The 288358-nt window shown below is 40.4% G+C and overlaps 2 protein-coding genes and 2 pseudogenes across 9 annotated transcripts in view; 2 read left to right on the top strand and 2 right to left on the bottom strand.

Moving 5' to 3' along the window:
- FGD4 (FYVE, RhoGEF and PH domain containing 4) overlaps positions 1-44216 on the bottom strand; it is a 228075-nt gene extending 183859 nt beyond the window's left edge. The window contains exon 1 of the mRNA XM_079773415.1: positions 43619-44216. Within this exon, the coding sequence (XP_079629541.1) occupies positions 43619-43895 (277 nt within the window). The 5' untranslated portion in view covers positions 43896-44216. The remainder of the gene's footprint in view (positions 1-43618) is intronic.
- Positions 44217-61199: 16983 nt separating this feature from the next.
- Positions 61200-251580, bottom strand: BICD1 (BICD cargo adaptor 1). Of its 6 annotated transcripts, XM_079775608.1 has the most exons (10): positions 250880-251580; positions 157674-157886; positions 121359-121511; positions 113410-113835; positions 102482-103576; positions 97629-97780; positions 94354-94671; positions 93190-93383; positions 67203-67278; positions 61200-61451 (listed from the first exon to the last, which is right to left on the bottom strand). In XM_079775608.1, the coding sequence occupies exons 1-10, from the start codon at positions 251090-251092 to the stop codon at positions 61331-61333; spliced, it is 2961 nt and encodes a 986-aa protein (XP_079631734.1). In that variant the 5' UTR covers positions 251093-251580; the 3' UTR covers positions 61200-61330. The 6 variants fall into 6 exon arrangements, with proteins under 6 accessions (XP_079631734.1, XP_079631730.1, XP_079631729.1 ...); XM_079775604.1 differs by lacking the exon at positions 93190-93383 and having other exon boundaries at positions 67203-67288; positions 94464-94671; XM_079775605.1 differs by lacking the exon at positions 93190-93383 and having other exon boundaries at positions 61317-61451; positions 94464-94671.
- LOC307102143 (large ribosomal subunit protein eL32-like) lies at positions 140373-140869 on the top strand (annotated as a pseudogene). Its single transcript has one exon. The product of its transcript is annotated as a large ribosomal subunit protein eL32-like (transcript).
- A 36276-nt stretch (positions 251581-287856) lies between the features above and the next one.
- LOC307102383 (DNA-directed RNA polymerase II subunit RPB3-like) overlaps positions 287857-288358 on the top strand; it is a 782-nt pseudogene continuing 280 nt past the window's right edge. Inside the window, exon 1 of the transcript in view lies at positions 287857-288358. This exon is cut by the window's right edge and continues 280 nt beyond it. The product of the transcript in view is annotated as a DNA-directed RNA polymerase II subunit RPB3-like (transcript).

The following is a 288358-nucleotide window of genomic DNA, read 5'->3' as shown; positions in this document are numbered from 1 at the left end:
TGAGAGTATATTAAGGAAACTTACGTGAGAGGAGCCCTGCTGGGTGGCGGTGAGACACCATGGATACCCTCCCCCTGTGCCGCTGGTGCTAAGGGGTTACAGAGGCCTGGGCAAGATGGACAGGGGTTTTAGGGTGTGACCCCGTGAAGATAAGGGGGAAATGCTTATCATGTTTTCCTGGCGCAGAGCAACGGCCTGTTGCAGGAACCATCACACACCAGCTCGCTTTGGTACGAGGCCTGCAAAATCATTTTGTCTGGTCCTGCCAAGGCATGAGGGGGTGTGTTAATTTAATGTCTGACCAAATACAGCAGGCTAATTTTTAAGTTGATAATTTTGTACGGCCCTCGAATGATATTAGAAATATCCAAATGGCCCTTGGCAGAAAAAGGGTTCCCTGCCCCTGCTGTGGGGCCTAGGGCAGGGGTCCCTCAGGCAATCTCTGAGGGAATTTATTTTTCATCTGGATCTAGCGGGCAGCGATGCTCAGGCAGCACTCACATCATGGAATAGTCTTTCCTTTACACACACAGGCCCCAATTCCACATATTAATATGATTTTCACAGTCCAACATGCACATTCCTAGAAGCATATTCTGACTGGCCCAGCTAAGGTCTGTCTATTAAATTATCTGTGCTTAATAAAACAGAGCACCTGAAAGCCCATCTACTTGGTAATGAGTTGTACGGGCTTTTGCATGTCTGACATCTAAAATGTCCTTATTTACCTGGAGAGTATTATGCTAAGCGAAATAAGCCAGTCAGACAAAGATAAGTAGCACATGATCTCACTCATATGGAATTTAATGAACAAAATAAACTGAAGAACAAAATAGATCCAGAGACATAGAAGCATGGAACAGACTGTCCAACCTCAGAGGGAAGGCGAGGGGAGGGTGAGTGAGTGGGAAGAGATCAACCAAAGAACTTGTATGCGTATATGCATAATCCATGGACACAGACAACAGGGTGCTAAAAGCCTGGGGCAGGGGGCAGTAGTGGGCTAAAGGAGGTCAATGGGGGGGAGAAAGGGAGACATGTGTAATACTTACAACAATAAAGATTTAAAATCAATCAATATATAAAATGCTCTTATTTTACCTATAATCATTTTTTTAATTATAGTTGATATATATTAGCTTGTCACAATACATAGTTATTATAATACTAGAGGACCAGTGCACAAAATTCGTGCATGGGTAGGGTCCCTAGTGGCTGCCGGCTGCTGGCTGGGGCCTCCCTTCACACCCACCTTGGCCTGGCGCCACCCGCTCACCTGCTCCACCATCCTGCCGGGGTCCCACTCTCGTCGGGCCGGCAGCACCTCCACTGCTGCTCGCTGCCAGCGCCATATTGCCAACACCCGCCATGTTCCATGCTGCCTCCTGGTGGTCAGCACATGTCTACCTCCTGGTCAGTAAAACTCCCACCCGTAGGGACAATTTGCCTATTAGCCTTTTATTACATAGGATTACTGACTCTTCCCTATGCTGTATATTACATACCTGTGACTGATTTTATAACTGGAAGTCTGTACTTAATCCTCTTCCCATTTTCTGCCCATCTCCCAACCACCTCCCCATTTTACTTTCCGTTTTGAAAGATATTTTCTGTGAGTATAAAATTCTAGGTTTATAGTTTCTTTCTTTGAGTACTGTAAAGATGTTGCTCCTTTGTTTTCTCGCTGCATTGTTTCAGAGGAGAAATCAGCTGTCAAAGATCCTTATCTTTATTTCTCCATATGTAATGAATCCTCCCTCCAGCTGGCTGTTTTAAAAAGGTTCTTATCACTGGTTTTGAACAATCTGAGTATGATGTGCTTCTGTGTAACTTTCTTAGTGTTTCTTGTGCTTTCAGTTTACTGAGCTTCTTAGATCTATGAATTTACTGTTTTCATCAAATTTGGGAATATTTTGGCTATTTCTTCCATTTCTTTCCCGTCCCCACCCCTGCCTTCTATCCTTCAGGGATTACAAGTGTATTATATCAGGCTGTTTAATGTTGTCCACAGCTCACTTATCCTCTTTTCCTCCCCAATCCCCCATTCTTCTCCCCTCTCCAAGGGATGTATTTTTGATCATTTCTATTATGCCTAAAAGTTCAGTAATCTTCTCCAATGTCTAATGTGGCTTAATCCCATCTGGTATATTTTTCATCTCAGATATTGTAGGTTCCAACTTTAGTTCTAGCTGGGTCATTTTTTTTTTTATATATCTCCCATGTTTACACTTTACTCTTTTTAAACATGTAATAGAGTTATAACTTGTTTTAATGACCTTCTCTGTTAATTCTAACATCTGTATTACTTCTGGCTTGGTGTCAAGTGATAATTCTTTTCATTAGGGTTGTGTTTTCCTGTTTCCTTGCAATCATTGACTGGATGCCAAACATTTTAAATTTCACTTTGCTGGATGTTGGATATTTTTGTATTCCTATAAATATTCTCGAGTTTTGTTCCAAGAAATGCAGTTAGAAATTACTTGGAACAGTTTGTGCCTTGCAGGTCTTGCTTTTATGATTTGTTGAACAAGTCCAAGGCATTTCTCGGACTAGGGCTAATTACTCCCCACTATTATTACAAAACCATCCCGAGTATTCTACCCAAGACAACTTTTGGAAAATATTATTTGTTATAATCTGAAATATAAGAACTCAAATCAGGCTCTATACAAGCAAATTGGGCAAGTATATCAATAAGTCTAAACACCATTTTGCTTCTCTGTAGAATGAACATATAACTTATTAGCCAAACTAAGACACTTACCCAGGACCAATGCTACACAAAATGAGATATCAGTATAAAATCCAGGGAAGTCCCAGGAGACTAGTATTATACAGAAAATAGGATAACAATATCTACCTCGTGGTTATTGCTGAATTGTAAACAATACTTTAAAAGATTTAACAGAGGGTTTATCATAGAAACCATCTATTTTATCATAATTGAATATAGTTCTGTACATTTCAGAGATCTGGAATATATCCTTCCCAACTCCCACCTTTGTCCTTCTAAATTTTACCACTCCTTCAAAATTAAGCTAAAATATCACTTTAGGGGCATTCATTTCATGAAGTCATCTGTGCCCATCCAAACCTAACAGCCAATTGCAAAAAAGCACTATGATCTAAAAGACCAGACTCTAGAATGAGATCATCAGGGAGGGACGAAGAAAAACAAAATTTAAACCAAGTCAAATAGCACTGAGTACTTGTACCACAGTACCAAATCTGTACTGTAGTGGGAGATGCTGTGCTCTTCAAAAGGTTCTCTACGGAAAGGATTCTGGAAAGATGGCAGAGTAGAAAGTACCAGGTATCTGTTTCCTCTCCTAGACAACAATTTCACTAGCAGAATCTGTCTGAATATAACTATTTTGAAACTCTAGAGTGCTGAAGGCTTGCAACTTCCAGCAGAAGACAACTATACTTATTATAGGTCAATTTCAGCTCTTTGCACAGTAGCAGTAACCCACTCCCCACCCCCAGCCACTTGGTAGGCAGCTGTGCACATGTTCCTGGAGCAGCTGCACACAATTTATGGGAACCAGGGCAGACAAAAAAGATCCTATCCTCCAAATAATGGAGATCTATGCTTTCATTGCTGATTACTGCTTCTGATCACAGAAGGACAGACAAAGGGGTGGCAGCCTTCATTGTTGTAACTTTCCATATTCCCCTCCCCCACCAGCTGAAGTGATTTATAGAAGATTTAAAGAGTATGAGCCCTGTTTCCCACTTTATTTTTCACTTTTTCCACTTTCAGGAGGCAGGCATTAAAGACTAGGAACAATAACACATATAGGAGAGTTAGAAACTGACCAGACACATTCCCACAGAAAGACTCAGAAAAGACCTGAGAAGACCATAAGTATACACTTCAGTCTGACCTCAGCATAAAACTAACCTATGACAATAAGGAAAAAAACAAAACAAAATCACACACACACACATACACACACACAAAAAAATAAAAACAATAACAAAATATGGGAAATTCTGAGAAAATGAAGAATCTAATCTCCTGAGTTAACAACACATTATTAGATTCAAATGTCCAATGTTCAACAACAACAAAATCACAAGGCAAACAAATAAACAGGAACGTATAACCCATTCAAACAAAGAATAAGTAAATAAACAGATATTGTCCCTGGAAAAGACCTAATGGCCGATATATAAGACAAAGACTTTAAAACAAATCTCATAAAGATGTTCAAAAACTAAAGGAATATGAGGAGAAAGTCAAGAAAATGTGTGACCAAGATGAGAATATTAATAAAGAGGTAGAAAACTAAAAAAGATATGAAAAAGAAATTCTGAAGCTGAAGAGTACAATAACTAAGATGAAAATTTCACTAGAGGGATTCAAAGGCAGATTTGAGCAGGCAGAAAAAATAATCACCAAACTTGAAGACAAGACAATAGAAATTATCAAGTCTGAGGAACAGAAAGGAAAAAACTGAAGAAAAGCAAACAGAGCCTAAGGACCTGTGGGACATCATCAAGTGGACCAAAATACACATCATTGGATTCTGGAATTGTGAGTTGGCCAATTTTGTTCTTCTTCAAAAAATTTTGGGCCCAAACCGGTTTGGCTCAGTGGATGGAGCATCAGCCTGCTGACTGAAAGGTCCCAGGTTCGATTCTGATCCAGGGCATGTACCTTGGTTGCGGGCACATCCCCAGTAGGGGGTGTGCAGGAGGCAGCTGATTGATGTTTCTCTCTCATTGATGTTTCTAACTCTCTATCCATCTTCCTTCCTCTCTGTAAAAAAATCAATAAAATATTTTTTTTAATTTTGGGGGGGGGCTATTTGAGGCCCCTTGTGATTCATGGGTTTTTCTATTTGTGCAAAAAAAATGTCACTGGAATTTTGATAGGGACTGCACTGAATCTGTAGATTGCTTTGGAATGCATTGACATTTTAATATTTATGTCTTCCAATCCAAGAACATGGGACATGTTTCCATTTATTAATGTCTTTTAAGATTTCTTTTAGCAATGTTTTGTAGTTTTCATTGTACAGGCCTTTTTCCTTCTTGGTTAAGCTAATTCCTAAGTATTTTATTCTTTTTAATATTACTGTAAATGGAACTGTTTTCATAATTTCCTTTTCTGTGTTCACTGTTTGTGTATAGAATGCAACTGAATTGTGTGTGTGGACTTTGTATCCTACTTTGCTAAATTCATTCACCAGTTCTAACAGCTTTTTTTGTGTGTGGAATCTTTAGGGTTTTCTACAGAGAAAATCATATTGTCTGCAAACAGATAATGTTATTTCTTTCTTTCCAATTCAGATGCCTTTTATCTTAAAAAAGAATAAAACTGGCCAACCTCACAGTTACTAATTTCAAAACTTACTGCAAAGCTATAGTGATCAAAACAATGTAGTATTAGCATAGAGACAACCAGGTAGACCACTGGAACAGAATACAGAGCTTAAAAATTAACCCTTACATATATGCCCAAATGATGTTTGACAAGGGTGCCAAGATGCCTCAGTGGGAAAAGGAACGTCTTTTCAACAAATGGTGCTGGGAAAACTGGGTATCCACTGGATTAAAATGGCTATCATCAAAAACAGAAAACGGTCCTAGCTGGTTTAGCTCAATGGATAGAGCATCAGCCTGCAGACCAAAGGGTCCTGGGTTTGATTCCAGTCAAGGGCATGTACCTTGATTGCAGGCTTCTCCCCGGACCGGCCCTGGTCAGGGCTCATGCAGGAGGCAACCAATTGATATGTTTCTCCCACATGGATGTTTCTCTGTCTTTCCCTCTCTCTTCCACGCTCCCTAAAATAAATAAATAAATAAGTGGGAAAATATCCTCAGGTGAGGATTAACAAAAAACAACAGCAGAAAACAAGTGTTAGTGAGGATCTGGAGAAACTGGAACTCTCGTGTACTTTTAGTGGGAATGTGCAATGGTACAGCCACTGTAGGAAACAGTATGGTGGGTCCTCAAAAAAATTAAAATTTTTTTCCTGTGGGAGCCACCAAGTTGAGAGGAGGATGGCCATCACCTCTTCGCACCATGGCATGCTGTCGTCCACAGATATCAACGGACTCTGACAAGGGGAAATAATCTGGCAAAAATGTCACTTTGCCTGCTATGTTCAAGGCTCTCAGATGACTAGATATTATGACCTTTGTTCACCCCAACTTCCATAAAAACAATACACAGCCCTAGGCTGTTAGTAAACTAGCAGTCATCAAACACAATTGACAGCCCCATGCTGTTAGTGAATTATCAGTCATGAAACCAGTGCTGAGTCATGAAGTACTAGCAGAGCTATGGCTGGAGTTCAAGGCAGTGGGACTCATTGTTCTAAAGGAGTGCTTTTGGCAATATGTGTCGTGGGAGCCACACGGATGCACCAGCCAAAACGTAGTGTCACTGGCACTACAGAGTAAACACAACACAGAAATGATATGCCATCTGCGCTGCCCTGGCTGCCTCAGCCTTATCAGCCCTCGTCATGTCTAAAGGTCATTGTATTGAGGAAGTTCCTGAACCTCCTTTGGTGGTTGAAGGTAAAGTTAAAGGCTACAAGAAAACCAAGGAGGCTGTTTTGCCTCTTAAGAAACTTAAGGCCTACGCCCTAGCCAGTTTGCCTCAGTGGATAGAGTGTCGACCTGTGGACTGAAGGGTTCCGGGTTCGATTTTGGTCAAGGGTACATGCCTGGGTTTGGGGCTGGATCCCCAGTGAGGGTCATAAGGAGGCAGCCCATCAGTGATTTTTTCTCATCATTGATGTTTCTATCTCTCTCTCCCTCTCCCTTCCTCTTTGAAATCAATAAAAATGTATTTTTTTTTTAAATAAACTTAAGGCCTAGAGTGATATCACAAAGATCTATGCCTCTCAGCAAATAAAAGCTGGCAAAGGCAAAATAAGAAACTGTCATCGAATCTAGTGCAGGGACCTTGCATCATCTATAATGAGGACAACGGCATTATCAAAGCCTTCAGAAACATCCCTGGAATTGCTCTGCTTAATGTAAACAAACTGAACATTTTAAACTTCTCCTGGTAGGCACTTGTTTCTGCATTTATACTGAAAGTGTTTTCGGCAAGTTAGATGATCTGTATGGCACTTGGCGTAAAGCTGCCTCCCTCAAGAGTAACTACAACCTTCCCATGCACAAGGGGCTCAGTACAGACCTTTGCAGAATCTTATAAAGCCCAGTGATCTGAATAGCCCTCCAAGCACCTTGCAAAAAGATTCATCACAGAGTTTTCAATGGTTATAGCATTTCCATTTTGCAAGACTAAAAGAGTTTTGGGGATGAATTGTTCTGATGATTGCGCAACAATGTGATGTTATTTAATACCACTGAACTGCACACTTAAAACTGGTTAAGATGGACTTTGCATGAGGAAGATGGCGGCGGAGGTGAACGGCTGATCTGCTGCCTCGCATGGCAGTTTTGGAAAAACAACTAAAAGATGGACTGGTGAGTGCGGCGACTCCTGCTCGCGTCTCCCCAGACCGGGCGGCGGCTCCTCTCAGCCAGCACCGCAGCCGGGGCCATGAGCTCGTGGGCGCCACGGCAGCTGCTGTGGCGGCGACCGCGGACTTGGCGCAGCGGCTCTCGGTGAAGGAAGAGACCATCTTTCTGCGAGACGGGCTCACCCGCGTCACCGACCTGGCCCAGCTCCCCACTGAGATCCTCGGGGCCCCGGAGACCGCCAACACCGACTTAGAGGATTCTTAAGACTTCCTGTCTTACACTCAAGTCCTCTAGCCATTTTGAGAGAGGAGGACCAAGAAGGCAGCAGAATCAAACAAAGGAACTTCGCGCACAACAATTTCAAAGTTAAACAAAGGAACTTCGCCGCGCACAGAGCGTCTGCCACCCAGAACCACAGGAGAGCTGGCTGAATGATGGATTTACAGCTAAGAGAGAAGAGGAAAGAGCGAACTCTGGAGAAACTGAGGTGCGGAGGCGCGTGGGTCGGGGGAAGGGACTTGTGGCTTTTGTTCCAACCCTAGGGGAGATTAGCTCCCCAGACGCCTGCGGGGAGAGGCGCGACTCTCGGCCTTCCTGTCGGAGAGTGGGAGTCACTTCCTTGTGGAGGTGCGCCCAGCAATCAGTGTTTGCTGCGCTGGAGTGCGGAATGAGGGGGCTTGGAAACGTGGAAAACAGAAAAAGCAGACTTACAGCCAGAGCGGTTCGCCTCGCCATGGCCTGGTGGCGCCCTGAGGCCCCGCCCCGCCCTGAGACCCGCCCCGCCCTGGGACCCGCCCCGCTCGTTTTGCAGACCCGCCCCGCACGTCTGGCAGGCACACCTGGGCTCCAAGCAACGGCTTTTGCATGTGGGTGGCCTGCCCTATGGCAGCTTGACCAGATAAACTGCGGTTCTAGTCGGACTGCTCTAGGGACGCTCAGACAGGAGGAGGAAACTGCAGTTTCTGACGTAAGTCCTGCTGAGTGGTCTCAGGTAGTAGCTGACCTACACACCATTGGAGACCCAGAAACGAGGGCATCTAGTGGTCGGTGTGAGATGACACCAGACTTCAACCACTCGCATAAAGGACACATTCCAGAGGCAGAATCAATGAGCGCCAAAGCCTTGCTGCACCAAGACCCGGCCCATAAATCTGTCTCCTACACAGCAACTCTTCCTTTATAGACACAGAGGATCTGCACGGCCAATTGGCCTGGAGGACAATTCCTCCCAGCGACACCAACAACAATCAAGACTTAACTATACAAAGGAAAACCAAGACGGAGGCATAGGGCGGAAGCCTGATTGCTGCCTACCACAACAATTTTGAGTCTACGACAGGAGAGCGGAGCAGACACCATCCAGAACCACCGGAGGGCTGACTGAGCAGACGCTCTACAACTAGAATAAAAGAGAGGGGTACTCGGGATGATGCTGATGCCGGCGACCCAAAGATCACACTTTAAGAACTACGGCTCAGACGACACAGTGGCGGCCTGGAACATGCTCGGCGCAGTTCCCCCAGCGGTCTCCGGCTGAGGGGAAGGCCCCACTCGCTGCCGAGCACGGACAGACGAGCCCCTAGGAGTCATGGGGTGGGAGACTCCGCGCTTGCTGACCTCCGAGTCCTTCAAGAATCTCAACGCCCCGGAAGCGGCCAGGTGCGCACGCTCGGTGACTGGCCACCGCTGCAGACCCAAGGGCTGACGCAGCCACCCCGGACCAGCCCGCTGCCGCGCACCGGGCACACCGGAGCTTCGCCGAGCCCGCCGCCCAACGAGTTCTGTGGCGGCTGCCCTGGAGCTCTGAGAAAATGGCCGAAGGAATTACTGAGATGGAATTGACCAACAGGAAATGGGATCAAGAAGACGAAACCCCGCTGGGTCCTGAATCCGGGTGAAGCCGCGTGCCCCTGGGTCTGGGTGAGGCTGGACACTGGGTCAGGGTGAGGCTGGGCCCCGGGTCCGGGTGAGGCCACGTGCCCCTGGGTCCGGGCGAGGCCATGCGCCCCTGGGTCCGGGTGAGGCTGAATCCTGGGTCTGGGCGAGGCCGTGCGCCCCTGGGTCCGGGTGAGGCTGAATCCTGGGTCTGGGCGAGGCCGTGCGCCCCTGGATCCGGGTGAGCCCTGGGCCCCGGGTCCGGGCGAGGCCGCGGGCCCCTGGAGCCGGGTGAGCCCTGGGCCCCGGGTCCGGGCGAGGCCGCGGGCCCCTGGATCCGGGTGAAGCAGTGCCCCTGGGTCCAGCCGAGACCAAACCAGAGGGAGTCGGACCTGCATTACCACCATTTGTCCACCATCCAGAGCTGAGGGGTCAGTGCCGACATGTACTCATAGGGAACTGGTTGACATTGATATTGGGTCTCAAAAGAACTGTTGGTCCAGAAAGAAACTCACTACAGACTGATTCATTTGCCTGTCAGCATAACTATTATTGCTCGTCGCACATTCAATTCTTATAAGTATATCTATAGTGACACATGATTTCGCTCATCTAGGGGAAATGATGAACAACATAGACTGATGAACAAGAACAGAACCAGAAACAAGGAGGCATCGATCGGACTATCGGGCCTCAGAGGGAGGATAGGGGAGGGTGGGGGGAGGGGGGAGAGATCAACCAAAGGTCTTGTGTGCATGCATATGAGCCTAACCAATGCTTAAGTTCAACAGAGGGTTGGGGCATCCAAGGGGAGGGGTGTGGGATGGGAATGGGGGGATGAGGACAAATATGTGACACCTTAATCAATAAAGAAATTAAAAAAAAAAAAAAAAAACTGGTTAAGATGGCCCTGGCCAGTGTTGCTCAGTTGGTTAGGCATAGTCCCAGGCACCAAAAGGTCGCCAGTTCGATTCCTAGTCAGGGCACATGCCTGTGGTGCAGGCTCGATCCCTGGTAGGGGGCATGCAGGAGGCAGCCAATCGATATATCTCTCACTCTCCCTCTCCCTTCCTCTCTCTCTCAAAAAAAAAAAAAATCAATACAAACATATTTTTTTTAATTATAGTTAAGATGATAAAATTTATGTTATGTGTATTTTACCACAATAAGAAAGGGCTAGAGGGGGGTAGTTCTCTGTGGATGTACTAAATGGACAGGGAAGTAATGGGAAAGAACATCACAAAATCAGGATGAGGACAGATCTTGCCATACATAATATCTCCTTGAACTCTTTTCATTCATTCAGGTAGCTAACAATCATCAATGCTATAAGGATCTTATTTGTTTTACTTACTGTTGATTAGACCTATGGGAAAATTTTTTTCCAGAAAGTAACCCAAATGATTTCACAAAACAAAGAAGGGGAATAAAGAGTTGATAGTCAAAGGTGAACTGGACTCTTAGGGAAATTACTTATTTGCCATATTATAGACATTCAAGGTATACACATATGAATAATTGCTTTAAATGTAAATTATTTTAGTTCTGAGAACAAAACATGCTAAAGGTTATAAATAAGTCCCATTTCATTAAAAATATGCAAAGGGCTTTTAAAATATCTTTATGCCGGGCTGGCGTGGCCCAGTGGTTGCGCATTCATCTATGAACCAGGAGGTCGCAGTTTGATTCCCAGTCAGGGCACAAGCCCAGGATGGGGCTCGATCTCAGTGTGAAGTGTCCTGAAAGCAGCCAATTGGTGATTCTTTCTCATCACTGATGTTTCTATATCTCTCTCCCTTCCTCTCTGAAATCAATAAAGTTATATTGTTAAAAAATCTTTATAACAAATTTACCGGACCATATGTTGATAATTGTCAAAGCTGAGTGATAGAGCTAGAGGTCATATTCTCCTCTATATTGCATTAAGTTAGAAATTTTCCGTAAGAAGTTAAATAAAATTGTTTATTTGGTGCATTCTTTACCATAAAATGTTACATCGCTTTTGGCTATTAAGAGTCACATGTTTCCATAGGACAACATGGACCGGAATGCAAAGCAAGGAGAATGCACAAATGAAATTATGCACCCACCATGTGATCACCGAAGCTCTCTACTTTTTCCTTCAGGATCCCAACCTCCAAAGAATAGTAAACATAACCAATCTGCCAGTTGTATTACTTTGCAGTGTGACTATACCTCACAAACTGATATACCTACACTTGTATTGATAACTTTGTCAGTAGCTTCCCACTTTTGATTCACCAAAATTCCATTCTTAGACAACTGAAGGCATTTACTTGCTTTTGGATTAAATGTTATCTGCCCACCCACAGGTGCAACAGAGATCTCTAGATTCAAAACAAAAAGGGATGTGAATAGTGTCTGGTATATATTAAGACTCAGAACTCCACAAGAAGTTCCATGTACCACAGGCAGCGATATCAAATGCTTTTCCTATAAAACTATTCCCCAAATCACTAAGAAAAAATAGTGGAATAGGACGGCTTCCCAGAAAAGTTATGTCAGGACAGACTTAAGAATAGACAATATAAAGAAGAACAAATTTAAAAGAACTTTAAAGTCAGCATGCTTTTTAATCAATTAGAACTTTAGAGATCAAAAGCTGTTCAGAGTGCCGACATTTACACAGCTTCCTCCAAAATACCTAAGTGCACATAAAAAAGGAACATCCAGGAAACTCGATTTTCCAACAAACTGGCTTGTTTGTGAGAGTGTCCAAAGGATGTAGTTCAGGAAGGTAAGAAACCCTGTGATTGTTATCATTACATCAGCATGACCTTAATCACTTAACTTTCTCCTCATGCACATGTGAAAGAAAACAAAAAACAGACATCTTTCTAAGGAACAACACAAATACCAAAGGAAATTAAAACACCAATGGTAATGTCTTTATATAATTTTAAAATCAGAAAAGTCACAAATGTGTGCAATATTCTAATTTACATTGCAATGGAAATGAGAATTATAGGTAGATTTTAGGTGGAATTTTAAAGCCAGTTCTAATCTCTTTGCATTTGATGCTGCTATACAAACATATTGCTTTACTATTTATGCCTAAAATACATCATCATATATAACATTTATGTAACATACCACAAACTTTCCAATAATAGATATATTTAAGTATTGATATGAGAATCAAAATATCCACATGTAAATATATTCATTGCTATTGTAAAAGATACCTGGTTAGATGGGGGCGGGGGTTGGGGGGGGGAGAGTCTAACAACAAAAAAAGCAATTTAAGATTGACAGAGTACAGGAAAGCTATCAGTTATCCCTTCACAAAACTTTACCCAAGGTATAAATGAAGTAAACTAGTCCAGTCAGGAGGGTGTCCACATGTGGGGTCAGCCTGGCACAGTAGGTACCAGACCCAAGTGGTGTGAGGACACCTGCACAGAGGCAGAGGTGGCAGCAACAATGGGAGATTAGTTATGTACATCAGGATTGACCAAATAAATAAATACAGGGGTAGGGGTGGGCAAAAGTAGGTTTACAGCCCTGGCCATGCTGCTCAATTGGTTGGCGTGTCATACCACACACCAAAAGGCTAAGGGTTTGATTCCTGGTCAGGAGACATACCTAGGTTGTGGATTAGATCCCCTGGTTGGGGTGCATACGGGAGGCAACAGATTACATCGATGTTGCTCTCTCTCCCCCTACCTCTCTCTCTAAAAATCAATAAAAACATATTATCGGGTGAAGATTTTTTTTAAAAGTAAGTTTACAGTTGTGAGTACACGAAGCACAGAGTTAATAAAGCTATTGTAATAATCATAACCTGCATTTTCCATATGAACAACTATAGACCTACTTTTGCCTGCCCCTGTATATTAAGGACTAGGGGCCCTGTGCATGAAATTCGTGCATTGGGGAGGGGTCCCTCAGTCCAGCCTGCCACCTCTCACATACTGGGAGCCCTCAGGGATGTCCTACAGATGGCTTAAGCCCGCACCCCATTGGGAGCGGACCTAAGCCGTAGTCTGGCCTCCCTTTACTTGATGCAACTGGGCTGATCAGGGGAAGGCGCCAGCCCCATCACCCTGCTGCTGCCAAGGTATTTTCAACAACACAAACTCCAGTCCCTTCACCCTGAAAAAAATGACAACTTTCTTTAAGCATTTTCAAGATGTGTCTTTCATAGGATATGACATTTCTTTCTTTATTTTTCTTTTTATCCTCACCTGAGAATATCTTTCCATTGATATTTTCCCCTTCCCTCCGATCCCAAGCTCAGCCCCTTCCCAAGCCTAAAGCCTCCTCCCCAGGTTTAGGCTTGGGAAGGGGTTCCTCCCAGCACCTCCCCAAGCTTAAAGCCTCCACCCCAGGTTTAGGCTTGGGAAGGGCCCCCCCACCACCTCACCTCCGATCGCAGGCTCGGCCGCTTCCCAAGCCTAAAGCCTCCACCCAGGCTTTAGGCTTGGGAAGGGGTTTCCCCCCCCCCCCCCACCTCCAATTGTAGGCTTGGCCCCTTCCTAAGCCTAAAGCCTAAAGCCTCCACCCCAGATTTAGGCTTGGGAAGGGGACCCCCCGCCCCTCCGATCGCAGGCTCGGCCCCTTCCTAAACCTAAAGCCTCTGCCTGATGGCCGGCTGGGAGTGACCTGGGTGCCGAGGAGGTTCCCTGGACCCAGGTATGTATCTAAATTAACCGCCATCTTGGTTGGGTTAATTTGCATACTCATTCTGATTGGCTGTGGGCATAGCGAAGGTACGGTCAATTTACATCTTTCTCTATTATTAGGTAAGATAATAGAAGCCAGGTTTCTCACTTTTAGGAAAGGAAGTTACAAATGTGGCAAGGGCAAAAACTGGAATGCTGTGGTATCAGATTAGAACTGGATATAACTGTATGAAAGACTCATGATTTTTAGATACACAGGCAAAGTGTAAATGCGTATAGGTACATATGTGTTACTGGAAAGCCAGCCAAGTCAAAGGGAGCTGGCTCTCCCCTTCTTGGCTCTTGTCAGCTATCGAGAAAGAATTCAGATGATTGACAGAAAGCAGTGTTGAAACAAAGCAAGCGACTGGCATCTGACCCAGTTATCCCACTTCTAAGAATATATCATAAGAAACCCGGAACACCAATCAGAAAGAATATATGTACCCCTATGTTCATAGCAGTGCAATTTACAATAGCTAAGATCTGGAAACAGCACAAGTGCTCATCAGTAGATGAGCGGATAAAAAAGCTGTGGTGCATTTACACCATGAAATATACTATGAAGCAGTAAAAAAAGGATCCATTACCCTTTGAGACAGCATAGAGGGACCTAAAGAGTATTATGCTAAGTTAAATAAGCCAGAGAAAGCCAAGTATCACATGATCTCACTCATATGTGGAATCTAATGAACAAAAATAAACTGATGAACAAAATAGATCCAGAGACATAGGAGCATGGAACAGATTGTCGAATCTCAGAGGGAAGGCTAGGATAGTTGGGTGGTGTTAAAAGATCAACACATAACCCATGGACACAGACAATAGGGTGGTGAAGGCCTGGGGTGGAGGGTAGGAGAGGGCTAGAAGAGCTCAATGGGGGGAGGGGGGAGAGAGACATATGCAATACTTTCAACAATAAAGCAAAACAAACAAATTTATTAATAATACACTTGGAAAGCACAAGTGGACAACTCAGCTTATCTGGGTGTCCACCTGGTGGGGGTTCAAAGGTTTTATACTTTCCCCCCCCTATAGGTTTCAAGGTTCCCCTGCCAGGTAGACTACATTTCAAGGTCCCCCTTTTACATTGTTGTGGCTTTTCCCAGAGTTTATGAGAACATCTGGTGATTTTATCTCGGCAAGTCCCAGGACTGCTGACTTCTTTGTTCAGTGGATGAGATAAATTCCCTCCCTCACCTTTCCCCTCCTCCTGCCCTAACAGCTATCTTTCTTGCCTAACATCCCCCCTCAAGTGATAACATCAAATGGTTTTGGGGTCTTGTTATTTGTCCCTCAGGCTACATTTGACCCACCTCTAAATCCCACCTTCAGGGCCCCCGTCAGTGCCTCTTCCTCTGTGGACTCTTCCTTGTTGCCCCCGCTGCAGGTCTTTAGCACCCCTGTACATGCTGGGACCGATCACTTCCCGGCTTGTATCACAAGCACTGATGTCTATCTCTCCTGAGGGCAGGAGCAGGCCTCACACCACCTAGGCCAGAGAGTGCATGTGGACACACTGCACGTAGGCATGGTTTGTTTGATCCACAAAACAAAGTAACATTTTTTTCATCGGTTGTAACCACTGAGAAATTTTACAATGAATTCCAGTCTTTAGGCTTCTCTAGAAAAACTGGAAGTTACACAGGCAGGAGGTCCTAACAAGAGCTATTTTGAATCTGTGTTTAACCAAGAAATTTTAGACTCTTGGAAATAATATGTATCTTATTCACAACTCACAGTATCAAGGTGTGCCTCATTCTCAAAATGATTGCTTACATGGGATGTGTAAGTTCAGACCCAAAAAAGCAATGCATTTAAGACCTACTGATGAAATGTAACGAATACATTTTCTGACTGCCTATTTCAGCACCCACAGAAACGACAGATTTTTTTTTTCAATTACAGTTGACATTCAATATTATATTAGTTTCAGGTATATAGAATAGTGGTTAGACATTTAGATAACTCACAAAGTGATCCCCCATAAGTCTGGCACCATGCACAACTATTACAATATTATTGACTTATTCCCTATGCTGTATTTTACAATCCCTGTGACTATTTTGTAACTGCCAATCTGTAGTTCTTAATCCCTTCACCTTTTTCACCCAGACCCCCTCTAGCAACTATCAGTTTGTTCTCTGTATCTATGAGTCCAGAAACAACAGATTTTATTCAATAATTCTATCATGAGTTGTTTCCTGCATTCCTACCCATATAAAAAGCCATTGTACTCGAGGCAAACCCAGTTTGCAACCTAATCATTCCTAAGCAATGGTCAGAGGGTAAGAATTATGTAAGCCAATGTCACATTTCCTAAATTCCTATTTTACACCACAAAAAATAGCAAAAGAAAATTTAAAAAGAGAGAGAGAGAAAAATCTTGATATAGGCTTTTTCAGTATTAACTTACTTTCAAAGAGCCCTATTATGAATATTGCATATCTCATTATGGCAAGTGCAAACTTTCCTATCTTTCAAAGGACCTGTGAGCCACCTTCACACTTCATTGGCTGCATATTTTTTCAAGGCCAATTTACAAACACACAAAAGTCTTCAACTGGTAAATGTTAGATTTGCAATGGGAACCTACCCGTCAATGACCCTTCCATCTCAATTTGCTAATAATAAGCTTTTGTGATATTCCAATAAGTCAACCAAACCTATTTACATTATCAATCACCATTTCAAATATATGTCACACAATTTGGTAGAAAGCATTTAAAAGGTCGCAAATTTAGGACAGAGTTTGTGGAAGTTGCCCAATACTTCCTGCTGAATTCGGAAGGAATGCTACCCATTCTGTTTGATCCTCACCTCAGGTCTTACCTTGATACAATTAAGCACTTTGGAAGAGAGAAAATTCCTCTGTCAAAAAATCTCTGTCTAACTTCAAGTTCTATCGAACTATATAGAAACAATCCAAAGTTTTTCCATCTCAGAAATCAGCCTGCCTGTTTAAATGGGGAAATTGTATAGTATTTGAACCCTATCTCAGTAAAGCTGTGTTGTGTGTGTGTGTTAAGTCAGCCTGTCAATTTTGTTTAAACTACAATTTATTACTTTAGTTTGGTGTTAAGCCCTTTCAAACAAGCCCTGCTCCTTTTCCAACACCATTAGCATAATATTAAAAAAATTGCACTAGAAGGTTGTAGCGTCAATTTTCATCCCAGCTTTTTTTATGACTACCAGCACTCTGTTCTCCTGGAATAAGGTTTTCTTCCGTCGTAACAACAAGCAAACACTTTGAGAAACGGGACAACTTACAAAAAAGGATGGAGCTCTGAAAAGAAGGCTTTTGCTTGAGGGATAGCTGGGGACAGGAATGCAATGAGCCCCTGTGACCAGATCCCAGAGTTGCCAGTTCAATGAACTTTGCTTAACTAGGAAGGGCTGAGGAATTCATCATAAAACATACCATAAACCAGACGGCTACTAGCCAACTGCTCATAAATTAGAAAATTTCTTTAGGTGATCCAAAGAACTGATCCAGAGGTTTTCATTTATGCTATTGGAAGTAGGCAGAGACAATAGCTGGAGATATGTCTGGGTGATTTACACCTTTATCTTACCAAAAAGCAACGGTTTCAAGTGCATTCCCTCTCCTCTGGGTCCTTAGATATAAATAAATAAAAATCTACCTAGACTAACAGGCTGCTACCATAACCAGGAAGCCAGGTGCACACACCCAAGGAATAAAGGAATGAGAGTGGAGTTCTGCTAGACATGAGTTCTCACACAGGGCAAGGAGCACGCTATGTTGACTCTCAAGAAATCTTTGGCAATGCCTGGAACTACTGGTATTTAGGGAGGAGAGATTAGGGCGCTGCTGAACATCCTACAGCTAATACATTTACATCCTTTAATTTTTCATAACTCAGTTTCTTTTTTTTTTCTAAAATAGCATTCCTTTAAATAAGTTTCCTTGGTACTTTTGAGAAATGATTCAATTAAAAAGTGCTTTTAACTATAACTCTAAAATTGTATCTGTTTTATGTAACAGGTATCGTTTCATTATAACTAGCTATTCACATCACTTTTAATTTTTTTTAAGACAAAGTTACATTTTTTTAAAAATCTCTCTCTCTTTCATGGGTGGGGTGCAAGGGGGGAAAAACCTTCAGTAAAGCAAAGGGATTAGCTATCTGATAATATGTTTAACCTGACCTACATAACAACTTGAGCCTTTCCCTTGCTTTTCTAAGTTTCCTCACACACTCCATCTCTTCCCAGCTCTTTTCATTAATACTACATTCTAAAACTTTCTGTCTACACTTTTAAAACGGAAGAGAACCTGAAACCTCGGTAATTTATTCTGACTATGTTAGCTTGCATTAGATCTTGCTTAGCCACAAAAATGTTAGTTACCCTGTAACTAAAAAGTGAGGCTCAGGTGAGCAGTAATAGTTTGAATATAAATAACTCTTTATAGCTGGAATATTTAAAATAGTTCCCCCTCTTCCTGGTAAATTTCACACACATGAAAATAATTCTAATTCTTAGGCTAAATTCATTTCATAGCGACTGTGAAGCAGTCTGGCCTTTACAAAGAAGAAGGCTTTAATCACACTGTAGTCTTAAGGAAGGTCATTTCGTTTATGTGAATTAGTGTTTTTATGTATCTGGGCCCACTCTGGGTTCTTTATGGGTGTAATTAACTTACTCGCCTTCTCAGTGCTTTATGCTAGGAAAATGGGAACAACTTGAAACTGTTAAAGATAATTGACATTTAGAATATTATTAACATGTGAACAGGGCTCAAAGTTATTCTAATTCAAAAACCTACACAATGTGAGGAGGCACCATATGGTGCTTGGACAGAATTCTGTCTGTGTACTGCATGTAAGTCATGGAGTAGCGAATAAGATTTTTAAAAACCAAATATAATGGTGAATGACAGAAAATTTTTGTTTTGAGGAGAGCAGCTTCACTTCTTGAAAGTATGGTAAAAGTGGTTAAGAGACCCAGCTCAGAATCAGTCAGGCTTGGGTTAAAATCCTGCCTCTACTACTTGACAGCTTGGGGCAAGTCGAGTCTCATGACCTCCCTAAGGTGGTTTCTTTATAAAATCAGGATAATGGAAGTATTTGGTAAGGTCCTGAAGGATTAAATTAAGTAATACATGTAAAGCTTGGTACATTTACATATTCAGTACTCAGTAATGCTAGCTACAAATTTTATTTACACACACACACACACACACACACGGTGTTTGTGTGTATTTTAACTGGCAATTGGAATTGACCTGAGCCCTTTTGAAGATATATAATAAAACTAATGTACCAAAACTTTTAGCAGATGCCTGTGGTATTCATTTGAGTAGAACCAGCAGTTTCACACTCTCAGATGTTTGCATTTGCTCCAGAAACCATTAAAGAAGACTTAAAAATGTATTTTTTTAATTTTTCAATAACAGTCTGCATTCAATATTATTTGTATTAGTTTCAGGTGTGTAGCATAGTGGTCAGACAATCACCTACTTTACAAAATATTCCCTCTGATCGTTCCAGTACCCACCTGGCACCATACATAGTTATTACAATACTAGAGGCCCGGTGCACGAAGATTCGTGCAAGAATGGGCCTTCCTTCCCCTGGCTGCAGGCACCACCTTCGCTCTGGCCAGAGCTGCCTTTCTACTCTGGCCCTGAACTGCCTTTCCGCCTTCCCATGCTGCCCAGAGGCCCAGAGTGACTGGGCTGGTGGGGAACGCCCCCGGCCGCTCAGCGCCTGCATATGCAAATTAACCCATCTTTGTTGGGTTAATTTGCATACTTGCTCCTGATTGGCCGGTGGGAGTCACGAAGGTATGGTCAATTAGCACGTTACTCTTTTATTAGTGTAGATTGTTGACTATATTCTCTATGCTGTACTTTATTATTACTTTTAAATATGTTTTTACTGATTTTAGAGAGAGAGGAAGGGACAGTGAGAAACATCAATTGGTGTCTCCTGCATGCTCCCTACTGGGGATCAAGCCCACAACGTGGTCACCACAACATGAGGAACTGTATTAAAGGGTCGCAGCATTAGAAAGGTTGAGAACCACTGCTCTAGACCCTTCCATGGCAAAGTGAACTTATATTAACATGTTGTATAAATTCCCTGTTAGCCTTTTGGACATTTTGTATGTGACCAGTATCTTTATTTTCAGAGAAAGTGAGATACCCTTTTACTCTTTTGGATGTTTTGCATTTCACTAGGTTTCTTCATTTTTCAGCAAAAGTGAAATATCTTTTCTAGACACACAATTCTACTGTCACACATCATTTCACTGTATCATCTACATATCACATACATGTTCTTTTCCATTGTGAAAATGACTCTTTTCAGGATGTTACTGCTCCCCAGTGATGCAGGTAGGAATATGCAGTAGTGGTCTTTGAAACATTTCTTCTCATCTTGGAAGACATTAAATTCTCACTTGCTTTATAGAAATGGCTTGGAAATACATAACATCTAATAACATTGGGACAACAGTAGTAACCATTAGGACATAAGACCAAGTTGAAAAAGAAAAAAGTTATCTGCTCTTAAAATAATGTTGAAAACTCTGTACTTTACTCATGTAAGCCTTCACTTAGCAAATTCCTTAAGTGTGCTTTTAATTTTTCCATTGCTCACAGCAGATAAAAAGCCACAGATTAGGAAAGAAATGAGGGGGGCTCTGGAGGGAAGGAGTTACAAGAGTGTGTAGCTTTTAGATATTAACAGGAATTGTCTAACAACCTGACATGACAAATAGAAAAAAAATATGACACCCCCCATTTCAGTAATGAACATTTATAATTACATCCTTGTCATAAAAAAATGTTTATGACCTGCCAGTGTGCCTCAGTGGTTGAGTGTCGACCTATGAACCAGGAGGTCACAGTTCAATTCTAGTCACAGCACATGCCTGGGTTGTGGCCTCGATCCCCAGTAAGGGACATGCAGGAAGCAGCCAATCGATGATTCTCTCTCATCATTGATGTCTCTATTTCTCTCTCCCTCTTCCTTTCTCTCTCTAAAATAAATTTAAAATATATATATATATTTAAAAAGATAAAGGGTCTTAAAAGTTCTCTACAAATGAATGTGGTTGGTAAACAAAGGATTTTCTTTAACTATTGACACTAATTATGATGGTTAAGATGACCATCAACAAGATTGGTTAGTATAGGCTTTCTCAGGTTGGCACTATTAACAATTTGGGCTGGATAATTCTTTGTTGTGGAGGCTGTTCTGTGCATTGTAGGATGTTTAGCAGCACCCGAACCTCTCCTCCTCTCTAGATACCAGTAGCTCCAGACATTGTCAAATATTCCTTAAGAGTCATGAGAAGCACTGGTTTTGTTAAGTGTATTTAAATTACTTACCGGACTGGCATAAAATATGCATTTTGAAAATGTAGCACTCAACATAGGATTTCATTCACTCACTCAGTTAGAATTTCACAGACACCTAATATGAGCCAGGAACTCTTCTGGGTGTTGAAGAAATAGTGGGAACAAGACAGGTATAGTCCTGCTCTCATGATACTAACATAAAGGTTCATTTCGTGTTAAAGTGATTCAACAAATACAAGAGGCGATGAAGAAAGAATCTCTGTATACACAGCTCTCAACTTGGTGAACTTGGTGAAAAGAAGGCCTCATGCCGACTCATTTCTCTATTCTTAAATAAGTTTGATCCCACGCTCTGCCTCCACCTGTTCCTGTCAAGATAGCAGCCCACGGTGACCCAGTTGCTGTAACCACTAGTGCAAAGGGCCCAGGCCTGCCATCCTACTTCTAAGGTCTGTGCAATGCTCACTTTCACCACCCACCACAATCACCTTCCTCCCTGTCCCAGAAACCAGCTGTCCAGACCAAGTTCTCAGGCCTAGAGTCCTGTGGCCTAAGCCCAGCAGTCTCCACACTGGGAATTTTGATGTACCCTTCCTTTGCACAAGAGAATGGAGCAGGCAAAGCCCTGGCTCTCATGGGGTTTAGTGTACTGGGGTGGGGGTGGGGGTGGGGGTGGAAGTGGGGGACAGAAAATAAGATTAAAAAATACAGAGGTAGCTGAAACCGGTTTGGCTCAATGGATAGAGCGTTGGTCTGCGGACTGGGGGGTCCCAGGTTCGATTCCGGTCAAGGGCATGTACATTGGCTGCGGGCACATCCCTGGTAGGGGGTGTGCAGGAGGCAGCTGGTCGATGATTCTCTCTCATCGATGTTTCTGGCTCTCTATCCCTTTCCCTTCCTCTCTGTAAAAAATCAATAAAATATAAAAAAAATAAAAATACAGAGGTAGTTGGATCATATCTCTATCAAATACTAGCTGGTTGGATCAGTGGATAGAATGTCAACCTGCAAACTGAAGGGTCCCAGGTTCAATTCTGGTCAAGGGCACATGCCCGAGTTGTGGGCTTGATCCCCAGTCGGGGGTGTGCAGGAGGCAGCTGATCAATGATTCTCTCTAATCATTGATGTTTCTCTCTCTCTCTCCCTTCCTTTCTGAAATCAATAAAAATATATATTTTTTAAAGAGTAAGGTAGTGGTAAGTGTTATAGTGAAAAATAAAACACGGTAAGCAGTTGAGGAGTAGGGCTTCCAATTTTAATAAGGTGGCCAGGAACGGACCCCAGTGAGAAAGTGCACTGAAGTAAAGATGTGAGGCGAATGAACAATACTTTTTGAACACAGAAAGTAAGGTTTCAAGTGAATGAAATTTTGTATTAGTCAAGCCTTTCAGGTCTACAATAAAAAGTGGTGTCACTTAACACATGAGCAAAGAGAAAATATTAGAAAAAATATAATAAAGGGAAATTCTTTTCTTTTTAAAAAATTGTATTTATCGGTTTTAGAGGGAGAGAGAAACAGTGATTTGTTGTTCCACTTATTTATGCACTCATCGGTTGATTCTTGTATGTGCCTTCACTAGGGATCGAACTCACAACCTTGGCGCATCGGGATGACGTTCTAACCAAATGAACTACCCAGCCAATGCAGAAATTATTTTCTTAATCTATTTGGGGGGGGGGGGATATTTTTGAACAAAAGAAAGCAAGCAGAGAAGAAACCAAGATGGCAGCAAATTGCTGCCTCACACAACCACTTCAAAACTACAACTAAAAGACAAAACGGACATCATCCAGAACCACAGGAAGGCTGGCTGAGTGGAAATTCTACAACTAGAATGAAAGAGAAAAGCACACGGAGACTCAGAGGAGCTGCAGAAGTAAAGTGCAGAGGTACAGAGGCATGCGCTCTGAAAGGGCTGGCAACTGAGTACACGGTTGTCTTTTGCAATCGGGAGCAAGACACAAGTTCCCAACTGCTCTGAAATCCAGTTCCAGGCGAGACTCTGAGGAACCAGACTCATATGGGGAGAAACTGAACTGTCTGGCATTGGGCGGACTTGGGGGCAGCTTTCTCTCAGAGGTGCTTGCAGCGACTACCACAGGACACTGAGACCCAGGGCCTCTTAGGGCAGGGCTGAGGATCAGCCATAGCTGTTTGCTCTGTTCTGTTAATTCCCTGAGACCCCGCCCCACCCAAGCTGTGTGCAGTGGCCTTTGCATATGAATGGCCTGGCCCTTTGCAATCTAAAATTACCTAACAAACTGCAGCTGGGCAAGAGAGACCCAGAACATCCAAAAGAAGGCCCAAGGCCCCACAGCAGCTTGCACTGCTTCACAGCTAAGCTTCATCTGGACACCTCCAAACCCCAAACAAAGAGAAGGAATCTGCAGATCTCTCCGTAGCTCCTGCTGGGTGGCCTCAGGCAGAGGCTAAATTAGCACCTCCTTGGAGATCCAAGAGCCAGTGTACCCAGTGGTCAGAGTGGGACCATCCAGATTACAACTCCTCAGATCAATAAGGGACACACTCAGGGGGCAGATTCAGTGAGCATCAAAGCCCCACTGAAGCAAGTCTTGCCCCATAAGGGTGTCTCCAGCACAGAAGTTCTGCCAGCGTAGACACAGCTGATCCTCACAGTCAATTGGCCTGGAGGTCAATTCCTCCCAGTGATACCAACAATAATCAAGGCTTAACTACAACAAGACTGTGCACACAGCCCACAAAGGGATGCACCAAGAGTGTCCACCTCAGGTACCTGGGGAGGCTGAGCTACTGGGCCCTGCTAGGACACCTAGCACACAAAGCCACTCTATCAACTCAGGGAAGCAGCCAAAATTCGGAGACAAAGAAACAGGTCACAAGTGACAGAAATGGAGGAAAGCAAACTACTGGATATAGAGTTCAAAACCACGGTTATAAGGTTACTCAAGAATTTTCTAGAAACCACCAATAAATTTAGTGAGACAGTCGAGGATATGAAAAAGGACCAACTAGAAATTAAGCATACACTGACTAAAATAAAGAATAATATACAGAGATCCAACAGCAGACTAGAGGATTGCAAGAATGAAGTCAAAGATTTGAAACACGAAGAAGCAAAAAAACACCCAACCGGAAAAGCAAAAAGAAAAAAGGAATCCAAAAATATGAAGATAGTGTTAGGAGCGTCTGGGACAACTTCAAGCGTACCAACCTCAGAATTATGGGGGTTCCAGAAGAAGAGAGCAAGATATTGAAAACCTATTTGAAGAAATAATGACAGAAAAACTTCCCCCACCTGGTGAAAGAAATAGACTTACAAGTCCAGGAAGAGCACAGAACCCCAAACAAGAGGAATCCAAAGAGGACCACACCAAGACATATCATAATTAAAATGCCAAGAGCAAAAGACAAAGAGAGAATATTAAAAGCAGCAAGAAAAAAAAAAACAGTTAGTTACCTACAAGGGAGCATCCATACGATTGTCAGCTGATTTCTCAACAGAAACTATGCAGGCCAGAAGGGAGTGGCAAGAAATATTCCAAGTGATAAATACCATATTTTCCGGCGTATAAGATGACTTTTTAACCCAGGAAAATCTTCAATACGCCCAGTCGTGTTATATGCCGGAAAATACGGTAGCAAGAACCTACAACCAAGATTACTCTACCCAGCAAAGCTATCATTCAGAATTGAAGATCAGATAAAGAGCTTCACAGATAAGAAAAACCTAAAGAAATTCATCAACACCAAACCAGTATTATATGAAATGCTGAAAGGTATTCTTTAAGAAGAGGAAGAAGAAGAAAAAGGTAAAGATAAAAATTATGAACAACAAATACAGATCTATCAACAAGTGAATCTAAAAATCAAGTGAATAAAAAATTTGATGAACAGAATAAACTGGTGAATATAAAAGAATCAGGGGCATAGAAAGGGAGTGGACTAACAATTCTCAGGGGGGGAAGGGGTGTAGGGGGTGCGGGAAGAGACTGGACAAAAATCGTACACCTATGGATGAGGACAGTGGGGAGGTGGTAAGGGCAGAGGGGGGGTGGGAACCAGGTAGAGGGGAGCTATGGGGGGGAAAAAGAGGAACAACTGTAATAATCTGAACAATAAAGATTTATTTTTTTAAAAAGAAAGTAAGCAGATATAAACTATTAAACGTTTCCAAAGTCCATAACAAAGTCTTTTGCCCTCCCCCCCCCCCCCCCACATACACACACACACTTGGGCCATAAAATAACATTGACAGGTCAGAGGAAGAGCCAGAGGTAAAGGTCCCTCCCTCTCATGCCCCTACCCAGGAGCATCCATTCCCCTACTGGAAGGAGGAAGCCCAGGAGGCTGCTGGACTCAGGTTGCTGTTGTAGGCATCCTGGACATGGAGCAGGCTGCCTTGGTGGTGATCTCCTGCTACAGCCCCATCTTGATGCCATGAGATTCTGGTACTCCAAGTTCTGCCACTCAGTGTCAGCACTAATGTCACACAGCTGGACTTGATACTGCTGATCAGTGCCAACTGGGCTCCAAAGAGAGCCTCCGGTTCCGCCAGGGTGGCTTTATGCTGAACTGAGACTGCAGCTTGATCTTCAGACCAAGGAGGGTGAGGTGCGGGTCAGTGACCTCCGTTTTGATAATCTGCAGTTGTTCCGTGTGGCCAGCGACCTCCCGGTTCAGCTCCTCAGTCTGGCTGGAAGGATGCTGAAGTTTGGTTCACTAGTCAGACTGAGGAGTTTGGACAACCTCATATTGCTTCTCATATCATTAAAGATCCTGGCTAGGACGTGACCGCCCACCTGGCCCCTCAAAGCACTGATCTCCTCCTCATGGTTCTGCTTCAGGTAGGCCAGTTCTCCCTTCAGGCCTTCAGTCTGCATCTCCAGATCAGCTCTGGAAAAAGTCAGCTTGTCCAGGCTTGCCCAGGCCGTTGATGTCAGCCTCCACGTTCAGGCACAGGCAAGGCCTGCTCTGTCTCAAAACTTGGTTCGGAAGTCATCCTCAGCCAGACGGGCATTACCGACCCACAGGACAATCTTGGGAGTTCTCAATGATGGCACCAAGAATCTAGTCCCATGGTGCCTCAATGGTCTGGTAGTAGTGGCGGGCCTAGGCCCCTGCTTCTAGTACCAGTGACGGATCTTCAACTCCAGGCACGGCTGGCTGCCTCCAGAGCAAGCACTTTCTCCAGGTAGGAGGTCAGGCGGTGGTTAAGGCTCTGCCTGGCCACCTTCTCATTGCCCACCAGAAGCCTATCAGACCCACCCAGGGTGCCCACACACTAGGTGTACCGGTTAATAATAGTGAATTTTGTAATCAAAGAAAACATGATAATTTCAAGAGAAACATCAAAAGTGCTTTATTCAAAGTAATGTCCATCGCTAGCTACACATTTCCCCATCTTTCAGGTAATTTGTGGATACCGTCCCAATAGAACTTATCTTGTTTTGAGGCAAACCATTCAGAGACCCAATTTTCCACTTCATATGTTTTGAAGTGCTGCTCAGAAAGTGCATGTGCAATCAATCGGAACAAGTGGTAATCTGAAGGAGCAAGGTCTGGTGAATACAGCGGGTGGGTTAATAATTCCCAGGCAAGATCTTTTAACGTGTCTTTAACTGGTTTTGAAGTGTGTGATGGTGCATTATCATGAAGCAAAATTACTTTGCCGTGTCTTCTGGCACATTCTGGTCATTTCACAATCAAAGTGTGGTTCAAATTGATTATTTGTTGTTGGTAGCGATCAGTATTAACAGTTTCACCTGGTTTTAGAAGTTCATAATACACCACACTTTCCTGATCCCACCCAAACGCAGAACATTGTCTTCTTTCTGAAGTTATTTGGCCTTGCAGTCAATGTTGATGGTTGACCTGGATCAACCCATAATTTTGTGCATTTGGGATTCTCAAAATAAATCCACTTTTCATCACCAGTCACAATTCAATGCAAAAAAGACTTTCTTTCATGCCGTTGAAACAACATTTTACTGATGACTTTTCGGTTTTCTATTTGTCTTTCGCTCAGTTGATGTGGCACCCATTTTCCTTCCTTTAAAATCTTACCCATTGCTGCCCTGACCAGTTTGGCTCAGTGGATAGAGCGTCGGCCTGCAGACTGAAGGGTCCCAGGTTCGATTCTAGTCCAAGGCATGTACCTTGGTTGCAGGTACATCCCCAGTAGGGGGTGTGCAGGAGGCAGCAGATGGATGTTTCTCTCTCATCGATGTTTCTAATTCTCTATCCCTCTCCCTTCCTCTCTGTAAAAAATCAATAAAATATATATTTTTAAAAAAATCTTTCCCATTGCTTATAAATGATCAGAAATTGTTTGCTGAGCAACGTTTAATCTTTCTGCAAGTTATTTTAGAGTTTGACATGCATCTTCATCCAATAATTCTTGTAATTGTTGGTCTTCAAACTTTTTCAGTTAACCTGGACATTCTTTGTCTGTCACATCGAAATCATCACTTTTAAAGTGTTTAAACCAGCGTTCACAAGTCTCTTGAGATGGAGCATGTTTGCCATAAGCTTCCTGAAGTATACGATAACTTTTTTCTTCAAAATAAAGTAATGAATTAAAACTTCCCACAAATGCTCTTTTTTGGCACGAAATTTGACATTTTTAAGCGTAAAAATATCTATGATGTTAACACCTTCAGCAAATTTGACATATGAAGTTTTGAAGCTTGCTGCCAATACAACAAAATAGCATATATATCAAATTGCATATATATCAACATATGTGTAACTCCATCTATGGAAAAAAAATTCGCATTATTAACTGGTACACCTAGTATCCACCTCCCTAGCGCCCAGAGACAGAGGAGGACACGAAGCAAGTGGAGGACACCGATACATCATGGCCGCCCAAGCCCCTGAGGATGCTGGGCACACAGGAGGCACCTCCAGCTCCAAAGTGCACGGTGCCACCACCCAGGCCCACGAAGGATGAGGTGGCTCATGACTGGCGATAGCTGGAGGAAGTCATAGCGAAAGAGGACTCAGAGACCCTAGTCGCAGAAACTGTGGTCGGCAGGAGTCACAAAGGCTATTTTCTTAATGAGTCACTATAACATTTGTAGGAACTAATTGTGAGACCCAAAACAAGGAATCAAAATAAAAATCCTCTTTCAGATGAAAAAGCATAAATTGTAGGAGGACCCAGGAATCTAGGCTAGAAATTGGCAATTAACAAAAAAAATCTGTGGGAATGAATATTCTGAAAGAAGGGCTGTTAGTGCATCAGCGATACATGCTATTGACAATTTAGTTTTCCTAAAGTTTACAGAGATGAGTCACCATCAGGACTGTAAGAGAAGCACCTTTCCCACCCCTGCCAGCTCATCAGGGAGCTTTATGACATTATATGATGACAGCTGCCCACCGAAAGTGGGGGTTATGTGAATATCTTTTAATTTTCTATTCCCTTTTTTTCTACCTTCCCAATGCCCACGATGTGGTTAAAGCAAATCTCCCAGGTTAACAAAAACATACAAGTTGGTCATTCAGTTCCGAAATAGGAAATGGGCATTAGTTCTCAATGAAAATAAGCTTAAACTGGGCACCACACTGACTTCAGAACAAAGATTGCATCATTGGCAGTTGCCTCCTTGCTTCCTTCTGAATCCTTCCCTTCCCTTCTTTTCACTGTTTTCATAACCAGTGGCCTGAGTTTACCACTTTCTATGAAAGGACTATAGAGGGGCTCTAATTAGCACCCCAGTCAGTTCCCTAGTTCTTGCTCCCTAGTGGACAGCATCTCTGGGTATGACTACTCAAATCCAATTTTTTTTTAATGTTAAGAGATTTAAAATCTTTATTTTTTTATTTTTAAAAACTTTACTATTGAGAGTATTGCAGATGTCCCTCTTTCCCCCACTCATTGCCTCCCTCCAACAGGTTCCTGCCCCACACCAGGACTTCACCACCCTATTGTCTGTATCCATAGGTAATGCATAGCCTATATAATAAAAGCCTAATATGCAAATAGACCGAACGAGCAGAACCACCGGTGGAACAACCGGTCACTATGATGCACACTGACCACCATGGGGCAGACGTTCAACACAGGAGCTGCCCCCAGCCCGCAGGTCCCAGGCCAGCCAAGGTGGGTGCCAGTGCCCCCCCCCCCCATTGCCCCACAGAGGGAGGTGACCAGCAGCAGGGGGAGGGGCTGGCCAGCAGCAGGTAGTGGGGCCAGTGAGCGGGTGGCACGAGGCCCACCAAGGCAGGTGCCAGTGGGGGCCCCCTGGATTGCCCCGCCAATCGCCCCACAGATCGACCCTGATCGCGGGCCATGCCTAGGGACCCTACCCATGCACAAATTTCGTGTAGTGGGCCTCTAGTATGCATATACGATCTTTGGTTAATCTCCTTCCACCCACCCACCCCCATTCCCTCTGAGATTCATCAGTCTGTTCCATGTTTCCATGCCTCTGGATTCTATTTTATTCATCGGTTTGTTTTGTTCATTGGATTTGTTTATTTTGATTTTAAATTCTGTTGTTGATAGATATGTATTTATTGCCATTTTATTGTTCATATTTTTGTCCTTCCACCTCCCCCTCCCTCTCCCTCTCCCCCTCCCCTCCCCCCCCTCTTCCTTCTTCCTCTTCTTAAAGAATACCCTTCAACATTTCATGTAATACTGGTTTGGTGGTGATGAGCTCCTTTAGCTGTTTCTTGCCTGTGACCTTCAATTCTAAATGATAGCTTTGCTGGGTAATCTTGGTTGTAGGTCCTTACTATTCATCACTTCGACTATTTCTTGCCGTTCCCTTCTGGCCTGCAAAGTTTCTGTCTTTGGGGTAGCAACTTGGGGGCGGCTTCCTCCCAGACAAGGGTGCTCGCAGGGGTCACTGAACCTGTGCTGGGACCTCCCCCATCGCAGAGCTGACTGGCAGCCATATCTGAGTTTCCATCAGCCCGGCTCACGCTGTTTGCTCTGCCCTGGTGATTCTCTGAGACCCCACCCCATACAATATGCAGCCCCACCCAAGCTGTTTGTAGCTGCTTTTCCATATGAATGGCCTGTCCTGGCTCAGGCTTCAGACTTTACTAAAACCTCATTAACAAGCAGCAGCTAGAGTCAGCATGCCCCATACTTATCAATAAGAGGCCCAAGACCCAGCACTAGCACCAGCCTGCTTTGCCTCACAGCTGGGCCTCACTTGGGCACTTCCTAGCCCAATACAAATATCAGCCCTCTGCACACCTCTCTGTAGCTCCTGATGGGTGGCCCCAGGCACTAGTTGTCTTTGCAACTCCTGGGAGGCTCCAGAGTCAGTGACCTGGTGGACAACTTCAAACCATACCAGATTACAACTCTACACATCCATAATCAACACATTCAAGGGGCAGACTCAGTGAGCACCAAAGCCCCACTGAAGCAAGTCCTGTTCCTGAGGGGTGTCTCCTGCATAGCAGCTCTTCCACTGCAGACTCAATTGGTCCTCACAGCCAATTGGCCTGAAGGCCAATTCCTCCCAGTGATGTCAAACAAGGCTCAACTACAACAAGACTGTGCACACAGCCCACACAGGGGTGCACCTAGAGTGCCCAGCTCAGGTAACTGGGGAGGCTGAGCCACTGGGCCCTATAGGACACCTATTACATAAGGCCACTCTACCAATTTCAGGAGACATAACAGCTCTACCTAATACATAGAAGCAAACACAGGGAAGCAACCAAAATGCGGAGACAAAGAAACATGTTACAAATGAAAGAAATGGAAGCAAGCAAGCTCCTGGATACAGAGATCAAAACAATGGTTATAAGGTTACTCAAGGATCTTAATGAGAGCTTCAGGAGACTTAGTGAGACTTACAAGAATCTTAGTGAGAATGTCAAAGACGACAAAAAAAAAAGTCAGAAATTAAGCACAAACTAACTGAAATAAAGAATAATTTACAGGAGCTCAGCCAGCATGGCTCAGTGGTTGAGCACTGACCTATGAGCCAGGAGGTCATGGTTCAATTCCCAGTCAGGGCACATGTCCAGGTTGCAAGCTCAATTCCCAGTGTGGGGCATGCAGGAGGCAGCCAATCAATGATTCTCTGTCATTGTTGATGTTTCTAAATCTCTCTCCCTCTCCCTTTTTCTCTAAAATCAATAAAAATATATTTTAAAAAAAGAAGAAGAATTTATAGGGATTCAACAGTAGAGGATTCAGAGAATCAAATCAATTATTTGGGATATGAGGAAGCAAAAAACATCAAACCAAAGAGCAAAAAGAAAAAAGAATCCAAAAAATATGAAGATAGTGTAAGGAGCCTCTGGGACAACTTCAAGCATACCAACATTTGCATTATGTGGGAGCCAGAAGGAGAAGAGAGAGAGCAAGATAGTGAAAACCTATTAGAAGAAATGACAGAAAACTTCCCCCACCTGGTGAAAGAAATAGACTTACAAATCCAGGAAGCACAGAGAGTCCCAAACAAGAGGAAACCAATGAAGCCCACACCAAGACACATCATAATTAAAATACCAAGAGTTAAAGACAAAGAGAGAATCTTAAAAGCAGCAAGAGAAAAGCAATTAGTTACCTACAGGGGAGTGCACTCATATGACTGTCAGCTGATTTCCCAACAGAAACTTTGCAGGTCAAACCCACTTTATTATTACATTAAAAAGGTTAAGAGTGGGGGGGAAAAGCTATGACTAATTTTCTTAGTTAGAAAAATTAATGTGATTTGCCAACATAGACAAGTAGGATCCTAATATTACTATTTAGTATTACATATAGACATGTATATGCATGTATGTATATATAGACACATTCTATTATGTAGCTATCCATTATAGTCCTTTTTTTTTTTAAATGGGGTAAAAAAGAAATACAGTTTTGCCTGTTTTTGCAGAACACCTAAAAGGAGCAGGATTCTTAAAAATTAATACTATTCATATAACTTCAGAGTTTACTAGGCAACTGTCACCCAGCTAAATGAGATATGATATAATGTAGTTAAATAAGTTCTCAGGGAAAAAAGCAGCAGAGGGCTTGAGTTAGGTAGTCCCAAGAAATTTGGTTGCACAGCAAAGACCAGAAGCTATTCTTGTTTACAGTTCCAGAATCTTTTCTACAAATATGTTTCTTTCTCCTTGAAAATAGCTTTTCCCTCTTCCTCATTAGCTACAGTAGATTATAGTGTTGCTTTTTTATTTAAACTCGGGATAAAAATATAAGAGGAAAGTGATTCTTCATTACTAAAGATCCACAATTAGTATCTTTATGTAAAAACTGGTGTGGCTCAGTTGGTTGGGTGCTGACCTGTGCACAAAAAGGTTGTCAGTTCAGTTCTGAGTCAGGGCACATGCCCGGGTTACTGGCTCAATCCCTGGTAAGGGGTGTGAAAGAGGCAGCAGATCACTGTTTCTCTCTTCTCTCCCTCTCCCTTCCTCTCTCTCTAAAAATCCATTTAAAAAATCTAAAATAATAATAAGAATGTTATGGGAGATAGAAAGTATGGGGTTGAGAGCATTAGTTTAAATCCTGGCTCCTTTAGCCATGTGAACTTGGACAAATTATTTAATTCTGTCTGGGCTTCTGGTTCCTACTCTGTACAATGGGAATAATGGCTCCTATTTGTGATAATTGAGTTTATGGACATAAAGCACTTAGAACAGTGTCTGACCAACAAAGAAGGTGCTCAATAAATAACAGCTATTATTATTATGACTCTCACGATTATAATTAAAATTAAGAGGGCTGAAGCAGTAACCAGAGATAATGGAAGGGATAGCCACATAGAGTAAGTATGTTTTCAGTTTACAGGAGGAGGTGAAGAAGTTGTTAGTCAATGTTTTCAGTTTTTTAATCCAGGAATGTATTTCATATGCTTTACTATTACTCAGAGGCAGTAAATATTGTGCCATTGTATTTTAAAATTTAGGCCAACCTACATTTCAATGTCTCACAATTTTTAAAGCACCATCAATTGAAAGAAACATTATAATTTCAGAGATATTAAAGTGTGAAAAAGTGTATATTTTAAAGTTGATGAAATACATTAAGAGATGGAAAACAATACAGTGATATTTCAGGTATCATATATACCCCAGGCTCATCTTTTTCTATAAGAGCTGGGAGCTAAAATATAACTTCTGATCATTCCTTGTTTCTGCCTCTCAGATTGTTTTTTTTTTAACAGATGCCCATTAGAGATGTCAGAAGAAAGGAGGACTTTCATTAGGAGTTTTGTCCTCAAAAGCCAAGTCCTACTAGTGACAAACAATAGGCAAAGAAAAAGACTATGAAAGGAGAAAGAAGACAGCAGAGATGGAAAAGGATCTACATATATAAAAGCCTAAGCGACCGGCAGACTGGCTAGTGGCTATGACGCACACTGACCACCGGGGGCAGATGCTCAATGCAGGAGCTGCTGAGCTGCGGTCACTTGGCAGTGGCGGTTCTTGAGTGATGCACCCAGAACCAGAGAGGAGGAAGCCTGATTCCAGGGTGCATCACCCGAGAACCGCCATCTCGCAATCTGGGACCCCTCAGGGAATGTCGGGAGCCGGTTTCACCCCGATCCCCACAGGCCAGGCCGAGGGACCTCACCGGTGCACGAATCCATGCACTGGGCCTCTAGTAAAGCGATAAGATAATGGAACTCCTGACAATCTAAGAGAGTATTTGGGAGCCTTTCAGTGGAGGAGCAACCCCAATCCTATAAACCCCAATTATCGCTCCAGTCAAAACATCACAGCAACAAAAAGAATGCCAGGAATAATAAAAAACTGTTAAACTGAAAGGGGTATCTATTCCAGGAATTCTCAAAGAGAACAAAGTATACTATTCCCACGCCTTTCTTAATACGCCCCTGCACAAAATTGCTGCATGTTCCTGAGAGGAGCATATGAATGGTGTAGACACAGAGGAAAGCTGAGAACCACTGATGTTAGAATATTTTGTTTGCAAGCTGGGATCAGAAAGGGTTACATCTGACATTCTCTCTCTTGTACAATATAGCCAATAAGTCATTTCGCCTCTCTTTGAGTATTCTCATTAATAAGGAACTCATCAGGCCCACCGAAGGAACACAATTTCATTTTCTAACAGTGTTGTCAGAAAATTCTTATATTGAAGCAAAGATGTGCCAAGCTAGTTGGGGTTCTTCTGTTTACTCAATATTTACTGAGCCCTTGAATGGACCCTGAGGACTGATGGAAAGGATGACTTGAGTTAGGGATTGGTGAGGCAGGTGGAGCAGAAAAACAAGGAGGAATATCAGTGAAGAAGTTGAGGTGGCTGGCCGGAGTGAATGCAGGGGGATTTTTTCCTATAGGGATAGAAGACAAGTGGTCAGGGAGCTCTGCGGACCGTGGAAAATAACCGCTTGAGTCAATAGAGGATCAGTGTTGAGAGGAGAGGAAACAGAAGAAGAGGGTGGTGGTTCTGTGAGGCAATTCAGGCTTTAGGGAAGGTTGACACTGAAGTGGATGGGGCTCAAAACAGCACAGGAGGAAAGACTGAGAGAGGCCAGCAGTGTCAGGCAGCTTTGGCAGGAACTAAGTGGGGGGGGAGGGGGGGCTAAATAGAAAGTATTATGAAAAGCAATGAGAGGACAAGTGGTAAACAACCAATCACAATCCAGTAAGACAGTGCTAGAGTAGAGATACACTTAAAATGCCAAAATAAACCCAGACTGTGAAGAGTTGCCTGTGTTCATCCTAACAACCTAAAAACCTGTTATTTGAAAACTTCCCAAGCACCGTTCTAAGCCCTTTAAGAATATTAACTTTTTATTCTTCTAACAACTCTACAATGTGGGTAATATTTATATCCCCATTTTATAGATGAGGGAACTAAGTAAAAAAAAAAAAAAAAGAACCCAAATCACCCAGATAATTACTGCAGAAGGCTTCAAACCCAGCCAATCTGACTCCAGGGCCCACACGCTAAGCCATCATAGTGTATTCTTCCCACTTTGATTTTCTAGGGCCTAACACAATGACTGACCCATAGTAAACATTGAAATACTTGCTAAAGGGTTGAAGGATCCCTAGCTTTTGTGGGCTCATAGAGACAAACTAAGACAGATCTAGGGATTTGAAAAAGAACACAGATCCTAGTGGAATTAAGTGGTTCAGGGGTCTGAATGGTACTTGGGAGAGCTATTTTCCCAGCCTGGTATAGATTTCCAGGTTGTGTCAGCAGGATACTGCTTCCAACGGATGCATAAGCCAACAGACACATGCTTACCCGGGACCCTGAAGGTCCAAGTTGGCTGGGCAGTCTTCCCCAAAATTGAATGTAGCAGAGCAAAGTGTGCCTTCCTCTGAACTACAACCACTCTGATCACTGCTCTTATACCAACACTGACTTACATGTCACCTGGTTTATCATATATAATCACACCGGTTTATACCACATTCCCCCTTGTAGGCTGAAAACACTTAAGGTCAAGGCATTTGTATTATTCATCTTGGATTTCCAACACCAATTATCATATTAAGTCACCAATACAACAGCATTAAAGCAGCCTGTGTTTTTCTTTGGGGGGGGGGGGGGGGGGCAGGGGAGAGTTACATGTTAGTCAACTCTCTACAGAGGAAATAAAAATCACTTTGTTTAAAAGCGTTATTGTTCTATGGAGGATTTTTTAGTAATGATTTTTAACCAAATATGGCTATAATTTGATAACTTCCTATACCTTATACTGCATTACACTTGAAATTATAAACAATAACCTCTTGTATTCTTCTGCTGGGATATCTTATAATTTATTTGGTTCTATATACTGACTTCTCACCTCTTAAATGTACTCATTAGCATAAATTTAAAAAACACAAATAACCCTATCCTAAAGGCATTGCGCTTTTTAAGGCTTCTATTAACATGTAGCCTAATACAAAATGTTGCCCACCAGACGCCCAGGGAACATCGTAGCCTTGCACAGCAGGCTGGCTATTTTCCTTGGTGCAGTCCCCAGAATAGTGGCTGTGAGGCAGGATAGTCAGAAGTTAGGAAAATTCCTTGGCCAAGTAGAATAGGGAAACTGAAACAGCTGAACAAACTGGCCGAGCAATTTCCAGCCAGATACAGGTCACATCCCTAGAGATAACATCTAGGCCTCAGTTGTATTTCAGCTTCAGGCCCAGAAAAGCAGCAAAACCAGGTGGGCGACACCAGGACCACTGGCAATGACTAATCACCCCTGCCCTGGTGCTGACCAATCAGTAGAGACCACGACCCTAAAAGGGCACACCAGAAAAGGGATGCATAATCTGCTGAAAACCTCCCCTGAGACCTCCCCTAAGATTCCCGGCAGCAAGAGAGAGCTAAAAGCCTCAAAACAAAGGGCCCAGTGTGTGTTTCCCCAGCCAGGAGAATGCCTGTGCCTTCTCCTTCCCCCTCATCTTCCCCCACAGGCAGGCATCTCCTAAACTCTAAGGGTCCCCATGAGACTAGCAACCAGGGCAACAATGGGCAGTGATAGCTCATCCTGGGCTAACCCCCTGAACCTGTCTCCAAGGCCCCCTTTTCTGACTTCCCAGTGAGCCAGAGCAGCCCCCCTGGGCTCACTTTATTTCTATAATATTTCTAGAGAGCCAAGCAGAGCACCACCTAGGTCTCTCCTGTTGCTTCTTCTATCCTAGGCCCTTCCTTGGGCCCCAGATTTAAAAAAACATACCCTCCCGTTGCAAAATCTTTCCTGCATGAAGTCAAGAAACCATACTGGCCAGCCCTATGCAGACCTGCTCAGGGCCAGCTCCCCTGTCCTGGAACAGCTGCAGGTGGTGAATTCCGGTGAATGGGCCCAACAGCTAGGTTTTATCTTCAGGCTATTGCTGCATAAGTGAGACAACAACACAAAACTGACTGTGAGGTCCCAGAATACTTCCTGGTGCTAATGTCCACTGTCAACCAAGTCTCTCCAAGGACAGATGACTACTTCTGCACAATGCTCTGCAAACGATGTCAAATGTAGTCCTGAAAACACACACGGCTCCTAACGTGTGGGCAATGCATAACTAGTCCAGCTTTAGGAGTTCAAATAAGATTAAATATTTGTATGAACTCCTAAAGGCCCATCTCTACACTGAGTGGTTACTGGTAAACCTTTAACCAACAGTCAGTCACCAAATGATCATTCTCGAATACAGAGTATCTCATTACAGATATCAATAACAGCCAGTTGAGGAGCCATAGAAGGCTTCTGGCCATGGGAAAGATGTGATCAATACCCATATTTAAGAAAATTAATGGGGGGGGGGGCAAAGTGGATAGCAGTACTGCTGGGGAGAAAAGTGGGGCTGGAATATGACAAAGGCGCCACCAGGAAAGGAAGGGGAAGCAATAGTACTGGAGGCAGAGTGGATGGCAAGTAGATAACAGAGAAGAGCAGATTTAAAATAATCTTTGAAGCCGAAGAAAAGCAAGGCTGTTAATACCGCCAAGGAATGTCAGGAGAAAAGGCTTGGTTGCATCAGAAGTTGCAATTTGGTGCCCTTATGACATTAACGTTTCTTAAGCAGGCCTTGAAAACAGCAGAGAAGTATAGATGACCTACAGAAGCCCAGAGACTGAATGAGACCATGAAATAAAAGAGGTGGCAGGAAATAATAGAGGTGGCAGGAGAAAAATGGGCGAGCCAGAGGATGAAACTTAGAGATTTAGTGAAGTGGGAAAATCAGGCGATCTCGTGTAATCCAGACCCAAAAGAGGGCTTCAAAAAGAAGCAAATGCCACCGAAAAAATTAACAATAAGGGCTGGAAACAGGCTGTTAGGTAACAGAGTACTGATCCAGTTGGGAACAGAAGGTAGCCTAGAAATAGGTGGGGAGGAGGATAAAGAAACAGAGACAGTAAAGGAAGTACATACACTAGTTTAAGTAAGAAAGCTCTGTTGGGTGGTAGCTCCAGAGAATATCAAAGTTTAAACTCGTTTGAAGAGAAGAGAGAGGGAGGAGGAAGCAAAAAGAGGTCAACCGAGCTCACATCAGATACTCCTGTTGGATATAAAAAGTATATCAGCATAAATTAAAGTCTATTTCAAGAGGGACAGGGCGGGGTTGAGAAACAAGAGCAAAGTAGAAAAGACGTGTAGAAAATGCAATGAAGAATCAACCAGGAATAGGCAAGAAGTTTGCCAAAAAGTACAGAGGGCCCAGATGATGTGCTAGTTGAGGGGCAATCTGTATCATTCATTGCCTGGCACCAGCAAAACGTATCCTCAGGACCAAAGGTGGAGTTTATCCATGTTTGGGAATGCTCAGTGGTTCAAAACTGGTTGCATTCAGAAAACTCGGGGCACCTGTGGAAAATACAGCTTCCCTAACCCTACTCCTGGAGATTCTGACTCAAATCTAGGGTGTGGCTGGGAATTTTTAATTAGCACTCCAAGCAATTCTGATGCAGCCAGTAGGGTGGCATTTGGAAACCAAGCACATCATCAGAATTATCTGATATACTTTTTAAAAATACAGATTACGAGCTCCTGTCCAAACCTAGTGAATTTCACTATGCTCACATCAACAAAATGAAACACACCACGTTTAAGTCTTTTTTCAATCAACTTTCCAGCAAATGCATGTTAAAAAATGTTGTCAGTACAGACTACGCAAGAATTGAACCAAATACCTTGCAAGTCCAGAGGTAGTGGCCTTGGGCAGATACCTAATGAATGGCTATTCATTAAAAGACAACTGCTCTTTAAACTGCTCTTGGAAGGAAATTCAAGTAAAAAAAAAAAAAAAAAACTCTTCCTGGTTCCTGTTCCATTGAAGGACTTTCCAATCTCAAAGTCCATCTTTAAGCAGCTTCTAACAAACATTAACAATATCGACGTACATCATCGTTTTATTATAAATCCTTAAACAAATTACTTGTTTAGATCACTGTTTTAAATATAAGACACATTCATTCATGTCACAAATATTATTAGCCCTAACATATATGTAAACATATAAGGATACATTGTCATCGCATTGCACTTTGCTTTTCAAAGCTCTGGGACAGTGGTCGGCAAACTCATTAGTCAACAGAGCCAAATATCAACAGTACAACGATTGAAATTTCTTTTGAGAGTCAAATTTTTTAAACTTAAACTTCTTCTAACGCCACTTCTTCAAAATAGACTCGCCCAGGCCATGGTATTTTGTGGAAGAGCCACACTCAAGGGGCCAAAGAGCTGCATGTGGCTCGCGAGCCGCAGGTTGCCGACCACGGCTCTGGGACATCTTAAAAACTAGTGTTGCAAGCATGTGAGAAGTGAAGCCAGAGAGACCTGGTTCAAATCCTGCTTCTGAAACCTAGGCTAGGTGTACAACATTACAGGTAAGATTTTCTAAAACTTGATTTCTTTCTTCTGTAAATGGTAATAATACCACCTATCTTGCTGGGTTGTCAGAAAAATAAGAATTGTAAGTAAAACACATATAGTTCTGATTCAGAGCCAGCATTTACCGTAATGAACAGTACTCTTATCCCTCTTACCCAAATTTCCACTGCAACCCCCTCTCAACAAAGGTGAAATTAGTCCTCTAAAAGTACTCATGATATTGGACTTTATGTTGAAAACCCGAGTATTCCAGCCATGGTGAGAACTTTAAAAAGAAACTCTTATTTATGGAAAGCTTGCATGTCATAATAATGTGAAGAGTTGTCACACATCACATAGATGCTCAATAAATACCAAAGGATATACTTTTAAGTGCACTGCTGAGATAAGATAATGAAGGTTCCCAAGGATAAGAGAAAAAAAGAAAAAGAACGACAAATCTAAACCCTAGCGGCAAACTAATTTGTAGGCCCGAGCTGCCATGGGAGCAATACCATCCCCTCCAGAAACCCAAGGGTCTTGTAAGGGAAAGGGAGACTTGATTTTGAGCTTCTGAATGGAAAAGGATTGAACATGAGAAATAACCTCAATGTTCCACGCTTGAAAGAGCTACATCTTCGTTAAAAGGGTGAGGTAGGAAAAATCTGCCTTCCATCAAAGCAAACTAATGAGTAAATCTGCAGACCTACACCAAACCTAGATTAATTAATGAAGATAATGACACTGATCTCCCCTGAGCAAGCCTGAACTCAGATTTACAACATCTTCAAGCCAGGGAAATGCCTGGTTAATAGATGTAGTCTTGGAAGTAGAAACAAACAAGTATTTTCTACAGAAAGGTATCTTCAATGCACATCCTTCAGGATTCCCATAAAATTAAGGAATAATTAAGGAAACACGCTACCTTGAATAATAGCAGGAAACACACACATTCAGTAGATAAGATTTTCCTCTACCCCCAAAGGTTTCAGATATTCATACCAAGGAAAGGGGGAAGGAACAGAAAAGTTGAACCAAATAAAACACGAAATAAGAAAAGTTCAATCCCACACCACACACACACACACACACACACACACACACACACAATACCCTTTTAAATTTTTTTTCATAATGGAATTATGTGCGTTATATTATGTGCTTTGATGCCAGGTGCACTTGATTTGAATCCTGGATAAATAAGTACCAGTTTATGATTCCAAGAAAGTTAGTAAAACTTCTGTGCCTCAATTTCTTCAACTGCAAAATGGGCATAATACTGTACTACCTACCTATTAAGATTGCTGTGAAATTTCATACACATATGTCTTCATGTGTGTATCACACAGCAGAGTTCTTTAATACACAAAATGCCCTTAATAAGTAGTAGCTATTGTGAACTTTAATAGAGTGTCTCCTATGTGCCAGACTCTTTGGGACAGAGATGGATAATGAGTCCTTGTTAGGATACTATCTGGCATGCTTGTTTTGTGCCAGACATTTACCTATATAATTGTACTTCATCCTCCCAACAGTCCTATAAAGTACTATTATCTCCATTGTCCAGATGAGGAAACTAAGAAATGAGGTAAGAGTCTTGGTCCAATTCATACAACTAGTAATGAAAGTGGGACTAGAACTTGGGTGCTATATGTCCCCAAAGCCTGTCTTAATTACCTCACCTCTCTCTTTTCCCTATTTGAGAAGATTCACATTCAGCTACATATGGGGGATGCAATTGGTAGACTTTTTTCCTTTCCTTTCCTTTCTTTTTTCTTGACCAAAAAGCAGAGAACTCTAAAAATAGTGGGTTTCACAATCATAGAATATAATACAACTCCGTTAAACTGAATTCTCTGCTGAGTTCTTGACATCTCAGTTTTTGTTCCTTCTTTGAAAGGGAAAGTAATAATTTGATTATGAGTATGCAATGAGTCTAAATGTTGTGTTTTTCATATGTAAATACTTTTCTATGTACTATAGATTGGCACTTCTTAGGAATTTAAACCTTGTTTACTTTTTGATGAGAAGACTCTATTTATATAATGATAGATAGTTGAATGAGCAAGAATTTAGCGAAGAAACGTAATATTGAGTAGCAGATTTGATTAAAACAAGGAAGCACTTTCTGATTGTTTTACCCCACCAAATTGAATAAGGTGTGGTCATTCAATAGTTTAAGACTACCTGTCAAAACACCAGATAATTCTCCAACAGATACTGCAGACTATATTATGATAAAGAGAAACAACTGTACCCAGGAAGACACAGTAATTACTTTTCAACCCTAATAATAATAGCAGCAAAAACTTGGAGTTCATGTTTAGAAAAAGAAAAAAAGAAAGAAAGGGGAGGGGAGGTTCTTTGAATTTTCTCTGAATAAAAAACAGAATAGAGCCCTAGTCCGTTTGGCTCAGTGGACAGAGTGTTGGGCCCTCTGAAGGGTTTGGGTTCGATTCTGGTCAGTCCCCGGTCTCACATCAATGTTTCTCTCTGTGTGTCTCACTCCCTCTAAAAATCAATGGGAAAATATCCTTGGATAAGGATTAACAACAAATAGAAAAGGAAAAGAAAAAAGAACTCTTTCTTTTATAAGCACAGTACCTTGTACAAATATAGGCTGCCACAACACTCCTTACTCCTAGATCGAGAAGGGAGATATTATCTTTTGCTCAGAGTTTGAAACTATGTAGGTGATTTTAAGTAAAGTGATATAAAAGGCTTGGATTCCATTACCCTCAAGTTCAAAGACAGCTGATGATTAAGACATTGGGTAGCTCAAACAACTGAAAAACGGATTAATAAATAACTTCTACACAAAGCAATGCAGTTTCACTTTAAAAGGAAGAATGAATCACCTAAATCTGGAAGAGATTTCAGAGATTATTTCACCAGTGCCTTCGTTTTGCAGATGAGGAAATCCAGACCTGAAGCACTGTAATTCGGTTACGTGTTTACATTTTTTCCTCATATCACTATTTCTGCCCTTATCTATTGTGGCTATAAATTCATCATAATGGTAAGCCATTATCATATTTTTCTGCCCTGTGACTACCACAGCTTCAGGACAAGGACTATTTTTAAACCTCCAAAGCGTATCACATTCACAACGGCTTTGCTAAACCAGAACAAAATGAGTGAAAGTGAGTTCAAGTATCTGTATTCCTGCTGCTTAAATAAATAAGGGTTTTGCCTCATAACTGGTCTACATACGAGACATCTCTGGGTATGGCAGAATAAGAGCACAAAACAAGGTCGAGGGGATGGTAAAGAAAAGTTTTGCAAATCAAGAAAAACATCTCTAGTGTGTTCTACATAGTTTCAGTTCCCCTTGGGAGAAAGGAATGCCTTTGAAGAGCTAAGGAGATGTGGGCTTGAATAGATCATCTGGCTCATTTCTTCCAATACTAAGATTCAATGAGAATTCAGCACTCAAAATACCGCCTTGCCGATACCTAAATTTGTCAGTACGAAAACAGCAATAAGAATGAAGTTTCTTCATAGTGGGAACGTATTTCCTTATGAGAGGCTTGCAGCTACTCACACTCAGGGTGGGAGTCGATGGGGTTGTTTTTCCAAAAGGGACAACCCGGAGCACTCAGGGTTGCTGGTGGTCCTCGGTCACTCAACAGCGAGGCTGCCAGACCAGGGTGACCATCCGCCTCCCTATCCACTAGTCCTTCCTGAGGACTGGCCGAAAGCAAGAATTGAGCGAAGAAACGTCAACTTCGGTATTCAGAAAATGGGCATGATAACCAAACTTTGATTTTAAGAGTGGTACGTTTACTTCCGGAATTCTCTGGTAATTGACCTCCAAGGCAAGCTCAGCCTAGAGGCGGGTTCCTGCCCCAGCAAGGTCCTTTGGGGAAAAGGGACAAAATAGGCAAGGGGGTAGGCGGCCAGGCGCAGCCCCTGGGAAAACCTCCCCGGCCGGCTCCCTCTGCAGCCGGCAGACCCAGCGCACCTACAGGGCGCGCCCCACACCTGAGCCCACGCCCCCCGCTCATCCCTTCCCTCCCTTCCCACTGACCTGGGGTGCCCGCGGGCGGCTGGATCCTGAAGGCGGCCGGCTCGGCCCAGCCCGGGTGCGGCGAGGGCCGACTCCAGGGTCTGGGGGTCCCATGCAGCAGGTAGGAGACATTGGACTTCCGCCGAATCGCCACCCGCCTGAAGTCGTAGCCGCCCTTGCTGCTCACGGGGCCGGGCTCGCTCCCCGCTCCGCACTCTCTCCCGCCCTGGTCCGGCCGGGAGTGAGCGCTCGGCGCGCTCCGAAGGGGCAGCCCGACGCGGGGGGGTGTCGCCTGCATGCCCCACGCTTGGCGCGACTCAAGAGCGGTGACTCGGGGCTGCGCCGCGCGGCGCCCCTCTGCTCCGGCGGCTCCTGGGCAAGTCTTCCTCGTCCCTTCCTTCCCGGGGCGCGGAGGGCCACGCAGTTTGGCGCTCGCGCTCTGCGGCTCCCGCACTCACCTGACGCCGCTCCCGCAGCGACCGGGCTGGGGCTGCTTCCACGCCCTTCTCTCCGGAGCCAAACGCCGGAGGCCCTGTGGGAGGGACGGGGATAGCGCAGAGTTCAGGCCGCGGGAGCCGCCAGCGCCACAGCCCCCGCCTCCTCCTCCTCCGGCCGGGAAAGCTGCCAGGGACGCGCGGTGCCTAGTGGAGCGCCCTGGGCGCGGTCTAGAGCCCGGGCGCCACTGGAGGCTCCGCCCCGCCCGCCGCCCCGCGCTCGCCCATTGGCCGAGAGCAACCGCGAGGCGCGCACCTGCGGCCGCACACCTGGGCGCTCCCGAGGGCCGCGGCGCTCACCGGCGCGCCGGGGTTTGGAGAGGGGAGATGTTTACAGCTTCTTCGGACTCTGCCCAATGGCTTCCTGTCCTCACAGACCCACATGACAAGGGTCTGCCGTGTGTCCCAACTGCTGAACTGAGCCCTGAATAATAATCGTATTTATGTCGTAGAGCTAACCAGCGAGTTAAGTGTTTTAGATTAGGAAACCAAGATGCGGAAGCCACCATGAGCAGAGTTGATGTGTACCACCTTCAGACCTGGTTTCTGCACCCTTGTCTTGCCAGGAAACGACTCTTGGCCAAGGGCCAGCTGGAGTGCACAGGGCCGGGTGGAGGAACCTGGAGCCCTGGACCATGGGAGATCCACTATACACACAGGAGCAGGCAGCCCGGAATCACTCCTCTCCTAGGAATTAACACAGTAACAGAAGACTATGGACTGATTCATGTTCCTTAAACTTTATTTTTATATTTTCCAATGTAGGAAAAATTATATGTATACTGATGTGTTTTAATTCTAATTAAATGTTTTAAACAAACATTCTATTTAATTTTATCAACATAGCCTGTCTCAGACTGATCTATTTCCTAATAAACAAAATAAAACCAAAAAAGAATACTCAGGATAAAAACAATGAACTAGTAAGTTGCTTCAACTACTAGTAGAACATCACTTCCCACACTAGAATTTAATAGAAGTCAGTACTTTACAGCAGATTCACTCTTATTTCAATCACACTGGAGAAAGGTGAAAAATTTCTTTCACTTTAATAATAAATCCTTATTATTGTTAATAATTAATAATGATTGTTATTAATTGTTATTAATAATTAATAAAAATTGTTAGTTCCTCAGTAAATGAATTATAAATGTTAATTATTTACTTTAATGCTTTCACTAGATAGGATTTCATATAAATATCATTAAAGAAAAAAGGTCACTAAAAGGCATAAATGATGCTGACTTTATATAGCAGCATTAGGGGGCTCACATACAGATAATTTCATGAAGATCTCATTGAAGAAGAGGATACAGTTATTTTAACAGGAACTGAATGGAAGAACATACTTGCCAATAATACATCTAATAAGTTCTTAATATTCAAAATGTATAAGGAACTTATAAAACTCAACAACAAAATAAACAATTCAATTAAGAAGTGGGCAAAAGATCTGAATAGACATTTCTCTCAAAAGGACATAAAGATGGCCAATTGACATATGAAACAATGCTCAACTTCACTAATCATCAGAAAAATACAAATTATAACCACAATGAGATATTACCTCACATCTGTCAGAATGGCTATCAATAAATAAACAAACAACAAGTGTTGGCAAGGATGTGGGGGAAAGGGAACCCTCTTGCACTGTTGGTGGGGATGCAGACTGGTGCATCCACTGTCACAGACAGTATGGAGTTACCTAAAAGAATTAAAAATGGAACTGCCTTATGACTCAGCGATTCCACTTCTGGGAATATATCCAAGGAAACCTGAGGCACTGACTCAAAAGAATATAAGCACCTCTGGGTTCATTGCAGTGTTATTTACACTAGCCAAGATTTGGAAGCAGACCAGTGTCCATCTGTAGATGAGTGGATAAAAGAGCCATGATACACTTACACAATGGAATATTACTCGGCCATAAAAAAGAAGAGAAGGAAATCTTACCTTGCAACAGCATGGATGGACCGAGAGAGTATTTTGCTAAGTGAAGTAAGCCAGTCAGAGAAAGACAAGTACCATATGCTTTCACTTATATGTGGAATCTAATGAACAAAATTAACAAATAACGTGGAAATAGACTCATAGATAGAGAGATCAGACTGACAACTGTCAGAGGGGAGGGTGCTTGAGGGGGGCTAGGTGAGAAAGGTGAAGGAATTAAACAAAAAAACAAAAACAAAAAACAGCTCATAGACAATAGCATGGTGATTCTCGGATTACCAAGGAAAAGGGGAGTAGGGGGAAGTAGAAGAAGAAGGTAAAGGGGGGATAAATGGAAGGAAACTTGCAGTGGTGAACACACAATAAAATATACAGAGGATGCATTATAGAATTATACACCTGAAACCTATAAAATTGTATTAACCAATGTCACCCTAATAAATTTAATTTAAAAATGAAACCAAATAAATAAATAAAAGGAGCCCATGGTCTATCCACCCTCTCCCTACTCCTGCTTTTCTATGTGGTTCTGTAAGGATGCAGATGTAAGTCCTGAGCTGCTGCAGCCATCTTATGACCATGGGGGGAGATGTCATGGATCTACTGAGGGCGGCAGAACAGAATGATGAAAGAGCCCAGGCTATTGCTGAGTTCAACACGGTACTGAAAAACCCCAGAAACTTCCCACCTCTTAAATCCTGGATAAGTGGCAAAATAAACTGTCCTTATTGTGAAGCCACTGTTAGCCAGACATTTTTGTTATTGTTTAGCCAAAAGCGTACTGATACAAGAAAAATAGTTTATCCAAATTTTAGGAAATTTCTTGTGCAATTATAAAGCTATGTGTTTAATGTTTTATTATTACTGCTTAGCACTGTTTTAGTTTAGGAATTACACATATTCCTTTGTTGTTTTCAAATGAGATAATCTAGATGAGGGGTCAGCAAGTTGTGACCTGTGGGCCAAATCCAGCCAATTCCCTGCTATTTTTGTATGACCCACGAACTTATGGATGGTATTTATTTATTTATTTATTTATTTATTTATTTCATTTTTAAAAAATATTTTTATTGATTTCAGAGAGGAAGGGAGAGGGAGAGAGAGATAGAAACATCAATGAGGATAGAGAATCATTGATCAGCTGCCTGTTGCACGCCCCTCACTGGGGATCGAGCCTGCTACCTGGACATGTGCCCTTGACCGGAACCAACCAGGAACCCTTCAGCCTGTAGGCCAATGCTCTATCCATAGAGTCAAACCGGCTAGAGCCTGATGGATGGTTTTTAATATGTTAACTGTTTGGAGGGAGGAGGAATAAAAAAAAAAAGAATATTTTGTGATACATGAAAATTATGTAAAATACAAATTTCTATGTCCATAAATAAAATTTTATTGAACCCAGCCAGCAGTTTATGGCTGCTTTCACACAACATCAGTATTGAGTAGTTGAGATAGAGACCAGATTGACAACAAATCTGAAACTGGCCCTTAACAGAGAAAGTTTGTTGACCCCTAATATAAATGAAAATAAGAATCTTATATAAAAGTTTTGTTTGATTTTGAAAAATTATTAAACTATTATCAAAAACTGTAATTTAAGCTCTGACATATTATGCCTTTGTGCATTCCATAACAATGTCAACAGAAGGTGACACACTGAAGCTATAAGACTGTAGCCAATCTATAATTGTAAATTTACCTCTTTCTCCAATGACACAATTGCTTTATTACAAACCCACACATCTATAGGCATTTGCAGTAGTCTACATAACTCTGCATCATTAGAATACAAAATAAGCATATTCAAAACAGCCCTGAAATTATTCATGAAAAAGAGAAAAGTATAAACTGAAGTCAATGATGTTATTTATGCAATACCTCAAATAGAGTTTTTCTCCAAAGTAGACACAAATATGTGATTAGCATTTTCATGAGAATATTGGCAATCAGAAATACTCTTAAAATCACGGAATAAACATTTTCATGCTAACAAATTCAACTGATTATAAGAAAACAGACTCCTTATTTTTTTAAATATATCTTTATTGATTTCAGAGAGGAAGGGAGAGGGAAAGAGAGATAGAAACATCAATGATGAGAGAGAATCATTGATTGGTTGCCTCCTGCAGGTCCCCTAATGGGGATCAAGCCCACAACCCAGGCATGTGCCCTTGACCAGAATCAAACCTGGGGCCCTTCAGTCCGCAGGCTGATGCTCTATCCACTGAGCCAAACCAGCTAGGGCCAGACTCCTTATTTTTTATTATCCAAAATGCAAACCTAAAACTCAGTGGATGTGTCACTTTGTACCATATTCTGTATTTACGTATTTTCTTTCAAGACTACAAGTTCCTGATGGCAGTCTAATTCCTATTTGTATGCTCTGTAGCATCTTTTATAGTAGCTTTCACAAAGTAAAATACTCAATGAAACTAGCTGAAGACAAATGCATGACAGGAAAAACTCTTCATGACAGTGAACAGTATTCCTCCTGAAGGAATGGATCCTAAGTAAATAGTCAGAAATTTAGATGACAATTTCTGTATAAAATTATTATGAAGTGTTTTTTTATATAATATGTTTTTATTGATTTTAGGGAGAGAGGATGGGAGAGGGAGAGAGCCATGAAAACATCGATGAGAGAGAAACATCAATTGGCTGCCTCCTGTAAGCTCCCTTCTGAGGATCAAGCCCGCAACCCAGGCATGTGCCCTGATGGGGAATGGAACCTGTGACCTATTGGTTCATGGGTTGACGATCAACCATTGAGCCACACCATCCAGGCTTTGTATAAAAATTTTAATAGCATCTTTATCTGTGAGAGTAAAGGTGTGGAAGCAATTTACATATCAATAAGAGTCTTTTCTTTTTTAAGAAGTATAATTCATCCATGCCAAAGAATATTTTGCCAGCCTTAAAAATAATGTCATTGATAACTTTTAATAACCTAGAAAAATATTCATCCTAAAATGTTTAGAGGAAAAAACAGGATTCAAAATTGTATATTCAGTATGATTCAAGGAAAGACACCAAAATGTTACCAGGAGTTTTCATTGAAAGATAAGATTATAGTTAATATAATTTTCTTTTTAATTTTTCACACCTTCTAAATTTTCTACAATAAACATGTATTACTTTTATTACTAGAAAAAGAAAAACAGTTGGGGAAATAAATGAATGGTGTGGGCAGAACCTCATCTGTGGCCAATCTGCAGGAAAATAATCTGATTAATTCTAGGTGAAATGAATGTTTTTATCCTGAACTGAGCAGGTCTCTCCCAGGCTGTGAAGGAGAGATGTAACTCCTGTCCAAGGACAGAGAAGCTCTGCCGGGAACAAGTATAAGGAGCAAAACTGGGCTTGAATCTTGAACTTAAAAGGCTGACACTGCCTCTTAGCCTCATTGGTGTGATCTTCGCTGACCCGGCCAATTATTATCTGTGTCTTTGCTGATCTAGAAGATATTTAAGGACAAAATCAGTTGTTAAATAATATGCTCAATACCTTAGACGGTTTAATAGACACAGTCAGAGGCTCTCTGTGCTTATTTTCAGATTTTTATCAGATGTATGCTGTTACATATTATAACTATATTATATTGTATTCATATATCCTAAATAACCAGACTGTTCTAGAAGCATCAATATTGTTTAGTATAGAGCTGCAAGCACCATTACTTCCACGTCTTTTCCAGTTTTTCATGTTTGGTAGTTGGTTTAATCTTGCTCAATTGGTTGATCTTAAAGGAATTTTTGAGATTCCACTGATGCATTTAGTATGTGGTCAATAAATGTTCATCTACAAACTGCCACAAGAGTTTTCAGTAGTGGTTAGTTTATAGAAAAACACTGCAGGTTTAATAGTCATATGCAAAGTTATTACCAGGAGAATGTAAGAATAGATTGATACCTACCTATTGAAATTATTGGAACCCATTTACTTATTCCATTTCCCTGATTTGATCTCACTCTCAAAGTTCTAAAAAAAAAGTTTTTAAAAACCCACAAAACAGAGTTCTAATGAAATATACTAAACAAAAAAATCCTTAAATGTCACACATATATCCTTTAAAATGTACAGAAACTGTACAGTAATGTGCACCATATATTCAAACGTGAACTTTGAAAATATTTAACATCCAATAAGAATGTGTTTCTAAGAAGTATTTTGGGAAAATCTTGTTTTTCCCACCAATCATGACGTGGAAATCAAAGGATATTACAGGTAATGGTAGGCTACCATGGTCCAGTCCCAAGAACAGCCATTTTCCAGATAAAGCACACTTTTAAAGGACAATCTCTGACCTGTTTGATGTGTGTAATTAAAATCACATTATAACTGTACCTGAATTCAAGCCAGCTTTTATTTTTGCGTTTGCTAGAAAGAAGTGACGTTAAAAAAATTCTCACAGAAGATAGATTTGTAATAGGCAATATTTTCATCAGTTCAATTTTGTTTTCATCTTTGTTTGATATTAAGTATACATACTTACCTAGGCATGTAAGTTGATGAGGCCCTTTTCACATTGCATATATTTAGTAACAATAGATTGTTACTTTCCAATAGATTGTTATTTTCCAATAGATTGTTACCCAGGATTAGGGCAATTATTCATGAAAATATTTTTAAAAGCAATTTTAAATATATATTACTTTCTGCCAATCCTACTGAAATAGCCAAGCTTGAAGTCTGAATCTATACACATCTTAAGAAAAATGGTTACACTCAGCAGCAAGTTAATGCAAAACTTTGCAAAACTTACCTTTGTATTAAGAAGAAAGTTTGTGAGCATATATTTTAAAAGACAGCTCTAATGTTTAGAAAAGTTGGATGAAAGAATCATTGAAAGAGGAGAGTTGGAATTAAGGACTAGAAGAAAACATAGCTTAGCTTCTGAAATGTACAGGGTAGGCAAAAGTAGGTTTATAGTTGCAAGTACATGAAACAGTTTATTTGTGTATTATTATTTATTAATTATTGTATTATTTTCCATACAAACTGTAAGCCTACTTTTGCCCCACTCTGTATTGAAAAACATTATGATTTATTTTTTAAATTATTTATACAATTCCAGTTCATTAGAATTGACAGTTATAAATAAGATTGTTAAATAAAATTATTTGACTAAAATTTTTATTAGAGAAGTATAAATGGGCATGCCCATGCCCTAAACCTCCAAGAAAGCATATCTAATTCTAAAATAAATATTGGAATTTTTAAAGCAACATCGACAGGAAATAAAATATATGCATATTTTGAAATTGTTACTTCAAATTATTAGAACATTTTAAAAGACTAGTTTTTAAAAAGGCTATTGCTTAATGTGAATTGCTGTTTGATATTTTTAAATGGATAATAACTTCTAAAAATTTGAATAAGATATATAATTTAATAATTTTAAAAACTGAAGCAGTCATGATGTGAGCAGGATAATTTTTATCTTTTTCTTTCAAATAAGATCCAACCTGACCACCTCATTTAATAATGCAATGTTTCACTTTCTCCCATCACAATCTCTTTTCCCCCTTCTACTTTTTTCTTTTTCCACAAAAGTTTCACTATCTAATATATTTTGCTTTTTACATATTTATGTTTTACTATTTTTTATATTTTCCCTCATTGCTACATATGATACAAACTTCAAAAAGTCATGAAACTATCTTTGTGTTGTTTTCTAACACACCTTAATCTGCCGCAATACCTGGCACAAAATAGGTTCTCAATAAATATTTCTGAATTAATGCATGTATAAGTGAATGAATGAATTTCATCATACAGGATTTTAATAGTGGCAGCTACTGTGTTATTGGAAATACTATTGGCTACCAAAGGCTAAACACTGTTTGAAAAATAGCTTTAAACATATGTTTGAAAGATCTTACATATGTATTTCACTTCATCTTTGCAATAACCTTGTCAGTTAGGCATTTTTACCTCATTTTAAAAATGAGACAGTTGAGGGTTGGAGAGGTTAAGTGCCTTTCCAGCATCTCAGAGCTGGTAAGTGCCAGGGCTAAAATTTGCACAAAATCCCATGCTTTATAAAAAACACTTCTGCTGACAGCCTGCTTTAGAACAGTTATTTCTTTAGAATTCATGCTAATTTTTACTTCTGACTTCACTATGAAATATTTGAGAGCCCATATTTCTTTATAGTCTTATTTTTGAATAGATACTGTATTTCCATGGCTGAAATAGAAACTATAAAAAGATAATCACCTACTGAGGAATCTGACTCCCCTCTTCCCTCCCATCCCCCATTCTCTCCCATCAACGCTTTGCTCTTTTACAGGTAACTATTTCTATAGGTTTCCACAGTTACCTTATGGAAGACAAGAAAAAAGTATGTTCTTATTTTTTCCCTTTCTTACATATAGGGTAGCTTCCTATAATGAGAGCTGATATTTTCAGTGTCAATGGATTTCAATGTGGTGAAGAACTTGTTTCTCCTTTAATTTATTTGGGAAAGAAGTTTATATGACTGACATTAATCTTGGACTAATAGCTCTTTTAAATGAGGTAAATCATCCTGTGACATTTGATGGACATTATTAATAATTTAAAATGTCAAAGGAATAGACTGATGAACAAGAACAGACCCAGAAACAAGGAGGCATGGATCAGACTGTCGGGCCTCAGAGGGAGGGTAGGGGAGGGTGGGGGTAAAGGGGAGAGATCAACCAAAGGACTTGTGTGCATGCATATGAGCCTAACCAGTGGTTAAGGACAACAGGGGGGTGGGGGCCTTTGTGGGGAGGGGGGTGGGATGGGAATGGGGGGATGAGGACAAATATGTGATACTTTAATCAATAAAGAAATTTAAACAAGGCCGAAACCGGTTTGGCTCAGTGGATAGAGCATCGGCCTGAGGACTCAAGGGTCCCAGGTTCGATTCCGGTCAAGGGCATGTACCTTGGTTGCGGGCACATCCCCAGTAGAGGGTGTGCAGGAGGCAGCTGATCGATGTTTCTCTCTCATTGATGTTTCTGACTCTCTATCCCTCTCTCTTCCTCTCTGTAAAAAAATCAATAAAATATATTTAAAAAAAAAGAAATTTAAACAAAAAAATAAAAATAAAATGTCAAAGGAAGTCAACTTCTGAAGGTATCAGTAGGGTTCTTACATTAGGTTTATTTTAGTTTAATATACACTAATTAAAATGTTTACTGCTCATATTTTGAAGTTTTAATGATTTTTATAATCTCTGTACAACTTAATACATATGTGAGGTTTTAGAAATTTTCATTTGAAATGCTGCATTGGAATATGGAAGTACTGCAAGATTCAACTTTATGAAGTCTTTGAAGTAATAGCATTAATTTTTTTCCAAGAACATAAGCACATTATTTTTTCTTCTAAGCACAGAAACCGGGAAATCCATTATTAAAAATCAAGCCAGATCCTGGATAGCTAAGTTCATTGTTGAGGGAGGTACTGAATCATTATTTCAGCACAGTCTGGGGCAAGGCTGGCTTCATGGGCGTGCAGACCTGTCTGGTCACACAGGGCTTGTGCTTAGGACCCCCTGCTCAGTTTACTGCCACTGTCTTGAAATTTTTAATAATTTTTGAACAAGGAGATCCATATTTTCATTTTCAATGAGTCTCACAAATTATGTAGACAGCTGCAACATTTTTTACTATTTACAGGACGTCATCAGAGTTATGATTCATCTTTGCATTGCTTTCTACATTTAAATTATTTTATAAATTGTGTTTACTTTTGACACTGGCAATATTTTTGCCAGTGAGATTTATCTTCCTTGACAGTTATGTTGTAGATAAATTATTCTCAGTTTCTTCTTAACATTTTCAAGTCATAGTTGATTCATAAAATGTTTAAGAAGGAACTCTGTTGGATAATTTCAAATACAATGTTAGAGATCTAGTTTTTAGATTGACTAAGAGAGAATCATAGGAATAATCATTCACTTAATGTAATGACCATTTCCTCCAATTAGTTGGTATTTAGTACCTGCTGATGTCATTGTAGGTGACATTAGGTTCTATAAACTCAATTCCAGATGTGTTATAAGAAAAGCTAGGCCGAAACCGGTTTGGCTCAGTGGATAAAGCGTCGGCCTGCAGACTGAAAGGTCCCAGGTTCGATTCCGGTCAAGGGCATGTACCTTGGTTGCGGGCACGTCCCCAGTGGGGGTGGTGCAGGAGGCAGCTGATCGATGTCTCTCTCTCATCGATGTTTCTAGCTCTCTATCCCTCTCTCTTCCTCTCTGTAAAAAATCAATAAAATATATTTAAAAAAAAAAAAAAGAAAAGCTAGATGGCAAAGAACCCACTTTATTGAGTTCCTACAATGTGCTAGTCAATGCGTGTACAACCAAAAACGAAGGAAATTCCTTCCACAAGTTCCCATCAACTTTGGCCTCTTTTCTTACCCACAGTGGGGTTGCAGAAACCCGCCACATGGCCCTCACAACAATATAGTGCTACCCAAGTCTCCTGCAAAATGTAGGGGTCAGACGAGATTTTCTTGACACTCCTGGAGGCTGATCCAGTTGTTTTAGCTTTTGAATGTAACACACTATCAGTTTTATTGCATAAGAGAAGATCAAGGGTCCCATAGACTTATAGATCCAACCTCAAAGAAAAACAGTACCTTTCAGAAGAGAAAAAAAAGGAGATATTTTTAGGAAAGTTTATGCTATTATTTCTAGTATTTTATACAACAGGCAAGTTGTCAACTTTAGCTGGGACTGTTGCAGTGCCCATGGTGGATTATAATGAGGATTGCATTAGAGGTTTCAATTTATTAGAACCTCACAGAAATCCAATTCTGTCTGCTTCCCCACCTCTCCTGTCTCCCCCGAAAAAATCAAGTCAAAGAACAGGACTCTCAACAGCAGCTGATTTGCTACAACACATATTTGTTCTTCAAAGAAGGAGCTAGTAAATGAACTATTCTCAAAGTTTTGGGACTCTGCAGTTCCTTCATGTAAAAGAGAACAAAGAAGAATTGTCTCCCCAAATAAAGCATACAATCTTCATTCTTCTTTCATTAAAATCATGTTTCTTTCATTAAAATGTTTCCCTTTTTCAGAACAGGTATTTCTTTCATGCTGGTACACTCCTGATTTAATTCACCTAAGTGTAGCCTCTTGCCGAAATAACCTTTTAGCAAAGATTACAAGGAGGAGAGATGAGAGATGGAGAAAATGGGCAAAGGTGATACACGTTTCTTAATAAGGAATGTGCAGACATATCAAAGCAAAGCATTCAGTTTTTGGTTCAAATAAGTGCTCAGTTTGAATAAATATATAAATCATGTAGAAATTCATAAGTTTTTTTTGCAGGTACAAATCAAAGAGAAGTTGCTCAAACTGATAAAAAGGTAACATAGATGAAATGAACAAAAGATAACCAGTTTATTTACTGGGAAGAGTTATGCATTACACCATATTCAGTTGGTAACATAAACCAAGATATAAGAATTAATAAATTGGCTTCATTTATTTTCTTAGCACTGGAGTATCTTTTCCAACCATTTGAGTGCATGATCAGATTACAGAAATGCAAGCACATATATGGATTCTCCCATGAGGCATTCACTTAGGATTGTCTACAATGTTTAAAAAAAATGAAAAAAGACAAGCAATGATAAATTAATAAGGAATTTTTTGAATTTAAAATAAATGCATATATTTGAGAACAAGTTTCCTTTGAAATTTGGATTTTTTAAAATAATTAGCAATAATTATTAAAAATAATTCCTTAGGTTAGCTTTTAGTCATGTTTTTATATGATATTCTCATTATGTGGAAATGCTTCACATCATTTATCCCCAAAAGGCATAATAACAAAATTGCAGTTAAAGGTGGAAATAGCAGAATAATTACAACAGTAATCATACTGTGTACAAATCAGGGTTGGCCACACATTACACAAATGTTAATGCTGGAAAGAAACACAGTATCAGAATCATGTACGGTTCATCCCATATACATAATCATGCAAATAAAAACACTGAGTAGATTATAAAAATGTCATAAAAGGTTTCCAAAGAATTGTTTAATTGACTCTAACAGTCAAACCATCCAGTTTAAAAATGCCGTGGCAATAATGTTAAAGTCATTTAGTTTCTCTAAGTTTTGGTGCACAATCATACTATGAACCCAAACAACAAAATGATTCATTCTCTATCTCCATTATTATCAACTAATGATTTATCAACAAAATGATGGCATTTCTCTCTATAGTTCTCTGGTCTTTGTTTTAAAAAGACTTTGAAAAAAGAAAAAGTCACACTAGAACACAGATTTTCTTCTCAGTGTTTTCAATAGAGAACCATATTGATCAGAGACTAATTCTGAAAGAAAAAAAAAAGTTAAAACAGAATGTGCTCTCAACCAATGTTACACAGCAAGTAAACTCGAATCGCAGAAATAACCTGGCTCAGCAGTTTATCCAGGTTTCAGTTTAAAGAGTACAAAATTTAAATAACTCCAGGGAAAGGAATAAAAATATACTGATTAGAGCCATGCATTTCAATATGGAAAGGAGACCAGATATAGGTAACAATCTCCTTACATTCCCAATGGAGAAATCACAAGAAATAAGACTTCTATACTGTTCATATTATGAATATGGGAAAGCTTACATGATGCGAAATATCTCATGCAAACATTTTACACGGCATACTTTTATGCCCTCATACCCTTACACTAAAGGCAGTTAATTGCTGCTCTTCTTCGAAAGTAGATTATTTCTGGAAAATTCTTGATTGAGGAACCTATTTTAATACTAAATATCTTTTTTCAGTTATACTTTGAGTAGAAACAATAGAAGAGATGTCTAGACAAAACCTTTCAGATGTTAAATAATGGAATCAAATGAAATACATCAGGAACAACGGCAGTTAACCTGGTATTTAAAATAAACTGAATTCAATTTCAAACACAACTCATCTGGGGTCATGATTACAGACAATGGAAAAGTTCATTCAGGAGCTAGATTGGTCTTGTATGTCCACAGAAATTGATTTTAAGGTCAAAATTATGTCAATATCAGCACTCACTAGACTACCTATCACTACACCAGTTCAACAGCTTTTTGAAGAATTATGTTCCCGTTATTTGGAAACATATTTTGCGATCTTAAATACAAGGACTATTTAAAAAACACTCTGGTTCATAAATAAGTTATAGGGCAAAATTTAAAATGAGTTCCTTTTGAACCTAGTCCTGCTTTATATCTACAACATCAGTGCATTTGTGGTAACCTTGGTTGAACCAGCACAGTTGCTTCCTGAAAATCCATGTTTCCTCTGATGTGCCTTTCTGAGAGACAGATTATGTCTTTTGGCTGATTGAACAGAACAATTATACATTAAACTTGCCATTCTTATCACAGTAGAAAATAGATTTCATTTTTCATTTTTACATTTTGTAATTACCATTTGAGACTGCAGAGAATTTTATTTAATGCAGAATATCAGGAAATGTCCACATTTATGTTTTATTTGATCAACATTTTATGCTTGTTTGAGACAGAAGGACTATCTGTACATGGATATTTTCCAAAGCCTGGGAAAAGCACATGTTGTAGATTGAAGATTCTTTTAAGGAAAGATAATGTTTGAGAGGCATTTACCCCCCTAAGGGAATGCAAACCTTCTATTTCCGAAGTATTCCTGAGGATGTTTGTTTTTTTTAGACTGACAATTGAGGCTTTTTATAGTAAAATTACTACATTCTGGATAACTTTAAAGATATGAAATATAGCTGCAAGAAAAAATACCAACTATCTTGTTTTATTTTTTACCAAATATTTTGGAAAACTCAAGATTGCTATCCTACTTTCAAGGAATAAAATATTTTATGGCTAACCAGAATACTTTATTTCTAAATCTAAAATGAAAGACTAATAGGATTATGAAATCCAAGAATTTTAATATATCATCATAAGGTATCTTTGCCACGTAAGTTAATCCTTACTGGACAATAAATATTTAATTTTGTAAAAACAAATCATCAATATTGATTATTAATTTCCCACTGTTAAGAATCTCTTTCCTAGAGTTAATATAAATCCCTCACACTGAAGACTTTGTTTTTCTTATTCTAGTCTTAATAACAATGTCGATAGCTGATATCTATCATTGGTTACATTTTCTTGCAGATCAATAGTCTACCTCTTCTTTCTTAGGCTAAAGTTTAATCCTTCTGAATAGGTCTTTTCTTAATTATTTAATAACTTTGATTTCTCAAAGTTATCCAAATTCCTCTTATTTAAACAGAATTGGATAGAAGGGATATGATTGGGAAGATTAATCCGAGGGTCCTGTATGCTCCTGGGCCCTCAGGCCAAAGACAAGACATTGCTCCTTTTTATGTTATCATTTACCTAAGAACAATCCTCCGTAGAAAGCATTTCTACATACTGTCCTCTTCAGTATGGTAATTGTGCTTACTTTTTAAAAATTACCTGGTTACTCTGCTAACCACACTTGCTGGTTACCTTTCATCTTTGCCCACCGTGTTTGAAATAATTAGCCAGTATTTTTTTTATTTCTGTAGTCTTTTCCCCCCCACATCTTTCTTCAAGTGGTTTTACTGAGGTGTTGTTTTTTTTCCCCCCACTAATTCTTCAATTTCCATTTATCATTACAGGTATACTGATTTTTATCAGTGCTACACATATTTATTCATTTTAAATGCCTATAAATAAATATAGATGGGGCTGAGTTCAAACTATGCTAAGTTATGCCACAGTGTAAATACATGGAATTCTCTCTGACTGCTTAGGGACTATGACCTAATTTTGTGCCGAAAATTTGTTTCCGAGTTTCTATACCTTCTTGGCAAAGTTTTGCTAAAATGAACATTTTTATAGAATTGATGTTTCAAAATAAACATTTCCCATTCTGTTAGTAAAAAGGAACTAAAAAAAATTAATATAGACTTGATAAAATTTCTATTGGAAGAAATAAAAGTGTTGTCTGTGACCCGGCCTTTCACTGGGGCATAAATACAGAGAAAGAGAGCAACGATGCACTACTGTCAGATCTGTCAGAGGGATGACTGCTCTACAGTTATACAGAGACAATGCTTACGGCTGAAATTCCCTGCACCAGCAACAAACCTGATGAGGCAACATAGAAAGATGTTCTGAGGTACTTTTAAAATGGCGTATTTTCCCTCAGGCACAAACAGTTTTTATTAAAAGTCAACTTTGCAGCTAAACCACTTCTCAGGTCCACACACATAATACTTGAAAAAGAAATAACAAAAAGAAAGAAAGAAAAAGCAATGGTGAGGAGTAACTACCTTTAATTGAACTCTCGTACAATCAATCCACACTGTCTCACTAATACTGGTACAGGGCAGATACAACACCAATAAAATGAAGAAAGTGTTAAGGAACAGCAAGGCCATTGCAGGTGAGAAAAAAAAAAACCACAGAAGGCTAGGCTGCCGCGATCGAGACTTTATGAAGATTTGTTCCTTTTTCAGTTTCTGCAACCTGAATCTCTATGTATGGTGAAGATCTCTAACTACTTCAAGTTGCATAATAAGTGACAATGTTGAAAACAGCACTCATGTAAGAAACTACAAACCTCCTGCTTGCTTTGGTAATAGTGACCACAACTTCACAGGTGCGTGACTGAGGAAAGCTCCTGCACTGTGCTTTGTGACTTACCGATTGGCCGCCGTCCTCCATGGACCATTCCATTCATGTTCCACCCACTTCCACTCAACAGGCCCAGTGGCTCTGACGAGATCTTCATTATTAGAGCCCTGTATTGTTAACCGACTTCTATGTTAACAGTGAGGATTGTGTTTGTTTTAAAGAGAAGTTACAGACATCGTTACATGAACAGGTCAAACCGTTATGATTTTAAATAAGTTAAGGCTACCTGACTAGACAAGGAATCAGGGCTAGGAGCAATTGTGTGGGCAGCACTTGGTAGTTAAGGAGCCCAAGAGGGTTAGACCTTTCAGCCCAGTTCGCTGTTTTCCTTGTGGGTCAGGTTATGTGCAAACGAAATCTTGCCATGAAAATCTACTGCCTTAAACCAAGTCATAAGTTACCCAGCAGAATTTGTAAGTGAACTAGGAACATGTATGATCTCAATATGTGTAATATGATTGTAGGCACCTGAGTGTTTGTCAAAAGTAGACAATGAGCTAAGGTTTATTATCTATTTTTTTTTTTTTTTGGCAAGGAAGATTCATTATGAAAAAGCTAACAACAACAACACATAACAATTTTAATCACTATTTGAACACTTTCTGGGTAAATTCATTAATTGAAGGCGAACTTACATCTATCTATGTATCTATTTTCCCCATTTGTACTTGATACCTTTTAGCAGGAAAGACTCATAGGAGGGCCCTGAATTTGGGAGAAGTAAAAAAAAAAAAAAAAACACAACTCTGGTCATTAAATAAACACACCATTTCCCCCCTCGTGTTTTTCAGCCTTCTTTAACGTGATCACACACACATATACACACACAAAGGAGCAGCACCAGGGCATCTACTCGTCTGCAATTTTAAAAAATTAAAGATGCCGTCAAAAGTTGAATAAGTCAATGAATCATAACATAGTCTCTTTCTTAGATTTACTCAATGTCCAGTGAAGACTTTTAGTTAAATAAAAGAAATCCAGCAGTTAATGAGCTGATTAGAAAGTAAGTGCATAAACAATATCAGTGTAGCAGCAAAATACAGTTACTGTTAACATTCCGATGCACCTCATTTATCATTTTGTGCAAGAAAAATGTCCACAGTCTGGCCAATGCCAGATTTCAAACTATATTGCAACTCATACTTAATGGAGCAATGATACTTCTTTAAAAATAAATGAATTAAGTTCGCCTCTCAGAGAAATGATTTTTATAGACATAAACCACGTGGCAAATAAGAGTACCAAATAAATACCAATGGTGAAAAAACAAACAAACAGTGGAATCAACTTCTACAGCCGAATGTGACGTTTGAGGAAAGATGATTTTACAATATATGTATTTTACATGGTCTTAGGTCTCTCTTATGCTATGGACATAAAGCCAGTCGGCTGAGCTACGTGTCCTGTGTTTTGTTCGTTTGTCTGTTTCATTGAACTGTGGCCATTTCATTGCAGAAGTTTATCTGTGACTTAGAGAAACCATAATACGTTGTATCGCTCGGGAGTCTGGGCTCTGTGTTACTCTTCCCAACTTTCCTTCATCTTCCAGAGGGACGGGCATTAATCCCATCACAACGTCTAACCACCGAGAAGCAAACACCGGCTGGGTCTTGGGCAGTGTCCTGCGTGTGGCTACAAAACGTTCACCCCAGATGCTCGTCCGCGGGCGATGCAGAGGAGGGGTCAGGAGGCGTGGAGAGACAGTGGAGAGGGGCGCACTGCGAGCTGGAATGTGGCTGCTTGTCGGGGAGAGCTACGTCAGGACTGAAAACGAGAGACAAGCGTGTCAGCAAGAAAGGCATCGCCCGGGGCCAGGCGCACTCGCACGGTGAGGCGGGCACAGTACGTGCACCGAAACGAAAAAAGAAACATGAACAGAAATTCCGCAGGGGGAGATGGTTTACATCGAAAGCATGCCAGGACAACCGCCGCTTTTCAAAAGCACTCACACACCAGAAAAAAAGAAAACGTGTTAGGGAAACATGTGAACGCTTCCTTGCGATCACTTCTTTCTCCATTTTCGCACAGAGTCTCGTTCCCCTAGGTCTCTGGGTTGGGTGCAAGGTTTTTTTATAGATCAGTTTGTCTCAGACTTGAATGCATACTCCAGTCACCCGGGCGGGGGGCGGGGGGAGCTTGGGAAAATGCAGAATCTGGTTCTACAGGTGGGACCTGAGATCCTGCATTTCTAACAAGCACCCTGGGACCAAGGCTTTAGACTAGAGCCGTGGTCGGCAAACTGCGGCTCACGAGCCACATGCGGCTCTTTGGCCCCTTGAGTGTGGCTCTTCCACAAAATACCACGGCCTGGGCGAGTCTATTTTGAAGAAGTGGCGTTAGAAGTTTAAAAAATTTGGCTCTCAAAAGAAATTTCAATCGTTGTGCTGTTGAAATTTGGCTCTGTTGACGAATGAGTTTGCCGACCACTGGACTAGAGGATCCTAAATCAGTTCTATGGTAGATCCCGATGCAATAGGATCATCAATTTGCGGCTGGGTTCCTAATTTGCTCCAAGGGCTCCCCCTATCTGCTTTAACTTGGCAGTTTAAATAAGACTGTAGAGAGTTTTAAAGCATTTTCTATTTGCTAAGTATATAATGCAGACTTCCGCAAGACCTCCGAGAGTCTCCGGTTTAAATAAACTCAGACATGCTCAGGCTCATCAATACCATGAGAAATAATCCTGAAGAACAAGGAAGCAAAATTACTGAATTTCCTAAGGTAAAACTACAAATCGAATCTGGGTTCAGACCTTTTGAAATCTAACGGGGGAAAAGGAATTCCACTGTGGGGATATTTGTATTATTGAAAGAGATCAGCATTTTTCCATAACTCTGCTTCCCCTCTCCTTATATTATGAAATTCAGTACCACATAATTCATTTCTGACAGGAGTAATGTTTGAAAAAACTATTCAAGGTTCATTGCTATTATTATTATTTACTTATTTATACGTAGCTTTTGGGCTACTATTATCAGTGAAGTCAGTCAAAGATGATCATTAAAACAATTTTAATCTTTGGTGCTGAAATGACCCTTCATGTATACCTCAAAATATCAGAATTTTAAAAAAATATATACTTTATTGATTTTTTTACAGAGAGGAAGGGAGAGGGAGAGGGAGTTAGAAACATCCATGAGAGAGAAACATCAATCAGCTGCCTCCTGCACACCCCGCACTGGGGATGTGCCTGCAACCTTGACCGGAATCGAACCTGGGACCCTTGAGTCTGCAAGCCAATGCTCTATCCACTGAGCCAAACCGGTTAGGGCAAAATATCAGAATTTTGATACAAAATCAAAATTATGCCAAATACCCATCTGCTTGAGGTCACTCTTACCTCCCAAAGTCTTTGAACTGCCACACATTTAGTTGAACAGGAGATATGCTCTACTGTAGAGTTGGGACCAGCAGTGATAAAAATGATTTTTCCTATTTTTAAAAACGTGGTAGGTAAACAGGGGAGACCTGGTTTCAAGAGGACTGGGGAAATATTTCGTGGCAAGACTCTCTCTCCCCTCTCCAGACAGTCAGATGGCCCGGGAAACGCCGCAGCAGACAGACCTTCCCACAGACCCAACCGAGTTTCTGTTAAATCCGCACGATTTAGAACGAGTTTCTTTTCAGGGCACCAAGCATGTCACTCAGCCAATGGCAAGTGGCACAAGGCATACATGTTTGAAGGCCCTGTGTAGTTCAACAGAGAAAGGAAGACAAGCATTTCTGCCTGACCAGCTGAAGTGTGTAGCAACAGCTTACACATGGGGTACCGCCCACTTGGCCCAATCTCGACATTATGTCATTCATGACCATTTAAAAAATGTTTTCAAGGTGAAGGGATTAAGAAGTACAAATTGGCAGTTACAAAATAGTCACAGGGATGTAAAGTGCAGCACAGGGAATATAGACAATAATCCTACCTAATAAAATGGTAATATGTAAATTACCATCACTCTGCTACGCCCATGATTGGGCCAGCGGGAGGCGCAGGGGGCGGGACTCGGGGTGGCCGGGGTAGCTGATTGGGCCAGCGGGACGCTGAGCTCGCGTCGCCAGCGGCGGCACGAGCTCAGCGTCTGCGCCATGGCTGTGCTGCGGAACAGAAGGGGCCTCTGGGGCAGCGAGCTCACGGCCCCGCCGCGGACCATCAAAAGCGGGGGAGCTGGGTGCCTGTCCGCTCAGGCACCAGGCCTTTCAGAAGCCTCCGGAGGCTTCTGAAAGGCCTGGTGCACCAGCGGACAGGTACCCAGCTCCCCCGTGATCGAAAGTGAAAGCATGTAGGGGACCCTACACGTCCATGATTCAATCATGCACTGGGCCTCTAGTATTGTAATAACTATGTATGGTGCCAGGTGGGTACTAGACTTATAGGGGGAAATATTTCATAAGTTATAGAAATGTCTAACTACTATGCTGTATACCTGAAACGAACAGAATATTTAATATCAACTGTAATTGTAAAATTAGAAAAAAATTTTCCCATTATTTCAGATTGCCTACATGGTATGATATTATAAATATTTTGTATTATAGTATTACTATTCTAAATTTGCATGAATGCAATCACACTGCATATATGTGGCAGAAGCATATTTTTGGTTTACAGAATAAGAAATTATTTCTGAAATGTAAGTATTTGATAGGTTCTAATCAAAATTATTAGCTATAGGAAAGAATTCAGTTTCAATTCTGACTGCTAAATATCTTTAGGAGCTCACCCATTGTTCAGTCTTTATCATTTACACGTTTAATTTATGTAGGTAAAACCGTGTTGTGAACAGTAGGTCTAGGGACTATTACTAAGTCCAAAAATGGATATGTCTTCAGGAAGATTTCTTTTCCCAAGTAAGCAAGTTCTTGGGAAAAAATACGTAATACCAATTATATCTATGTATTTAAATATTACATTCAACGCTGCAATACATTGGGTAACCCTTTCATATTATGGTTTTTATTATCTATAAACAACTTTAGTAATTTAACTCTACAATGGAATCAGCCTGTAAAACACATATATGGAAAGTTGTATATTTTTAAATATGAGAAAATGGTCTTTTATTCAAAACCATATACCTAAATAGTTATCCGAATATATGTACAAGCTATAGGAAGTATAAAACAATTTTTAAAGTGAGAAACAGAAGTTGAACACCTGACCTGCAATCACTCAACATTCTTAGCACGTTTTGTTCTTTATTAAACAAATGAACCTTTTCAATTCAGGGATAAAGAGTCAACATGGGTGATTTAAGCACTGACTTTGCTTCTCACAGCATGATTAAAGGGGGGCTGGGGCTGTCGGAGCATCTCCAGGCAGTGCCCCGGTATATGGTGGTGGTTAGGAGAGTCATTGGGCTCAGTTGCTTTCAGGATGGGTGACCCTGGACAAGTCATTTTATCTCCCCAAACCACATTTTCCTCATTTTCAAATAGGTGTAATAACTGTTTACCTTATGGGGGTTGTAGTGTTTAATAAGTATAAAGAATTTAACATTTGTGTATGGTAAGAATTCAAAGTGTTAAGTTTTCTGTCGTTAAGAAGTGAAAAGGGCAGTGAGGACATTTAATTTGATCCATTTGGCAGTGGGCATAGGTGGGAAGGAAGCCAGTCGTAATTTCAGCAACTTAGAAAAGGACAGTCTTTTTGCATTTTATCGTTTCTCTGTGTGGACCACAATGAGGGATGGTGGAAGCCTGCTCTGGACCATGCTGTATTCATGTGGGTAGAAACCAGAAACATTTGGAATTCATTAACTTTTTTTTTTTTTAGTAAATAATTTGTGCGGAGGTTGCAAGCAATCTAAATTCAGTCATTTCAGAAGGTATGGGACTGGGGCAGGTAACCGTTTAGTCAAACTGGTTCTCAAAAAAAAAAAAGGGGGGGGCAACATGAAATAAAAGTAAAGTTAAAAATATCCCCCACTAGCTGTCTCCACTCTTTGCCCTAGCTAATTAGAGAGAGGGCAGGTCTGTGTCTTGAGGAAAGGTTAGGCATTAAGCACGGTTAGCAGCAATATTGATATCAAGAGCACACTGCGGGGCCAGGCCTGTGCCTCCTTCTCATCCTTCCTTTATAAGAGATGGAACTCAGCCAGCAAAAGTAACTTTCCAAGAATGCACAGCTGGTGTGTGTTAGAGATGGAACTGACACCCAAGCAATCTGACTTCAAAGCCCCTTCACTCTTCCCTGGAAGCAATAGTTACTGAGCACCTGTCACGTCCCTGGGAGGGGGTGCTGGGTGGAGAATGAACTGCAGGTTTAGGGCCCACATGCTTCACTACTACCCGCGGAAAATCGACTGAGAGGGGTTTGAACATTTATAATTGCATTTCCTTGCGTGATTGAAATTAGTCTAAGCTGCCTACGGTAGACTAATGGCATTTGTACGTTCACGTAGAACTTTCCTGAAGTAAAACCCTGCTGCTGGAAGTGGTGGGGGAGGCATGCTGAGATAGCAATCAGGAGACCCAGGCGTGGGGCCTCTTTAATCATATCCCTTTTCAGGCTACTCAATGTCCTACTTAGCAGGCTGCACAACTGCCTCAGAGACCAAGTCACACTGGGGCTTTGGGGCCACTGTTTCTGGGCAACATCTGTGACCGCCTCCCCCCCTCCCCCCTTTTCCATCCTCCCGGTTTTCCAGCTAAGCCCTGACCACAGCTACAGACACCTACTCCTCAGACACACATGGAAGCACGCTCGAGCCTGCCCTACTCAAAAGAAGCCCTGCCTGGTAGAAGCAAGAACAGTAAGCAGATAGAAAAGCCATGCCAGACGATAAAAGTTTGGCACTTTCAGAAGCCAAATAACTGGAGATGAAATATTGTGGGAGGATGGTGAGGTCCTGACGGGGTGCTCCATGCTGTGGAAGTTCACCCAGGACGAGAGTTCACGATGGACAGGCAACGCTTTCCCTGGAGTAGAAACTGCCAGCGCCCTCTCTAGCGGAGTGTCCCGGGACTATGGGTACCTGCCTTTAAATTTCTTCAGGTCATCTCGCATGAAGGGCTCTGTCACTGCAAATATTCCTTTTTTGAAATGCCAATTACAAGTTTTCCTCCACCTTTCAATGTCAGCTTTAATGAGGGCACTGAATGGACAGAAGACGGAAACACGTTCATAGCGTTGTCTTAGATCAGACGTTACATATGCTTTATATCCTTCCTGTTTGTTTGCCTGAGGAATATATTCTAAGGACAATGGACAAACAAAAGAAAAAGTAGGGCAAACGTCCTCACAACTCCAGGCTTTCCATTTGGGAATATAATGAAACACTGGGGTAATGCAAATAGCTAGTCCTGCTAGCGGCCAGGAAAACAAACGCTAGCGCTCTTGGATTTCCATTAGGTCCACAGGGACTTCAGGTATCCAATGTGTATTCGCATCACCCATATTTGGAATGAAATGTAGCAAGTGAAATGATGTACAGGCGGTTATGGTGTTGAAAAGGAGAGCTTGGGGTGTATGGCTCTGACATGCAGTTGGGTGGGGAGAGAAAGGACGTCTGAATTTACCTGACAGTCGGGCAGTCTTGCCTCTGGGCTAGTTGTGAGCACTGTGGCGGTACGGAGGCAGCAGGCTGCTGACAATCTACAAGAAACTGATAAATTAGACATGTATACAAAGAGACGGCAGAACATCATGTTAGTAACTAAAGCAGTCGCCTGAGAGATTTAGTGAGGAATGTGTATTCACACAGAAACATCTGGATTAAGCTATTTACACCCCCCCCCCCATCATGCCAATAGGAAAGACAAGACTTTTTTCTTAAATACCATATTAAAAAATTAGTGACACGAAATTAGTAATGAGATTTCTCAAGCACATTAGGACATATGTGGCCATTCATATTTGGTACTTAGATACATCTGAAAGTAAAGGGTCTTTTAATGTAATGAAAAAATCTTCAAGTTCTGAACTTGCACGTGATGGTAGTGACTTGCTTTGCACTTAGATCTGCTATTCCAAAATGGAATACTTTCAGATAACTGACTTTATTGTCAGGACAGCTGGACATAGTATCATCCCATAGGTATATCGAGAAAAGCAATCTTTTCCATGACTAATAGAAGGATATCAGGGAAGAAAATAATCTTTACAGTTTTCTGAAAATAGATTTCTTGTATTTATCACAAGAAATAATTGGTTAGCAGAAATCTTAAGATGTGTAAGTTGTTAGTAACTTGGACTGATGGAGAAAACCAATCTGAATGGGAAATCCACTTTTGTTTTACTTTTGCTTTTTAAAAGTATATAATATATAACTCATGCTAGGTCTATAGTCGGCAAACCGCGGCTCGTGAGCCACATGCGGCTCTCGAGCCGTGGTTTGCCGCTCTGTTGACTAATGAGTTTGCCGACCACTGTGCTAGGTTAACAAATTGCTAGTTAATCATGCTTTAGCTGATCATGCTTTGGACTAATTTAGATAAGGATTATGTTAATCATCTACTCCAAAAAAGACCACTGTGTGTTCTAAAATAATCAAAGAACAGTCTTTACTGGTACCAGGCCAACCACACTAGAATCACCAAGGAAGCTGGCTAGAAATACATAGATTATATTTCTGCAAAAAGATTTGGCAAAAAAGTTAAAATTCAAATTAGATTTAAAAGTTCGATTATTTTTAAATATTTGCAAAATTTCCTCTTGCTAAATGCTTAGGTTATGTGTTTGCCTAGCCTGCCTCTTTCCCATGTTACAAAGGTAACACTTAAGATAAATTCTCAATTTACAGCCTTGAATTAATGAGAACGTATTTTAAAAAATCTGTATTTCAAAGCTGTGTCCAAGTATCGATTGTTCTAAAGCCAGTATATTCTCTATTATAACAAGATCTGACTATAGAACTCCAGACTATCAAAATTCATGAAAGTTGCTGATGTTTTTGTATAAGATAATGAAAACACACTAAAGCTGTCTGTGATGCAGAGTAGAACACAATAGAAGGCAGCGTTGGTTTGAATTCATTCAGGAGAACATTATTGAAGGGACCCTTTAATAAGGTGGTCTTTGTTGGAGAGTAACTTATTAATTATTGCTTATTAATAGGAATGAGATCTGATTCTTGTTTAGTATCTGATATTCAGATTACACACTCAGTAAAAATCCTTCAAATGTAGCAAATATTTCCGTTTTCTCTGTTGTGAGGCATTCTTTTTGTTTTTCTTTAACTCTTTGTTTTCCCATTTTGCAGCTTGATTAGCTCAATCATTCCCTTTTGTAGAAACTCAGAGTCTTAGAGGATGAATTCCTTTATGCTCCTTTTATCTTTTCCAAAGAATTTTCTAAGTGATAATTTAGGAACATTTTGGACTAATTAGATAAGGATTCTGATACAGCCAGGTGTGTGCTGCCCTCCCATGGTGCATTTGGGTAATGTAATGGATGCAAATGAACATGAATCCTTGGAAAACAAGCTGGAATCTGGCCTTATGCCTTACATTGCAGGGGAGGTATAAATACAACTCTTTTATAGCAAAGTTTTGGCCTCCATGAAATGAAAAGCCCTAGAATCTGTGCCAATGCGGTCACAGATTATGCATTTGAACTATGTTGTGTGTTGAAAATTGGAAAACCGGTGAGCAGGACTACAATGCACTACCTAAATGAACTGTTTAATATGAGGTAGATAGTCCTTCCATCTGTAGTGAGTATCAGTTTTTCCTTCTTTAGAAGTAACATTCTCTGGCTAATTATTATTAATTTTTGCATTTATTATTTATATGTACTTAAGGAATAAAAAGTAAATTCCACAAATAAGATGGTGATAGAGGAAAACAAAAGAAATTAAAAAAAAATAGCTGTATTGCTCCAACTCAATTTTCTTCTAAATTCTTCTCAGGTCAGTAGCCCTCCAATCACGTGTATGTCTAATCCCGCTGAACAGCCCGTGTATTAGCATGTACTTGGTAAAATGAAAGGGATGAGTTGGGAGATTGAGAAAATCCCCTCCAGCCCTGAGATGCTGTGGGCTTTACATGAACTCACCAGTTCGATTTCGGAGCTGGTCAACTAACTCCTGAAGGAACTAGGCCTCGTCTCATTGTGTTAGAGGTCGTAAAAGGTGAAAATTATGTGTCTTAAGGAGGAGGCATTGCAGAACCCCAGCAGTCATTGCTGTTATCTGGGCCACCAAAATTAGTCTCAACCATTCAACAGTCAAGTTAAACTTCTATTATGTGTCTGAAACTGTGTTTGGAGGTGGGGATAAAAGGAAAACAGAGAAGATACAGTCCCTGGTCAATTGAGAAACACAAGCACATTCAACAAGCAATTACAATCAAAGTGTCATGACGATGAGATAGTGATGATGATGGTAGCAGCTCACACTTACTGATTGATGGCCACGTGCCTGGCACTGTGCAGGCACTGGAGTGCAGGCCCTCCTTTAACCCTGTTTTATTATTCCCCATTTATGGATGAGGAAAGAGGGATTTTGGTTAAGTAACTTGCCAAAGTCCACTAAGAGGTGGGACTGAGATTTGAATCTAGGACTGTATGGTCCAAGGGCTGAATTAAACTTATAGACACATCACTGCCTGACTTCCCATGATAGGGAAGTTAGGGCTCTCAGAGCAGAAACAATGAACTAAATCTAAGTGGCCAGGGAATGCTCCCTGGAGGTCGTGACATCTGTGACGTACACCAAAAAACATGAGTTGGCCAGGAACTTCTTAGCAACTGTTACGTGTTCATGGTCTCTACTAACAGTAATTAAATATTTTACAAGATTAAAGTGTTTAGTTGAAAGGTTCAGAACTGAATTAAATAACACTGTGCATTTATATCATAAGGTCACAGGCCTGAGAAAGGTCATAGCATACGCAAGAGATTGTTAGTGCCTTAAGGGCAGAGATAAATAAAGGATGTTATTGCGTAAAGCACCTGTGGGTCTGTCTTAATTACACATGAAGAGCATCCTTGTACGACATTCCTCCATAAACAAAGGCCAAGTAGAAAGGAAGGTAGTAAAGAGAATGAGAACAAAGGAAGGAAATTACCAGCTGCATCAACATGAAGTAGTTTCTCCTGGGAACTTTATACTAGTTATCTGTCTGGAATAAGACACTCCGGAGTTCTTATTTTCACTATTCCTACCATGAGGAAAGCAAGTATTTTTGGTATATGCAACAATATCAAAATCTCATATATCCTGAGGCTGTTTTTTTCTTTAACATTTTTCATGATCCTTGCTTCAGAAACAAATTCAGAGCTTAGCATCACAGCAGGAGGTCTACAAACATTCATTGATTAATGAATTACTACAGATCACCATATATATTAACTTGCTCAAGGTCACACAGCTGGAAATTAGCAGAGCAAGGATTTTTTTTTTAAATGTATTTTATTGATTTTTAAGAGAGGAAGGGAGAGGGATAGAAAGCCAGAAACATTGATGAGAGAGAAACATCAATCAGCTGCCTCCTGCACACTCCCCACCAGGGATGTGCCCGCAACCAAGGTACATGCCCTTGACCAGAATCGAACCCAGGACCCCTGAGTCTGCAGGCCGACCCTCTATCCACTAAGCCAAACCGGCCAGGGCCAGAGCAAGGATTTGACTTCAGACTTTTCTGATGCTGAGGCCTATTTTCTACTCACTACTCTAGTTGTCTCTCAAATTGACACCAGCTGCCTCTAGAAAATATCAGGGTCATAGAATCAAAGAAACATAAAAACTTCACCAGACACAGTAATTTGGAGGCAACCAATTACCTCAAAAACACAAAGCAAGATAAAGGGTGCAGGGATGGGGATAATATCTAGTTTCTCTAAAGAGGTGGCTGAAATCAATGAAATTCATTGGCTAGGGAGAAAGTCTCATCATATTGTTTTCTCTTCAGGCTTCTACTATTTTAAAACTTTTCAATGCAACTTAGAAAATGAATCGAGTTTCTAAAAGTCAATGCCCACTGGTGGCGGTTTGGGTTGGGAGGGAGAGCCTCCTGTGGAAGGAGGCAGGGGACACCTCTGTTTTGGCTCCACACCTGGCTCAGAGGACAGTGGTGGGAGGTGGTGAGGACAGTATGGGTGGAGGATGATCTGTGGAGACCACACCCGGCTATGATGAGTAGTGGGGCTGCGGAATGGCGTCCTTGGTGGCCAGATGCTGGACGAGAGGTAGGGCAGCAGCTCTTTGTGGCAAACAGCCTCCTCCGCAATGGCTTGCACCCAGCCCCTGGCTGTCCTGACTTGAGAACTAATGCAAGCCTACCGTTTCAGGAGATCTTATTTTCCACATCACATCTGCTTCCCTCATGACCATAACCTCCTCTGGGTGCTATGTACTTTCCCATGAAAACTATCTCTGTCCCCTGAGTTTTCCTTAGGCCAAGTTCTTTATTTTTTAAAAAATATATATTTATTTATTTCAGAGAAGAAGGGAGAGGGAGGGAGAGATAGAAACATCAATGATGAGAGAGAACCATTGATTAGCTGCCTCCTGCATGCCCCCTACTAGGGATTGAGCCCGCAACCCAGGCATATGCCCTGAACGGGAATTGAACTGTGACCTCCTGGTTCATAGGTCAATGCTCAACCACTGAGACACACCAGCCGGGCAGGCCAAGTTCTTGCAAGACATGATTTCAACTTCCCTCACTCGCCTCCTTGCTCCCTGACCATGTCCCAGTTTGTGCACAACCTTCTAAAAATGAGGTGTTCAGGAAAGAAATCAGGTGTGATAAGATGTGACTGGCGGAGTGGAGTGGCAGAGTCTCGCCTTGTCTGAGACACCCTGATTCTCATGAAAAGAGCAGAAGCCCGTGTGGCATTTTTTTGGCAGCCACATCTCCCTGCTGTTTCCCATGAGCCTGCTTTATTTACAGACGGTGCTCTCAAGCTATGCTTCCTCCATCCTGAAGTTACAGTGTCTGGAACTCCAATGGAATATTTTATGTACTTTTAGCTTTCTGTTCATTTCTCATAAAAGTTTCGCCTTTTCCTACCTGAACCATCTTTCAGATCTGATTCTGTCATCTAGCATATTAACTTCCTCTCGCTTTTATTTCTCTTTCAAATCAGAAAATGTGATAACACGACCTTGATATCTTTATATCTAAGATTAGCAACTAATAGTAAGGCTAGGCTAAGTAGAGACAATATTTCATAAATATCAGTCTATGAATTTGGACCCTTTGAACATGTCCATTCAACCAGTTATGAATCCAAACGATTATAGTATCATCTAGAATTTCTCTGTCTAAAAAATATTGTAAAATACCTGGTTAGTTGTTTGCCAAAATGTTGTTTACTACTTTGCCTGGTTTTATAAGCAAGAGAATGAGGGTAAGTCTAGCATAAGTCATTCTTGAACTCATGCTGGTTTTTAGTAATCCCTACCTTATATTGAGCATATGAAACCCATTGATTTCTAGAAATCTGCCAAGGATCAGCCTCACGGTTATAGGTCTACAGGTTAGAGAAATTACTTTCTTTTATAAGAAATTACATTTCTTCTTCTGATGCACATAGGAATTCACCTTTTCATTTTCATATTCTATTTCTCCCTGGGACCTCTCCCCCTGTCTTTTGTAAGGCCATGTGTGTTTTTTTGTTTTGTTTTTTTAGCATCTTTCCTTCAACAACAAAAAAGTGAGAAGGAGGGGGATATATGCTTTTCTTTTATTCCTTTCTCATTTTGAAAATGGCAACTCATATATACTCAAATATTGGCAGAAGTGAAAAATCATGATACAAAGAGCAAACATGCCTCTTGGTGAGACATTTAATATCTTTGATAACTTGGTGTATTGTTTCCAGGACTGTTAAAGAAAGATAGGCTTAATAATTAAATCTACCCACCTGGGCAATTGCTGTTATAGAATATGACATCACTATTATTTCCAAGTAGATATCACTTTGAACAACAATTTTACCTATTTGAAGTAAACAGTCACTATTCATTAAGGACCTTTCAGTAGGGCAGATGATTAACAGTTACTAGAAAAGCAAGAATGTTTAATTATTAAAGCTATTACAATAAGAGTTGACAGGGACTTGTTCTAAGATAACTCCATAGTTAATGATCACACTCTCTTTATATCCATAGGATATCCTTCTTTCTTCTTTCTGCAAATCTGGCCTTGTTCTTCCAAACTATTCCCTAATTGAGATTTCAGCAAATACATAAAAGAAAGAGCATGCAGAGGGAAAGTAGAAGGAAGAGGAAAGGATGAAAAATAATGGGTAGCATGTAATAGTTCTCAAGTGCTGTATATATGCAAACACTAGGCTAAGCACTTTGCATGCAACAGCTCTTTCATCCTTATAAAAACTCAAAGAAATAGGTTTTGTTTTTATTTTATAAATAAGAAACTGAGGCCTAGGGAGGTTAAGGAATTTATGCATGGTCACTTTCTGTATGGTATTTATAGTGAACAAAATCTTTTTAGTGCTCAGGATACTCAACTGAATTTGGTTGTCATATGCCCATTTTACAGATTAGAGCACTGCGGATCAGAAGAGTTAAGTGATTTTTCTAAGGGCCCACAGAGAGAGGAACAGAGTAAGAACCTGAGCCCAGGTTTCTGACTGTCCACCCCATGCCCTTTTGGTAGAATGCCCCATAGTGCTTGTTATATAGACTGACTATGTGTCTCCACCCCTCCAATTCATATGTTGAAACACTAACCTAAGAATATGACCATATTTGGAGATAGGATCTTTAAAGACATACTTAAGGTAGGGTGAGCCCTAATCCAATCTGACTGATGCTCTTATAAGCAGAGGAGTTAAGGGGTTTAGGACCCACCGAGAGACCCAGGGATGCATTCACACAGATAAAAGGCAGTGAGAAGGCAGCCATGTGCACAGCAAGGAGAGGCCTCAGGAGGGACCAAACCTGTCCACACCTTGATCTTGGACCTCCAGCCTGCAGAACTGGGAGAAAAAGAAATGTCTATTGGTTAAGCTCCTCAGTCGAACTAATACAGAGCCTTTGAACTTGATCCAAAGTGAAAGCAGTTATTACTCTCTCTTATCTGCCAACTCTTTAGTCTTAATAAACCAATAACTAAACTTCTCTTGAATTCTTCTAAGATCTAAGAAGTCCAAGGGTTGAAATAAATAAATGTTTTAATTCAAGGAAACTTAAATGAAAGGATATATACAGAAGGCCAGAGCATAAATTATAAGTGAAAATCTGCACTTGAATTTCAGCAGACTTTCTTCTTAGCAAAAAGCACTTTAGAAAGATGTGCAAGTGGTCAAATCGAGGGTGTTGGGGAAAACGAAATCGATAATAGGATGTGAAATTTGAGTAATTAGGTTAGTAGAAAGAAAAGTTTCTCTGCACTGTGCACTGAAGGACAGAAAAATTGCATAATGATTTTTAAAAGCCTCCCTAATGCAGGAATTCTGGATATTTGTGGATAATAGCACAAAGGTGCTTCCCATAGTTACTGACATGTTTCTTGAGGTTTTTACACAACAATCTACAGGAATGGGGAGTGGGTATGTCGATTTGCCAATGATGCTTCTGCAGTAATTTTCTATATCTCTTTGCCTTCCTCTCTCTTCCCCCCTCTGCCACCCTGTGCTCCTCAACTTCCCTCCATTTCAGCATGAGTTTTGGGGTACATGAGAGACCTCTGGGTTTAGATCCCCACTCCACCACCCAGCACCTGAGGGACATTGAGGAACCGTTCTGCGCCTCAGTTGTTCTGTCTGTGAAACAAGGACATTTAATACCAGTCTTGCAGATACCAGGTGAAAGACTGTTTGGGAAAGCACGTAGCCCGTGTTCCACTGACAGGAACTGGTCATTGATTAGACACGAGGGACCAAAGGGAGGAGTCAGATGACCTTGAGGTTTTCAGCATCAAGAAACAAAGCAAATCCCATTAACAAGAAGGGAAATTGAAAAGGCCCCAAACGGACTATATGATGAAATCATTTCAACCAGCCTTTGCTCCTCACATTGCATTCATCTGAAATGGTCTCCCTTCTCTCTGACTATTCAGAACCAACAAGTTCCAGCCTGATCACTCTGGGAGGAAGTATCTGCTTCCTCTAAACTCCTTCAGCACTTATCTCATCTCCACCAGCATTTCTCGTGTCCAGCGTGTGGCCACTGCTATCTGCGCAGGAGACCTAACTTCCTCAGTCAGGCTGCAGGGTGAGGGCAGCGAGGGCCTTGCCTTCTAATTCTTGTCGTTCTTTGTTTCCCCACAGTAGTGTGCCTGGAGAATTTGCATGTGGTGGAAAAATACTTTCTAATATACGGACTTCACGTCCCCTAACAGATCTTTGGACTCGTTTCTTTACTAGTACTTTATTAATGCCATTGTCTGACGGATCCACTTGAAAAAGGGAGAGTTTACAATTTAGATATTCCTGTCATCAGAACCACATGTTTCTAGTAAAAGGAATGAGAAAGAGGAAATGTTACCTGATAAAGATTTTAGAGCTAATTTAGCTATCTCAGGTCATTAATGATGACTTTGATATATACATTTTAAAAATAAAATTTTAATTGCCATATTTAAAGTGTGCCCAATACTAAATTATTCCTCACTAAATCTACAAAATGATTAATAGCATGTTACTGAATTAACAGAAAAGTTAATGGAAAGAAGCATCAACTTGAACAGTTACGTAGTCCTATGACGCCTATACATGTAAATTGAAAAAACAAACATAGAAAGTAAAGGATTTAGGAAAAAATAAGAAAAATTTAAGGTAGAAACATTATATAAAGAACAATAATAAGGAGAGCATGAGATAGCAACATTTATATAAATATAAACTGGTTAGAAAAATTTGAAATATTTAAAAAAATGAAATGATGAATTTAATGGTGCATTGACTAATAAAAATGGAGATCTGTGAACAACTTTTAGCATTTTATAATCAAACACATAAGAGTTGGCTATCTCATCCCTTTCTGCCATACATATCACATATCCTATTAATACATTAGTTTATCAGGAAGTACCCACAGATAATAGCATTATTTCAAACTACTCAGGGGTGCAATCTGCTAATTTATGTCACCAGACACTTCAGGTTTAACTTTACATCAGTGTTTAACATGGCAAATCCCACATTTATATCCTTGAGAGTCAGAAACAATCATTACTCATTAAATCTTTCTGGAATAAATATTATTCATTAAATATTTCTAGAAAAGACAGAATTGTTGAAACACAAAAAACACGTCAGTATAGACAATGCTATTAGTAATTAAATATTACTAATAAATCTTTAAAAACATTTGGCTCTGCCTTTACATAATGACAACTGTGTATAGTTTATTACACTTTTGGGACACACATTAAAACTGCCTTCAACAATGTAGAATCGAAGCATGACTTGCTAAGAAGAGGGAGCATTTTTAGACTTTATAGTGATTATAAATTAGACCAAGAATGTCAAACTCGCAGCCTGCGGGCCGCATGCGGCCCACAACGAATATTTTTGCGGCCCAGCCAGTATAATGGTTTGTAAGAAACGTTTTAATAAAAATTTCGTAACTTAATTTTTACAATATCCTCTTATACATAATTATTAATAACGAACTACAATGTTCTCTAAGGACCGATTACTATAATCGTGTTGCATTCATTTCCCTTACACGCAGGCGCACCATTTCTCTTCACTAATACTAGCAGTGAATATTTTAGCCGATTGCCACGTCATTAGTCTTGTGCTGACTTGTTTGGTGTGCGCAACAGGAAATATTTTGCTTTCGGAGAGCAAGAAAAATAGGTTTATTTGTGTTACGCTTATTAATTTGTGCAGTTATTCAGTGTCTGGTAAGTTAATGTTCAAGAAAAATATAAATTTTCATTAAAATGTTCTATTATTTTATTTTAACGATTACTCATTTATTTCAGCCCTTGGTATTCAGCATGTCTCTATCGAAATAAACCTACATTTCTATGAAAATTGAAGCTTTTGTTTTTTTGCGGCCCACATAAACTTAAACCTTGTATATTAGGCCCGCGTTAGCCTTTGAGTTTGACATGCTTGGATTAGACAAAAACTTTCATCTAGCTTTCCATTTTCTGTCCTGAAGAATATAATCTGACTAGCTGGTAAGACAAAGCAATACTCATAATCTATTTTTATTTCAAACCTTGCAAAAAAGAAATATAAAAATGCCCGGCAGCAGAGTTAATGTTCTGCTCCTGAACAACTTACAATTAAACTATGAGCATGTGTGTAAGCAACAGCCTATGGTAGGAAAGACATGGGAGGTGAGAGGGAGGGTAATGAAATACAGTGGCACCAAGAGGTAAAAGTACATTTTGCTGCCAGATTCTTACACCAATTAAACACCTATTGGAAAATTATCTTTTGTTCAGAAATGACCTTTCCAAGAACAATGGCACAGAGTTAACTGGCACAGAGTTAACTCAAGGTGGTTTGGTAGTCTGTTCTCCAGTAAGCAAAATCAGTAACAGCATGTATCAGACAAAGACCAGCTTATACCTTTGAAATGTTAAGATTAATTCATCATGAAAAAGAAAAGATAAAGTTAAACAAACTACAACCAAAACCTCACTCAAAAGATCGACTGTAAAAATATACACCAAACAAGAAAAATATATGAGACACCACTCAGTGAAATGTGTTTGATTTTCCTGTTTAACACTATTTTTTTTGTCATTTAAAAAAAAATCAGTGCTGGAAAATACTCTGAGAGGTTCAGGGCATCCCCTTCTATAAAGCGATGGATCTGAAAATTATAGGCTTTCACCAATGTCAGTTCTTTCTTTTTTTTCTTTTGTTTTGTTTTTTAAGAAAAGAAGAAAATCATTATAACACATAACCCACATTTTTTTGGGGAAAACAATTCAGAAACCCCAAAACTAAACCAAGTGTTTCAAAATATACTATGTCCTCATAAGCAAATTAAACCATAAGTATAGCCCAGATAAAGGAAAAGCAATATGTTTAAATATTAAATATTTTTTAAATCCAAGTTCACAGAAGGTGTTGATTCATTTTTTTCAAAGAATAAGGATTTACAATGACAAGCTTTCTAATGTAAAAGTATTTGATTTGCAGAAATTTAACTGAAGCAATGCTATCAGGAATATATTTATTAAAGAAAATAAGATTCACCTCCAGTTTTACAGCCAACTTACCTCTTTTTGCTTGATGTCAAGTAGTGCATAAAAAGAGAAAAAAATGTATGTTTAACTGATTCTACCATCATCACACAATGGCTTATTCTATAAATACCTACTCAGACTAAGCAACTATACTATACTTGTTTTCTCTAAGGATCCTATCAACAGAGGTGGAGCCAGGTCTGCCTGGAAAGCCAGAAATATGTATTTAAGATGAACTAAGCAACATCCGCCTTAGGAAGTCTGTGCCAGGGACTCGGGAACCTTTGGCCAGAGCAAATGGTGCCCCTTTCTACTCTAAATTTCCAGTTTCATTTCTTATGATCCAAACTGGTTATAGACTGGTTTTCAACTTTTTAGCAAGACATAATCTTAAGTGCAATAAAGAATTGAGAGGTGAGGCTCAGTTTAGAACAGAAAATTGATTCGGTGAACAGCATCAGAATACCAAAAAAGTTCTTCACATGAGCAAAATATATCTCCTTCAACTAAAAAAAATGTACCAATCTCATATCCACTCAAAGTAGGTTAAGTTAAAATGACAGTCCTGTTCTAAATCGTTATCCTGCAAAATAAATGCACATGTCTTTAGTGAAAATACTTGAAATCACCCAAGTCGGTTTTTTATAACATTTTTATTTTAAAAATCTTACTGATTGTACATCTTTACTGCCAATAAAAGAAACGGATGACTACAAATTGCAACTATGAGCAAAAAAACCCTTGCTTTTTAAATAATTATTATAATTATATTCTAAAGATATAATTATAGTCTAATCTAGTCTACCTTTCAAGAACATTCACTGACTCATGCAATGACAGGAGAGGCGTGTTCAAGAAGCAGTCCCTTGGAAGAGGATCTGATTTGTGGGCTGGACACACTGCCGGACATAAGTAACCTAAGCACCACAGCAGAAGGAGAGCATCTTGGGAGTCCAGGATGAGGAAGGCCAAAACAAACGTGGCTTTCACGTGTGTGGCTTTCACGTGTATGGCTCACCAAAACTTTAAATGTGTGATACTAAGAGTATATCAATGACTTTCTTTTTGGCTTAAAGGTAAGGTGACCAGATTTTAACATTGGTAAAGCGGGACACCATTGACCGGGCGGGGGGGGGGGGGGGGTTGATTAAAAATTTGGTCTATATGAAGCAACAAAAATTTTCATAGAATGCAAAAATAGTATTGTAATATATATTTTTAAACTTTAACATAAGTACAATTTACAAATATACTAAATAAAAAATTATGTATAGTATTATTTTATTCTTTGGCATATTTCTCATTTGAGTGATTTTTTTTTAGTAGATTGCTGCCGTTGTTTAAAAGGTCATGAATTTGCCGTAACGTAAGTCGTAAGTGTCACTTTCAAGGCCAGCACTAGACTTTTTGTCGCCACTATAAAATATAAATAATACAAGTACTGTCTGCTAAGTTCAAGAAAATTTATGTATTTATGAAATAAATAAATAAATTACTTACCTAAATTATCTGAATAGCTGATTTGTAATGACATCACTTATTTAACTAGCTTACTAGCACGCAGTATGATGTGTATCGTCTGAGAGACTGTTACAAAATGTTTTCGTCGTTGCCAATCCCAAAAAATGCCATTGTTCATTAAGTCCAAACAATGGTGGTTGAATTCTAACAACTGATCAACACTGTGAACTTTGATAAACAGTTCTCGATAATCAGTTCTCAATAATTATTTGTTATTATTAAAGTTTAACATTATAAAATTAACAAAAATAATATAAAACTCATATCCTGGCTAAATAGCCACGTGGCCGCCGAAAACCGTATATTCCCTTCCCGTTCTCCCGCCGTTCCCTAGCTTGTCGTGCATCCTTTCCAAAAATCGGGACTTTTTTAAAACGCCGCGGGACGCGGGACAAATTGTTAAAAATCGGGACTGTCCCGCCAAAAGCGGGATGTCTGGTCACCTTACTTAAAGGACAACGAAATTAATCCTACATAATAAAAAGGTGATATGCAAAATGCATCACTCTGCTATGCCCACGATTGGGCCGGCTGGAGGCGCTGGGGGCAGGACTCAGGGTGGCCAATTGGCTGGCGGGAGGAGCGGGAGGCGGGGACTCATGAGTCCCCGCCCCCCACTCCTCTCATGGGCCTAAATGGCAGGTGCTGGGGGAGGACCCATGGGGCCAGCAGACGGCTCCGATGGCGGAACTCGGGGTGGCAGATTGCGTGGCTGCCGGCATCAGTTTTCCGCCAGCACCAGTTTTCCTCTGGCCACCTGCGGATCGGAGCACCTCCAGCCAGTGCCATTGGCCACCCCGAGTCCCGCCCCCAGCTTTCGGGAGGCGCTTCGATCTGCTGGTGGCCAGAGGAAATGGCGCCAGGTGGCCAATCGAGCTGGCTGGAGGCGCTCTGATCCGCCGGTGGCCAGAGGAAAACTGGTGCTGGCGGAAAACTGATGCTGGCAGCCAGGTGAAGGAAAGTCTATTGCACGAAACTTCGTGCAACGGGCTTCTAGTGATTAGATAAACAACAGAAAGGAGTAAAGTCAACCATTTTGACTTGTGCTTTTCCTTGCATGCCTTTCAGGCATAACAAATACGCCGTTCATAGACCACTAAAGAGCGGGGTGCGCGGAGGAAGGGACAAAGCGGTGCAACAGGAAGGAGAGGGTGGTGGGATGCTGCACTGCAGTGCGCAGGGTGCACCGTGACTCTTCTCTGCTTGGTTAGCTGTACACGTTTAATGACTAGGTCACTTTAAGTAGATGTAAGCGCTAGGGAACTGCACTGTCACTTCAGCGTTGAAAACAAAGGCACAGTTAGCAGCACAGCAAGTGCAGGCTTTCCGTGAGCAATAGTCCTGCCTGTCGTTCGCAAGGTGCTCACAGCCAGAAGTCAGCTCCTCCGCCAGGCCCCGCCCACGCCCTCAGAGCCCGGGGAGCTGCAGAGCCAGGTGCGGCGCAGCGAGGAGAAAGGTGGGTTCCCCAGCTGTTTATTAATGCGCAGGAGAGTCTGCTTGGCAGCCATGTTGAAGGTACCAGAGAAGCGTTTCTGAATTAAATCAGCGGCCCCCGTATCCAGTGTAACAAACTCGGTCTAGGTTTGGACACGGAAGCCCGTCCGTTTGGAGAAGGAAACCAGAGTGTTAGCACCCCGCAAGGAGTCAGCGTTAACGCAGGACACTGCTCTTCCCTGCCTGGTACAGCCAGTTCACGACACATACATATTTTAAACTGTTCAAAAATATGTTAGATTGCAGGAGTTTTCCTTGATGGAAGGTATGCTATATGACGCTAAGATCTTTTAGTATAGTTCTCTATAGAAACATGAGCTCCAGCTCGAATCATGGAGAGAAAATTTGTATTCATGGAGTCAGAGAGTCTCAGAGTTGGGAGAAGGTCCTTCAGTATTTCTTCACGCCAGCTGTCCACACATCCTTATAAACGTAAAGGGGAGCCTTACAGCTCTTAACCTAGAGGTTGGCTTCACGGGGTACCTACTGTGGCTTTTTCTTATTATGTTTTCCTTAGTATTCTTTCTAGGTAGAAAAAGTCCCTTTCAAAGCTGCAGTTTGAATATAACAATCCAGGAAAAGCTTAGAATCAGAGGGTTTCTTAGAACAGAGGTTGTTATGTAGTAGTTGCATGAGGCAAACAGTAGGATACATAGACTAGTGCCAGTGGATTGGATTAAATAGTGTAAGCAGAGCCAAAGCCGGTTTGGCTCAGTGGATAGAGTGTTGGCCTGCAGACTCAAGGGTCCCAGGTTCGATTCCGGTCAAGGGCATGTACCTTGGTTGCCGGCACATCCCCCGTGGAGGGTGTGCAGGAGGCGGCTGATTGATGTTTCTCTCTCATCGATGTTTCTAGCTCTCTACCCCTCTCCCTTCCTCTCTGTAAAAAATCAATAAAATGTATTTTAAAATAAAAAAATAAAAATAATAAATAGTGTAAGCAGAGCATAGAGGGTGTGGACAGCCATTTCCCCCTGGAATACAATGAGGGGGAGCTCCCCGCTGTCTGCCAGACAGAGTTCAGCGCTAAAACTCTTATTTGCACGGGGATGGGGGCCTTTGGGATATGAAGGCAAGGCCATGACGATGGCAGAGAGTTGTAGCACCTGGTTCCCTGGCACAAAAGATATCAAAGAAACTAAGGGTTAGGTTCTGTAAGTAAGCAAATATGTATGTCTCATGAACTGGTTGTACAGGCAGGAAAGAGCAGTGTTCTGCATTAACACCGACTTCTTACAGTTTGTTTGGTGGAAAAGGCTGTTCTCTGACTTGAGAGTGGGGAGCATACATAGGTAGAAGGTGGTGGGATAACATGTGCCATTTAAAAAAAAAATGGAGCCTCTTTATTATTGTTTTTTAGAGAGGAAGGGAGGAGAGAGAGGAGAGAAACATCTATCAGTTGCCTCCTGTACACACTCTGACCAGGAATTGAACCTGCAACCTGGTTATATGCCCTGATCAGGAACTGAACCCTCCACCTTTCTGTGCACTTGACAATGCTCCAACCAACTGAGCCACAGTAGCCAGGGCTGTGCAACTTTTAAATTTATAATTTGGACTAGTTTGTCATTTGGGGGCAGAGTTGCTCTTTTTTGGTGAAGCAGGAGCTATGATTTAGGAACCAACTTTAGAGGTCCCTGTCTCTTTCAGGTTTTCCATCTGCCTGTCAGTATTTTTCAGAGATCCAGAAGGTGTCATTCCGGCCAGGTCGGGAAAGGAAGGTAGTTATTGCCTAGAATGTCCTGGGCCTTCCATATGTCTCAACCCCTCCAGACTTAGCCACCTTCTGGAGGCCTCTATCTTCAGCTAGTTAAAATCTTTGGTAAGTAAGGAGTAGAATTGCACTACCCAATACAGCAGCTACTAGCCAAACCTGGTAATGAGCACTAGAAATATGTTAGTTCAAACTAAGATATGCTGTAGTGAAAAATACACACTGAATTTCAAAGACTGAGTAAGAAGAACAGAATGTAACGTAGCTTAATAATTGCCCCCTCCCCCCCCAATTGCATGTTATAACGATAATATTATGGATATAATGTGTTAAATAAAATATATTGTTAAAATTAGGTTCACCTGTTTCTTTTCATTTTTTTTATCACATTATCTTTCTATTGAATAGCTCTGATCTATTAGGTGAAACATTCTTATAGCTGTCATTTTATTATGTGGCAAGAAATATTTCTATTCTACACATGGAAATACTTCAAGCTTTCTTAAAGGGTTCAATTATATCTTCCTTATATTCCATAACTTCTGGTTAAAAATAAACAAAAGGATAAGCACTGATATGAATAAAAAGCCAAGATATATTAAGTTTAAAAAAAAGCATGCATAACAAAGTTTGTGGTTGTCTCACTGTTATTAATACATATGTAAAATACATATTTGTGAGTATATATGTATCTAATTATATAAACTTGCTTGTATGTGAGGGAATGTTTCTGAAAGTATGCACAAGGTTGGCTGCACACAGTTGTGGCATAAGAGCTACTTCCTCTTTGTACACCCTTTTGTACCTGTTGAATTTTGAACCATCATCTACTGAAATATATTACTTAAAAACTATAAAACCATATAAAAAGGAAGGAAAGTGTATATATTTATATGAAACCTTTTACTCAACATTATATTATTCATACAGTTTGCCTCTAAAATGGATATTTTCTCATAATTGCCTTGATTTGGGGGCATGCATATATTAAAACAACCAAATAAAGAAACTTCAAAATGATATATGCTGCCTGGACTAAATAATAAGAAAAATGAGTAACTGACTTGAAAAATTTCCAAATGCAATTGTTATGTAGATTTTATTACATCACCTATATTAAACCATACCTGTATAAAGTATAGCATAGGGAATATAGTCAATAATATTGACTATGTATGGTGTCAAGTGGGTACTAGACTTATAGGGGGGATCACTACATAAGTCATATAAATGTCTAATCAGTCAATGTACACCTGAAACTAATATAATATTGAATGTCAACTGTAATTGAAAAAAATTGGGGGGGGAAAAAAACCAAAATAGTAAGAAATATTTTTAAAAATCTGAAATACACTATTTATAATTCTGTACAACATATATAAATGATAAACCACAACAAAGCTATACACTGTAGAAAATTTGGACTGATTACCAGTTATTCAAAACCTTGATGATCTCCTGTGTGTGAAGTACAGGGCTAGATCATGGGGATTAAAAGACCAAGGAGGCAGGATTCCCGCTCAAAAGGAGCTTACAGATTCATGGAGCAATTTGATTTAAGATGAACTGTGACTGTGCCGTCTGTCACAGGGCACAGAGGAGGAGCAACTAATTCTGCCTACAGGAGGCAAGGGACCAGAAAAGTCTTCATAATCTTTACTAGACGCCTGGTGCACGAAATTCGTGCATAGGGGGTGGGGGTGTCCCTCAGCCCAGCCTGCACCCTCTCCAATCTGGGACTTCTTGAGGGATGTCCGACTGCTGGCTCCCAACTGCTCTCCTGCCTGCCTTCCTGATTGCCCCTAACCGCTTCTGCCTGCCAGCCTGATCACTCCCTAACCACTCCCGTGCCAGCCTGATTGATGCCTAACTGCTCCCCTGCCAGCCTGTTTGCCCCTAACTGCCCTCCCCTGCAGGCCTGGTCACCCCTAACTGCCCTCCCCTGCAGGCCTGGGTCCCCCCTCCCCAACTGCCCTTCCCTGCAGGCCTGGTCCCTCCCAACTGCCCTCCCCTGCTAGCCTGATCACCCACAACTGCCCTCCCTTGTAGGCCTGGTCCCTCCCAACTGCCTTCCCCTGCTGGCCATCTTGTGGCAGCCATCTTGTGTCCACATGGGGGCAGCCATCTTTGACCACATGGGGGCAGCCATCTTGTGTGTTGGAGTGATGGTCAATTTGCATATTACTCTTTTATTAGATAGGATGTGTGTGTTTTTTAATAGCAAAGATGGAGATTTATTGAAGAACAAGTACAAACCCCCATGTGGGGAGAGGGAAGAGTCCCTCAGAATGGACTCCCAAGTAGGGAAGGGGAAAAGTCCCTGAATTGACTCCCACATGGGGAGGGGGAAGAGTCCCTATGTCTGTTTTTTTTTATTTCCATATTTTTCCATTGATATTTAGAGAGAGTGGAAGAGAGAGGGAAAGACAGAGAGAAATATTAATGTGAGAGAAATACATTGATTGGTTGCCTCCTGCAGGAGCCCTGACTAGGGCCTGGGCCAGGGAGGAGCCTGCAACCAAGATACGTGCCCTTGACCGGAATCAAACCTGGGACCCTTCAGTCCACAGGCCGACACTCTATCCACTGAGCCAAACCGGTTAGAACTAATCTTTGTGTATTTACTTACACAATGGTAAACTGGTATGTAAGACATACAGCTTAATCCTTTGCAATAGAAAATAAGAAAAAAGAAAATCTTAAAAATTCAATATATTTTTTTGTATGAAATTAGTTATCTGAATGAAAATCAAAACATTCAGCAATATTGGAGGATACTTAGTATTTATCTAAACAAAGAAAATGCAGTCTTTGAAAAGACGTTAGATAAATTCCTGTATTTCTCAGTTTTCTATGAGGAATCTGTCATTACAGAGATGCTGAGAATCTACTGAAGAGACACATCTCTCAGATGACATTCTTACATTCTTAACATGGCACATTACAAAGGAAGATCATCCTATACTAAAAGATTTCCTATAAAAATGAAATTAATGCTTGAAGAAATACTGAAATAAATGAAAGGAAATTTGAGGGTATTGTCTGTTTCTACTGTAAAATGGATCATGGTTAACCTAGAACAAGTAAGAAAAATACTCTTGAGCATCCCTGATTCCCTAAAATTTGGAAATCTGATGCAATTTCTAATTGCATATTACACTGGGGCAAGATAGAAAAATGTATTCCTCCACATGTGGGTGGTAATTTTGTGAATTTATATATTTCAATTAACTTTTGTTTTGGTGGATTCTAAACTCAGGGCAACATGCTCTAGCAGCAGGAGATGCCCAGGGAAGAACTCTGTGGAAGCTACATTAAAAGAAAATACCAACCTAAAAAACTACAGATTTCAACAGAATATTGTTCACTCATGCCACTTCGAGAATTGAATCCTGTGGAAAAACAAAATATAATGATATGGGGAACTGGAACACACATAAAAGCCTGTATAGGATAACACTTTACGGGGGGTGGGGGGCGGGAAACCCCACTGAGATGGTCAGTTCAGAAAGTAAGTTCAAAGAGCATGGACTGAGCTCCTTCCACATCCAAACCACCAAAGGATGATGGAGCAAAGGCAGTTAGATGAGGTTGTGTGTACCTGGGACACGCTGGTTTTCACACATAGTTGGACTTCTCTAACTTCAGATTCATGTAAACATTCACGCGCCTCACAGTTTTGATTCTGAGTTTCCGCCACCTGTCATCTGCGTATTTCATTAATCTCTGTACAGACTTCTTTACCTTCGGTGTTACCCACATCTAATCCATTCCCACCTTGCTGTCAGGGTGATATTACATGATGAAAATCTGATCTTGCCCAGCTGGTGCGGCTCAGTGGTTGAGGGTTGACCTATGAACCAGGAGGTCACGGTTTGATTCCTGGTCAGGGCACATGCCTGGTTCGCCGGTTCGATCCCCAGTGTGGGGCATACAGGAGGCAATCCATCAATGATTCTCTCTCATCATTGATGTTTCTATCTCTCTCTCCCTCTCCCTTCCTCTCTGAAATCAATAAAGGTATATTTTAAAAAAATCTGGTCTTATTCTTAACACCATGCCCACAGAATAAAGTCTGCTTTCACTAAACTGGCCTCTGTTTTCAGACCCCTGCCCACCTTTCCAGTCTCATTTCCCACCATTTCCAAGTCCTGCCCCAGTTTCTAGCCCCAAGCTCATGGCCTTTGCACAAGTTGGCCTGCTTTCTATAAGGCTTTTCTCCTGATCCACACCTGCACCCCTGCTAGTTCTAGTCACCTTTCATGACCAGTGCTCTTCTAGGAGGATTCTCCTAAGTACCCTAACTCCTCTGTTATCCCAAGAACATCCATTAACATCATCACTTATTTACCTATCTAACCCCCATACCAGATTATGAGTTTCTCGAATAAAAGGGGTAGAGTTTTACTTGAATATCATTATCTCAAGAGCCAAGAAAAGGGCCTGACATATAGCAGGTGCTCATACATTTTGTAAAATTTTAACAAGTGAGTGAATGAGCAAGTGGATTAATGAAAAAAACAAACATAGCTCTGGCACATGGTTAAGAATATAGGTTTTACAATATAACAAACACATAAATGAATGTCTACTTGTTTGAATGCAGTGAAATGTAGAGGCAACTTTCACGAATGAACATGTTCGTGTCTACTGTTGACTCTACATCTAAAGGTGTGATTATGTACCCAAGGGTAGGACCTTCTATCAGCAGCTTTAAAATCAGTAAAATCTAAAATAGCATAGAATGTTTTTTCAGCTTTCAAAACAATACCATTCTTTCATACTGGTGATGTTGTCAGAGAAAGAGAGGGAGGAAAAGAGAGAAGTAGGAAAGGGCAGAGGGAATTGAAACCATACTAGGAAGGAAACATGCAGGAAGAAGAGCTCCAGTGTGGGAGACACAGTGTGAGAGTGAATTGCTTGGGCTATTACTTCACAGAGAGAGCCCAAACTTGCTTTTGCAAGTCAGAGAGTCCTTGTTTATCCTGTACAAACAATGTAGTTAGGTGTGTACTACACAAGTAATATCACTTGCCTATGGATTACAGAGATACCTTGTACATATTCTGGTAGACTGCTTTTAATTATTGATTAAATGTGTGATTATTATTATGTAGGCCTAGGTGGTTAAGGCATTGAGATAAAATGTTGGCTACAGCATTTTATAGCCAATGATTTTATGAAGATACTAGAAGCCCAGTGCATGATTTAATCATGCATGTGTAAGCTCTCTGTCCGCTGGTCGGCAGCCCCAAAGTCCCTGGGCCCCTAGGGCGAGGCGGGGCGGGGGCGTGGTCCTCCTGCGGCTGGAGCCCAGGCCAGGGTCTTGCCTTTGCCTCCCGCCCAGGAAGGCTGGGGCCGCCGCCACGTGCTCCTGCGGCCCAACTGCCGCCAGACTCCTCCCCGGGGAGCCGCGCTGCCCTCCCACAGCCCGCCACCTCCAAACCTCCAAAACGCCGGCTCGGCTCGCTGCCCCAGAGGCCTGTCTGTGCCGCAGCACAGCCATGGCGCAGACACTGAGCTTGCGTCGCCGCTGGCAACGCGAGCTCAGCGTCCTGCCGGCCCAATCACCACCCCAGCCACCCCGAGTCCCGCCCCCTGTGTCACCCGCTGGCCCAATCATGGGCGTAGCGGAGTGATGGTAATTTAAATATTACCTTTTTATTATGTAAGATACTATCCACTGCCTGATTGCAAACTCATTGGTGACAATAGGGTCCCTTTTTTTTTAATCCTCACTCGAGGGCATTTTTTCATTGCTTTTTAGATAAAGTGGAAGGGAGAGAGGAAGGGGGAGGAGAGAGGCAGGGAGGAAGGGAGGGAGGGAGGGAGGGAGGGGGGAAGAGAGAGAGGAAGAGAGGGAGGGAGGGAGAGAGAGAAATATCAATGTGAGAGAGACACATCGACTGGTTGCCTCCTGAATGGTCCCTCAACTTAGATATGTGCCCTTAACTGGGAATCAAACCTGAGACCGTTTGGTGGAGCCAACCCGCTCACCACTGAGCCATGGCAGCCAGGGCGGGTCCCTCTTGATTCCAGTGCATCAAAGCCGTTAGGTATGTGTGGGAGGACCTGGAGTTTGTACATCAGGATAGGGATAAAGTCAAGAATAAAAAAGCCAACAAGCCATGCGCAGAAACAGAATTTCAGAGGCCGAGGCAGCAGAGACTGAGCCAAAGCTAAAGGCAAGGGCCAGAATTTTCCTCTAAAAGGTTGTAAATCAATTAGTACAAGGTACTAATCAATCAGTACAAAACATTCTACTAATTTTTAAGATCAATGCCCCATCCTAGAGTTGATTCTCCAGAAACTGAGAAATTTTGCCTTGAAGAAGATGGGGCTTGCTGCTGACCATTTTCATGGTAAATATATATGGTAAATTATATATGGTAAATAATATTTTACATTCTGTGCCTTAAAATAGTTTCAAATATATTGTTATTGATTTCAGAAAGGAAGGAAGAGGGAGAGAGAGAAACAACAATGATGAGAGAGAATTATTGATCAGCTGCCTTCTGCACGCCCCATATTGGGGATCAAGCCCGCAACCCAGGCATCTGCCCTGCCTGAGAATTGAACTGTGACTTCCTGGTTCATAGGTCAACGCTCAACTACTGAGCCACACCAGCTAGGCTGTGCCTTAAAATTTTTAACGTGATTTATAGCTCTATCAATTCTTCAACCAAAGGAGCCAAACTAAATTAATTTCACTTTATTGATTTAATTATTTCAATGATTCTCAATAGAAAAACAACCCATGTATGTGCTTATTAGACTAATTTAAATTACCTGGAAAGATATATTAACCTTTTGCGCTCGGATGTCGAGTGTGACTCGACACAGTTAGCATTAGAATAAAGGAATCGAGAAAAAAGCAAGCGAGTGCAAAGGGTTAAAAATATATTTTAGAAGACAAGGTTTACCAAAAACCGTTCTGATAAATTAACAGTGAATTGTCCTTTAAAAATGATGACTATATATTGTTACTAGCCATTAACTTTTATAATAATCAATAACATCAATTTACAAATAAAAAATACTCATAAAATTGATTACTTCCCATGGGTTTAAGATATTTCTTGCATAGAACCTAGGATTGGTTATATATGGCATATTTTTCTTTTCTCAGCCTAATTAAAATATTTTATATAGCAAAAACATCACAAATAATGTTTACTATGTCTTACCCAATATAGTTCAGTGTAGGAAAAATAACATATAGTCAATAATGCAAATATTTTTAGAAGATACAATTTAGTATAGACAGTTACTCAGTTTCTACAGTAATTCATTTAACTGGAACCTTTTAGAAAATGCTGCTGGATTGATCTAAGAATTTATTAGGGACTAATCTGGTTGATTTCATGATGTACAACTGAAAATTCCTTGGGATATATTAACAACATTACTTACTCCCCTCTTTTATTATTAATTTCAAATAAATTGTTAAAAATAAAGGTGTTTTTTTAACAATATATTTGAAATATATTATCAAACATGATGGTAATATATTTGTTGTCATGAAAGTGCTTCTCTGGCCTAGTGGTGATTCTGAATTTCACATTATTTGCATCTTTAATCTTGCATATAGCAATAATTTCTAAGTCCAATGTCATTTTCTGGTTATTCTAAACTAAACAGTTTAAGACAACATAATGGTACTTTCATTCATGTATGTTAACTAGCCTTAGAGTTGCAAGATGTGTAAAGTGTGTGTAAAGGAGTAGAAAGAATCAGAATGTGTGAAAATGAGAAAAATGTTTTGTGGGGCTTTTAGTACATTGATATACCCCTTTTTTTACAGCAATATCAAATTGGAGCAAACACATAAAGAAGTTCATACTTTTAACCCAGAGATCTCACTCAAGAAAAAATTGAATCGATGAGGAGTAGGATGCATGAGGATATTCTCAGTGGTATTCTACAATATGATAAATAATGAAAAACTATCTCAGCGGTTAACAAGAGAAGAAGTAGTGATTAATGTGATAACATCTACAATAAAATATATAATCAACCTTTAAAAATAAAAATAAGACTAGGCAGCATGGAAAAGCTTATGATATAATGTTAATGGTTTCCACAATGTAATGACAATAACATAAAACATATATTCATGAATACAATGATCAAATAGTCATATACAAAATGAAAATAGTTGTTCACCTTTATTATTAATTCTTAATCATACTGATATGACACCTTTAAAATTAAAATACTAGGCTCACTCATTAATTATATAATTTCTTTTCTAAGTTCTAGTAGACAGTGCAACTAAATCTATGTGGAACACTAAAAAGACTTGTGGGGTTTTATTCAAGGTAGGTGTCCTAATGGACCCTTACCATGTTGGTAATTCACAGGTACTTCAAGGTACCTCCCAGTGGGGTCTAAAACAATAGGAAATGAGCTGTGGACGTAGAAACACCCACGGAGTTGTTGTCCTTTTTTTTTAGATGTACATTTTGACTTTCAGGCTCTTTCAACTCATTGTCACTACCGATTTCCTCAAACATTCTTAGAATGTTGAAAATGTGCTGTACATTTCCACACATCTTTTCATCCCAATCAGTAGGCTGCTTCATGAATCAGATAAGGAAAGTATTAGAGATCCAAAGGCTGAGGTTTCCAAAAAGCAATTAAGGTAAAATTGAAGTAAAGGAAGTAGGAGTAAATTAATTAAATTAAGAAGTAACTTGAAGAAAGAAAGAAAAAAAAGCTGTGGCAAAGGTGGGAAACTCAAAGGCTACAGGAGGGACCAGACGATAACAGAAAAAGTGCAGCAGGCTGGGAACAAGTGATAGGGCGTGAAGCGGGCGGTGGCCACTGCGAAGCTTGCCCGGTGTAAAAGCAGCAACCAGACCACAGTCCTAACAGGTTGCTGACATGCATGAAGCACACCCAAGACTGCCAGATACTCAGAATCGTTCCAGGGAGACGGGAAATGTAGATGCCCATGTGAAATCCCTGTGTTTCTAACTGTTGACGACGAACTTAACTGGTTGTCATTTTTCATTCCCTGTGTGGCCAAATAACGGATGCCCTTGGGCTTGTTTTGTTCCATGGGCTTCCTTGTGTGCCCCCTCTGTTATCTTTATTTGCCAGAAGTCACGCTTTCAATCGAGGCCCTTCGTAGGCCAAAGAAAAAGAAAAATGCAAAAGGGTGAGGCTGTAGTAACTGGTGAGCACAGGGGCTCGCAAACTGCAAGAACATCACAGTAAGACTTGAATGTTCCTGAGGAGCAAAACCTCGGACTCTAATGATTGAGGAAACATTCTGAGTCACTACAAAAAGGAAATTAGCCCCAAAGGCTTTTTGTTAAAAATGATCAGAACGAAACGACAAATTCTGACCAAGATGGAATTGCTATGAGCTACCAAATGGCAAATAGGATACAGGTGTGTGTCCTGCGTTGCACCTGCCTGTGGCAAGTTTCCGGTTACCTATCCTATTCCTTCCAACTCTCATTTTCCATCCTCGGCGGTTAATTGGAAGTCCTTGGAGACTCCTAAGGACTGGTGGCCTGGCTGAGGAAAGGAGGACACAGGAGGCTAAGTGTAAAGGTGTTTTTAGTTGAGAGGTAGGAATTTCCCCGTCATCAAAGTGAGGCTCTGCGGATGGGTGGGCAGGAGTGGGTGGAAGGATGGGGAGAGCTGTCTATTCAACTCATCATTTGCGTCACATGCACCCAAGGAAAAAATGTTTACCTGGTGGAGCCACCGTTAACCTTTTTTCCTTGCTGAGCCGGTGCCCTTGGATGAATTCACTCATGGAAGGGGGGCCCTTCAGAAGAAATGATTCTGTGGAGGTGGGGTCAGGGGGAACTCTTAATAAATTCTGTAGGTAGGAAGCCCCTGGAGTCCTGGGACGGCTCTGATCACAAAGGGAAGGTGAAAATTGTCTTGCAGGAGATCCAAGAAAATACATATAGGAAACAAAAAAGTTTTACTTTAATTACCTTTCAAAGCCTCACCAATGACAACATTACTCATATTGGCATTTAATTTTTTTAACATGTAAATCAAGATTTTTTGTTAATTGCTTAGTTTCCACACCAGGATACAACCCCATTTAGAAACTGTATTGGAAACTGAGAAAGAGATTTATTATAGTTAGTTTGAACCACAAATAAGACAATATGTATATTATTTGATTTCTTCCTGAAAGCTCCTAAAATAAAAATCTTACTATTAACTGAAAATAGAGGGTAAGTAATTCAACATCCAGGACTTTGGGAAAAAGGTCAGAAAAGCCACTGACAACCTTATAAGTGATTTCTTGGAGCAATATTCACATACCAAATGAAAATGCACAAAAACCTGCTTTAAAGAAAAAGACTATACACATTCCATCCCACTCTACCTAAATATAGACATCTCCTTTAGTCGGCCATCAGTTTTGGTAACACAAACAAAAGTTCCCGCAGAGAACATATCCATATCCTTGCCCCATTAAAGAGAAGCTGCTAAAAGCACCATCACCAGAGGTACAATGATTTTTAAATTGACCATCCATGTAACACATAGCATCCTTCTTAATATCCATCTTTTATCTACCAATTTTTAGGCTGGAGGTAAGGGAGAGGTATATTTGTGCGTATAAGGAACAGCAAAAATGTTGACAGACACAGAAGTTATTTTATGGTTGATTAAGAGGTGGGGTGTGAGGGACAGAAATGAATCCATAAACATAATTATCAAACGGTTTTGATTCTTTAAAAAAACCAACATTAGCAAGGCCCATTTATACACCCACTCCCAGTTTTTCTCTTCCTTCCCTTCCTCCATCCTCCACAATAAGAACACATCAATTTTTGCAGTTAACGAACATCTGGCCACTGCACCACGCTATGAAGATTGCCGCATGCATACCTTTTCCTCTGAGTGCCACTGCTGCCCCGAATGTTGGGTGTCTGTGGGCCCTGACTATGCAGGAGGTAAGTGTCTATGGTGGGCACGGTGCCTGAGGCCTCCCCACTTACTTTAGGGCTGCCGATCTTGCTCTTTCCAAATTTGCCTTTGCTGCGTCTCGACTGCTCATGGTCAAATTCTAAGTCCTCCAGCCGCTGGGTCAGGGCGAGTTTTTGCTGGATAGCCATTCGTAACAAAGTATTTAGAGTCTTCTTCTCGTCCTCTGCGGCTGCTAACTGTCTCTGCATCTCATCCAACTGTGTGACGTACTCATCACATCTGGAACCAAAACAGAAACGTGGTCAGGAGAAAAACCTGGGCGAAACTGAAGTCGGATTTCAATGGAAAAGGAACGGATTTTACTGGAATACGGTGGTCTTCCTAGAGCAGAACTGAGGTAACCTACGCTAGCAGAAAATTAGGAACAGTAGAGCAGGTTCCATAATTGATGGTTCATCTGTACCATGGAGTACATATGGGGACATGCTTTTTTAAAAATATATATTTTTATTGATTTCAGAGAGGAAGGGAGAGAGAGAGATAGAAACATCAATGATGAGAGAGAATCATTGATCAGTTGCCTCCTGCACTCCCCCTACTGGGGATTGAGCCCACAACTGGGGCACTGAACCATGACTTCCTGGTTCATAGGTCAACGCTCAGCCAAGGAGCCACACTGTCTGGGCTAGGGACATTCTTAATCGGTGACATCTTAAACCCCTTATTGTGAGGGCTGCTGCATGATGGCACAGGATTAAGCAGGCAAGTCTCAGGCAGCGTGCATAGCATCTTAGGTGAATTATAGGCGGCTTTTTCTACTGTGTGATGTGTTCTTTGGAGGACTGTGACAAGTGTGTTATAGGCTATGCCTGTAGCATGCAAAAGAATAATAATGTTTGTAAAGAAAACATTTCCTTCTTTATATTTATAGTAATCGAGTATAGATTGCAGCTGCCACTACTTTCAATATGGCAGATTTGTTTGAATTAGAAACCTGAGTTTTTTCAATGATTTTTCAACCAGACGATTAAGCAATAAGTGTCAAAGAAAGCCAAGATGAGCCTAGGATTTGTGCTGCAGCAGAAAGATACGCTCATTGGTCTTTTATCCCCATCAAAGGTAAAACCTGAGCACACATACAGTTGGGAGAAAGAATCCTACATAATAAAAGCATAATACTGCTGAAACCGGTTTGGCTCAGTGGCTAGAGCGTCGGTCTGTGGACTGAAGGGTCCCGGGTTCGATTCCGGTCAAGGGCATGTACATTGGTTGTGGGCACATCCCCGGTGGGGGGTGTGCAGGAGGCAGCTGGTCGATGTTTCTCTCTCATCGATGTTTCTAGCTCTCTGTCCCTCTCCCTTCCTCTCTGTAAAAAAATCAATAAAATATATTTAAAAAATAAATAAATAAAAGTGTAATATGCTAAGTGTCCTACCCATCAGTCAACTGTTTGGACCACTGCTCAACTACTCGCTATGATGTGCACTGACCACCAGGGGGCAGATGCTCTGATAGGTAGGTTAGCTTGCTGCTGGGGTCCGGCCACTTGGGACTGGGCGAGAGGACCCTCCCGTGGCCCCTCCCCACCGGCCGGCCCCCATGGCCCCAATTGGGACTGGACGAGATGGCCCTGATCGCCGGCCAGGCTGAGGGACCCCACCCATGCACGAATTCATGCACCGGGCCTTTAGTTATTCACATAATTAGAGTTTTTTTCTGAGTTTATTTACCTACTAAGATAATAATAATAACAAGTACTTTTTATGTACCAATAGATAGTTAATGACTTTGTGGAGTAGTCCAAAATGTATTGTATACACTTTGCAATCAGCACAAACCTTATGGCATTTTAAGGAAAAAAACAGACCCTATAGTGAAAGAACTTGAGGTCTGGGTGGGTCCCCATTTTCTTTAACCTTGGATGTCAAGAAACATGTAGGGATATCATAAGAAAATCTAAGGCTTAGTAAAATACAATGTGAATTTCAGGGTCCTGGATTTATTTTAATTGGTCAGATAACAATTTTTTCAAAATACTATGGAGTAAATAAGGCAATTACTATCCCCAAAATAAGACAAATTTCTGTGAAAATGCACTATTTGGGGGAAATAATTCTTATATAAACCAGACTCAGACTTTAAAAAGATTTGATTTCTTTTTCAAAGAGGAAATTTGTGTTCTTGATTCTATACATCATCCTGACTGGTTTCTTTCATCAGTGAGGAGTATGTGCACCATCCGAATTCTCTATCCTGCCTCCCCTCACAGTGGCCAGAGGTGCATTTATTCTCCCCAAACTCTTATGCTTCAGTCCCCGCCCGCCCCCAGCCAGGTTCCATCGGGCACACAGCCTCCTCACTGCCATCTCCGAGAGTCAGTCACAAAGTACGAGCTTGAGCCTTTCTCTCCTGACACCCAAAGAAAACTGGGCAGATTCCCAGGCTCCTACACAAGCCAGGATTTTGTTTTACACTGATATCAGCTACATGTAAATTACTTAATGAATCTGCAAATAAAGGCATAGTGATGCTTTGTGAGCTTTGTATCAAGTTTGCATCATATAAGATATATAACTGTGTTTATTTTGGCAATACATTGTGACAGCAAAAAAGGTCACATATTGAGAATCTCAGGAATTCTAATGCCTTGAATCAACAGATTCTTAATAATCACTTCAAGTTTAAAAACAAATACAGTGGCACCACATACTGAAACTGGTGGGAGGGAGGTAGTAAAATTTTGTGATATAATTACACTTTAGAAGTTATATTTTTATCAGTGTATTTAAATCTAAGTAATTAGCTGGTATGATGAATATTAATCTTCATTATAATGATATCTTTCTCATACAATATTTATTAATAATAAGTACTTGGGTGATAGTGAATTTCAGTGGTGATAATATTTAGCTACTTTAGCAAGTAGGACTTTTCCCCTTGTTGGAGACTTCTTTTGCGTGTTCTAATTCTTTTGGGAACATAAGTTCTATTGTAAATATAGAAAATATGTCTCTTGTATTAACTTAAAAATACTTCTGTGTAAAGGAATTGCTTGATCCAGTGTGTCCAGTAGAGGGCTCTGGAAAACAGCACGAGAGCTCGTCTCTCAGGTTTGTCAGCGTGGAATCGCTTCTTTTTTCACAACGTATACACTCAGGATGCAGGAAGATACCCGTGTGAATTCCAAAGTCTTTCCCCCAAGTACCACACCTAATCGTGGAAGAAAAAACCATTACCTTGTTGCAAACATTGCTCTCAGGGATGAGAAAGTTGCTGCATCTTCTTTCAGAGCCTTCAGTTCATTTCTAAGTTTTGTCATCGTTTCTGTCACCATCGCTTTCTCATTTTCGTATTTGTTCTTGAGATTAGCTAGTGCCACCTCAGCTGTCTAAAGTGGAAAAATCACAATGCTTACAACTTTCATATCAGGAAAATCTACCACACAGATTTCTTCATGCTGGGAATATTACTTTCTCTCATAAACGGCGGTGAAATGGACTTGGTTATATTTTATATAAACATAGGTATGTATTTTGGACTCAAGGCAGTTTTCCTTTAATGTCAAAACAAGGCAGTTTTCCTTTAATGTTGTGAATCCATGTGGTGAGATTGCCTACAAGCCAGCCATGAGCCTGAGTCAGTATTAAGAGCTAAGGCAATGATCGTTCAGTAAATATTTAATGCAGATTGTTGAGAGTGTAGGATTTTCAGACATGAAAAAGCCAAAATGAAACTTTACACAAGAAGAATTTTATCAACGAAAAGTTAGGGGTAAAGCACTGCTTCCAACTGAAATGCAATAGAACTCAAATATTCTTGTGTCGCCTGAGTTCTGTGGGCCGGAAACAAACAGAATAAAAGATGTAGGCCAAGCATGTCAAACTCGCGGCCCACAGGCTGCATGCAACCCCATAACGAATATTTTTGCGGCCCAGCCAATATAACGGTATGTGAGAAACGTTTTAATAAAAATTTCGTAACCTAATTTTTACAATATGCTGTTATACGTAATTGTTAATAAAGAACTACAACTGTTTGCTGACTGATTACTATAATCGTATTGCATTCACTTCTCTTAATGGCCTTAAGCGTAGGCACACCATTTCTCTCCACTAATACTAGCAGCGAATATCTTAGCAGCTGATTGCTACGTCATTAATCTTGTACTGACTTGGTTGGTGTGCGCAACAGGAAATATTTTGCTTTTGGAGAACAAGAAAAGAAGGTTTATTTGCGTTACGCTTATTAATTTGTGCAGTTATTCAGTGTCTGGTAAGTTAATGTTCAAGAAAAATATTAATTTTTATTAAAATGTTCTATTATTTTATGTTAATGATTACTCATTTATTTCAGCCCTTTGTACCCAGCATGTCTCCGCTGAAATAAACCTACATTTCTATGAAAATGGAAGCTTTTGTTTTTTTTGCGGCCCACATAAACTTAAACCTTGTTTATCTGGCCCGTGTTAACCTTTGAGTTTGATATGCTTGATGTAGGCCATTGCAATTTATGATGAGTACCTGACAAACTGTCAATCCATATTTTATGTTTAAGGAAAAAAATTAACAAAGAACCAATGATTTCTGATGCCTTTGCATACAACTTCTTCAAAACAGTGAACTATAGTAAAATTTAATTATCAGATTTTAATAATCAGATAACAATAAAAATAATCAAATTTGAATAGTCAAATTTAATTCTTCACAATGCCCATAAAAGCAAAAAATTCCAAAATGGTGAATGAACTGAAATATTTATTTGAATTTGGGCATGTCTGAAGTTCTAAGAATAAGTAGTGTTTCAAATTGAGAACTAGCCTGACACATGGCAGGAAGTAAAATTTAAAAACGTTGAGTGAATCTATTAATGAAATGAATGTATATTTAGGGACTGTCTGTTAGGTGCATAGCACATGGTATGCACATTGAAGCCAAACTGGAAACACGCCATTTTCACAAACTGCCAACTACAGCTTTCAGGCTGTGTAAAAATATTCAATACCAATGAAAAAGCCCCTTACTAATGAAAGAAAATCCATTACTAATATGATTTCCCAGGAAGACTACCCTGGTTTTTAACATTTCTTTTTGTGCTTGAAATGAACAACTTCAGTTTTCTTAAGCAATGCACAATTTCTATGGAGGTAAATGGATTCTTTTTAAATTAAAACAATGTTGGGATGTGGTCGTTTGTTCATGTTTTGATTATAAAGTAGTTCCTTATTAGTTTTGATTGAATTTAAATTTAAATTGAAATGAGAAATTACTCATAAAATAGTTCAATATGGCCTGTAGTGCTATAACTTAGTGGAATCTTCAAAAATATTATAAATTCAGAAAATTGTTTGGAATTCAGAAATTGACATGGGGAAATGGCCGTTTTAAATTTTTAAAAAGAAATGATACACATATTCATTTAGAACAGATAGTTAAGTTTAAGTTGTGCAAATGTAGATGTAACAAATTTGTAAGCATATGGAGCCACATGGTCAGTTATCTAAGGAGAGTTGAGTGGCGAGGGTGAGTGGGGGGAACAACAGAAAAACAAGATCTGAAATAGAAGTACAAAGCTATTTATTATTTGTGAGAAATGCCCCCCAAAGGATTCAGCATTGTTGATTTATTTGTCCACAGACTGTACAACACTTTTTCAGAATTAAGTAATTCTAAGTGTCTATATATAACCCATTAGTACATTTGTTGGCATCAGCAGCATTTGCTATATTCTTCAAACACTCCCAAAGTTTACTTTCTAAATAAAAATCTTGTTTCTAGCCACAGAGACCTTCAAAATCATTCTTTAAATATATCTTTCTATTCTGTGCCTCTACTGCCTACTGTTCTTTCTGTCTGGAATTATTTCCTCCTCTTCTAGAAAACAACTCCTCACCCTTTAAGAACAGACAAGAATAATTTCTTCTATGAAGTTTTCTCTAAAAGACATTAGTTAGTTACTTCCTCTGCAATGTTCCCATAACTCAATTACAGCACGGAAACATCGAACTGTAATTATCTGTTTCTATTCTGACTTCCCCACTGGTCTGTGAGTCCTCCTCTGTGGGGACAGGGACCCTGGATGAGCCTTTGAATCTTTAGCATCGAGCACAGTTTAGTACAGATGATACTTCATAAACATTTGCTTGTTCATCAGAAGACACTGTGCTTACAAAAAAAAAAAAAAATCCTAAAGCATATTAAAAGATTCATAGAGAATGCAGAAAACTATTTTAAAATAGAAAATTCCTTTTCCTATATCACAGAATTCTCACCTTAGCCTTAATAATTTACATTCTACATGCAAAAATATAATGAATGTCATCTGTAGACACTTGAAGCTACTTACGGCATATATGCATCACAGCAATAGGCCCAGCATCATTAAAATGTAAACTAAATGCATGGCTAGAAATGTGTTCTCATTTAATTTACTGAGTCCATAAAGGCTATGACGTTAACATAATGCAAATGGTACCACAGCCAGAAATGCTTCGTTCTGCTCTGAATTCCTATGGCACTGTTTATACCATTCTTAAGTGCTTGGTATGTACTATCTTGTAGACAGTTCTAGGCATTGTTGAACTCCTTCCTACTAGATTACTGGTCACTTATTTTTTCATCCTTACTGCCTGCCTGCCATGAAATATGTAATCAATGAGTGCTTGCTCACAAATTAGTCTCTGTTGGCTGATCAACCATCCTTATTATCTAACCTCTGTGTCAGTTATGTGTCTTGACTTTCTTATAGATCTAGGTCTCTAGGTTATTAATATTCAACCTTCAGGAAGAAATCAGAGAAGTTATCTGAATGGTTTTATCATGAATACCCAGTATATAATGTCCTTGAAAAAGGTTGTCTTATATGACATGGTATTGATTATTTATGACCACTCTAAATCACTGGGTCTTTGGATTGTAGCAGGATTTATGGTAACAAATTCCTTAATTCTGACCTCAAATCAGAGACAGATCTCTCACAAATATTTTCCATCCACCCTAATCTTTTCTATTTCTCTGAACTGATGGCACAAAAGAAGGACCTATTTTGCCCTTAGATTTATATAAAACATGTTCATAGTGCGGACAATATTATTGTTTGTGGTACAGACCTCCAAATTATATGAATAGATTTATGGGAACGGAAGCTGAAAATGCTAGAGCGCTGCACTGTAGATGACAAAATAATAGTGTGGTTTTCCCCAAAGGTAAAAGAAAGAACTCTGAATCTGAAATTAACCTCTAACACTAGCCCTGCTTACATTTGTAAGAAGGTATCTGATGCTTTGTTGCTTCTCTTCAACACCCTTTTAGCATCCTCCTCAAATCTATCTTTCAAGGCTCATTTTCCAGAGAAACTACAGAAAAGTTAAAAATATTTTCCTGTCTATATTTCATAGCATAGCCCACCCAGGTAAAGCTCAAGGCGGGAAACAAATCCAGTCATCAAGTAGATCTTGGAATTAGGCAGGTAGGGCCTTGTTGTAGCATCCTTACTTATTCCAGAGGCCAAGATCTGTGGTTAGGAAAAATTCTCTACTGCTTAAGCTCTGACCCAAGAGAGTTAACATCCCAACCGAAACTAAACTTCAGATATGTGGTCACTGGCAGAGCTGGTGCACATTTCACCTCAATCTCTACCTCTGTTTCTCTACCTCTCTCTCTCTAGGTAACTCCCCTCTGTTTGCTCCAGCTGCCTGCCAGGGTGTCTTTCTTGCTGTATCTCCCTGGTGTTAAGTTGCCATGCCAGCCTATTCTGCACCCCTCCACCTCGTGTTTTCATACTCAGTGACTGCTGGACTCCAGCTGCCTGAACTGCCTTTCTATGTCTGCATGGATCTTCTCCTTTGTTCCTGCTTTAATTTCTTCACTTCTACCTCCACCTAATGGAGCATAGCGACTCTCCTATTTCTTCCATTCACTGAACTAAAAATAATTATTATGTTCTGACCTGGTACTAGAACTTAGTTTTTTATTTCCTCACTGACCAGGAATCTGAACTCTCATCCTGATGACAGCGGACACTCAAAAACATTAAGGAATAAATGCGTTAGGAAGGCGTTGGCTAGCATGCGTGGTCAGTAGGATGAGATCACCTGCTTGTTGGCTTTCAACACGGCCCTCAGTGTGGCGATCTGCTCCCGTTTGGTGCTCAGCAGGGACTTGAGCTTGAGGATCTCCTCCATTAAGGCTTCCTTGTCTTTATCGATCATGGGGGCCAGCTCTCGCGCCGCTGCTCTTTGACGAGACAGTTGCAAGGACCGGTCCACAGCTTTCTGCAGATGCTTGATTTGGTCCCGGATAATGGCATTAAGGTTGTAGATATTCATTGGCTCTTTGCGGATATCACTTGTATCTAATACTGGAGATGACGGTGGGGCAGTAATTACAGGAGAGATAGTGGGGGTCTTGGTTGGGCTTGGTTCTTTGCTGGCCTCTGTGTTTTCTTTTGTAATTGGTTCAGAGGAGGTCCTTGATTCTACTGGGGATGACACACCCCGCCTGGCTAACCGTGGAGACAGAAGTCCCCTGGGATCATCGGGCCCTTTTAGGCTGCCACTACGAGTAACTCTGCTTTGCCTATAGTAGTCCAGCATGACCCTGTTGGGGGTTTCATTATTACACAGACATACATGGTGGTAAAGCTGAGCTAGCTCCTCACTAAAGGTCACCAACTCATCCTGGGCTGTATTAAGGGTATTGTGATTTTCATTGGCTATGCTGGTCATCTTCTGCAATTCCTTCTCCATGTGGGCCATCTTCTCTCCACTCTCCTTGGTGGTCTTCTCAAGGCTTGTCACCTGCTCATCATACATTTGGATCTTACTCTCATACTTGGTCTTTTCTTCAGTATAGTTTTCTACAGATTTATTGTATTTCTCCTTTAAGGCTTTAATTTCAGCTTTCAAATCGATCACCTCAGTCACTGCCACCCTGTATTTGCACTCAAGGATCTCTAAGCCATTGATGTCCACCTCATAGTCATGTGCCTCTTCCTCTGAGACCCGGCCCTTCTCCCCATCCAGCTCAGTCTTGAGCTCCTTGCTGTTCTGTAGGCCCCTCATGGCGTTAACGTGCTCCGTGAGCCGGTGCACCCGCTCGTGCTGCTCTGTCAGTGCCCCCTTGGTGTGTTCCAGCTGCGTCTGTGACTCCTGGAGATTGGCCAGAAGAATGGCCTTTTCCCGCTCTACCTGCAATAACAAAAGAAAGTCTCTGAATGCCTTTAATGCAATGCCATTGATGAGCTGAATCCATTCACTGTGGGACATAAATACATTTAAAATAAGTGCAACAGAGCCAATGTCCCATTATTTCAAATTAAATTGGAGTGTGTTTTCTTATTTCAGCAGTTCTAGTAAGTCAATCACTCTGAAAGTACATCATTCTAAAACAATTATGCTATGCATATTTACCCATCCAAATTCTCATGCATTATACACATCCACTCATAAAACTTGAATGTTATTCAAACAATCTTATTTTTATCTTTTAACACTTCACAGAAAACATAACATGACTTCAAGAGATAGTACTTGGCATGGTCTTTATTTTGAGAACCTTAGAGTGTATCTGCTCCTTAGTTCACGTGGGATAAGTAGCTGATTCAAGGTGCCTATGAATCATCCTTTCCTTCCCAGAGCTTAACCCAAAGTCAGGTTTAAACCCTAAGACTCTAACTTACAAATACTGCTGAGAACCTTAGATATTCCCTTAGAAATAAGTACTTAATCCCCCAAATAAACATATACTAAATTTGAGAGCTTTTAATACAAAAGTCAAAGAATATAGAGTTTTAGGATTAAAAGAACAATTTACAAATCATTTCAATTCCTTCACTCCAAAATAAAAAATTTTTTAATTGGTAATTAATCTGAATAATATGACAATTTTGTTATTATATAGGTGGTATAACTGTATGTTGAAAAATATTCAGGTCTCAATATAAAACAGTGACTCATTAAGCCTAAGTATATGAGAAATTATAATCTGAAAAATTTTAAAAACCATTTCTGCCTGATCTGCATGGCTCAGTGGTTGAGCGTTGACCTATGAAGCAGGAGGTCACAGTTTGATTCCTGGTCGGGGCACATGTCTGGGTTGCAGGCTTGATCCCCAGTGTGGGGTGTGCTGGTCGCCCCTAATTAGTTGATCAATGATTCTCTCTTAACATTGATGTTTTTATGTCTCTCCCTCTCCCTTCCTCTCTGAAATCAATAAACAAATATATATTTTAAAAAGAACCATTTGTGTCCCTCCATACCAGTAATCAGTATTATGAATTAAGAATTTTTACATGTTTAGAATGTAAACATGGTTTTTAATAAGCAAATATTTACATTTTAAAGTATTATATAATAACTAGAGGCCCAGTACAAAAAATTCGTGCACGGGGGTGTGTGTGTCCCTCAGCCCAGCCTGCCCCCTCTCCAATCTGGGACCCCTCGAGGGATGTCCGACTGCCCACTGGGATTGGGCCTAAATAGGCAGTCAGACATCCCTCTCACAATCCAGGACTGCTGGCTCCCAACCGCTCGCCTGCCTGCCTGCCTGATTGCCCCTAACCTCTTCTGCCTGCCAGTCTGATCACCCCCTAACTGCTCCCCTGCCAGCCCGATTGCCCTTAACTGCCCTCCCCTGCCAGCCTGGTCACCCCTAACTGCCCTCCCTTGCCAGCCTGGTCACCCCTAACTGCCCTCACCTGCTGGCCTGGTCACCCCCAACTGCCCTCCCCCGCAGGCCTGGTCACCCCCAACTGCCCTCCCCTGCTGGCCCGGTCACCCCTAACTTCCCTCCCTTGCCAGCCTGGTCACCCCTAACTGCCCTCCCTTGCCGGCCCAATTGCCCCTAACTGCCTGGTTGCCCCCAACTGCTCTCCCTGCAGGCCTGCTCGCTTCTAACTACCCTCCCCTGCAGGCCTGGTCTGCCCCTAACTGCCCTCCCCTGCAGGCCCGGTCACCCCTAACTGCCCTCCCCTTCCAGCCTGGTTACCCTTAACTGCTCTCCCCTGCTGGCCCAGTCGCCCCCAACTGCCCTCCCCTGCTGGCCTGATCAGCCCCAACTGCCCTCCCTTGCAGGCCTGGTCCCACCCAACTGCCCTCCCCTGCTGGCCTGATCATCCACAACTGCCCTCCCCTGCCAGCCATCTTGTGGCGGCCATCTTGTGTCCACATGGGGGTGGCCATCTTTGACCACATGGGGGCGGCCATCTTGTGTGTTGGAGTGATGGTCAATTTGCATATCACCTCTTTATTATATAGGATATTTACATTTTAAAGCATTATATAAGTGGTCTCTTATCTTTCTGCACTTGCTTTCTTTCCTTTTTTCTTCTTGTTTTTTAAAGTAAACCATCATGAGACCTGCTTTAAGGATAACTGATTGATGTTGAATGTCTTAACATCTAGAGAAAGTTATCAATTCAAACTTTCAAACTTTCCTGGATCACACATTATATCTCTCCAAACTCTTCTAAATTCCTAGGAGGCAAGTAAAAGTATTATTATAATTACATAATAAATACCAATTATTAAACTATAATAATTATTATTTTAACCAGCATATTACTTTAAAAGATATCTATCTATTCATAATACAGTAGAGTAGTATTTTTATGATCCTTTGTGGTACTTCATAGCCTTCATATAATTATCATGTACAGAGAGTACTCACTTGGCAAGGTTCTAATATGCATGAATTTCATTGACCATTAGTTTTAACTAATTAAAACACCATTCCTCCCAAACACAGTTCAACTTTCAGTAACCAATATATTAACTGTGAGCAAATGTAAAGTACAAACTCTGATGTTGTAATCTACAAAATCACTACATAGTAACCTCATGACCAGTGACCAATCATGTGATTGGTCATGACTTCATACAAAGTCTGTCAGTGATTGGTTACTGTGTATCTGTGATTCAGTTCACTCATGGATAGCAAAGTGAACAGGCTTGTCTTCTTGTCTAACAGTGATAAACCCACATGATGTTTTACAGAAATAGAAAATCCAAAGAGGGAATTGGCAAAGGAAAGAAGGGAGGGAGAGAAGGAGGGAGGGAGGGAGAGAGGGGCAACAAAGAAACACAGACTGAAAATGTTGGTGGTGATATTTGAATCAAACATAAATGGAGTTATAGAAGAAATAGTTGGATGTGGGAATGTGGACATCGATGATGTTTGAAGGACTTTAGATATGCGTCAAAGCAATTTGGCAAAAGAGAATGTATCAAAAATGAAAAATGTAGTTGTTATAAAAAGGATGAAAATGTCCTAAAGGAAGTGACACCCGCACACTAAAGATACTCTCAGAGATATTTTCAGGCATTGAAAATGCAAAGCATAAAATGTTAGAAGCTGATCTAAACTTAGGTAGGAGAATGACAATTGTCAAGGCATAAGAAAGATTTTTGCGCCCTAACCGGTTTGGCTCAGTGGATAGAGCGTCGGCCTGAGGACTGAGGGGTCCCGGGTTCGATTCCGGTCAAGGGCATGTACCTTGGTTGCGGGCACATCCCCAGTGGGGGGTGTGCAGGAGGCAGCTGATCGATGTCTCTCTCTCATCAATGTTTCTAACTCTCTATCCCTCTCCCTTCCTCTCTGTAAAAAATCAATAAAATATATATTTTTTAAAAAACATCTGGTAGGCAGCATAAGTATTAATGGGGACCAGGTGGTCCACGTCTGCCTGTGATGTCACAAACCCGCGCAGGCCCTGCAGAAGTGGGAACTAGGTTAACTATGAGGTGATCACAGCTTTGCAGCTTCTGTGCCCTTGAGGGCATGGCAGCAAGGGAATGGACGGGCGGTAGGCGTGTCCTCCCACCATTTCCTCGGTGACATTCAGAGTATATCGTATCTGTAACGTTACCAAGATATAAAAATTTAATGGCCAAATTGAAAATGGTTAATTCTGTGGTCAAGACCAAATCTTTAATGTTAAAACCGGTTTAAGTTTTAATAATCCTTAAATTGGGTCTATTTGACAGCTTTTCTGAATGTAATATTTCAAGAATTTAACTGAGAGACAGCTTTGTGACACCCCAAGGGCCCTGAGGTGACACAAAGATTTATTCCCTCTCTCTAAAATAAATATCTATGAACTAAATTAGACCAATGCAATATACTTGAGATTGCATGAGGAAACTCTGCCAAGTAAAAATTAATAGCAATGTTCTACTTAAAATACATATACTTTAAATGTTACAGAAATTTCAGTTTTCTATAAAAAAAAACACTTATGCAAATTCAAAGCCAAGTTCAAACAGGAAACTTTCAGTCAGGGAAAAAGGGCAAGCGTGATAATTCTCTGTGTCTGCCAGGGACACTCTGGGGGTTTTACATTTCTTTTATTGGGATTTACAAATTGTTTTCAATGCTTTAATGCACTGTCTGCCAAGCCACTTTTGAATTTTGTCATTGGACAGCCATTGCCTTACTTCGGTGAATTTAAGTCTTTAGAAAACCCATGGAAAGAACTCTTACTCTACATTGCAGGCTTCTAAGTAGGTCATATGTTTGAACTAAAAGGTGTTTGTAAAACTTTAGGAAATTATTAATTAGAAACAATAACTAAAATATATACAGAAGGTGGCAGCCCTTTCCTAGCATACTCTGTGGGACTCTTTCCCTCTCCCCATGTGGGAGTCTGTATTTGTGCTTCAATAAATCTCCACCTTTGCTATACTACCCTCTGTTCGTGGATACATTCTTTGACTCCGGCAGACAAAGAATCCAGGGTCCAGTCCAAAAAGTCCGTATCAGTTTGATTCTCTGTGATGTGAAGTTAAACAGAGGCTATTTATCAAAGGTAAAAATTTTAGCAGAAGCATAGAGACTCCTTTAAATAGATTAGGTAATTTTGTTTTCCCAGACAGGATCTACTTCTTTTCATTCTAATAAAACCAATTAAGGCACATGACTATTACTGGAAAATGTCAGTTGTAAGATATTGGAAATAACTGAGTCTAAAGAGCACCAAAAAGCCAAAATAATGTATCCAATAATACTCTGAAAAATGTCTCTCAGTGAATAAAGAATGACACTAATTGAGCTGTTCACTATCAAAGTCTATTGTCAAGTTTACAGGGACTTGTAGATGAATAAAACAAGTTTTCTTGGGGGACTGAGTGAAAAAGGTGGAGGGATTAAGAAGCATAAATTGGTAGTTACAAAATAATCACGTGGATGTAAAATAAAGCACAGGGTATACAGTCAATAATATTGTAATGTCTATGTATGGTGCCAGGTGGGTCCTGGAAATATCAGGGGGATCACTTTGTAAAACATATGATTGTCTAACCACTGTGCAGTACACCTGAAACTAATACAAAATAATATTGAATGTAAGCTGTAATTGAAAGATAAAATTTAGAGTTCTTTTAAAAATGTTTTCTTATATGTATTTTTCTTATATATATTTTAATTCATATGGATTTGTGTTATGTGAAAGTTAGCATGACTGGCTAAATTTAAATTATTCCTATAATTTATTGCATACCCAAGAAGAAATACAGTTTAGTAAAATATTCACCCTGATTTTCTCCAGGGGGGAAAAAAACAGCCCCATATATAAATATAGGCTTACCATCCTTTGCCCTTTCCAGTACTTTCTATGCTTTATATATTGACTGTTTATATAAAGTGGAAGTGGCAATCTTCTTGACGCCTCTAAAACTGATGGGCGGTTCCAGTACAATCTTATAAAAAATGGTGACTTATACCAGGTTTCATATTTACCATCCATTTAGTCTTCACAGCAGCTCTACAAAGGAGGCTTGGATTGGATGCTCACCAGGGCTTCAATGTAATTCTCTGTAGGGGGCACTACTGTCCACCATACAATGCTGGGGGCACTATTAAGTGATAGTTGTCTTAGATTTTTATATTATTACCATTTCCCAGCAGATGGCAGTATGATATTTTGAGGAAGGGGACCTGGTTTGTTGTTATTTTCCCCCCTAATTCCAACAGAGGCATCATAGAGACTAGCGATGGGGCTAATTTATTGAAGTAGGGTAGCAACCATACTTAGGTAAAAACTGCTGTTTGAGTTTTAACCCTGCTGTTCTGGCTTCTGCACGCACTTACTTGCTTAAGGTAATTTTCCTGTGCCTGTGGACCAGGACTACAGGAGATTGATTCCCACTGACTCAGTAGCTCCAGGAGTAGAAACTGTAGATAGCCTTTAGAGATTACTAACTCTGCTTGATAGGGCCACATTCCAATGTCCAGCAGGACCTGGCTGGGAACAGCTCTGCAGGCTGTTCCCAGCATTTAGAATTTAGAACAAAGGAAAATTTTTGTGATTTGGACCTTTAAAAGGACTGCCTACACCTGAAACGGTGCGGTCATGTGGACTCCACCTGCGTGTGGTGCTCTCGCGGCCGTCCTGGACAGTTCAATAAATCCTTGCCTGCTTTTTTAATCAATCAGCAGCCTCCGGTGGTCTTATTCTGACTCCAGGGTTCAACCCCACAACATTTATTACCTTTCTCTTGATGTGTGTGTCTCAGAGAAGTGAAGCAATTCACCCAACATTCCTGATACCCAAGGCAGAAACACAGATTTATTTATTTTTTCCCCATTTCAGAACCAGATTAAGTAAATACTCATGGGTGGGAAAACATCATTTACATGCATAGATGGAATCTTATAAGGTAAGGAAAGGCCGTGGCCTGGGTATCCAGTTTCCAAAGGGTTTCTTTAATCCTAAGGAAGAAAATCTTAAAAGATGCATATTCCTGGCATAGGGTGTTATATCCCTGCCTGTGCCCCTTGACATCTTCACAAACTGTCAACGTTAACCAAGTGCAGGTGTTCAATGTGAAGGCACAAATGCAGTGCTCTGGACCCTGGCCAAAAGAGATCCTAAGAGAAAAGAGAACTATGAAAATAAAAACTCGCACATCCCAAAGTATGCTGAGGTTATAAACTGAGATATACAAAATTGAGAGCTGTCTAATAGTACGGCGATTCCTATACCAATGGCAGTCACAATCTCAAAATCCTTTAAGTACAAGTTTTATTGTATTTCACTTGGTGGCAACATTCAGACAGAACTGAATTCCCTGAGCAGCAAAATTGCACCTGATTGAGGTGAGACCTCTTAGGGTCCTCATTTTTTCCTTGTAGTGTGAAAGCTCACATGTTTCACTACGGAACTGTTAGTATTTGACCATTCAGTGCCACACCTGACCCCACTGGGGTGGGGGAAGCAGCATTTGCCACCCCAAAATATATACTTTCTTTTTTTAATACTGATTATTTTAAGCTGGTTGTTTTTAAGAAACAAAAGACTCAAGAAGAGCCTTTTCCCTCCTTCTTTCCAGCCGAAAGGAATCCAGGAAGGGAGCTATCACCTTAGCTTAATATCACCAAGTGTGGCAGACAGGGAGGAACCGAGCACAGCCTGTTTGGTAGCCCCCCCTCTGTGTCCCACTGTTGTGGCCCAGTTAGAATTTGTTTACCCAAAAGCTCACTTTTTCTCACCTACCTGTGAATTGCCTACGTTCCCTTTGACCTCCCAGTCCCCTGCCTCCCCTTCCTTAGCCCAGAACTGCCCTGATTGTCCTCGGGTCTCATATTCTTATGGAACTCCCATATGTACACATGTCATAAACTTGGCTATTTTCCCCTATTAATCTCTCTTGTATCAATTTTTTAAAAAAATCCTCACCTGAGAATATTGAATTTAGAGAGAGGAAGGTAGAGAGAGAACACCTATGCGAGAGGGAAACATCAATTGGCTGCCTCTCCTACACACCCCAACAGGGACCGAACCTGCAATCTAGATGTGTGTCCTGATCCAGGAACCTGCAACCTAGATGTGTGACCATCAGTACAGAACGATGCTTCAGCCAACTGCGCAACACCAGGCAGGGCTCTCTCTTGTCAGTTTAATTCTTAGGTAGGCCAGTCAGAAAAACTAAGAAGGAAAAAAGCAGAAGTTCCCCCTCCCTTCAATATCAACCTACTTGTATTAGTGTACATTTAGCAAAAAGACATGGGAAAGTATTACCTACAAAGAAGTGGGCTTTGCAGTTAGGTAAAAGTCTATATGAAATTCATTTTCTTCCATCCAGTGCCTATGCCTTCTTATCTTGATTCAAATGAAACGTTGTGAAAACAGTCTCTTTTAGCAGCCCAAAGCACTGAGAAATCAAGTGCAGGATATGTTCAATCGATGTAGTAGTAAAAGTAAGCCTTATAATAAATAACTTTATTCTTACTCTAGCTTCTTATTTGTTTCTGCTAATTTCATTCTTTATTCATCATTTCTGTAGAGGCAGAAAATTATAAGTGCTGTTTACTATACAAATAAATGATTGCTGGAGTCTTAACAGCCTCTCATTAGCAGCTATTTGTAAAGCACCTTGAGGGATAACATTCTGAAGATTAAGCTCAAACTTAATCACCCAACAATCTTGTTGAACCAGATTCTTGGTTCAGTAGATTTGTGTGGAGCCCAACAATTTGTAGTGCTAAGAAGCCCCAGGTGATAGTGATGGTGATGGTGATGGTGGTGATGTTATCCAGATAAGATTTCCACCAGCACTGGATTAAGGTATAGCATAGAGGCAAGACTCGAAGCAGAAGGCCATTTTACAATGAGATTAGCTTAAACACGGACTCGACACAAAACATCTGATTTGAATATGCTAAAATTAAGGCCTAATTTATGTTGGGATCAGAATGCCTTGGTTTTAGATTTATACCTGTTCTGTATTTTTAATCATATGGTTTCCTGGCTAGTTAGCATATAGTAAGTCCAAAGCTTAAAGTATTGCTGTGAAATATAACCACTATTCTTGAAACTATATATTGTAGACTAAAAGAGGCCACATGCTAACCTGATAAATTCAGGGAAGGCCTGCAAGAGGGCCTTACAAACTCAGAGACCTAAAGTAACCACAAAGGATGGTCTGAAGTGAAAACTTTTTAACTAAAAGCAGTTTATGGCAGGTAATCATGTCCTAGGCCAGCATCTGCCCTGACAAGAGTCAATCTTTACCTTAACTGAGCCTGTCTCTTGTGTCTTTTTGCATCTACAATAACATATCCTTGGAATGTCAAAGCAATTTTCCTTTTTCTGGACCCCTCAAAGCACAGGCACCACTCTGCGGAGACCACAAACCCCCTCATTGTTACTGAGTTCATTGTTGACTGGTAATTATCCTGTGTACCTACTTTAGTAAAAGATGTACGTATCTATCATTTTATTTTTCAACTAACCCCAGAGTTTCCCGCTTTGCTTTTTCCCACCTCCCTAATCTATCGCTACTGGATTTCATGTAACCCACTTACGTCTCCTCTTTTGATTATAATGTATAAAATACGGTGCAAAACTGGCATTCTCTAGAGCATTCGCTCAATCGGTTGAGATTTTGCTTCCCAGCAGCTGTCGACAGTTTGGCTCCAATAAAATCACAAGAATAAACTCATAAGCATGTTTCTTATGCTGACAATATACAATTGCTTAAGATAGAAAGGATAATTTTCTGTCATTTGACTTGTATAGGAAGTCTTTGAATTCTTTTGTTAGACGTGCACCGAGCTGCCTTCTGACTGCGATCTGATCTGTGGCTCCAAGAGAGAAAATTTTCTTTTAATATATTTTATTGATTTTTTACAGAGAGGAAGAGAGAGGGATAGAGAATTAGAAACATCGATGAGAGAGAAACATTCATGAGCTGCCTCCTGCACACCCCCTACTGGGGATGTGCCCGCAACCAAGGTACATGCCCTTGACCGGAATCGAACCTGGGACCCTTGAGTCCGCAGGCCGACGCTGTATCCACTGAGCCAAACCGGTTTCGGCGAGAAATTTCTTAAAGCAATGCAAATGAGATGCCTCAACACTTCTTCCGTTGTGTCTTTATAAAACACTGCACTTTCAAAGTTGCTAACTAAAGAAGCAATATTTTTAAAAAATAATCTGGAGCTAAAATGTAAGAACAAGAAATCCCACAACCTGCTATACAATCTATAAGGAATCCATTCTAATGGCCCTACACAAAATTCTTACCTGCATAAGTTGCTGCTTCAATTTCTGTATTTCTGAAATGTTCAGCTCACTGAATAAGTCAGACACCGGGTGTAGAGACTCTCCCTTCCTCAAAGTGGGAGTCCGATAGTCTCCGTTCAGTTTCACCAGAGGCCCGTGGATGTGCCCGTTCATTTTGTCGTCGTTGTTCGGTTCGCTCCCGTCCTCGGCAAACTTGAGTCCATCTACGGAGATGCTGATGTGGTTGTCATTGAGGGTGATGTACTGGGACAGCTCCTTCCGCAGGTTGTTCTTCTGCTCCCTTTCGTTTTTCAAGGTCTCCAGGGCTTCTTCCAGTTGGTGCTCAGCGATCTCTTTCAACCGGAGGGCATCTTCCAGCTGGCTGTTCAGCAGCACCGTCTCCTCCTCAAATCGCTTAATCTCATGCTTTAAGCCTTCGTATTCAACCTGAATTAGATAGGACAGAGAAGATTCATAAAACTAAAATTTGCGTCTTACAAAACTTCCATTAGACACTCTAGTGGACCTAATCATTAAAAAAAAAATCAAAACATTCATCTACAAAATAAATCTATAAAGAACACAGTATATTAGTATATACCCTTACGGTAACACAGGATGGTTTCTTTAGAAATTACATATCAATATAAATTCAATTCTTAGCAGAGATGAAAATGTATTTTGTCTTAGGATTTCTTTTATGGGGTCCAATGGTCCAAAGGGGCACTGCTGGCCTAATAAAACGGGGATTTTTTTTCTTTAGTGATTGTTTATGAGACTATTCACAACCAAGATTTCATCATCACTATTACTTGGTTTTCTTTAATCTATATATATAAAACCCTAATATGCAAATAGACCTAATGGCAGAACAATCGAACAACCGGTCGCTATGATGTGTGCTGACCACCAAGGGGCGCGCACAGAACATGGCAGGCATCGGCAGCAGGCGACAGAGCGTGGAACATGGTGGGAGTCGGCTGTGGTGGGATGGTGGAGCAGGTGAGTGGGGGTGCCAGACCAAGGCAGGTTGCTGGTCACTGTCATTGGGTCGAGCCTCTGGTGGTTACTGAAAATTCTTTGCTCCTCAACCCTTGCACTGTGGTCCCGCCCAGCACTCACACCTGCTGCCAGGCACTGGAGCTGCCGCTCGCACCCACTGCCCGCCCCGATCGCTCAGCGCCGTCAGCAGGTGCGAGTGAATGGCTGCTGGCCCTGATCACCCTTCAGGGTTTCTCCACCTCCCCCTGCTCCTGAGAGCGATCAGGACAGCAGCCGCCACTCACACCCGCTGCTGGTGCTGGCCCCAATCGCTCCATGCCATCAGTGAGTGGGAGCCGCGGCAGTGGTAGGAGCAGGGCTGCTGGCAAACAGGGACTGGGGGCCGTGGTGGGAGGGGCCAGGTGGGGGTGCGGAAGATGGGCTGAGACCTGCCCCTGTGCCCACCACAGCCTCGTGGCCCACAGTTCCTTTCAAGGTGCACGAAATGTGCACTGGGCCCCTAGTTATTAATAATGAAGTAATTTTTATACCCAGAGATAAATTAGTTAAAAGATCACAATGAAAACATAATCTCAATAAAAATGTTTAAGGGTAAGATGAGGAAGCAAAGAAACATTTTATGTGCTTAAGGATAGAATCTGGAATACCTATCATGCAATAATATATATATATATATATATATATATATATATATATATATATATATATATAATATTGTTATCAATGTAATATTCTTTTGAATTATATCAAATAAGAGCCTGCTCGAACACCCTCTTGGTCATGAAAGCGCAGAGGGAAAAGATTTCTACTCTAAACCAACATGCCTTCCTTGGGGCCTTTTCCATGGCACTTATCACGGGCACTTTTCAATAAATATTTTATCTCCACAACTACATTGTAATCTCCTCAGAGAGGGGAAAGACTTTTTATGCACCTACGTGTCCTTCCTAATGCTTCAATGTTTCTTTGTAGTGTTTTTAACAGAATTCTGCTCTGCAATAAGTATTTGCTGAATAAACTATTGTGGATAAAAAAATTGAGTAGAAAAAGTAATATAATAAAATCATTATGATATGAGTGAAGTATGGTAGCAACCATACTTAGGTAAAAACTGAGTAATGAATCTAAGGTTTAGATTCATTCCCAAAAGACCAGTAGGGAATAAAATAAGGCTTTAAGGACATTCATACATTCATCTCAGGTAAAAACTGCTGTTTAAATTTTAACCCTGCTCTTTTGGCGCCTGCACGCACTTACTTGCTTAAACAATAGGGTAGTTACCTCAGCCCCCAGACTGAGACCTGGAAACTCACATTAATCCATCCCACATCACAAAGGTCATTTTCCTGTGCCTGTGGACCAGAACCACAGGAGATTGATTCCCACTGACTCAGTGGCTCCAGGAGTTGACTACCTTTAGAGATTATTAACCCTGCTCAGTTCTGCTTTTGTACAATCTGCTTTCGCAATATAGATCCACATTCCAATGTATTTAGAATTTAGAACAAAGGGAAATTCTTGTGGTTTAGAGCTTTAAAAGGACTGCCTACACCTAGGATGGCGCGGTCGTGAGGGTGGCCACCTGTGTGTGGTGCCCTTGCGGCCGTCCTGGCCAGTTCAATAAATCCTTGCCTGCTTTTTTTAATCAATCAGCAGCCTCCGGTGGTCTTATTTTTGACTCCAGGGTTCGACCCCACAACAATGAGGTACTAATATTACCTATGTGTTTAGTTTTAAATTTATTTTTTTGGTTTATATTAGGTTAAACTTGTACTTTAAAAAAGCGTTTAAAAAATTAAAAAATAGGGATTATAGACCATTATCACTTTCATACATTTCTAATTCTCCCCCACCCCCACCATCCTTCTTCACATAATCTCAATGCAATGGCTTGTCTTGCAAAGGTTAGGATAACAGATTTCAATATAGTTTTAGTTAGGATGTAGGTTTGGCTGATGTAACAGAGGCCTAAATAAGAGCGACTTAGTTGAGATAGGAGTTTGTTTCCCTATCATGTAACAATATGGAAGTAGTCGATCAAGAATCAGTAGAAATCTCTGCTCCATGAGGTCATCCAGGAACCAGGCTCCTTCTATCTTATTGCACCACCTCTCATTTGGGTCCAGATGGTCTAAGGTGGCTTGCCATTTTGATTATGTTCCAAGCAGTGGGACAAGGTAAGGGGCATACCTTCTCCCTTTAAGGATCTGTCTCTAAGGTTGTCCATATCACTTCCCATATCCCACTGGCCAGTACTAGTCATATGACACTTGGTTGCAAGGAAGGTGAAGCATATACTTTTTACTCTGGGTAGACTATGCCCAGTTAAAAACTGGATACAACATTGGGAGAAGGGAACAATGGATACTGATGGACAACAAACACTTACAGGGTCACTGGAATTTCACAGGTCCATAATAAAATTATTTGTAAGAATTAAGTCATGGAAATTGCTTGGAATAATAGCATGTTGTAGCGTGTTTTCTTCCAGGGCTGCTTATATACTATAAAGTTGTCTTCATCCTGACCTTCTCCTTTTCTTTCCCTGGACAATTCAGGACACCTTAGTTAATATTTCAACCAATCCTCTGACTGCCCCAGATTGTATAATAGCTTACATTTGCAGACATTACTTTAGTTTGCATTGTAGACTTTTTATTCTTTAATCCCTGTTAAACTGATAACCTAGACCAGGGTTTTTCAAACATTACTGTGCCTTCTGGACCAAATCTAGCCCACCATGTATTATTGTAAATAAAGTTTTACTGAAATACAGTCATATTCTTTTGTTTATATATTGTCTATGGCTGCTTTTCACGCTACAACAACAAAGTGCAGTAGTTGCAAGAGAGACTGTATTGCCTGCAAAACCTAACATATTTACTATCTGGCCCTTAAAGAAAAAGTTTGTCGACTCCTGGGCTTGATGACATTAATTTGGTGTGTTTTGTAGACTTTTTTAATTCTGCGATTTGTATTCAATTGATGGGAGACTTCCTATGAGACCTGATCTCTTTCTATTTGGGCAGCTTCACTCACTCCACTCACTGGTTCAAACTCCTAATATTCACCCAGATATTTTTGTCTTTCTCTGCTTAGGCAAAGGCTAACATCTGGAAAACTCTTATTTATCCTTCAAGACCCAAATTAGGAATCTAATCCTAACTCCGGTCTTTGTTGACCCACTCAGGCTAACAGCTCACTCCATGGTGCCATCATTGCAAGGAGGCATCAGATAATTAGAGCCCAGCAAACTGTATCAACCAAGAAACAGGATGAGAAGGCACTTAAAAATTGGTGTCCAATATTTTAAAAACAGCATCAAAGTAGTTACAGTGAGAAAAAAAAAAATCAGTATTTTGTTGGGATTCCTTATAGCAAGTTCATAGTTTAGTAGCTCTTTTTTTTATTTTTATTTTTTTTACTACATGGGGGTTGGGAATAGGTACTGTAACCTTTTCAAAGTCCGAAACACTAAAGATCTTAATGTGGCCCTGTATTGCCAAACCTATCACATAGCTTTAATATGCAACTACATGGATGGCTGAGTTTATGACCTGCCTTCCTTACTGGGACTATACGTTCTTTGAGCCAGTGACCACATCTTTGTCCTTAAAAAGTATATGGCTTTATAGGAAAATACCCTGGAAACACTGGTTCAATGAAATCAAACTGAATTGAATAACAGTTCCCTAGGTCTCTTATGATATTATTGCCTGATATAGAAATATATCCCTGGAGGAAATGCTTTTCATAATAGACATAAATTGAATTATTAATTTTAACAAGTAGATAACACATTATGTGAGTGCTTTAGTTCAATATGTGAGATATTAGGGAAATGGGATTTATTATTTCCCCCTCCTCTCACCATCACATCTCTAAAAATTAAAACTAACATAATTTCCTGCCCTATGTTAAGTAATTGCTTTAATACTGCAACCAGGCAAATTTTCCTATCCCTCGTCCCTGCTACCAATAATAGGAAGAGGCATGAAAAACTTAGCTGCTTACAGGGACTACTCGCTCCTGGAAGACGAGACCCAACTAACACAGCTTCCTCAAGACTCACGTCAAGATGCTCACTCTGTTGTACTCTCCAACTCAAAGCTATTATGTTATAAACTCAGTCTATCCCAACCAGTTTGCCACCTGCCAAAACCCAGTCCAGATCCTAAAATCCTATGAACACTCTTCCCTAACGCTCCCATTTTGAGACTTACTAAGGTTTTGTCAAGGTGGTTTCTTTTGCAAGAGGTCTAATAAACAGCTTTGCTTCATCAGTGGATTTTTTTGACAGTTGCCTTGACCGCTCTTTATCACTGCTGCTTTTCCTATGCTTCGCTTTGTTTTAAAAAGCATAAAGGTGGAAAATGCATTCAGAATGATTTCATTTTGGACACAGAACCAAATCAGCACATGGAGGGATGTGGCTCAAGTTTGCAGTCACTCATTGATGATGTTCTATATATTTCATATTTAGGACCACATATAAAAATTGGTTTGGTGAATTATAATTTCCTCTCTCAGTTGGAGAGTGAATGTAACAGAAATTTAAAAACAATTTATTCTTTCCTTCAGCAGGTATTTATTTAATGCCTTCCATAGGCCAGGCTCTATTCTAGGTGAAGTGCTATATCATAGTGGAGGGAGATATGGAAAATAAACAAACCAATACATAAAAACTATAAAGGAAATAAAAAGTGCTATTTAAACAACATTTTAAAAGAAAATAATCAATAAGGAAAATGGAACTTCAGAAGGAAAGAATCTTCTAGTTCTTTGAACTAAGTCTTGTATAATGCTAACAGCTTTGCTGCTGAGAGAAACATCAAACCAGGCTGGAGAGTATATTTTGTATAGAGAGCTTCAGTTCAAAGCAACAATCAGACCAATTTTGAGATTGAAAGTCAACCATCATCATCTGTTTGGAAAAAAAATCTGTGGCATAAATTATTATACCTAATATTTCATTAATTATATAGGGAGTTTATAATAGATGCTATAAATAAAGGCCAACAGTAGGAGACAAAAACCAAACCAGTATTTCCTTAATTGGAAGAGACTTGTGACATGACAGTGTACCCCTTTGTCAGGGAATAAGCCAGAATGGCCCTTTGTAAGGAAAATTATTTCAAAGTAATGAACTAGACACGTAATTGGGAAATTGTCATACTGCATCTAGGAAATAAAATTAAAGAGATGTTTACATTTTCCTATTTGTTTTTTTCTTCTTCAAACTTCTGAGTTAAGCATTCGATTCCCACGTTTCAATTACCGGTGGAAGGGCATGGGTAAACTGTAAACAGTGATCTGCCAGACTGCTCGTACAAACTCCCACCGAAACTGCATCTGGGTTAATGAGGACTCATAGGATACCTTGGCAGACTTTCAAGAATACGTAATACTGGCCTAAATTAACCTCCTGAGTAAATGAGTCTCCACATGCAGTGATGGGAGGTTCCACAGCGCGGCTCTGGGCGCACTCCTGCCTGTGCAGAGAGCACTGAGGATTTTTAGGGATCACGAATAATGACCGCTTTAAATATTTGCACTTCAAGTATATTTGCTTTAAGGCCTTTACATACTTCATGAGTGACTAAAAAAAAAAAGACCACAAAAAAAATACCCTTCTTATTTTAAGAAGTTTATGAGAAGCATAGTTTCTAAAAAATTATTTGAAGTCTAATTTTCTCCACTGTGAGCTCAATGACCCTAGTCAAATCAAGAGCTGGAATGTCCATGGTACTGAGAGCCCTCCGTGCGTGTGCACACACACACACAGTGATTCAGGCTTAAAGGGGAGGGAATGGGGGAAGATCACATGGTGACATCCTGGTAACCCTTTTTTCATGGTCTGAAGTCATCCCCGCACTCCTTAGAAGACATCTTGTTCCCCCACATTCCAAAAATGGGGGAAATGGCAATGATCAGAAATCAAATTTCAATTGCATCAATACCTGGATTTTTTTCCTTCTGGATATTTCCTTTCTTCTCTTAACCCCTGTATCTATCAAAAGCAATAATAGTTTGGGATCGAGATACCAACTTGAGTAGAAAGTAGAAGTAGAAGCATACATCTGGGCTGGCCTCACGTCACAAGTCTCTTCCAATTAAGGGCAAGAATGCTATTCTATGGATTTCATATCTTTCTAGCCTAGCACAGCACCTGGAATCTAGTGTGTTGACCTGCACTGAGAGGTTACAATAGCATTTAGATCAGAGTAGAGGTTGTGGCTGAAGAAGCACCCTGAAAAGATCTTGAATATACAATCCAGCTTCACTTAATTACTTGATAAAATTGTATTCATAAATAAATTCTTCTAAAATTACTGGTTCAAGAATGCTATAGCTAATAAAGGAAAATTAAACAATTAAGCTAAGCCTTACTACCAAAAAAAATTTATTTAAATGTACACATGCAATCTGTTTAGTCAGGTTACAGCTGAAAAAAAGAAATCAGGCATTTTCTTTTTCTTATAATTTTGTTCTTACTGCTTTCTATTTCTTAATCCATTTCCTTATATAATGCAAATGTAATTTTCAGAGAGAGAGAAGAAGAAGAGAGAGAGGATTGCTGGGAGACCTTAAGTTTGTAATACAAAACAAGCTTATAGATCGGGTTTTTAATAAGTTGTCAGTTTAAGTTATTATAATATATATGATTTACTCCTGAAATAAATTAACATAGAGCTAAAGTATAAACTAAAATTTTTCTTACCCAATGAAACTTTATTGTAAATCATACAACTTCTAGGTTTGCCTTCTAAATCTTAGCTAAAATAGAAGGATTGGGAAATTTCTTAGCTAAAATAGAAACGCTGGGAAATTTCAGCACATAAATATTGTAGGGAGATTAAGGCTTATTTTGACAGGTTCCTAACAAAGAAATAAAGAGAAGATTTAACCTTAATGGTCCAAAGACGTGGTCCATCTGGAGTGTAACCAAATAACTTCTTAAATCTTACCTGGTTCTGCTTTAATGTGGACACAAGCTTCTGCAACGTGATATTTTCTTCTTCCAGCTCAGTGTAGTCCTGAAGGAGCCGGGCCTCTCGGAATTTATATTCTCGAATTTCATCCTTCATCCGTATTCTCTGTAGCTCCACCATTTCATTGTTCTGAAACAACACAATAAACCATCAATACAAACCTTTCTTATTCTAGGTATTATGAAATGTAACATCTGGGTAGTTAAAAATACGCATGTGCCATTTAATAATGGCAACAGATGCTGAGAAATTTGTCTTCTGTCGATTTCTTTGTGGCATGAACATCACAGAGTGCATTTACACAAACCTAGGTGGTCTAGCCTACTACACACCTAGGCTCTATGGAATAGCCTATTGCTCCTAGGCTACAAGCCTGTACAGCATGCTACTGCACTGCACAAAAACAACACAAGAATAAATAAAACACAACAGAAAGTTATTCAATCAAGAGACACAGTAAATACAAGATGTATTTTATAAAGGAAGTTACAAAGTGTTTTATGCTGCTGCCGGCATAACATGGCATACTGTCTTAGAGCAAACTTTTTTTATATAAGTAGGAAGAGTACATATACTCTAATATAATGATTAAAAGTATAGTATAGTTAACACATAAACCAGTATAATAGTCATTTACTATCATTATCAAGTATTATGTATTATACATAATTGTATGTGTTACACTTTTATGTGATTGGCAGTGCAGTAGGCTTGTTTATACCAGCATCCCCACAAACATGTGAGTAATGTGTTGTCCTGCTCTGTTAGGACAGCTCTGATGTCACTAGGTGATAGGAATATTTTTTAATCCTAATTTTTTTTAACCCAAGGACATGGTTTTTTAAAATTTATTTGAGAGAGAGAAAAAGGGAGGGGGGTGAGGAAGAGAGGGTGAAACATTGATGTGAGAAACATCAATCAGTTGCCTCTCCTAAGTGCCCTGATTGGGATTGAACCTACAACCTAGTTATATGCCCTGACTGGGAATTGAATCCCCAACCTTTGGTATACAGATGACGCTCCAACCAACTGAACCATCTGGCCAGGACAGCGACAGTAATTTTTAAGCTCTATTATAACCTCATAGAACCACTGTACATATGCGGTCCATCGTTGACCAAAACATTATGTGGCGCATGACTGTACCATAATTTCAAAGCAAAGATGGCATTTCAAAATGCCTGCAAGAACTGAGATATGGTATGAAAATATTGATCACAAAGTAACAGGTGCTGCTAATACCACTGAGGTTTGTTGCCTACATTCAAATAGGAGAAAATGCTAAGTTTCAGTCTGAGTTTAGTGAAAATAGATACGTAATTATTGTTCCCATGCATATTTCCCATCCTGAATTCTATCCATAGTCTCCAAGGACCCAGATTAGGAAATTCTTCTGTTTCTACTTGTCTGTTAGGTCTCAGTTCAAATGTTACCTTCTCAGAATGGCTTCCCTGAAGAGCTAATATCAAACAGCTCCCCCTTTACTCACCATCACCCTATGGTTTACTTTATAGATCAGCATCTAACATTGAGTAGGTACTCAAAAAATAATTGTTTTGGGGTGAGTGCTGGAGCAGGGTGGAGGGGATCAATGGAGGACATCTGTAATACTTTCAACAATAAAAATAAATGAAAAAAACCAAAAACCCCAAACTCATCTTAATTCCATCACCCAGAGAGATCACTGTTAATGCTTTAATCTGTATCCCTTTACACATCTTGTCTATACATATCTGTACATATGTTTAAGAAATGAATCTTACCATGTAAAGATATTTTACAGCCTATTTTCTCACTCAATAAATTGCATAACTCCTTCCAAGTTAAAAATAATAATAATAATTGTTGAGGGAATAGTGTGGCACTAATCATTACTTGAAATTGGTTCTTTACTTACTCTTTACACTTTTTACATTTACTAAATTTCTTTTTCACCTGAATATAATAAACCTTTCTGTGTTGTTCATCAATGTGTTCTAATTTCTGGCACATTTTAGACCCTCATATCGATGGAATGAAAAACAAAACAATAAGCAAATGGTTAAACACCAAATTTTAAAAGAGTATTATTGCATGGATGGTGGCGTCTGTCTTGCATTGTTTTAGAGTGTGGAACAAAGGGAAAATAACACACCTTGAACTAAAATAGGCCTAAATAACGAGATGTTAATTCTTCTTCACTACATCGTCTAGTGACTTGGAGACAGAAACATGACTTTATTCCCTGCTCCCTGGACAATACTTTGAGCACACATGCTCAAAAGTATACAATAAAAAATGGTAAAGTTTGGCGATAAAGCCAAATTTCATTAAATTATTTTATTTTGCAAAAACATGAAATCTTGATATTTTTCTACTTCTCAAAAGATCTACTATAACTGAGTGATATGTAAATAGTTTTCCTTATCTATGTGTATAACAACATGAGGAAGCCTGATAAATTGGATGCCAGTAATTTATATAAAATTATAAAGAAAATGTTAAGATACAAGAGATTCTGTAAAATGTGTGTACACTGTAAAAAATGTAATGACCAGAGGCCTAGTTTGTATTTACTGAGAATTAACCATAAAATCTTATATAGTAAAATAGTAAATGTCAAGATAATTTTAAGACCACGGCAAAGCTAATGAGGATCTCTAACCAATAACTCATAAAATAGCCAATGAAAACTCCTGATGCTAATTAAGGAAAATCTTGGCTGGGAAACTGGTTAAATTGAAAGGCTTGCTAGCAATAAAACACACGTAAGACCCAGTGAGAAAGAAAACTAGTCTTATTTATTTTGCTAGAAATCCTTGTTTTGATTGCCAAAGATTAAATTCTATGGGCAATATTCTTTGCTTCCATAATAAACTTAAAAGATTGTTACTGTTGTTTTGTGCACCACTCATGATATTTATCTCCCACAATTTTTTTCTTACTGGGATACGATGGTGCTGAACTCTACTAAGCAATTCCATAAAGAATAATGAGGGTGAGAAAAATAAAGCATGAGAGAAAGGGGAGAAAATGGCACAACCAGGGACCGCGTTAGCCTTTGCCTTTCACCTCCAGAGACCTGAGTCTCAGCTTTTCCTCAGGGGAGAGGGGATTAACCTGAAATGTGTGTGATAGACTATCCTCATTATTTTCATGGCCCCTGAGCATAGCAGCATTCTTAACATTTCACTTTAATTAACATTGAAAGGATTTCCTTATGTGGGAATCATAAATTCCCTCCACTATTGTCAAGAAGAAAATATCAACGTGAACACTTATTACCACACACCAGAGAAATGTATCAAAAATAATCATGCCTTCCAGTTATATGGCTCTTCGTCTTCTATAAATTAACTAGAGGCCCGATGCATGAAATTCGTGCAAGAGTAGGCCTTCCTCCCCGCTGCTGCTGACAACAGCTTCCCTTTGGCACCCAGGACCCGGCTTTCCCTCACAGCCCTGGCTTAGCCAGGAAGATCGTCCAGAAGGTCGTCCAGAAGGAAGTCCGGAAGGTCATCTGGAAGGACGTCTGGTCTAATTAGCATATTATGCTTTTATTATTATAGATTATATTCATTGTTACAGGAGATCTCAATAATAGCTTGTGTGAGGTAAGTAACAGACGTTCCAGTTTACTCATTTGTAAAAAATGGGTATCCCAATCCTTAATATGATATGGTCATTGTGAGGTCTTACTGATAATACATGGGGATGTGAGCAGGGGTGTGAGACACAAATAATTTATCGTAACCGAACAAATGCTGCTGCAAAGATTCCCACCAAAAAGCTGAGTGATCAATACTCCTGGGGGCGGCAGAGAAAGCTTTATAAAGGAAGTTACATTTGAGCCGAACCTTGAAGGGCAAGCAGTTAACTACGTGGATGAAGAGGAGGATAGACTTTCCAGCCAGAGGTCAACTTTTGCACAAAAGCGGAGTCAGATTTGTGGGGAGGGCAGTGCTACACGACCCAACAGTCAGAATGAACATTTCCTGGGGGCACCGGCAAGGCTGGAGCGCTGCTAGAGAGGAAAGAGAGAAATTCAGAAAAATCTAGAAAAGGGCTCATTACTTTCAGCTTATGCCTAAGTGTGGTGTGATTTCCTACAATAAGATGTCAAATTACCGATTAGTGTTGTTAACCTGTGAGACAGTGGGAGGGGCCAAAATGTGTTCGGTGCTTGGGACCTTCAAAGGTCTTAACTTGGCTGTGGCTTGGGAAATACGCAGTCTCGTGTGGTTGGAACAAAGAACTTGAGACAGATTTTGCAGGAAATTCTATGCTAAACAAAGCAATGTGGGGAACCAGGAAAGTCTTTTAAGTGAAGCAGCTGTGTGACCAGACCTATGTTTTGGCAAGTGACTCTGTTGGGAGGTGGGGGAGGAGCTATAAGAAGAAAGAGCCCCAGAGACTAAGTGAAGTTGGCGCTGGAACAGCCCGGAGCAAAAGATGATGAGGAACGTGGAGGAACATCTCAGTTAGAATGAACAGGACTTGATCATTGATTGATGTGATGATAAACAAATAAACAAAGAGTACAGTAAAAAAACACACCCAATGACCTAAATAAGGATCAAAGTGCCTGAACAGAGTTGTAAGAAAAAGAGATATTTTCCAAGGAAGTGAATGTGAGAGCAAGTGATGTCCCGATAAATAATGGTAATACTAATGTGGATAGTCAAACCAGGAATTTCTGGGTCTGTGAGTGGATAAAGGCAGACAGCTGCTCTGGTCCAAGCGGAGAAAGCTGGGGAGAGGAAAGGACATGGAGAGAGGTAAGGACAGGGAATGCGGTACCGGCTTTTTCACTTTTCTCCCAGAAAGGTGCCACTGCCAGGGAATTCAGGCAGTTCAAGACCGTAACATTTATTTTCCTTCATTTGGCCAAAAATTAACACTTCTCTTGTGGAAGAGAGGAGTCGACAATAATTCTCCTTGCCCCTCCCTCCCAGGACTTCTCTGCACTGGAATGTTTGACACAGGCAGTGCTGTGGGCTTCACGGTTCTTTAGGACTTGAGAGCCACCAATGAAGAAAACATATATCCAGAGCACCATATACTCAGCATTTGCAGATGCCATCCAGACTTAATAACTGGGCAATCGCTAGAAAAACAGACAGGGCAAGTTTGAAGTGTGGCTTAAAACAAACATGCCCAGCAAGAAAAAAGAAATATAGAGATTTGTGATGGCTGGGAAAAAGTAATAAAGGAGGAGAGAATTATGACTTCGGGAGAGCATTTTCCACAGAGTTCTGAAGTTGGGTAGTTCTATGCGGGGTAACTAGGAGTCACTCAAACATAAGTTTGGGCTCTGGCCAGGTGGCTCAATTGGTTGGGTGTCATCCCGTGAACTGAAAGGTTGCCGGTTCAATTCCCAGTCAGGGCACTTACCTAGGTCCGGGCACATACGTGTTATTTCTCTCTCTCACTCTCTCTACTTCTCTCTCTCTCTCCCCTTTCCCCTCTCTCTAAAATCAGTAAAATATATCCTCAGGTGAGGATTAAAAAAAAAACAAAGCATAAATTTGGAAAATATTAGGTTAAATACAGTTACATATTTCTTTGGTGTTCTCAGAGCCCTTAATATGCTAGCATGCACTGAGACTATGTCAGAGGAAGGCATGGCATGCAGCATATGCTCAAGTTATTTAACCACAAGACCTCTGCCTTTTTAAAGGAGCCTTTTGAACAACGCACAGACCAAAGCATCAGAAAATGTTACTCTGAGACAATAGAAAACGACAGTAAGCCACCACGGCTCCTTACAGCCCAACTCCAGATCCCTTCCCACCGGCCAGGGCTGAATGGACCATCAGATTTAAATAATGGCATAAAATTAAAGCAGAGGAGTGCAGAGAGAGAGAAAAGAAAAAAAAGGGTGAGACAAGACAATCAGGTCCTGATTGGCAAGGAGCGAGTGACTATACAAGAGTAACAAAGCTATAATGAAACCGAGATTCTGTAACTCTTACTGTGAGGTATATGCAAATCTTGCTCTGAAAAACGTGGCACGACGAAGGGTTAACTATCCTGGACTGAGTCTGAAGCAATATAGGCCTCTCTCCCATGGGATAACTGCCCCCATTAGAAGTCAGGGACCAGTCCATTTCACAAGCAGTTCACATTTCAGTGCCTCATTTCAAACATTTATCATTAGCAAAATCTTGACAGCCACATAAAATCTGCCCTTTTATTGCACGTACACATTTGCAGTAAATGGCACAAAATAAATAATACATGACTGATTTTCTTATACCCCATCTGTAGCTTTTCCTTCTTCACTAAAACAACAACAACAAATAAAACCCAGATATTATTCTAAGTTTTAAAAATAAGAATTTAACAAACATTTACATTGCATCTTAGTTGGGTGGAACATGTGTTTCATAGGAAAGCTTTTTGTGTAAGATAGTTTTGGTATCAATTTTATTAAGCTATAATCCACATAATTATAATTCACCCTTTTAAAATGTACATTTCAATGGTTTTTAATATAGTCAGAGTTGTGACCACCAGCATAATTAATTTCTGAACATATTTATCATCTTGAAAAAAAATTTTCTACCTTTTAGCTATTGTCCTCCCTCCCCACGTCCTCATTTCCTCAACCACTAATCTACTTTCTACTTGCCTATGCTAGACATTTCGTATAAATGGAATCATACGATATGTGGTCTTTTGAGACTGTAAGATTTTACACAATTTGGTTACTGCTGACAAAATATCTTTGTTTTTTGAAGTCTATAGACAGATTTACTGCAGCAAGAAACATGTTTCACACTATTATCAGCAAAGTACTGCATTGTGCTGGCACTGATCCAGCATACATCAGATCCAGTAATCGCGATATTATGTTTCACAAGCACAGCCATTTAAGCACATTCACTCAATGGGCTGCAAGTTATTTTTTTATCAATAAAAAAATGTGGCTTTGTGAGTTGGTGTGGTAGCACAAATACACTGATTGTTTTGGAATGAGCTTTTGTTTATATAAAATGCTAGAATTTTTCTGTTTTCTATAATCAACCTTGAAGTCAGGAAACCAAGATCACTTCCCAAAATAGTCTAGTTGCTTCTTGCTTGATCTTTCTTAAATTTGCTTGATTTTTCTTTTTTAAATGTCTCATTTATTACTTTAAAGATGCAAAACACCATAATGAGTGCTGGTATGATAGTTTTCTGATAGTATCTCATTATATCTATGAACATACATGCTACCCCGATTACACAATTACTCTAATAACTTATTAAATGAAAAGGGAAATTTAGGTAATACACTAAATAGATTTAAAATCTACATTGTGCAATAAACATGAAGGCTGGGTTCACAAATATTCCAGAAATAATTTTATCTCTAGCCAATCCTCCTTTTGCCTCAGACTTTGTGACCTTGCTTTAAAGAATGATCTAACCCAAGAGATAAATAGCATTAACAGTCTCAAAAATTCTTCATTATGATAAGTAATTTTAGTTTCCATCAGTGTGGGAACACACTATATATAGATTTTTATTGAGAGGAGACATTGTAAAAGGAAAAGAAGCGAACAAAAATGGAAGTAATGGTATGCATTAAAGTGACTGTTTAAAAATGGAAGTAAACATTGAACGAAAAAATGTAGAGTGATGAGAAAGGAGAGGGGATTTAAGATCACAAAATGCAAGATGAGTACCTACCATCAGGATGAAAAGGCTGAACAGAAAGGGGAAATTAATAGAATTTATAACTTGCTTTGGAATGTACAAGTTAACCCCTCAAGAGACTGAGGGTTATTAGAGACACTATTTTTGTTTATACTTCGGGTACATTATGTACAGTGTGTATAGCAGATGCTGACTGATTAAGCTTTTACAGGATATCTGGCAGGTCTGACCTCACTGTTTGTTTTTGTTGCTGTAAAACACCTGTATTACCTAAGAAATAAAGTTTAGCCCAAACATTGGTAATAGAGGAGAAAGGTTAACATAATAGTGAATATAGTTACTGAAATGAAGTCTTCGATATATGGAATAGTATCAAAAATAACAGCTTCAAAAAGGCAGCTGTTTTGTAAAGAGGTGGGTGGTAGAATATACACAGTTCTGGACATGGACCTGGATTCAAACTCTGGCTTCCCTCCACCGCCGCTGCACTCGCCAGCCATGAGCCCAGCTTTTGGCTGAGTGGCACTCCCCCTGTGGGAGCGCATTGACCACCAGGGGTTAGCTCCTACATTGAGAGTCTGCCTCCTGGTGGTCAGTGAGCATCATAGCAACGGGTCGTTCCGCCGTTCGGTCCATTTGCATATTAGGCTTTTATTATAAAGGATTGTCTAATTTAGCCATATGAGCAGTGGGGTACACAAAGACTTTTTTGTAAACCTGAGTCTTGGATTTCCTGAAAATTGGTATCTTGCATGTGTCTTAGTGGTTCACAACCTGAACACAAAGCATAGATCATGAAGATAGGAAAGGGCCCTGGAGCTGCTCCTGGAGATCGGAGACCTCTCTCCGTTGCCTGTTTTCTTTCTCCCACTGCACCACATGCCTCTGTTTATCAAAGCTGAGGCGGAGCAGCATGTGCCTCCTCAGAACGTGCCCCTCTGGCATGTGGATTATTTCAAGCTGCAGACCATCGAGGTCTAGCACACTCAGGAAGAGCCCTTGACCTCCCCTTAACTGTCTAGAAGAATTCAGGTAGTGGGACTGGACCAGCAGGAGAGCTATTATCAGAGATAACTCTTTATATCAGAAAGACTCACCACCCTAGCTGGTTTGGCTCAGTGGACAGAGCTTTGGCCTGAGGACTGAAGGGTCCCGGGTTCGATTCCAGTCAAGGGCACATGCCCAGGTTGCAGGCTCTGTCCCCAGTGGGACAGAGGGGGGCATACAGGAGGCAGCTGATCAATGATTCTCTCTCATCATTGATGTTTCTATCTCTCTCTCCCTCTCCCTTCCTCTCTGAAATCAATATATATATATATATATATATATATATATATATATATATATATATATATATATATATATATATATAAATGAAAGACTTACCTGCATGGCATGGCAACAGTGTTTACCAAGCATTTGTTCTTCTCACCATCCTGGGAATTGCCTTCCTCCCCTTTGAAGACCCTTAGCTCAGGATGGGACATAAGCCTCAATTACCTGACTTCTGGGGAGTCTCATATTTTTATTGATTTCAGAGAGGAAGGGAGAGGGAGAGAGAGAGAAACATCAATGATAAGAGAGAATCATCGATTGGCTGCCTCCTGCACACTCCACACTGGGGATCAAGCCTACAACCTGGGCATGTGCCCTGACCGGGAATGGAACCGTGACCTCCTGGTTCATAGGTCAACGCTCAACAATGAGCTTACTCTGGCTGGGCTAGAGAGAGCTCTAAGTTTTGACTCAGGCCACCCAGGTCCCTAAGTCTGAGCTACTGTGTATCATTAAGACTCCCTGACTCAGACGCTGAGGCAGAAAGGCAAAGAAAACAGACTGAGAGGCAAAGAATAAAATAAACAAGGAGAAAATGAAAAGTTCTCTGCAAATTGAATTCCTCATTTTCGGGGCCTCCAATCTCTGGAGGAGGCAGGGAGTACTCTGAACACAGAGAGCGAAAGGGTCGTAGCTTTAAGCTCTGACTACAGTCTTATTTGGCTCAAAGGAAGGGAGAAAATGGAGTGTTTGGGGGCTGAGAACAAGCTTTACCTCCTTGGAGCCCCAGAGTGCCACACAGGAGCTCAAAGCGGGGCTCCCTTCCCACAGCCCTGGGAAAGAACGTTAGAAAGCGTGAGTGAGAGTCTTCTTTTGGCACCTGCCCCTTGGGCCTCCTCCGCCCGAGCTGCACTGTTGAGAGACATGAAGGCTTCCGGCTGGTGAGCAACTGGTGTCTATGCTGTTCTGGAAGACCCCACTGACCACACTTCACACACAGGGTCCCTCTCAGTTTGCAGAGAAAAGAAGCTTTTACAGCAAATAAAGTCTAATAAGAAGGCCTTTCATAGATAGACAAAGGCCAGTGATGTATTTTCCCCTGCCCTGAATTTCAATTAGTATCTTGGGCAACAAAATGACTAATTGAGAAATGTCTGCAGTTAGCCTGTGGGCCAAGGCCAAAGAAATATTATAAAATAGATACATTAAGAATCTCTATTAGCCAAATGGACTCTCAGTGGGAGGGTGGAGGAATATTTCATAAGAATATTGTTAGAGTTTTAATATTTTTTAAAAAAATCCTTCAATGTTTTGCTTTAAAACTCCTGATAATCACCTTTTTGCTTTAAAGTATTTAACATTTTAGTGAATTAAATAGTAAGATACAATATGTTCCTGTCCAGCATTTAATTAAAGTAGATATGAGATCTCTTTGATTCTTTGATGGTACTTCACTTATTTAATTTCCTCTATATCCAACTTGTATACACTTTTAGTAGAGCTCACATTCTCCAGAAACAATTAAATTAATGGACTTTTGAAATATGAATTTTTCAGTGAGCCAGAACTGCTTTTTTAAAAGAATCAGCCATAACACAAATATAGTATCAATTATATTCAGATATTCATGATATATTATTTATTACTGTTTATATATGAAAATGTAAGTAATGGTATTTTAGATTAATCACAATGTTAAATGAACATATGTCTGGGGCTTAAAACAAGTAAATTTTAAGCAAACATAAAATTAAGCAGTATTTTTTATTAAATCAAAGAGAACAATTTTAGCATATATTCTGAATGAGTTATTGACCAGTGTCTCAGTCATAGGATTTATGGTGACAACAGAAGGCAAGTTCAAAGTGTTATAAACCCAGAGAATTTAAATTTTCATCTATAACACTGTTAGAAATAATAAAATGATGCACTAAATATTTACCTACCTTTGGTGAAATATTTTTCTATAATTTTTTCTTTCTGAAAATTTTGAAATTAAAACACTGTACATTTAGACTAGTAAAAAATGCTTTTTTATAGAGCATAGCCTGTTAAACTACTCATCTTATAGTTTCTATATAATACTTAGGTCTGAAGAAGAACCTGCTCTAAGTTTTCATAGTCTAAGAAAATAATTTACATTAAAAAAATAAACAACTCCTACTATTAAAGTCTGGGAGGACAGCATTCATATTTATATTCTTTTTTTAAAATCACAGCAACATTTACTTTAAGTCCAAAATATTATGTATTCATAAACTTATTTCCAATATTATACTTTAAATAAATCTGCCTTTCTAATATGATGTTTAATGTTAATATACAGTACTATTTAAATCTAATGACATTAATTCTAGGGGAAAAAGGATAAATAATGGCTACTGGAAGTCGTGAACATATTGATAGCCAGCAGCATCAACAGCACATGAAAACTTCTTAAAAATGAAAATTCTCAAGCCCCACCCCAGACCTAAGAAATCGGAGAAACTCCAGCAACCTGTGTTTTCACAAGCTCTTCTTGCGCACACTAAATTTGAGAACCACTGGTCCAAATAAGAAAAATCAACTTACAACAGCTTAAGTTCATTTAGAAAACAGATGCTCATAGCAGGTTGCTCTATTAGCTATTCAATGACATCAACTGTCTAGAAATTACAAATAAATAAATAAGCTAAACAAACAATGGAACAAAATAGAGAGCCTAGAAAGAGACTCATGTTGACATTAAAACTTAATAAACAACAGAGATGTCATTGGAGATCAATGGGGCCAAGATAGGTTAGAAGAAATTATACTAGAACTATAGGCCCGGTGCACGAAATTCAGGCCCTCTTGCAGTCTGGAAGCCCTCTTTCAGTCGGACATCCTTAGCGCTGCCGTGGAAGTGGGAGAGGCTCCCGACGCCGCTGCGCTCACCAGCACTGAGCTGGGCTTCTGGCTGAGCGGTGCTCCTCCTGTGGGAGTGCACTGACCACCAGGGGGCAGCTCCTGCATTGAGCGTCTGCACCATGGTGGTCAGTGCGTGTCATAGTGACTAGTCGTTCCGCTGTTTGGTCGATTTGCATATTAGCCTTTTATTATATAGGATATATTTAAGACTTTGCAGCAAAAAATCCTATATAATAAAAGGCCAGAGACCATAACCGTAATGACTGGAATGACAGCTCAACCAGTTGCCATGAGGTGCATTGATCACATCTTGGTCCCTCCCCCACCCACCCAGGCCCACAGGCTCCGATCACAGCAAGATGAATGGGGGACCACGGCGGACCGAGGTGAGTGGCAGAACAGCCGACCTCTGCCTCTTGGTCCCTCCCCCTGGCCCGCAGGCTCCGGGGAACTGGAGCCATGCTGCGATAGGGAACCATGGCGAACTGGGGGGTGGCGGTGGGGTGGGACTGGGGACTGGCAAGTGGGCAGAAGGAGGCCTTGATCGCAGGCTAGGCCTAGGGACTTTTTACCTGCACACGATTTTGTGCGCTGGGCCTCTAGTTTCTCAAATAAGAGACAAAAAATGGCTTATCATAGATGAAAAGATTGATACATTTAACTACATTAAAATTCTATATTTCTGTTCATCCAAATGTCATTTACAATAAGAGAAAAGATTAGATAGTCAACTAATTAATAGGAATTGTCTAACTAAGAATTTATATTTCTCACACATACTGACAAAGCTTTGTATTTAATATTTATTCATTTAAGAACTATTCATTGAGTGGTCACATGCCAGGCACTATTACAAGTGCTGGGAGTATAGTAAACAACTTCAATGAACTATAAAGATCTTTGCTCTCCTGAACTTACATGCCTTGCTTACAAAAGACCTGATCAATAAGTATATTATACAGTTTGTTTATATAAATTATAGATAAATTATATACCTTAGGTAAATATACAGGGATCCAGAGGAAGTCTGGAGAGAGGTATATGAATGAATTCTTGTTTTTTTTCATATATAGGGTGTCCCCCAGAAATGTATCCACATACTTTTTTGTATAGTTCAAGTGATGCTTTTTTCTTTCAGATTTAACCCACTGGAATTAATAATAATTCAAAGTGTGTATACATTTTTTTGTGATACCCTGTATTGTTATTGATTTTGGAGACAGAGGAAGGGAAAAGGCGAGAGAGAGAGAGAGAGAGAGAGAGAGAGAGAGAGAGAGAGAGAAAGAGAGAGAGAGAGAGAGAAACATTGATGTGAGAGAAAATCATTGATCAGTTGCCTCCCATATGCACACCAACTGGGGATCAAACCACAACCTGGGCATGTGCCCTGACTGGGAATCAAACTGGTGACCTTTTGGTGTATAGGACAACGCTCAACCAATTGAGCCACACCAGCCAGGGCTGGACGAATTTTTGGTAACAGTCATGTAGTGTGGAGATCTTTGAAGTGAATATTAACACTTATCAGAGAACATCTACCCAGGAAGAGACACTAAACAACCAGGGAGACAGAATGACGCAGACACCTGACATCGCCAGCCTCTGCCATCAGCTACGCTGCGCTGACACCAAGGAACCAGGAAGGCGCTCGGAGACTCCTGTCTGAACATCACAGAATTCACATCTCAGGGCCGGGGATCTTGGGGCAGGGCTCTAACTTCCACGAAATGACTGAGGTATTATTCATTAACTTCTTTCTCATTCTAAGTTGTCTCTCAGCTGTCATTATCTTGGATTTGGGGCCATAGAGGGTCCCAAAATATCTTTTGGCTGATGAGGTTCCACTGCTGTTCTGGCAGCTCACATAAAAGCTTCTGAAAATCAGGTCATCATTAAGGAGGAAATGAATTTTTAGAATGTCGACCTATTGCCATTACAATACAGAGTCACTATGCTGAAAAGAAAATCATCTGTTATAAAGTTACAATTACCACATTTTAGTAAAATTGGAAATTTTCGAAAAATAGAATTTCAGTGTTTTTCAGACATACCTTTGTCAGACAAGACAGTCCTCTAGGACAGTGGTTCTCAACCTTTCTAATGCCGCGACCCTTTAATACAGTTCCTCATGTTGTGGTGACCCCCAACCATAAAATTATTTTCGTTGCTACTTCATAACTGTAATTTTGCTACTGTTAATGAATTGTAATGTAAATATCTGTGTTTTCCGATGGTCTTAGGCAACCCTGCTAGCAGTTCTCAACCTGTGGGTCGCGACCAATGGTCTTAGGCTCTACAGCAGCGGTTCTCAACCTGTGGGTCGCGACCCACAGGTTGAGAACTGCTAGCAGGGTTGCCTAAGACCATCGGAAAACACAGATATTTACATTACAATTCATTAACAGTAGCAAAATTGCAGTTATGAAGTAGCAACAAAAATAATTTTATGGTTGGGGGTCACCACAACACGAGGAACTGTATTAAAGGGTCACGGCATTAGAAAGATTGAGAACCACTGCTCTAGGAGATATAATGATAAAATGACTCTCATTCCCGTCTCCCGCCCACCACTGCTTACAACAGACCTAATTAATCAGTAAATTGTAAAACAGACTGTATATGTATGATAGAACTATGGGGCTATGACCTTGGAGGGGAAATGACTGATTGCATGGAAATAACATGAACAGAAATGGTCTCTATGCTTACATGAGGAAATCTGTATGTATCATCATTAAAACTTTAAACCAGTTTGTGAAAAGCAATGGAAGATTCTAATAGACTATGGCTATAAGAATGGATGCATAAATAAATGGAGAGAGATGACATACTTATTCACCCTCCTCCTAATAAGCTAGTACAAGGTGTGTGTTTTGGTGCAGGTAACATTCTTTATACTTTAGAATTCCAGTGTTCATTCTTTTTTTTTTTTAAATCTTTATTGTTGAAAGTATTACATATGTCTCTTTTCCCCCTCCCATTCTAATTCATTGAAGCAGGAAGGGAAGATGAAAGAGTCTGTTCTTGAAGTAAACTGCTGACCGAGACTGAAAATCTGCCAGCAGAGCCTCGTCACCCCTGAGTCACGGCTCTGCAATTCTCAATCAATAAAAGAGCCAACTGCATGAACTTAAAAGTCTTCGTTTACAGTTACCTTTTTTATTTTATTTTAACCAACACACTTGCATGGGAACTGCTTTTAGTCATGATGAAGTGACAAAGAAAGGACTTAAACTTTCATGGCAAACAATTAGAAAACTGGACAAAATATATGAAACAGCTGTTTCCCGACTTTGAACAACAGACCTGTAGGTCTTCATCTCTAGGCGGGAAAAAGATGAGGTGAGCACTATGAACAACCCAACTCTCTACCTGGAGGCAACTTATGGGCTGCAGGTGCCAGAGGGGGAAACCAGAGAGCCCAGGGGCCCAGCTGAGGTGAGGATGGAGTGCGGAACTCAGGGAGCCGCCAGCTGGAAGTGTCGGGGTAAAATTACATAGAGAGAGACAGCTACAGAGAAAAAGACCTCCAGAAATCTGCATAAGGGTTTCCTCTAGCCCTTCCTGGGTGCCAGGCTGCACATGCCTGTTCTATGGAAATCATGATGCAAGACACTGGAATTACAGAGAAATATAGGACAAGGTCTCTGCCTTCCAGGGCTAAAATATGGAGAATTTCACATTGGTAGTGATTTCCTTTTCTCCTCTTGATTATATCTACAGTTCTTTCATAATTTTTAAATTATTTTTGTTTTGTGAATGAAATTTTTACTGTATGTAACATTATAACTTTGTCCATTCTATACATATTTGATTTTTTATGGAGATACTGTAAACATAGCTATTCATTCCTTTTATTAGTTCAACAAATATTCATTGCATATAATATACAAGAAATACTGTAGGTTCTGGGATTATAAAAAGCATAGGACGTTGCCTCTGTCTCAAAGTTTATAATTTAGTTGGGGAGTTGATAATATGTAACATTTATTGAATCCTGGTATGCAAGTGCTGTTCCAGATTATGAGTACTTTGTAAGATATTTATAGCTCATATATGACTAACAAAATTATTATGGATTAATATCTGAAAACATCCATAATATACTATATGACTCCTGCAGGGAAAAAAATGCATTGAGTTTCAAACAATTTAAATATGAATTAACTTCAGGAGTACTTTATTGCCAGTAAAGAGCTGGTTCTATAATGTGTTAGATACAATTTAGCAAGCTTTCTTTTATTATTAATAACTGAAAAATAACTTCATATTCTTTTCTAGTATGTTATTATTTAAAAATGCTCAGCAATTGTGAAATAAATGTTCCTGTGGGGCTGTATTGTCTTCCACGGTCTGAGTTCCTAAGGCTGCCACAATAGATTACCATAAACCGGTGGCATAAACAACGAATATATCCTCACAGTTACATAAGTCTGACATGGAGGTGCTGTCAGGGCCACACCCCTTCTGAAGGCTCTACAGAGAACCCTTCCTCGCCTTTCCCAGCTTCTGGTGGCCCCTAGCCCCCTTGTCTCGTGGCAGCAGACCTCCAGTCTCTGCCTCCATCTTCACATGGCCTTCTTCCCTGTGTCTCTGTCTTCCTCTTTTCTGTCTCTTATAAGGACACCTGCCATTGAATTTAAGGCCAGCTGTTATCCAGGATGATATCATCTCAGGATCCTCACCTTCATTACATTTGCAAAGACCCTTATTCCAGATAACGCCACACTCTGAGGGAAAAAGGGGTAGCAAGTGTCGAACTGTGTGACATACATTTTGGCACCACTATTCAATCCACTATACCCATCTAAATTATTCTTATTTTTTGTTGTTTTTGCTAACGTTAAGGGTGGTGGGAGGCTGAAGGGGGTGAATAGCCAAGATGTGGAGAGGAACTTGCTAGTAACAGGGACAGAGATGGAGAAGGAAGTGGGAGAATAAATAGAAAAAGCAGGAGGAAATAGAAGACACAGATAGCAAAATAGCCAAGGAGTTAATGACTGTTGTCTTCTCAGGCTCAGATGCATACACAGAGACCAAGAACAGAATAGGCAGAAAGGGAGACAAGATGAAGAAAAAGACACATTAAAAAAAGGTCAAAGTTTGGGGACAGTGTTCAAGTATTCTTGGTAATGAGCTGCATCGGCACTGCTATGAAAGGGCATTGCAGGTAAAACACCCTCACGGACAAGGATTAATAACTTTGTTTTCTCAGCCCAGATTTAAAACATATTCCTGGCTCTTGCCTCTACCAGTTACTGCAATATCGCTAATGAACTAACCTCATCCTCATAATTATTTCTGGGAGTTTCTCTTAGTTGTTTCGAGAGCAAAACATTGATCGGTTGCCTCCTGCACATCCCCCACTGGAGATCAAGCCCAAAACCTGGGCATGTGCCCTGACAGTAATCAAACCAGCAACCTTTTGGTGCCAGTATGACACCCAACCAACTGAGCCACACCAGCCAGGGCTGTTCCAGGAAAATTTTGCCCACAGCAGATAAGACTGTAAATAGATAATTTAATTCACTGTTTGCTTTAGGAAAATCAACTGATCTTAGACAACAGACTGCTCACGTGGGCAAAAGGTTCAGGAATCACTCTAACTGAGCTTTAAATAGAGCTCTTGGGTTCCCAGTAAACAAGTGTAAAAGGAAACAATTCTAGTTACCCGATTTTTAAAAATACCATTAGATATTCAGGATAAACATATTTCTTCACTATTATTTTTATCCCCACTGTACAGATGAAGAAACTGAGGTTTAGAAAAATTATGAGATTTAGACAAGATTCCACTGGGACTAAGTGGTGGGATCTGAATTTAAACCCAACTCTCATCTGACTCCCTGAGTCCCTATTTTTAAACATCACATCATACTGCTGATAAGACCTTTGTCAAGAGAAGAATAAACTTAAGAAAAAATGGAGGAGTTGGCGGATTGCATGTCACTTGGGTTATGGCCCTTGAATATCTGTCAGCTGGGTTTTGACAGGAATAGAATAACAAGTAGGCAACGGAAGGTAGCCCTCTCTGATGACAGCCTCTGAAGAATATTCTGTGTTGCAGATTGAAGAGATGCAGATGGCTTGGGTACCAGGCAAGCAGGTGGCAAGGCTGACATTCCATTAAAAATGATGAAAAGCCTGCTCTGATGATTTGATTGGATGTAGGGGTCATCTTATTTGCATGAGGGGGAGGGCAAAGAGGAACACAGAGTCAAACGGTCCTTAAGAAGAGCCCTGTCATACTGAATACCTATTAGCAGAACAAAAATTAGACTGGAAAATTCTGTGAGTAGGGTATTATTAGCTTTCTACTTCAAATACAAAAGAAACTTAGTACTGACCTTGGCAATGTCGTTTGTGAATATCATTAGTTTCCATATTTCATCTTAAAGATTATATATGAAAGCAATGGTTTTAATTTTGGAATTGTTGACAAAAAAGGATTATTTTTACCTGTAGGCAACTGAACTAATTATTTCCTAAAGCCACTCCTATAAGTAAACAACAACAAAAGGAAGCCTGAGCCTGTCTTCTGAACTGTCCTATTGATCAAGAATACAGGCATACTGTAATCTAAAAACTGAATCAGACCACTTAGATGTGAATTAGAAATGGAATGAAAGGGCCACCAAAATAATTAAAGCAGAAGAAAAAAATAAGAGGAAGATAGTACTAGTAAACTTTAAATACACTGCTATGTGGCAATAATTACAAAGAGAAAACCAGAACTAACAGTAGGCAAATAGAATAACAGAACAGAATAGAAGACAAAATAGACAGAAATAGGATAAATGGGATAGTGAACACAGAATAATGTAGGTGCCCTTGTGGAAAAGAACGTGTCGTCAAGAAAGAAATCAATTTTAGTTAAAGGGCAATTATGGAGAAAATTACTCAGACCAAAATAATCTATTTATTCAGAAACGATGTATGTAATTACCTTCTCAGACCTAGTAAGAAATCCGAAGACTACTGAATATTTAGGATGCAGGAAGCTAATCCAAACCTATTGCTGACCAATGAGATAGGGAGATTTGACTATATTCTTGTGTTTTTCTGATATCCAAAGTAAAATTATTGAGATGGTCATCAGAAACATACACCCGTAAACTCAGGACTTACGCTAATTCTAGAAGCTTGTAAATCATTTCTTTAAAAACTACGTCAAATCATAAAAGCCATATCTTGTAGCTCTTCCTCGGCGCTGCCTACGTAGGTGGCAGCCATCTCCTACTCGGCACCATGGCTGCCCTCAGACCCCTCATGAAACCCAAGATTGTCAAGAAGAGGACCAATAAGTTCATCCGGCACCAGTCAGACCGATATGTCAAAATTAAGCGGAACTGGCGGAAACCCAGAGGCATTGACAACAGGGTGCGTAGAAGATTCCAGGGCTAGATCTTGATGCCCAACATTGGTTATGGGAGCAACAAGAAAACAGAGCACATGCTGCCCAGTGGCTTTCGGAAGTTTCTGGTCCATAACGTCAAGGAGCTTGAAGTGCTGCTCATGTGCAACAGATCTTACTGTGCTGAGATTGCTCACAGCGCCTCCTCAAAGAACCGCAAAGCCACTGTGGAAAGAGCAGCCCAGCTGCCCATCAGAGTCACCAATCCCAATGCCAGGCTGCGCAGCGAAGAAAATGAATAGTCAGATTGTGTGCACATTGTATTTGTGTTAATAAAATCATAAAATTCTGCCATAAAAGAGCTATATATTGTAGAAAAGAGTAATAATGCACTACATATCTATTTTCTTCATTTGAATTAAAAATGGTCTTCCTAACAATTCTTTCTTTTCATTTCTTTTATTCCTCAACACTAAAAATATTCTGGGTGTGGTTTTTGGTTTGTTTTTATATTTGAGATTGTAATTACTTTGATTCTTCTGATTTTGAGATTGCAATTACTCTGATTAAACTGTTTTTAATACGTTTAAAAATAATAAATGAATTTGTAATATTCTTTTTTAACATTTTTAAAAATATTTTTTTATTTATTTTAGAGAGGAAGGGAGAGGAAGAGAGAGATAGAAACATCAATGATGAGAAAGAATCACTGATTGGCTGCCTCCTGCACACCCCCTACTGGGGATCAAGCCCACAACCCGGGCATGTGCCCTGAAAGTGAACCATGACCTCCTGGTTCATAGGTCCACGCTCAACCACTGAGCCATACTGGCCGGGCTGAAAATGTAATATTCTTATAAAAAATAGGGGTACCATGTTGAAATGGTGCTGGGACATTTAGGCATTTAGGGGAAGATTTTAAAATATAAACTCCCACATTGTTTTACATACCAAACTGAATCTCACAAAGATTAAAACATTAAAAGTAAAAAATTAAAACATAAAACTGATAGAAATTAGCATTAAATTATTATTGTTTTGAGAAGGATGAATAGAAGAAGGAAGGAAGGAAAAATATTCTATCCTTATAACCACTAAAAGTAATCTCATAGGGAAAAAGTAGTAGATTTAAAAGCAATTGCCAAAACTTAATTGTGTCAAAAGTAAAATACAATCAAAAGGCAAACAAACTGGGTGAGATGCTCATGGCAAATGATTAAGAAAATCAATAATTTCCTATATCATGCATAAATAATAGAAATACTAAACCTAATAAGTAAATGTATAAAAATTATGAAATATGTCCCAAATTGATGAATAAATTATTAATATTATTAATGAAAAAGTATTCCACAAATTAATGAAAGTGGCAAATTTCTCATTTATCCACTTTTCCTTGTTTTTCTGAGTGTCTAGTTTATACTAAGCTCTTTATAGCATATACTAGTGAACAAGATAAACCACATCCATACCCCTCCATGACCTTATAAATTAATACTGAAATGCCATGATTCACATACTATATAAGCAACCTGAGGTGCTATGAAGATTAATGCTTGCCAGGGCTCAGTGAAATTGCAATTCCTTGCTACTACTAATGGGAGCATAAATTGCTTTAATACTTGAGAAAAGCAACATGGCTATATGTATGATCTTGGAAAAAAAGTCTTGTACCATGTGACACAGTAATTCTACTGCTCAAATACTATTCTTGAGGGGGTAAGAGATCAACCAAAGGACTTGTATGCATGCATATGAGCATACCCAATGGACACAGACAAGAGGGGGGTGAGGGCATGTGCTGGGGGGTGGGAACGGCCAGGGAGAGGTCAATGGGGGAAAAAGGAGACTCATGTAATACTTTAAACAATAAAGAATTTAAATTAAAAAAGAAGCAATTCTACCCGAGACTAGAGTCACATCTTGACAGCTATTGTCCTGGTGTGCTAGAGTTCTCGGAGAGAATCTGCTGGTCTTGATTCACTGACTCGGGCAGTAAGTGCCCCTGGTAGTGCCCAGATCAGAAACATAGGGAAAGAAAAAAGAAAAAAAAAAGAAAAATAAATAAATAAATAAATAAAAAAGAAGCAATTCTAAATACATTTTAAAAATATATGCAAGTAGCAATGAAATTACACAATAGCTAATACTGACTCAGTGTTAACTATATGCCAGGTGTTGTTCCAAGTGTATCACATGTAAGAATTTATTTAATCCTCACAACAGCCTAGGAGGTAGGTGTTGCTATTATTCCCACTTAATAGATAACAATATTGACGTCCAGGGAAGATAATTCACTTGCTTAAGTTTACTCAATTAACATATGCATAACCAATGTTAAGCCCTAGCAAATATGAAGACGAATACACTGCAAAATACACTTCGCTCTAAAAATAAAATCCAAATCTTCTAGCTTCAATTATTTGCAACGTGTTAAGTAATAATTTTGTAAAGGATTTTACCTAATACAATTTTTCTTTTGCACATCTGCTTTATCCAACATGAAATTCTATATTGCTAGGCATCAATAAAATTTCCTGGCAATCCAGTTAAAAAAAATTAAGATGCCCAGGTCTTCTATTCCCAAGAATAACAGCTGTTTTTAGCCTATGATTTGGTAGAACATGTTGGGGAAAGTCTGTTGCCAAAAGCAGTTAATTCATTTCAGATAGAAGTACAACTCACAGATTGTTAATAGATCGATTTCAAGGCCATCTAAGATATCCACTATATAAACAAAGAGGAAGCTCCCCAGATGGTGTGGCTCAGTGGTTGAGCATGGACCTGGGAAGTCATGATTCAATTCCTGGTCAGGGCACATGCCCCAGTTGTAGGCTCAATCCCCAGTGTGGGGCGTGCAGGAGGCACCCGATCAATGATACTCTCTCATCATTGATGTTTCTATCTCACTTTACCCCTTTCCCTTCCTCTCTTAAATCAATAAAAATATATATTTTAAAACAAAAACAAAGAGAAAGCTGGCATTCAGTCTTTAATAATCCTTCTTAGGCTGGAGAGCCAAGTGGTGTCCACTGGATGTTTCCCAGAGGATACCAGGCAGTCTGTATATGCAGAGGATGTCAAGCAGGTATTTTCTGCCTTAATTCAGGCCGCTATCCTAACAGGAACAGCCCAGGTGGAAAGAAGAGCTGTCCAGTACTAGAATTAATCATATATTCATTTTATCCCTCTGAATTGCCTACTAAAGGCAGACACTACCTTACACATATTTCCAGCAGCATTTGGCTCAGCATTTTCACAGACTAGGTGCTTAACAGAATGGTCATTCCTGAGGGATAAATTTTGCAGCAAATTAAAATACAGAGAATTCCCATTTCTCTTTGCCAAAGTCTGAAAAATTGTGGTTACATATGACTATCAGCACGTACACATCGAAAGCATTTGCCAACTCAATAGTATTTCTCTCAATCGGAAGCTTAATGGTGGATTTGCCCATCACAATACGATTAGGTAATAACACTGTCTGACCTTGGAGTGACTCATTGCCCTTCTCTACTGACTGGCCTCAGCAAAAAAGATGATGCAAAATAAGTGAATGGGTGAGTATATGGCAATAAGATGGGCATCGCCAACTCTACTCTTTCAAATCCTATCAATTTTAAACATATCTTCTCTCTCTGTTCTAATGGCAAGTGCACCAAATAAATTAAGATATAATAAAGAATTGATTACTAGCCAAAGTTACATATTTATTATCTTTTATTCTTTTTCTCTTTCTTTCTTAATAGTCTAGAGCCGTGTTTGGCAAACTGCGGCTCGTGAGCCACATGCGGCTCTTTGGCCCCTTGAGTGTGGCTCTTCCACAAAATACCACGGCCTGGGCGAGTCTATTTTGAAGAAGTGGCGTTAGAAGAAGTTTAAGTTTAAAAAATTTGGCTCTCAAAAGAAATTTCAATTGTTGTACTGTTGATATTTGGCTCTGTTGACTAATGAGTTTGCCGACCACTGGTCTAGAACATGCATTTCCAATAAGGTGAGATATCACTCCTGTGGTAGGCTGAATAATCCCTCTCTCCCTCCCCCCCCCCCCCCCCCGCCCCCCAAAGATATCCAGGTCTTAGTCCTGGAACCTGTGAATGTTATCTTATATGCCAACAGACTTGGCAGATGCGATTATGGATTTGAGATGAAGAGATTATCCTGGTAGAGCTGAAGTGTAATCACAGTGTCCTTATAAGAGGGAGGCAGAAGAGTTGACACAGAAAAAGGCAATGCGGTACTGAAACAAGACACACTGCTGGCTCCAAAGATGGACAGCCCATGAAAGCGAAGAATGCCATTCTAGAAGCTGGAAAAAAAGTGGAAACTGGAAGAGGAACCGGACACTCCACACCTGCCTCCAAGAGAGAGTACGGCCTTGCCAACACCTTGACCTTAGCCCAGTAATCTGCAGATGTCTGGCCTCCAGAACAATAAGAGAATCCATCTGTGCTGTTTGAAGCCACAAAACTTGAAGTACATTGTTTCAGCAGCCACAGAAAATTAATACAGCCTTACCCTGCAAAATCTCATTCCTCAATATTTAATTTTGCACCAATTAGGAAAAAAATGTCTAAAAAAAAACTCCTTAAGGAGACGATAAGGGAGAAAATAAGGTTAGGAACATTTCATTGTAAGCAATGCCAATGAAAGATTGATTCAAATAATGATGAGAGACTTTTATTACTCTCAAGGCCCAGTTTCATTATCATTAACGCTTGGGAGTGAGAGGGGTGTTGTTATCCTGACAGGTTCTTTTATATCCTTCATTCTAATATAATGAATATTTTGCCATCCAGAAAATGGTTGCTGGCTCCTTCTTTATACAGGTAGCCAAATCTTCCCTCGTTTAAAAACAACTCTGGCCCTGGCTGGTTTGGCGCAGTGGACAGAGCGTCAGCCTACAGACTGAAGGGTCCCAGGTTCGATTCTGATCAAGGGCACATGCCCGGGTTGTGGGCTCGATCCCCAGTAGGGGGTATGCAGGAGGCAGGCGATCAATGATTCTCTCTCATCACTGATGTTTCTATCTCTTTCTCCCTCAATAAATATATATTAAAAATTAATAAAAATGTATTAAAAAATAAAAACAAAAACAACTCTGGGACTATATTGTGTGCCAAAACCCATAAGGAAACACATTTTGATATTCTAGATTTCTTTAATGTAATGCAGGTGGTGAGGTTTTGTCCACTGTGATAAGCTCAGAAGAGACCGTTAGTTACAATTCTGCTTTTTGAAAAATTGTTTTGGTGAAACCAAAACTCTATCAGACTATTATTTCTAAATCTAAGTATTTTTATTATTGAACAAGTGATGTTGAGGAAGATGCCCAGGTCCTATATTCCCAAGAATAACAGCTGTTTTTAGCCTGTGATTTGGTGGAATGTGTTGGGCAAAGTCTGTTTCCAAAAGCAGTTAAGGAGGCAGTCAGTATATAGCTTTCCTTCTGGGATTCATGGTATTGTACTGTAAGTCAAATTGAAAGTTAAAGTCTGGGTCTATTATCACTCTAGCATAATTGGTCTAGAATATTTATTTTTAAAAATATCTTTGTTGGTTAAGCATTAAAAAGTATAATCCAAGATATATACCAGAATTCATTATATCACTAAACTCACTCATTAATTTGCTCTTTCTGTCTTGCTCAAGTACAAATTTCTTATAACCTTCAAGAAATTAGGTTCTGAGTAGATTGAGGTATCCTTGACTGTTAGATTAAGCCATAAATTCCCTTAGGAGAATTAAATGCCTGAACAGAATCTTAATCAGGCTAGATCTGCCAACCAGAATATTCTTTGGAAATAGAGGTCAAGATGTAAAAAAATAAAATAAAAAATTAAAATTGTCCACTAAGCATCCCAGCTAAGATGCTGATTGTGCATTACTATTCCTTCCACCTAGTCTGCACAGGGAGCAAAACCTGAGCTTGGGTGGGAGAAAAAGCCTGAAACTGAATCGAGCTATTTTTAGTCCAAGAATCAATATGTATGAAGTGGATTGTGCACAGATCTTTATTCCTATATTCCAAGATGTAGAAAACTAGTGTTTGACCCTATTCACAAGATGGGAAAGGGAAGGGAGCGAGGCCTGGGAGGAGGAGGGATGAAGGAAGGGAAAGAAAGAAGAAAAAAGAAATTCATATATATGTTATATGTGTTATATATATAATAAGTATATAATATATACACACACACACACTAAGTATATACCATACCAATTCTACATTTTTAGAAAATAGGCTGTCTTTCACTATTTTTTGTTTTTAAATAATAAAAGATAAAAGGTAACTGATAAAAACTTAATTATCCTTTAAAAAAAAAAGAAAACGTAAAGAGACTATGCAAGATTCCTTTAAAAACAGACTTTTATTTTACCAGTGTCAGCTCCAGAGATGCCATTTCTACAGTCCGCCTGAGACATGAATGATCTTTCACTGTTTCTAACTTTAGCTTGACCTTCCCTGCGGTTTCCGATTTAATTCTTCATTTGGTGCTAGTTTAATGACTGGCAATTACAAAGGAAGTTGATGTAACTGTTATTATCAGTCCAGAAGTTTATGCCCCTTATTGTCTAATGTAGGAAAAAGAGTGACAAACAAAAATGGTACTATTCTGAAGCCGAGTGCAAATGATGTCCAACATCTGGATGTTGAAAATATTTACATGTGTTTTCCTTTTTTGAAGTTTCCCCCAAATGTTTGGGGTTATGAAAACGCAGGTCCTTATTACCTCCACAGAATAAGGCTAAAGGGACTTCATTTTGAGAGCTATTCAAAAGCTAATTGTATTGTTTCTCATTGGAAAATATATTAATGCAACTTTCCAAATCACGGAAAAAACATTTACAATCGTCAAAAAGAGAATGAAGTGTATGTGCTCCTTAGAACAATGCATGCAGTGTAACCGATAGTCACTGACTCTGAGCATATGGGATTACAGCAGGCAGTAAGGAGATTTTCAGATATGTATAATGCACATCCTTCTTGTTTAAATGGAAACTGCCTCTCCCTTGGGCACACTGTTTCCCCTGCAACCCTCTCTGGTGCTGGCCTGGTTGACTGCTTTCAAAGCATTCTCCCCCTATCTTTCCCCCAAACTCCTCTGCTTTAAATTTCAGGTCATCCTGAGATTTCTTTTTAAGCTGGTACATGTACATTTTTTTGGAAACAAATTAACAGTAGCTTCTGCTGTGACAAGGTCGTGGCAGCAGGGTAGGCATAGTCACTATCCACTGTCCACTACCAGCATTGTTACTGTCACCTACCAAACACCAACTCGTTCCTCCTCATTTCTCCAAGGCTTCAGCTCCTGGCTCGTTGTCAACATCTCCAGAACTTCTGGTCTTAATTCCTGGCTTCTCAATATTCCCATAGATGATCTCGACTACTGGAATTCCTCTTGAGGGACCTTCTCCTTCTGTTTCAGCCTATGCTCATTCCCATGCTAATAATACCTTAGTGGCTCACTCTCCCAGGTGACTATCTCACCACTTTTTTCTCTTTAAATTCCCAACACCTCCTCCCATCTCCCCTCTCAGCTGCTGACCTTGCTTCCTAATTCAGTGAGGAAACTGAAGCGGCCTGAAGAGGACTTTCAAAGGCTTCTCTTCATTCACACCTACTAAGGTACACACATCCGCATCCACATATCCGCTTTTCCAGGCATTGCCATAGATGTTCGCAACACCTTGCTCCTTTCCAAAGGCAATCCCTCCATTTTTGCACCAGGTCCTATTCCTTTCTTCTTCAGGCATGGAAATCAAGTACTACAGGCATTTTCCCCTTTTCCTCTTACATCATCAAAATTTCCTTCCCCAACTGGGTCATACCCATCAGCAATGGGCATTCCCATATGCAATTATTTCATTTAACTTAAAAACAAAAAACAAAAAACAAAACCTTTCCCTTGAGCCTATTTTTGCCCCGTAGCTACCTCCTCCTTTCTTTGGTCCTCTGCAAACAAAACCAGTTTCTGAAAAAGTTGCCTCTATTCTGTCTCTAACTCTTCTCCTTTAATTCTCTCTGAAACCTACTCTAATCAGGCTTTTGCTCCCACTACTCCAGAGAAACTTCTCTTAATGAGGTGACTAATGACTGCATCTTGCTAAATCCAGTGGTCAATTCGGTTTCCTCATCTTATTTGACTATTAGCAGCATTTTCAATATTGATCACTTCCTTTGTAGACATCACTTTCTTCATTTGGTTTCTGGGAACCATTCTCTGTTTATTTTCTTTCTACCTCATTAATAATAATAATAATAATAATTATTATTATTATTAAATTTTATTATAATAAAATTTTATGGGGGCAACATTGGTTAATAGGGTCATATAGGTTCACTATTATTTTTAGTGTCACTTCTTGTCCCCAACATCTCACTACTGAGGTAGCCTAGGGCGCAATGCTTGGGCCCTTCTCTTCTCTATTTACACATCCTGCCTTGGTGATCTCAGTGATAAGCCTTAAATAGCATCTATCTGCTGATAATTCCAAAATTTATATTTCTCTCCCCAGATTGTTCTCTCACACTCTCAGCCCTCATCTTCCACTACCCATTCAACATCTGCATTTGGAAGGCTAATTGGAATTTAAGTTTAACATGCCTAAAACTTAACTTCTGATCGTCTCTCCTAAAACCTGTTTTGCCTGAAGCTTTCCCCATCTCAGTTTTCAAGTTGGTCAAGCTAAAATGCTTGGACTTCCTGTTATCTTTTCTCCTCATCTCATATTCTCTACATCCAACCCATGAGAGAGTCATGTTGGTTCTTCTCTCAAAATGTATTCTGAATATTGGTGACCTCTTTTCAACACCTCCTCCTGTCATCCTGGCCCAAACCACCATTTTCTCATATCTGGATGACTGCACTAACCTCCTACTCTTATCCTGGCCTCATTAAAGTCACATCACTTCTTTGCGCAACAGTTTCCAATAGCTCCCGCTTCACTCAAAGTGAAAGCCAAACTCTTTTCAAGGGTCTCAAAGGCCCTACCTAAGTGACCTGGCTTCCTATTTCCTCTGACTTCATGACAACATGGTATTAGCCATGTTGGGATAGACACATAGATCAGCAGAACAGAATCTAGAAATAAACTCAAACAAATGTGGCCAATTGCTTTGACAAAGGTGTAAAGGTATTTCAATGGAGAAAGAATAGCCTTTCAACAAATGGCAATGGGACAATTGAACACATATGCCCAAAAAAAAAAAAAAAAATGAACTTCTACTGAAACCTCAAACCTTTTACAACAATAAACTCAAAATGAGTCATAGTGAGAGTTTCTATCTCTCCCTCTCTGTTCCTCTCTCTGAAATCAATAAAAAATATATTTTTTTAAGAAAGAGCAAAACTACAGTGAAATATTATTTGGCAATAGAAAGGAACAAATTAATGATAATGCAACAACTTAGATGAAATCTCATAGGCATTAATGCTGAGAGAAAGGACCCAATCTCAAGAGGTTACATATTGTAAAATTCCATTTACATAACATTCTTGAAAAGACAAAACTGTAGTGATAGAGAACTGATGATTGGTTATCAGAGATTGGGACCGGGAGGGTATGATGTCAAAGGAATAGCTCAATACAGGGGAGGTCTTGGGGTGATTAAACTATTCTGCATCTTGATTGTGGCTGGGGTTACATGAGTCTACATATGTATTAAATTCATAGAACTATACACCAAAAAAAAATCTGTGTCTATAATTAATTAAACTAATCCTACAAACGAACTTATTTATGTAACATATTTCCAAAAGCACAATCAAATCACAATTATTCAAAGGTGACTTGTCTGTATATTGTCAAACCCTGCTTTCAAATTCCTGATGATGTTCATAGGGATATTTATTTACTAGTATAGTAGGTTCAGCACATGTTGGAAAGAACTTCCAACCAAAAGACTGCTTTATCAAACAGCCAATAAGCAGGCACTAACATGGTTAAGAGTCAGATTGCCTGGTTTAGGGCACCAGCTTCATTACTTGTTGGACATGCTGTTTAGCCTCTCTTTGCCTCGCCTGTAAAGAGGAGAGAGAAACAGGACATGCCTTGTAAGTTTTTTGAGAGAATTAAGAGAGATAATGAGTGTAAAGTGTATGTGATAAACTATCATAAACATGAGCTATAATATTATTATTTATTTAAGCCAATTAAAAACAGAGATAATTCTTTACTGTTTGGTACTTTGCATTATTTCAGAGAGGTGTGAGGTCCATCCCCAACAAGTATGGGGAGCAGGAGAGAAAGTGGGACGCCTTTAGAGAATGGTAAAAACATCCGTCAGTTGGAAATGCCAATTTCATCCCACTAACCAACTATTCGGCCAGAAACATCAAAGGCTGTAAGAAAAGCTTGGTTATTTATTGGATGCGTTAATTACAGAGTTTAACCTTTTCCCTATGACACGGGTCATCAGTAAGCACATTCGATATTGTACTGAGTAATAATGCAGTGACCCTTTCAAGAACCAGCCAGGTATGAAAGGTTATTTACACTGATAATAAGGTCACCCAGACAGCCCTCCTCTTCCAACCGATGGGCCTTTAAATATGTGCTGTTTATTCTTTTGGTGCCAGGATGTCAGCCACTTCTTCTTGCTACTGTCAGAAGGTGCTGGGGCCTCTCCCTCTACCCCGATGCATCTTTCTAACTTATTGTTTCTGTCTTGCTGTGTGTGAATAAGTCTGGTTACCAAACTTTCAAACAATAAATAACACTTACATAGTCCTCTACTCCTTATAAATCACTTTCATGCAAAGTATTTATCTTCATAAAAATCATAGGGAATAGGATAGGTGTTATTATCATGTTTTTATAGTCAATAATAAGTTTAATCACACAACCGGTAAATGGTCCAGTTAGGACCTAAACTCAGGTTCCCTGATTTACGATTCTACACTCTTACCACACCACCATTGATACAACAGAAGCAAACAGATGTTTAAAGACTGGCTGAAGAGCTCTCCATGGAACAAGGTGAATATGTGCTGGTGGCTGAGGTCCATGGCATCTAATTGCTGTTTAAATGATGTTTTTCATTTACTCAGTCACAGCAGGTCCACCTATTTGCAGGTTTAACGAGAGACTAAGATGCGTGCAATATTCCTGTACAAAACGTTGCATGTTATCCTAGTCTATTCGGACTGCTACAACAAAATACCACAGGCTGGTCGCTCAAGTGACAGGCATTCATTTCTCACAGCTCTGGAGGCTGGGAAGTTGAAGATCCAAGTGCCAACAGGTTCTGTGTCAGGTGAGGACCCGCTTCCTGGTTCACAGAGGGCCGTCTTCTCGCTGTGTCCTCACGTGGTGGAAGGGGCAGGGGAGCTCTCTGAGACTCCTCCATAAGGACACGCCCACCCCGTTCATGGTGGCCCCACGCTCATGACCTACTCACCTCCCCAAGGCCCCACCTCCAAATACCATCACATTAGGAATTAGGTTTCAACATATGAATGTTGGGGGGAACACAACATTCAGTCTATGGTATATGTTGTCTAAAACAGATCTCTTTCTATTTCTATGATCCTAACGAGTAGAGGGAAATAGTTCCTAAACACTGAATTTTGGGCACTACAGTTTCCCAGGCATCTGGCTTATAGTAAGTAAGCACTGAGGAGACCTCTGCTGAATGAATGAATGTATGGCTGCAAGGCTGAAAATCCAAAAATAGAAAAACCAAAGACAAAATACTTTTAGTCCAATGTTTCAAATTGTCAAGGATTCCCAACAAGAGTAAAGACAGTCAATAGTATCGTGCATTTTAAAAAGCGAAGACCCATTTTTAAGAGACACTGGATGCCAGTCTAAGAAGGATGCCAGTCCATAACCAGGATGCTGAGGCATCCTGCAATCATGTTACATGAGGATGTGCTAATGGATCTAGATATGTTTATCCGGAAACAGAGAAGACAAAATAGTTCTTTCCAAATATTTGAAGCTGCTGAGCATGAACTAAAATTGTCAAGTGGAATAGGAAATTTTTAAAGTGTATTCTCTATAGATCAAGAGTCTAGAAATACGGCCAGCTGGTAAAAATTGTAGGGGTCAACTTTTCACTGAACAAAAAGGAGCAGTTTAATACTTAGCGCTGCCAAGCAACGGGAGGGCAGCCTTGGGAGGGAGTTGGAAGACAGGGAATTACAGTAATTTAGTATCTCCATTGTAAGAGGCATAGGACCTGTACATTAGTATTATCATCTCCGTGTTAGAAGTAAGGAAAGTGAAGCTTACTGGTAGAGAACAAAAATAACCTGTCCATATCAACAGCTGGTGGGTGGCACAGCTGAAATTCAAATCTAGTGGTAGTTTTTGTTTGTTTGTTTCCAGTTCAATTCAACTCAACAAACATTATTTTTTAATGTCTGCTTTTGACCAGGCACTATGCTGGATGCTGGAGATGCAAAGATAAATGACAGATAAAAGAAGGCCTTTCTTAAGAGGACTCACAGTTCATCTTCTCCATAGTGCTAGACGTTCTGATAAAAGGCAACAAGACCATTCAGGTCTACTGGTAAAGTGTTATTAACCTTAACCAAATAATCACTACTGGTTTTGTGATTATTTTACACCTAAAAGTTTATAGATGTGGATTCCTTAAGATGCAATAGACATAGTTCTAAAATGTTGGCATAATAAGAGATTTCTGGAAATTCAGCCATAGGCATATTTTAAAATATTAAATGGCCATATCCCAGTAAAATATTACCAACAAGTTTGAAATATAGCTATTGTACTAAAGCTTCAGATATTGTGCCAGAAATTTCATTAGCTTGAGGCAAGATTCGGAAAAGGGAAACTTGTGCTCTTGGCGACTACAGTGACATGGCTCGGGGGTGTCTAGATCACAGCCAGGTTTTCTGAGTTCAGGTCCTGGATTGTCATTTATCACCCATGTGCTTTGGACAAGTTACTTGACCTCTCTATGATTCACCTGCCTCATCCGTAAAGTGAGATGATATAATAATAGGACCTACCTCAATAGGGTTGTTATAAGAATTTAGAACAGTGCCTGGCACATTGCTGGCAGTCAATAAACGTTCAGCTATTTGCACTTTAAAGTATAGACTTATTCTCTACTAAGGTCAATAATCCAGTTTACCACTCCAATCTTCTGCCTTCCATCCAAAGGGGTCCATCTTTTGTGACATCTCTTTTTTTTACATAAACACCAGTTCTGGTTAGGAATACTGGCATAAGTGCATTGTATGCTTTGTAAATATTGCAGTAAACTCTGATTTATCTTACTAACAATTGAGACTACTCAGTAGTATTAGAAGTTTCACTATCCTATTTTGTGATTTCATCAATGTGGATTTTAGTTTAACTTAGTACCAAGTAAGTGTTCGATAAATATTGTCCAAATAAGCCTATTTAGGCTATCTTCTAGTATGTTAAGACCTATAGTTTGGAGATTTAAAAAAATGAAATTCCAACGTGTTTACTAATTATTTGCTTAGGCACTATAGTAATCTATCTGTTCTTGTTAAGCTCTCAGCAAAATGATGCCCATCAAGGCAACCCAAGGATTTTTTTTCTCCTCTATTACTGGCCCTGTAGGATTAACTCCTAATTTGGTTAAGATTAACTCCTAATTTGGTTTTTTTATTTAGGTGATTTTTTAAAATACTCCCTATACTTTAAAAAATTACTTAAAGCAGTTTTCCATTAAAGATATATATACAATAAGACTGATTAAAATGTTTAAAGATGAGAAGATTTATATGAAACATCTAGGTTCATATCTCAACAGGAAGAATTTTCAAGGTAACAAATTTAAAGAGGTATTTAACTAACATTTCTTTAATTTAAGAAAATGGATCTACATAATAAGTGATATCTTCAACAATATTTTAATGAAATGTGCAGAAAGTTACCAATGACAACCATTTATGTTTATTATGTATTTACTACATACTAAAATAATGTTTTATAAATGCCATGAATAAAATTTTAAAACTTTTAGCCGACTTGAGACCAAATATTGATTTTCTAACTCTAATTCAGAAAATTTTCCATTTTTTTCCACTATATTATCTTATACCTACCATATATAGAAGAAAATTTGACCTTGAATTATAGACATGTGCATACACACATGCAAACATATGTATAAAACTTCCATAATTCACACACCACATATACACACACATACACCTTTGCCAGTATCAACAATCTTATTGAAGAGATGAGTCCTTTCAGTAAGTAAAAATGACTCCCTTAATTAAATGATTAAATTCACACAGCATCTGTCCAGCTGATGATTTACTACATTTTGCATTGGTTACCCTTGTCCATTTCTCATGGTCCATCAGGTCATGATTTTTTTTCATTTCATAAACTCTCTTGCAATCACTATACATCAGTCAATGCCCAGAATGCGAAAAATAAATAAAATTGAGCCTACAGTAAAACAGATCTGGAATTTTAATTTAATACCAGTCATCAAAAGTCTGGATCAATATATCAAAAAATAGAATTTATTCCTTTTCTCCTTTTATAAATGTAATCAGTTCTAAATACTAATAATAGTTTTATTAGCTACATTAAAACATGAGGCCTGAATGAAAAACAGCAGGCCTTGGGGTGTAGTGATACCACTAGCTTTTAGCCCAGCCAAGAAAACATCAACTAATTACATTGTTGGCACACTCAGAAGACTAGGAAACCAACCAACAACTTGCCTTTTTTTTCTTTTAGTTACCTCACAAACCTGAATGAATACATTCATCAGCTAAATAGCCTTGAGTTATTTGAGATTAAAAATTTTGGATGTAACAAGTTATTCTCTTATCGCAAATAACTACTGGAAATGCACAGATATCAAAGGACTATAACCAAGTGATTCATTCAGGAGATTATGGTACTTCCAGCAATTCCCTAAATTGTGAGCTTATGACACTCCCTTTCCCAGCTTTTGCTTAGCCAAAACACCTAAATGAGTGGTTCTCTGGTCTCCAGAGCAACAGCCACAGATCCATGTGCATGAACTTATTAAAAATTCTTAAATCCTGCTGAGACCTACCGACCCAGACCCTCTGGGAGTGGGGCCCAGGACTCATGCTCTGACGAGTTCTCTAGGTGATGTGGATGGTCAATAAAATTTGAGAACTCATCTGAATAAAGGACTCCTCAAATTCTTTTTGCCTTTGATGCCTCACTTTATTCCTCACTTACATCCTCATTCATAATTACCAACTCCTGCTTATTATAGATCTACTCATTGGAAACTGCACTCAAGCACAGTGTGAGGATGCTCTGTCAATCACTGCTGTCTTGGCTCAACAGAAAAACATCTCTGGATTCTCTGCCCCCATCCTCAGCTGCAGCTCTGTGACTGTAGGGATGTGCAGCTTTGAGGATCCATCCAACTGGCAGTCATGACTGCTTGGCTCATTGGTCACAGTTCTCCACAAATCGCCTTGCATGCGTGTGCACTTGGCCCTCACGTTGTTCATGTCACACCCTCTCTGCTAACTTGCCATGTGAATCCGCTGCTCATGCTGCTGAGGTTGTCCATCATGCCCCTGTGGATGTTCAGTATCTTGTTTAATCAAGGATGGTGGTCTATGTCACTACATGACCTTCTGCAGTGGACCCCTGTCTCATAGGGAAGCTTGGAATAGGAAGGGGGACTGGTAATTCCTTAGGAGGAGGAGGAAGGGCTGGCACTACAAAGGGTAAGCAAGTGATGCCCAAGCCCAGCACAGAGAGATGCATCAGATAAAGAACTGGAGAGCAGTTTGGTTTTTAACCATCGTTTGCAGCTAAGGGAAGTGAAGCAAAGCATTACCTCCTGAAAACTGTCTCATGTTCTTATTACTTAAGTGCTAAGAATACTAACTTCTCCTTGGTTGGCTCCTTTCTCTGCCTCCACAAATCATACGGCTATATTTGGGTATGTCCAAAGATAATGAACTGGGCAAAGCAGAAACCTTACTGTAGATATTCACTCAGGTCATTATAATAGGGACATGTGTAAATGAAAATTACTGATTAAATTCCAATAAATTCTGGATAACATATCTCAAAATAACGAAACGCTATTTGTAACATGTCACTGATTTTAAGAAACACATCAGTGGGTTACTTCTATTGTATTTCACAACATTAACATTGTTTCATCCTACCTTTTTCTATTATTAAAATGCTCAATTAATAAGCCCACTTGGTAGTGGATTTAACACCTGTTGGTCAACCTCTGCTGCACTGGTGTAGTAATTCGAGGACATCAGCATCTCTTCCGCAGCTTTCATATCAAAAACCGGAGTAAATGATGTAATATGAAGTTTCCAAAAATGCTCTTAACAGGGTTTGGTGGATGAAGCTGCCCTTGGCTCTCTGTGTCCCCAACACCACTGGCAGACTGACCCTGCCTGTCCCAAAATGGTCTGGCGCATGATGCAGCTGTGGGAAAGCTGGGAGCGAAACAGGCAGTCCAGGAAGGAAGGCTCCCAGACCTCATTCATACCAGCTCTAATTTGCTGCCTTGTCTACAACCAGAGAAATAGTCTATGGTTCTGCATCGCCAGACTCTAAGAAAACTCCCCCGACATCTCTTTGCCCAGTGCAAAAAGTCTTGAGGTAACCTCGCTGTCGTTTTGAATCAGTGCCGACACAGAGCATCACAGCCAACCATTCTTCTCCACGGTGTATTACAACAGGGAAAGGGGAGAGAAGTGTTAAGGTCACTATTTAAATATATTTTTATTGACTTCAGAGAGGAAAGAAGAAAGAGAGATAGAAATATCAATGATGAGAGAGAATCATTGATCGGCTGCCTCCTCACACACCCCACTGGGGATTGAACCTGCAACCTGGGCAAGTGTCCTGACTGGGAATCGAACAGTGACCTCCTGGTTCATGGGTCAACACTCAACCACTGAGCCACGCCAGCCAAGTACTATATATTTTTAAACACCTTTGCAGAAGTAGCAATCCCAATTCCCAAATACTCAATAAAACAAGGTTTTAATTCTTAACAAACAATAAGAGAGAAGCTCATCTCAGAACAAGCTGCCATTTCACTAAAATTGCAGGAAAAGTGCTATCATCAGTATTAGTTGCTTCTTGCTTAATATAGCTCCTCTGACAGAATTTGATCTTATTTCCCTTGCCCCCAGATTGCTCGCAGGTTGCTTGTTTACCTCCTTCAGGTCCTGCACCACGGCGGTCAGCCTCTCGTTCTCTGCCTGTATGTTAGTGACCACAGCCCGGCTCTGCTTCAGTTCGTTCTGCATCTCCAAGATCTTCCCCAGGTAGTAAGCTTCCTTCGAGGCTGACTCCTGCAGCAGCGTTTCCTCCCGAGTCTCTCCATCTTCAGCAACTTTCCGGTGGATGGAGTAGGACTGCCCAAAGGCCTGCAGAGCATTTGCAAAGAAAAAGAGTACACAATGAAATGCCCCATAAGAATGCTAGTAAACAGGCTTGGGGAAATGCTTTGCTTGTATGAAGAGCTGATCTGCAAGATGTCCAGAAGCAAAACTACATTTTTTATAAACAGTCTAGCAGCTTTCATTGATACTTAAAGTAATTCAAATTCAATTAATAAGGAAAACTAAATTTTAAATGCCTTGCTAAATATATATATATACACACACACACACACACACACACACACACACATATATATATATATATATACACACACACACATATATATATATACATACACATACACATACACACACACATACACACACACACACACACATATATATATATACATACACATACACATACACACACACACACACACACATATAATGGGTTAAGGGAAACCTGAAAAACATTGCTGCTTAAACATTGCTGTTTGCTTTAAGTTACCTTTTTTTTAATTTGTTTACAAATCCTAAGAAACAGATAGTTCAGTGCTAATGAGCCCATCCAAATTCATGTTCTCATTTTCATTCTAGAAAAAAATCCCCAAAATATTTTTCAAGGAAGAAAGCAATAGTTTCATTAGCTTTCTAATATATTATCAGTAAGGATACACCAATCTTGAGCAGTACCCTTAAGACAAAATCATCAAACAGCATTCAAATCGCCTGTACCACAAAAAGACTTTGAAATATAGTCAATGTATAAGAAGACATATAGGTAGCTACTTATTTGTGCAAAAAGAAAAACAGAATAATACATCAGAAACTAATGAAATTGGTTATATGCAGGAGGTGAGTGAGAAGGGGGTAGAAAGAATGAGGGAATGAAATGTGATACAAGGGGTGGGGTGGTGCTTTTCTGAGTATGCCTTTTCATATAATTCTGACTCTTAGAACTAAAGTAATGTTTCACATACCTCCCCAATAAATGATAATTAAAATCAACCTCCATGTGTCAGGGGAACCCAAATGGAGCACAAACAACCAATGAAACCAGCTGTATTGCAAATGAACAACATAATTACACTAAAGGGGGTGGAGAGGAAAAGACCTAATCTGAATAATTTTGGAAATCAGTATTTTTATTATATATTACAAAGCTAAAGACAAAACAAACTGTACCCTAACACTACTGTCTAGTTCATATATTTTTTTTCCTCACAAGAATTATGAAATCACAATTCTGAAACTTTTTGTTGTTGTTAATCCTCACGCGAGGATATTTTTCCATTGGTCTTTTAGAGAGAGTCGAATAGAAATAGAAAGACAGAGAGAAATATCTATGTGTGAGAAACACATCAATTGGTTGCCTCCTGCATGCATCCCAACCAGGGCCTGAGCCAGGGAGGAGCCTGCAACCAAGGTATGTGCCCTTGACCAGAATCAAACCAGGGACCCTTTGGTCCACAGGTCAATGCTCTATTCACTGAGCCAAACCGGCTAGGGCTGAAACTCCTTTAGATGTAAACAAGAGTTGAGCAAATAAGTAAATATAATACAGATAATGAAAGCCAGATCTCTCAGTGTTGGAGAAATGAGTTGCAAACAAGGAAGGGGAGACGTCTAGAAGGAAACTAGTGGTATTGGGTTCTAATTAGAAGCATCAGGATGAACTTATAGCCTTTAATAGGTAGATAAATATTGAGAGATAGATAAGTAGATAGATATACCGAGGAAGAGATGGGTTTATATACATATACATACTTCCTAGCTTTGTCAACTGCGAGGGCATAGAAGTAATGACATACCAGTAGCAATGAGCATACCTGCACCAAAATTTTGTTCCTAAATATCAATCTCCAATGAAAAGAACTAGAGGTATTTGGAGAAATGACCAATTCTTGGGCTGGAGCAAAATGAACTTGGTGCATCTTGCGGTACCAAAAGATTAAGTAACAAAATACCTTTTTTAAATAATGGGGCTATATCAAGAGACACAAGAGCCTACCTGAAGGGGCTCCCCATGGCCAAAGATGGGATAATGTGGGCAACAAAATAAATATAGTAATGAATTATAATACACGAGTAAATATCCACGAGTCCACATTGATATAATAACTGAATAAATGAGGGAAGAAATAGCTCTTATAGAATTCTAATTAATAAATTTGAAGGAATGATGGAAATAAAATATATCAGCGTCTGGCAAACACCAAGTAATAACTGTTGCAGGTAAGAATTATCAGTGGAATATAAAATTAACAGGCAAAAAGTGTGATGAGAAACAGGACATCTGCACAGTCTTAAAGCATCTTCTCCCAATAGTTAGACTACTAGCAATGAGACATATTGACATCATGTACCCTCTGATATAATACACTGAGAGAGCACAGCATTGCTTCTGTGATAATCTTGCCAATTCTTAGCATAAAGAAATAAAATAAACCCAAACTGGGAGACATTCTACAAAATTACTGGCCAGGACTCTTCCAAGTTTTGAAGTTAGGAAAAATAGAGAAAGACTCCTCCAGACTATATGAGAATAAGGAAACATGACAATTAAATGCACTGTGGGGTCCTGGACCTACAAAAAGACATTAGTAAGACAATTGGCAAAACTGAAATAAATTACTCCTATTGGTTAATATCGTTATATCAATGTCCATGTTGTTTCCATAATTAGATTATGGTTATGTAAGATGTTAACATTTGGAGAAGCTATGTAAAGGGTACAATGAAATTCAGGGTAGTATTTTTATAACTTTTTTCTGGGTCTAGAGTTATTTGAAAATAAGTAAGTGAAATCTCTGCCCTAAAGAAATTGATAGATCTGCTAAAATACTGGCACACAGGGTTATAAAAAATGTATGTGCACAAACTCCAAAGGGATACTATATTCAGTTAGAAGTACTATGGCTTTATTATGTAACTTGTGCTATTACATTTTGAAATTTAAAATGTCATAAGATGATGCTTCTGGGCTATGTGTAGTCCATGAGGAAATAAGGCAGGAATGAACCTTTGAACTCAGTTTCACATTTGTTACAAACCTGAAGGCAGAAAGGTATATGTTAGTCATAAAAGTCAGGAGGAGACGGCTTGATTTAGTGATTCCAAAGACAATCTGGTACTCTTCTCCAAATTAAACTCATAGAAACAGAAATTTTTAAAAAATACTAATCTGAAGACCCATGTCTCAATAAATTATCTCCCTTAAAATCTCGACATGGCCCTAGCTGGCTTGGCTCAGTGGATAGAGCATCGGCCTGTGGACTGAAAGGTCCCAGGTTCGATTCCCGGTCAAGGGCACATGCCTGGGTTGCGGGCTTGATCCCTAGTGTGGGGCATGCAGAAGGCAGCCAATCAATGATCCTCTCTCATCATTGATGTTTCTATCTCTCTTTGAAATCAATAAATATATATATATATATAATTTTAAAATCTCAACATGGATCACAGTTAAAAGATGGTTACTAAGCATCAACTAAGGAAGAAATATTCCAGGATCGATGTTCACCTGTACAGAGGGAGCTACTGCTGGTGTTAGGCTTTCAGTCTCTGGACAGAAAGAAATTATTTGAGAAGCCAAATTTCCACATGTGGTAAAAAGCATACTGACTCATGAATAGATGAAAAATTCTTTTTGGAAATGATGTGTACGTTACTTTTCCATCAGTAATGGTCAGATTCTGTGAGGTCAAGTCTGGATTCACTACATCAAAAAGCCTTTGGGGTTGGGAGAGAATTCTGGAAGCAACCTCCCCATGTGACCTGGGAAAGTCTTCAGCAGACTCTCCCCAGCAAAGGAACCCTGATTCTATAGTCAAGTATCAGGACAATTTAAAATTAGCATGGCCTGGCTGGTTGGCTCAGAGGTTGAGTATCAACCTATGAACCAGGAGGTCACGGTTTGATTTCCGGCTTGGGGGTGGAGTGGAGGGGGAGAAGGGGGAGTGGATGCAGGAGACAGCCAATCAATGATTCTCTATCATCATTGATGTTTTTATCGCTCTATCCCTCTCCCTTCCTCTCTGAAATCAATAAAAATATTTTAAAAATAAAATAAAATGAGCATGAACTGTGTGTCAAACCCTCAGTGAGTTTCCTTTTCACAACTACTTCCCTGCTTCTATGTAACAAAGAACTTCAACGGGGCCATTTTTCTTTATTCTGCCTGAGTCAAATCAATAGACTCAGATGGTCTATGGCTCTCACATTATTCTCAGCACACAGGCAATGGTCTCCTGGTGGCTAAAAACAACCCCTAAGGTCTTAACAGCAAGTTAAGATCCTGCACCAGTGGAAAGCTTTAAATTTCATATATATCCGCAGAATAGATTTTCCCAAAAGAGTATCAAAAACTAAAATTGCAAATATAACAATTTTGATGAATCTTTAACTCATATTTATTGCAGTTTAGAAACCTTAACTGAACATATGGGTTTCCAAAATGAGTCATTTTTAAATGAATAATTTGGTCCTTCATTGGACCTGATTTTAAAACCAATGAAAGGATGAAAGGTTATGCAAGGACATTTTTACTTAAAATAGAAAAATAACACCAATCCTGCACAGCCTACAGATAAATGCCCAACAATCTGCATTTCCAAATTTACTGATAACACTACTCAGAAAATATCTGCATGTTGGAAAGAGAGGGTAAAGGAGAAAACGCCCCTATTTTACCTAATTCCTAGTTGTCAGTAACTGAAATTGGGCATGACGGCCAACTGCCACCTATCATTTGGCTAATTGTGAAGGTTGACTATCAGACACTGAATGTTGACTATCAGACACGCCTGGCTCTGTCAGGTACCTCCCTCCTCCGTCACCAGTCCAAGTATATCCCAACAATGCTGAGCCCAAGAGAAGAGAAACAACCTTTTTTAAGGCTATTGAAGCTGCATCCTTGGCAGAAATCACAAAACTAGCTTCGATGTCTATTTATAGGCAACCCTAAGGTAGTCATGCTTCTAGCTATATTTTGTCCAGGTAGCAAATTCCTTTTAGACACTGCAATCGTTTCATGGATAAGTTTTATTTCAAATTAACTGAGGTAAACTGACATTTCTATATAATTTTAGAATGCATTATGATTTCTCCTCATGTGTGTAGCTACAAGTGCACAATACTGCTTTAATATATTCCACTGCCATGTGTCACAGTTGCTGTAAATTATGTAGCAGAGTAAGTCCAATTAGCTATATAATAAGTATCTTGGTTTTTCTCCTTCTACTCCCATGACTTCAGAATCCAAAGAAAATTGATATTTTTAACATTTTATGTTCAGTACAATATGTTAGCTATTAAGCAAAACTTTCATACTTACTATCCTTCATAATATGAAAGATAAAAGAAATAAAAGTTTGGCTAGCATATTTAGTAATATCATTATCTTTAAAGTCTGTGTCCTTGGTTACAGAATTTTCATTCTTTCATTAAAATTTGTGGCAGAACAGTGTACTAGGTCACCCACGGACATTAGACAAAATATTTTTTATTTGAAATACTAAAATTCACTCATTCATTCATTTGTTCATTCATTCAACAATATTTACAGAGAACTGTAATAGATACTGCTTTATAGATACTGAGCATTCAGCAATGTTCTGGGGCGGGGGGGAAACCTCTTCTATTGGGGGCATACATGCTAGTGGAACATAAATAAACCAACCAGTGTGTGGCATAATGTTGGGGAAGTTCTAAAAAAAAAGAAAATGAAAGCCAGGGTAAGCGTATAAAACAGCACTGCCCAACAAAACTCTCTAGGATGATGTAACTCTGTCGTCCAATATAATAACCACTATCCACCAGTGGCTCCTGAGCTCCTGGTATGTGACTAGTGTGACCAAAGAATTGACTTTTTAATTTTATGTAATTAATTTTAATTGTCCCATATGGCTAGTGTCTACGGTGTTGGATAGTCCAGGGGAGAGAGAGTAGAGCAGGTGCACAGAGAGGGAGCCTCATTAGTGAGGACCGTCAGAGAAGATGTCTCTGAGCAGACAGACACCGGCTCTGAGCAGACACCTGGACAAAAGAGGGAGGGAGCCAGAACCTAACCTTTCCCCAGAGGAGCAAGCCTACATTTAAGTGTTGCTAAGCAAGAATTACAGATAGCCATGGCGCCTCCGTATAGACTATCAGTGGCAGTTCTGTAAAGTCTCTACCACAGCACTTTAAGATCTCAGTGCTCCAAGGAATATGTGGACGTGATTTAACTTGTTGAAGTAAAGGGTTGGCAACTGGCCTGTCACTGACACCCATCCTCCCCAATGCATGATTTTTCCTTCTCTGAACACATAATAAACATTTTTTGACCAATTATATTTCTTTGTTGCCTCAGCTACCAGGAAATTTAGCATTAAATGCTCTGTAGCAATTAATTGCAATACCTTAAGTCTCTGGTATAATTATCTCCTGTTTTCTGTATAGGTTTGAGTTCTTATTGTTTTTACACCCATTATATCATTTTTTCTACTTCAAATACTTTTAAAGTAGAAAGAATATGAGTTATAATCCCATCAAATGATTTGAACAATGTTTTAAATTAAGTCTTAAGAATAGTCTATGTAAAAGAATGGAGTGTGAGCCCAGCCATTGTGGTTCAGTGGTTGAGTGTCAACCTATGAACCAGGAGGTTTCAGTTCAATTCCCAGTCAGGGCACAAGCCGTGGTCGCAGGCTTGATCCCCAATGTGGGGCATGCAGGAGGCAGCCGACCAATGATTCTCTCTCATCATTGATGTTTCTCTCTCTCCCTTCCGCTCTGAAATCAATAAAAATAAAATTTTAATAAAGAATGGAGTTTGAGAGTTTAAACTGAAAGTTCTATTAAGAAATTATTCTTATTCCATGGACAACAGTGAGTCTAAAGGATCTCATAAAGCGCAAGAAATATGAATAAACTAGCTAAACTTGTTAGAACTGGCTAAGAAGCATTTCCCAAACCACTATATTCCAGCAGCAACATGTCCTGGAGGGTATGATCCAATTAGAAAAAAGGGGACCGTTGGAGGTGAGGCAACCCAAAAGTACCCAACTGGTAGAAATACATTTCCGTGACTCATATGCTTAAACATTAAAAGGCAAAGGTTTCCCTGACAATTAGAATCAAGCCTGACCCTTGAAAAGGGCACTTGTACTCACAACAGGCAAAAGAAGAAAAAAGTGTACGCTACTGAGTTGGACGAACTCTGCCACTTACTAATTGTATGACATTGAGCAAGTTACTTAACATTCTGTGCCCCAGTTTTCTATCTGCAAAATGGGGGTAATTTCTATTTTGCCCAGCCAGTGTGGCTCTCTCTCCCTCTCCCTGCCACTCTCTGAAATGAATAAAAACATATATATATTTGTTAAATTTTTATTTCATTGCACTGTTGTGAGGCTTGAAAGAGAAAATCTATTGTATCAGTTAGAACAGTCTTGCTACAAATATAGCAAGTGCCCAGTAATTACTGGTTTTTATACAAGTAGGAAGAAGATGTGCTTTGGAATCACATGCATTTGGGTTTAAATCTGCCTCCTCTGAAATCTTTGGCAAGCTTTTTGAATGTCTCTGTCTCAGTTACATCAAGTGTAAAATGAGAATAGTAACATCTACCTTAAAGGTAAGAACAGACTGGTTCTAAAAGGTAAGAATATCAGATATGAGGTATAAAATCCACAGCAAAATGCCCGCGACACAGTAAATGCTTATTAACTATCAGTCCCCACCCTTCTCTCCTGACCTTTGGAAGTCTCAGACCTGACACTGGCAGGCTGTTGCGGCCACTGGGGGAAAGGTTTCCCAGGAGGCTGTTCATCTCTTTACAGAGAACAGCTCCTTACACATTTCAGAAACACCAAATGTGTTTCCTAACAGGAGGGAGCTCTGATGTATTTTCTTAAGCCATTAAAATGAAAACACACACACACACACACACACACACACACACACACACAGAATTTTCTCAAGATATAGGCTCTAAGGTTTATCTTAGCAAAAAATTCAGTTTTATCTTTTCTAGTGAGAATTTTCAACTTATTTCTTAACCTCCCCCATCTTTTCTGGCTTTTGACCTAACTCCTCCCCAAATATAAATTCAATCCATCTGGGAAATACAGAATATTTGATTACCAGTTTTTATTCTCATTTTGCATTTTTAAACCATTTCTCAATTATCATAAAAATAAAAAATGTGAATTTTAACTTGATGAGTCTGACTATAGTTTTTTTTTTAACAATCTATTATAAATCCTTAACTGGTTTAATCACCATATTGTGTGGCTATAAGGCATCATTCTCATGAATAACATACCATATTTCTACCTATATATGATTTATTATTTCATCTGTAGGACCTAAGAACATCCTTTGATTTTTATGATAGGTGCTCAAAATATCTGATGAAAACTAATAAATGAATAAATAAAAAGGTCCACAGTGGTCTGATTAATTCAATAACATGATACTGAGAGATATTTTCCCCACTTCCCATATAAAAAAAATTGAACATAGAATAATCTACATATTTGGCATTTCTTTGGGAGAGCACCATGCAAGAAAGACTATTAAGGAAGTTTGAGCTGATCATTCCTTATAGGCATACTTTTTAATTTCAGAGTCTCTAAGAAATTAATTATATATCACTTTCATTTAAAAATATTAGGTATCTGTTACCGAGGACAGGTTTAGTGCACTGCAAAATGATTTCTATACAATATAATTTTTATACTATGAAATAAGTCTGCTAATAAATCTCCTTGGAAATTTTGGAAACATGGTTTGGATGATGCCAGAGATAACTGCTACAACTCTTAAAATTTATAAAAATGTCTGACAAATAAAATACGTAACAGAGTAAGTTAATGTTAGTTTGAAATTATATGACAATAATTAAAAGTATTCAAATGAGAATTTTAATTACTGACATCTAATATTAATAACAATAGCTAATGCTTCCACAATGATTTTCACGTGGTCTCTGCTTTTTATTAGAACCACTGAAAATCTAGCTATGCAAAATATTTCATAATAGAAAAAAATGTAGCAAGTCTAACATGGAAATATGCACTGAACTATCTTGAGCTAGTGGTTCACACAATGTCAACAAATGCCAGCCCTAACTGGTTTGGCTCAGTGGATAGAGTGTCGGCCTGCAGATGTAAGAGTCCCAGGTTCGATTCTGGTCAAGGGCATGTACCTTGGTTGCGGGCATATTCCCAGTAGTGGGTGTGCAGGAGGCAGCTGATCGATGTTTCTCTCTCATTGATGTTTCTAACTCTCTATCCCTCTTCCTTCCTCTCTGTAAAAAGTCAATAAAATATTAAAAAAAAAAAAACAAATGCCAAGAATTCCTGTGTTCCCCTCGAACATGTAACATATCCATGGTTCTCTGTGGGTGTGTGGTGGTGCTCTCGGGCACCTAGGCACACAATGTGGTAACCATTGGTCTGGGGTAAGGGCCCGCCTAAGTATTTCTGACATGCTCATTTTGAGATTCAATGTCAGGAAGGGTTGATAACCACTGCTCTAGGGTGTAGACCAGGAGGCGGATGGCAGGGCTGTAATTTACACACAGCTGCAGAGCTCCCCACCAGCAGTGTCTAGGGGTTCCTGTTGCTCCATATCTTTACTTTTAAAGTTCTTGCCACCTTGGGGAATGTAAAGTAGTGTAACCTGGTGGTTTTAATTTGCATTTCCCTGATTACTAATAAAGTTAAACATTTCATATTTTTATTGGTCATTCACATTTCCACTTCCAGATAGTTTCTATTCAAGGCTTTCTCTCTCTTTTTCTTCTTCTCAAAAAAAGACTGCTTTTTTCCCATTATTAATTTGTCTGTTATACGCGTGGCAAGTACCTTCCCCCAGTATTTACGGCTTATTCTTTCACTCATTTTACAGTGTCTTTCTAAAGAACGAGTCCCTGTTTATTTATTATTTGTCAGTTATAAGTATGGCAAATATTTGCTCCCAGTTTCTGGCTTCCCCCCACTCATTTAGTGATGCCTCTTGATGACTTAATGTCCTTGATTTCGAGGGGGCTCAGTGACCAGTCCCTTGCTTCTGGCTGGCACTTTTTGCGTCTCACTCAAGATCCTTCCCTCCTCCAAGGTCATCAAGCTATTCTTCCAAATGGTTAAAAGTTGTGCCTTTTATATTTATATCCCTTAGTTCACCTTCAAATGAGTTTTGTGTATGAAATAAGCACAGATCTATTTTCATTATTTTTATATGAATAATCAATTTCTCTAGCACCATTTAATGAACTGCCCTTCCTTTCCCACTGATGTCGAGGGAGGGCCAAGAATGCCATAAATCATATTGACATAAGTGTGCCTGTATTTAGGCTATGCCATAATGCTTTAATGATAAGGTATTGAAGTGAGGAGCAGTTCCCTATGGAAAAAAAAAGAGATAATTTGCATCATCTAAACCTTATTCATTAAGTTATTCAAACTTTGAAATATCTGCATCAAATTGGATGCCATTACTAACATAAACTAACAAAATGTATTAAGTGTACTAAATGGAAAACCATACTTTGAAAAAAGAGAGCAAATCCATATTGATTTTGAAACTTAGTCAGTAATACATGAAACTAGGGGTGTTTTTTTTCCCTTTATGTTAGTAACATATTTAATTATTAAAGAAAACACAGGTAACACCAAAAAGCAGAAAAGGAGAACAAATTACCCATTATACCACCTTCCCTCCCCCTACCCCAACAATTTAGGCAAGTTCAGGACCTCCACATCTTTGCATTTGGCTTCTGGACAGATCTTTGTTTCTAGACAGACCACTGTCTGCTGGGCCCCTGAGATCCTGAACACTTGTTCTTATTCACTTGTACATACTTACCTGGTTTGAGTCTCAAACCAAGATCTGGTCTTCTCCCTTCATGAACTTGGCTCAACCAAAAGGATTCCACCTGCACAGGCTGGCGGTCACCTGGGCTTCCTCCCCTAGTCCTCTCTGGTCTCTCATTTTTCTTTCTGTTGGCAGGCTAATACATGTTCATAAGAAATCTTGGGACAAACACTGTCCCCTAATTGTTGTATATGGTCAATCTTATTTCTTATGGTTCACTTTCAGCCTCCTTTGCTGAATTGAAAGCTAGTCTCTTACTATTACAGCTACCAATTACAGAGAATTTAAGAATCAGCATAGGGAAAAATGTGTACTCAGCAAGCAATCTAAAAAGATCTGTCCAGAAGCAAAATGCAAATACATACATGCTATGATTATTATAACCAGAAACTTTTTTATAGATTCTTTGTTTTAAGATAAAACATGTATAAAATATAGGTAAAATATTCTTTCTGGGCCTCGTCCAATGAGTGTCTTTATCATTAAAATGCAGATAAAGAAAGTTAACTTCTTGCCCTGCCAGGGTGGCTCAGTGGTTGAGTGTCAACCTATGAACCAGGTGGATTCCCAGTCACGGCACAAACCCAGGTTGTAGGGCACAAGCCCGGGTTGCGGGCTTAATCCCCAGTAGGGGGCGTGCAAGAGGCTGCTGGTCAATGATTCTTATCATTGATGTTTCTATCTCGTTCTCTCCCTTCCTATCTGAAATCAATAAAAATATATATTTTTAAAAGAAATGTAACTTCTTAAGTCATCATAAGTTATATTCTGGGTCCCCAAGTATAAAAATATTAAATTTTACATTCCTTTTCCCAATTAAATTTCAAACCAATCCCCAGTTTTTTTAAAAAAAATTCTTTTTGCTAACTTTCCTTCTTTCCCTTTCTTTTATTCTGCTATCCTTCTATCCAATAAACATTTATTGAGTGCCGATGCATTTAGGTACCAAATCACTGGAATGTCAAAGCCTCATTATACTGTATGAAAAAATCAGGTGGCTATTTATATACCAGTTTTGTATAAAAATAAGTCTATCCCTTTAAAGGACAACTTTTGAAGCCATTCATTCAACTGAGCTTAAGAAAATGAACTGAAATCAGCTCATGCAGAATGACCTCACTCCATTTCCCCTGGGTAAGAGGGATCCCCCAGAGGAAATTATTCTAGCTCAGGGCTCAGAAAAGGAAAGCCTCAGAAGAAAGAACCATAGAAAGGAGGTTTTCATTCAGGAAAAAGATTATTTCACACTCTATTCCCAGAGAATAAACACACTGGGCTTTTCTTAAACCTAAAGAAGAAAGTAATGAAGGCATATTCCTGATCTTGCAATTATTAGCAAAAAAAAAGCAGTATTGACATAGAGTTATCAATATGACCTAGATTTTCTTAAAGTTCAGTTGTGACTAGGATGTAAAGAGAATAGCTCAAGTGGCTTTTATTATTAATCAAGTAAGAAAAGAAAAATGTTTCTTGGACATGTGGTTTCCTTTGCTCTGAATGCGGGCACTTATGTTCTTATTGGTTAAGAAAGTGAATGAACTATTATGTTTTGAGTGGGTCTTCTTGTCTTTGCATGAAGCATGTGATGTGTCACTTGAATTTTTTAAAGTTGTCTCAGCCTAGAAAACATTATTTATAATAACAACATTGTTCCCTATTTGGCCTATAAGTTTCAGTAACCTGCCCGAGTCACCAGCTGGTATGTGGCACAGCTGGGATTCCAACCCAAGTCTCTGTATCAACTACTCCAAACTGTGTAGAGCAGAACCTCAGCAAGGAATTAGAAATGAGGAACCCAATAAGAAGTATTAGTAAGATAGTATGAAACTTTAGCTGTAAGCTTATGGGAAGTTAGGAGACACTAAAGGAGTTTAAATAGAAAAGACATGAGTTTGTTTAGCTAAATTAGAGGGGAGCCATCATCTACTGAGCTCTGCCCTAGTTTGCTATGTGGAAGGGACTGTGAGTTGCCTACACAATATCCACTCTTCCCTCTTGCCTAGTAAGAAATGTTGATGTTATTTGCAATGGCCATGTTCCCAGTTTAAATACTACCTTTCCTAAACTCCTTGGCTTCTAAGGGTGTTCAAGGAATTATAAGCAGAAGCTAAATAGATGGAAGCCAGGGAAGCTCTTTCAAAGGGGGCTGATTAGGTAGAGAGACATGTGCTCTTGACATTCCATTCTCTTCCACCTCGGAACTTGGATGTGAAGACTGAAGCACTAGGGAGCATCTTGTGACCATGAGGAGAGTGTTGGCATGTACGCCAGCACTAAGGATCACGGAACTGCCACACCAGTCCTGAACTACTTACCTCTGGACTTCTATTATGTGAAGGCCAACTCTATTTGAGTTTTCTGTAAAATGTGATTGAATCCTAATCCTAAGTGATGTAGTATCTTATGTAACTTTTTAAGTTTTTATTATCCTCAAAACTTTCTTGCCAGAAATTTACAAGAACTCCTAATGATTTGTGTTCTAATTCATAATAACTTCCTCTCTGCCTCACATTTGTTTCTCTCTGTAACCCAGCCCTACTGTGTGTTGACCTTTCATGGGGTTCGTAGAGTATAGTATTAACAGAAAAAATAGAGTATCAGTAAAGGTGGAAATAAACAGTAAATGCAAACGTCAATAGCTCAGCCTGAGTTGTCAAAGGGAAAGAAAACCAAGAAAAATTAAAGTTAAGAACCTTGCCTAGAATCACAGGTCCAGTCATTGGTGAAACCAGGGTTCAAACGTACAGATTCTTTTGTGATGTTGGTCTTGAAGAAAGCCCACAGCTGATAGCGAACTGGCTCTAAGGAGTGGGAGGATCTTCCAGCTGAGGGTGACAGGGATAGCAAAGGCCTTAGAGGAAGGAGGTCGACAGTTCTTACTTTAGACCATCAGAAGCCATGAAAGTAAGGGGACCATTTTAAGAAAAGCAGATCTTGGTGCAGGGCAAGGAATAAAGGGGAAAGTGTGAAATAATGCAATCAGTAGGCTTAGAGGGGCTCTCAACCACCAGCAGGGGGAGGACAGGAGTGGGGAAACAAGCTAATCAGCAGGAGCACCCAGCTATAAATCAGGGTGTTCAGACGGTCCTGCCAAAGTGTGTAATTGCTTTTTTTTATTAACAAGTAATGAAACATTCATCCTTGATCCTAACCCTTACTATGGAAGTCTTTCAGGCTCCTCATTATGTTTCCTCATACTTTTGAAGCATTTATCAATATATAATCACCTACCCCCAAATGTATTCAACAGTCTGTGAGAACTTTAAGGATATTTGGTCCTCTCCCCAAATTATCATTATAAAGGATTGGGGTGGGGAGAAATATGATGCATGCTGGTTACTAAGAGATCTATATTAGAGAGTTACAGATATAAGATAGGTGAGGGGTAGTCACAATACCTAGGACTTGGAGATACTCAGACTATAAATCCTAACTCCTACTGGGGTAAAGGCCCTTTTCTGTCTTACTTATGGCTGATCCGTATCTTATCATCATAAAAGTGTCCTAACGGGTTTGTAATAAGTTGCCATGAAGGTTAATCCTATCTCTTGGGAAATACAGTCATTAATTTTAAAGCTATACACACTAATTGGCTGTCAAGGAAGCTGTTTCAACTCTCTCTATGTAACATCCTTGGTAAAGTGCTTAAATTCCTTCATCAGTAAGAAAACCTTAAGAATTTTTGTCTTCCACCTTTGGGACTCATTGTAATAATTTGGTAACCATAAGCCTATTTTTTCTTCAAGCCAACATTAATATGAGTTTTTCTTCCTACCCGGACCCCCTTACTCAATCAGTGCCTTTAAGGGAAAAATGAGAAGTGGAATTTTGGATGACGATATTAAAGATATAAGTGAAATCTCAGAAAAAAAGATGATATGCTTTGAATGACTGATGGCTTTTCCTGAGATGAGTAAATGTGGCTGGTAAAATTCTGATGTCTAGTTATACGTGGTTGGCCTCAACCCATCTCATACTTCCCTTTGGTTTTATGCCTCATCATCCCTCTGATCCACCATTATATCCAATGTCAACAGGGCAGGGGTAGAGAGTAGGGGGAAAGAGAAGAGGAGGAAGGGAAATCAAATATAACAAGCTGGTCAATAGTGGGGTGAGGCTCAGAAAGTGAGGTTGTTTGCTTTGCACATTAAAACTGTAAACCTAAGGACAAAGCTCTTCCTATCAGTCTTCATGAGGAAATAAAAACATAAACCTGAAAATACTTTAATTCAGCCTGAGTTAAAATTAAAGAGAGATCTCATGGGTGATGAAGGTACTTAGGGAGAACCTTCAAGAAAAAATAACTTTGATACAGATTATTTAAGGTGCAAGGTAAAAAATATGACGAGTTGAGAAGTACTTTTATTTGATGGTTTTAAGAGCACATTGAACAAAGAACACTTAAGCAACAGGCACAAATTTCTGCTTTAAGTTTAAATGTGCACATGTTCTGTCTCTTGTCAAACTACTAAGTAACTGCAATGTTGTATAAGTAATGTCAGGGAACCGCTGTGGTATGTGATTTCAAACTGCAAAGGCTTTAACCTATAACCTTAAGACTATGTATGTTTTAGAAAACTAGATTTCCTAGAATGTACATCATAGGAATGATCATTTACATAAAGTTGCAAACTATGTTTGACATAGAATTTGGTTTTGCTCACCCACCTTGTTATAATGAACCTGATGGTTATAGACCATCACTAATCTTGTTATAATGAACCTCACCCCTACACAAACTATGTAGAGTCTCATGCTAGTCAAGAAAAAGAAACGAAAATAGCATTTACAGCAGATTCATTTTCAAGACCTCAATGCATAATGTCACTCTTCCATGTACTTGTCAAGCTGTTTGCCCAGGTGAGCAGCATATTGTTCTAATAACAGAGCTATTTGCTCAGAGGAGCAAACTGTTTGTCTTAATAAATTGATTTGAAAGAATTTCCTAAACTAAACAGTGAAGTTATTTATTAAGTTACTGTCTGGTCTTCCTGGGCAAGAATTTCCTGGAGCAAAGAGTTAAGTCATGTTGACACAGGTGGGCTCAGTTCTAATATCTCCCATTCCACATGTGCATTGAAAATGGTTAAAGAGAAAAACCCTGACGGAAATAAAGGAATGTTCAACCATATAATTTTAGAGGTTGGTCAGTAGTCTAAGCTCATAAATTCATTGTAGAAGAAATTGAGACTCGGAGGGTTTAAATAACCTGTCCAAATTCATATAGCCAGTTGGTGAGACAACTTAATGTAGATATTTTCCTCCGAATCCAATGTTCTTTCCGTTACATGACTCGATTCCTGCTTGAAATAGTCCTTTAAACATAGCGAAACATAGTCTTTTGTAACATCTGTAAATGATCCCTAGGCTTGCAAGCATCTCCACAAATGTAATATAGAAATTTAATGAAAGGCACAGCATTTGTAAAGTTGTCAACTCTAATACATCTCACATACTTCACAAGGACAAACTTCAGAAATGAGCGTGAAGTTTTGTTCATTTTAAATTTACTTTATATCATTAAAGATCACACTCTTTGGCAAAAATATCAGTTCTCCCATTTGTACTCCTGCACCCTATATTTAGAAGCTATTAACATGAACCCTCAACTCAACTTATACTAGTAAAGAACTCTGACTAGTACTCTACTATCACAACCATTGCCAATGAAACACTATATAAAGATGTGATTTCTTTCTGCTGTTCATTTCTCAAAAAGACTATGTTTCGCTATGTTTAAAGGACTAAAGGCTCTTAGTCATCCAGAAAATGTCTAATTTAGACAGTGAAACCGAGGGTCCTTATGACTTTAAGTTTAGCTTTAAATCCAAACTCTAGAAATCATATCTCTTTCTCCTCTCTCCCCACCCTTCAGAGACCCAGCCTTTCCCCCTGGATAATCAGCAACCCCCAAGGCAGAAGAGGGTGGCCTGGACCTGACTAAGGGTCACAGGGTCCAGACCTCTGACAGGCTAAAGATAACATCGTAACTTAAGTCATGTTTCAGCTCCAGAGCCTAAGGTAGAAATATCCCATGGCTGCTTTCCCATGAGACCAGACAGAGGGACGCCGGAGCAGACCTCAGAGTTATCCTCAAGACCTGCAGAAATTATTTATTACCCTTACCTCACCTCTAACCAATCAGCTCCCAGCACAACCCCAAGCCCCCTAACTCATGGTATCTTTTGATTCTGCCCTATATAATCTGTAGCCTACTCCCAAGTGGGGAGTTGAGTCTTTAGCATTAGCTCTCTGTCTCCGGATTGGCTAATTCAATAGGAAACTATTTTTCTTTCTATACTGAAAATGCATGCATTTCTTTGGGCCATTATGCACAGGCAGACGAACTCAAAACCAGTGGAACCCTGGCAACAGCAGCATGTGTAGATTGCTGAGAAAGTGGAAAGATTTATAATGCATCACATAGACAACAAGCTTCCTGCTGTCTAAGGTTCCATGGTCGAATAACATAGCCATTAGCCCATGTGGCCATTTAATTTTAATTTAATTTAAATTAAATAAAAATTAAAAATCAGTTCTTTGGTCACATGTTGATATTTCTACAGCAGAAATGTGCATGGTCTTTCAGTAATTTTTAGGCGTATGTTGTATTTGGCTGCCACCACAAGATGCACATCACTAGTAAATATGCATCATTATTAAATAAATCAGAAAGCAAGGTAATATCAGTCAGGTTATATTGGCAGAAATAAGGAACCATAAAATCTCAGTGTTTTAATCCAACAAAGGTTCGTTCGTTCTAACCCATAGTTCAAAGTAGATGTTTCTGGATAGGCAGTTCTGGATACATCTCTGAGCAATGATTTGAAGAGAGAGGCTCCTCTGTATTCACCCCAACAGTGATGAGAGGGGAGGGGAGGAGAGAAGAGGACAGTTTGCCAGATGTTTGGGAGCTAGGTCTAGAAGTGCACACATCACTTCTCTCCATAATCCACTGCCCAGAAACAGTCTCCTGTCCCCAAATAGATACAAAAGGGTTGAGAAAGGCTAACTTCCTATAATCCCAGAAAGAAAATGAAATGGTGCGGTGATTACAAAGGGATGTCTGTCACAGAAGTCAGCCAACATCAGACCTCATCACACAACAGGTGAGAATCTGTTTACAGCAAGTGTCAAGATTCTATAACTATAGTAGACTGTATCATTATTCAAAACATTCCTTGCCCCTCACCAGGGATTATACGTCCCTGCCACACTGATGCCAGGCTTGGCTGCATGACCTGGGGTGCCCCTTTCTAGAGGATTGCACATCCCCAGTGGCCATCAAATTTGGTGTGTAAATTGTGTGTGGCACGGCACGTGCCCCTTCCAAACAGAAACTTTAAGATCCATTGTATGTTTCCATTGTAGGATTTTTTCCCTCTGGCAGGGCCTACTCCTTCAGCTCATGTCTCAGAATGACAATGTCATTGACCAGGTCTTAGTTACCTGCAGTGGATGGATAGCATGAGAGATAAATCTTTGTTGTGGCCAGTCCCTAAAATCCTGGGGGTTGTTTGTTACCACACTGTTACTTAGCACAAGTGACTAATGAGGTATCAAAATCATAGCAGTGGATGTGGCTCTTATAAGCATTATAAATCAAAAATGGGAATTATGATTTGTGATTAATAATAAAAACATTTCTGTGATTGGTAGAGAATGTGACAAAAGCAGTAATGTAAACTTGGAATTTTTTTTTTTTTTAGAAAGAGGGAGTTTTTAGAAAGAGAGAGGGCCCAGTTGGTGTGACTCAGTGGTTGAGCATTGACCTATGAACTAGGAGGTAATAGTTCGATTCCCAGTCAGGGCACATGCCTGGGTTGTGGGCTCCATCCCTAGTAGGGGGCATGCAGGAGGCAGCTGATTAATGATTCTCTCTCATCATTGATGTTTCTATCTCTTTCTCCCTCTCCCTTCCTCTTGGAAATCAACAAAAATGTATTCAAAAAAAGAAAGAGAGAGAGAAACATCTATTTGTTGTTCCACTTATTTATGCATTCATTGGTTGCTTCTTGTAAGTGCCCTGACCGTAGATCGAAACTGCAACCTTGGCATAGTGGGACGATGCTCTAACCAACTGAGCTACCCAGCCAGGGCACCTTGAACTTGTTCACTTGTAAAATTACTTCCCACGTCCTAGGGAAGGCAGAGTCCCTGCTTCCCCTGTCAGATAGTGCAGGCTGTGGAAGGAGTGGGGTTCCTGAGGGTGGTTCTGCTCCTACATTTTCTGGCGGATTAGCTCAGGCACATGAGAAGGTAGAGACTTCCATCTTTACAGAACTTATATATAATAACATGTTCCTAACCACTGATTTACAAATGAACTTCTGAAATGCAAATCATACTGAAAACCACAAAGTTGGTTCTGTAGGAATGCAATTAGTAGGAATAGAAAAGTTTAAAAGCTGAAAGAGAATTTCGCTATCTAATTTATCTACCTAGTTCCAAGATTTCAGGCTAAAGGAGTCCTACTGCAAGAGAATTTCTATTATCCTCATTTTTCTGTTTTGAAGTCTTAAGTTCCTTTGCTGTTCTTTTAAGCAAATTCTCATTAGGTCTTCACCTAGAATGAAAAACAACCATCTTTCAAAGAAGATTTTAGTTATAGTCAATTACTGTCTTTTTAGGGCCATATATTAGCAGGAATTCAGTGTACAATGAAATCAATAAATCTGTTTTTCTCCTAGTAAAGTACTGCATTAGATACTATCACAGACCTTTTAAATACTTTACAGTACCCTGTAATGTCAGCTTTCAACAGTCCTGACTGTCAGCATCAATTTTGCCACTTTAAAATGAATAGCAAATTGTCCTAAAACCCTATAGAAACACAGAAATATGAAAAGTAGCACAATTTTTAACCCATTGAACAAATAAAGCTCTGTGAATGATATTCACCAAACTTCATGATAAATTATGACAACACTTCTGACGCTCCTTCATTTCCAGTGGGGACTGCAAAGCACCCTTTTCTTGCAAATGAATCATCTGCTCAGGACTGAAATTTACATATAAGAAAAAATTAGAAAACTGCAATACAATGCAGAATGTAATCGTCTGCACTGTAAGAAATCTGGTCTTCCTCCTTCCCATAAAAATCAAAAGAAGAGCCCTGGCCAGTGTGGCTCAGTTGGTTGAGCGTCACCCTAAAAGGTCACTGATTTGATTCCAGGTCAGGTTTTGAGCTGGATCCCCAGTAGGAGGCATGCTGGACACAGCTGATCCATGTTTCTCTCTCTCACCAATGTTTCTCTCTCCCACTTCCTCTCTCTAAAATCAATAAAAACATATTTCTTAAAAACCAAAAGAAGACATTCAGGTATTCACCACCACCTTTCTGAACTTGATTGATAATGAGCAGCTTCCTGTTTTACATTGATATTCTTTAAATTCTCTTTTATTTGGAATGTAATAAATTTAAGTGGGTCTAACAAGCATACACTGGTAGTTTTTCATTTGCAGCAGCTAATTAAAAACAGCTGCAACACTAGTCTTTGTAAACAGAATGCATCTTAGAACAATTACCATCCCAGTTCTGCCAGACACCAGGGTCTTACAGTGTGAACAGATCAGCAAATTACTTCCTCCCAGCAATCTGCTGTGCGGGGACTTCTAGTTTTGCTTTTGCTGAATTGATGAGGTACATACAGACGTAAAGAGAAAAACATAATTACACTAAAATTACATAGGTCAGTGTTTTACTCTGTTAGAGTCATAAAAAGCAAATTCCAATTATAAGCAAAAGTTGTTAAGAAAATCTAATTATGTTCCAAAAGCCAGTGAGTGAGGAATTATATTTTCCGATAGGATCATTAGCTTAGCTGAATTTGGAAATGTGCTAAAATATACTCTTTCATATAATACATAAGATAACCAGCTGCCTTATTGCATTTTCATGCATAAAACGAGGGGCTCCTGATAGTCACTTTAAATGATTTCCAGTGTTAATTAGAAAAAATATCAAATCTAAAAATAATTGCTTTCACTTTATAGCCAGAATTACTTTACAGCATGACATTCAATATGACAAATTAAACAACTGTTTAGTTTTTTTATGTATCTCTCAAAATGCCAAAAATATTCCTAAATTCATTTCTGATTCCACTGTAAAAAGTAATATTCCATCTTCTGAGTAAATATAGATTAAAAACATTTATTTTTACTCCCTCCTAAAACTCCTCTAAAGCTACAGAATGCATTAAAAAAATGTATATGTATATAGATGGATAGGTAGATACATACATACAAGAGAACATAATAGGTAACAACAGCAACAAACTATTAAAAACTGGGATACACACAGATGAGGAGTCACTGATGTGGCAGACCTGAGAAAGCTAAGGCTCCTTAATTAATAACATTATAAGAATGAAATGAAATACTATATGTTACCAAATATGTATCCAATAAATGTGAGCTTTTATTATTAATAAAATATTTACAAAGGATGACTTTTGGAAGACGCCATAACATTCTGAATTAGCAAGCCAGGCTAGGGGAGACAAACGGTAAGAGGAAAATGTAACCTGCTGAGCCCAGGGTGGTGAATTATTATTTTAGTCTCCTCAAGGGAGCCATGTGTTTCCAGCAGGATGAGGCTAGCCTTGCCTAGGAAATCCTTCCCAGAAGAGAAGGAAGAGACCCGGGGGAGAGTATATTTGGAAATCTGATGAAGTAAAGAAATTTTAAAAAAATCTGACCACAGGAAACATCAAGAAAAGGCCCACTCAGAATGGTAGTAGAATGTGTTCTGGTGCCTATTTTAAGGCCAAGGCCAAGTGCAGCTGAGACGCTTCCAGAAGACATCCACTGTGAGGAAGGGGAAAAGCAGACCTGTTACTGCAGTCTAATATACAATCTGCACTAAATTTTACAAAACCAGCATTACAGCGATGAAACTATCTTATTTCCATAGTTTGAGTAAAATTAGCACATTGGGAATCAAGAACGTAGAAACTTAGATTCATGTACTACTCAACCTATTGATGGGGTTCAGGATACACTACCCCAGAATAGGGCGCCTTGGCATATGGGATATTTGAAGCTGAAGGAGTTTGAGGAAATGGCAAAAGGGAGGGTCCCTCTGACCATTCTCCCTCCCCCACCTCTGCTCTTGAAACACGTCAGAAAGCCCTCAGGTGAGACAAGCCTGTGTCCTCCCTGCATGGGAGGAAAGGAGCATCCATCCTTGTCTCCAAAGACAAAGGGACACGCAGAAGAATCTGAGAAAACAGGTCTTGCTCAGTGTTACTCCTCAACCTATCACACTTCTCTACAACTGTCCACTCTTCACCAAAATTAGCATAAAAGTGCTCAGGTTTAAGTTTCTTCAAGTCTTCATTTACTAAAACTTGTATTAAATAAGTCTGTATGCTTTTGTCCTGCTAACCTGCCTTTGTCAGCTTACTTTTCAGACCCACCCAGAGACCCTGGAGGGTGGAGGAAAACTTTTCTCTCCCCTGCACTGTGCTGCCATTAGATTTTAAGCACTGGCTAGCACAAAGAAGAAGAAAAACTATTGACCTCAAAATGTGCCTTTTCTATTTCTGAGAAAGGATCAATATATCTCTGTCAGGTTCCACCTTAGCTAATATGGATTGATAAATATACCAATAATACAAAGTTTCTACTTTGTAATGCATACTTCATCTAGAAATTGATTGTATCATTTATTTAAAATATGAGTACATTCTTGGAATAGTATCTGGTGGGAACGGCATCCGGAATCTGGTGTAAATGGGTTTCTCCACAGAATTGCTTGTCACTTGAGAGGCACAAACAGATCACTTTACACAGAGAAATGCAAAGCAGGGTCCCTTCACTATGGGGGAATAACCCCTCTTAAAGAATGTCCCCTTAAAAATTTATTTCCATTTCAGTGGGCTTTTTAAAGAACTGTGAAATAGTGGGACATGTACACTATGGAATACTATGCAGCCATAAAAAAGATGGATCTCTTACCCTTTGGGACAGCATGGATGGACCTGGAAAATATTATGCTCAGTAAAATAAGCCAATCTGAGAAAGAAAGATATCACTTGATCTCACTTATTTGTGGAATCTAATGAACAAAATGAATTGGCCAACAAAATAAAACCCAAAGCATGGAGGCATGGAACAGATCAACATACCTCAATGTGGGGCTGCGGGACGAGAAGAGATAAACCAAAGAACTTATATACTTATATGCATAGCCCATGGACACAGGCAATAGGGTAGTGAAGACCTGTGGGGTTGAATAGGGGCTAGGAGGAGAAGAGTGAAAGGTGGAAAAATGGGAGATATCTATAATACTATCAACAATAAAAAATATATTTAAAAATAAAAAATTTTTGTAAATGAAAAAGAAAAAAATAGCAGTGAAACTTTACCACTGTTGGTCTATCAAATTGCAAAAAAAACCTGTGAAATATATCATGTTATTTTTGGTTAATATTTTACATGCTCCAAATCACATGTGGAAAAGTGGCTGCTCTCTGTTAAAAGTGAAGCACTCTATTGACTAAGAAACAGCTATTTCCCTAATACGAAGTGTGAACCCCTTAAATTAAAATGTAATATAAGAGCCTCCTTCACCACAGCTGGAAGGCACTGAATTGAGTGACCCCAGGTGCCAGCCTGCAGTGGACCAGCACAGACAGCAGCAGAAACACAGTAACTCCCTCCATTAGCACGGGGGGAGCTACCCAGACAGTCGCCGGGCTTCTGTACACATTTAGAGGCTACTCAGAACCAACAAGTAACCTCCTGCCTGACTTTTAATGTTGCTAAGTCATGACATTCTCGCTTCCATGGTCCACCCACCAGGCAGAATATCCTAGAGTAGAGGCTCCAGTTTGCATAAAATCAGTTAACCAAATTCGATCCAATCAAATCCTAACTTTTGTTCTGTAAATCAGGAACTAATTTGCTGACGTAGCGGATTGATCAGTCCCCTTTCACCCAAGTCCTACCCTATCTCACCTTACTGTCCTTCTCCTAGAAACTACAGCTTATGTCCCAGCAAGAACTGTGGTCAAGCCTGTGTCGTGGCACCAGGTAGGCCCCAGCACGGCAGCCAAGTGGAGAATACCTTAACTACGGCCTGCTCTTCTGAAAGGCTCGCGCTCTGACCTGTTTAATGCTGAGCCATTCTCTCATATGGGTTGTGTTCAACGGTGATCTCTTGGTATTATGAATCAGAATTGCTCTGAGTTCTGAGGGCAAGACATAGTATTTTAAGAAGTGAACCCTAACCTCAATCAGCCTACTATGTAATTAAAGACATAACTAAATCTCATGGTATTATGGCTCTATCAGGAAGAGTATAATTCAGGTAATACAGACTGTAAGTGCATTAGTAATACATACTTTAAGAAATAACTCCTGCTTTTCCCCCTCTAAAGTTATAAAGAAAAAAACTATAATTACATAATCATATTAGAACAAAGTAGCAAGGGTCATCAGATGCACCATCTTCTGCAATCTGAATTTTCATTTCTTTTAATTTAATGCACATTCTAAACACATGTATATGACTACTTTTAACAGCTGCAAATAATTTCACTAAGTTAACCATTTATACTGTTTCCAAACTTTGTCATTATAAGTTTTCACAATAGTATCTTACATAAATATTTATACTCTTCTAAAAATCATTTCCTTTCAAAATAATATATTTTTATTCTTGTTTCCTTTTTTTCTTTTTAACTCAACTCCTTCCACTTCTCCTTAGCCATTCCCAAAACTCCAGCCAGGAAACCACAGTTAGCATCCCATTGGAAATCTTCTGAATGTTTTCCCTTGCCTATAAGATTGTAAACAAGTACATAAGTTTTTGCTTGTCATAAAATTTGTATGATACTATGCATAATTCTCAACAATTTATTTCACTGAAAATATTCCAGAAGGTCCTCCAGATCAATAGATAAAGATCTAACTCATTGTTTTTATTACCTGTATAAATTCCATAGTGTGAATGCATGATGTGGATTTTATCCAACAATTCCTCTACTGATAGACTTCAGATTTTGCTAGGTCTTGCCATTATGCAAATAATATAAATTATCTTTGTATATATACATTTGAGTCCTGGTGATTTTATTTCTTTAGAATAGATTCCATCCATTCATTCATTCATTCATTTATTTATTTATTTATTTATTTACTTATTTAGAGAGAAAGGGAGGTGGGGAGAAATAGAGACAAACATTGACAAGAGAGAAATATCTATCAGTTGCCTCCTTTAGTGCCCTGACAGGGGATCAAACCCGAAACCTGGGTATGTACCCTGCTGGGAATCGAACCCACCACCTTTTGGTGTACAGGAGGAAGTTCCAAAAAACTAAGCCACATTAGCCAGGACTAGATTCTGTCCTTTTTTAAAAAAAAAACTGTAAAAATCTTTATTTTATTGGGACAAAGAGTAGAAAAAAAAGCTACATGTTTATATGGAGCTAAATGATTTATAGTAACATATATTAAAAAAGAAAAATCTGGAAATAACCAAGAAAATTGTGAAAAACAAGAATAATGAAGGGAGCCCAACCGTCATGGCTCCGTGGTTGAACCTCGACATATGAACCAGGAGGTCACGGTTTGAGTCCCGAGTTGCGGGCTTGATCCCCAGTAGGCAGCCAATCAATGATTCTCTCTCATCATTGATGTTTCTATCTCTCTCTCTCCCTCTCCCTTCTTCTCTGCAACCAATAAAAATATATTTTTTAAAAAGAATAATGAAGGGAATCACTACTATTTTTAAATTTCTGTTAACGACAATGCTTTCAATGTTGGTTATACTGTCCTAATTACAGGAAGAAAGATTTGTGGAACAGAACAAGAAATCTGGGAAAAGACATGACTATAGACAGAGATGGCAATTCATTGCATAGGGCTGTATAGTCTAATTATGCTGACACAATTGGTTAGCTGACTGGAAGAAAATAAATACAGGATAATTCTAGTGGATTTAAGCTTTAATTGGAAAATATAATTTTCAAATTTTAGAAGAAATTTATGAGTATCTCTAAAACCTAGGGATATGGTAAAAAGGAAAAAATAAATACATTTGACTATGTAGGCATCTTCCATTTTTGTAGGACAAAAGATACATAAATAAACTTGCTGGAAGCCAAGATCAACAGTAATTAATATAAATGCGAGAAGTCTGGTCAGAAGGCTGAATGGGGCTTTTGATATTCAGAAGGCTGGATGTCTGCATTGTTATTACCTGCTGCTGACTCCATAGGCGAAGACAACCCCCCAAACCTGGTGATCTCTTTACTGTTTACTAAACATCACCTTTGATATGTTTGCATTCCTAAAAGGCAATTATATATTCTAGTAAATAAAAGGCAGATGGGAACGGAGACTCAGTGGAACTTGGTCCCTTGTACCAAGCTCACAACTGGTTTCCCCCATAATTTCCAAATTTATATTTCGTGTCTTATGTATTAATTTGCACGTCAGCCCTTTCTCCAAGTCTTTGAACCCAGGCCACTCTGGCAGTGGCCTCACATAAACTCAATAGAGAAACAGTACAAAAGGAAAAACTATTTTCAAGACAGACGAAGTCTATTATATTCACAATAGACAAAGAACACCTACGAAATCATGAGGGGGAGAGGGGAAATGAACTACCCAAAAGAAAAATGTGATGATGCTTTTTTATTTCTACCATAAACAAGTTTAAAATATGTTCAAGATCATTATGCAAAAGCTGTTTTAAAACTCTGTAGGAAGAAGCAGGCTAGTTTTTTGTTTTGTTTTGTTTTAATACAAAAAATAGCTTCTGGAGATCTTGATAACAGATCATTTGTGGAATAAGTGATTCCTAAGAGTTCACATTCATTTATCCAATCAATATTTATTAGATTCCAATACATACATGTTTCTTAGAGAAGTGTTTAATGAATACATCTGGTAACTATATATAAGTTTAAGTAATTTTTCAGAGAGGAAAACCAAAGTAAAGTAAGTGGCTAATAATTTCTAAAGAGTTGATGAGAACTAGATTTGGAGGAAAAGACTGTTGTCTTAGGGTGTTTGATCTATCTTTGAGCTACCACATTTGTAAGAGAAGAGGCAAAACTTGAAAGAACTTAAAACTAGGTGAGCATGACTCTAGCAGTCTCTCTCTCTCTCTCTCCTCTCTCTCCCCCCCCCTTCCTTTGTCCTTCCCTCCCATCTGCTTTCTCTCTTAGATAATCTCTTGTCACTTCAAATTCTAAAATTCAGTGCTCTAGTAATCTCTGTCCAAACCAGTAAGACCCTTTGCCAAATTTTGGGCACACAAAATATACTATTCCAAGAGAGTAATAACTATAATCTGTAAAGTGACAGTTTGAAAGTAAGCCTTCACCTGCTACAAACACAGAATCTAGATGCCTGAGCCTTCTCATATGCTGATATGCTAACTAAAATTCTGTAACCTTCAAAGAGTACAGTACAATATAGGGCATGAGCAAACAATATTCTTGCAGAAGGTGGGGAACCAGATCTTTTTCTATAAGTAATGTTTAGGCTCTGTCCCAAGAAGCTTTTGTTTATAAGTGGACATATTTTATTTATTGAATTTATATCCTGCCTCATTCCAAAAAGCATTTGAGGCAGCTTGCAAAGATATATATATAATAAAATGGAAATAAAGTAATAAAAATAGGGGAAATAGGTGAAGAACTAAGAGGAAACAAATATTCCAACCCTTTTTAAAAGTCAATGTCATTTAATAGGGCTTTATGATTGTGCATAAAACATAGGTCAGAATTTCAGGATGTCTGAGGAAAAGTTGGAAATAATTACAGAATTTGCATTGTCAGAGAAGAGAAAATGTACTCATTCTCTGTATAAATAAGGTTTTTCTTAGGATTAAACTCAGAGATATAATTCATGTGTGGCTTTATGTGGGAAATATGGGTTTGAACCCATATTCTACAGTTTCACAGGAAAAAAAAACCCAGTTCTTATATGAACCTTAAATATAATTTAAAAGCATAACTTTGCAACACAATTTGATGGAGGTGTTTCTTTGGGAAGGAAGCTAAAGCAACATGGGTAGCCTTCAAATGATAGCTGTCCAGTGACCTGGGTGACCCAAGGGTAAGATGTCATTTGCCGACAGAGAAGTTTTCAAACTGTGGTTAGCAGCGAAATCTTTTCTTCAAAGAGAACCTTCTAGAGAAGTCTAGTATATAATGGATCAAGATAAAGCTACACCTTTCCTTCCCTACATGCTCTCCTTCTCAGGAGGCCTCAAAGGCTCTTATGGTAGAATTCAAAAGCCAAAAATACAGAGACTAAAACTTCAAATACTTTGAATACATTCAACAACTCAACAACTATGTATTGTGTTCCTGCTAAGTATTACTATAAATATTACTTTATATATTATTTTTCTTAAAAATATTTTTTCACCACAAAAATAAAAAAATTAAAAATTTTTTTCATGACAAAATTGACAGTCCATGATACAATTCTTCATTAGAGTCTAGAGTGCTAAGCCCAGATCCTTAAATGTATCAGGGTTCATTATTGAGCTACTTCTATTATGGAAATACAGGCTCCAGTCCACACTTCCCATCCAGGTCCAAGGCTGTCCCATCTTCTCACGACCGATAGGCACGCAGTCAGAATTCTTTTCTTAGGAACCCATTTTGGATGCACGCAGGACCTGACCAAGTGCTTGGCTCACTTTCAAACTAGGCAGTTTGAGCAGGAAAATCTCAACATCAACATTACCAGTGATCAACCACTGTTAGGACTTTTTCACTTCTATCAGCCAAATGCCAGGTAACTGTTGTCCTCATCTCAGTCTCAAGCACCACCCCATTTCTCCTCCCATCCTTTTCCCTCAAAGTTCAGAATAAAACCACCCCTGAGCAGTTGGCTTCCATTCCTTGCCCATGGCCCCTCACCTGGCCTTGCTCCTCGGTCCTGAACTGAGCGGAAGGCCCACGGAGACCAAGTCTTACTGTGTAAAGAGAAAACAAGGAACAAGAAGCTGCACCAGGAGGAAGGGAACTTTGAATCCTCCACTCTCCTACCCAGAACTCCACAAAGTGTGCTTTCTCAGACTTTATCTCATGGTTCAAACACAAAGTGGAGGCCCTCCTTGAGAAAAAGTGGGAGAGGTGAGGAAAGTGTTTGACCAAGAACTACAACTTGGAAAAGCTTCGGTCATGCATTCATAGCTACTTCTAAATAACATGATATTCTTGATGTAACCAACAGCATGAAAGAGCCATAGAATACACACCAATGCTACTGAACCAATTAATGCAGAATTAATTAACACAGAATTAATTAACATGGTATATCCTGTTTAGATGTTGATGAGTGTCTATTACCTTGTTTTATCAATGTTAGTGTTTTGTCTTCTTTGCAATAGGTTAAGATTAAAAATATATCCAATTTTCCAGACTAATAGTAAGCACTTACATAGTCCCTTTTATGGGCCAGGCATTGTTTAAAGGGAATATATATATATTTAAAGGGAATACACACACACACACACACACACACACACACACACACACACACACGTACATATTCTTCTTTTACCCTTCATATTAGGAGGACATTATTATTTCCTTTTTAAAGGTTTGGAAACTAAGTCACAAAGAAGCTAAGTTATTTCCCCAAGATCAAGAAGCTAATTAAGTGGTAGGACTGGGGATGTGATGCAAGGAAACCAGCCTGCAGAGTCTGTGCTCTTAACCACTACATGACTCTTCCTGAGTTTCCCTTAAACACATGTGACTTGACATTAGGAAAATCCACATCAAATAAGAATGACTCTTAGCTACTTCCTTGTTGTTGTTTTTTTGTGTGTGTTTTTAACTATACTTTATTGATTTTTTATAGAGAGGAAGGGAGAGGGATAGTGAGTTAGCAACATTGGATGAGAGAGAAACATTGATCAGCTGCCTCCTGCACACCCCATACTGGGGATGTGCCCGCAACCAAGGTACATGCCCTTGACCGGAATCGAACCTGGGACCCTTCAGTCCGAAGTCCACTGAGCCAAACCAGTTAGGGCTACATCCTTGTTTTTGCTATGTGCCCATAGAAGGAGAAATAATTTTGAAGTCTAAGCAAAACATGAATACATATGAATAATTTCAACAAAACAAAATCCTATAACCCATTCTCCAGTCTGTCATAACGCATCATTGCTTTTGCTATCTCAGAATATTGGCAACCATTTTATTTCTCATTTTCATTTCATTCCAGTAACACAGCTTTCCACACACTCGTGAATCAGGTAGTAGCTGAAAATATCCAATTGTTTTATGATCCAGATAACCTAGACTTGGCTCTGGAAAATAGAACAGAATATTTACAATATATGGTATGGAGCCTAAAGCTTGCTTTTTCATTGATTTTAAATGAGTTTATTATTTTCTTATTATAAAAAATGTATGTTATGGTAGAAAAATTTTAAATACAATCTAAGAAATAGAAACTTAAAACCCATGACACAGGGATAACCAATACAAACATTATAGTGTTTATCTTTTCAATTTTATCTCTATGTCTATACTAGCTACCATTTATTGGGCATTTTAAGATTGTTGGGCACTGTGACAAGCACTTATTATGTTTTCTCCGTTAATTGTCACAAAAAATTTCAAGGCAAGTATTATTATTATTATTCCCATGCTTTTAATAACTGAAGCTTAGAGAGGTCTAGAAATGTGCCCTCAGCCAAGGGTTCCAGCCTAGGACTGCAGGGGTTGCTGATCCTATGATCTCACTGAGGTAGGTACTCCATCAATAATCCCACCTTAGGCACTGTGCTGGGTACAGGCTTACCAAATGTGCTTAGCTTTCATTTCCCAATTTTATCCCTCTGTTCATTTAAATGCAAGTTCTCTGGTTTACTTTAACTCTAGGTTTCTCAACTTGGCAGGCATGACATTGTTAGTTGAATGATGTGTGTGTGTGTGTGTGTGTGTGTGTGTGTGTGTGTGTGTACATACTACCCTGTGCAGTGTAGGATGTTTGGGTGTTTAGAAACATCCCTGGCCTCTACCCACTACATGCCAGTAGCGTTCCCCTAGATTTGACAACCAGAAATTAGGGTTGGAGGGCAAAATAGCCTCCAATTGAGAACTATCACAGTTTAATAAATTCTGTAACAGTCTTTGGAAATTCAAAGTCTGATTAACAGTCTGTTAACTGAGATAGACCTTTTTCATATAAACAATTCAATAAAGACAATCTACAAATTTCCCTTTATAAAGAGCCCCCTTAGAATTCCTGACCGGGTCCCCATGCACTTCTCCACAATTCTGCATTGTTTTATTGTGTTTTGTTTTTGAATAGTTCAATCCTTGCAACTCTGCAAATCAGCCAAGTGCTAAATGAGCTTGAGGCTACCGGCCAAATCCTCTGGACAAATGAATTTTGACAGAACATCTCCTCAAATACTGTTATACACATCTGAACAGTCAATCCTGGGGTCTTTTCCAAATACGTCTTCCAGTAATTCTAGTCTTTCCCCTCATAATATTCTATTTTATACTCATGAAACCAATTCATCTTTATTGCAGTTCCTCTGACCTCTAATGTCAAATGCAAGCTCTCAAGGATGCTTTGTCTGACTTACCATGGTCCCATGAGGATCTTTCTCAACGGGAGATCTCCCGCTGGTTCAGCAAAAGCAGGGCAGTGTGAGCTGATTACGGCCCTAAGACCCCAGACTTGCCATTTCACCTCCACTGTCAGGATGCACAGCTATCGGGGAGCTCATTAAAAATAATTTTGATGAAGAACATAAATACTGACAATTAGCTTCTGTGACCTTCTAAAATCCATTTTGCCTCTTGATATTTTCCCCCTGCAACAGTTAAGAGTGCTAATGGATTCACTTTTGTCCTTTGAGGCCCTTGAAGAACAATCTTTCTCTTTAACCATCAAATGTGCTACTGAAAGGGATTTCTGAATGCAGGCTGCACCTTCTCCCTTTGACCCTCACAGCTAAGGAGCAGACAGAGACAGGTTATATTTGGCTTTTTCTAATTACCTTAATTGCCTCTAAAACAAATACCGTAAAGTTTCATTTAACAACAGGGACTTTCCCAATCCATTTATTTTCCCCAACTCGGTGAAAATGTTGCAGTCTAAAATATTAACTGCTTTGATGTCAATAAAAAAGAGAAAAGAGACAAAAATAGATTATATGATAGCAAGCTTTCTTCAGTCTTTCACTTTTGAACCATATACTCTGATTTATCTCAGTTTATGTGCTGGAAAGAACTGAGTGTTAAGCGCACTAATGAGAATTGGTGCATAATAGCCTGGCCGTTAGAACTGGGGGGGGGGGGGGGGAGGGGGAAGGAGGGGGATTATGACAATAAATCAAAACCATTGGTAAACAAGATAAATTGTCAGAATAATAAACAGAAGCTGCTACAATGGACAGATCTGTAAATCTCAACAGTTTAACTCAACAAATGTCTATTTCTCACTCAGGTAAAGTCAAAAGTAGATTGGGCAGACCTCTTCCAGCCACGCCATCTGAATATACCACCTCCAAGTTCATTTCAGCAGGGGAAGAAAGAGATAAAGGAAACACACCGGCTCTTAACTGCCTTGGCCTGATAGTGACCATTAGTGAATTCTGTTCACAGATGATTGTCTAAAACAGTGATTGTCAACCGGTGTACCACAAGCATTTTTAAATCATGCAATACCTATTTAGTCAGGGACACTGACCTCTTTTTCCTTAGATTGTCAAATTTAAAAAAAATGACAACAGTCTATATAACAATAGCCGTCAGGTGTGAAAGAATCAAAATTATACCTATGATTTTAGTCACACCAGAAAAAGATGTATTTTTTGGTGTGACACAGAATTTTAGTAATTAGTTTGTGAGCCATGAAAATGCAACTTTTCAAATTCCAGCCTCTGTTAGAAAGGAGGCACATTAGAAAGAAGTTGGAATGGATCTTAAGCACCAACCTACTGTGTCTATTCCACCTTCTCCACAATTTATATTCCATTAGCAATCTTTGGAAGAACGTTATGTAGGTGGAAATTTTTCAGTGCCAAAAGATAACAGACATGTGTAGGGTAGTGGTTGAGCATATGGGCTCTGGAGACTTCACGCTATCTGAAGTCAAATTCTCTTTGCCCTCTTTGAGCTCCATTTTCCAAATCTGTAAATGGGTGTAATCTTGCTTCAAAATGACTAATGGTAACTGAACAAGAAATGTTACGCATTATAATTCTAACTATTATTCATCAAATTTTTTTACTAATAGGAATTGGAGATTCTGTGATGGGGAAAAAACACACACACGAATTTTCCATCATAATAGATTTTCATGTAAGAGTGTATTTTCCAGATTCTTTTGCAGCTAGGTTTTTGAATGTGATTTAGGGTCCACCACAGACACACTCATGGGGATTTAAACAGCAGAAATGAGGCTGAGGTTACACTGTTTCCACTCTCAAGCCTGATCATGAAGGTATTTTCCTTCTCCGAGACAGTGACACCAGAGATTGCAGTGTCTATTCCCTTGCTTCATGGGTCATGAAGGGAGCATCCATTTGCTGGCGTACAGTATAGCAGGCATGGCTTGGTTCTGGAACCAGCAATGGCATGTGCAGTTTCCTGATCCTGTCAGATTCTAGAGTATAGAGGCTGGCAGCTTCGCAATATCAGAAAATTGAACAAAAATCCACGCAGTTACATATGCATTAAAAAATATTTATCCAAAGCCTTCTATTTACCAGACACTATACTGTACTAGGTGACAAGAATTCAATGGCAAAGCAAAATATATACACCCCTGCCCTTAGGGAACGTACAGCCTAGTTGAGGGAACAGAAATAAATAAAATAATTATACAAATAAATATTTATTTACAAACTCTGACTACTCTTAAAGTCGGGCCTGCTTTCCTTTCATCTTATTCCCTGGGCAGCGAATACCATCAGGAATTTCTAGAATTCATATCAACTTACTGAATGTTTAGTTCAGTTTACTGATCTTAACCGTTAAACTAAGGAAAGTTACAATCAGTGTAGATATCAAATCAAGACCAATTGAAACCAGCAACGATGACAATGCAAAACTTCCAAGACGGCCTTCTTCTGGCAAATGGCTACAATTTAACGGTGACGGTAAGCAAAACTATTCTCTCCTAAAGACAAAGAAAAAAAAATACAATCAGGATGTCAGTGCTGAGGAAAATAATTGGTCATATTGACAGAGCGTTAATGGAGCCTGTGTCTCTGGTTGAATAATATTGATTTCACTAATGTTCTTTCCAGTGTCAGCTCCCTTTCATTTGTTATACAGCACGCCATCTTCCAGCCTGGAAGGGTTACCACTCAGCATTTCGATGGGTGATGATTTGGCAACGGGTGTCTTCAGGCTCAGGTCTTTTACCATGCACGTGGGGAGCTCAGTAGGTCAGGTAAAAGACTGGATTTGGGTGAGTCTGAAGACATGATGACATCCAAATCATTTTTCTTTCTGGATCTGAACAGATTATGGACAGTATTGGGTATTATTATATCGTTAAGGCTTCCAGACAGATAATAAAGATACTGCTTATGGAGTCATAGAGTTAAACCATCCTATAAAAATGTTTTGTTTTAAATATACTAGCTATTTATAAGGTTACATCACAGTCTTATTGAAAATAAAGAAATGTAGATGGAGCTTAAGTACAATTAAAATATCTATCTACCTTGCCCGGCTGGTGAGACTCAGTGGTTGAGTGTCGACCCATGTATCAGGAGGTCACGATTCAGTTCCCCATTAGGGCATATGCCTGAGTTGTGGGCTTGATCCCCTGTGGGAGTGTGCAGGCAGCAGCCTATCGATGATTCTCTCTCATCACTGATGTTTCTATCTCTCTCTCCCTCTCCCTTCCTCTCTCTGAAATCAATAAAAAAAAAATATTTTAAAAACACATCTACCTTCATTTGTTTTAACTTTTAATTATATAAGGGGGAAAAGAAACATTAATACAAAATGTATATATGTGTGTGATATCTAAAACTTAATAATACAAAAAATATGTTTCACCCAAATAGATCCAGAGACATGGAAGCATGCAACAGACTGATGAATCTCAGAGGGAAAGGGAGCCCCCCACAAGACATTAACCAAAGAATTTATATGCATATATGCATAACCCACGGACACAGACAATAGTGCAGTGAAGGCCTGGGGAGAGAACAGAAGGGGGTAAGGAAGGGGGAAGGGGTCAATGGGGAGGAAGGGAGACATCTGTAATATTTTCAACAATAAAGATACATTTTAAAATACGTAGGTTTCACCATTAATAGGATATCTATCTATCTATCTGAGTATCTTGTACATAATAAACCCTAATTTGTTCCATGAATGAGTGAATGAATAGGAAACACAAATGCAATGTGTTTTAAGTGGCAGCACTGTATTTTAAGATGATTCAGATTTTCATAGCAGATTATAAAAATTAAAGCTAATTGAAGTCAGACAGCTCTTTTTACCCAGACAGCCTCAATAAGAGTGGTTATTTTTATTTTAAGCATATTTATGGGAATATTTTTTTAATATATTTTATTGATTTTTTACAGAGAGGAAGGGAGAGGGATAGAGAGTTAGAAACATCGATGAGAGAGAAACATCGATCAGCTGCCTCCTGCACACCCCCTACTGGGGTTGTGCCCGCAACCAAGGTACATGCCCTTGACCAGAATCGAACCTGGGACCTTTCAGTCCGCAGGCCGACGCTCTATCTACTGAGCCAAACCGGTTTCGGCTATGGGAATATTTTTAAAGCAGAAAAGATGGGGAGCAACCTTGATTTATCACTCTTAAAATTTAGACACAAAATGTATAGGTTTCCATTTGTCCTCTTGTCCTAGGTCTCCAACATGCTTAGGGATAGGTCAGAAAATCCGTTAATACAAACTATTCAAAAACAATAACCAAGCACCCGCATTTGCACATCAGCAAAGTGTCTGTCCTACCAACACTTCCTGCTCTCTAGAGAAGGCAAACTCCCAGCATCCACAGGAGCGGGCCTGGGTCCTTCACTAATGTTTGCATCCATACACAAAGGGCACTATAAAAAGGCATAAGCATAAAAAAATGAAATTCAAATTGATACACAGAGGCAGGGATCAAGTACTTGTCTCTGAAAATAAGACTCTAGATTCAAAATAGTTATAACAGAGTGATTTCTAAAACATTTCATCTGCTGAGTCAATATCTAATATTTTCAAAACATGTGCTAATTAACATCCAACATTACTATTTCTTAAGCCTGTGAAAACCAGAACTGTAGTTTAGAAAAATAATTATTATAACATATACCTACCAGTAATTATATTCCAGGCAACAGTTCAAAGTGTTTTATATTTACTAACTCATTTAGTATCTGTATGCTCACTTGTCTTTCTCTCTCTCTCTCTTTCTCTCTCCTTCCCTCCTATACAAATGTATTCGGATTGATGACAGTTGATTTACACTAATCCAGAGATAATCAACCTCGACACTATTGACATTTGGGTCAGATCATTCTTTGTTTTGGGGGGCTGTCTTCTGCACTGTAGGACATTTAGCAGCACCTGGACCTCTACACAATATATGCAGGTAGGAACTCCTAATTGTGAACAACCCAAAATGTCTCCAGACATCGGCTAAAGTCCCCAGAGAAATAGGGGAGGGCAAAATTACTCCCAGTTAAAAACCACTGATATATACTAGCTCATTCTGTATATGTATATACATGTAGGTGTCCTCTAGAGAGAAAGAAGAAAGAAAAATGTGATGTATTAATGCATACATTAAAATGTACAGATAGACATACAAGTACATTAAATCCTAAGAGGTAGATCCCATTATCTACAAATGAATAGACTGAGGCATAGGGATATTAAGGTTCACAGCTTAGCAAGTAACAGATCCAGAATTTGCTCTGGAAGCCATGCTCTTCAAAAGTAAATTATACCACGTAGCATAAACTGTTTAAGGAGTAAATAATTTAAAGGTCTAAACTAGAGTCCACTACTCTCTTTCTTGGAAGGCAGCATGGTACAATAGATCAGTGCTGACTGTGAAAAGTAGTTTGCGAGTCAGAGAATCTGCTTGACTACAAAAGTATTAGTTGATTTATAAATGTCAACATTACAGTTATCATAATAGTCAATAGCACTTACTCAGCATAAAATATTACTATCATGTTAGAGAAATTGTTTGGAGAGTTAAAATTTAAGGATTTCCTGAGATTTAGTCTAGGTCAATGTTATAGTGTCAATACTGTTAAATGGGTAGTAATCTTAAGATATAGAGATATAAGCACAGACACATTAGTAAACACAGCACCTCACAAACATAAAACACAGCATCACACACTACATAAGACTAAACAAAATGCCTCACAAGATACAAGTTGTGTATGTAATGTATTATATGTATGTATATAATATATTGATATGTGTATAAATGTGCATATATATAACACACACACACTGAGTGGCCAGATTATTATGATCTCTGAACACATAATAATCTGGCCACTCAGTGTGTGAGTGTGTGTGTGAGTGTGTCTGTGTGTGTGTGTGTGTGTGTATTAGAGGCCCGGTGCATGAATTTGTGCATGAGTGGGGTCCGTCCAGCCTGGCCAGGGGGAGGGGACATGGGCAGTTGGCCAGCCTGCCTGCTGGTCGAACTCCTGATCGAGGGGACAATTTGCATATTAGACTTTTATTATTAGGATATACTGGTGGCCAGATTATTATGCGTTCAGAGATCATAATAATCTGGCCACTCAATAATAATAAAAGCGTAATATGCTAATTTGACCAGACGACCTTCCGGACAAAGCCAGGGCTACGGCTGTGGGATCAAGGCAGCCACCGCGGCTGCAAGGGCGGGATCCAGGCAGCTGCCGTGGCTGCGAGGGAGGGATTGAGACAGCCACCATGGCTGCGAAGGCCTACTCTTGCACGAATTCATGCATGGGTGGGGTCTGGCTGGCCTGGCCCCAATTGGTAGATCAGGGCCTGGCCTGTAGGGAGGAGAAGATGGCGGGAGGTTAGCTGGCCGGCCCACCCCAACCAATCAGGGCCAGGCCGGCTGGGGGGAGGGGCCATGGGCAATTGGCCAGCAGGCCTTGCCCCCGATTGGTATGGGGGGAGTGGTCAGGGGCGGGGCTGATTGAGGGGAGGGGCCAAGGGAGGTTGGCCAGCCCGCCCCACCCCCTGATCGGGACAGTATGCTGGCCACAATGGGTGTTATAGCGACTGGTCATTCTGGTCATTACAGTGTTCCAGTCACTGGCTTTTTATATATATAGATACATATACATACACACACACACACACACACACACACACACACACACACATATAACAATTTTGCAGATTTCCCCGTTTGGAGAAGAGAATTCAAATACAAGTAATTTTCAAATAATTTACTAAGAGTATAAAAGCAACTTTGACTGCTTCTAGGACTGTCATATGAAGCTCTCTGGTTGATCTAAACACCGTGTCTGAAATACATAGGTTCCCTGCTTGCGGTAATATCAAGACAAGATTAGGAATGTCATCACTGCACTATTTTAAAATGTAAACCTGCAACTTGACAGGGAATTCACAGCTCTTGAGAAGAGAACAGTAAGTATCTGGAGCCCAGAACACCAAAAACATATTGAAATTTTAGGGCAAATGATCTAGGTCTCAGGTGCCAAATAACTCAAAATGCTGCCATCCGGAGCCAATAGAACCCTGCTGTGCTTCCCTTCAATAGCTTTAAGCATGTCCTTAGATTTCAGCAATATGATAGCTGGGAACCTGAGCCCCAGATGAAGCTACCCTCGACTATATCCCTTTATCAATTCGTTCCAGCGTTGGGAATGAGCAGAGAAGATGGCACTGCGTCCTCCCTGGCAAACACAGGACAAAAGCAGGCACTTCAGACAGAGAGAGCTATGCTGTCCCACCACTGAAAGAATGCTGTTTGCCTGCTGCCTGGACCACAGTGTACCTTAACAATGCAAACAAATACCCTTGGAGGAGCCATCATTTTTAAGTGCAATTTGATTACAGAAAGGCCTGCGTGTGCTGTTGCCCCCTTACAAATGTCTGATAATCCTCTCCCGTCACAGACTGACAGGAGCTGCTATTTTACTTCCACCCACTGGGGCAAACCTCAGGAGAATAGTTCTCTCTCAATGGGCTGCAACAGCAGGGCTATTTCAAGACCTCACGCCATTTGAAGGTATTATTTGTCCACACAGACACATAAATCGCCATGGAGTATCTTTTCTGAAGTATACCCTGGTCTGTAGGAGTCTTAGATAATTCCAATTGGGCTGGCATTGCTGCGAGGGCTTTGAACATCTAGCCACACAGCGAAGTTAAGTACTCTCTCAGGGTTACATGTCATAATAAAGGTGGAGAACATTTTCGAAGATGTTAAGGCATTGTTATAAAACCCATTTAATATAAGCAAATATATCTTAATATCCTAAAAAAATATTGCTCCCAATAGTTTCTTTTATTTTAATGCAATTGAAATGGTAAAATAAAGCATATTCTTTTTTATCTCTCAGGGATCTCGAACTGCAAGCAAATGTACAAACAGGGAAATGGACTGCTCTTAGGATATTCTATAACAACAGTATCAATCCCCTTGCATTTTACAAGGACTTCCCTTTCTCTGTAGAGTTTTATTTTATTTCTTTTAGTAAACATGTATTAAAGAATATACTTTTAGATGTTCTTAGTGAGGAAAAGGGCTGTTTTTCTCTCTTTGCAAATCCTAAAACAATGAGTTCTTGAACTAGATACTGCGATAAAAAAATTTAGCTGAAATGCTCAGCCAACTAAAGGTTGAATTTTAATCTCCATGGCTGGACAGCTGAAATTCTCCTTTTTTGCATATCAATTAGATTTAGTCGCTCATCATTCTACCTTATGGTGCTACCATTCACAGATGGTTACTCCAGGGATGGATGCGTTTCAGTAACAGTTTGAAATGCCCCCGGGTAATCAAGAGTGTAAATGATTGCTGTGCGCCTTTGAAATAATGCACTCAGACTGTGAGTGGCTGATGAGTACAGCTGTGGGCAAAGTCCACACTTGCTTTTAGGGCCCTGTCTGCACTGCAGATTAAAGAAACATTAAAATATGTTGACTGAAAAATAATAATAAATGTCTCTCAAGATACTGAATTGTAAGAAAACCACAGCTCATTTTTTAAAATTGCATTTCAAGTAAGGACAGCAAAAAGGTTAATTTGACAGATGCTCATCTTTCTGCCTAATTGCAGAAACTATATGGGGTAAACTGCTTGAATTAGCGGAAAACTAAAATGGGATCATTTTCATGGGATACAGGATAAAGCAGGAGGAGGTTTATCCACAATCCATCAGTACGGGCATTATTTAGTGTATGGTTAAGCTGATTTAGAGTACCTGGCTATGCTAGACTGTGTACAGATAAACCAAAAGCTTTCCTACTCTTAAGAAACTGAAAATCTTCTTTGATAGAAAAGATTTCGTGCATCCAAGACAGTACATAATCAAGTATCAGGATATAAGCCATACAGATGATGATAAGACCAGGGGGGTTGGGGGCAAGAAAGAATAATATGAGCTAGATCCATTGGAGAAGCTTGGGGAAGAAGGTTAAGGAGTTAAGGAAGACCTACTTTAATGAGACCAGTAAAGTCACAGAATGTGAATGTGGCAGACAAAGGAAACACTAGCTGCTCAGAGTTCAGGAGTCACACAGAGGGACAGTGAGTGCTGAATGCCAGACTAAGGAGCTTGTCCTTGACCTAACAGGTGTGTGTGGAGCCTGCTGAAAAAGGAAGGTTTTAAGAAGTGTTTAAGCATCGATCAGTGGTTGAGCATCAATCCATGAGCCAAAAGGTCATGGTTTGATTCCCAGTTAGGGCACATGCCTGAGTTGCGGGCTCAATCCCCAGTAGGAGGCAGCCAGTCAACGATTCTCTCTCATCATTGATGTTTCTATCTCCCTCTCCCATCCTCTCTGAAATCAATAAAAATATACTTTAAAAAAGAAGAAGTGGTTATGTGAGAAATCAGAGCTGGAAACACATTCTCAGCACCAACGCACTGGAAGACTTAGGAAAATGAGTGAAAAAGAAGAGCAGAGAGGGTAAGGACTGAGCCTGACCCCCTCTTCACAGAGTGGGGAGATAAAGCACATTTGGGGAACTTGGGAGGAAAAGATTTAGGAGGAGAATGAAGAAAACAGAGAGTCACTGAAGCCCAAAGAAGGAGGAAGTCATTTTAAAATGTGAGGTCCAGAATATTCAACACAGGGGGAAAAATATTGACTTTGTTTAAAATAGGGTCCATAATGAACTTGGACAAGTCCATCAACAAATTGCAGAGTTAGGTGAGTCTTGAGTCTACCCTCTGATTTCAAGCACTGGGAATCTGGTAAACCTGAACTGATTTATGGGTGTTTTCACTCCTTCTGTTAGGTGGGCCTTGCTGACCCATGTAGTAAGAGCAGCTTTACTACTGAAGCTTCAGGAATGTAACCTGAACAGCCCTCAGATCCAGGTGTCAGGTAAGCAATCACATCTAACCAGATGTGGCTGTGCATTTCTTTGACTATATTATTACTATAGGAAGAAGGTTTGATTTCTTCAAAAGAAAAAAATAAATAAAAGGTTGTAACATATGCCTCCAAAAGGAACTCCTCAAATAGGAGAACTTATTCTCATGTAGCTCATATCTCTGTTTCCTCAGGGCTGGGCCCCAGCAGCCATGTTGATACACACAAATCTGTCTCCCTGGTTATAGCAGAACGGACCAGCTGTGAACACCTGATCCCAGGCGGTCAATCAATTTCTCTCTCCCTGGCAGCTGCACTTGGATGTAAAAACACTAGTCTCGGCTGCCTGCTTAAACTGAAGACGTAATCTCAGAAACGGTGGAGCATCCGTCTTCCACCATGGCCATAGGGAAGGAGAAAGAAGCAAACCGGAGGCGGGAAAGAAAGACGGAGATGTGCAGGCAGAGGCAGGGAAGCCCGCCAACCTCAGGGTCCACTTAGGTGCTCAGAGTCTACACAGGTGCACCCTGTGACTCAGAGTGCTTTGATGCGGTTGCTCTCGGCATCTGCTCCTCTTCCGTCTGCTGCCTCTGCTGCTTCCGTTCCTGTCTCCTTGTCTCTCACAAGCTCCCGAGGGAGATCTGATCCAGTTTAGTTAGTCATCACCCGCTAGGAAGGAACCATAATAAACAGCTACAAGCCTAAGGATGCCTGAGAACATGACCTTCAATTCATCCAGTCTTGCAATGAATACTGTGCAACTTATGCTTGGGTTGGCATGCACATGTCTCCAAATTAGTAAGAGTGACAAATGTGCCCAGCCTGCATGGCTCAGTGGTTGAGCGTCAACCTATGAACCAGGAGGTCATGGTTCAATTCCAGGTCAGGGCACATGCCCGGGTTGCGGGATCGATCCCCAGTGTGAGGCATGCAGGAGGCAGTCAATGATTCTCTCTCATCATTGATGTTTCTATCTCTCTCCCTCTCCCTTCCTCTCCAAAATCAACAATTAGTGAGCTGCAGCTGGTGAGCAGGAAGGCATGCAGCCAGCAGCTCCGGAGCAGTCAGAAGGGCTGTCAGGGTACAAAGGCCACCTAAGAAGAAGATGCCCACCGGTGGCAGCTGCACTTCTGCAGCATGGACTCTTGAGGAGCTAGACTTCTTACCTCTGTTTTGGAACATGCTACACTGTCACCCGCTCTGTGCAGAAATCTCCAGTCATGTCAATCTTGGTATTCTTCTAAAAACATCAAGGAAATCTTCTATCTTTAAGCAAAACGTGTCTGCTACCATCTTTCCAACAATGCCACCACCATCTGTTTCAATGCCTACACATAAACCAATGGATTCTATATTTTTTGGAGCATTTGCTGAAGTACAGACTTACCAGAATTGCTGAGAAGCTTGATACAGTTTATATTAAGATTACAAGGAAGGGCCATCATGAAAAGTCACATGGAAATGCTCAGATAGAAGAGTCAGTGAATTTACCATGAGTCTTGTCTGCCTCTTTACCCATGGAAAGAGGTTTTTTTCTTAGATTACTATCTCTAAACAACAGTGTGCATAATCTTATCTATTTCTTAAGATACTGGAATAGCTCTACACTACTCTAGTGGGATATTAGAGCATCACACACACACACACACACACACACACACACACACACGCACACTTAGCACTGTTGTGGACCAACCCAACGCCCCCGAGTCAGGCTGTGCAGACCTGCACTGCAGAATGCCAGGTGTGTTTTCCATCACTACTCACCAAAGCTGTACAACACAACAGCCCTTGAAAGGACCTGTCTACAGCATGGAAATGCCAGGACTTGAGTTCAGAGATGTTAACAAGCAAAGAATTCGTACAGCTCACCTGGGTGTCTTTTCAGATCATCATTCTCTCTGCTCAGCTCCCAAGCCCAGTTCTTCTAATCCTATCCTCATCCGCATGCCTCTCCTAGGATCTTCCCGTTTGTACAGAGCAAACCCAGGCTAAATTCTCAAGGTCAAGAAGAAAATATGTGCTTTTTATCTTATTTCTCTAGATATACCATCAGATAGTCAAAAATGATCTACCAGACTACCAGGGAATCCCAAACTGGTCACTTGTTCTTCTTAGGATCACATGACCAGAATTATCCCAAGTCTGACCGGGTCAATGTTTTGCCATTACTCTGATTTTGCATCTATTAAACTCTGACACTAGTTTGTTTTCTTCTTGGTTCACCTAAAACATTTAAAGCCCTAATTTTATTGTTCTACATTTCAGAGTATTTTCTGACAATGCTTCTTTGACAAAGCATATAAATTTAGCAATATGAAATGATTTCAGAAAAAAATCATTTCTCCTATAAAACATATAGAAACATATAAAAGGTAGATTGTGTTATTAAATTGTGTGACCTATGTAACTTACTAAAAAGTTACATGCATTAAGATATATATAACACATATGAATATATAGTTGTATAAATGCTTTCATAAGAGACCAGCCTATCATTAGGGAAAAATTTTTTATCGATGACCAAGCTTTATCAATGACTCCGATATTATCCATGATCTGCATTTAACACATATGTAGGAGTATCATGGGTCCTTACGCAGACGATCGGGCTACAGAGAAATGGCCTGGTCCATGGAGTTGAGCACAAGGAGCCACCATACAATCTGGGACAATCGTGACATGCTTACAAATGACCATACATTCACTTCACATTAGATAATATGTTTCACATCTTTACAGTTACAGAATTAAATCTAACTACAATAAATTTTATCATTGTTAGAAAAGTAACAGTAACCTGTAAAAGTTCCCAGTAGAAGGCCTTATGGTGACACGGAGTTCACCAGGAAGGCGCCACCTGCCTGCCTACCTGGAGACCTTAACAGGGAGCATAACTTGGTGAACTTGACATGATTCAGGTTACGAGCCATGGACCAGGAAAGTTCATCCCATTCCAGACTCATTCAGGCCCCCAGATGCCCTCGCCCATGAATGGAGCCCACAGGAAGGAGAACGCTGCACGAAACCAGAACAGACATTTATTTTTTTTTAATACATTTTCATTTATTTCAGAGGGGAAGGAGAGAAAGAAATAGAAACATCAATGATGAGAGAGAATCATTCATTGATCAGCTGCCTCCTGCACGCCCCACACCGGGATCGAGCCCGCAACCCGGGCATGTGCCCTGACTGGGAATCAAACCACGGCCTCCTGGTTCATAGGTCGACGCTCAACCACTGTGCCGCGCCGGATGGGCTACACATTTACTTATAATAGAAATTACATAACTGCCAGGAGGTCGGAGAAGGACATCAGAAGGAGAATCACATTTTCCACTCAGAGGCAAGCTCTCCAGCACCCAGCTCACCAGGCGCCCGGTGGGGAAGCACGGAAACAGATGACCATGAGCTCGGCCGGATTCGACTGTGACTGCATCAGGCCCTGAAAACCCAGTGCGTCTGCCGCCACTGCACAGCCTGTCCAGGCACCGAACACTGAGGGGCCACGCAGGGTGCCCGCCCCCCGCTCAGTGCCCGCGGCCAACCTCTGCTTCTCAGGTTCTCTTGGTTCTCTGCGTCCCTTTTTAAACATCCCTACCTCTGATTGCGGCAGTTTTGATATAGATATTAATGTTTCTTCTTAAGATTGCTGTCAAAGCTTGCTGACCTGGAGCCATTCTGTCTCTGAGATTTTCCCTGCTCTGCTCTGGCCCCTTGTTTATTTTATTCCTTATTTCCAAATTCACAGCAGGCACTTTGCTGTCACACCCATGCACTTACTCCCCACATTCGCTAAATTATTGTGTACTTATTCATGTTTCTAAAAATCTTGAAAAAGCCTATTTAAAAACTGTCACCATAGAGACAATATAAAGGGAGTAACCTTGAAAGACACATTAAGAAAAAAAAAAAAAGGAAGAAATTGAATGAGCAGTGAGGTGAAAAATGAATTGAATGGCTTTGGTCACAAATCATTTATCCTTAAATAACAAAGAAATTGTTCTTGATAAATCTTAACTATCAAGAAGTAAGTAGTTTAGCGGTCTGATAATCAAATATCCAAAGGTGGCCCAGGACAATAACCGCCCCCCCCCCCAACCTGCCCCTTTAGTGAGAGGGGGAGCGCTGCGGATTTCAGAATTCAGACCCCCACTCTTGTTCCCTCTTGTCCTGTGAACCTCCCAATCCAGCCTCTTGCCAGTGCTGCTCTTTCTTGGTCTCTCGTTCTCCAAGTGCTAGCTTCCCTGAGCCCCATTCTGGTCCTCCTCCAGCTCCCACCTCCCCTCTCACTTTCCACTTCCTCCTGCTCTGCCCCAAGGGCTGTGCTTCCAGGGATCCACCCCAAGTCTTCCCCATCTTCCTCTCGCTTCATCTCATTCCACTGCCCTGAATTCACGAACGACTTATGTGCAATGATTCGAAACCATATACTGCATAACCAGGAACATGTTCATGGTTCCTCACCGCTAATTTTCTTGCTTTTTCACGAGTCCATCCTGAGATTCAGAAGTGTATCTGCACCAGCCTGTCCAGTACCGCCACTCCAATGTCTTATAGTTCCCTTAAAAGTGTGGGTTCAAACCATAATTTTTTTTTCTTAATCTCAAATCCTCCCTCTTATGTTCTCTATTTCAGTTCACGGCCTCTCCATCTACCTGCTTTCCCAAGATGAAAACCTGGAAGCCATCAGGGATGTGAGGTACCACTGGCCAATTTGTAAGAGTGACTATCTAACAGTAGGTGTTAACAAAAATGCGCAAGAGAAAATTGCAGAACTGGTTGCTGAATAAGCCTGACAAATGACTGTTAACTTGTGCAGATGGTATAATTAGGAAGAGTAAAAGGGAAGAATGAATGGGTTAGGAGATAAATTTTATATTTGTATGTTATGTCATTTGTAATTATAAGCATGGAAAATTGGTTAATTCCATTTTCCCCACTCAATTCTAAGTACATAGTATGAGGGCAGGATGCGTACCTGTTTTGCTCTAATCTTTGTATGGCTAGCACCTAGGATAGTGCTTTACATATAGGAGTTACTTAGTAAACACTTGCTGGATGCATAGTTGACTAAAAACACAATTTCTACTTTGATTTGTCTATCAAGATCAAAGTAGATTAACAGAATGGCAATTGGTATGCAATAAGGGTCTAATGCCACTACACACACTACAAAGTGCCTAGTGGGATGAATAAAACTTCCCCGGCATAACTGTTGAGTCTTCGGTTCATCATTTGACCAGAAATTTCTCTATTTTCCTAAAGACCCTGATTATGATGGTAATTTTCACGTCAACAAAACTAAGCTGACCTTCAGGGGTATTTATTATCTTAAAACCCCCTTTCAAAGATTAAATAATGTCCTTAATATCAAATTTCCTGGGTATCAATTGATCAGGAAGGTATGAGACAAGCAGAGAGCTCTAATCAAGATCCTTGAACTAGGGAAAAAAAAAAAAAAGAACCAAGAGAAAGGAATTTCTTTGAAAGCATTCCACTCAAACACCCACTGAAGGAGAAGCTGGCTCCTTATTCTCTATATCCAAAGCTGATGACTCAGACTGAGTAGAGGTAAATATTGTATGAATAATTTATGAACGAGGATGAGTGTTTGTGTCTATGAACAAACTGTCATGATATATACACACACAGAAAATAGAAATCAGCTGTCTTCTGGAACTTTGTTCTACAGTAAGCCTTTCTCCCTAACACCTGCATTTATAGAAATAATATTCACTCTAGCCTTAAAACAAACAAAAAATTCCCTCTCCCTAACTCTGTCAACTTGGTCCTCTAAGAGCCAACTCAAAAACTGCTTTCTCTGTTCTTTTTACTGGCTCTGTGTTCCCAATGCATCCTGTAAATTATCATGTATTATAGTAATAAATTATTTTAGTATCTCCATCCTTCTTCCCTCTTTCTTTTTTTATTGATTTCTGAGAGAGGAAGGGGGAGAGAGAGAAACATCCAATGATGGAGAGAATAATTGATTGGCTGCCTCCTGCACACACCCTACTGGGGACTGAGTCCACAAACTGGGCATGTGCCCTGATGGGGAATGAACCATGACCTCCTGGTTCATGGATTGATGCTCAACCAGTGAGCCACACTGGCTGGGCCCTCCGGCCCTCCTTCCCTCTTTTAAGACCAAGAGCTACTTAAAGATGTTTGGGATCTCCTGTACTGGGCTTACCTGGTAATTTAATTGGCATTCAATAAATTATAGCCAAAAGAAAGAAGAATGGGATTTGAAAATAGGATAACCATAGGATTTTAATAGCAAAGATGAAACCTTTCATCCCTCCTACTTGGCCCTTTCCATGGCCTTTTCCTCTGCCATTTTTGTTATATCCATGCCAGAGAGCCTTCCTCCTGATTTCAATGATGTGTGGCCGTGGGCACTGAAAGGATGTACTTGTCATTAAGGCTCCTTTACTTCCTCATTCCTGTCTTATTCACTCAGTCCCTTAGCAGAAGCAAAGACCTAACATGTAGGAATCCAACACAAGGTGCTAAAAGATGCAGAGATAATGTGTGCACAGTGGTACTGATTTAAAATACTGCTTTCAATAAAACTTAGGTCTCCCTCTGTGTCTGTGTAAACTACTCAACCATCAGGAGACACCCATCCCTTTTCCTAGATAAGGGAAATGGCACTTGTCCCACCCACACTGATGCCATGGGTACTTGTCCATTAAAGGAAATCAGTGGCCTCGTATGTGGATACAAGAGAAAGCTCTGAGCTCTGCGATGACTGATAATACTATTTGGCCTTTCTTGTAGGGGAGGGGAGGGAGAGAAAGTGATTCAGAGCAATTTGGATTAATATTTGAATCAATCTTGATGAAGGAAACAAGAGCTTAACTTGCTATTATGGGGCAAAAAAAATTTTTTTTCCTCCCACTCCTATGTCCTTCTAGGGCATAATCATCAAATTCATATGAGATAGATTAACAGGAGAAAATGTCCAAAGTGTATTTTACAGATGTACACTCAGCAGTCCATAAAATATGAGACCCAAAGAGGCACTGGGCAGCTGAGACTTCTATGTCACTTTGGACAAAAGAGAAGGGGGCAGGGGTCTGGGGTTTTGGAGGGGAAGTAAGCAATTCACAGGTAGAGGAAATGGTGAACACATGGCAAACAAATTCCTGCTGGGCAACCCAGAAACAGTGCGACACGGGTGGAAACCCAGAAGAACGAGTTTTTGCAAGGACCTCTCCAGTCTACCATACTTAATTCAAAATGCTCCGGTTCCCTTCCTAAAACAGGCATTTCCATCGGAATTTCCTTAGGCAGGAAAGGGGAGAGTCAAAGGTTCTTTCTGATTCTTTTGTTTCTTAATAACCAGCTTAAAATCAATATCCCAAAGGGCACATTGTGAGGTGGCAAAATTGGGTCCCCTTCACTATATAAAAGGTTTCAGTAGATAACAGATTTTTTGACATTGTTATATAGGCAGATAATAAATTAACCTGCCTTGATTAATCAAAGAAATCATTATTATTTTTTTTATCTTCACCCTAGGAGTAAGGATATTTTTTCCATTGATTTTTTTAGAGAGTGGAAGGAAAGGTGGGGGGGGGGGGCGGGGGGGAGAGAGAGAGAGACATTGATGTGACAGAGACACATTGATTGATTGATTGACTGCCTCCCACATACACCTAACTTGGGCGGGGATTGGACCTGCAACACAGGTAGTACATGCCCTTGATGGGGAATCGAGCCCATAAGCCTCCAGTGCACAAGCTGACACTCTAACCACTGAACCACGCCAGCCAGGGCTGAAAGTGGTTATTAAATACTATTACGATAAATAGATTAATTTTACTGTATAACATCTCCTGGTGATTATTTGTTTGGCCCCAGATGAAGCCAGATGCTATTTGACAAAATGTTTTTGTATCTATAACGATATATTTGGCTACTTTAAACTGTAATCTTTGGCATTCACATCTACTACCGATGTATACTTGCATACATTCATTTCTACTTCAGCAAAATCATTTTCATGAGTGGGAAAGGAAAAATACTATATTAGATTTTACTAGCAAAAAAAGGCATTGTCCTATTGTGATATGCTAATACTCACCTTAGAAGGAATAATTTATGAACTCAACCTCTATATATGCAATTCAACTACCATGGGTTCAAAGATTTATTTACACTTACAGATTAAAGAACTGTGGCCCTGGCTGGGTGACTCAGTTGGTTGGAGAGTCATCCCATACATCAAAAGATTTGTGGTTTCGATTCCCAGTCAGGGCACATACCAAGGACTTGGGTTCAATCCCTGGCTGGGGCACATACAGGAAACAACTGATGGATGTTTCTCTCTCACATCAATCTTTCTCTCTTTCTCTCTCCCTTCCTCTTTTTCTAAAATCAATTTTTAAAAAACACATATGCTGGGGTGAGGATTTAAAAAAAAGCTGTAGAAGACTAAAAGAACCTCTTGCACTGCTGGTGGGAATGCAGACTGGTGCAGCCACTGTGGAGAACAGTATAGAGTTTCCTCAAAAAACTAAAAATGGAACTCCCATTTGACCCAGTGATCCCACTTCTAGGAATATGTCCCAAGAAACCTAGAAACACCAATCAGAAAGGATATATGTACCCCTATGTTCATAGCAGCACAATTTACCATAGCTAAGATTGGGAAACAGCCTAAGTGCCCATCAGCAGATGAGTGAATTAAAAAACTGTAGTACATCTACACAATGGAATACTATGCTGCAGTAAAAAAGAAGGAATTCTTACCATTTGCAGCAGCATGGATGGTCCTGGGGAGCATTATGCTAAGCGAAATAAGCCAGACAGAGAAAGATAAATATCACATGATCTCACTCATTTATGGAATATAATGAACAACATAAACTGATGAACAAAAACAGATCCAGAAACAGAGAAGCATCAATCAGACCATCAAACCTCAGAGGGAAAGTAGGGGAAGGTGGGGATGGGGGAGAGATCAACCAAAGGACTTGTATGCATGCATATAAGCCTAACCAATGGACACAGACACCAGGGGGGTGAGGGAATGAGTGTGTGTGTGTGTGTGTGGGGGGGGGACAATGGGGGAATAAGGACACATATGTAATACCTTAATCAATAAAGAAAAAAAAAGAAAAAATCCAAAAAATAATAATAAAAGAAAAAAAGACTAAAAGAAGACACAAAAATACATGAGCAACAAAGGAAAACATTGATACACTCAATTACATTCATTACATTAAAATCAGGAAATTTATTGAAGGACATCACAAAAAGAGAGAAAAGACAAACCACTGTGTAGAAGATATTTGTAACACATACAAGTGATAATGGACCAAAATCAAGAATATATAAAGAGCCCTGACCGGTTTGGCTCAGTGGACAGAGCGTCGGCCTGTGGACTGAAAGGTCCCAGGTTCGATTCCGGTCAAGGGCATGTACCTTGGTTGCGGGCACATCCCCAGTAGGAGGTGTGCAGGAGGCAGCTGATGGATGTTTCTCTCTCATCGATGTTTCTAACTCTCTATCCTTCTCCCTTCCTCTCTGTAAAAAATCAATAAAATATATTTTTTTAAAAAAAGAATATATAAAGAACTCCTATATGCCATTTTTTAAAAGACAGATAACCTAATATTTTAAATGGTTAAAGACTTAGGCATTTCATAAAATAGGAAATTCAAATAAACATGGAAAGTTGTTCAATTTCACTAGTAATCAGGGATATGCAAACTTTAACTATGATAGGATACCACTATTATATACCCATCAGAGGAGCAAAACTTTAAAATCTGAAAATATCCATGATGGTGAGGATAGAGAACTCTCATACACTACTGTAGATATATAAATTGGTATGATCACTATGATTTATTATTTTTATCAACATATTTTCACATATTTATACACTGAGTGGCCAGCTTATGATGATCTCTGAACGCATAATAATCTGGCCACTCAGTATATATATAGGAGGCCCAGTGCATGAATTCGTGCATGGGTGGGGTCCGGCCAGGCTGGCCAGGGGGAGGGGACATGGGCAGTTGGCCGGCCTGCCTGCTGGTGGAACTCCTGATCATGGGGACAAATTGCAAATTAGCCTTTTATTATATAGGATACACACTGAGTGGCCAGATTATTATGATCTCTGAACACATAATAATCTAACCACTCAGTATATATGTCTATAAAGAATTCCAATCAATCCCCTTGTCTTCCTGACTATTTACTATGAAGTGCTGGGTCCTCATTTTTAAGTTAATTCATTTTGCTTTGACTTTTTCTCTGTCAGTTGTTCTCAGATACTATAGGTTCTCAAAATAGATTAAATTGTAACCCCTCACACACCTTTCCGTGTGTGAGGAGTTACAATATATTAGGCTGACCCATGTGGAGTTGCAATATTCTATCATCTTTGACTGACAAAAATGGCAGTCCCTATGATTCATACTAACATACCAGTGACCTCCACAGTCTCAGCTGTGCCCCCCCTGCCCGTAATAGCACAGGTCCTGCCCAGTGGAGCTTGAAGAGTTGACCATCACGTAGAAGTAGGTGTGGAGACTTCTGTGTTTTTCATTATAATTTTTCCTCCCTACTAAAAAGAATCTACTATCTCCTCTTTTGTTCAGCAAAATGGAAAATATTGATGAGATTTATACCTTTTTTTTTTTTTAAACTAGACTATGATTTAGCTCCTACATTCAACCAACATTTGTTGATCACCTACCATGTGGTAGGCCCTGGGGAGAGACAAAAACAAGACAAGAATCACTGCCTCATGAAGCTTACAAAGAATGGAGAATAAAAAAGGCAAGAAAACCAGTATGCACAGCATACTGTGGTGGGTGCTATTCAAAAATCTGTCCAATGGAGGGACCTCTACATCAAATTTCTCACTGAGCATTAGAAATAAAGGATTTTGTTCTGAGATATCTTTTCATACATTTTTAGCTTAGCAAAAACACATCAAATGGATCAAAAGCAGATTATCAGGACAAAAATAAATACATCAGAAACATAAATTCTGAATAAGCTATACATGAGATAATCAGATCTTTGAATAATTCCATTTTCTTAATTTTAAGTTGGTATTGTATAAGACAGGAGTATAAAATCAAACAGAGTCTGTTGGAATTGTGAATCCCCACTTTGGAAAGGGCAGATGGAGCGCCTTATGTTCACAGAAAGAGAGCCAAGGGCTCAGAGAAGGTAACCACTTGGCTAAAGGGAAAGAAGCAAACCAGAGAACCGTGGTTCTGAACTTTTATCCCCTCAAAGGGTACAGAAGACTCTGAACTTGAGAGAATTTTACAGAATTAGAAGGTAATTAGTATAAATGTCTCTCCTGTGTTTCCCTTTCTGAGTCAAGGACACATGTACATGCTTAGGAAGATTTCAATTACACAGAAAAGTTTTGAGTTCCCAATCACTGAATTTAAGTCAACACATTTCCTCTGGTATATACCATGCTGTTATAGTTATGTCTTCTTTTTTTTTAGTTCTATTTCTTCAAATGTCAAAGCTACACACACTTAAGTATTCAATCCTATAAGAATGAGGATATATATGCAAATTTTTATTCATCAAAAAAAAACCACTAAACCCCAATAATTTTGGTTTTGTTTGTAGATCTAGCTCTTACAAACATTTAATCACATAAATAAACTGCTTAGAAAATAAAGATACTCTCAAACTCTGGCACTTCTTTCAATGGAGGTGTTAACATGCAGTTTGATAAGGCCACACACACCAAAAACAATTTGTCAGAAGAGGAATTTTAAGTGGTTAAATAACATGAAAAAAATTTTTCAACCTTATTAATAATTTAAAAATTCTAAATGGCATGGCATGCCATGTTTTACCTATCCAACAAGTAATGATTTTTGGAAAAGAAAACAGATTTCCATTTCCTCTGTGTACAGTTCAGTAACACCTGTGAGCACAAGTAAATTCCAGCACTTTTCATAATTTACACTTCTAATATGTTTGTTCCTATTAATAAATCCTTGGAGCAATAACAGAATTCCAAAGCTCCAGCCAGAAATGAAAGTCGTAGAATGCTTCTTGGAAAACTGAGGACCATTTTTACTTGATTTACTAGACATTTCATTGTGAAACTGTGCATCTCATCAATGGAATATTATTGCTACCCTTAAATTAAATATCCAAGTTTTATATTATCATTCTGGACCTGCTTTGTACTCAGCCACATAGTCAGAATGAGTGCTTATGAATGAAGTTATACGTTTTGTGTGTTTTTTTAATCCTCACCCAAGGAGGGAGGATATTTTTTCCACTAATTTTCTAGAGAGCATGGAAGGAGGAAGGAGAGAAGGAAGGAGAGGGGGGCGGGGTTTGAGAGTGAGAGAAACAGCAATGTGACAGACATGTCAATTGGTTGCCTACTGCACTTGCCCAACAGGGGGCAGGGATGGGACCTGAAACCCAGGTATGTGCCCTTGACCAGGAATCAAACTTTCTGGCGCACAGGCCAATGCTCTATCCACTTAACCACACAGGCCAGTCCTGAATTTACATGTTTTCATAAAAATATGAAAGCGTCATGCCATAACATACCTGTATCACCCCATCTTAGCTCTTTCCTTGAGTTCTAGTCTTTCTCACTGAATTCTTCAGTTGAAAATAGAATAAAGACAAGAATGCCTAGCAAAAGCAGAGGCAATGATAAAGGAATGATGGAACAATAAATATATACTCTGTAAGTATTATTATCCTATCTAATAAAGAGGGAATATGCAAATTGACCATCACACCATCACAAATACCTCAGGCTGTGCCCGCCCCCCCAGGAGGGCTTGACAGGGGACCTCAGGCTGCACCCGCTGCCCTGGCCCAGGCCAGGGGACCTCAGGCTGTGCTCCCCACTCCAGTGCCGGGCATGGGGACCTCAGGCTGCACCCCGGCCCTGCATGGCTTGATGGGGGTCCTGAGGCTGTACCCTCCACCCTGCAGGGCTTGACAGGGGCCCTGAGGCTGTGCCCCCCACCCAGTGGAGCTTGACAAGGGTGGGGCCAGCCGGGTCTGGATCTCGCCCAATGGGGTGGAGCTGCCTGGCTCTGGGTCTTGCGTGATTTTGAGGTGCCGTGGGTGGACAGGGACTTGACTCTGGGTCCCGCGGCGTGCCCCAGATTCTGACAGGAGGAAGATTTTCATATACACTTTACTAATTTTTCTTCATCTCTGACACTTCTATTATAGAGAAAGGGCAAATAGCAATATTAAAATATTTCCTATAATTAATCCCCTTTTAATGTGCACAAATTTTGTGCACTGGGCCACTAGTAGAGAATAATAATGGTTGCAATGTGGCAGGGGAGGGGGGCGGATATACCACTGTCTCTGGATTCTTGAATTTGAAGGATATGCAAGAAAATGGGTAATATCTTCTACAAAGAGCTGCAGGGGAAGATGAATAAACCAAGTCCAGGAGATGGAAAGCATATTCTGGGAAGAGATTAACCTTTTGCACTCGGATGTCGAGTGTGACTCGACAAGGTTAGCATTGGTAGCAGCTCGAGAAAAAAGCAAGCGAGTGCAAAGGGTTAAGTTATAAGAAAGTCTGTTTACCATGGAGAAGGGTTACAGAGAAGTAGAATGGGTGGGAGGGTAAGAGAATGAATGAGCAGAGGGAGCTTTGGTTGAAGTAGGGAACACAAGTCTTTATGAAATTAAGAATAAATAAAAAAGATGAATAAAGGATATTCAAGTCTAATTCTAACAGTCTCATTTATGTCTTTTCTTTCAGTAGACTACATTGAGATGTTTATAAAGATGTTTTATTCTCGACTTTTAAGCATTTTAAAAACATTACAGCCCTGGCCGGTGTTGCTCAATAGTTAGAGTGTCAGCCTGTGCACCAAAGGGCCATGAGTTCAGTTCCGGTCAGGGCAAGTGTAGGAAGCAACAGATCAATCAATGTGTGTGTGTCTCTCTCTCTTCCTTCCTCCCTCTCACTCCCTTCCTCCCTCCCTCCTTACCCTTCCTTCCTCCCTCCCTCCCTTCTACTCTCTCTAAAAATCAATGGGAAAATTATCCTGGGGTGGGATTAACAATGTAATATATATATTGCCAAAGTAAGAAGACAGGCAGTGAACCAAGTAACTCGTTGGGAGTATAATTACAAACATTTAGCATTGTTTCGAACACGATAAAAAGAAACGCTTCCATTTAAAGTAGTTTTTCATAATCTCAAGAAAGAATTCACCCACCATTTATTTTCAGGGAAATGTGCTGCTTCTTGGAAGAAGCCCAGAAGCTCCTGCTGTTATATCGAGACCCATGCAGGAAGAAAAATTATCCACTCCACACTAACATGGCATGTGACACAAAGGCAGTGGTACTCATCCAGCAGGGAGAGGCCCCTTCCACACAGGACTCCCACCGGCTGACTTAATTACTGCGCAGCAAGGAGAGCCACTGCAAAGGCAGGGCAACCCAAAGAGGGCTGCCGAGAGCCCTTCGCGGGACAGGGACAGATGGCTCTGCTGCTTCTCATGTGCTATGAGACCTTCTAGAAAAATCTGAAAATGGATACTTGCCGACAAGTTTTTCACTACCAGATTTAAAAAAAAGAACAACAAAAAAAAACCTACCATATGCTACTTTAAAAATATCCCTTAACTGGAAAGTCAATCAGCAAGTATTTACGGAGCTGTGACTACATACCAGTAGTATAAGGGATAGAAAAAGGCCTACAGCAGCTTGCCATCTTGTTGAGAAACACGGACCAAACCGATTCAATGTAAGGGCTTTTGATTTTTCACCAGGATGGACACGAAAGGAAAGAGTGCAGCAGAGGCCATAAAACCACTGCCTTAGAAATTGTCAGAAATGATCGGTCACAAACCATTTTACAGAAACAGAGCGAGTCCGTGGTGTACTGAAACCTAATTCAGCAGCAAAAGTAAATGAACGCCGTTCAACCGTCACCTTAGCAACCACAGGGACTGGGCACCAAACAGGTCGTTAGCCCTTCCAATTAGGAAGTTGTAATACATTTGCTCAATAATAGCACTGTGTGAATTCTATTCTGTGAAAAGTTCTAAAGAACATGGAAATTGAACTACAAACTTAACTAAAGAAGGACCAAGCTATTAATGTCACGCTGTTTTGTGAAATTAATATACATGTAGCTTTCCTGCATGCAGCAAACTCTACCTTCCTGGTCACTTTAAAGAATATAAATTAATCAAAATCACTAAATTCTTCATTCTCATGTGTGAATGTACAGTAATGCCACCTAAGGAATTTAGAGTTAATTTATAAGTGCCATAGCAGTTGTATATACATACATATAAGTATACACACATAGTCATGTTTAATACTCATAATAATCCTCTGAACTAAGAAAGCACCACTCACTTAAGGTAGAATGAATTAATATATGTAAAACACTTGACCCACAGCCAGCACTTTGAAAGTCCAAGTCATTACTCCTACCAGTACAGGGGTATTATTGTTGTTGATATTATTTTTATTACTTTAAAATGTAAGTTTTGAAGTCACACTGCCTGTCTCAAATTTTAGTTCCATCACTAACTAGACAGGTACTAATCTATTTGACTTAATGTTCTCATCTATATGATGGAAGTAATAATAAAAACATCTACTTCAAGGCTATTGGCGGGGGGCGGGCGGGGGGGGGGGGGAGGAGCGAGGTAAGATGTATTAACTCTTTGACACAATAACCACTATGTGCTAGGCAGCAAACACAATTGAGCCTAACAGGGCAAGAGAGTGTCAGCATCTAGATCAGAAGTCGACACTCAAATGTCAACAAGGCAGTGACAGATGATGTACATGAGGGAAGTGGACAGTAAGATGATGCAGATGAGATGGAATGGCGGGGACTGTGGCAAATTGGAGACTTGTGCCCCATGAAAGAGAAAGACTCACTCAGCTCCAGCCCTCTGATGTCAGACAGTAACGCGGGACGAGCACTTTGTGAAATCTTCCAATTTTTTGAGAATGACCTGAAATCCACATTTTTTTTATGACTCTACTTTTTTTTTTTTTTAAAGCAGCTCCCTACATCAAATGTTTCTGTATCGCTGGGCTGGATTCTGCTCACGGGATACCAGTTTGCAATGTCTGCTCCAGATGGGTGGTGGCCAATCTCTCTGGGATTTCTCTCTACCTGTAGAGTTTAATGACTAAGCAGCTATTGCAAAGCAAGCCACAGGACTGGTGTGACCGGTGTTATCAGGACTTTATTTTCATTCTGAGGTATGAACGAGTCAGGTACACTTAATGACAGAGTCACAGCGCTGAAGCAGGGCAGACATCCTGTCCAAATTCATTAAGTGCCTGACTCACTTCCTCAACATCCCTACCAAGTAGCCTTTTGGCTTCTCCTTAAACATTTCCATTAGCCCACAGGTGGGTCTCTTCTCAGAAAGCCTCCTCTTTCCCACTCTGCTCTTAGTCTTCTGTAAAGGAAGGTCCTTCTTCATAGTAAGTTGAGCTCTGTATCCTAGTATCTGACACCACTGGTTCCTGGATCATTATACCTAGAACAATATTCCAGGAGTGGGTGGATGAAATGTATCATCACATTCTGGACAGTGTTTCTATTAATGCAGACCAAGATCCCATCAGCTTTCTCAGGGGTCTTCTTCACCTGGCTCCCGAGCCTTGGGGACTGCAGCATGCTCTGGCACTGTGAGCAAGTCAACAAAGGTCCATGGTAGAGGGGAAAGAACGCTGTTCTTTGTGCCAGTCACATTTTTTACTTTAATTAGAGTGGAAGGATATATTTATGCCCCAGTCCCCATGTTTCTACTCTACAGTACACACTTTGCTTCCTATAAGTAATTATTTTAACTCTGGTTTAAAAATTACTGATTTTGCATCCAAGATGGCAGCAGAGTAGATGGAAACCACACTCACCTTCTCCCAAGACCAAACTGAAATTATAACGAAAATATAGAATAATCAACCTGAATAACCAACTGAAGGCTGGCTGAAAATAAGTCTTATAACCAAGGGTTTACAGAAGAAGTCACATGGAGACTGATAGGAAGGGCAGAGACGCAAAAAGGGCTGACCTCGCTCCCAGGAGCAGTGGCTGAGATTTGGGGGTATCTCAGCTGTGGGGTTTCCCCCTGAGAAGCATGGGGTCTCATCCCCATGCCAGGCTCTCCAGCCCAGAGCACCAGAGCCAGGAAGAGGTGCCCACATAACATCTGGCTGTGAGAATTGGAGGGGATTCAGTCCATCAGGGAGGCACAGGAGTCAGCTAGAAACACAGGTGCCCATTTAAAGGGCCAACACACAAAATCTTGTTTGTCGCCACTCACCCTGGGCTACGGTGGAGGGAGGATGGAGCAGATGAGTCACCTGAGGAGAGTCTGGGGTTTGTGGCTCTGGGGAGAGAGTTGGGGAGACAGCCGCCAGGATCCCTGTGCTGAGTCACTCTCCCATGCTGCAGACACCATCTTTCTTGGGTGCAGCACTCCCCTCCTTAACAGCATCAGTAAGGGGGGAAGCAATAGCCCACACTCTGGATTCCCTGTCACCCCACCCTGCAGAGCCCAGTGGAGGAGTCAGCTGCCTGGGCTGGGATGCAGAGGTCTGGGCAGACTCAGGGGGTGTCAGTGGACTGAGTTGTGTGGCTTTGGTGTGGGGGCCATTCTTCCCGCTTTCCCTCAAACCAGACTGGCTACTCCCCTTCACAGGAGATCTGTTAGTCCCACTCTCCTGACTCCTGGTGGCTCCACCCTGCCAACGTCTGGGCAGAATCTGGGATAGACTGAATTGTGTGGCCCTGGAATGAGGGGCATTACTCCCACCTTCCCCCAAGCCTGACAACAGATCCACTAGACCCTTCTTCCCAAATCCAGGTGATCCCACCCTGCTGAGACGGGGTTCCTGGCTGAATCTGGGACAGACTGAGTTGTGTGGCTCTAGAATGGGGGCCATTTTTCCCTTGCAGAGCCCTCCCTTCACACAATCAAATCTTGGTCTGTCTGGGCCTCATAAACCCTGCTGGCCTCACTTGGACAATTCCCTGAGGTCCTGCCCCGCCACAAAAGTGTGTGAGCACCCAGTGGGTGGCAGCTAGACTTGGTGTGCCCTAGGACATTTGCTGAGTGACCTCAGACCCAGCACCGGCACCAAGTTTGAACCTGTATCTGGTGGACACCACTTGCCCCTACCTGGTGACTCACTGAGACTCTACCTTATGCAACTCAAGTACCGCCAGAGGCTCTTTCAGTGACTGAGCCTAACAGGCAGCCAGCAGCTGGAGGCAGGCAGAGGGGCATCTCGGGGAGCCTTGGGACTTTAGCTGACCTGTCCCCAGGCCCGTTGCTGGTAAAAGCCAGCCACAGTGTGCAAGGTGGTCCTTCCTGAGCACACTGAGGCCCAGCAGAGGCAGCGACAAACTGCGGATCGCTTTGCAACTCCCAACAAGCTGTTAAGGCCAGTCACAGGCAGCATCTGGGCCTATACCAGAGGCCCTTCCAAGAGGCCTCAGAGCCAGCATACCCAGTGGCCATCTTCAGACAACATTGGAACAGGATCCAATTAGCTTCCAAAGGGAGATCTTGGCAGGCGCCATACCCTGCTGAGGAGAATTCTGCTTTGTGTGGTCAGCACCTGCACAGAATGGTTGGGGTCAATCCTCACAGTCAGCCAGCATGAGAGTTGACCCCACACACAAATGGGCCAATAGCAATCAAGGCTCAATTAAGAGAGGAGGGCCCACATAACCCACACAAGGGACATTCCCGGAGCACCCAGATCAGGTGATCAAGGGAACTGTGCCACTGGGATCTACATGACGCCTACTACATCAGGCCACTTTACCAAGACTGAGAGTCATAGCAGATCTACCTAATACATAGAAACAAGCATAAAGAGACAGCCAAAATGGGGAGACAAAGAAACGTGCCCCAAATGAAAGAACTGGAGAAATCTCCAGAAAAATACCTAAATGAAATGGAGGCAAGCAATTTATCAGATATAGAGTTAAAAAAAAAATGATTATAAGGATGTTCAAGGAACTTGAGAGCTCAGAAATAGAGAGCTCAAAAGTAAACCCACACCTCTGTAGTCAAGTAATATTTGGCAAAGGAGACAAAAATATACAATGGGGTAAAGATAGTCTATTCAATAATAGACAAATGGGCAAATTGGACAGCTTTGTTTAAAAAAAAAAAAGGAAAACTAGACCACCTTTTTATAGCATACACAAGAATAAATTCAAAATGGATTAAAGAATTAAATGTCAGACTTGAAACCATAAAAATCCTAGAAGAAAATATAGGCAGTAAAATCTCAGACATTTCTCATGGCAATATTTTTTTCTGACCTATTTCCTCAGGCAAGGGAAACAAAAGAAAAAATAAACAAATGGGACTACATCAAACTAAAAAGTTTTTACACAGCAAAGGAAACCATCAACGAAATGAAAAGACAACCCACTGAATGGATGAACAAACTCACCAATAAGGGGTTCATATCCAAAATTTATAAAGAACTTATATAACTCAACATAAAAAAAAAAATAAACAGTCCAGTTTGAAAATGAGCAAAGGACCTAAATAGACCAAAGAGGACATACAGATGGCCAATGGACATGTGAAAAGATGCTCAACATCACTAACCACCAGAGAAATGCAAATTACAACCACAATGATATATCACCTCACACCTGTCATAATGGTTATCATCAATAAATCAACAAACAGCAAGTATTGGCGAGGATGTAAATAAAAGAAAACCCTCACGCACTGTTGGTGGGAATGCAGATTGGTGTAGCCACTGTGAAAAGCAGTATGCAGTTACCTCGAAAAATTAAAAATGGAACTGCCTTACAACCCAGCAATTCCACTTCTAGGAACATATCCAAAGAAACCAAAAACAGTATTTCGAAAGGATATATGCACTCCTATGTTCATTCCAGCATTGTTACAATAGCCAAGATTTGAGAGCAGCCCAAGTGCCCATCAGTAGATGAGTAGATAAAAAGCTGTGGTACATTTACACAGTGGAATACTACTCAGCCTTAAAAAAAGAAGGAAATCTTACCTTTTGTGACAGCATGGATGGACCTAGAAAGTATTATCCTATCTAATAATAGACAAATATGCAAATTGACCATACCTCCGACACACCCACAAGCCACACCCACCATCCAATCAGAGTGAGTATGCAAATTAACCCAAACCAAGATGGCTACAGCCACAGACAGCAAGGTTTCCTAGGTAACAGAGGAAGCCAAGCTTTCCGCCTGCCCTTGCCAGGCCTAAGCCTCCACTCAAGCTACAAAGTTTCAATTATAGAAGGTAAACAAATTCAAACAGAAATGGGGGCAGAATGGAGCTTGAGAGAGCAGGCCAGGGTTGCCGGCGGCAACAGGGGAAGCAAAGCTTTCCGCACACCCTGGCCGGGCCCACCCGCTTAAGGCAACAAAGTTTCAATTATAACCCCAACACAAATGGCTACCAGCCTCAGAGGGAGCCCCAGGCTTGGCTCCGCTCCAGGCTACAAAGTTTCAATTGTAGAAGGAAAATAAATTCCAGATACCAGGGCCTCCGCTTGCGTTGCCAGGGGGCGTGGCCCGCCTGCAAACCACCACAGGCCCCTCACTCAGGCCACCCCACACCCCAAGGGAACCGCACCCTGATCAGGGACGCCCTTCAGGGCAAACCAGCTGGCCCCCACCCCTGTACCAGGCCTCTATCCTATCTAATAAAAGAGTACTATGCAGATTGATCATCACTGCAACACACAATATAGCTGCCCCCATGTGGTCAAAGATCCTGCCCCCATGTGGACACAAGATGGCCACCACAAGATGGCCAGCAGGAGAGGGCAGTTGGGAGGCAACCGGCCTGCAAGGGAGGGCAGTTGAGAAGGACCAGGCCTGCAAGGGAGGGCAGTTGGAGGTGATCAACCCTGCAGGAGAGGGCAGTTAGGGGTAACCAGGCCGGCAGAGGAGGGAAGTTGGGGGCAAACAGGCTGGCAGCAGAGTGGTTAGGGGGTGATCAGGCTGGCAGGCAGAAGCGGTTAGGGGCAATCAGGAAGGCAGACAAGCAAGCAGTTAGGAGCCAGCAGTCCTGGATTGTGAGAGGGATGTCCGACTGCCCGTTTAGGGATCCAACTGCCCACCGGGATCGGGCCTAAACGGGCAGTCGGACATCCCTCGAGGGGTCCCAGATTGGAGAGGGTACAGGCTGGGCTGCGGGACAACCCCCCTTTGTGCACGAATTTCGTGCACCGGGCCTCTAGTGCTAAATGAAATAAGCCAATCAGAGAAAGACACATACCATATGATTTGATTATATGTGGAATCTAATGAACAAAATAAACTAACACATAGAAACAGACTCATAGATACAGAGAACAGACTGATGGTTGCCAGAGGGGAGAGGAGTTTGGGGACTGGGTGAAAGGGTGAAGGGATTAAGCAAAAGATAAAATAAAATTAAGTAACTCATAGGCACAGACAACAGCGTGGTGATTACTAGAGGGGAAGGGAGTAGAGGCAGGTAGAAGAGGGTAAAAGCGGATAAATGGTGATGGAAGGAGACTTGACTTGAGGTGATGAACACACAATACAATATACAGTGATGTATTATAGGACTGTACCCATGAAAGCTATATAATTTTACTAACCAATGTCACCCCAATGAACTCAATTAAAAAATTTTTAAACTGACATCCATTTTAGTAACTGGATGGGGTTGGCTTCCCAGAATATTAAGAGTATATATGACTAGTTTGTTTGATTTTATAAGACAAAAAAAATGACTTGACATTTTAGCTTTGTAATAGGAAACCACGAAATATGGCTATAACCTCAATGTGTATCATGAAATGTAGCCAACTTAAGTCCAGTAAATTACATCATAGAGCATAACTACAGGATGATGCTTGTTTTTCTGTCAAAGTCATGAATCCTTTCCAAATATTAAATGCTTTTGGCAGACATATTTTTAAATTCCCTTTAAACAAAACATCAAATTTGGGAACCATAGAATTAAATTCAAATAAATTGCAATATTTAATCTCCTAAATTTAACTGTGAAATATTATATTTTATTCCTTCTTTTTCTTATCTCCTTAGCATAGGATTTCTTTATATTTTTCTTAGCTAGGAGCCATCCTGATTTCTCCCTTTCATTTGCTCTCAAATTCAATTAATTAGCAAATCCTTCAACATATATCCTGCATCAGATCATTTGTCACTTCTATTAGATTCTCCCCAGTCCAAGCCACCATCATCTAATTCTGGAACTACTGCCAACAGCATCCTAACTTGGCTCACTCCTCCCACAGTCTGTAAGGAACTGCCAGAGTGATCTTTTTAAAACATTTATCAGATCACATCACTTCAGTGGCTGCCCGTTATGCTTAAAATAAAATCCAGACTTCTTATCTGGGCTCAAGGACCGGGTCACTGTCCACCTCTCCTTCCTCCTCTCTAACATCCCCCTCCCTCCCCCAACCCTACTGGGTCCAGCTTTCAGGGCTTCTTTTTTTTTTTTTTTTTTTAATATATTTTATTGATTTTTTACAGAGAGGAAAGGAGAGGGATAGACAGTTAGAAACATCGATGAAAGAGAAACATCGATCAGCTGCCTCTTGCACACCCTCCACTGGGGATGTGCCTGCAACCAAGGTACATGCCCTTGACCGGAATCAAACCTGGGACCCTTCAGTCCGCAGGCCGACGCTCTATCCACTGAGCCAAACCAGTCAGGGCTCAGGGCTTCTTGATTGAGAATACTATTACCCTCTGTGGTTGAGAGGGAGTGTTTATTTGAAATATGTGAGAGTGAGGTTTTTTTCTTTTTTTAGACATATAATATTGTATTCGTTTTAAGTGTAGAACATAATGATCTGACATATATTTATTTAATATTTTTATCGATTTCAGAGAGGAAGGGAGAGGGAGAGAGACAGAAACATCAATAATGAGAGAGAATCATTGATCCACTGCCTCCTGCACGCCCCATACTGGGGATCAAGCCCACAGGCCGGGCATGTGCCCTGACCCAGAATTGAACCAGTGGCCTCTTGGTTCTGGGTCGATGCTCAATAGCTGAGCCATACTGGCTGGGTGAAAGGAGGCTTTATTTTTTTATTTTTTTATGAGCACAGTATATTTGTAAACCTGTGTGTAAACATGTATTTTCCTCCGGCTAATATGGTCACAGAACAATGGGAGGACTGCCCCGGGGGCAACAATGAGCACATGGGACAATGGTGGTCCCTTTATTTCGGGAGGAGCAAACTCCTGAATCCACCAGAACGGTAAGCATCACCTTTTGTCAAAAATGCTCACAAGCCCGGCCAGCATGGCTCAGTGGTTGAGCATCAACCTATGAACCAGGAAGTCACAGTTAGATTCCAGATCAGGGCACATGCCCGAGTTGCAGGCTCAGTCCCAGTGTGGGGCATGCAGAAGGCAGCTGATCAATGACGCTCTCATCATTGATGTTTCTCTCTCTTTCTACCTCTCCCTTCCTCTCTGAAATCAATTTTTTTAAATGCTCACAAACATATTACCAAAACCAAAAAGAGTTAAAAAAAAATAATGAAATGTATGTTTTTACTCACATTTTGAGAGTGCTAAATCAAAAGTTCAAACCAGGTCTAAGAAATGGGCTAAGAGAGAAGGGAGAAGTGGAGATGTGTAGGATCACAGTTAGATTTTTAAATATTATTTTATTTAAATGTACAAAAGCATTATTTAAGTATATAGAAATCTGTAAGATAGGTTAAAGAAGAATGAGTATAATCTAATTATTTTTATGTTCCAGATATATGTGATCTATGCTTAGATAGGGCTAGATTAGATATTAAATGCTAAGCAATGCTTTTCTTTGACAGGTGGCATTTGAGCACCAATATACAATTATCTGTGGTTTGTGTGAGATGGTTGGGCCCAACCACCGTGTGCATTTTATATCTTAATACAGATCACATGCTCAAAGCTCACAGTAATTCACACTCCCACAGACCATGCATGAGAATGCTCACATGTCCACAAACTTTCCAACACTGTGTATGATCAATATTTAAAATTTTTGTAAATTATTTTTTAAAGGGAAAACTAGTCAATATTATTACTCTGCATTCACTGACTACTAAGATTAAGCATTTTAAAAATGTTTATGGATCATCTGCACATACTCTTCAGTTGGTCTAGTTACAGTCTTTGTCTTTTTTTTCTACTGTATTATTGTTTTTCAGTCGATTTATAGGAGCTGTACATTAGAAATAATAATCTTTGTCCCAGGGTGGAAATGGCTGGGGGGAAGGGGGGACGGGGAGGAGGTCATCAATTGGGGAAAAAGGAGACATATGTAAAACTTTAGACAATTAAAAATAATAATAATAACTAGCTTATCTATAAGCTAAAAAAAATAATAATCTTTGTAAGTCATCTATGTTGCATTATTTTTCCAATCTGTTGCTTGTATTTGACTTTTATTTGTGATACCTATCACCTTATTTTTTACATTTCTATGTAACAAATGTGTCAGTACTGCCCTTTGATGCTAAGATTTATATCTTGCTTTAGAAAATTGCCTCCACACTGATGTTTAATAAACATTCTCAGGAATTTTCTCCTACTTTGAGCTTATTCTTTAATGATCCATTAAATCCTTGTTATTCTAGTGTAGAGATAATGAAGATTGAGGGGATAAAAGAAGATGAAAAGAAAAGCATAAGGGGAAAAAGGGACCGGAAGAGTCTTACTTTTAAGTATTTTAAACGTGATGCCTTATTGCTAAGGTGACCAGACTTCCCGCTTTTGGCGGGACAGTCCCGATTTTTAACAATTTGTCCCGCGTCCCACAGCATTTTAAAAAAGTCCCGATTTTTGGAAAGAATGCACGACAAGCTAGGGAACGGCAGGAGAACTGGAAGGGAAGATACGGTTTTCGGCGGCCATGTGGCTATTTAGGCAGGATATGAGTTTTATATTATTTTTGTTAATTTTATAATGTTAAACTTTAATAATAACAAATAATTGTTGAGAACTGATTATCGAGAACTGCTTATCAAAGTTCGCATTGTTGATCAGTTGTTAGAATTCGACCACCATTGTTTGGACTTAATGAACAATGGCATTTTTGGGGATTGGCAACGACGAAAACATTTTGTAACTGTCTCTCAGATGATACACATCATACTGCGTGCTAATAAGCTAGTTAAACAAGTGATGTCATTACAAATCAGCTATTCAGATAATTTAGGTAAGTAATTTATTTATTTATTTATTAAATACATAAATTTTCTTGAATTTAGCAGACAGTACTCGTATTATATTTTATAGTGGCGGCAAAAAGTCTAGCGCCGGCCTTGAAAGTGACACTTACGACTTACGTTACAGCAAATTCAGAGGAAAAATAATACAAGTTAGTATTGTTATTATTTAGAAAGAAATATAGGATTAAAATTAAAATAATTTTTAAAATATAGTTACTTTATAACAATCAAATTAATTTAATTTATAAACTAACAATAAAATATGTTCATGTAATTATGTACCTACTTACTGTGTTTTTAAGCAATATGTATATAATAATTTATAATATAATTTTAAATTATTTTTTTTAGATTTTTAACATAATGAGTAAGAAAAGAGGATGCAAATTCAACGATGATCTAAGAAATGAATTTCCTTTTATTAAAAAAACCAAAAGCAATTACATGGTAAAATGTGAGAAATGTAATGGTGAATTTTCTTTTTTTCTTTTTTTTTTTTTAAATATATTTTATTGATTTTTTACAGAGAGGAAGAGAGAGGGATAGAGAGTTAGAAACATCGATCAGCTGCCTCTTGCACACCCCCTACTGGGGATGTGCCCGCAACCAAGGTACATGCCCTTGACCGGAATCGAACCTGGGACCCTTCAGTCCGCAGGCCAACGCTCTATCCACTGAGCCAAACCGGTTTCGGCGTAATGGTGAATTTTCTATTTCGCACGGTGGGAAGAATGATATTTCAAAGCACTTGGAGACACAGAAACATAAAAGATATTTAAATACTGCTGCATCTTCCTCCAAAATACAGGAATTTTTTCGGAAAACAACTTATGGAGACGAAGGAAAGAAATTAGCATTAGCAGACGGACTTATGTCTTTTCATGCTATTAATCACAATCATTCCTTCAGATCTATGGACTGTACATCAGAAGTTGTCAAAAACTTATTCAACAAAAAATTTGCCTGTGCTAGAACAAAATCCGAGGCAATTGTGTGTAATGTGCTTTCCCCATATGCATTTTCAAAATTAAACAAAAATCTAGAAAAAATTAATTTTATATCCATATATTCTGACGCATCTAATCATAAAGATATAAAGTTATTTCCAACCATTATTAGATTTTTTGATTCGGAAACTGGAATAAAAATTAGAATTTTAGATTTCGTTTCTTTGCCCGGCGAAACTTCTGAAATAATTTTCAGTTCCATTATTAATATTTTGGAAAAAACAATTTAAAACGTAAAATTATTGCATATTGTGCAGACAGCACGAACGCAAATTTTGGAGGAAAAGCGAGAAGAGGTACAAATAATATTTTTTATAAATTAAACAAAAACCTTAATCAAAACATTATTGGTGTTGATTGTGCAGCGCACATAATACATAACGCATTCAAACAGCTGCTGACTTGTTGCCCGTAGATGTGGAAAATATTGTCATTAAAATATATTCTTATTTCTATATATACACTGTGCGCGTTGAAATGCTTAAAGAATTTTGTGAAACTGTGGAAGTCGAATATCAGAAAATACTTGGATACAGTAAAACGCGCTGGTTAGCTCTTTTGCCAGCTGTCGAAGGAATTTTGAAAATATACGATCCTTTGAAATCCTACTTTCTATCACAGGATAAATGTCCTAGAATTTTAGAAGAGTTTTTTGAAAAAGAATCTTCAAAAATTTGGCTAGAGTTTGTACACAATCAGGCAGCTCTTTTGCAAAATGCTATAAAACTTATTGAAGGTGACAAAATTTCGGTAATCGAAGTAGCAAATGAAGTTAATAATTTAAAATTTCAGTGTCAAGAGCGGTTAGAAAATAATTTTCTTCCGTTAACTATCCGTAATAGTATAAGCCAGCTAGAAGAACAAGGTGCAATAAATCGTGCAGATATCATGAATCACGTCAAAAAGTTCTATAGTAACTGCATAGATTATTTAGAAGAGTGGACGGTATATTACAATGATATTGAACATTTTCATTGGGTTACATTAAAACAAGAACTTAATTGGAATGATGTGCAAAAATCATTCGATCATATTACTCAAAATTTCCCATATAAGTAATATTTCCGAAAATGATCTTTTTAATGAGGTATCATTATTAAAAAAATATATTGATAAGGAAAATGTTAAATCTTGGGCATCAGCAAAAATCACAATAGAGAACAAATGGTTAGAAATATTTCATCATTTTGAAACAAACCATGTTCCATACAATAATGCACTAAAAATTGTGGAATATGCGCTGTCCTTACCAGGAACTAATGCTGCGACTGAACGCGTTTTTTCTACGGTAAATAAAGTGTGGACATCAGAAAAATCACAATTAAGTGTTGAGACTTTGAAAGCCATTTTATGTGTGAAATATAATTTAACAAATTCTTGTGAAAAATTTCATGACCTTTTAAACAACGACAGCAATCTACTAAAAAAAATTCACTCAAATGAGAAATATGCCAAAGAATAAAATACTATACATAATTTTTTTTAATTTATTATATTTGTAAATTGTACTTATGTTGAAATTTTAAAAAATATATTACAATACTATTTTTGCGTTCTATGAAAATTTTTGTTTCTCCATATAGACCAAATTTTTAATCAAGAATCCCCACCCCCCACCCCCACCCCGGTCAATGGTGTCCCGCTTTACCAATGTTAAAATCTGGTCACCTTACTTATTGCTGAACTTTTCTTCTTCATATTGTCAATGCTATAAAGAGAAAAAAAGTTCAAATATGTTGACCTGAAAATATAAACTACAAACATAAGAAAAAAACTTGGGTTTAAAACTATCTGAGCATGGGCAGTGCCCTGGGCGATCCCGGTTCTGTCTGTTGCTTCAACAGTGTTTGGACAGAACACCCCCAGGGATGCTCCTTCTTCCAGCCTCCGGCTACTCTCCTGCATTTATCCAGTCACCACCTCAGAACCACCTCCGGGACCAGCCAACACACCAGGTTTTTTCTACCTTAACTCCTTATTGCCAAACAACCATGAGCTCCCAATTCGTCAGAATTATTCCACCGAGGTGGAGGCTGCGGTCACCCACCTGGCCAGCCTGCACCTGTGGCCCCCCGCACCTACCTCTCTCTGGGCTTCTATTTCGCCTGATGATGTGGCTCTCAAGGGCGGGGGCCGCTTCTTCTGAGAATTGGCGGATGGCTGAGCGTCTCCTAAAGTTGCAAAACCAGCGCAGGGCTGCCTTCTCTTTCAGGACGAGCTGAGGCCTCCCAGGATGAGTGGGCAAAACTCAGGGCCATGGAAGCCGCCTGGCCTTGGAGAGGAGCCTGAACCAGGCCCTTCTGGAGCTGCAGGGCCTGGGTTCTACCCATGCAGACCCTCATCCTGTGACTCCTGCAGAACCACTTCCGGGGTGAGGGGATGAAATGCATCAAGAAGATGGGCGACACCTGGCTCACCTCCACAGGCTGGCCGGCCTCCAGCTGGGCTGGGCGAGTATCTCTTCCAAAGGCTCACCCTCATGTGCAACTAAGGAGCCTTTGGAGCCCAGAGGCCTTTGAAAGGCCCCTCTTCATTCCTTTTACCAGAGTGTCTTCCCAAAACTACTAGTCATTCTTTTAACCACACTGAAGCCCTCTCCCATGCATCGGACCAAATGAAACAATAAAGCTTTTTGCATAAATAAGTAAAAAAAAAAACCCTATCTGATCATGAATAAATAGCAATGAATTTTTTTGTAAGGAGAGAAACAATTACAATTTTCAAAATATTACAAATGAAATGTATCAGGTAAAATGATTCAAAAAAATTAATTCCTACTTAGGTAGTATTTCATCCGAGTCTGTTCCATAAAAGTTTAAATTTTGAAGGAGTATGATGTTATTTATACCAAAATAGACTTGGGAATTAGTGTATAAATTTATTTTTTCAATTACTGTGATTTAAAAAAAAATAACCAAGGGAAGAATTTTTAGAGAGCTAGAGGTAATAAAATATTTCAGGTGCCTAAGTTAGAAATATGCATATGCTTGCTCAAAAGCCACAAAAGGGACATTGAGGAATTAGAGCTTATGTTTTTTAATACTTTATGAAAAGCCCTCGATATTTTTCTCCAACGTGACTTCTGGAGAATTATATCAGAGATCCCATTCAGGCTTCTAGTTAACATCTAATTAGACAAGTGAGTTCCTTTGTTGGAGCTTGCCTCCTTTGCTTAAGACATACACTACTCTAGGACAACCATGCTTATTGAGGAGATGGAAGTAAACAATGTTATCTACCCTTATTCACTTAAGGTTCTTTTGTAAATATTGAAAGCATATGACAGCAAAGAGCTAATGGGAACACAGAAGACTCCTAAAAGCCAATGACTCCTAAAGAAGAAAACACTAGGGAGAAATATCCCACCAGCAAGACCATACTGTAAAGCTGTAACAGTAAGACAATATGGTGTTTACATAGGAATGGAATAACAAACCAATGAAATAGAATAATCCATAAATAGACCCATGCTTATATAAAAACTTAACTTATGACAAAGCAGACACTGAAGATTAGTGGAGGAAAGAGAGTGTTCAACAACTGGTTGTGTTGACATAAACGGCTATCCAATTTTATGGGGAGAAAATTATGGTGAAAAATTATAAACAACATTAAATTAGATATCTATCTCATATCAAACACAAAAATCAATTCCAGGGAGAATTAAAGATTTAAATAGAAAACTGTAAGATATTTTAAAAGTAATATAAGTGAATATTTTTATGACATAGTGAGAAAAGATTTCTTAAATAAGAATTTTTTAAAACCTTAGAAACATTAAGAGTAATAAATCAACTAAATTAAAATTATAAAGTTCTCTCCATCAATGGTCACCACAACTAGAAAAAGAAAGTTCTGACATATATAGCTGGGAAGGCTTAGTGTACAAAACACAGACATATAAACAATCCCAGTAGTAAAATGGGTAAGAGAAATAAGAAACCATTTCAAGGAAGAGACACATTTCAATGCCAGTAAACATTTAAGAAGATGCTTAACCACATTCATAGTCACAAAAATGCAAACTAAAGTTACAATAAGATACCCTTTCCCATCTACCAGTAGAGGCAAAAATTCTAAAGTTTGACAAAACAAAGTAATGACATGGATACAGAGCCAATAGTACCCTGCTCCTTGTATATTTAACAACTGGTTTTTGTTGTTGTTGTTGTTGTTGTTGTTATTGTGGGCTCATTTTTTTTTTTTTTAGAATATTATCTGTGATGATTCTTTGTCAACCACTATGATGGTAGGTTTCTTCAAAGCAAGTCTGCTTTTGCTTCTGAAAGACGTTTGCAGGCATGACTGACCTGGGATCACTCTAAATTCTGATCTTAATGTTTTTTGGATTTCATCCCCTCTATACATATAAACACCTGTGAGTAGTCTGCAATCTTAGTGAGAGCCAAAGGGTGTTATGAAGTCTAACAGGACATACCCAATTTTTCACATAGTCACCTGTTGGAGGTGGGGAATGGCGGTAATATCTTATTTCCCTTACACGGAGTGTGAAGTCCCACTTTGGGGCCCAACTCTATGCTTTGTCTCCTTTTCTATCAGTTTTACCTGATTCAGCAAATGCACTCAAAGCAAAGGTCAGCTTTGATGCACTGCTTACTTCTAAAGGTTCTTGCCTTCAATCAGTTTTAGCCGCTGAACATCCTTACTAAGAAGTCAAGGTATTCATGCATTTGAAGGGCTAGTTTTATATTGTATCTAGCATTTTTAACTATTGCCAGCAGAAGGATTAATCAGAGGTGCTAGACCACTGTACTGCCAGAAATCAATTTTAAAACATAAGGTTATTATATTAATCTCCTGCTTTGAAACTTTCGATGCTTTTCCAAGGCATCACCTGTAACAGAATACAATAAAGTTCAAGCACCTTAGCATTCCCATAAGTAGCCTGAGCCTATTCCAGAGGCATGAGGAAGACTTTCCCAGAGGAGAAGAATTTTTTAATACTTTATGAAAAGCCCTCGATATTTTGAAGGTTGAACATGAATCAGTGGGAACTGAGAGAAAAGACAAGAGAGAGGAGAAAAATGGCAATTAATCCTAATTAACAAAGCCAATGGGCAAGGGAATCTTTAAGTCTAGTATAGACAGAACTCAATATGCAACCTGTCTGACCCCTCCAACTTTGCAGGGGCCTGAACCCCCACCCCTTCTGAGGGAAGTCTCCTGCCCCCATGGCTGCTTAACTTCCCATGCCCAGCTCAAATCGGGACCCGGGTAACAGACAGAGACTTGGCCGACAGCAGCTGCCCTCTCACTGCAACAAGACTTGTTTGAGTTGTCTTGTACCCATGATGTGGGGAAGTGGGTTTTTGATATCTAAATCCAGCCTACCACCAGGAATGCTCAGGACCTACTCAAGAAGGCAAATAATCCTTTCCACTAATATTTACAGGGTAAAATAAGATTGTTAGAGTAATAAATTTGACAGTAAAATAGTAGTCAAGTTATCAGGCTAATTTAAATTGGCTAATTGAAATAAGCGAATATTCTAGAAAAATTAATTGTACTGGACAAAAAGCAGTTCCTAAAGTGTTAACTAAAATTTTTTTGGTAGTTCATCTCATGATAAAATTGCGTAACATGTAATAAACCTAAAGCAGTCATATTATACTGCAAAAAATTAAAATTTAAAAGCTATCAAGACTACATTATAAAATTTTCAAAAGCCTCCTAATATTTAAATAAAAAAGGGGGGAGCCAAGACCGGTTTGGCTCAGTGGATAGAGCATCGGCCTATGGACTGAAAGGTCCCAGGTTCAATTCCGGTCAAGGGCATGTACCTTGGTTGCGGGCACATCCCCAGTGGGGGTTGTGCAGGAGGCAGCTGATCGATGTCTCTCTCTCTCATCGATGTTTCTAACTCTCTATCCCTCTCTCTTCCTCTCTGTAAAAAATCAATAAAATATATTTTTTTTAAAAAAAGAAGGATGCATTTCCTTTAAAAAAAAAAGGGGGGGTAGTAGAACAATACCATGTAAGGAAAAATATCCTGTAAGCAAATTACATCTAGAAAATTTGTACTTTAGAAAATTAATTGTAATGCTAACAGCAAGACACCCATGAAAAACACACATGGTGTCAAAACAAGCCAGAGGAAAATCATTTGGGCAAAAAATGAAAAAGGATCCCAAGTCAAATTTATAGAAAATATTCCTTTATTAACTTTTGGTCGAGAATATGTTTGTATATTTTCAGAAAACAACTCCGAGACCATGTGGATTCCAGCAACAGAGAGGAAATGACAGGACTATTCCAGCCATGAAGACAGAAGAGAAGCAGTCCAGAGATGGAAGATGCTGACGTCGCTTTGCCATACTAGCAGGTAGCAGCTGTGCATCACTGCAGGTTGCCCAGGACCAAACCAGAGAGGGTCGGACCTGCATTACCACCATTTGTCCACCATCCAGAACTGAAATATCATTGCTGACATGTACACATAAGGAACTGTTTGACATTGAAATTGGGTCTCAAAAGAACTGTTGGCCCAGAAAGAAACTCACTACAGACTGATTCATTTGCCTTTCAGCATAACCATTATTGCGTGTCTCATTTTCGGTTCTTATAAGTGTATTTCTAGTAGGACATGATCTCACTCATCTAGGGGAAATGATGAACAACATAGACTGATGAACAAGAACAGACCCAGAGACAAGGAGGTATGGATCAGACTGTCGGACCTCAGAGGGAGGGGAGGGGAGGGGAGGGATAAAGGGAAGAGATCAACCAAAGGACTTGTGTGCATACATATGAGCCTAACCAGTGGTCAAGGACAACAGGGGGGTGGCGGCATGCATGGGGAGGGGTGTGGGATGGGAATGGGGGGATGAGGACAAATATGTGATACCTTAATCAATAAAGAAATTTAAACAAAAAACAAAACAAAAATAAAGAAGTCAGCTAAGCAAGATAAAACATGTGAAAGCCCTCGTGTTAACTGTAAACACTGGTTGCATTTTATGCTTTTGCTCAATCCATCTACATTTATCGAACATCTGCTATTTGTTCAGTCTTGTCACCAGCTTCCAGGATATTTAGGTTGAATATGACATTATTCCTTTACTTAAGATTACAGTCTATTAGGAGGAACAGACAAGGAAGCCAGAAATTGCAGTATGCAGTGAGTGCTCTGAGATACGGAAGTCTGCAATAAGGTGTAACAAAATGCAGAGAAGGGGCATCTAATTGAATGGACGACCAGTTAAGCCTTCTTTGTGGAAATGACAGTTGAGAGCTGAAGTCTGAAGAACACAAAGGATCTAAGCGAGAAACTGGGATTTGGGGTGACTTTCAAGGCAGAAAGAAGCCCAGAAGAAGGCACAAAGGAAACGGATGGACCTTTCAGGGAACTGAAAGTCCTTCTGCATGGTTATAGTAGAAATCATATGGAGAATAATCAGAAAAGAGCATTACAATCTAAAACAATATGGTAGAGTGTAAGAGTAAGAGTACTCAAAGAATGGGCGTGACCTAGAGAAGGGGAAGGCTAGATCATTGGTTAAATGTGGCCAAGTACAAAGGGAAAAATTAGACCAGACTAGGAGATACATTTTTAAACTGATTTGATAATTCTAATTTTTGTTTTATGTAAACAATAAAACACAAACATATAAAAAATTTGTTTTATGTAATTCAAAATACAGATTATTTAAGGAAAAAAAATATGCAACCTGTCTGGTCAACAGGTTAGAGCAGTGGTTGGCAAACTCATTAGTCAACAGAGCCAAATATCAACAGTACAACGATTGAAATTTCTTTTGAGAGCCGAATTTTTTAAACTTAAACTTCTTCTAATGCCACTTCTTCAAAATAGACTCGCCCAGGCCATGGTATTTTGTGGAAGAGCCACACTCAAGGGGCCAAAGAGCTGCATGTGGCTCGCGAGCCGCAGTTTGCCAACTACGGGGTTAGAGAATCTAAATCAAGACACAGGACATGTGTGGCTTTCAGAGCTGAGAGAGTTGAGGATCAGAGGGATGTGTGAGAGATCCGGGTCATGAGGAGCAGCCCCAGCCCAACCATGTGGAAGAACAGTGGGCCCCGAGGACCCAACTGAAGGGCAATAAGGCAACCTGGTCCCAGTGTGGGGAGACTGGGAAGCTGCCACCCTCTAATTCACATGATGGTAGAACAAACCCTAAAACACAAGCAATGGGCATGGGAGCAGCAGACCGCTGTGTAGTAGCTGTGTGATCTTGGGCCTGGGACGTCCAGGCCATTTGTCAGTTAGAGGTATTTCTTTTTCTTTTAAATATATTTTTATTGATTTCAGAGGAGAAAGGAGAAGGAGAGAGAGATAGAAACATCAATGATGAGAGAGAATCATTGATCAGCTGCCTCCTGCACGCCCCACACTGGGGATCAAACCTACAACTTGGGCACGTGTCCTGACTTGGGATGGAAATTTAACCTCCTGGTTCATAGGTCGATGCTCAACCATTGAGCCACGCCGGCCAGGCTGGAGATACTTCTTGTAGTGTCACTGGACCTGGCCCTCAAAGGCAACGCCTTCCCGTGGCAGACATCATTACAGTCAGCTACGCGCAGGCCTGCCTAGCAGGGACTGACAAGCCTCATGACAGGCCTTTCACCAGCGGCCCCAAACCTTGTCTCCAGCTCACTTTCCACCTCCCATCCTATTTCAAATACCACCTACTGCAACAACACAGCTGCTGACAAGCAGCGACCTCTCCAGTCTTCCCTCCTTTGCAGGCTGTTTCCTCTTCCTGCGTGAGGCTGCCCTCTCCTCGGCCTGGAAAACCCTACCCTTTCTTCATGCCCGCCCCCCCCCCCCCCCTTCCCTGTTCCCTTGATCAGGAAGTTTTCTCTGATTCCTTCAAGTTGAGTTTGCTGCTCTCCACTTTGGTGTCCTATCAAGCACAGCTAATGCATTATTATTTTAATATTATTATTAATTATCATTACCACCATCACATCCATCATTTATCAGGTGCTCACTCTGTGTCAGGGACTGTATTAACTGCTTTCCATGAATTTTTCGTTAACACCCATCGTTATAATCTTCCTCCATTTACAGAGGAAAAGAGTGAGGTGCAGAGAGTTCAAGTACTAGCCTAAGATCACACAGCTACCAAACAGATTGAAACACAGTTCATTCTGACTCAAAAGTTCATCATCTTTCAAATAAAATATCATACTCACATTTATTCAAGTCTGTTGCCTCCAACAATAAATAACTTAAAAATAAAGAGTATGTCTTCCTCATTTTTGTATGCCAGCATAATGCTTGGCATATAACTGATGCTCTCTAAATATTCAATACATAAATGAATGAAAGAATGAATGACCAGCATTGATTCCAGTCTCTTGGGAGCTAAAACATCAACTGTAACACAGAACCAGTGATAGAATGCTGAAACTGTCTTTATGTCACCTTAGCCGGGCTCTTATGGTCCAGAATAAGGGACGGGGAGTAGATGAAAATTAGGTAAAGATTTGGGTACAAAGAACCAGATAAATCAGCACAGTGTCTTTTACTAACTGGTTTAATTAGTCAAACATATGGTTAGTTTTAGAACAAGTAGTCTATTCTAAACTCTCCCCAAAATAGCTGGCTATCTTAATAATGTCATCTTTTTTTTTTCTAGCCTAAATCAATGCAATACCATCAACATCATGCAGAATGTGAGCTTCATGAGCATGGAGATTTCTGCGGGATTTGTTCTCTGTCATATCCTCGGCACCCAAATCTGTGCCTAACACATGGGAGGTGCTAAATATACGGGACTGAACGAAAGAACGAATAACCATTATTTAGCTTTATGCAATGACCTGTCTGCTCACAGTATTTACCTTGGTATCCACTTTCCTCATTTCTAATCATATTGGCACCACAAATTAAAATGCAATTTAAAAAAATTTTTACTTGGAATTGATCAATGATAATCACAATCTCATCAGTCCAGAGTTCTTTTCAATGTCTTTTCCTGACATGTCTTACTTTGAGCATTGTCTAAAAATGTAATTGTAGTTTTGAGGCTCTGGTCTAAATTTTAGAAAATAATAGCTCATATTATCCCAAACAATTCAATGTGACTTGCGAAGGTATGTTATTTATTTCACTAAAATGAAAAAGAAAAAAAAAAAGCACCTAAAATTTGATTGGAAATAACTATAGTGATTAAGATAGAGGACTTGAGACCTGAGGACTCTTTTAAGAAAAGGTTCTAGTTCTAAATTACTTTAAAATATTAACAAAATGGGCCCTGGCCAGTGTGGCTCAGTTGGTTTCAGCATCATCCTATACACTGAAAGGTCACGGGTTCAATCCCATCAGAGTGCCTACAGGAGGCAACCAACCAATGTTTCTAAAATTTCTTTATTTCATTCCCTCTCTCTTTCTCTCTCTCTCTCTCTCTCTCTCTCTCTCTCTCTCTCTCTCTCTCAAATTAATAAAACCATATCCTTGGGTGAGAATTAAAATAAAATTTAAAAATAACAAAAAGGGAATCTTAGCATGTAGATCTATACAGCCTGATCATTAAACCATAGTTAATTCTGAATTGCTAACACTAATTAAAAGCCTTATTAATTAAAAAAAAAAAAAAAACACAAAGTGTCCAAAGGTATTTACAATTGGTTTTCAAAATTCGAAAGGTATTTCTAATTGGTTTTCAAATACATTATATTATTGCCTTTTTTCTCTAACTGCTGCTTTTCCTTTCTAATTATATTTTCTTGAGGTTTTGAGCTGAAAGGCTCTGTGCACGTGCCAGCATTATCAAAAAGCAAGCCAGATTGTGATTTAGCAGGGAGGGGGGGATAGCTGTGGGCGCCAAAGAGATAATCTGCAAGATGACAGTATCTTCAGCTCAACAAAAAAAGTCATGTACAAGATTAAACTTATGTTGTCTCCATCTAGTTACCTCACACCAAGGTCAACTTCGAAAAATCTCCTAAAACCATCTACAAAATGGTAATCAGTGAGGCTTATCTACAAGGCCCATCCACATCATAATATAAACCTCTTTCAGTTCCAAAAATTGATGGCTAAGGGCTCTTCAGCAGTGGCATTTGATTCCACATTAGTCTGCAGTATGCAAGAGAAAAACAAAGACCCATCATTCTGAACCTCCCATTACAGACCCACGCCAAACTGCAACAAAACATTCTGAAGGAAATTGCTACTGTTATTGTGTATTTCCCATAAATGTAAACAGGTTTCTTACTCTTGATTCTAAATTTAAAGATGAAAACACCCGATAAATATTACATTTTAGAGTAGTGCTTTTTCTCCATAAAATGTTTGAAAGTGGTAAGCATATATAACTGAAACAACAATGGAAATTAACCCCAGGCCCTAGCCAGTTTGGCTCAGTGGATAGAGCGCCGGCCTGTGGACCAAAGAGTCCTGGGTTCAATTTCAGTCAAGGGCATGTACCTCGGTTGCAGGCTCCTCCCTGGCCCAGGCCCTGGTCAGGGCGTGTGCAGGAGGCAACCAATCTATGAGTTTCTCTCACATCAATGTTTCTCTCTGTCTTTCCCACTCTCTTCCTCTCTCTCTAAAATCAATAGAAAAATATCCTCGGGTGAGGATTTAAAAAAAAAAAAAGAAAAGAACTCCAGAAGTTTAAGATCAATCTATCAAAGCAATTCTTTTTTAATATTCCATTTCTAAACTTGTAAAACTGGCATAAACAACTGGAAACAGAACAGAAAAACAAAACGGATGCAATAACAGAGACGAATAACTTTAAAAAGAAACGTTAACAACCCTGAGGACAGAATATTAAGGTCTCATTTAACATACATCTTAACTGTCTAATGCAGGTTTTGATGATGTTTGATAGTTTTCTGAAAGCCATTACAGAGTCTTCATTTCCAGAAAATAGAGTAGTAAAAAGATTGTGCAATGTTTACATATGAGCTCATAACTTCTCAGCTCTTCTTACCAAACACTTCTCTCCCTACAGAGTTCTCTGCTCCTGGAGTTGGTGTTCCTCGGACAGAGCTTGTCAGCGCTGCTGCACCTACGAGACGGGGGTTAACACCCTGAAGCCCCAGCTCCGCCTCCAAGGTCTCTGATGGAACTGTCCCAGAGTAGGGTCCAGGCAGCAGTATTTTTTTTAATAGATTTTTATTGATTTCAGAGAGGAAGGGAGAGGGTAAGATAGAAACATTGAGGAGAAACCAAGATGGCGGCGTAGGTAAATGCCTGTACTCACCACCTCCCACAACCACATCAAAATTACAACTAAAATACAGAACAACCATCATTCAGAACCGCCAGAAAGCTGTCTGAATGGAAGTCCTACAACTAGAGACACAAAGAAGAAAGCACACTGAGGCTGATAGGAGATGCGGAGGCGGGAACAGGCTGCTCTGGCACCCACGTGTGCCGCTTTTTAATTGGGAGGGAGATTGTCTCTGCAGAGGCCACTGGGAGGAGCAAGGGGTCCCAGCCGCACACCAGACGCCCAGGCCAGGGTCCCAGAGCTGGGAAAAGAAGTTGCTAGAGGCAATAAGAACTACGGGCTGTAAAACCAGTGCAGACTGAGGCTCAGTGACACAGAGGCTGCTGGAGAACCATCTGGTCCTCTTAAAAGGCCGGCACCACAAACTGGAACTTACAAGGTCCTGCTTCCTCTGAGCTCCACACCAGGGTGAGGCTCCGGGGGGACACATTTGTCTGGCATCAGGGCAGGAACTTGGGGGTGGCTTTCTCCCAGACGGAGGTGCTCGCAGGGATCATTGTTCCTATGCTGGGACCTCCCAGGGCTGACTGGCAGCCATTTCTGTTTGCTCCACCCTGGTGATTCCCTAAGACTGTGCCTTATCCAATTTACCACCTCACTCAAGCAGCCTGCAGCAGCTTTTGCATATGAATGGCCTGTCCTTGAAAATCTCAAACAAGCTGCAGCTGGGTCAGGGAGCCCCAAACCTATCAATAAAAGGCCCAAGACACGCCCCCCACCCGACCTCAACCCCCCATACCAGCACCAGCCTGCCTTGCTTCATAGCTAGGCCTCGTCTGGGCACTTCCAAACCCGATACAAAGAGGAGATATCTGCAGATCTCTCTGTAGCTCCTGCTGGGTGGCCCCAGGCAGTGGCAGATTTGTACCTCCCTGAGACCCAAGAGCCAGTGTACCCAGTGGTCAGTGTCAGACCATACCAGATTACAACTCTACACATCCATAAGTGACACACTCAAGGGGCAGACACAGTGAGCACCAAAGCCCCACCAAAGCATGTCCTACTCCATAGGGGTGTCTCCTGCACAGCAGCTCTCCCACTGTAGTCGCAGATGGTACTCACAGCCAATTTCCCTGGAGGTCAATTCCTCCCAGTGACACCAACAGCAATCAAGTCTCAACTACAACAAGATAGTGCTCACAGCCCACAAAAGGGTGTACCTAGAGCTCCCAGCTCAGGTAACTGGGGAGGCTGAGCCACTGGGCCCTATAGGACACCTACTACACAAGGCCACTCTACCAACTCAAGGACACATAGCAGCTCTATCCAATACATAGAAACAAACACAGGGAAACAGCCAAAATGCAGAGACAAAGAAACATGTCACAAATGAAAGAAATAGAAGAAAGCAATCTACTGGATATAGAGTTCAAAACCACAGTTATAAGGTTACTCAAGAATCTTCTAGAAACCTCCAAGGGACTTAGTGAGACTTTCAAGGATTTTAGTGAGAAAGCCAAATACATGGAAAAGAACCAATCAGAAATTAAGCATACATGAACTGAAATGAAGAATAATATAAAGGGATTCAACAGTAGAGTAGAGGATTTTGAGAATCAAATCAACGATTTGAAATATGAGGCAGAAAAAAAACACCCAACCAGAAGAGCAAGAAGAAAAAAGAATACAAAAATATGAAGACAGTGTAAGGAGCCCCTGGGACAACTTCAAGCATACCAACATTTGCATTATGGGGGTTCCAGAAGAAGAAAGAGAGCAAGATATTGAAAACCTATTTGAAGAAATAATGACAGAAAACTTCCCCTAGCTGGTGAAAGGAATAGACTTATAAGTCCAGGAAGCACAGAGAGTTCCAAACAAGAGTAACCCAAAGAGGACCACACCAAGACACATCATAATTAAAATACCAAGGGCTAAAGGCAAAGAGAGAATCTTAAAAGCAGCATGAGAAAGGCAGTTAGTTACCCACAAGGGAATGCCCATAGGACTGTCAGCTCATTTCTCAACAGAAACTATGCAGCCCAGAAGGGAGTGGCAAGAAATATTCAAAGTGATGAATAGCAAGAACCTACAACCAAGATTACTCTACTCAGCAAAGTTATCATTTAGAGTTGAAGGTCAGATAAAAAGCTTCACAGAAAAGAAAAAGCTAAAGGAATTTATCACACCAAACCAGTATTACATGAAATGTTGAAGGGTATTCTTTAAGAAGAGGAAGAAGAAAAATAAAAAGATCAAAAATATGAACAACAAAGTGACAACAAATACATACCATCAGCAATTGAATTTAAAAATCAAAATAAACAAATAAGAAATCTAATGCACAGAATAAACTGGTGAATAAAATAGAATCAGAGGCATGGAAATGGAACAGACTGACGATTCTCAGAGAGAAGAAGGGTGGGAGGGGTGTGGGAAGAGATTAACAAAGATCTTATATGCAAAAAAACAGAAAGAAAAAATACTTTAAAAAATCTTATATGTATATATGCATTACCTATGGACACAGACAATAGGGTGGCGAAGGCCTTGGGGTGGGTCGGGAACTGGGTAGAGGGAGGCAATGAGAGGGGAAAAAGAGGGACATCTGTAATAATCTCAACAATAAAGATTTAACAGGAACAAGGAAGGAAGGAAGGAAGGAAGGAAGGAAGGAAGGAAGGAAGGAAGGAAGGAAGGAAGGAAGGAAGACCAATGAGAGAAAATCATTGATCAGCTGCCTCCTGTATGTCCCACACTGAGGATCAAGCCTGCAACCGGGCATGTGCCCTGACCCGGAACCAAACTGTGATCTTCTGGTTCATGGGTCGACACTCAACCACTGAGCCTCGCTGGATGGGCCAGGCAGCAGTGTTTTTAGAAATCACCCAGGTGATCCTGATAAGCAGTCTGTATTGCAAGTCACTGTTTCTGATCCACCTCTTCTAACAGAAGCCCTCGGGGGTATGGAGGCTCAGCTCAAACACTTCCAGCGTGGAGACACAAAATCTCATTCAAAAACTCCAGAGTCGACATACTATTTTATAGATGGTCATCCTTCAAATACGAATGGTTATTTTGACAGGGCATGGTGACCCGGCAGTTCCCTCACTACTACAGAGTTCTAAAATCTTTGCACTTGTCCTTCTTCCTAAAAGGGACTTCCCCCAATCTCCACAGGCGTGACTTCTCATCATTCAGGTCTGAGCTCAAATGTCACCTCCTGGGAGAGACTTTTCTGTTCACACTTTGCCCAGCCAGGCTCCACCTCTTCACTCCCCGGCAATGCTCACATCTGAAGAGCATGTGCTTGCTGCCTATCTCCTGGTCTCACACATGAGCTCCATGCAGGCAGCTCCCTCTTGTCTGTTTTGTTCAACATTGTACCTCCAGCGAGTGGCATAGTACCCAGCATAGTAGCCTCAAAATACACACTTTTGAGTGAATAAATGAAACAGAACAAGAAGTAATGGGCAATTTAAGGAAAAATAAAAACTCCGATTGGCATATAATGTAAGAGCTGACAATGAAGGTTATAAAACATTGGATGATGTGTAAATGACAAAACATATCATCGTGGGTGAAAGAAAGAAACGTGTGAAAAAACAAAGATTGTGCCATAGATTAGGGGCTAGGGGGGCAGAGTGGAAAAACCCAAGGTTTGTGGCGTGTGGTCTAGTGCAGGGTCCTGCACCAGAGGTGCATTAGTGGAATAAACAAATAATCAACCAATAAATGGATGTATGAGAAGGCAGATGTGGCTTCAGGGGACTTGAAGCAATGGGGGTGTGCCTAGAGGCCACTCCCCCAACCCAGGGGTTGTGAGAGGGGGAGACAGAAAAGACGTGAAGCCCACTTGATCAGGGTTAGTGCCCGTAAAGGCAGCCATCCATCAGGAGTTGGCAAGTGGGTCCTGGACGGGTCTGGGGGGCCATTTGTAGGTAGAAGGTGAACAAGGGGGCTGGGAGGTTTGCAGTTTCCTATAAAAAAATGTTTATCTTCCTCAAATAGGAGATGTCTCTGAGAATAAACGTTAATCTTTGGGAATTATCAAAAAGAAAAGAAAGAAAGATTCTAGAGGTGGCAATTCCCCTGCCCAAAGCAACCATGTGGCTTTAAAATGTATAGTTTCACGGAAACTTCCCAAAATTTACAGAAGTAGTCATCTCAAACTTCTCTATTATGCATCCATTTTCTTCTGAAAATCAAGCAAAACATAAATCAAAATAATGACAAACCTCTAATACACTTTGAAAGCATTCCACATGTTCAAAAGTCCTAAATACTATGAAATGCTAAACAAAAATGTAACCATGTTAGAAACACTGTGATATGGTTGGTGGTGGGGAAGAGACTATAAAAAACAGAAACAGTCCAGCGTGGCTCAGCGGTTGATTGTCGACCTATGAACCAGGAGGTCACAGTTCCATTCCTGGTCAGGGCCCATGTCCAGGCTGCAGGCTCCATCCCCAGTGTGGAGTGTACAGGAGACAGCTGATCAATGATTCTCTCTCATCCTTGATGTTTCTATCTCTCCCTCTCCCTCTCCCTTCCTCTCTGAAAGCAATAAAAATATATTTTTTTAAAAAAACCAACAACATCCAGCAACATATGAAATTACTTGGAATACCTGGAATAAGGTAAAAAAATATTCAGACTAAAAAGGGCACGTTAGATATTGTTCAATATAAACCCCTTTCCAAGCATAAACCCACCAGGATGGTATTCCCAGCATGTGGTTGGCTAGAATCTCCTAAAGAAAGTTGCCTCGTTCCATTCTCAGGAAGCTATACCTGTTAGTTCTTCATTTTGATCCAAAATGTAGCTCCCAGGAACCCACTGAGCCATGTTCTGCTCTCTGAAGCCATGTACAAAAATGTCAATGAAAAGTAACTCAATGGATCAGTTCCATAATAGTACAGGCCTGATAAGAGAGGTAAAGTGAATTCAGAAAAAAAATGAATTTGCGCCAGGTGTTCAAAGGAAAAAAGAACTATAAAATTTCTTCTTTTTTTAAACTGTGGCCCGGCCAACGTGGCTCAGTGGTTGAGCGTTTACCTAAGAACCAGGAGGTTACAGTCAGATTCCCAGTCAGGACACATGCCTGGGTTGCAGGCTCGATCCCCAGTGTGGGCCGTGCAGGAGGCAGCCGATCAATGATTCTCATCATTGATGTTTCTTTCTCTCTCCCTCATCTCTCCCCCCCCCCCCCCCCGCTTCATCTCTGAAATCAATAAAAATACATATTTTTAAAAACCTGTGGAAGGGTACAGTACAAGTGTGAAAACAGGTGGATTTTCCTGGCTGTAGCTGAATAACCAGAGGGGAAATGGAAAGGAGGGAAAATACAGAGAAGAGTTGATGCCTATACCTGAAGGCTAGGTGAAAATTTACCGCAATTAAGCAAGAGTAACCTGTACTTGGTAAAAAGGTAGAATAAATTTGATAAGTAAAGGACAAGTAGATAAATAAGTAGACTACATTACTTTAAAGCACAGTATCATGGAAGTTTAGAGCTAATAAAAGTCATAGAGATTATTCCCAAATCCTTAATTTTATAGTCAAAGTAATTAAATCCCAGGAAGAAAAGGTATCAATTGCCACAAGGAAGAACAGTTTTGTGGAACATTTTCCTGTCTTGTACTCTCTTCTCCCCATGGCCTGTATTCACATGCTGAATCTGAGATGCTGTAGAAGGTCCTAACCAGCCATCTCAAAACGCAAGTATCACCAGGCAAAGATGGGATGACGTAATGAGCCCCAACTGCCTGAATCATCCTGGCTTCTCACCAAGACCCTTTATGGACAGGATGTGGCCACACTGCAGGACCGACTCCTGCTGGCCACGGTCACCAGCCACCCATTATGCTGATACACATAGCTCCCTCCAGCCAAAAAGACAAGAAATCAGATTTGCTGCTAATTCACCCACAAAACTTTCTCTTTCCTTGGTATTGACTGGTATGGGGCAACCAAACAAATCCCATCCGTTTCTTTTAGACACACCTACACTTGTGTTCTCTGTCACTTACCACCCAAGCTATTCTCAAGGGAGAACCTGAGTCACCCACCTGCACCCCCACTACCACCCACACTCCCTGGGGCTTTCTGGTTTTCTTCCCTAATCCATCCCATTTTCTTCACACTTTAAACATCCAGTGCCTTAAAAATATAGTCCTGCCCGGCCAGTGTGGCTCATGGTTGAGGGTCGACCTATGAACAAGGAGGTCACTGTTCGATTCTCAGTCAGGGCACATGCCCGGGTTGTGAGTTTGGTCCCTAGTGTGGGGCGTGCAGGATGCAGCCAATCAATGATTCTCTCTCATCACTGATTTTTCTATCTCTCTTTCCCTCTCCCTCTCCCTTCCTCTCTGACATCAATAAAAATATGTATTTTTTAAATACAGTCCTGTCCTACAAAACACTGCATTTTAAAAGTGCATACTAGTAAATGTAAAATGCCAGGTTGCAGAATAATATGCATGGCACAATTTCACTTTTATAAAAACAAGAACAAACAAACAAACAAAAAACCCTGCATATGAATTGGCATGTTTAAAGGTATTTAAAACAAGTATAAGAGAATACCCACCATAGTAGTAGCAATGCGGACAGATTTGGGAGGAGAGGAAGGGGAACTTATTAATTTGTATGTGATTTTTATCTAACTTGGATGATAGCCAGAAACTGTCATAATTATACAACGGTAATTTTTAAAGTGCAACTAACCTCTAATGAAAAAAATGTTTTAAACACTTAAAAGCGCTAATGGAATTTCAAGTACCAGTCAGTGAGGGAGGTGCTGTTGATCCCTCCCCTCCCTCCAGAGAGGTCAGCAGGGCTAGTTTTCCACTGAGGCTGCCCTGGAAGGCCTCACTGTGCCAACCCAGCGTCTCTGCCCACTGTTTACTCGTCTGCACATCTCCTAATTCAGAATACAATCTGAATTAGTTAGCGAGAATGTAGTTCATATATTCCATAAAGTGTTCATATATTCCATATTCTGGAAATTAGGTTTGGGCACCCAAGTACACAGATTCTTCATTTGTTTTATTGAAAGCTGAGTATTTGAAAACCCCGCATATGAATTCGTATGTTTAAAGGTATTTAAAACAAGTATAAGAGAACACCCACCATAGTAGTAGCAATGCAGACAGATTTATGCCTTCTCTGTCACTTACCACCCAAGCTATTATGCAACTTATGCCTTCCCTCAAAGAAAACCTGAATTAAAAGGACTCACATATCTTCACAGGCCATCAACTTCATTCTCTAAAAGTGCTCCAGGCCATTGGACCTTCCTTGAGACTCGCAACTCACTGCCAATTTCCAGTCACATCCAACACTGGGCTCTGCCCTAACCTCCCAGGTTTATCCCCTCCTCACTATCCCTTCTGCCCTGGCACAGCTTCAACCCACCTTCTGTGACCAACACCATGACCTTCTAACCTGCACTGGGACTGCCCAGCCGGCATGGCTCAGGGTTGAACATTGACCTATTTACCAGGAGGTCACAGTTCGATTCCCGGTCAGGGCACATGTTCATGTGCCTGGGCTGTGGGCTCGATCCTCAGTGTGGGGTGTGCAGGAGGCAGCTGATCAATGATTTTCTCTCTCATCACTGATGTTTTTACCTCCCTTCCTCTCTGAAATCAATAAAAATATTTTTAAAAAATAAATAAACTGCACTGTGACTGAGATGGTTCACCCTTTGCAGTGGCAAGAAAGTGGGCTTCTTCCCAAACTAGGTTTCACTACTTGGCTTTGCAGCCTGAGAAGAATCCTTAACCTCTCTAAGCCCAATGTATTTTCCTCTTCTTTCAAGTATAATGCAAGTAATATCTTGTAAACGGGTATTATAAGAAATAAAGATAAGGCATGCAACGTGCCTACACGATGCTTTGCACATAGTTCAATGCTTTATTCTTTTTATTATTTTCTTACCTCTAAAAATGGGCAAGAAGCCTCCAAGTTACTTTGAGGATTAAATAAGATAAGACATAAGGCACAAAACACCTCCTTTTAATGATTCCGCAGTCCCAAGACCAAATGTAGCCACTACCACTTTCCCACTTTCACCTCCTGCCACCGGACTTCACATGCCTTTCTTTACCATAATGAATGACTTCATAGTAAGACTATGCATCTCTTCATGTCCTCCTCTCCTTCAAAGCCATATTTATAGGTATAACCTTATGTGTGAGAAAGTCCTTTACTGTATTTTTCAACATACAATATATTTTCAACCTGGAACACAATATCAATATCCATAAAGTACAAGTGCATTTAAAAGGGACGACAGGGAAGAATATTTGTAAGCATGAAATTCTGAAAGAAAAAAAAAAAATCTTCAAACCATGGCTGCTGTCTATGTTCATGCAAACATGGTAAATTTGATGAAAGAGTATAAAATCTCGTGAAATGATATCTGAGAAATAACTCTGCCACAGCTGAAATGTTGAGTTGAAAAAGAGGGGATGATGCAAGGTAAAGCAATTGGGTCAAAAAAAAAAAAAAAGAAAGAAATGTGATTGAAAGAGGTTATGTTTGTTTTTGAGGTTGTCCACAGTTTCCCAGAGCTTATGTTGATATATTTTAGATGTTTTGATTCATTTGGTAATAAACTGAATAATAAATGTAAATATTTCTTCTTTAAAAGCAATAAGGGAAAAATAATAGAGTAAGTCAAATAAAGAATTAACTTTCTCTATGTTTATTCATAGATTGGAAAAAAATCTGGTGTGTTTTTTTACTCCTCCCGCCCCCATATGATTTCATGATTAGAATTTACAGACATAAAATAAGCTAACAATCTTTCTTAAGCATCTGGATGGGGGGGAGGGAATTAGTTATTTAAAGATGAAGGCAGGTAATTAAGTGGCTTTCATCAGGTCCCTAATGTGACAATTTCTAAAAGTAAATTAAATATTTATTGAATGATTTCACTATGACCCTGAAAAAAAAACACATGTCCAGTGCCCACACAGTGCTTCTTTAGCAGGTGCTGTCTATCCTTGGTATCAGGGTTGAGAAACAGACCAAGAAAATGAGTTGAAGGTTCTTAGTCCATAGTCTATTGGAACCTAGCTGCAAAACTTTCCTAAAGGTGTCCTGTCATGTGGATATGTTTTCTAAAATGATACCAGAAATGCTGAATCATTCCTCTCTTAGGGGATCTTTTTAAACTTCACTACTTTTAAAATTTCAACTATATTTTTTAAGTTTAAAAGAAATCCTTAAATTTAAATTCTATGGGGTTTTCAAAATACATGTATATTTTTGTTTTTCAAGTTATCTTAGAATCATGACTTCTTCAAGTACTATTTTGGCCTGGGGACAGACCGTGTTGATTTACGCACATCCCAGACATAAAACCAGCCAGGACATAATTGGGCATGGGTGCCCCGCAGGTCACTGAAAAGCAAGCATTATCTGTGAACTCAGACCACGGTCAAGTATTCTAGTGGACATGCTGCTTTGTCCAGCTGCCCAAGTATAATGAAAAGGGAGGCCATGGTGATGTCAGACGTCATCCTTTTCTCAGATCCTTAGTACTTTTCTTTGAAGTGTGTTCTTTTGGGAACAGAATTACAGCCGTCGTGTAGGCACAGGGTAGAGGCCTTAGTGTTATCAGCCCAGGCCAAAAAGCAATCTGGACTGAGAAAAGACATGTCTAAAAAAAAAGTAATAACTTCATCATCTTGATTTTGTACATCTCCAGGCAACACTGCTCACTTGCACTACGGTCAGGGCAGTGCATGGCCTGGGAAGGAAGGCGGCAGCATTGCTGGGTGCTGACTTTCAAAAACAAAATGACCTATAAAGACGGAGCCAAATTGCTACAATGCAAATTACTAATGTCCAACTTGGACTTAGTACAGTATTTTTGTGTTGACATTCCCATTCCAATTATTTAATAATGAGTCATATTTGTTGCAAGAGCCTAGAAACAAGCCAAAGATGCCCGGCTGGTATGGCTCAGTGGTTGAATGTCGACCTATGAACCAGTAGGTCAGGTTGGATTCCCAGTCAGAACTCAGTCCCCAGTAGGGGGTGTGCAGGAGTTAACCAATCAATGAGTCTCTCTCATAATTGATGTTTCTATCTCTCCTTCTCTCTTTTTCTCTCTGAAATCAATATATATATATATATATATATATATATATATATATATATATATATATATTTAAAAATAAAGCCAAAGATGTATTTTATACTTTGCATTCTAGATATATATTATTTGCTGTATATACCTGAAAATGAACAAAACTTCCTTTTGAAAAATCAGAGCACTCAGAAAGCATGTTTTTCAAAAATGACTTCTATGTGCTATTATCATTGGAGTATTTTCGTTTGCACAATTATTTTGAATTTACTTTTAAACAGGAAATATTTTTGAGACTGGTTTAGCTCATTTAAAAATGCTCCTGCTCTGGGCAGTGTTGCTCACAGTTAGTTGAGCATCATCCCCTGCACCAAAGGGTTGCTTATTCATTTCCCGATCAGGGCACATGCCCAGGTTGCGGGCTCAATCCCTGGTTGCATGTGGGAGATAGCCAATCGCTGTTTCTCTGTAACATTGATGTTTCTCTCTCTCCCTCTCCCTTTCCCTCTCTTTAAAATCATATATTTTTTTAAAAAAGCTAAATAATACTCCCAACTAAAGTATATATCATAGTAAAAGAATAAAAATAACAGGTCGCACTATCAAATGATCAAGTATAATTATTATTTTATTACCCTAATATAAAATATATTTTTATTGATTTCAGAGGGGAAGGGAGAGGGAGAGAGATAGAAACATCAACGTTGAGAGAGAATCACTTATCGGCTGCCTCCTGCATGCCCCCTACTGGGAATCAAGCCCACAACCCGGGCATGTGCCCTGACATGGAATCAAGCAGTGACCTCCTGGTTCATTTGTCAACACTCAACCAACTAAGCCACACTGGCTGGGCTACCTTAAAATATATTTTATATAGCTGTATAAGCCAGTCATTAGGAACCTAAAATTGAATTACATTTATGCTAAATGCAACTTAAAACACATATGTAAGCAAGTATGATTTGGTAAGAACCCTCCTGATAAATTCTATTACCCTCCTGCCATAAAGAACAAAATATGCCTCAAATTTCTTACAGAAAAAAATAAATAAATAATTGGTGTTAGCATTATTCTCTGTTAAGAAACCAGTGTTACACTATTCCTACAAAACATTGTTTTGTCATTTTCTCCACTATTGCTGAAGAAAGCAATACAGGTAGTTTTTTTTAACACTAGTCCCTTTCCATACTTCCTAATTTTCTTGGTCTTTCTCTGACACTAATCAATATTGACTAGTGAATGCTTGATAAAGATATCTTCTCCCAGTATAAATTTATTCTTCCTTAAAATTCTTATTGCACACTCGCTGTGCTAGGCTTTGTGTTAAAGACTTTGGAAGCAAAGTAAATTAAGTCAGATTCCTTGCCTAAGAGCTCACAATCTAGTAAAGGCAAAAAACAATTGCATTAAGGTTTACTCTGCATGGTCAGTACAATGACACAGAAAAAAAAAAAAAAACACAAAAAACCTGAAAGGGTTATTTAAATCCAGCAGGAAGGTCAGGTAACAGTTCTACTCCATTTCACTAAAATAAGTCTTCCTCCTTTATCAAGGACATGATGGCTTAACTCTGCCTGGTTTGCACTTCCTTGTCTTGGCAAAGCCATGATGATAGCTGTAGACAACATCAAAATATCTCTGAGAATTACAATCATCATCCTGTTTCCTGACTTCACAAGGTTTAGTCTGACTGGATTTAAACACATCAGCCCAAGACCCAATCTAAACTGGAAAATACCAGTAAGTCCAGCTGTTGTTAGAACAGACATGGACATGGTCAGGGAAACCTGTGCGAGAAATTCACAGCCTGATACACAAAAATCCGATTTCCAGGTAGAATCTTCACCATATATTAATTTTTGGGACATTTAGGCATCAGAATAAAAATAAGAGGTACCTGAAAGTATACATGCTTACCATATTGTGTACTCAATTAGAAGGCAAGTTGATTAGTTATGCCACAAATGTTTTAAACTGTAACAACACAATATAAGATGCCCCCGCCCCCCCCCAAAACTGAGTGTGTTGTAAGAAACGCATTTTTTTATATTATATACAAAATTAGAATTAACATTTCAAATGCCAATGTGCACCTAAAAATAAAGACTTGCCAAGCATTGTGTACATTTAAATGTATTTACCAGCGACTTGCTACCCACAGTGTCTCAGAAATGGGATGAAACAGACTGAGTTCCTTCAACAATATGTATACTCCTATGAGTGTTGTTGATAGGAAATCAACGCACATTTATTCTTTTCTTCCAATCCATTAGCCAGTCTGTAAAAGAAGCCAAACACCGAAAGACTAAAGAGGACAAGTGTCCATTTGTGACAGTCTCGTTTTATAAATCCAGTCCTTGCAAACACAAGAGCCTCGTGTGAAGGGCAGGTCTACCCACGTACTGGGTCTATACCATGCTTCACACCATTTGTGCGGGAGTTACAGCTCCCCTGGTCAGGGTGACCTCACAAGACGCGTGCACGGCCCAGCCGGCCTCGCGCAGGTGAACGCCGGGCAGTGGGACCGTCCAGCAGGGTTGTTTTTCTCCCTCGGCCAGATGACAAGCATAAATAAAGCCCAGGAGAAGGAAGGCTGCCAAATGGGGTTGGCAGGGAGTTCTTCTCACGGTCCCCTCTCTCATCAAGACGTGGTTACCTTCAGCAGGAGGCGGAGGGACCCTGGATTCTACATCCTGAAATTGTGGGTCCCGGACACAAACCTGCTCAAAGCCTTTGTGGGTGATGGGATGGCCACTGAAACGTGGGTTGGCAAGAACAGCAGTTTTTGTGAAGTTGGAGGTGTACGTTCCGACCCAGTGGAATGTGGCCTCAGAGGGCTGAGGCTCCAAGACTCTTATGCATCGCCCACCCCCACAGCCACGACCTCCCAAATGCCAGCTTATCCATTCATCTCCTGGGCAATTTTTCTCTTGTGAGGAAAACAATGGGACCTTTCAGTTTCTCTTATCAACACAGGCTCTACGATGAAGAAACAATCCTTTCAATAGCATCCTTCCCGACTTCGTAATAAAGGAGTGGGCATGAGGTTGGGGATAAGGTTGGGGATGGGGACAGGGGGGGGGGAGGGTAGGGGGAGGAAGGGGTGACAGGCGACTCACCTCCTTCAGCTGCTCCAGCTCCTGTTTGAGGCTGTCGTACTCGGCCTCCAGCTCGTCATACTGCTGCTTGAGGGTCAGCTTCTCCTCCAGGACCACCAGCCCGTACTCAGCAGCCTGGATCTTCTCGTGGGTCGTCTCCGTGAGCTCCTTGGTCAGCCTCTCTATCTCAGTCTTATAATGGTCCACCGTCTGCAATACCGCTTCTGCGGCCATAGCCCCGGTGCACGGGGTCGGGAGGGGGTCCCAGGGTCGGGGAGATGGATGCAAAAGCAGGCGGGGTAAGGGAGAAGGAAATGGAGAGGGAAAGGGGGATAAAAATGGAAAAGAAAAGTGTGGCTGGATGAAGGAGCAGAGAGCAATGTCCTGTCTGCTCCTCTGGCGGCAGCAGGAGCTACACCGCCCAAGACACTGACGTGAAACGCAACATGGAGAACGCCGGGGCGCGGAGCAGGGGCGAGGCGGCCGCGGCGGCCGCGCGTGTCCTCCCGGCCGGCCCCTGCGTGCGCTCAGCGGCCCAGCGGCATGGCCCCGGCTGCGGCCCGGCAGCGAGGGGCTCGGGATGCTGCTTATTCAGAGGCGCCGGGCCGCCATGGCTCCCGGGCAGCGTCACTGCAGTCCCCGCGGACCCCGCGCTCCGGTCTCTGCCCGCCGCTCACTCCACCTGCTCCCTCTGGCCGCGCCGCAGCCGGTGCGGAATGATGCAGTCCGGCCCGCGCCCGCCCCCACCCTCCGCGCCTGGCCCCGGCGCGAGCGAGCGGGAGGCGGGGAGGCGCACAGAGTCGCGCGGGGGGAGGAGGGAAGGACCCGACGTCCCGAGGCGCGTCCTGCCGGGGCGCGCGAGGCCGCTCACTGCACCGCCACTCACTGCACGGGGGGGCGGGGGAGGCGGGGGCGCAGGACGCAGGACGCAGGCGGAGGAGGCGGCTGCTGCTGCTGGACGGGACGGCTGCTGGGCGCGCGGGGAGGAAGCCGCCGCCCTGCCCGCCCAGCCGGCTCGCCTTGGGCGGGAGACCCTCCCAGGGCTTTTTACCCAGCCCCCCGACCGTGGCGTGCGCGCCCCTGCTCTGTCACTGACGCCAGAGCCCCAGCTCTGCAAACTGCCTGGACTCAGCGTTTTCCCCAAAGAAAAGCAAACAGTAACTGATGCGCTCCGGGCTCGCGCATCGTCCTAGCCTGGGCTCTCGGGGTTCTTCCCCGGCCTCCGGTAGCCAAACGCTGTGCTTCCCACGCCTATCAGACGTGCCCCAAGGCGCCTGCTTTCTCCCCGCTTCCTTCGTCCCTCTCCCTCCTCCGTCCCCCGGCCTGGTTCACCTCACACTCAACAAGGTACTCTCCACCCGAGGGAAGTCTTTGCAAAAGATGCTTTGCCCTTGTCCAAGCTCTCTGTGCCCAGCTTATCACAAGATCACTATCTACAAAGAAGAAAAGGAAAAAATCTCTATGGTGCTTGCACCCAGGAAGCCTCTAAGTGTCATTATTTCTTGCCCCGGTAGCTTTCTGGATTCTTCAATAAAAGAAAGTTGCATGAAGTTCCCTAAGTACAGTATCAACAATCCCCTACAATAAACATTTTCAAATACTACGAGCTAATAGTTATTGAGACCATGTGCCAAGCATTCTTCTGAGTGTGGCACATGCATTCTCTCCTATCCTAACAGCAACTCTTTGAGGTAGGAACCATTACCCCCCAATTTACAGGTGGTGAAAGACAAAGAACGATTTCCCAAAGTCAGGCAACTCTTAAGTGATGAAGCCAAAAATTGAATCATAACTCCAAAGCCCTGAACTGATCATTATGTTGGCTTCCATAACTAAATATTATATGCTCTTAAAATGGCCCCTTTGATCAATATGAAGAGCAATGATGAAGAGTCACAAAAGGGGGTGAAGGCAAAGTCAGTGTGAAAGAGAATAATGAATAAAGAAGAGTCGAGGATGGAGAACAACCAAGAGGAAAGAAGAGATAGAAGTGGGGGAAAAGCAATTTCTGTGTAACTAGGAGGCTGTGGGATCAATAGACCAGTTTTTTCTCAGTGGCCAGGAGTTGTTCAACACACACACACACACACACACACACACACACACACAAACACACACACGCGTGCACGAGCTTTCTGACTTAGAAAGCAGAACTCAACTTCCCATCATTGTGTACATGATAAAAAAAAAGACAGTTGCTGATGCTGTGGAAAGAGTAGCAAATGACCATGCCCTTACAAAACCTTGACTACTAGGCTCTCTGGATGTGATTTCAGTGCCTCTGAAACAAACAAGAAAGCTTCCTTCCAGATGCTGACAATTGCAACATAATATTCTCTGATAAATGAATGAGAGATGAGAGAGAGAGAGAGAGAGAGAGAGAGAGAGAGAGAGAGAGAGAGAGAGAGAGGGGGGGGGGGGAATACTTGAAACTTGCAACCACCATGAATTCAACCTGGCAGAGAAGCAGGGATGATAAATGTCCATCATGTCACCTATATCATTCCTAGCTCTGTTTTATGTCCCACCAGTCTTTTTTTTCTTCTGTAGAATTCTTGAAATTATCTTGTTTTACATTGCTCTGCCTGCTGCCTTAACTCTTTTTCAGAACTAGGCAGTGGAGCATAGTGGTTCAGGGCCTGGCTCTGGAGTCGGAGCCACTTCCTGCCTGTATGCCCTTGAACAAGTAAGTTGCTTAGCTTCTCTGTACCTCAGTTTCCCCCTTTGTAATCAGGGAGTTAATAGTATTGCCTCATAGAGTTCTGATGAGGATTAAATGACAAAATACATGCAAAGACATCAGATTTGTGCTTAGCTCATAGTCAAGCATTTAAAAGAAATTTTGCCCAGTGTGGCTCAGTTGGTTGAGTGTCATCCCATGCACCCAAGAGGTCACCGGTTGGATTCCCAGTCAGGCCACATGTCCAGTTTGCAGCTCGATCCCCAGTAGGGGTGTGCAGGAGGCAGCCGATTAATGTCTCTCTCTCCCTGTCTCTCTCTCTATAAAATCAATAGAAACGTGTGTGTTTTTTAATTTTTAAAGAAATATTTAAAAATAAATACTTGCACTCATTCTCCTGTTGTAGTAGTTTTACTTGTATAGAACTTACTCCAAGTGGAATTACTGGGTCAAAGAGCATGCATGTTTTGAAGGTGCTAATTTTCATATCAATTGAAGTTGATCCTCCAGTCTTCCCATGAAGGAGTAAGTTCATCCTGTTGTGGAGAAGAGTGTTATTACTTTTACCAGTGCTGCATGTTATTACTTTTAAAAACCCTTGCTGAAAAAAAATTTAAAAATAAAACATAAGAAAAAAATTCTTGCTGATTTTACAGGCAAAAAAGAAGTATCATCTTATTGTCATTTCAATCTACATTTTGTTGATAACAAATGAGACTGAACCTTCTGACCAAAACCACTACCATTAGTTATTTACCATTGATATTTCTTCTGTCTTTCCATCTTGTGCAATTTTTTATTGAGGTCTTTGTGTTTTTCCCTTTTATCTATTTAAATAAGATAAGGAGAAAATTAAAAAACAAAAATAAAATAAAAGGTTAGGGACTTATTTTTTTCTGCCTTTAGTCTGCTGAGAGAGGAGAAGACCGAGTAATCGAGGGAAGTACTAGTCACAGTATATGGAAATGGGCGACCTGGAACACATAAGTGGATGCTGGGGTCAGTGTGTGGGCCCTGCAGAGTGACTGCCTGAATGTGTAATTCTAAATGCAAAACATAATGCGCACAGTTGACATCTCCATAATCTAACTTTCTCCTCTTATTCTTTTAAATTAGGAACAGTTCAGAAAAAGAGTTAAACATTCAGTTTTGCTCTTTAGGTTGAAATAAAATTCCTTGAACTACAAAACAACTTTAAGAACATAACCAAACACTTCTCTGTTGCAAAGACTGTAGAAGAGTAATTGTTTTTGTAACCATAGAAACCCAGCTGATGCCATGACTACATAACCAACTTGCATAAATAATTTTTAGTAAACCAAGTCAAACAAATCACTGTGCCTCCTAAAATCATTTCATTTTAGAAATGCTTTCTCTTGTTGCCAGTGGAGGAAAGTTAGATGATTTGGCACTGTGCTGCACACCCAGCTAAACTTCTTAGCTTTTTTGACATTTTCTTTTTTTCTGCTATTTTTGAAAGTGTTTTTTACTCCTTGCCCAATGATATGTTTCCATTTATTTTAGAGAGAGAAGAAGGGAAAGAGGGAGAGAGAGAGCCTCCCATACAACTGGGGATTGAACCTGCAACCTTGGTATGTGTCCTGACCAGGAATCAAGTCCACAAAGGGATGATGCTCCAACTGACTGAACCACCTGACCAGGGCTTGAAATTTTTTAGTAAGTACCAAGCACATGTCATAATAGTTCTCTACTCTGTCCTCTGATTTCTCCTACTGAAGTTCCTGGATATACCAGCCTATTTTCATGATGATACTTGAGAGACCAAAAGATGCTATGCCCTGCCCATGGCCACATGCTAGACAGAGCTACACAAGCCTCATTGACAAGTTGAAACTGGTTTGGCTCAGTGGATAGAGCGTCAGCCTGCAGACTGAAAGGTCCCAGGTTCGATTGCGGTCAAGGGCATGTACCTTGGTTGCAGGCACATCCCCAGTAGGGGGTGTGGAGGAGGCAGCTGATTGATGTTTCTCTCTCATCGATGTTTCTAACTTCCTATCTCTCTCCCTTCCTCTCTGTAAAAAAATCAATAAAATATATTTTTTTAAAAAAAGACAATTTATTTCAACTACAGTCTTTGGGTGATTCAGAAAAACCCACTTAAAAACTCTTGATGTTCAATTTAGTAAACAGATATAAAGATTAATTCCAACCTAATTCATCATTTTCTTCAACTTTTTAAAAAAATAACGTCTTGAATGCCAATCTATGATAATCCCTGTTCTAAACATTTTTAAAGCATTTTTTAATTGATTTTTAGAGAGAGAGGAAGGGAAAGAGAGAGAGACACACACCGATGTGAGAGAGAAACATCAATTGGCTGCCTCCTATACATGCCCCGACCAGGAATTGAACCTGCAACCTGGGTATGTACCCTGACCTGGAATCGAACTCGCAACCCTTTGGTTCATAGGACAATGCTCCAACCGAGTCACACTGGCCAGGGCACTTCTCTGTTGCAAAGATGTAGAAGAGTAATTATTTTTGTAACCATAGAAACCCAGTTGATACCATGGCTACATAACCAACTTGCACAAATAATTTTTAGTAAAACAAGTCAAACAAAATCACTATGTCTCCTAAAATCATTCCAATTTAGAAATGCTTTTTTACATTACATTTTAAAATTACATCTTATAGCCCTTATAAGAATGCTAGGAAATTGGTAGTAATCCTATATAATAAAAGGCTAATATGCAAATTGACCAAACGGCAGAACAACTGGTTGCTATGATGCACACTGACCACCAGGGGGCAGGTGCTCAATGCAGGAGCTGCCCTCTGGTGGTCAGTGTGCTCCCACAGGGGGAGCACCACTCAGCCAGAAGCCCGGCTGACAGCTGACGAGCATAGCATAGCAGTGGTGGTGGGAGCCTCTCCCTCCTCCGAGGCTGTGCTAAGAATGTCCATCAGTCGGACATCCCCCAAGGGCTGCCGGACTGCGAGAGGGCACAGGCCGGGCTGTGGGACACCCCCCCCCCCACATCGAGTGCACAATTTTCGTGCACTGGGCCTCTAGTCATAATATAATGACAATAATAATATTCCTATTTTACAGATGAGGACATTGAGGCATAGAGAGGTTATGTACCTTGCCCAAGGCCTCACAACTGGCAAATGATGTTCAACTGTTCATATAAGCTTCTCTCCTAAGCCATGTACTCTTCTCTCACTTTCTACCACTTCCTCTTCTATCCCCAACGTATATCTAAGAATTACAAGTCATCTTAAGCAATGCACAGTAAGTCAAGTAAAATATCATTGATGATTTTTGTTCATGTTTCCAAACATCACTCCTGAAGCAGTTGGTAAAACTGAAAATTGAAATAGACCATTGAAGCAATGGGAGATAGCAAGGGCGTGAGGGGTAGGCTTTCCAGACTATGGAAACCTATAATGAAGCTGAACATGTTGGGCCCCGAGAAAGGACAACTAGTTGAAGGATGTGCACAGGAACAGGGGTGGGGATGGAGGACATAACTCATGTTACAACACACCAGATTAATTTTTTAAAAAATATTTTTCACTGTAGGACCAAAGTTTTATCATTCATCCATAAGACAAAAACTTAACATTTACCACTAGTGAGAGCAAGTAGGAAAAAAAACAAACATAAAAAGCATACAGTGCATGCTTCAGATAAATATAAAGGAAATTATATTTAAGTGAATTTCTTTCTCAAAACAAGAACCAGAGCCCACGCCAGGTAGCTCAGGATAAAAGCATTATCCTAATATGGCAACGTTGTGGGTTCAATCCTTGGTCAGGGCACATACAGGAAGCAACCAGTGAATGCATAACTAAGGGGAACAACAAATCTCTCTCTCTCTCTCTCTCTCTCACTCTCTCTCTCTCTGTTTCTCTCTCTCCCTCCCTCTCTCCCCCTCTCCCCCTCTCCCTCTCCCTCTTTCTCTCACCCCCTTTCTCTTTCTCTCATAAATAAATAAATAAATAAATAAATAAATAAAACAGAAGCCACATTTATAATTTTTATATACTGTTGGTTCATTAATTTATGACATAAACATAACTCAGCTATTGTCCATTTTAGGAAATTAGACTTCAGGTTCATAGAATGAACTGAGTCATCACTGTGGCTTCTATCCAGACCAAAAGCAAAGTTGAGATGTAACAATAATCATGCAAGTATTTTAAGTGTGAGAATTTCAATGAATATCTACATTTTGTATAGAAAAACAAGTAACATTTAAAAGCACAGCAATTCACTTAGTGTTTGTAGTATATGTTTAAGAGCATATGATAAAAGAATTTAAGAGCCAGGATCTAGTTGTTTTAGGAATCTCCCCAGGGGAAGAAATATTATAGGATAATGAGAATCATTTTAAGTGTAACTCCAGACATATATTTTTTATAAAAAGAGATAGAGAACACAAAATGGAAATGAAAGCACCGTTGATAAACATCAATGAAACTATGAAAAGTCACATGTAAGCCCAGATCCTTTAGGTTAGCCACAGTATTACTAGTGCAAAGCAGACCTCCTCAGACTGCAGGGTGAAGGTGTCCTGATGTAGTCTAGAGAGGAAGTCCACTTAAGCCCAGGAAGGTTACTTTAAAAGTCACCCCATCAGAGAGGACCCTAAAAAAATACTCCATGGAAGAAGTTCTTCATCCCCAAAACCATCTCTATGAATTTAGGGGAACAACCACAAGCTTAGAGCATTGTTCCTTAGGGAAATGGAAAGGCAGTAAGTATAGAGAAGAAGATAGTATATATATCAGGCACTATACATACTCAATTTTAGACTACACAGTACACATCTTGGAAGTATTATCCCTATGCTATAAATGGCAAAACGAATGCTCGTTAAGATATACTACAAGCAACAGAGCCAGAATCCAAACCCAGTTTTGCCTTCTATTAAGTTCTCTGCTCTTTTTGGGCCTCTTCTACTGCAGACTTAGGTATCAAACAAGGCCCTCCCTTTTAACCAGACGCCTTTCCCAAGGCCTCACAACTCAGATCAGATTGGGGCTCACCAAGATGTGCACAGAATAGGGGGGTGTAGGCAAGGAGAAGAAAGAAGTATCAAAACTTAAACTCAGAAGTCTAGTCCAGGGGTTGACAACCTTTTGTTGTAAAAGACCAGATAGCGAATGTTTTAGGTTCTGCAGGCCACGTGATGTGATCTCTGCCATAACTGCCCAGTTTGGCCATGACAGTCCAGAAGCATCCAGAGACAATACTCAAATAAATGGGGCAGTTGTGTTCCAATTAAACTTTATTTATGGATGCTGACATTTGAATTTATTATAATTTTCACATGTCACAAAATACTTTTTCCCCAACTATTTAAAAACATAAAAACCACTGTTGGTTCATGGGTAGTAGAGAAACAAGCATTGGGCCAGTTTTGACCAATGATCCACAGTTTGACAACCCCTGCTCGGGGTTAAACCAGTTCCTGACTAGCAGCTGTTCAAATATTCTTATTACCCCAAATTCTCTTAGTTTCTTCTCAATGATCTACCTTCTCCCTTCTTTTCCTCACTCCTTCTTTCTCATCGTTTACTGCTAATTACTATATATTATGCCATTTAAATAAAACCTCCTATGCTGGCATACAAACTTATGGGGAAAAAAATAAGGAAGTGATTATTTTCACAGTATACAGGGGTTGAGGTTAACTCATTCAGTCCCTGACAATGTGTTAGGGGTCAGGCAGTAGGCCTGGTTCTAGAGATAAGATTCAGTCCCAGGCTCACCAATCCTATATAATAAAAGCCTAATATGCAAATCAACCAAACAGCAGAACGACCAGCAGAACAACTGGTCACTATGACACCAGGGGGCAGATGCTCAATGCAGGAGCTGCCCCTAGTCCGCAGGCCCCAAGTCAGCCAAGGCAGGTGCCAGCAGAGGCCCTCTGATCGCCCCACCAGTCACCCCACAAATCAGCCCTGATCACCAGCCAGGCCTAGGGACCCTACCCATGCAGAATTTCTTGCACCGGGCCTCTAGTAAAACTTGTATAAAAGACACCAATTGAGCATTTCATCTATCAGATGTTCTGACCTACTGTACAAACAGAACTCTTTAATAAAATAAACCACGTAGATAAGCAAACAACAAAACACAACCCTCTTTGCAACAAATGGCTAAAAGGATTACCTAGTAACTAGGCCTAATAACCTAGAAGGATTAATGTGCAAATAACAACACTTCACTCTAACAAACACAAAATCTGATATCTCTGCTGAAATGTGCTAAAATTGTTATTACTGATGTTCCCTTTTCCTTTAAAAGTTTTTTTTCTTGCCCTAACCAATTTGGCTCAGTGGATAGAGCGTCAGCCTGTGGACTAATGGGTCCCAGATTGGATTCCAGTCAAGGGCATGTACCTTGGTTGCGGGGACATCCCCAGTAGGGGGTGTGCAGGAGGCAGCTGATCCATGTTTCTCTCTCATCGATGTTTCTAACTCTCTATCCCTCTCCCTTCCTCTCTGTAAAAAAAACAATAAAATATATATTTTTTAAAAGTTATTTTTCTTAATTTGCTGTATTCTGCTAAGTGCTTTTACTTTATATTGACACTTGTTTTTAATAAGCATGAAATTCCTCCTTTGTAAGATGGTGGGGTTTTGGGTTGTTGTTTTTTCTTTCTAATGTGATTTTTCCCCTTTTTATTAAATGTATTGGGGTGACACTGGTTAACAAGATTATACAGATTTCAGGTGCACAGTTCCACAACACATCAGCTGTACACTGTATTGTGTGTTCACCACCCCAAGTCAAGTCTCCATCCATCACCATTTGTTCCCCCATATCTTTCTCCATATCCCTCTACACACCCCTCCGAATCACCACACTGTTGTCCGCATTCATGAGGTGTTTTTTTTTGCTCAATCCCTCCACCTCCATGTCCCACCCAACCTGTATGATGATGTTAATAAAAAGAAACATGGCTTGTTTTTAATGTAACCTCGTAGCAAATTTTATTAAAGACATGCAATCCTGCAAAGACACACTTCATATTTTGAGATAGTCACTAATAGAAACTTGCTTTGATAGCCCTCAGTATAGCTACCATAATGAATACATCAAGAAAATGAACTAAAAGCTGATACGTTTGAGGATTTAAGACAGTAGACATGTTGTTGTACAGCAGCAAAGTAGGAAAGACAGTTCATTTGTATACTTGTCACCATTCTCTCTGAGAAGCATCATCAAAGGAAAAACAGGCTCTGAAAGTGAATGAACAGGGGAGATGCTGAATGCTAAGAAGAGCTTCACTGTATGGTATCTGGTTTATGGCGGCAGCAGCAGGAAATGTTCCAGCTGCCACTTGGTGACACCTCGACAGTGGACTGACATTTTCTGCTGTCGGTGAGTGGGGTGAAAGCCCCTGGAATCCTTCAGGAAAAGCAATATCTTTGTCACTTGTCAATGCTCTTGACAGGCTATAGGACAACCTGTCAGCCAAATGGTGGTACTAAATTAATAAACATTGACCTGCGGGGGGGGGGGGGTGGGGGGGGAGCACGACTAACACTTTAGCACAGAATAATCAATGAAGAAATTTACATGTTTTTTGCAGGTTGTTAAATGTGCCCATTACCAAGGTGCTGAGCATGGGAGCAGTTAGAAGGTATTCTTCCACTCTTTCACTTCAACAAGACCTCCCATAACTAGTTAGAAGGCCTTTGATTCAACATCGCATATAAGATCACAGCAACATAGAGATGTCCCACAGGTTGGCTTTTCATATACTGATATAGGAGCAGAAGGACGGCTTTATTTGGCCAGGCTCCGCCAGAAGTAAATTTAAAACAGGTAAAAACAAAAAATCTGCCTGGCCAGTGTGGTTCAGTGGTTGAGCGTTGACCTATGAACCAGGAGGTCATGGTTCGATTCCTGGTCAGGGCACATGCCCAGGTTTAGGGCTCGATCCCCAATAGGGAACATACAGGAGGTTGCTGATCAATGATTCTCTCTTATCATTGATGTTTCTATCTCTCTGTCCTTCTCCCTTCCTCTCTGAAATCAATTAAAAAATATATATTTTAAAACAAAAACAAAAACAGCCTTAGCTGGTTTGGCTCAATAGATAGAGCATCGGCCCTAGGACTGAAGGGTCCCAGGTTCAATTCCAGTCAAGGGCACATACCTCAATTGCAGGCTCGATCCCTGGACGGGGAGGCATCCAATTGATGTGCCTCCCTCACATCAATGTTTCTCTCTCTCTCTCTCTGTCTCTCCCTCTCTCTTCCATTCTCTCTAAAAAATCAATGGAAAAATATCCTCAGGTGAGGATTAACAACAACAACAACAAAAATCTAAGAATTTAATTTATTTGAACAGATCACCATCCTATTTTAAAAAGAAATATGTGGATATTTTAATGAGTTTATATATGGAGCTACCGAAAAGAAATTTCAGAAATAACTCCTTAATCTATGACAGAGGGCCACTATTTCCTTCTCCTCAGCTCACGGGAGGCATCATTCATTCATCTTGGCCTTCATGGCTATAATTCCTTCTCAAACATTCTATCACTACTAGTTTTTCTGGAGTTGCTGCTGAATTGCAATACATTTCCTCTCTGCCTTGCAGCAGTAACCAATTAAATAGCTCTCCTATAAAGAAAGATCTTTCTTTAAGGAAGTCTGTGGCAGATCCTCCTGTTCAGTGTCAATTCCAACCCCTTCCCACCTGCCACCTGCACTCTATATGCTGGAAAACTAAGGACTCGGTTTTTTAGACATGTACTGTGTATAAGGAAGCTTAAAAAAGAAGTCATTTTGGGGTCTGGAATGAATTAATTCAATTTACATTCTTTCTAATGGGGAAAAAATGATTCAGTTTTCGAACAAATCACTTCTCAAACAGCCTTCTGGAATGGATTAAGTTCGAGAATTGAGGTTCCACTGTAAAAACAAAAACAAACAACTTCAGGCTTAAACAAATAATAGATAAAGTTTCTCACAAAACAAGCCCAGCTACAAAATGATGCCATGGGGACTCAGCCCTCTTGCCACCTGCTGTGCTCAGCGTGTTGGTTTTTGTCCTCAGGCTTGTCATCTCAAGGTTCTGGAGGGCAGCTTCTGCTGCCCCAGGCATTCCCCCAGTCCCAGCCAGCAACAAGGGGAAGGGGACAAGAGATTTTCCTTTCGGTGCCTCTGCCTCGTCTTGTTTTTCAGGAGCAGAACCCCTCCCAGGTCAGCTCCACTCCCATCTCATTTGCTAGAATTGGCTCATGTATCTACTTTAAATAAATTATTCAAGGGAACAAAATCATAGTAACACTTTTATTTTAAAAAATAGCATGCTAGTTGTGTGGCCTAGATAGGAAAAGCAAGATACTCCTTTGTTTCAAAGAAGTGGACAAGCAGGGAAGATTGAAGTAATCAGTCAGGCTCCCTTTGTGCTACTTATCCCCTGAAAGTCCCTGGGCAGTGCCAAGGAGAGGAACCTTTCTCATAACCATACACAACCCTGGCCTTGAGATCTGCTACGAATCCAACAGTGAACTAGCCGAGAGATGGAGCAAGCCCAGGAACAAATGATCTGTGACTAAGACAGCATACTGGTAATAGAGTCAATCCCCAAAGTACAGACAGTATCTTAAATTGTACAAGTCCAAAGTTGTGTTTGTGTGTGTGTGTGTTTTAGGAGGGAGGGTGTTGATTCATGTCTGACCCAGGTTGGAAACTATTTCGATTGACAGAGACTTCAGTATAAGAATCAATGGGTACTAGCAAAACTTGCTGTCAAAATCACGGCATCCTTGTGGTTCAGGAAGCCAGGACGCAGAACAAAGCTGAGGATTTGGGGAGCTGTGGCCAATTCCACGAGGAAAAAAAAAGAGAAAGCAGTGCAGGGGATCTGGTCCATCACCAAATGGGTTGGTTAATGGTTAAGACTCAAATCCGAGTGGGCACTTGAGAAGAATCTCATTCAATCAAATTAGACACATAAAATGTGGAGTGAGGAAGGGAAAGAGGGAAAGCTATACCTCTGAACTTAACTCTGGGTTCTGTAAGGAAAGCAACTCCTGATCCTCCCCATGTGAGATGTTGGGGGTCCTAATCCAGTCGGGTTTATTTTCCATTGACTTGGAGGCTGTGCAGGCCCAGAGCAAGGCTCTGACACTCAGGAGGAAAAGACAGTTCCTTCCACAAACGGAGCTTCCATTATGTGCCAAACTGGAGATACTATAGTAGGCAAAACGGATGTCACCCCTGCCCTCATGGAGTTCACTGGTTTCCCGTGAACAATTGTGGGAGAGAAAAGTAACCACGGGCCAAGGCCACAGCTTACCAAGGCTCCAGCATCCTCTGGTCTGAGAGGAAATGTGAGTCCCACGTGGAGGTTAAAGGTGTGCAAGATATGATGCCTGTCTTCAAGGACCTGCCAGCAAAAAGGAAAAGTTTCAATCAGGAGACTTCTAAAGAGACATAACCACTAACACTCAGACCACAGCAGCTTCAGGAAACCAGTGCCCCTGCCTCTCAGAAAGTGTTCCCACCCTTTAACACAGGGCAAGGGCTACATCTAGAGCTACCCTTAGTCTAGTACAGGGAAATACGCTGGCGCACCCTACACATACCACCGGTCCCCAACCTTTGATACTCCTCTGGCAAACAGTGGGCATTATCTGGTTAACTGATGATCAGTATACATCAAGAATAAAAGAGTTGGTGATATATATTATCCTATATAATAAAAGGCTAATATGTTAATTGAGCAAACGCCAGAACGACCAGTCGCTATGACACGCACTGACCACCAGGGGGGGCAGACGCTCAACGCAGGAGCTGCCCCCTGGTGGTCAGTGCACTCCCACAGGAGGAGGGCCACTCAGCCAGAAGCCTGGCTCATGGTTGGCAAGTGCAGCGGGGGGAGCTTCTCCCGCCTCCACGGCAGGGCTAAGGATGTCCAATTGATGGCTTAGGCCCGCTTCCCGCAAGGAACAGGCCTAAGCCGTCAGTTGGACATCCCCCAAGGGCCCCTGGACTGTGAGAGGGCACAGGCCAGACTGAGGGGCCCCTCCCCCCACCCTGAGAGCAAGAATTTCATGCACCAGGCCTCTAATTAATAATAAAACTGTGCCCAGCTGGTGTGGCTCAGTAGCTAAGTGTCAACCAATGAACCAGGAGATCAAGGTTTGATTCTGGGTCAGAGCACATGCTCAGATCACAGGCTCAATTCCTGGTAGAGGGCATGCAGGAGGCAGCCAATTAATTATTCTCTCTCATCATTGATATTTCTATCTCTCTCCCTCTCCCTTTCTCTCTCTGAAATCAACAAAAACATATTTTTTTTAAAAACAATAAATCTGTTATGCAGATGGCTACACTTCTAACAGCTGTGATCAGGGCTTTGCTCTTTGTCCGAGTTCTCTGCCATGTGTCTGAAAGCGCTTTCCTGCCAATGATTGTTTACCTTACTGACCCAATAACCTCAATTACAAATATGAACAGAAGCATGGAAAATAGTTCAGAAATGCAAACTCACTCATGCAAACCACCAATTTCCATTCCATTCCCCAGAGTCTGTTAAAGCATTTGTTATCCGGGCACGTAACTTTCAGACAACACTCAATTTTCCAAGGTGGTAGAGGAGAAACTTACCATTTAACTAATCATAATGGCGAACAACCAGCAAATGCAGGGTGGGGCAAAAGTAGGTTTATAGTTGTGAGTATGCGAAACAAAGAGTTTATTCTTGTATTTTTATTTATTAATTATTGTATTATTTTCCATACAAACAACTGTAAACCTACTTTTGCTATGCCCAGTAGTGAAACTGACTGATTCAGTTGTTTTTATCATATTTTTTACCGACTGCCTAGTCAGCTAATGAGGAGAGCATTAATTATTGGTAAAATAGCCACAGATCATATGACACAAGAAGGAAGAAAGGGGGAAAGGGTTTAGCTAATCCATGATATAGATAGCCAATCTCTGAATTTACATTAATTAATTTGTAATTAAGATGTAATTATAATTAATCAAGAATTCAACACAGAATATAATTAATGTCAAATCCATGTAATAAAATCCATTTCTCTTTCCAAGGATCAGCAGTATTTGTTTAAAGGCAAAATTCATAGCATTAGCAATATTCCAGAAAAAGTAATCTTTGAGAATATGGTATGAAATATAAGTTAAAAGCATACTGAAATACTATTTACCACCTATCTGTTGGCAGAACTTCAAAATTTGGCATTATATTCTATTAGCAAGGTTGTGGGAAAACTAGGCTCTCTCAGACATTTCTGAAGGACATGCAAAATGGTTCAGGCTTTGTAAAGGGGTATTTGTCAATATCTAAGAAAGCTACAAATGCATTTATCTTTTGGCCCAAAGTCCCATTTCCAGTAGCCGATCACAAATATACAAGTGTAAGTAAACAGAAACATTTTCTTATATTTGCATAATAAACCAATGGAAAGTTGATGAAATATTGATTAAAATAGTTACTCGTTAGGGAATAGAATGGAAGGGACAGTGATGGAAATGAGACTTGTCTGAATGTAGTTATTTAGTTTTAACTTTGAAATAATAAAAATATTTATACAATCATAAACTAATTTAAATTAAAAGTCAATATCTAGAAATTGAAAATAAATGAAAACAAATGAATCTAACTATATTGCAGTCTTTTTTTTTTTTTAAGAGAGGAAGTGGGTGAGATAGAAACATCAATGATGAGAGAAAATCATTGATTAGCTGCCTCCTGCACGCCCCCACTGGGGTTTGAGCCCACAACCATGTCTTCCTGGTTCATAGGTCCTTGCTAAACCACTGAGCCAAGCTGGCCAGGCACTGCACAGTATCTTGACTGAACATCTTGACAGAGAATATATCTAAAGATAAAAAGAAGTGTAAAAAAATCTTGAACTTCATTCAATATTTTTATTGTTAGCAATGATATTAATATTTTGATACAAATATATATTTTTGCATATTTTTATCTACACTAATAAAAGAGAAACATGTAAATTGATGGTACCTCCACTACACCCACAAGCCATGCCCACCAGCCAATCAGGAGCAAGTATGCAAATTAACCCAACCAAGATGGCAGCGACCATGGAGCTGGAGTGAGCAGGAGGCTTGGGTTGCCCCGGCAATGGAGGAAGCCAAGCTTCCCGCCTGCCCTGGCCGGCTCTGGCCTCTGCTCAAGGCTACAAAGTTTCAATTATAGAAGACAAATAAATACCAACAAAAATGGCAGTGGCCACAGAGCTGGAGCGAGCAGGAGGCTTGGGTTGCCCCCGGCGATGGAGGAAGCTAAGTTTCCCGCCCGCCCTGGCTAGACCTGGCCTCTGCCCAAGGCTACAAAGTTTCAATTATAGAAGATAAATAAATCCCAGATACTTGCTTCCAGCTGGCCCTGGCCTCCGCTCAAGGAGGTGCTGAAAAAAAAAAAAAGAAAAAGAAAAAAAGGAGGGGCTGGGAGCTTGGGTCACCTGGGGGGGTTATCAGGCCAGGATGGGACAGCAGTTGTGGGTGATCAGGCTGTTGTGGGGAGGGGCTATTGGGGGTAAGCAGACCAGCAGGCCGTCAGTGGGGGTCAGTTGGAGGTGATCAGGATAGTGGGGGGGGGGCAGTTGGGGGTGAGCAGGCTGTCAGGCAGAGTGGTTAGGGGCAATCAGGCAGGCAGGCAGGCAGGTGAGAGGCTGGAGCCAGCAGTCCTGGATTGTGAGAGGGATGTCCGACTGCTGGTTTAGACCCGATTCCTATAAACCGGCAATAGGACATCCTTCAAGGGGTCCCAGATTGGAGAGGGTACAGGCCGGGCTGAGGAACATCCCCCACCCCTACCCCCATGCACAAATTTCGTGCACCGGGCCACTAGTATTTATATATTTTGATACAAGTATATTTATATATGATGCGAATAAACAAAAACTAATCATGCTAATGATGTTAGGAACCAGGGTTTTCAACATGAGAAGAGAGATACATGTAAATTAAATTAAATGTTTTAAGTAAAACCCAATAATCTAAAACTTGAATTGAAAATATGGCCCTGGCCTGGTAGCTCAGTTGGTTAGAGCATCGTCCTGAAAAGCCAAGGTTGTGGGTTCAATCCCCTGTCAGGGCACACACAAGAATCAACCAATGGCTCAGTGGTTGAGCATCGACCCACGAACCAAGAGGTCCCTGGTTCCATCCCCAGTCAGGGCACATGACCGAGTTGCAGGCTCAATCCCAATAGGGGGTGTGCAGGAGGCAGCTGACTGATCAATGTCTCTCATCAATGTTTTTATCTCTCTATCCCTCTCCCTTCCTCTCTAAAATCAATAAAAAAATTTTTAAAAGAATCAACCAATGAATGCATAAAAAAATAAATAAAATCTGTTTCTCTTCCCTTCCTCTCTCTCTAAAATCAACCAATCAATCGATAAAAGTTAGAAAATATCAAGGTATACTCATGTTTTCTTCCTGGTGCAATCCAATGAGAAGCCCTTGAAACAATAACCCCGTAGCAATATTCATTCCTAAAATCTAGATTGCAGTCTTCAAATAGCATTCCTCAACTACAAAAAGTAAAGCTAATAGGTGAACTTGGCAAAGTCACAGGATACAAGGCTGTTAAACAAAATTCAATATTATTTATATATGTTAGCAACAAACAACTGGGAATTGAAATTAAAAATACTATTTATAGTAACATTCAAAATATGAAATACTTAGAAAAAATTTAAACATAATATGTATGAGATTTGTTCATTGAAAACTACAAAACACGTCTGAGAAAAACTAAAGAAGATCTAAATAAATGGAAATTACACCATGTTTACAGATGGAAACAATCAATATTGTTAAAATGTCAATACTCCCTAAATTGATCAATATATTCAATGTAATTCCAATTAAAATTCCAAAAGTCTCGTTTGTAGATATTGACAAGCTACAATTTACATGGAAATTCAAATAACCTAACAATTTTGAAAAAGAAAAAGTTCAAAGACTTATACTACTTGATTTCAATACTTACCGTAATAATCAAGACAATTTTATATTAGCATAAGGAGTACATATAGATCAATGGAATAGAACAGGGAGTCCAGAGGTAAACCCAGGCATATGTGATCGATTGATTGATTTTCAAAAATGATGCCAAGGTAATTCCATGATGGAAGGACAGTCTTTTCAACAATGGTGCGGAAACAGCAGCATATCCATACGGGGGTGGCGGGGGGAAGGGGGTGGGCAGGAAGGAGGGAGGGAATGAACCTCCATTCTTACCTTACACTATACACAAAAATTAACTCCAAATGGATCATAGACCTAAAGATAATAAAACCATAGAATCACTAGAAAACATAGGAAAAAATATTTACAGTGTTGGGGTAGTGAAAGATATCTTAGGATATAAAAAATAAAAGCAGAAACCAACAAGTTTCAAAACATTTTTTAAAAATATATTTTTATTGATTTCAGAGAGGAAGAGAGAGGGAAAGATAGAAACATCAATGATGAGAGAGAATCACTGGTAGGCTGCCTGCTGTACACCCCCTATTGAGGATTGAACTCAAAACCCCAGGCATGTGCCCTAACCAGGAATCGAACCGTGACTTCCTGATTCATAGGTGGACACTCAATCACTGAGCCACGCTGGTCAGGTTCAAACATTTTTAAGAGATAAAAAGCAAATATGATAGTGGACATTTTTTTTTTTTTGGTACCCTAATTCAAATAAACCTATAAGGAAGGCGTTCATTTACTGGGTGGACAAAAAATTGATAAAACCACAATCCAGACTAAGAGATAAATTTCAACCGAGTAGTCATAGCTATATATAGCCATGGATAATTATGCAACGTGGTTACATGAAAGTCTTCAGGATCTTTCTGCATTAATTGCCCCCATTCATTCATATCTTCAAACCTCTCCATGTCTGTTGGTTCATCCTATTTAACTAAAAATATTTAACCTCGCCAATCATTAAAACACTCACTCCTTTCCACCGACCTTTCTATCTTAGATCAAGCCCATGTAGTCCCTTACCTGGAAAACAGCCTGATGACGCATGTGTCTGCTTCTCCTCTTTGTCTTCCTGAAGCCTATCTGCCACGTCTGTCTGGTTGATTTACCTAAAGTGGACATTATACTACAGTCCTTTTTTTTTTTTTTTTTTTGCCTAAAACCCTTTAAACCCTTACTTACTGTTTATTAATTAAAATCCATTCCCCCGCTATTAGCCTACAAGGCCTTCCATGAACTGGCTCCCCAGGTTCCCAGTTTCATCTCCTTTTCCTATAATGGACTTTACTCTCAGGTAACACTCGATGGCTGGTGGTCTCCTGCTCACAGCTCTCCCTCCCCCAACATTCCACTGTAAGTCTGAGATTTGTGGTACGCTTTGTGATTGTTCTCACCTTAAGATGGTCTTCCCAATGTTCTTTGCTCGGCAAACTCTTGCTATTCTAAAGGCAGTTCAAGCAACTCAGGCCTCATCGGCCCTAGAAAAATGTCCCTGATCTCCCAGTCTGGGTCTAGTCCTCTTATTGCTCCTATGATACCATGCACATACCTTTAGCTTAGCCTTATTTGTTGGAATTTCTGTTTGTGTCTTTGCCCAACACAACAGACTCTTCCAAGGCAGCACAGAGCACAGAGCTTGGCATATAACAGAAGCTTAACAAATGTTTGCTGAACTGAACTAAATTATAGCAAATTCTACTGGAATATATAAATATTAATTAATCATGCTTAACTAATAGATGAAATTATTAAACTATTTGCCCCTGAAATATAAATAATTGGAGACTCAATTGGTTTCAGCAGCGTGTTTTTCAGTCTATACAATTGCTCTCCTAGCTAAGAATTGTAATTACAATAGACCCTCTTCTAAAGTGATTAATAAGCTGGGGAAACCTTATGTGATTTAATCAATAGTTATTATAACATTAAAATGCAAGCCATGACCTACTAAAGATTGTTCTGCTAGCAATATTAAAATTCAGAGTTCTTAAAGACTCTGATAAATTCTAACACAGACATGGTGGTCAACTAATATTCTCTGTTGGGGAGTTTCTAGCAGACTATTAAGTGGAAGATTTTCTCCCTCTGCTGCCATCTTTTGGCTGAACAACAGTAGAAAATCTTAAGTAGGAAGTAGGAAAGAAATTTTATCTTAACTATCACTCCAGGCACCAGCTTAGGGGATTACTAATATATTATTTTATTTTATACTCATAGCAGCCTTCCATAGATGTTATCATCCTCCTTTTGATAAGGAAGAAAACTGAGTGTAGCAGACACTGTTGATCATTTATCCCGAACCAGATTTTGTTCATCATGCAGACTATTCCTACAGAGGAGTGTGAGCCCCTCCCCAGACTAGGGGATAAATTGCAACTGGCCCGGACAACCATGGAAGGGTCATTTGGTTTGCCAAGAAACTGATTTGAGCAAAGGCATGGAATGAAATCTAGCCAATGAGGTTGGCTTGGGGACTTTCAGGAAGGTTTCCTTAGCTCTTAAAAACAGAGCAAGGCAGAGATATAACGTACTTCCTGCCTCTGAACATTATCATTCAGATGTGACTAGGGCAGCCATTTGGAACTACTAGTATGAGGACAGCCAGCCTAAGGAGACAAACCAGCATGCTGAGAATGGCACAATGGAAAGAAAGAAAAAACTGGGTTTCTTGATGACATCCCTGAGCAGCTGCTCTACTTCTGGATGTCTTTTATGTGAGATATTAAGTGTCATTGTTTAAGTTATTTTTATTTTTTATTTTCTGTTACTTGCCACCAAAAGCATCCTAATGGATTCACTGAAATTTACTAAAACTGAAGACTTTGGAAATACAAAGATTTGAATCGAGTACGTCATGCTGTTAGCTACCTGTTTCTTTCCTACATACAGAAAAGAGGCAGAAACTCTGAATGAAGAAATGTTTAAAATGTAAGCTCTCACCTGGCCAGTGGAGAGTTCAAACTCCTAAACAATGAATGTGTAATCCTTGATTGGATTTTGAAGCAAAAAGGAAAAAAAGAAAAAGAAAAGCTATAAGGACATTCTTAGGACTATTGGAAAATTTGTAATGTGGACAATGTATTAGGTAATAGAATAGCTTACTGTGTACCTTCTAAATTTTCTGAGTGAGATCATTATATTTGGATGTGTTGGAGAATGCCCTTGTACTTAACCATCTAAATTAAAATGTTTATTCTTTTTTAAAACTTAGAGATATAATGTTTGTCAATTATACCTCAATTTTAAAAAGTTAGGAAAAGGCTTTGCAACCTAAGTTTTCTCACAGAAATGTTCTAAGAATATTCTAAGAAGGGTAACAGGGAAAGGAAAAATTAATTTTAAAATAATGGATGGAGAGAAAGAAGAAGAGGGGGGAAGAGAGAGAAGTTAAAGCAAATGTGATAAAAATGTAATGATTGAATCTAGGTAAGTGGCCTAGGTCAGTGGTCGGCAAACTCGTTAGTCAACAGAGCCAAATATCAACAGTACAACAATTGAAATTTCTTTTGAGAGCCAAATTTTTTAAACTTAAACTTCTTCTAATGCCACTTCTTCAAAATAGCCTCACCCAGGCCATGGTATTTTGTGGAAGAGCCACACTCAAGGGGCCAAAGAGCCGCATGTGGCTCGTGAGCTGCAGTTTGCCAACCACTGGCCTAGGTATTCGCGCAACTTTTCTAAAGGTTTGGAATTTTTCAAGATAAAAAGTTGAGAACTATCAAAGTATAACTTTTAAACACTTAAAAATATAACTCTCATATAAATATAAAAGTTTGATTAAAGGTTTATTTAACTCATTAATGAAGAGGACCAGCTGGATGAAAAACTGGTTCAAAGGAGAATCTGAGAGACTGGATACATACAGGCATACCTCAGAGATGCTGAAGGTTCGGTTCCAAGCCACCGCAATAAAGCAAGTATCACAATAAAGTGAATTGTCATCTTTTTGCAGGTGGAGGGTCCTACCTTCAATTTGTAAAACAATGCAGCACCTCTGAAACGCATGAAAATGAGGTGCAATGAAAAGAGGTGTGCCTGTGCATAATCCCTAAGGGAGAGGGGGAAAAGATTGCCAGCATATGATTGCTAAATTAGATACAAAAATGGCTTGCCCGGCCAGTGTTCCTCAGAGTTTGAGCATCAACCTATGAACCAGGAGGTCACAGTTTGATTCCTGGTCAGGGCAGGCTCAATCCCTGGTAGGGGTTGTGCAGGAGGCAGTCAGTCATTGATTCTCTCTCATCATGATGTTTCTATCTCTCCCTTCCTCTCTGAAATTATTAAAAAGTTATCCTATATAATAAAGAGGTAATATGCAAATTGACCTTGCACAAAATGGCCCCCCATGTGGCCACAAGATGGCCGCCCCATGTCATCACAAGATGGCTGCCACAAGATGGCTGGCAGGGGAGGGCAGTTGTGGGCAATTAGGCCAGCAGGGGAGGGCAGTTGGGGGTGACCAGGCCAGCAGGGGAGGGCAGTTAGGGGCGACCAGGCCTGCAGGGGAGGGCAGTTGGGGGCAAACAGGCCGGCAGGGGAGGGCAGTTAGGGGCAACCAGGCTGGCAGGGGAGGGGAGTTGGGGGCAACCAGGCTGGCAGGGGAGGACAGTTAGGGGTGACCAGGCTGGCAGGGGAGGGCAGCTAGGGGTGACCAGGCTGGCAGGCAGAAGCGGTTAGGGGCAATCAGGCAGGCAGGCAGGTGAGCGGTTGGGAGCCAGCAGTCCCAGATTGTGAGAGGGATGTCCCCTGAGGAGTCCCAGATTGGAGAGAGTGCAGGATGGGCTAAGGGACAACCCCCCAGTGCACGAATTTTGTGCACCGGGCCTCTAATATATCTACACTAATAAAAGAGAAAGATGCAAATTGACCATACCTCCGCAATGCCTAATAGCCAATCTGGAGTGAGTATGCAAATTAACCCAACAAAGATGGCAGGTTAATTTGCATGCACAGGGGTAGAAGGTGGCTAAAATTCTCTTAGAAAAGGATTTGCAACCTTAGAATCTAAAAGGTCTGCAAGGTCAATTTTTAGAATACTAAGACATTATTTGCCTTTTCACTCTCATTCTCTCATGAATGTACAGTGGCATTTTCTAGAGCTTACCTGTGATATTGCAGCCCACTAAACACAGAAGCAGACATTAGAATCTATGATGCGAGACTTTAAAGAGATTTGCAAAAATGTAAAACAATGTGATTCTATTCACTTATTTTTTTTAAATATAGTTATTTTTTAATATTTATGCTAATATGGAATGATTTTATTCTTTTTATTTTAAAAAAAGCTAATAAATACTTTTTATATATTTTTACTGATTTTAGAGAGAGAAAGGGAGGAGAGAGAGGTAAAAATATTAATGAAAGAGAAACATCAATCAACTGCCTCCTGCACGCCCCCTACTGGGGATGGAGCACACAACCTGGGCATGTGCCCTGACCAGCAACCTCTTGGTACATGGGTCGATGCTCAACCACTGAGCCCTACTGGCCAGACATTAATAAATATTTTAAGTGTTCTTTCATAGTTTCTAATACAGTAAATAATGATTGATATAACCCACCTAAAAAAAAAGCTTTTTGAGGTTCTCAATAATTTTTGGAATGTATGAAGGTTCCTAAGGCCAACAAGTTTAAGAAACATTGCCCCAGAAAATTAGACAGTCCTTGGTAGAGCTTATTTCAGTATGACTATGAAAGAACACATAATTATACTTTTGCTTTATTTTTAAGTTGTAGGGTTTTTTTCTTAACAGAAAAAAAAGGTTGTTAAATGAAATAGAAGAAGTAAATTAAATTTATTTCCACTGTAAAAAAGTAAAAACAAATGAAAATAGGTATCTGATTGAAATCTGGCTATCACACATGGCTTTCTGTGGTTTGCAGTCGTGATTTAGAATGTCATTCTACTGTAAAACCCCTAATACACCTGGCAACTTTCAGACATCAGAATAAGCACAAATAATATTTTAATTTATATCCCTCAATCCTATTTCTTTGAGCATCAAATTTATAGTTTTGATGCTGTGGAAGGCATTCTCCAAGGCTGGTGGACTAATCTACCTGTTTGTTTGTTTTAATGGCTTCAATGATATTCTGTTTTATAGATGTGCCATATGTTTATTTTTTTTAAAGTTTATTCTGCAGTTCATGGACATTTAGCTTGCCTCCTCTTTTTCTACAATACAAATAATGACATGATAAATGTGTGTATGTATACATACAATACCATAGCTTCCCCTCTATGTTCCAAGATCCCCAGTGGATGCCTGAAACTGCAGATAGACCAAACCCTATATATACTATGTTTTTTCCTACACATATATACCCATAGTAAGGTTTACTTTATAAATTTGGCACAGTAAGATATTAATAAAAGTAACTAATACTAAAATAGAATCCTATATAATAAAAGCCTAATATGCAAATCAACCAAATGGCAGAACGACCTGCAGAATGACTGGTCGCTATGATGCGCACTGACCATCAGGGGCCAGACACTCAATGCAAGAGCTGCCCCAGCCCACGCAAGAGCTGCCCAAGAGCTGCCCCAATGCAAGAGCTGCCCCAGGCCACCCAAGGCGGGTGCCAGAGGGGCCTCTTCCCCCACCCCCGATCTCCTTGTCGGTCACCCCACAGATTGGCCCTAATCGCCAGCCAGGCCTAGGGACCCTACCCATGCAGAATTTTGTGCACCAGACCTGTAGTAATTATAATACTAGAGGCCCGGTGCATAAAATTCATGCATTGGGGTGGGATGTCCCCCAGCCCAGCCTGCACCCTCTCACAACACAGGACTGCTGGCTCCCAACCGCTCGCCTGCCTGCTGGCACAATTGCCACTAACTGCTCTCCCCTGCCGGCCTGGTCACCCCAACTGCCCTCCGCTGCAGGCCTGGTCACCCCTAACTGCCCTTCCCTGCAGGCCTGGTTGCCCCTAACTGCCCTCCTCTGCAGGCCTGGCCCCCCCCAACTGCCCTCCCCTGCAGGCCTTGTCCCTCCCAACTGCCCTCCCCTGCTGGCCTGATCGTCCCCAACTGCCCTCCCCTGCTGGCCTAATCACCCACAACTGCCCTCCCCTACCGGCCATCTTGTGGCAGCCATCTTTTGTCCACATGGGGGCGGCCATCTTGTGTGTTGGAATGATGGTCAATTTGCATATTACCTCTTTCTTATATAGGGTACTGTAATCAAAATTATGGGAATATGGTCTCCCTCCTTCTCAAAATATCTTAATTGTACTGACATCACTTCTTGTGATGATGTGAGATGATAAAATGCCTACGTGATGAAATGAAGCAGGTGAATGACAGTAGGCATTATAACATAGCCTTTGGCTACTATTGACCTTCTGATGGTTTGTAAAAAGTACTTAAAGGCTTCTCTTTGGCATACCAAAACTGCCAGCATCACTACTCTTATTCTTCAGAGCCATCATTAAGTAAAAAAAGGGTTACTTGAACACAAGTACTGTGATACTGTCAGTCAATCAGATAAGCAAGATGGATACTAATGGGTGGGGAACAACTACAATATAGACAAAGGGATGATTCAAATTCCAGGTAGGATGAAGCAGGACATCCTGGGATTTTATCATGCTACTCAGAATGGCATGCAATTTAAAACTTATGAATTGTTTATTTCTGGAATATTTTATTTAATATTTTCAGACTGTGGCTGACCATGGATAACTGACACCACAAAAAGCCAAAAAGCAAAACCACAGATAAGGGGATGACTACTACTACTACTACTACTACTACTACTACTACTACTACTACACACACACACACAGACACAGAGATAGATATACCTGTATTTATTCCATCATTTTTATAAGGTGGGGATTTTTTTTACCAATATATATATATTTTTTAATCTTTATGGTTGAGAGTATAATCTCTCCATCAGGTTCCTGTCCCAGGCCTTCATCACCCTATTGTCTGTGTCCATAGGTAATGCATATAAGATCTTTGGTTAATTTCTTCCACCACTCTTCCTTCTCCCCTCTGAGATTTGTCAGTCTGTTCCAGGTTTCCATGCCTCTGATTCTATTTTATTCATCAATTTATTTTGTTCATTTGATTTCTTGTTCATTTATTTTGATTTTTAGATTCAATTATTGATGTATATTTATTGCCATTTTTGTTCATATTTTTTTATATTTTCTTCTTTCTTTTCTTCTTCTTCTTCCTTCTTCTTCTTCTTCTTCTTCCTTCTTCTTCTTCTTCTTCTTCTTCTTCTTCTTCTTCTTCTTCTTCTTCTTCTTCTTCTTCTTCCTCTTCTTCTTCCTCTTTTCTTTCTCTTCTTAAAGAATACCCTTCAACATTTCATGTAATATTGGTTTGGTGGTGATGAACTCCTTTAGCTAGTTCTTATCTATGAAGCTCTTTATCTGACCTTCAACTCTAAATGAGAGTTTTGCTGGGTAGAGTAATCTTGGTTGTAAGTCCTTACTATTCATCACTTTGAATATTTCTTGCCACTCCCTTTTGGCCTGCAAAGTTGAAAAATCAGCTGACAGTCCTATGAGTACTCCCTTCTAGGTAACTAACTGCTTTTCTCTTGCTGCTTTTAAGAGTCTCTCTTTGTCTTTAACCTTTGGCATTTTAATTATGATGTGTCTTGGTGTGGGCCTCTTTGGGTTCCTCTTGTTTGGGACTCTCTGCACTTCCTGGACTTATAAGTCTATTTCTTTCACCAAGTAAGGGAAGTTTTCTGTCATTATTTCTTCAAATAGGATTTCAATATCTTGCTCTCTCTCATCTCCTTCCAGCAACCCCATGATGAGAATGTAGGTATGCTTGAAATTGTCCCAAAGGCTCCTTGCACTATCTTCATATTTTTTTTATTCCTTTTCTTTTTGCTCTTCTGGTTGCTGTTTTTTGTCTCCTCAGATACCAAATCATTGATTTGATTCTCAGAATCCTCTACTGTTGAATCCCTGCAGATTATTCATTATTTCAGTTAGTGTATGCTTAATTTTTGACTGGTCCTTTTTCATGTCTTTGAAATTCTCATTAAGATCCTTAAAAGTCTCACTAAGACCCTTGAAGCTCTCATTAAGATTCTTGAGTAACCTTATAACCATTATTTTGAACTCTGTATCCAGTAGTTTGCTTGCTTCCATTTCTTTCATTTGTGACATGTTTCTTTGTCTCCACATTTTGGCTGCTTCCCTGTGTTTGTTTCTATGTATTAGGTAGAGCTGCTATATCTCCTGAAATTGGTAGAGTGGCCTTGTGTAGTAGGTGTCCTATAGGACCCAGTGGCTCAGCCTCCGCTGTCACCTGAGCTAGGCACTCTACATGCACCCCTGTGTGTGCTATGTGCACAGTCAGTTAAGCCTTGATTGGCATCACTGGGAGGAATTGATCTCCAGGCCAATTGGCTGTGAGGACCAGCTATAACTATAGTGGAAGAACTGCTGTGCAGGAGATACCCCTATGGAGCAGGACTTGCTTCAGTGGGGCTTTGGTGCTTACTGAGTCTGCCTCTAGAGTGTCACCTGTGGATGTGTAGAGTTGTAATCTAGTATGGCCTGAAACTGTCCACTAGGTGCACTGGCTCTGGGGCCTCCTGGAAAGTGCAAAGTCAGCCTTTGCCTGGGGCCACCCAGAAAACGCTACTGAGAGGTTTGCAGATGGCTGCTTCTTGTATTGGGCTTGGAAGTGCCCAGGTGAGGCCCAGCTGTGAAGCAAAGCAGGCTGGTGCTAGTGCCAGATCCTGGGCCTTTTATTGATAAGTTTTGGGCATGCTAACACCAGCTGCTGCTTGTTTGAGAGATTTCAGCAAAGTCTCAGGGAGGGGATTTTTATTCTAGCTCTCTATGCCAGGAAAATTAATGAAAGAAAACTTAAAATGTATGAGAAAGGTGTCAAATGTTACCTCAGTCATTTCTTAAGTAAGTGCCTCAGTTCTCCAGACTTCCCTGAGGGCTAACAAGAAAAAATATTCCTTTGTCCCTTCCACTCACTCCAACCCCAAGCCAGCCTCCCAGGCAACAAAATAATGCTGCCCTACCCTAACCCCACAGGCAAGGACAGATTTGATTTGTGGCAGATCCTCTTAGTTCCATGATTCTCCATAGGTATTATACTGCCCTCTAGAGGGAAATTTTTGAAAGTCTTTTTGACTGTCCGAAGGACTAGGGTTTTGAAGTGAAGGGATTTGTATGAGCACTACTGTCAGTTAGTAGGTGGGGATCCGGGACACTAGATATGTAGAAGAGTCTCACAATGCAACATTGTCCCTCAGTCAGCATGAACTTTATGTCCCTCCACTCATTTATGGAGCTTAAACACCTGTTTAAAATTATCTGAGCTTAAACCTTATTTTGTTTCACATATAAGCAAAATATTTTTGCATGGTTTAACTAGACAACAAATTTTCCAGAAATGCATCCACTGTGCAAGTCTGGGAAAGATTGTGCTTTACCTGGCTCAGGATTTTATTTAGTTATTCACCATTTGGAAAATCCTTTCTCTGAAGGCAACTTCAGTTATGGTAGGTTATGGTATTTGAGTTGGTGATATTGAGACAGAATTGTAAGAAGCTAGGAAAATTCCTGGGCAAGTGGAATGGGAAACTGAGACAAGATAATTAAACAAGGCCAAACAATCTGAACTACTTACTGAAAGGTTTGCGACGCAGGAAACAAGACAGAGTCCAGGCCATGGAAAGGGCGGGGGGGAGGTTTTAATCTTGCGCTCCTGGGCGAAACTCACCGGTCCGAGAGTGGGCCAGGGGAGTTCGCGCCAAAACGGGGGCTTAGGTACTTCCTTTATACAGCTGTTTAGTGAGGGGAGGGTGGAGGGCATGAGAGATGTGGAATTCCTGCCTCAGGCAGGGGTCTGGGAAGGCTGGCAAGGGTCTGGGAAGGCGCCAGTTATCTTTGTCACCATCTACCTTGCAGATGCTTGCATGACTGTGGTCTTTCCCCCCTGCCTGGACCTAACACTTACAGCCAGCTAGTGAATCCCAAGACCTTATCTTCCCTAACCAAGGACACTCTACAGCAAATGGTTTATACCTCTCCCCCTAACCAGAGAATAAATCACTTAAATTACTCTGGTCAGGAAAATAGAGGACAGAGACCCAATTAAAGCCACACATACCAGCCAAACCCAAGGACGGATGAAGTCAGGGAAACAACAAAAACCCAATTAGAGCCAGATAGACCCAAGATGAAAGTAAAGCAGTGAAGCTGGCCAGAAAATGATCCCGCACTCCCCTATGTGCTCATTTTGATGCATCAGTGTATTAAAAATGCACTTGGTAAACTGATGAATATTCTGCTGAAACACTCCCCTAAGATTCTCACCTGCAGAAGAGAGATAAAACCCTCAAGACAAAAGAAGGGGGCAGAGGGGGAGGGGGGCTCTGGATTACAACTGTGAACTTTTTACTTTCTTTCTCCTAAACTCTAAGGGTCCCCACAAAACTTGCAATCAGGGGAGCAATGGGCAGTGGCAGCTGGTCCTGGGCTAACTCCCTGAACCTGTCTCCAAGGTGCCCTTTCCTCTGACTTCCCAGTGAGCTAAAGCAGCCCTTCCTTGGCTCACTTCTTTCCTATGGCATTTCTAGAGAGCTGTAGAGGGCCCCCTGGGAAGGCACATGGGCATTTCTTTAATTATTGTCAGCTGAACTCAGGGCGATAGGCAGAGCCACGCCCTGGGAACATGTTTCCCCAAAAAGGCTGGACATGTTATCAGTACTGACTTTTTACCTTTGCCCAGGTGACTTTGATATGTAAATCCAGTCAAGCACCAGGAATACTCGGGCCTACTCAAGAATGCAAATAAGCTCCTTTGATCCTAAGTTTTGGTGATACTTCCTGGTATTTGGGGATATATAAATAAACGTGCTTCGTGGGCTCGGGGTCCCTGTCTCTCCATCAGAAGAGGGCAGCGTCCCACCCAGCTCCCAGCTTTATAAATCTATCTCTGCATCTTCTTTCTTTCCTTTTCTTTCTTTCTTTTCTTTCTTTTCTTTCTTTCCTTCTTTCCTTCTTTCCTTCTTCCTTTCTTCCTTTCTTCCTTTCTTCCTTTCTTTCTTCTTTCCATGCTAGACGGGGAAAAGGGAGATCCCCGCCATATCTGGCCCCCGCCACAGAGAGCCAAGCAGAGCACCACCTAGGCTCTCTCCTGTTGCTTCTTCTAGCCTAAGTCCTTCCTTTGTTCCACAGTCCCCAGCTTTAATAAACGTCCTCTCAAAGTCACCTGGACTTACACTGTGAAACCACATGCTACCAGCAGGCCCCACTCCCGTCTGGTGACAATATATCATAACTGTTTCCGTATGCACTGGTGACCATCACACTCATTAGCCTACCTAGGGGCCCAACCAGCTCACTATTCATTATCCCTTCTAATCTGATCATGCCAAATATTTACATATTAACTATATTTTTATAATTAATTTTTTACCACTTTCGTATGTTCCATTTTGAGAATTACATTGATTTTTTGAAAATAATGTTATCAAGAGGTGCATTGTAAAAAGGTTCTTACAACATATTTTTACTGAAAGCAAGTACATGAGGAAACAACATTTTACAATACTGAGCAAAACAGCCTATCTACCCATTGCCTGAGACATTTCTATTCCAAAATGGGACTTCGGTTTTACTTTTCTGTAATTAAAGGGTCCATTGAAGTAGTATTCCTAAAACCAAAGTCAATTCAAATTTCTCCCTCTAGTAATGTTAGGGGCAGAAATAGAATAGTGGGGACTAGCTATTGTTATAAGAAATATTAATCCTGCTCTGTTAACCGTGATTGTTCTGTTCTGATTAGAGAAAGCACATTCTGACCTGGCTGAGAGTTGTTCACCCTGGGACATGGGAGCCAACATCGGAATGCAGTCCATCTTCCTTTTCCGAGAACTGCCTATCATTATAGAAAGATTAACAACCTTGTTGCTGAAACAATCTAGTCCCAGAGGCACCTGCCCTTTGCCCACCCTTTATGACCCCCAACCCACATTACCTGTAACCTGTAACCCTTGTACCTTGCCTGCTTCCCCAGGCCTGTAATCTTACTTTCCCATGTAATCTTTGTCCTTCTATCCAATATAAGCAGCTGGTTTATGAGGTAGGGTAGAGCAGGTTTTTGTGGATGACCTGCTGCTCTCCCATACTGCTAGCAGTATTCGAATAAACACTATATACGATTCAACACTGTCTCTGCTTAATTGGCTCAGGTAGTGATAGGCAGCTCGGACCCATTGGTTGTCAGATTTCAGAGATTTTTGACTGAAAGAGATGCAGATAACTTGTCTGTGGACAGAATATGGCAGAGATGCAAACAACTTTCATCCAAAGATGTGTGGCTAGTGCTCACTTTGGCAGCACATATACTAAAATTGGAATGAGAAGATTAGCACAGCCCTGCACAAGGATAACATGCAAATTCATGAAGTGTTATATTTTTTTAAAAGAAAGTGTGGCTAACTGGATATTAATCATAGTGCATCCTATAAGTCTTATGCAATAAATAACCTTGCTTCTTAAAGCATTGAATTGGTCATAACATCTTCACTGGTTCATTCATTTACTTAATCAATGAGTTAAGTAACATCTTTGACACATGTTCATCTTATATTTGCCAGAAAGTAATGAGTTCACCTTTTTGAAAATTATTCTTTAACATATCTCATACCTGTACATAGATGCTGGTCACAGGTCTGTCCCACTATAACAGGGAGAGGACCAGGGATTGTATGTGCTGCATTTCATGAATTTTGAAAAGGCTGAGTTAAAGCTATGAAATAGTGATGTAAAGAACTGGATCTAAGTTCAATTTATTTCAAATCTTAGTGGGCAAGTGGCTGCAATAACCAAAACAGTTATCTCATGAAACCTCTTCCTACACAGCAATTGGGGTGAGGCTTATATTGACAATGTTAAAGGGAATCCATATTTCAAACAGTGTGTGAAGCCACCTCTTGCCAATACTTTCAGTGCACCAAGGAACACGAAAGGCCAATGGACCCTGGGCATTAACAGGGCTGATGCTAAGCACCCGATTGTTGAGATAGTGGTGGCTCAAGGCAATTCCCTAACCTGATAATCCTTTTACTGTTTACCAAACTTTACCTTTGATATGCCTGTGTGCATTGCTAAAGGGCAAATGTGTATTCAAGTAAATAAATAGGGGACCGGGCCAGAAGTCGGGGTGTCACTTCAAGAAAGAGGCTCCACCTGGCCCCCAATGCCTTCTAAATTCATATTTCTTATATAGTATTTTCATTTGTGCATCAGCCCCTCCTTCAGATCCTGAAGCCCGCCACGAAGGTCATGGCAAAACAGTCTTCTACTGTAAGAATACTTGTCAATGATGCATGGTTTCCTGTTTGCTGGTTCATGCCCTATTAGGTTTATTTTCTAAACCAGCAGTTTCTCTGTAGGAGTCCTCTAATGCCTCCTGTCCACTGTGTAAAGGTAAGTTTAGTTGAAACTAGGTAATATTATCTGCATTTAACCAACCACCCACGATCTGCAATATGTTACTACACTCTGAAGAGGTCCAGAAAGGAACTCTGCCAGCGTGTGAAGCTTCTACTCTTCTCTGAGCAGGTGATGTGTGGCAGATTCAGAGTAAAGAATCCAGTGCAAAGTGGCAGTATGATAAATATCAGTAAAGTTTAAATTCTTCCTTGCATTTTTCAATAAAAATAAAATGAAGTAGGAATTATGGTATTTTCTTCCTGCATCCCAGCAGCTTTTCTTGCACACTCTGAGGGTAACACAGCCTAAGGAGTCTGAAAAAAGATGTAGTTTCTTTTCCTGTCTGAGGTTTGACAGTCAATACATAGGTACCACCACTTGGGGGCAGCGGTGTCCCACACAGTGGGATCCATGTTTCAGAGATCAATAAACCATTTCTAAAAAGAGTAACTGTAACTAGTTGGGGAGGACAGCATGCGCCCCACTGTACACAGATCCTTCTTCCTCTTGCCTACTGATGGTGCTGAACTGCACCTGAGCCCTGCGCTTCTGGAGAGCAGTGATGATAAAGAACACCTCCCCAACCTTTTGTTTCCAGAAATCCTTTGTGCTGTAGAAAATGGCTTACTCAAAGAAATAACCTTCCCTATAAGACTTAGAACTCACTGTCCACCCTCTCATGACACCCATAATTCTCAGGGTTGACATCTCTTTTTACTTGTGACAAATCTGCTGATAAGATCACAGATCCTCCACCTTCCCATTTTTTGTTATAATTGACTAGAGGCCTGGTGCATAAAATTCGTGCATGGAGGGGTGTCCCTCAGCCCAGCCTGCACCCTCTCCAATCTGAGACCCCGGTGGGATCAGGTCTAAATGGGCAGTCAGACATCCCTCTCACAATCCAGGACTTCTGGCTCCTAACCGCTTGCCTGCCTGCCTGCCTGGTTGCCCCTAACCACTTCTGCCTGCCAGCCTGATCACCGCCTAATCAATCCCCTGCCAGCCTGATCGACGCCTAACTGCTCCCCTGGTCACCCCTAACTGTCCTCCCCTGCAGGCCTGGTTGCCCCCAACTGCCCTCCCCTGATGGCCCAGTAACCCCTAACTGCCCTCCCTTGCCAGCCTGGTCGCCCCCAACTGCCCTCCCCTACCAGACTGGTCGCCCCTAACTGTGCTCCCCTGCAGGCCTGGTCGCCCCCAATTGCCCTCCCCTGCAGGCCTTGTCACCCCCAACTGCCCTCCCCTGCAGGCCTTGTCACCCCCAACTGCCCTCCCTTGCAGGCCTGGTCCCTCCCAACTGCCCTCCCCTGCTTGCCTGATCATCCATAACTGCCCTCCCCTGCCGGCCATCTTGCGGGGGCCATCTTGTATCCACATAGGGGCGGCCATCTTTGACCACATGGGGGCGGCCATCTTGTGTGTTGGAGTGATGGTCAACTTGCATATTACTCTTTTATTAGATAGGATTATCGAAAGTTAGACCAATTTGTTCCCCTGAACTCACTAACAGAGAAAAACACTTCCTGTTCAGCTACCTGACTGAGACTTCTGATGACAGAAGAAAGCAACTATAAATCACCCCACCAATAGCCTATATAGCCTTGTCTCTGTAAGTCTAAGACAAAACTAACCTTTTGAGGCACTCTGGATGCCCTCCTTATCGCAATAGCCTCAATATAGTTAATTGCTTTACTTGTCTAGTTTTGTCTTTGATACATGTATTGATTACCCCTCAAAGAAGCTTCAGCAAACCTCAGCATACCATCCAAACAGACAGATTACTACATACCTTGCACAATTATCTCCCAGGAAAACCTTGTCCAGAAAGAAATAACATTTCATGTTCAATAGCCAAACTTCATAAAACATGTCCTTCTCAATATAATATTTGCAACCACCATTTACATTATATAAAATCTTCTATTTACATCTTCAACATAATACAATATTTTTAACAAAAGGATATGCACGAAAAGTCTTTCATTTCAAATGCTATAGATATTTCTTCAGAGTCAGTTGTGGGTTGCACTGTGCTCCACCCCACTCACCCCGCCACCAAAAAAGAGACATTATGTAAGTTAAGATGTGGTTGAAGCGAAATTTCTTGGACTGGAACACGTGGTGTTCCCCTGGGCAGACTAGTTCCCGGGTTCTTTGTCCGTGGGAATCGAAGAATGAATCCACGGATGGAAGGTGGTATAGTAAAGGTGGAAATTTACTGAAGAACAAGTACAGACTCCCACGTGGGGAGGGGGAAGAGTCCCATTGAGTCCCTGTTTCCATGGTTTATACTAGTAAAGACTGTAGATCTTGGTGCCTTGATATCCCCTCTGATTGGTCACTATTCCCTTAGACTGGTTACTATAGTAACTTCTGAGCTCAAAAGTCAAATCTCACATGGGAATGTGAGGTTCTCTCTCCCCCATCCCCCTTCCTTATTGTTTTCCTATTCCCTTTGGGGTTTCTTCTTCTCCTTCTGGATGAAGGGCTTCCTTCCCTTTATTTTGTAAATATAAACCTTTTGCTGTTTCCAGCTCCCTCATTCTATGGAGACATATTATTCCTTTTGTTGCTCTGCAGCCCTGTGCTTCTTCCACAGTCCCCTTAATTTCTAAAATTTCCTAAACCTGTCCTATTTACCCCTAAAATTCCTGTTTCAAGGTCATACTCAAGTAATGTGGTCCCTTGTTCCAATATGACTGGTATCCTTATAAGAAGAAAAGAAGAGCACAGCCGGCATGGCTCAGTGGTTGAATGTCGAGGTTCTATGAACCAGGAGGTCATGGTGTGATTCCCAGTCAGGGCACATGCCCAGGTTGTACTCCCCAATGTGGGGCGTGTAGGAGACAGCTAATCAATGATTCTCTTTTTTTTTTTTTTTCCCAATATATTTTATTGATTTTTTACAGAGAGGAAGAGAGAGGGATAGAGAGTTAGAAACATCGATGAGAGAGAAACATCGATCAGCTGCCTCTTGCACACTCCTCACTGGGGATGTGCCCACAACCAAGGTACATGCCCTTGACTGGAATCGAACCTGGGACCCTTGAGTCCGCAGGCCGACGCTCTATCCACTGAGCCAAACCGGTTTCGGCAATGATTCTCTTTTTATCGTTGATGTTTCTATCTCTCTCTCCCTCTCCTTTCCTCTCTGAAATCAATAAACAATATATATTTTTTTAAAGTCTGGGTGTCACAGGAATGCCCTAGGAAGGGGGCCAGAATGCCCAAAACCACAAATGTGGACCCTCGGGTAAGGACTTCACCTGGACACCAATATGAATGCGACCTCCACCCTCAGTGGGCAATGATAACTGAGAGCTCTGACCACCCAATGCTGGTGCTTGCTGTACCACAGGTCACATCCGGAACCCTGCTGGACTTCCCCTCCAGCAGACACGTGCTGCCACCGCAGCCGCCTGGCTTCAAATGGATGCCTGCCTCTCCAGAGACCTGAGGCCACTGCCAGCGACCAGGGCATTGCACTGAACATTTGCCCTGCTCACTTCCATCATGTAAACGCCCCCTCTCTGTATGTAATGTGCATGTGACTCTACTGGTTTATTGGGGAGGTCTCCCCTAATACACCTGGCATTGTGGAAAGACTCTCACGTGTGCGAGTGACTCCTTTTGAGGGTGCTCCCTTGCTCAGACACATGTCAGAGAGATGATTCCCAGGTTCTTGAGAAAGACCTTCCTGGGTTGTAAAACTCACAAGAGGCATTTAAAAATATTTACATCTCAAAGGGACAGAGAAAGAATGTATAGTTATCTTTCCTAAAGCTAATACTCTAAAAGAAGGGCGCTCAGGGGTCTAAAGTCAGAGAGAAGCCTGTCTACGGTTAGCCAAGCTGAGAACATTAAAGCCATCTTGTTCAGTGGCCTTCCACTGCACAAAAGCTGTTGTTTTTATTAACCCTATTAATTATTTTGTGATAAAGAAACGATCTATTAAGCATTTTACACCTAACAAGATAGTTTGGATTTAAAAAAATTATATATAGCCGAAACCGGTTTGGCTCAGTGGATAGAGCGTCGGCCTGCGGACTCAAGGGTCCCAGGTTCGATTCTGATCAAGGGCATGTACCTTGGTTGTGGGCACATCCCCAGTAGGGGGTGTGCAAGAGGCAGCTGATCGATGTTTCTCTCTCATCAATGTTTCTGACTCTCTATCCCTCTCACTTCCTCTCTGTAAAAAATCAATAAAATATATTTAAAAAAAAATATATATATATATATATATATATATATATATATATATATATATATATATAGAATAAACTCTCCAGCCTGGCGGGTCAGCGGTTGAGCGTCAACCCAAGAACCACAAGGTTCCAGATCAGAGCACATGCCTGGGTTGTGGCCTGGGTTGTGGGCTCGATCTCCAGTAGGGGGTGAGCCGGAGGCAGCTGATCAAGGATTCTCTCGTCATTGATGTTTCTATCTCTCTCTCCCTCTCCCTTCCTCTCTGAAATCAATAAAAATATTTTTAAATATATGTGTATATATTAAAAAAAGAAAAAAAAGAATAACCTCTCCAACAGGGTAACTCAGTGCCACATTCTGAATCCCAGAGCAAGGTCATGTTTAACGAGCTTTCTCTCTGCACTCCCACTTCTACGCCCACTCCTGTCAAGATCCAGGACAGATGGGCCATCAGTTCAAAGACCCACAGCAGGACAACCCCCATTGGCATCCTGCCTAGGACTGTTACGGAGCGAATAGCAAACATCTGTTCTCAAATCTGCAACCCAGCTCTAAGAAGGAGACAGCTGCTAGCCAACACGCCCTCTACCCCAAGACAAAGCTTTAAAACATGCTGATGAAAGCCAAGAATTAAAAAAACCAAAACAGCTGACGCCGGCAGCCGGCCGGGCAGCTGAGCGCGATGCCAGCATATGCCAACCAGCCCACCGTGTGGATCAGGGAGCTCACCAACGAGAATGTCAAGTTCATCATCGAACACACGGACCTAGCGAAGGGTCTTCATCGCCGCGGTGCCCATAACAGCCGTTGACTGGGCTCAGATGGACGCCACTTCCTCAGCCCTCACAGGCCTGGGTGAGTCCCCTCACTCGCAATGGCACTGTGGACAAGCTGCAGCACTCCGGGACTGCACGCGTCAGTTCTGCCCCCCGAGCTCACTGGAGTTCACTGTGGACAACCAAGAACAGACTTCCGACGTCACGTCTCCGAGACCTCATCTCCAGTAGCCCCCGGGCATTCCAGTGACATCCCGGAACCGAGATAACGCCCCCAAAGACTACGTGGACCAGGACGGACATCCTCATCGTCAAACTGCGAAAGGGCGCGGAGCGGGGACTGCGCGCCTATGCCCCAAAGAGCTTTGGCCAGGAACATGTTCAGTGGAACCCGACTGCAGGGGTGGC

Source organism: Cnephaeus nilssonii (assembly GCF_951640355.1).
Source record: "Cnephaeus nilssonii genome assembly, chromosome: 6".
NCBI classification, from domain to species: Eukaryota; Metazoa; Chordata; class Mammalia; order Chiroptera; family Vespertilionidae; genus Cnephaeus; species Cnephaeus nilssonii.
Note: the sequence above shows the minus strand (reverse complement) of the source record. Positions and strands in the feature narration are given on the sequence as shown.

Coding starts and splice junctions, on each gene's coding strand:
- BICD1 (XM_079775608.1), bottom strand. CDS start 251,092: ATGGCCGCAGAAGCGGTATTGCAGACGGTGGACCATTATAAGACTGAG. Junction 121,512..157,673: donor TGGTGCAGGACCTGAAGGAG/GTAAACAAGCAA, acceptor GTGTTGTTTCAG/AACAATGAAATGGTGGAGCT. Junction 103,577..113,409: donor TGAAGCAGCAACTTATGCAG/GTAAGAATTTTG, acceptor TTGTTATTGCAG/GTAGAGCGGGAAAAGGCCAT.